At 31.3% G+C, this 288,358-nt stretch overlaps 1 protein-coding gene and 2 long non-coding RNA genes across 3 annotated transcripts; all 3 read right to left on the reverse strand.

Annotated features, from left to right (window-relative positions):
- Positions 1-22,493: 22,493 nt before the first annotated feature.
- Positions 22,494-218,243, reverse strand: dpr18 (defective proboscis extension response 18). The gene is made up of 8 exons (XM_085946189.1): positions 218,145-218,243; positions 170,851-171,125; positions 102,910-103,134; positions 67,318-67,478; positions 65,564-65,777; positions 54,881-55,319; positions 51,234-51,337; positions 22,494-22,927 (listed from the first exon to the last, which is right to left on the reverse strand). Exons 2-8 carry the CDS (start codon positions 170,909-170,911, stop codon positions 22,818-22,820), a joined length of 1,314 nt encoding a protein of 437 aa, XP_085802315.1. The 5' UTR covers positions 170,912-171,125; positions 218,145-218,243; the 3' UTR covers positions 22,494-22,817.
- Positions 218,244-236,120: 17,877 nt separating this feature from the next.
- Positions 236,121-253,698, reverse strand: LOC147072763 (uncharacterized). The gene is made up of 9 exons (XR_015070564.1): positions 253,517-253,698; positions 249,622-249,814; positions 247,981-248,163; positions 244,999-245,696; positions 243,457-243,603; positions 241,872-242,080; positions 241,436-241,590; positions 240,127-240,240; positions 236,121-236,296 (listed from the first exon to the last, which is right to left on the reverse strand). It is a non-coding gene; the product is annotated as an uncharacterized LOC147072763 (long non-coding RNA).
- A 2,290-nt stretch (positions 253,699-255,988) lies between these two features.
- On the reverse strand, positions 255,989-275,924 carry LOC147072764 (uncharacterized). The gene is made up of 8 exons (XR_015070565.1): positions 275,637-275,924; positions 270,500-270,691; positions 267,841-268,502; positions 264,859-264,978; positions 264,080-264,315; positions 263,275-263,426; positions 259,202-259,330; positions 255,989-257,777 (listed from the first exon to the last, which is right to left on the reverse strand). It is a non-coding gene; the product is annotated as an uncharacterized LOC147072764 (long non-coding RNA).
- Between the last annotated feature and the right edge of the window lie 12,434 nt (positions 275,925-288,358).

Consider the following 288,358-nt stretch of genomic DNA (forward strand, 5'->3'; position numbering starts at 1 on the left):
AAACACCGATATCTAACTTTTAATTGTGTACAGAAAAAAAAGAAATGTAAATATTAGGTATATCGAAAATTTTATACGTCATCATTTTGAAACTAATACATATCTGCCGACCTATACATAATTAAGTATTATGGATAAGTACAGTTACATAGTATAACAACATAGTTCAGTACTGTTATAAAGTAGTGGCATAATGCTCAGTTAAAATTCAGTTTAAAATTATTATCATCGCAGCATCCGTTTTCGGTAGAATAATAATTTTTAATAAACTATTTTTAACCCGCTCACAAAAACTGGTCTGCACGTAGCTCAGGTGGATTAAAACAGCTCACGCCACAAAATAAAAACAGAATCTCTACCGCATAAACTAACGGGGATATTTTCGATTAAATTTGTAGCGTCTGTGGAAAATAAATTTTAAAACAGGATACCTGTTGTTAAATTAAATACATGATTTTCTATCTCTTCTCTAATTTCATCTCTAATCTCTAACGTTTTATAGAATGCCCGTATACCTTAACACAGTATTTTTGTTTGACGATTTTACCATGACGTTTGATGTATTCACTTTTTAAAAAAAAAGTTAACACGTTATTTTGATTGCATCGCCTGGTGATTATTATTTTTGACAGCTATTTAAAATATGATACGAGTACAATGTATACGTACCCTTTGCAACATAATATACACCAAGTACATGCGTGGGTTACTAATTAAATAAATATAGGTCTATTGGTTACATATTTATCGTTATGCTATGTTATTACTAACATTCTTGTCATAAAAGATGGTCCGAAGAGAACTGAGATATTTCTGTAGGTATATATTGACTAACTTATGCTCCCATTAACTAAAACCATCTCGCATACAACCCAAGGAATTAAATTTTGATATGAGCTACCTTCAGTTGTTTATGAATGGGAATATCTCAGGAGTGGTTACCTATGAATGACGTTACCACAAACATACGTATGCATACTAGACTTATTAACGACCTGTACCAGTGACCAGTACCGCCTACATGAAGTGGAGAGATATTCACATTTTCCCTTTGGGTTGATATGCCAAACAGGCATTTAGATTAATATAAGCATACCATCTTTTTATAGATGATCGCATAGGCTGGGCAACGGTAACGGCAAGCGAAACTTTAAATATTTGTAATATGACGTGAATTAGCTTTACTCTCAATCAGTTATGTCAGTGTGGGGAAATGTAAACAACTGAGAATATTGTCCAGATCTGTGTCATGTATGCTTTTTTTTTTGGACTTACAGCTATTCACAAACCTAATCAAAATAATATGCCATAGATTGAGGGTCTAAAGCAGGTCCTTAAGTCTGCTTAGCTTATTTGGGGTACTTCCTTGTATCTAATTTATAATTTTTGTATTTACACTTTTCTACTGTTTAATAAATCCAATAATTTAAAATTGAATTTTTTTTTTTTATATAATAATGTTTTAACAATATTTCTTTGTTTTTAAATGTCATGTTGTGAACGTCTGAAATTAATAAGTAATATTTAATAAAATGATGGTTTTGTATCAGTGACTGGTTTTGTTTCTGTCCATTTTTCTTAGTTGATGTATTACTATATACCTACCCTGAATTGATTTAATTTAAATGAAATCAAAATTCTTATATAGGTAGGTATGTAAAAATTATATGTTTTTATTAAAAAAAAATACCTACTTATAATAATATATTATTATTTTTATACAGCAATAAAAATAATTATTTTAAGAATATTATTTGACTGTGCCATAAGGAGAGATACACTCATTTTATTTTCTCTTAGATAGCCTGACATTTTATGACATGGGGCTAAAAGGCTGACTCTCAGGTTATTAACAGGTTCACGCCCTTTGTCTGTATTTCTGTGATAGCTTCCAATTTGCCTGAAGCGATCCTGAATCTGACAACGGATCGGAAGTGGTCATTTGCTTAGAGAAAAAATACGGTTCACAAAAAATAATAATCTACCCTTGCCTTTGCGATATGACGTCAAAAAACAGAGTAAATATTTTTATATAAAAAAAAATATTTTAAATAAAATCAAATTTCTTATAATATTAACATATTATATTCAATATAATATTCGTAGATATAATTATTATTAATAAACTGAAGTATTTGGTTTTTAAACCCACAATAAAACAACTTCTTTTCCTCAGCCGACAGAATATCACTGTAAGATATAGGACTTTTCCATTTCGGGGCTTAGTGTCAGAAGGGTGTAACTAACAAATTGCTGTTTTCAATGTGAATATGCCACTAAATTCAGTTTTTGCCGCTTTATATTATGTCAGAACGATGTATCTCTATCTTGAAAGCCTATAAAGTTAAGCGTTAGCGTAACTACAATTCTTTCAAAATAATAAGTATCATAACGATTAAACACCTCTTACCTCGTTTTGTCACTAAATAACATATACTATGCAATATGAATATCGGGCGATACACCCTTGTGACACTAAGCAACATTAACGTTTTGCATTATCGTTTCATATCAATACGGTAGATTCGTTAGATAAGGTAGTAGACATGAAAATAGTATAGTGAAAATTGATCAGAGAAGTCACCACCTTCTTGGTGCAAAATAAAACCCATCAGACGAAAAGGAGTTTATACAAAACCACATAAGATCATTTCCAATTTTTCCAGCACATTATGCTTGTAAGGATACCAATTTTCTTGCCTAGTGAACTTAATATCAATATTATGGATGAGCTTTATAGAAATAATTATGCTGAAGTCAATAAAATAAGTGGGTACCTACCTGAAAAATTATGTTTACATAGAAATATTTTTCAGAAAATTTTTAATTTGAGCTTTCACAATCCTACGAATGACCTGCGTGATACATCTCATAAAGTTTTTAAAAAGATTTCAAGTCTCATATAAGTATCCCGAAAGAATACCGCACGTATTTAAAAAAAATACTATTAAATAACAAGCAAATCAAAGAGACTATCAATTAGTGGAGTTTTATATGCAAGCCTTATAGTATTGCCCTAAGTATAATGCCAAATGTCTATAATATCATCTAACAGTACCTATTAATTATTGCGAAAAAATAGCGTACTGTTACATGTGGCATGAAGCCACTGCTAAAAGAGGATCTGAAGTAGCTTCGGAGATTCATGGTTATTAAAAAAAATTGCTAATGGAAAACTTATAACTTTTTTTCCGATACATGTTCCGGACAGAATAGGGACAGAAATACCTGTCATCAATCAAATGTTTTTTGAAAGTGGACATTCTCAAATAGAGTGTGACAGTGTTCAAACAAAAAATTGAAAAACAAACCAAATATCTAGAAGTGTTTGACCATATATGCTCGTATACAGGTTGTATGTATGTATATAGGTATGCTGTTTGCACGGCGGAGATAAAGAAAACAAAAAAATGAAACCCAAAAAACCGTTTATGAAGAATTTGAAATGAGCTAAATGTTTTTTTTTTAATTATGGTGAAATAATATAATATAACAGAAATAATAAAAAAATAAAAAATAAAATGCAACAGGATATCCAGTAAATTGGTTGAAAATAAAGTAGTTTTCATTTAGAAAGGATGACCCTGAATACATTTACTATAAATATGATCAAGAATGATGACGATTTTCTTAAAATTTAAGTTATTCGATTGAAGAGGAAGAAGGATGTCGATATATTTGAATTGAAACTTATGTTATTATATTAATACTATCGACCGAAGGTACTTGATGGAATTTGAATTTAAATTCTAATGCATTTAAGTTATGTAATATTCCATGTACGTACATAATGTTTACAGTAATTTTACAAATGGTTTTATAAATACGTTTAAAAATTAATAAATTTAAAAAATCTTAACACCACTGCACATGGATGTACTGAAATATCACTATATTCTAAAACATTAGATCGTCAGGTTTAAAAGAATACTATTCTATGTAATAAAAATACTTTATACAGTCATCAAATGATTAAAATAAATATAACGGATAATAAGGCTTCAAAATATATAAATAGATTGTCTACAACGTTTAAGGAATGACCAGGCTTATGCTCTAAAAATACCGCAAAATCTCTATTTTGACCTACGTGGTGCACATGGGCCTACACTCTATAGAGAAGCTACTTCCATTCAATTTACTATATTTTTAATACACTTATTATTTTTAATATGGCCAGATATAAGAACTAGTAATTATAACAATATAACATATACATTACCATACACGTTGGATGATTCTTGGTGCTTAATCTTTCGTTGCCATAAATTTTCATTAAATTCTTTATATAATAAAATCATATAGTGTAATTTTACGACCTCAAAATACAATTTAAAACTTACTTAGAAAGGTACGTAATATGAACACAATATCATCGATATAATATTATAGTTTTCCAATACTTTTTAAATTAGTTGTTAAAACTTATTTTGTTTATTCATTGGTTTTTTTCTGATTCTTATATTATAAAAGTTCTTTGTGTATGATTACGTTTGAAAAAATGCTAGTATTAAAGGATTTATAAAAAAACCAGAAGTTGTTCAGGTAAAAGTAATAGTAACAAGTCTATCCAGTCGGTTAAGGGTTGTTTTTTTCCTCGCAAAAGTATCCCCCAGTAACAAATGGGGCAAAGTTTTTGCCCGGAAAAACTACCAAGTTTGAGTAAGTGACCGCATTTGTCAAAGTTTTCATTTTAGGCATTACACAGACCCGATTGCACTAGTTAACTGGGTTTTGCGTATTTTCTCGCAAGGGGTGTAAACACAAACAAGTTTTGTGTAATTATTTGACGGACTTTGTAGGTATGTGGTGGGTTTAGTTTAATTTACTGTACTGACAGCCAATCTTCTACAGTTCCTACTAATGACACATCTTGTTGCTTTCGCGTAAAATGCGGAACTTAAGAATATACACGTCATGTCGTGAAGTTATTGCTAAAAGTTTTTGAGTTTCAAAAATAGGTTAAGGAGTTTGACATCTTCTGTAAAATCACTCTTAATCTAAACTTAATTTAATAATTTAGGTTTGTATATTATAACGAAATATATATTATAAAACCTCAGAAGAATTGTTAATAACCCACATAATCTAAAATACACAAAAGTTACTCATTAAAAAATTGTTATGCTTACCAACTTTTGGCGAACAATATTTAAGATACTTGCATAGTTTACTGCGCATTTATATTAAAATCGAAAAAGAAAATCGTCGAAAATGTAGTCATTTTAAATAACTGAAATCAAGCGTATCGTAAATCTTCACCGGAACTGTTATAGTGGAATAAGTCACTTATCTTTTCCACAGATGAAAACTTAGATTGGAATTGGCATTTATTATATAACGAAAACTTAGTAAAGTATAGTTACAAACTTTTGGCATACAATTTTTTGAATCAGATTGCCATAATATGTTGACAGTAAGTTTCTTATCAAAAGTGGTGTTACAATCATATGTTTTACATATTTAAGTAATATAATATTTTGTTAAAGATTCAACAATTTAACTGCAAATTATTCTTTTTCTTATTGTGCAATCCCCTAGCGGAGGTCGGCCACCACCATGGCGATCTTATATTTGTCGTCTGCTACCCGGAACAGTTCGGTGGAGCTGCACTCCTACCAATCACGGAGGTTCTTAAGCCACGAAATGCGGCGCCGTCCTCTGCTTCGCTTCCCATTGATCTTTCCTTGAATGACAAGTTGGGGAATGCTGTATTTTTGTCCTCTCATAATGTGGCCGAGGTATTGTAGTTTCCTGGTTTTGATACTACGTAGAACTTTTCGGTCCTTCCCCATTTGATTGAGAACTTCAACATTTGTCACCCGGTCAGTCCAAGGAATTTTGAGGATGCGTCTATACAGCCACATCTCGAAAGCTTCAAGTCTCCGTGACATCTCTTGGTTTAGCGTCCATACTTCCATACCATAGAAAAGAATTGATAGCACATAACAACGTACCATACGCAGTCTCAGACCTAGGTTAAGATCTCGATTGCTAAGGAGGCGTCTCATTTTGAGAAAGGCGCTCCTTGCGATCTCAATTCTAGTTTTTATTTCCTGAGACTGGTCCCATTTCTCATTGACCCATGTACCTAAATATTTATAATGGATCACACGTTCGATTGGTTCGCTGTTAATGACAAAATTTGTGTTGGTGTCTGGTGTCGCTATTTTTGATACTAGTAATAGTTTTGTTTTCTTGAGGTTAATTTTTAAACCATAAGAATTACTGACCTCATTAACCTTTTCTACCAGTTGATGTAAACTCTTTAAACTATCAGCAATCAGCACAATATCATCGGCATATTGTATATTGTTAATATGTTTGCCATTAACCATAATACCCACCAATTCACCTTGTAAGGCTTCCTTGAAAATAGCTTCCGAGTACATCTTAAATAGCAAAGATGACAATATACAACCCTGTCTTACACCGCGACAAATTTTTACCTCTCCACTGATTTCGTTTTCAATCTTTATATTCGCTGTTTGATTCCAATATAAGTTAACTATCAGTTGAATGTCTCTTGCATCGATGCCTTTCTCCTGTAAGAGTTCGAGAAGTTTAGGATGTCTAACAGTATCGAATGCTTTCTCGTAATCGATGAACCACATATAAACATCAACTAACAAGCTACCAACATTTGGCAGCAACCTTACAATACACAACGGTTGCATCAAGGTGCAGTCTTTCTATAAACCAATTTTATTTCCATAAATATTCAACCAGTATCTTTATATTACGAACTTGATTATCACACTGATTCAATCGGCAATGGTTGAATGTAGGTCCATTTCCATCTACTCTTATCATCTCCACTCTCCACCAGGATTGATGTTAATGACTTATAATACTAAGCATTAGCTACATATTAGATAAAGATGATTGCAACATTGACTACCTACACATTTAAGATGTATATTATTATGTAAGTACACACGTATACTTAAAATAAATTTATAGAGATAATAAAAAAGAAAAATTGGAATCACTTGGATTGTTTTTGTTTTGTTAAATAAATATATGGTAAACAATCGTTTATCCTGTTTCAAGAAAAAGAAATACATTTAATTCTCTTCAGTTGTTCTGTCTTCATTGTCTTAATTTAACAAAGACATGCTTATTATTCTAGCTGCATTAACTGAAAGTGCGTGGGGCAGACTACTAATTTGATGAATTCTTCCTAAAAAATTAAAACTTAAAAAAAAAGAAAATTAATGCACAGTTTACATTTTCAATTGTCGGCATTTTGTGAGATTGATATGTTTAAACAACTTAATTAATATTTTTATTATAAATAATTTGTGAATTTAAAATATAATATAAAATGAAAATTAAAGTATTTTTTAATTCAACGTAAATGCAAAAACGTAAAAAATAATGGTGAGATCCTAACACCTGGCGGTCTATTCCATACACAAGGTGAATATCGGTGGCTAACGATGGTAGTTTATCATAATAATGTGTTGAGGGGGTTAATTGTTACAATAATTTAACCATCTAATTAAACTGCCAAAAATTGCTATGTTTAAATGGCCCCTCTCTTGGATGTGACAACTTTTAGAGCGAGATTTGACAGATTTGACAGTTTAGATGGCTAACTTATTGTAACAATAAAATACCTCAATACTGTCGATAGCCGACTTGTGCATAGAATAGACCCAGAGCTAGAAATCAAGGTAAGAACCTAATAAATCGATACCTTGATTCAAACCATAAAAGTTTAAATCGTATGACTATTAATTAATTTCGTTTAATTGGGTATGAGCCACGTGACTAAATTGGTCAACCATATTGGCCGGAATTCAGGTTTCAAGTACCTCGCGGGTACATTATTTGTTTTTCAGATATTTTTGAGGAATTTGAATATTATAAAATTCAAAATAGTATAACTAAAGAACGCCAACAAAGGCTAAGCGGTAACACGTCAACTTACAATTTCGTATATCCCGGGTTCGCATCACTGGTCTAGTAAATTTCATAAATGTTGTTATTCAGTAGGTTTTGGGAGCCAGAGTAATATGATAGTAGCTATCACCAATTTCTCGTAAAAACAAAATTCGATTAAAACAACCTCCACTCTGTAGATGCCCATTCGTTCCTATTTGAATCAAACATTTTGATGTAATATCACAATGTAAACAATCAAATTCGAATAATAATTCGTCACAGTATTTGTTACTTGCATATTTTATTTTTACAATGTTATGATATACTAGTTATCCGCCGTATTTGATATATAAATTCGTCTTTTGTATATAAATTATTGCGAATTTTTCTGAGCTCTTTCAATTTATATTATAAACATTATTTTATTTAAAAGAATAATATAGAAGATATAAGAAAATTACATTCGTTATTAAACATATATTTTTTTTGTAACACATTGTAAACAAATCCATGCCCTTCGCATTCTGTGACAGTTAAGGGCACAATTAATATTCGGTGAAAAAAAAATGTTATAATTTGCACCCCCAGTAAAACACTTTAGTACCTATAATCTACATAAATGTATATTATTATTATAATGTGAAAAAAACCCATTTTGTAGGAAATCCATTTGAAGTTTAAATCCTTTTGAAAAATCTTTCTGAAAATACAAGTTAAGTTAGGATCTATAAAATATAAGTATATACATACATAATATCGTACATTTATGGAAAATTATGATTTTTTAAACGAATATTGAGATAAATTAAGTATTTCTTTTATTAAATGAATAATTCACAAGATCTTAAGAATGTATCATTCAAATTATTGAATATATATTATATAACTCTAAAATAATTACTTATTTTCTTACTTGGAATATGTGGCTAAGGATTCGATATATTATTATGTTTCTGAAGTGTTAAAATGATATTTTAAAATATTTTATCTTATAAAAAGTACCATTTTAAAAAAATCTCAGAAATCTCATGTTTGGGCAAATTATGGGGGCTCCAATCCTATATAAATTCATTCAAACATCATTTGTGCACGAGGAATGCTATTAATAACTCAGTCATTATTTAATATTTATGGCATAAACACCTGTTTACTTGTTGCCCCTCGAAACTTCATTACCGGCATAAATTTTGAGCGCCGATCGCCGCAAAACAGGATGACTCATCATTCGACCTTCATTACCACTAAATATGTTATGGCTTGAGCAAACGTCGCGTCTACCATATACCATAAACTTTACTCATCATTGATCTCTAAACACAATTTAAACCGTGGGAGTGACCAAACCGTCACATTACCAGTGCGTGGGTGCGCGAACCCGGGATCTGCTCCATCAATACAGGCCATCAATATTAAGGTTAATCCTAGATTGACTCCCGTTTAAGCCAGCCTCCCCCAGAATCCACATCTAGAATCTACCTCAACTACATTTCACTAAAAACCGCAATACAATATATTGATATTATAAAAAAATCTAGAACAAATAGTTTAGTTGTGGGACTTGAACTCACGTATTTTTCCGAGTGAGTGTTTTTGCCTCTAAGCTAACTATCTATATATTAAACTGAGGCAGATCGAATTCCACCAATCAGGAGGTAATTTACTTTATGATTAATTATTAAGGTTGTCACATACGTCTGACGGTAGTCAAATTTGATTAAATACGTGTTTGTAGTTTTTTTTTTATCCAATACTGAATAAATACATAAGGCTAAAGAATGAAATTATAATATTGGAACGAAATTGCGGCCAATAATACTTTATACGTAATTTTACTAAAAATAATACAAATTATATTTTAATGATATTATTCATAGATAAAAAACATATTTACAAAAAATAATAAAATGTCCATCTCACAACATGGTTCGTATATATCCATAGTTCATAAGAACAGTAAAAAAAAGAAACATTTACCAAAAGTGTGTGTCGCTTTTCAGGAAATCCCGTCGGTTGCCCGAGGCAATTTCCAGCTAATCAGTCTCTCAGTTTGAAGGACCAAGTTTCGTCAATATAAAGTTTTGCGTGGATCTTGCGTAATTTTATTATTTGATAAGAAAACGACAGGACAGGCCGTGTCTAATTTTTTTCCGAAAAATAATATTACCTTACGATGAAAAGGTTTTTTTTCTTAATTTATTTTAAAATAATTCATATTTATTTAAGTGGCTCAGTTTAAACAGAATTATTAAACTGCTGTTTTTTTTGTTAAATAAATTTCAATAATAAAAATAAATTATGAATAATAATATTAACGTAGTTATTGCATTTTTGCTAAATTATGCATTAAAATATGTGATATAGCATTATTACATTTTTTTTAAATAATAAAATTGTGAGAATTATATAAAATTAGCCACTACAATCAAATACTAACGCTCAGTATTATTTGATAAAGGTAAGATGATCTGAAAGCTGAAAATAAACAGTAATATATTAATTATACATATAATTGAGTAAATAATCTTCTTCTTCTATATTCTTTATAACACTACAACATATCATGAGGCCCAAAGACAGTAGTATAGTGACACAGTGGCATATTTAGCAATTTTTCAACATCACGGAATTTTGTGTATCAAAAGCGTACGCGATTGTCAGACGCAGCCATTGACAGTCTGTGTTTTTTGAAATTCTATCTTAATAAGTAATGTTTTGAATTATTTTTGTTTTTCTATTTCTATATGTTTGTCTTCTTACTTCAATAAAAAAAATCATATTTTTTCGGAATTTGTCTGTTATATAGGTTTTTTTTTAATTTTCTGGAAATCCTAAATATCGACGATTCAAAATTTCATCATTTCGGGAAATCTCGAATCTCGAGATTGAGATTTTCTCAGGATATTCCAAACTCTACCTATAAGGCAGTGTATAAATTTATTTTTCTTTAAATTTAATTATTTATTGTATTTGTAAACTGCTATAAATAATTTTACGTTGTTTGATAATAATATACATAGGTACCATCTTAATCACATCTCTTCTTTGTATGCTGTTTTTGTAATGCTATTATTTTGCGTTGCGTAATTATTGTTTTGTCTTTTGAAGTTGACATAATTACGCATAACACCCCGTACGGTTTGTTGTTTTTGTAGATTGTAAATAATATTATTGAAATGAAGCCTATATTGAAGAAAACAACTTACTTCCTCTAGTTATAATCATAACAGTCTTATGATTTAATTACATTGATCATTTTATATTTCTAACAACACACTAATTTAACCATTACATAATAACTGATCCAATAAAATTATTGTCTAATAGTTTAATATCAATATCATCGGCATGGTCTAAATTTTATATGGATTTCTAAAAAGCTGTAAAAAATAAGCTTGCAGCTTTGCATCTAGGTGGATAACCTTTTTGAATACAGATCAGTATTTTTTCTTTATAGAGGTTGTAGTACAAAACTTGAAAATTTCATAAAATACGTACATATACATAATATTCTGATTGTATTGAATTATAAAATAAATCTTGAATCTCTACACGGAAATGGTTTACTTTTTTTAGCGGTAAACAGTAGAATAGTAGGACAAAAGAGCAAAAAATCTAGCCTCAAAGTTTACACCAAAAAGGCTGTCTGAAAGGATGGAAGTATAAATGTCTTCTTATTTTGTGACCATATCCGCCCCTGAGTTGGAGTATATGGACACAACGCGGCTCCTGCAAGAATCCCTGTCGCTCGCCAGTTTTCTTGTATTGTTCCAGGTGACACCAGCATCCCGTAGCTCCACTGTATACACTATAAATATTATATAGTATTTAGCGACCTTCCAGGACGCTGGAATTCATTTATTTTGAAGAGCAGGCAAGCGAGGTTAAAGTTATCTTCTGGAATCAGCAGCACGTGGCCGAGCTAGGTCCATCGTCACTACTTTACTCTCAGTGGGATGAGAGGCTGCTTGGTACGTTTTCTTATCTACTCGTTACTCCTAAAGTCATACCACTACACACCCAGTACCCATCGCAAATATCTGTTTTCGAAGCCTCAGTATACAGCTGACGTAAAGTAGCACCATCAGAAAGCAAGCAAGGACGGCATTTGATTTGTACAGAGGAAAATAATGAGTCCCAGACACTCCACATCAAGGTGAATGTTGCTCCAGCCATTCCCATTCGGATAACGAGCTATCTCTGCAAAATGCTATCCCCCTATTCAATTATTTAAAACAATCGACACGGGCTAGTACAATGAATGGTAACTACAGCGTGTATACACGCTCATTTTCTATTTCTGGCCTTACGCGTACTCACTTGTAGAGCGTAATGCACTTGTGGCATACCTACTTGCTTTTCCCTCCACCACCCGCCACGTCTCCACACCCGTTATGCAGGCGTATACCGTGGCGTAACGAACGATAGGCGCTGTTTAAATTAGTGCCAAAAATGTCCCAGGAGCAACTTCTCAAGACTTTGGTTGGCGTGCACTAGAGTGTGCGTGATACCTACTTCCATATTATTTTGTATTACGGTCAATTCTCGATGAGAAAAGACATTCTCGCTCGCCGTATAATGCCGCAAACTTTTTAAAAGCTGAGAAATTTTCCCTCGTAGATACCAAGTCGCAATAGCCGACCGGTCCAACTGAGGGTCGGACCGACTTGCATACCTACTTGGCTTGGCATACCTACATTCATCTAATGACAAAATTGGATTAATTCTAACGTTTAATGAGTGTTTTGTATATTTATTATTTTAGTATTATTATGAATTTGTAACTATATTGTTAATGTTGAATTGAGGTTGGTATATAAGTTTTAAACAATGAGAAGAATCCATTCAAAATATTGTTGTGTGTATAAAATAGAAAACGATTCACCTTCGCAGGATGCTACTATCTAAACGTAAAATATAATGTTGTTTAAAAATATGTAAAACATTTTGCGATAGTCGAAGAGAACGGATATAAAAGAAAATCGGTAAACCCTTTTCTACTATATGGAAGCATGTTTGGGATAACTATCGGTTTATTGTTTTTTTCGTTAAACATTGAATATATTATAAAAAAAACGTTTCAAATATTGATACTACGTAATACGAAATAATGCACTATTAAGGCTTAATGGTTACTTCCTTTCGGGAGCTATGGCAACTAGAAACATTTTTAAGGCTACACGCAATGTTAGGTTTTATTGTGTTGCCTTTTTATAGTGGTTTTACCGTTTTGTTTGGAGAGTTAAAAGCTCGCTCCAGTCAGTGTATTAAACCTTAAAAAAACTTGTCAGTTTTTAATTAATTCAACATATAATTAGCACGTCTTAGGCGTATAATCATAATTATGATGGACTTCATGTATGACATGTAAATGTTTAATTTCCAATGAACTTTGACGTAATTATCATACGGAGCTTAAATGTCAACAATTTTACGCTCCTAATACAAATTAAGTGATCATACGAAAGTTCTTTTAGATTTCAATAAAAGAAGCTCAAATTTAACACGTTTTTGTTTTATAAATTATTCAAAGTATCACATGTAAGTAAAAAAATACTTACATTTCATTAAATATTTGTTTTAAAAATGTATGTTAACCTTCGAATAAAAAAAATATTTAAAAAAAGTTTAAAAACAATATAAAGTATCAATAAAATATATTAAATTTCATCTTTTGTATTCTGTCGATAGATCCTCCCTTTGATAAATTTATATTAGTACTGCCCTTCATGTTAACTGTCGATAGGTACGATACTTTATTTTGCATCTCCGAATTTGGTGTAATACTGAAATTGGTCTACAGTGGCACCATGGGTACCTACGACAAGAGTTCGCAAAATTCACAGTTGTATACATATTATTTGCTACAATGCCTGTTTCAATACTAGCAAACTATCCCACTACAACTACGAATCGTTTCTGCCAACCCATGGCACCACTATGTATTTCAGTATACCTCTCTCTCTTCTTCGTCATTCTCTCATGGCTGAGGATTATGACCACCCTGAAATTCAGTCATCTTTTGAGCATCGTCGGAAAATCTCCACCCTTCTCGGCCATCTGCTTTTCTCAGAGTAGATTGAAGGCTACTCCTAATAAGCTCATTGACTTGGTCATAATAGCTTTTGTTCTGTTTTACTTTCCTTGTCCAGTCTACGCCGTATACATTTGTCCTATAAACTGCAGAATGCATCTCATACATGTTGTTAAGGGTCGTTTCATTAGCGGGAGTCTTTGAATGATTGACTCATTCGTCCGGTACTCTGTCCAATAAATACGAAGCAATCGACTCCGACACTATAGTATTTCTATATTCACTACTTTGTAATCAGTATTCACGACTCAAACAGTTAGAGAAAACTAATTATTACACAAGAATCATTTCCATCTATATAGATGTAAGACGTGTCATCACATTTTTTGCAATACGTAGGCACCTTCTTCTGTCTGCTTCACATCCGTGTTTTTCACTAAGGGTCAGTCCCAGATATACAAACTCATCCACTCTTTCCAAATTTTTGAGTGTACTTGCTGCCAGTAAAAGGTTAGCCTAATCGATAATCATTATCTTGGCCTTTTCATCTGGTAGATGAAGTCGGAATGAACTGAACATGTTTTTCGATTAGTGGACAACCCCTAGACAAATTCCGTTATACAGTGGGATTAAACTACCACAGAAATGTTCTAAAAACCTCTGGATATAATATGAATTCCTAACGTTCGGTTAATGTACGCGATAGCAAAAAAAGAGAGACTGAGAAAAGTGAAAAGAGCCAGGGGAGGGTGTCATCTATCAATGACTCGACCCTAGTTAATGATGATTATTATTATAGTTTTTAAATCATCTTATTATGAATAGTAACTCCATTATATAGAGTAATGAGGCCAGCGATAATTATTGTTGCTATACAATCTTGCCTGTTCGCCATCTTAGAGGTAAAAACGTTCAGTGAAATTGAAAAATATAATACCTTGATTATAGACATACTATAATTTCATGAGAAAGAGTCATTTAAAATAATAAAACAATATTAGAGAATATTTGATAATATAATAGATACATAATATTATACTTTTTTTGGATAATACCTAGAAAATAAAGAAGACAACATTGTTTCTTCGAATTCAGCGATAAAAATATTTCTTATACAATTAATAGATATTATTTACCTACTCGCCGTATAACCAGAGCTAGAAATTAAATATTTAGTTTAGCATTATTAAAACCACGACCCTCATAATACTTATTTTAGCAAACACTCGCTCAAGAATGTTAAAACCTTTGAAAATTTAAGTACGGTACAAAATAAATTTGGGAATATATTACCCCGAGCCCATTTAAAGCCTCTCTCCCCTACCTTGCCGGTGTTGTTTACGAGAGGGGATGCCTGAAAATTATTGTCCCATGGGGGAAGCACGCACAGGCCCGACTTGACGAAGAGTATCACAGGTTTTGCTGATTGAAGAAAATTCTGTACACACTTCCGTGTATTGAACTATCGAGATGAGAATGATAAAGAAAAATTATAGTGTAAATAACACCTTACTATTTTTAATGCGTTGTCTATGATGTCGGAATGTTCAAACATATCACTCATAATGTATCGTGTTAACTCTAAGACCCTTATGTTCACCTACGGTGTCAGCTTATGGCACCGGTCATATAGATTCCTATAGATTCCAAACAGCAATAATAATTTGGAGTACCTATTTATATCATCTGTCCCATTATTTTTATGTGTATATTTCAATGTGTAATCGACAGAAAGGTAATATTTTGTTTTTTAATTAGCTACTCATATTAACGATACAATACGAAATAGATTTAATTTAAGGTGTAATACATTTTAGTATAATATAATAATATAGTCAACTTATCAATGTCAAGCTTAAAAGTTTTTGATTCAATAGCACTCTTTGGTTGTATTTTTGAGTTGTAAGGGGTCACCAACTAAATAGTGAACTATAAGAAACATTGATAATGATGCAAAATAAAATGAATAAACATTTTTAATTGGTGCCTCCATATTTATTTTGTAATGGTGATTTTTTTAATATTGGTCGTTTTTCAGCAGAATTTTATATACCTATTATCGTAATACATTATTTTATGACATTACCAATTTAGATCTTGAGAGGATTATAATATAAACCTCTACAGAGCGGAGATTGTATTAAGAGAGTTTTGTTTTACGAGAACTTGCTTGAACCATCAGGTATGAGTCCAAACACACATTAGGCCGACCAAAATTTAAAAAATTCTTACAACTTAAATAAATACTCATATTATTTAACGGTTTATCACAGATGTAAATTTTTCGCTAGGGGGCCTCCAAACATGTAAGCGTCGCAAAATTCCGTGTGCAGTCTGCAATCACGGAGGTTCTTCTACGCTTCCCATTGATCTTTCCTTGAATGACAAGTTGGGGAATGCTGTAGTTTCCTGGTTTTGATACTACGTAGAACTTTTCGGTCCTTTTCCATTCGATTGAGAACTTAAACATTTGTCACCCGGTCAGTCCAAGGAATTTAAAGGATGCGCCTATACAGCCACATCTCGAAAGCTTCAAGTCTCCGTGACATCTCTTGGTTTAGCGTCCATACTTCTTTACCATAGAAAAGAATTGAGAGAACATAACAACGTACCATACGCAGTCTCAGACCTAAGTTAAGATCTCGATTGCTAAGGAGGCGTCTTATTTTGAGAAAGGCGCTCCTTGCTATCTCAATTCTAGTTTTTATTTCCTGAGACTGGTCCCATTTCTCATTGACCCATGTACCTAAATATTTATGATGGGTCACACGTTCGATTGGTTCGCTGTTAATGACAAAATTTGTGTTGGTGTCTGGTGTCGCTATTTTTGATACTAGTTTTGTTTTCTTGAGGTTCATAATAATGAGGCATAATATTAACATTTTATAATCGAAAAGTATTCATTATTTTTTTTATAATAATGTTCAAAAAATGACAAATAATTCACTTTTATGCGAATATTTCACAGGGTTACAAGTTGCGTGTCAATTAAAAAACGGGGTCGCCATTTGAAAAGTATTGGAAATCAGTGACTCTAAATGTCTATGACCCAAGTAATGATCTTATATTTTTCTATGTTAGCAATTTTGGTATAATATATGTATACATTGTAATAAGTACTGTAGGTAGTATTCATAATAATATTATTATAATATTATGTATTCAGAATTTCATATAAAATTTATACAGATCTCTCCAACTCATCCGATATAAAAGAATATTACTTTATTATATTTTTAACAAAAATTATATTTTCAGACACAATTAAAATACTATTTCTCTCGTAATTATGGTTTTGTCGGTTGATAAGTTGAGATTAAAAAAAACATACTATTTACCTTCTAAAATTCGTAATACAAGATTTAAATTATACTAAAATTATTACTTTGATACAGATTGTATTCAAATGAAGGCTTTATACATTTATTTATAACGTGATTTGTGAGAGTAACAGACAGGTGGAGGATACTACTTGCAATAAATATTTAGTGATCCAGTAATTTGCGTAAAAATATCAATTGTGATAACGGTGTTATTGTCAATTGTTTAAAAAAAATAATTCCATGAAGAGGCAACGAGCAAGCCGACTGATAATTTTTGAGATAATTACCATCAGAGTTTGTAGTTTTTTGAACCTGTATAATGTTACTTAATTTTACTATTAACAAGAACAAAGGAAGTATATACGAAATATACGGAATGAGCGTTTTTTATTATAATTCCTATAAGTACAGATAAGCTATCTGTTTTTACTCTTAAATAAATATTACTACCATGCTGCTTTACTTTTAGGAAGAGCAATAATAATATTTTGATATAACGTGGCGTTACTGCTAAAAGTTGGTACGTCGATAATATAAGTATTTAAATTAGGTATAATTAATGATCCAAAGAAAAAAAATCAAAATCATCCGATACATAGAACATGGAGAAACACAAAGAAATTATCATTATACATGATTTTAGAGGATATGTCAAACTTTAAATTGCAATAACTCCATAATATGATCTCTAGACTTACCAACTTTTAGCGATAACTCCACGAATAATAATATGTTAACACTAAGTATGAAGCAATAAAGAAAAACACTTGAGCTCGTGAGCGGATACAAAAGTCCTCGGTGGTTAAAATGATCATACAAAAGACGTTTCACGTGACTGGAACATGTGTTCCGGATGACGCCAGAGAGTACGACAATTCGTACCCTTGTAGCACACTTTCAGAAATTCCGTCACCATGGCTGGTCCTTCCTCACCCTGGAGCGACGCTATACAAGCGATCTACGCGCTGAATTTGGTAGGCGCAAGAGTAGGCGAGTAATCGAAGGAAATGGCGTAAACTTGTGCTCTCCCTATGTCACAGTGCCGGGACGTGACAGGATGAAAGAAAGAAGCAAGACATACAAATTTAATCAGTTAAGTGGTATAGTGATAATTAAAAATAAACTTATTACAGAAGTTAACTTTACTGTCAATTTAACCTTTTTGTTGTTTTTATCTATTGAGTACCACTAGATTACTAGCGATTGTCCGTTTTGTGCATCATAATATATATGAAACTCAAATTCTGCAACTTTTTTACTTACATACCGATTCTTCTGACTCGGCTTACGTCCTTTACAGCATTATAACATCATAATATTCCATCGTCTTATGATACTTACTATGTTTTACCTACAAACTATTTACTTCGCGCTCTAGCCTCAGAGCATAGGGTAAGTACATGATCATGTCATTATATTATTTAGTCTAGCTCTTCTCACCATGCCAATCATTCAGTATCTAATTCGCAATTGTAGCATTCCGCGGTATAAATGAGTGTCATTCACAACTACAGAATCTACAGCTATTCCGAACTGGGAGTATCGGAGCATATTATCATTTAGCCACTTAAAGAGTATCTTCCAAACTAAATTTCTCATCGCGGACACGTCTGATTGCAATCTCGAGCACTGTGGGGGCAATCTTAAGCATTTTAAAGGCTGACTATATTGGTAAATCTCTAACATTCGACGATGTCAATTATTTTCGAGTAATGCACGACTAGTTGAACTAACATTTATGAAATAAAATACCACTACTATGGCTTCCAAAAACATATATTACGAGTATTATTCCTAATAATTTGACTAATGATGAAGTGTTTTAAGAAAGAGTCTTTGTTGCTTGTAGGTTTCGAGGAGAAAGTTTATTAGTTATTAGTTATTACAGGTATACCATAAATACTATGATAAAGATGACAACCTGAGATTATAATCGCGGGTAATGATGTACTGGTGAGATTGATGTGATCAAGAGATTGATTATATTAATGAACTGAAAGACTTGATTCGAGTGGAATGAGGGTTGACTATGTCGACTGACAATACTAGTACTTACGTATTATGATGGACTCGCTAAGTGAGTAAAGATTCATGCATGTCCTTCCAATTTATACAAATTCATTACATATATTACAAGAGATATTGTCGTAATTAACAAATCATAACAGACCCTACTGTTCCACTAATGATTGAGGAAATGCTGACTATTATTATCGCTCTATTGTTTTGTTTTGACAACAAAATATACATTATAAAGTGACTCATTTAATGCTGAGTGGTATGTTTGCTACAATAATAATGTCAGGTATTACAAAATCATCAGAATATTATTATGTTTTCTATTTATATTAATTTTTCATAATACTACATTCCGTTGTATAGTATCGGTTGGTATCTAAAATGGTAAAATTAATTCAAAAAAAATTGATAGAGAATTGAAATTTTTTTTTAAATAATTATGTCCGTAATAGGAAATAATAGGATGAGTTTTACAAAAAAAAAACACGTATCTCATCTTCAATATATTTATTCGAATTTCACACAAATTTAAATTGTTTCATGCATTTTCATTATAATATTTTTATGATACATTACTAAATAAAGTGGACTATACTTATAATAATTTTATTTCAAAGTTCACATAATTATTTATTTTTTATATTAATTTTATCACACGATGATATAAACGCTATATTGAAGGAATTTTCAAAATGTCCTCTTCGATAAAAAATAAACGCTTAATAATTTATAAGAAATATTTTAAATACTCTTAACATAAGATATATTCAATGCCTAAAGTAGATATTTAACTATTTATTTACAAAGATTTATACACTTTTTTTCTAATTTAAATATTATTGAGATTACCCTATCTACAAAAAAAAATATATAACGGGTTGGTATGTAAATGTAAAATGTAGATTTTTTGACAAATAAAAAATATATATATTACTAATTATTATACCAATAACATATATTTTATATTATGGATACGTGCGTATAAGGAATATGGTAAAATTAAATTAAAAACACACTTTAGAATTATTGATGTAAGGTGACATAAATTAAATTTTGTTTTTTTTAGTATTTTTTTAACAAATTATATAAAAAGTGTATTATTATTAATATCCACATATTTTGATTCTGACTAACATTCAACAATATATTATAATCGTACTTATATGTGATAGATTAGATAAATAGATACATTCAGTAGGTAAGCAAAAAAATGCAGTAGATTTTGTCAATAATTATGGTTTTCTTATATAACATACATAGTGACTGTCACTTTGAAGAGTAAACTTATATATTACATAATTTCCTATTATAAAAACTGAACTAAAGATAAGTTTTATTACACTTACTGTAATATTATAATATAGTAAATGAAACCTGTGTCAAAATTTTATTACCAAATACAAATTGTCATCCTATAAAAGTTTTGCTATTCAAGTGTCAGTCATGTCGTATACTTGTCTGAAATCAACAAAATAGTATGTCGTTCCTATCCACATTAAAGAAGACATTTCCTGTATTTATTTGTAAAGAAGATAATATTCAGTAATGTAATATATATATATCTATGTATGTATACGAATAAAAATAATTAATCATATTTCTGTCAGATTTATTCTGTTGTAGGATCAGTTCATTCGCATATTATTTCTGTACATTAATAATAGATGACATATCATTGTCAGTGTGTAAGTAAATTTGATTTGAAATAATACAATAAACATTGTACATATTATAATATTATCTACAATATAAAAGTAACGTGATAAACTAAAATAATTTAAAAAACAATGAACCTTAAATAAAAACGTGTGCAAGTAATAAGGTTTTCTTGTAATTTTAATACAAAACAATTTAGTTTTTTATTAATAAAATATTTTTATAATTTTGTATTTATTTGATACAAACTGTGTTTATGTTTATTTAAATAATGCATACTGATTGTATAAAATAAAGTGATTTATTTTCATTATTGAAATCAAATGGGATAATTGAAGAAACAGAGTTTAGTAAATACTACTAAATAATTATATGTATAAGCATTCATTGCCTCTTTAAATCTTACTAACAATTTACTAGTATTCTGAACGAGACATTACTTGGGTAAAACAAATAACATTGTATAACATATAAGAAAAAAAAATAACAAATTGTAACTAACTAGTCGGTCATTTTCGTATATAATTAAAATTATTTGTTACCTTAATGCAGTACTAGCCTAAGTGCAATTTAAAATGAAAATTATTCTAGTATGAGGAAAATTTGATTGAGTTTATTTCAATACTGAGCAAAAATCGTAAATCACGTGTTCAATAAAATCATTTTCGTATACGTGAACTATCCTCACTGTCACTAATGTCACTTTAGTTTTATAATATATGTTCAAATTAATTTACTTTCATATAAATGTGTAATAAAAAATTATTTACAGACTGTATAGCTTACTCGAGACACAATCTGAATAGATACTACACTTCATTACCTTTCAATACATATATACAAAAATTGTCGCTATTTTCTATGTGTAATGAAATTTGAATACAAATGACAGGGAAAAATAAATTTAATTAATTTTTGAAATGTGTCGCCGCGTTTTTACTAAACTAAACATAATTTATTTCAAAATTAGAATAAATGCGTATCTTTTGCTTTACTGAATTACTGTTATTAATCGAACTGTTGTTTATCTAGTACCTAAGAGTATAACTCTGTTAAAATTGTTTTAAAATAATGATATTTATATTATTTCTACTATATTAACTGAGTCACTTACGTGAACAGCTGTATCGGGCTATAAACGAGTCATCTAGTTATAGAAAATTGATGTTATTGTACAACAATCACGTATAAGAAAATTAATATTTTTAAGATAGGTATACATAACATTGTAAAGTTAAATGGTGTACCTAAACATGGAGTTATCGTTTTTAGAGGTAACAAAAAAGTGGTTTTAAGATTAAATTCTAATTGATTATGGTTTTCTTTATTATCTTATTTGAATCGTTTTTCGAGATACCGGTTTAACTTTGAGACAGATAGAAAAAACAAAACTTTTATTATACAAAATATCAAAAACTTTACATTTTATTATTTCGTGATTTTTTTAAATATATTTTAGCAGGAAGTTGGTGAATACTTTACTGTAATCTGCAACAATAATTGTTGATTTACCATAAGTAAATATGCATATTATATAAAGATGCTCATATGCGAAAACTATCATATTATTAGAGTATGTATAAAACTTAAATCAAATAAAATTTCAATTTAAATTCCATCAAGAAATATCAGTTAATTGTAATATATTTTTAATTTGTTATCGATTTAGTTGTTAGTAGTAGGGGCTAGTTCTGCATTATGGTAACGATACGTAAAAGTGATAAGCTTGCGACAATTTACATTTCAGTTTATCATTCAATTTATTTTCACTGTTAAATAGCCTGTACATAATATTATAATACATTGTTTTCCACAAAAAATGGACAGTAAAAATTACCGGTGACGTTTTGTAAACCGGAGAAAATATTATTATTTCAATTATTTCATTCAAAAAGTTTTTAACGGCGCAGTAAAATGATGGAGATAAAAAACGAAACAGATGTATGAAATACTTTTGTCCTGTATCCCTTGTTCAATGTGTCATGGTGAACGGCCGCCTGGTTTTCCCCTGAAATGAAAAAAGAAAAGATTTATATTGCCATGATATAAACATTTTTATTCCCGGCAATAAATTATTTACGACGCAACAGATTTGCCTCTGGTACCCCTAATTGATTTCGTATTCGCAGAGATGTAATTAAATAATATATTACACTATAGCTTTTATTACAGCAATGCTGATTATTTTCGAATAAATTTTTTAGTGTCTCAAAAAAAATATGACATATTTCAGGATTTATCGCAGCGCCCAGATGCTGATTATTTTTTAAACAAATTTGCTTTGATAAATAATTTAATATAGACTATAAAAATATCGGGATACCTTTGTTGGGTTAAAATTTTAAATGTCATCAAGATTTTAATTAAAGACTGTCAGTTAAAGATAACTGATTTTTAAGCTTTCCAAGTTTTTTTTTTTGTTGTTTTAAAAACCATCAATCAATCGAAGGATAATTATATTTTTAGTAATTGAAAAGGTTTGCAATAGGTACTATATATGAACGCGTATTTTCAGTATTCAATAAATATACTTATTTAGAATTATTTTTTCAACAACATAATAACTAATATTATAATCATGGCCCCCATAAAGGGAGGGCTAACAGGAACATAACTCCAATATACATTTTTAGGCACATTTTCCCAATGATTTTTTTTTACCAACTCCGATCCTAATAAGATCATATTATTATTATGGGCCTTCACATATTGGAGGCTTTTGTGATAACAGATTTCTTTTTACAAGAAATCGATGTTATCTACTTGTTCAACTTATTAGGTCCATTCATACTCTAACTCGTAGCATTTATCATCATATAAACAAATTTATTTTACACTAATAGATGTACTTTTATAGAAGCCTGTAATTCAAATTAACCACGCAGCAAAAAATATATATTATGTTTTTATCTTAAATGACAAGTATGGTATCATATTCTATAGGTATTGATAGTAATTAGGTATCCGGAAGTAGCGTTATGCATAATAAAAAGTTCGCCTACGGCACTATTTTATTGAATGTATATTAATATCATTTAAGTAGGTAGGTACGTAGCTGCGCGACATGCATAGTATGCATTCTTTGGTATTTTGATTATATTATTATTATTATACGGCTGTACATTCAAGACGGGTGGAGATGGTGAACCTAAAATCAGTCACTAGGGTTTTGCAGAATACCAGTTGGGAAAAGCTGACGTGAAACATCACATTGCCTTTAGCAATAAGTTATTAGTATAGAACCCTCCAATAAGCCTGACTTTAGGGTTCGTGTCAGTGTGTGGGTGCAATGCATATTATAATAAATGTGGGAAAAATCTAGACACATTAGCAGAAAAGTATCATAATAATGAAACGAGATTAATAACAATTATTTTGTAACATGCACCCTTGTAGGTATTAACTATTTATTCTTATCTATTACGTATTTACGTGGTTACGAAAGAATTATTTCAGATAAATAAACCCATTTTACGACGGGTCTTTTATCATTAAGGTATCGTTTATTATCACTAGAGTCCAAATTCAATATCGATAAAATCAGTGTCTAGATTCTAGACAATGGTTTTAAAAATCAGATTTTTCACTATTACAGTATCGGTTTATTAATATTAATTTTCTGCAGATGTAGGAATTTATTTAAAGATATTCCAAACCGAAAACCAATTGATAACTATCAGGTAGCTGCAAGAAAATAATTTAAAAAAATGTATCCTACAAAATTAATAATTTGTGAAAATGTATTTTATTAATAATTATTATTGTTACGAGTGGAGACTGTATTAACAGATTTTTGTTATTACGAGAAACGGATATTAGTTACTTGCTCTACTTCTCAGATTCATACTCGGGTCCCAAACAAACATTGAAAAAAACAACATGCTAATTTTCCAGACGTGGGATTTGAACCCGGGACCGACGAAACTTTAATCTGCCATGTTATTGTTCTGCCATTTTGGGCATATCCTAGTATTATTATAAGAATAATTTCAACAGCGAATTTATAAAATTGACAAACTAGTATTAATGTCTTTATTTCATGGGTAAAACATTGTTTCAACATAAATGTAAAATTTAATTAATAAAACCTAATAAAATACATCTGACTAACCGTCGTATTATTATAAGTATCGACTATCATGTTATAAAAAAAAGTCGAGTAATATGGTATGATTTCACACAGAATAGCTTAAATGGAAAATGTATTTAATCAATATTTTAATAATTACAAGATAAAAAAAACTTTTTATACACCACATTTTTAAATTTTCTATTGAATCATATAAACTTGATAATCATAATATATGTATTAATAAAAACTTTTTATTGTACTTGATAGAAATACTGAATAAATATTATAGAATACAGAAATGTCATTTTGACATTTCATATTGATTTCCATAGTAACGTATATAATAATAATTTAGTTACTAGGACCCTCTTAGCGACCAATAATAGTGAATAGTAAAATAAAGATTACTTTTAACGATTTTTTTCCGAAACATACAAAACAGAATTAACTGAAAATGAATTCAATTCTGCTTAACTCATTCGCTGCTAACTATATAATGAGATTTTAATTAGCACCTTTAAAATGCACGTTAATTACATCGATCGGCCGCCAGGTCATTACGCGCATGTGCGTCTTCAGCGTCAAAAGTATTAAAGCTGGCCTAAAATATTAAAAGAATGCATTGTCATCGTGTTTTGATATATTCTAAAAGTTTGAAATGTCTAGCTAGTCGGGAAGTCGGGAAGAATCTTGGGCAAACAAGAAAAAATGTGTACTGCACAAGAAAAAATCTGTACTGGACAAACAAGAATACGAGCTAATAAAAACGTGGTAAAATGTAGGTACCTAAATATTTTTGTTGTGGAAAAGAGACATAAAATATTTTTTTGAAAATATTAACTTATTGTGCGATTCACCACATATACATTAACAAAAGATTGTGTGGACGGCAGGCCAGATGACAATATGATCCAAGTTGTTAATAGATATACTAAAGTGAAATAAACGACCTATGAGAAAATAAATTGTTTCATAGCTTTCAACGAGCCTTATATGAGAGTATTAAATACTTTATGGGGTAATATAAAAAGTACTTATAAAAATAACAGTGACATTTTAGTATTTCTGCTGATACGACAGAACGCGAAGTTAAGAATTTTTTCGTGGAAATGACTCATATTTTTTAAATTATTACATTACAATTTAATAAAAGGTATATTACACTAATAATAATATATCGGTTCTTAAAAAAAATCGGTGTGTATACTTATGTACGTGCGTTAGAAATTATACTTCTTTGGCGTAACAAAACAAAAATTGTGATAAACTAGATTCTTTGACTAGCTCTTAATTATCTTAGAAAAAGGACCGCTTATTGGAACGCCGTTAGCTTTTTTCTATACACTTTAACTTATATTACAAAATTATATAATGGTTTCTCGTTGTTTTTATTTTTAAAGTACGACAACTCTGACGTTTATTCGTTTGTTTACGTAAGGAATTGCAAATGGCCGACAATAATAAATTCGCTGCTTAGGCAACGGAACAATTCTAAACTATAATATTACACTGTATAATCGTCACGATGCATATCATACTGTGGCGTAAAGGTAGTGCGTTCGGCTGATAACCGAACAATCGGTGGTTCGAATCCAATCTAGTGCGTTTTTTTTCGTGTGAAAAAATAGATTATGACGTGTACATTTCACACGCCAAAAATACACTCCCAATTGATTCCCCAAACGCGCCAAAAGAAATATAACTTCAAAAAATTTTTACTGTTTAGTGTAAGTACCTGGAAGTTGCAAGCATTTTGTAGATGGAATAGGATTTAACCCTATGTTTACTTATTAATCTTTATTGGCTCCAATCCTTTTCATCATACAATAATAATTAGTTCTTTATTTTGAAACTAAGCAGCGTATACTATGGAGATCCGTCTCTAGTACTAGCTTGTGGTTATCTTGTTGTCAAATGCGATACACACCTGAAGTGAACTAATCCTTTGGCAAATTTATTTGCTCATTGGGTCGTGCTAGTTATCTTATCTTGTTAGTGTATTTCCGTGTAACGTTTGAAATATTATCTTTTATTGTTGATTAATCTCTGTGAACTCTGAATAAATAATAAAACCGGATGTGCTTCAATTTTTTTAATAAACAATCTTATAAAGTTAATTTCTATATTTTTTTTCTTATTGTTGAATCATAAAGGCTTTAGCAAAGCTATTTTTTATTACGTTTGTTTATTAGGCTCTACGTGCTCCTCTATTCCATGAGTACTCTTAACTTTACAAAGTCATGTAAATTCCGTTAAAGCACATTAAATGTGCCTTTTGAGTGCATGGCGATCTTAATCAGATAACTGCTTCAAAGCTGATATTCCTAGTCAAAAATGATGTTTCACACCAAACGTCGGGTCTTTTGATTTATTCGATGAGGTTTAGGTGTCATACGAGGAGTTTGTAGTTTGGTGGGATCAATAAAATCGGTTCAATGACAAAACAGCACAAGACAAAACAGAACACGACAAAACAGAACACGATAAAACAGAACATGACAAAACAGAACATGACAAAACAGAACACGACAAAACAGAACACGATAAAACAGAACATGACAAAACAGAACATGACAAAACAGAACACGACAAAATAAAACACGATAAAACAGAACATTACAAAACAGAACATGACAAAACAGAACATGACAAAACAGAACACGACAAAACAGAACACGATAAAACAGAACATGAAAAAACAGAACATGACAAAACAGAACCTGACAAAACAGAACACGACATAACAGAACACGATAAAACAGAACATGACAACACAGAACATGACAAAACAGAACACGACAAAACAGAACACGATAAAACAGAACATGACAAAACAGAACATGACAAAACAGAACATGACAAAACAGAACATGACAAAACAGAGCAGTGATAAAACAGAACAACGATAAATATAACTATGACCTTTCAGGAAAAATATAAATTTAATATTGAAATTGTCCTATCTCTATTATCTTGATAGATTTTTAATACAAAAGGTTTTCAATACGCCATAATAAATCAAATTATATACCTAATTTCTGCATTACTAATCGCTAGAAAGCCTCAAATAAACTTAACTTGATGTTACCAGCAAGCTTAGGATGGGTTTGAGTCGAAATCCCGAATGGCTGAAATCCCGAAAGCCAAAATCCTGAAAGCCGAAATCCCGAATGCTGAAATCCCGATTGGCCGGAATCCCGAAGGCCGAAATCTCGAAAAATAATTAAGAGAGATAAAAAAATGCTTTTTTGTCTCTCCTGCAAAAAATTGCGCAATCGTAAAACTTATATTAAATTGCACAAGTTTTACAAAATGTATGATTTTTTTTGTCTCTCTTGTAAAATAGGCGCCCCGATTATTATTAACCAGTGCTCATACAGGTCGCCTTGAAGTTATAAAGAAAAAGTATGAGACACTTAGTAATCGAGTGGCAATAGTCGTGCATAATTATGAAAATCAAACAGATAAATTGAGGTATTTACGCCAAATGGCCAACATGCAGTGATTACATTATACAATTTTATATACTCTATTTATATAAAAAAAAACTTTATATTCAAAATAACGGTATTGTAAAAAAAATGAAATTATATTATTATAGCTTGATGATTTCACTTAAAAATGTTTTTTTTTTAAATATTAAATATTTATATATAAGAATATGAATTTTGTTTAAAATTTAATTAATAAATAGATTCCACAAAAAATAATGTTTCATTTTCCCCCTAGCTGTTCTGTTTTGTCGTGTTCTGTTTTGTCTTGTTCTGTTTTGCCCGGTTACTAATAAAATCAATGTCTTTCCATCAAAAAATATTACTTTCATCAATAATCATTGTTTTAAAAACATATATTCATTATTGAGATACACATCCACATAGAATGTAAATTGGAATAGTTAGTTGTACATCACTTTCCGTCGGGATATCCATTAGTAATTTGGTATGATGTCCAACTACTAAGTTTAATTTTATATGAATGCATATTTGAATAATAAACCATGAATTATTTTAGAGGTTGATTATTGTATTCACTTGTCCACTCTCATTTTGAGGATGTATATATTTAGATACTTAATATTTATTTAGTTATGTATGTAATTTTAGTATAGTACTTAAAATAACATTATAGTATGACTTTATTATTTTGATAGTTTAATGTATATTTCGGACAAACACTGTATGCGAGGAACGATTATTCAATTGAAGATTATTTGTGCGCTTTATTGAAAGGTTTGATATCGACTAATCATTTTATTATCAAATACAATATTATATGATATGTTTGTGTGACGAGTACTTAACTATCCACTGAGATCGTTTGTTATATATTATAGATGTTACTATACGACGCAGCCATTTATTAAAACTCTCGTAAACTGTAAGTACCATTTTAAGTAAAAATTTGAATTTCCATCCAGATTGTTATTTTTCCATCACTGTTTTAAAAATATATAATAATATATGAGTTTTTAAATATTATATAAATATAAAGAAAATGGCGCTCAAGCGAGGGAAAAATAATCCATTAATAAATTATGAAGAACTGTAGAATATGATATCAGGTAAATAGTTACATTTTATAAGTCACTGCTAACTAAACTTCATAAAAACCAGGACAAGCACAACAGCTCTATAAATATTAGATTATATTATATACGCGTATAAACATAAGGTTTATTTTTAAATCTATATTAAACATTGCGTAATTAATTTTATTTTTAATGTTAATTAAGGAGATACGTAAGTACAATTATTCATTATTTACTTTTTTAATTTAGTACATTAGTATTAAAATTTCCAAGTTAAGTAAAGTAACGTATAATAATAATTATAATTCAGACTCTCATGTAAACATTCATCTAATACTCTGACATGCCTTGAATATTTAAATTCGTTGACGTCTAATGCATAATTATTATACCGACGAGGCTTTAGAAACATTTCACGAAAATATATTATTATATCATAACCATTCCTTTTATCTGACAGTCATAAAGTTTCATAATAATATAATATTTTGATATAAAATTACCTAGCTGCTTACTTACTTAGCCCGATGCGTGAGAAGTTTTTGTAATTAGTTTACAAAGTAACCGGAAGTGATTATGCATAGAAGCCTTGCCAAGAAAATGCCTTGTTTTTTATAGGGGTTGCAATTTATTAAAATATTTTTTTACATTTAATCTTGTTGTTTTCCATACTGACACAAAATTTATAAATATTAGATAATTATTATTAAATAATTACAAGATAAAAAGAACTTTTTAAATATCACGTTTTTTAATTTTCTGTTGAATAATATAAACTTGATGTATTAATAATTTAGGACAAATAAGGCAATTGTCAACGAATCATTTTTTTGCTATTTTGCAACAAACAAACAAATATAGAATACTGAAATGTCATTTTGATTTCCATAGTAACGCACGTGTATATTCATAATTAAGTTGCTACGACCACCCCCTTAGCAACCAATAATAGTAGATTAGATTACGGATTTCTTCCGAAATAACTTTTAATACAAAACATAATTAACTGAAAATGAATTCAAGTCTACTTAAAGATGGCTAAAAATATTAAAATAATGCATTGGCATCGTATTCTGATATATTCAAAAAGTTTCAAAAGTCTAGCTAGTCAGGAACTTAGTTAAAAGTCGATTGCAAGATTTATAGTGAATAAACAACCACCGGACAGACAAGAATACGAGTTAAGAAAAACGTGGTTAAAAAGGTTTTTAAACCATTATAGTTCAATCCACTATTATTGGTTGCTAAGGGGGTGGTCCAAGCAATTAAATTATTTATATATACCTGCGTTACTATGGAAATCAAAATGACATTTCAGTATTCTATATTAATTTGTTTGTTGCAAAATAGCAAAAAAAATATTTGTCCTAAATTATTATAACATAGAATTGTCAAGTTTATATGATTCAACAGAAAATTCAAAAACGAGGTATATAAAAAGTACTTTTTATCTTGTAATTATTTTAATTTATTCTAAGATAAAATGTAAGAATTAACAAGAAGTTTTGTTTTAATACCATCATAAATTGTGTCAGTATTATCATAATTTCGATTTAAATTACAAATCTCCTTTCATTATAGGAATTCTATAGTTAGTGTAATTATTATCAATAATTTGTAATAGGATTCATTTATATATCAGTAGTCTAATGTATAAAGTACACTCACCCTGACAGTAAATAGTGTGAGATCGAATTCATGTATTTTTATGCAGTTTTTTTTACAAAGAATTATTATTTTTGCGATATTTAAATTGATAAATAATGTGATTATAAAATGGTATTATTTAATGCGGCGTCTCTTTTCAATATAAGATTATCGTTGATATAAATAACAAAGTTATTCGGTTTAGCTTTTGTTTCTTTGAAACAGAGCCTTACCCAATGTCAATCATTGCTATTTTGCTTAGTTAATAGACTTTTAAAAGAACATTTAGAGTTTGAATGAAAAATAAAAATTGAAAGCATTCATTTTTTTTCAAATTCAATCAAACTTCTAAATAGAAATTTTGTTGTAGCGATCAAATAAATATAAAAGCATTTAACTAACTAAACTTTTTTTATTAAAATCATCATTAGCTTTTCGATAAAGTTCGGTCATCTAAAGTCAAAACGTTACAAATCGATATATATCAAGAATGTTATGACAGTTAATAGTAGCTCTACCTAGCAAGACTTGACCATGTCTCTTATTCTGCATCCTTTTGACGTGCTTGATATTATTTATATAGTTTTATTCATTATTCATATTACATAGTCAACACAGCATCTCAATATTAATTGGTTGAGCTATGCTACAGTCTTGTAAAAACCGTAGAGCTCAATATTTTATCTTTACCTCCAATTTTTCCCATCTCAGATTGGCCATAGATATGGCGGATAATAATTCTACTTTTAAAGTTATATAAAGCTTAATAGTTATGCTGATATCATTTATAATAATATACATTGTTATAGCTTGGAAAGCTCGAGTACGTAGTAATTGAGTTAAAAATTGTCCTTCACTTAGTTGCAGCATATTTAGGACACAACACGACGTCCCTAAGAACCCCTGTCGCTTGACAGTCTTTTTCTATATTTCTAGATCATGCCATGATTCCGTAGCTCTACCGTATATTAGTCTGTGACAGTATTCAGCTGCTTTAGACTTTAGAGGACGTCATAATGTCGTTATTTTACTATCAATATCGTAAGATATTGCATTGTCCGACTACTTATTCTTGTATTTCTTAAAGTTATACCACTTTACATTTACATTTACATTTACAGTATATGGTTACTCTGAGCCATTATAAGGTACCATAGCTGACTACCGTAAAGGTACTATAATATTGTATAGACGCTAGATCTTTAGTTGTTGGTTGTAGGATCTAATATCTATTAATTGTATGTAGAAGGTTGCGTCGTGTGTGAGATGTTATATGTTCGGGGCACAATACAAATAAGACACAATGAGGTTTTTTTTTTTTTTTTTTTTCTTTATTTGGAAGCAATTGAGCTCTTCTCTGAATGGAAGGCTATTCTGCTTTACAATGGTTTACAAAAGTATACATACATTTTTTTTTTTTTAACGACAGGCATAAATAGTTACATTGTTAATGATACAGAATTACATTTTTGTTACACTATACACTAGACATTTACGTTACATTTTTGGAGAAATTCATGTACAATTTTCATAACTGAAATATTTGGTTTTGCCAGGAACGAATTAATCGTAAAAGGAGGGTATAACCTGCATTTCCCCAACTTATTCAATAACACTTCTCTCTCCTGGTCATAGGCATCACATTGCCAGACAATGTGGTTAAGATCTTGAGTGGGATGTCCACACTGACACTGAGGGCTATCTACCACTTTAATTTTGTACAATGATTCGTTGAGACTGTAATGCCCTGACCTGCTTCTAGCTATTGTCACTATTACATCTCGCTTTATTTTACAATGTTTACTAAACCAAGTTTTAGGAGATCTACTATAAAAGTTTTGATAGTAGTATGTTCCCTTTTCTTTCCCAAGATTTTCTAAATATTTACCGTTATTTTCGCTCATTGTTTGTTTAAACTGGGCTTTAAAATCTGTGTATGGAATTCTTATATTTTCTGATGGGTATTTTACAGATTTTTTTGCCAATTGATCCGCAATTTCATTGCCATTAATTCCTTTATGTGCTGGAATCCAGTATATCTGTATATTTGTACCGTGTTCGTTACTTTTGCTAAATTTGGAAATGTTGGTTCTAATATTAAGAATGTAGTCATTAGTTTTGATGCTGAAATTTGGATTTTCGAGCGAGTGAATCAGACTTAAGGAGTCAGTGAAAATGTTGATATTTTTATTTTTGTAATTAAGTGCAATTTTAGTGGCTTCGTATAAGGCTAAGCACTCTGCTGTATAGATGGAAGTGAATCTGTGGACACTTTTGGCAACCGACGTGTTGGATTGGGGGAAGAACACTGCTACACCTACTGAAGGTGAATCGGGAATTTTGCTTCCATCCGTAAAAATTTGGACTACATTTTGATTGCTAAATTTGGACTTGAATAATAAGTCGGGAGAGTCGGAGTGCGATAGCTCCATTCCTATTTTTGTATTAGTTAAAACGTTATATATAATATCCTCATATGTATAATTAAAAAAGTTGTAGAAGTCTCTTTTTAAAATCAGATGATCAATACAATTTACAGCTTGGATACTTTCTTTTAAAATTTGAAATCTCTTCGGAGTACGATCTCGCGTTATAGTTGTTTGTAGAAATCTGTTGACATTGTATCTCGTATTAGAAGTACGGTTTGACATACATTTTATCAAGAAGTTTTTACATAGAAATTTAGATCTTTCTTCTAGTAATGTTATCTTGGCTTCGGCAAGTAGTATGTTAGTAGGTGTACTTTTTCTTAGGCCAAGAGCCAATCTGATAGCTTGGTTCTGTAGTCGTTCTAACTGTAGCTTTGCTCCTTTATTTTTTGGGAAGTAAATATAGCTTCCATAGTCCATTATGGATCTGATGTAGCTTTTATAGAAAGTTATTAGAGTGGAAGGGTGTGATCCCCACCAAGTACCTCTGAGGAACTTTATAATGTTGGTGGCTCTATTGACTTTCTGGGCAATGTAATTGACATGTTTATCAAAAGAAAGCTTGAAGTCAAAATAAATACCTAGAAATTTGGCTGATTCAGTTGATTTAATCATCATATCATTCAATTTAATTTGAAATTCTCCCGGCAGTATTTTGTTTTTGTTGAAATGTACGAATACCGTTTTCTCCGGAGATAGATCCAAACCCAGTTTGAATAGATTATTTCTAATTGTTTCTAGTGCACATTCCATTATATTTTTATCCTGATTGGGGTCTTTAGTTTTAAGGAACAAAGATATATCGTCTGCAAATTGGGAGACTGTTATAGCTTTCGGTATATTGCGAACAATGTGGCTAACGTATATAATGTAAAACAGCGGACTTAAAATTCCTCCTTGAGGAACGCCTTTATACAGTGTTCTCGGGAGATCTATGTTTGAATTAGTATAGATTAATCTCTCGTAGACAAGAAAAAAACAGAATTTAACGAGTTTAAAGGGGCACCCTATTTGTGCCAATATTTCAACGAGAATATCTGATTGAACGTTATTGAAGGCTCCAATCACGTCCAAAAAAATACCTAGCGTATGTTTTTTTTCATTAAAAGATTCTTCAATATACATTGCAACATTTGTTAGGTTATCCGCACAGGAAAAACCTTTCCTGAATCCGGTTTGTGTATCTGGGATAATTTTTTCTCTTTCCAGCCACCAGCGAAATCTATTTGCGACCATGATTTCTAAGATTTTGCAGACACATGAGGTCAGTGCAATAGGTCTTAAGCTATCCGAATTAGGTTTATTAATAAAATGTATAAATATGCTTTTCCATTCGTCAGGGAATTCCATGCTATGAAACATGAGGTTAAAAATGTCAAGGAATATATGTTTTATTGGAGTGGGAAGCATATTAATGACTTCATACGTTATCCCGTCCGTTCCAGGTGCGGAATTATGTTGACGAGAATTTAATGCTATGCTGAATTCTATGAAACTAAAGTGAGTGTCGAATAGCGTGTTATTTTTGGTAACAGGGAAAATGTTAGGGTTACTTGGAACCCACGGTGGGCATAGTCTTTCAAGAGCAGCTTCAATTTTCTCTTTATTTTGCATATTTTGTTCAATACTATCGGGTCTAATTTTTATCCATTTGTTTTTAAAAATTTTTGCTTTTTCCCATGTATACTTAAGGTCTGTGCTAAAATTGATGGTCTCTGCAAATTTTCGAAAGCAGTCACTCTTTTTCTTTATAAAAGTTTTTTTAGCTATGGCAGCATTCTTTTTGTATTCAATTAAGTCTTTAAAATCTAAGGTAAATTCCCATTTTTTTAAGGCAGCTTTTCTTTTTCTCTTTACCTTATCACACTCTGAATCCCACCATTCTACTGGATTGCTATGGCGAAATTGGGGATTATTCCCTTTTTTTGGGGTGCAATCTATGATTGCTTGTGTGATTTTTTTAATGAGGAATTTATACTGCGAGACTGAACTTAAACTGAGAAAAGAATCTGTTTTGAATTCATTAATATTTTCAGCCATTGTATTTTTAAATTTAACCCAATTGGTTTTTTTGGTCTGCAACTTGAAAGTCTTTTTGAAATAAATTGCTTTTTGTACAGATAAATTAATACGCACTGGATAGTGATCCGATCCCCGGGGGTCTTCATCTATATTTAATACAATCTGTTGTAGAAGATTAGGAGAAGAAAAAACTAAATCAATATTTGATTTTGTACCTCGTCGCAGATCAATACGGGTTTTAGTATTATTGTTTATTAAAATTAAGTCGTAATCAGCTAAAGTATAGATGATTCTAGAACCATTTATATCATTTCTATTGCAATTCCACGCGACATTGTGGGCATTGAAGTCTCCCACCAATATGGTTTTATCATCTAATAGAGTATTACTAAATACTTGGTCCCATTCCTGAAGCGACAGATTTGTATTATTTCCGCTATTGCTCGGGGGCCTATAAACTGCAATGATATTAATTTTATCTTTAAGGTTAGTCAGTGTAATGCCCAAAACTTCAGTGGATATGTTCGGAATGATGAGGTTGTTAATAGCTTTGTAAGCTATAGTATTTCTAATAATGAAAATTATACCTCCTCCTCTGGCGTACGTCCTGTCTCGCCGAAGCACCATAAAACCTGGGAAGCTAATAACTATGTGAGGAATGGTGTCGTTTAACCATGTTTCCACGCCTATAAAAATATCAATTTCATCTAGCATCACTCTAAGCTCCTCTAGTCTATTAAGAATGCTTCTTGTATTCCAGAAAACAATACGTATATCAGATTGAATAAATTGGTTAACTTTGTTGCTGGAATTATGCATTATGTTATTGTTCCTCTTGTCCTTCCAACGAACTAATATCTTCACTGGAAACTTTTAATTGTGGATTACTGAGTCTTTTCTTGATCTTTGTTATGCGACTTTTAATGCTGCGTTCTTTTAAATGACTATAGATTTCTGTTAGCATGTTATTAAGAGCTTCTATATCAGTAGTAAATTCATTAGCAATCATTTCGGTATTGGGATTTCCATGTGTTTTCACAAGGAAACTGAGCAATGTTTCATAATCGATTGGAAATCTATGACGATTACTTTCAACATGTTCCTTGGCAGGTAACAAAAGTTCATTTGTATCTTCAGTGGATACTTTTTTTCTTTCTTTTTTTGATTTTTTTGGTGTCTGTTGGAGTGCAGGAATGCGTGAGATTGCATTATTTTTCACTGTATCTTCAAATTCAAATTCTACGCTGCTGATATCAGTTGGACTGGTCAACGGCCTTTTTGAACCGATTGGCGTATCCTTGTTGATAATAGAGTTGTCCGACTCTATATCTGCGGCTAGTTCATCCTCCTGGAGTGTATTTTTTCTCTCTAACGAAAGAGAGGTTAACACTTTTGGTACATTGAGAGAGTCAGGCAATTGTACAGTGTGAGGTTCATTATTTCCAGTTGTTTTACAATATTTGGCCAGATGGCCCTCTTCTTTGCATATAAAGCATGTCAATTTTTCGGTGGAGAAGTAAATCCAGTACAGGGTATTATCAAAATTTATTTGCATTGACTCTGGCAGTTTAATAGTGTCTTCTGGGTTTACATAAACCTGTCTCCGGAAACTTAAAATATGTGCATAGCCCGGTTCGTTAATACCAGCTCTGATGCTTGTAATACGTGAAGTAGTTTTTATGTTTAATTCGTTGAGTTTTGATTCCAGAACGCTGTGTGGGATTATAGGACACACGTTTGATATTATTATCCTCTTTGATTTGGTGATCAGCGGCCTGATTTCTAGTACGTGGTTTCCAATTTTAACTGTTTCTTTATTTACTGTTAATTTATCTGCTTGTTCTTCACTACTCAAGTATATACATATTCTTCCCTGGGAAATCCTAGATACATATCTTATATGACATGGACCTACCTTATTCCCGATTGACAGTGTATATTCTCGTATAGAGATGCCCTCGATAGCATCTAAAACGATGGCTTGCTCCTTCTTCGGAAATTGCATTTTTTGAGCAACTGATGCATAAGACATTGTTTGTTGGGTTTCTTTTTGGTGATCCATTGCTGGCAACGTTGTATTTTTGATTTTTAATAAGCGCCCCTGTAGTCAGAGACACTTAAATGTAAACAACTTTGTAACAATAATTTATTGTTACGCCGCGCGCACAACTGGTTATTATTAATTTGTAAACACTCGCTCTCTCGTTTGGTGACGTGCGACGGTCGCCGAGCACACGGAACAACTGTGACACAATGATGTATTTTCTTGGATTTATATAGTAGCACTATATTTTAGATTGTACACCGCATTACGAATAGAGATACATTGATATTGAGGGTTGATTACGTAGGATTTTACATTATGAATTTTGATTGAGTTTAGATATTTACGGAGTCGCGAGTGAATATCTGACTGTACAGTTCAATGCCGAATATGCAACTGATTTGTTGACTGTCATTTCCGCTTAGTATTATTGTCTATGTTATACTAATGACCACAGACAATAATGCGTCAGTTGTAGAGGTTGGCAAACCTCTACAAATGTAATTATTGTAGGTAGAATTTGATTTTAACTGTGTATATTTGTACGTCCCAGATATTCTGCATATACTCAAATGTTGATCCAGTTACGCGCACCCGGATAGCGAGATTCATCCAGTGTCAACTATGGTCATGTTTACATTCAGTTATTTAAAACTGTGGAAATATTTGACGTTTCTCTCTTCACTGATCTCAAAGATCTAGATCAGAACATGTGCAATTAACGCAAAACGTAATTTTATCTAGCCTATCGATTGTCTTTCGAATGCCTTCGATTGAGTTGTTATCATCAGCATTGACGTAATCAGGATTGCATTGTTTCACCGCAAATAATAAACAGATATGGCAGAGAACAAGGCATTTTTACATTTTATTAAAATAAAAATTTAGTAGTTCCATACTATATTATGTTTCTCTGAGGTGTTTGCAAATTATATATATATTTTTGTAATGAGCGTATCTTTTATTATATTTTTCTATAATACATTTATTTTATCTCCCTCTCTGGAAAAAAAGGATAACGTGCACTTATAATAAGTAGAAATGTAAAAGCCATTGCACTGTACCAAAGTTTTGAATCAGGGTAGTTTATGGCCTAACCGCCATAAAACCCAAGTAAAAAAATTGCGTCGACTGTTCCCAAAAATTTAAAGCACGTTACAAACTAAGATGCATATTATTAACTATTGAAAATAACATATTTTTCCATACTCGAGATGCCATTTCCCATTTATTTTGTGTTCCCTGATTACGCGTCATGAGATTTCAATGTTTTGTTATTAATATTGGCAAAAAATTTCTTTTAAATTGAAAATTAATAATATTTTATAAAATTTTCAATGAAATATTAAATTATTTTTATGCAAAAAACGTGTTGGTTGTATCTTCCGTGTTAACCAAATAATAATTATAAACCGCCGGCAATATTAAAATAGAGTGCCTACATGCACCGCAAAGTTAATGTGCTACCACCATACAACATTCACGAAGGCAAAGTTTACAGACACGTCTCATACATGAAGCCTGTTACACGTAAACTCTGAGTAACTAAATATGACAGTCGTTCATATCAGATTGAACTAGCTGGGAGTGTTACATTGGTATCAAAAGCTTCGTGGAAGCTTCCGTTGTGCTTTCTGGAGGGGTACGGTTTGATTTTAAAGTGACTAAAGACTAGGAATTTGTATGAACGAGGTGTCTGCAATACAGGCAGCGATAAATCTCGCGAGGACATAAATTTGTCGAAAACCAAAAAAACAGACATCACTTCGGTTTAATTAAAGCGTTCCAATTATTTATCGAAATAAAATAACGATGTTTTTTTAAGATTTTTTTTCATTGTGATTTCGATGCGAATTGAGAATATTAAGTTCAAAGTAAGGTACATTCATTTTTACATTTTTTTTATTTTTCTTGATTCTAATTCTATAAGAACTTTTCTATTTTATTCATAAAATATCAAATTGAACGCCGTTTTTTTATTAAATAGAATTAAACCAGAGATTGCCAGCAATATTGTTTATATTCATAAGACACCAGATTTAATAATTTACGACTAATTTTAAACATGATTTTTTATTTATTTTAATAAAGTGAAGGAAATTTTATTTTACCATTCGATTTTTCTTATTATTTCTGAATATATCATTTAAAAAACGAATGTATTATATTATTTGCAGAAAAAAATTACTATTATTATTATCCATTATGTCCGATCCTAATAGAATCATATGGGCCTCCACAGAGAAGAGGTTTGTATTAACAGATTCTGTTTTTTACGAGAAATGGATGTCAGCCACTTGCTCAACCTATTAGGTCCATACCCTGGACTCACACATAAATTGAAAAACAATATGTATACTTGCCAGACCCAGGATTCAAACCTGAGACCCACGGCGTGATAGTTCAACGCTTAAGCCGTGCGGTCACCGTGGGTGTGTAAATATCTATAGTATATAAGTATGAAAATATTAGCCTTAATAATAATTATTATTAAAGCAAATATTTGCATGCGTATTTTTATTATTTATTATTTTTAAGAGTACAAATAATGATCACAAGGCTCAGTAATAGTTTTCAAGAAAATCATATTAATTTATTATGATCTCACCAGGAATCGAACTCGCAACATTTTGATATGAAGACAACTTAGTATTCGGTCAATAAGTCGATACTATGAAAGAACTGAAGTACTTACAGAATATTATGACTTTTGCAATATTAGACAGTTTCTGTCAATATGCACATAAGCAGTATAAAATTTTGATTTTCTTTTTTATAAATGACGCAGAATATTAGACATAACAATATAAGAAAATTAAAAAATCTGACATGTTCATGCAACGACGACACGGATATCCTGGATGGAGTACAGAACCTTTATATCGATGGTATGTAGCAAGGCTTTCAAAGGATAGAAAAATATTAATGAAAAAAGACGATTTTAGAATTATACTGATCATGAGTTACAAAAATGACGAAGAAGAAAAAATAATTGATGTTGCATTTCAAATTACAGATATGCTATTTTTTTATATAAATATGTGTACTTCCCTGCACGACATACAATACGAAAACCTTTCCTGTATTAAACACCAAACTTGTGACTGCTTTAGATTTGTGTTAATGTATAGTGCAGTGATTGCCGACCGGAAATTCCACGAGCACTCTTTAGGTGTCCACGAGAATTTAAAAAAGCTTCCGAATTTTTTATAACTTGTAAAATTTTTCGTAACAGATAAAAAATGTTTATTGTTACCTTATTTTGAACAATAGAACATTTTAAATTTTGTCTGGTATCAAAATTTGTCAAATCCGTTGTGTTTTTCAACCAAGTATGCCCTATGAAACTATAGTTTTGCAAAGTTGAACAAATCCAATCTTCTTCCATAAAAATGATGATGAAAAACACTATGAATTTAACCAAGTTTGATACCATACAATACAATATGGCTTAGTATCAATGACATTAATATGGACGAAGCATATGGGAATAAAAATTACACTCACTTTCTTGTCGGGTCTGCCGAATGGCATAATCTGTTCTAACGCCATTACAATAAAGGTGATATTGCTATAAATTTCCGATGCTTTTATTTGGGTCTGCTGAACGGTTCGGTTCAAATGGTTTCGCTCAAATGAACATTGACACTAGAAACACTGTTCTAACGCCATTACAATAAAGGTGATATTGCTATAAATTCCCGATGCGTGATATCGCGTAATGAAAATTGCGTGATGTCTACCTATACATGTGCAAATGTCACTATGCGTGAATTTACTTGCTAGCTACTGTATTAAGTGCGTTGTCTATTAATAATGTCTTTGCTTGGTATGGATATTGCGACATAAATATTATTTCATAAACGAGATTTTTACTTAGGTTAGTAATAGCATTTTTGTCAGTTTTGAGTATCTAATGAATGTCTCCACCTATTATGAACTGCTCATTTTATTTTTTATTAAATCATTATTTAAATCTGGAACGCTTACATTAAGGTTAACTTACAGAATGAGTTTACTCCTACACTAAGGATTGGTATTTTGAGTGTATTTAATGTCGAAAATTTGCTAATGTATGTCAGTGCTCACTGCTATACAAAAAGTTGAGAATCACTGATCTAGTAAGCTTGGTTTTACATTGATCGTATGTGTGATACACAATATGCGTGTATTACCGGTTTAATAACTAATACTGTAATTTAAAAAATCTATAAATCGATTAAATCAACACTGGATTAGTTTTGGAATATTACTACAATAAGATTTTTTTATCAATAATAGATCATGTGTCCTGACAATTTGCATATTATAGCATGTCAATAAAGCAGAGTCGGGATTAGGTCTGACTGGTGTTTTAAAAAGTTTGCCGATTAATCGAACCGTTAATACCGAGGGTTAAATAATTAACAGTCTCTCATTTAACTAGAAATATTGATCTAATAGAATAATATTCATTTCTGACTTGAATTTAATTCGTAAAATAAGTTTTATTTATTTAAAAAAAATGAAATAAATAAAAATTTATAAAAATTACGCAGATTAATAATTTGTTTTTTTAATCACTGATATCGATTCATGTTTTTATTAAAAAGCAACACGAGTAAAACAGAAAGAGATGCGGTGTTTGCAGAACTAATTTTAATAATAATAAAATAATATATTTTGATTGTTTAAAAAAACATATTTTTAATTGTATTTTTATGTCAAGTTATTTTGAAATCTGTAAAAAATAATAACACCAACATTTTGTATCAAAATATCGAAGAAATAATAGCGATAATGGTTTATCTATATGATACATATTAAATTAAATAATTTATATTCTTATGGATTTAAGTTTTATACTATTCCATTTGAGTAGTTTTTTGCGACCCGGGCTTAAATTTAAACAAAACTGAAATCTATTAGGATTTAAATTAGATTTTATCAATTACATACCGTCCCCTAATTGCAGAACTAGCCTAACTGATTTTTTGTGATTTTTTTTTTATTTGATAGAAAAATTCCTTTTTTGATTCTCTATTTGGAGTCCGAACAGGCGTATCTGAATTATCAATATAAAAAAAGTTATCAGCTTAGATCATTCCAAGCCTAAATTCAATCTTAAAAATATTTTGGAACTAAATTAGCCTAACTGACGTTAAGCTAGTTCTACACGCAAAAGTACACCTACACGTTGGCAATATCGCCTCTTTCTATTGCAGTTAGGATTTATTTGTACTAGTTCGCTGTCAATGTCAACTGCCAACGTAATTACGCTGATGCTGTAATTACCGACAAGTATTGGAATTATTCTATGGACCATCTAGTGGCTCCTTCCACATCTAATTCGGTTGATGATGATGAGATAGTTAACACATTTTCTACCGAAATCAGTGGCATGACTGGAGTTCAATCAACACCAAATCGATTGATCCCGCTGACTCCAAATAACGAAGGAGAAATCAGTGCCACAGTGGCCCACTTTACATTAGAACAACGAGGTAATTATGAGTTTTATTGTTCACCTTTACAACAAAAATAAACACTTTCTTGACTGAAATTCGAACTGCAATTTGCTTCTATCCCGCACATTAGCTCAATGATGTATATATTTTCAGACTCTGTAATCATCGACAAGGTTTGCAATAATTTTATGGATGATCAAGAGGTTCTTTCGACATCTGATTCCTTTGATAATGATGGGAAAGTGGACCCATTTTCTACCGACAGTGTATCAGACTATGAACCACCACAGCATTCACTATCATCATACAGTGATGAAAACTCATCAAATGGTATTGGTAATATTGTAAATCGACTTTCAGCACCTGTCCTAGAGGTGTATAACTCAAGTCAAGCAGGGAAAAAAGACTAGGAAAAGACATCGTAATGAAGCTCTGTGGCGCAGAAATGTAATAAAAAAGTAGCGAAATTCTGGAAACGAATTTATAAACTGGAAAAACAATGTAATATGTGAGCGTCAAATGAAGGAACCCTCTCCTCAAACATGCAAATTTGGTTGTTCTATAAAAATTACCCAAGAACAGAGGGTTCCAATATTTCATCAGTTTTGGAATTTAGGTGATATAAATAATCAACGTGAACCACTTCGTTGAATTTAATAAAAAAAAGAACTACAATTGATATAAGTGAAGGTCGAGAAAGAAGTCATCGTAAAATGACTGACAACTCAAATTTTCTTTCAGAAGATCTTAACAAGATTAAAATATGCCAATTGTTTTTAAACTCATTGAGCATACGTTATCAAATGGTTAAGACTGCTGCAAAGAATTCATACCACCTTAATTCAAGCACGGTTGCTGATGACAGCAGAGGGTCGCAGAGGATATTTGCGGTAAGCGACCACATGAAGCAAAACGTGAGGGATCACATTAACAGCTTTTCTACAGTAAGCAGCCATTATTGCCGAAAAAAGACCACGAAGCAGTACTTGGATGCAGCATTAAATATAACAAAGATGTTTGACCTATATAAAAAGGACTACGAAGGAAAAAGCTTGACAGTAGCCATTGCTTCAATGTACCTACATATAGAGGCAAATTTTGTAATGAATTTAATTATTCTTTACTCCGAAGAAGGACCAGTGTGACTTTTTCTTGAAATATGAGCAGAGCAGTAATGAAGAAAAAGATATTATGAAAGCAGAATATTATGATACTCATTTAAAAAATAAAGAAATTACCCGAAAGTTAAAATAAATGTCAAGGAGCAGGCAAACTTAAATAAAACGTTCCTATTGCGCAACAAGTCTTACAAATCCCAGAGCAGAAGCCGCACAACTATACTATAAACATAAACGAAAGTATGCCACATACAATCTCAGTATTCATGATCTAGGATCACAACAAGATCATTGTTTTATGTGGCATAGATCAATTGGAATGAGAGGAGTGTGTGAAATTTGGAAGCTGTGTCTTTGATTTCATCAAACAACAGGTATCGGAAGGGATAAAAGGATTCATATTTTTTTCAGATAATCGTGCTGGAAAAAAATGTATCTATTTCATGTACTGTATGTACATGTTCTGTGCGGCCAATTTCTCTTGTAAAATAACACATATCTTTTCAGAAAAAGGTCACACGCAGAATGAAGTTGATTCGATTCATAGTGTTATTGAAAGGGCTGCCAAGAAAATACCAGTATATACACCGAGCTAGTGGTATTCAATAGCACGATCAGCATGTAGGAAGAGACCCTACGCCTACATTGCTTGAAATCAACAACCAAAAATTGGGATTAGGATGAACGTGGAATCAAATTTTCTTGGCAAAAGATAAAACGAATCTCAGTAATGCCAGAAAATCCACACACACTCCAAATCGAGTACAACTTTGAAGATTCGCCTGCACCAGTTAATACAGCTGAGCGTAGCCGTGGACCACTAATTCAAAAGATAACTGACTTCAAATTGATGCCAGTAAGAAGTTCGGTCATACCAATAGCTAAGCTAAAACATTGTGACCTAATGTATCTTTGCCCGGAGAAAATAATCCCTGTTGATTACCATTCTTTCTATACAGGACTGATCACCTCACCACAAGAAGTGAATAGGAATGAAACCGACAGTGATTAAATTAAAAACAGTGCTTATGAGTAATAGGTTTTATTGCCTTTTCATTTATATAACTTCTTGAACTTTAACTTTCATTAATAACTACAGTATATTATAAGTACCCATGTTCATTGAAGTGTTTGGTAGATTTTGTGAATAAAAAAACTATGTCGTGAGATTTAATTTTTATTTTGTAGTGCTATACAAATTTAGCCTAACTTCCTAATGCGCTTAAGGTACCATTTTTTATTGCCTTATGTTCGCGTTCAAATACCTTAACTCAATTAAGATAGTTCTGATCTGAATTATTGTAGTACAACTATATCCTAATAGTTATGCAGAACAAGCTTAACTCAAATAAGATAGTGCTGATTTCAAATACTGTAGTGCAAAAGTAGCCTATCTGCATAAAATATGTGACGGAATATACTTTTTGGTATTTTTTTTTCACATAAACAAAGCATTTAACCAATGCATTATCATATATTTAAATCAATTTTTTTATATTTACAGTTTTCAAATTAATGACAAAATAAAGTTTAAAAGTGCTCTCCTGTAAAATGTCCAAAAATCAGTTAGGCTAGTTCTGCAATAAGGGGACGAACCTTAGATCGATATTATTAATGTTATCAATAATTGATATACAAAACTCTCTTTTTATTTACTGGTTTAGTCATAGTATATAATCGAATTACCACCCCCTTTAGCAATGATACATGCGATGCAACGGCTAATAATCTTGATGACTAAAAAATTGACTTAAATACTTTGCGTTTCCACTAACAAAAGAGAAAAAATCTAATAAATATTATTTGACCAAGCATGAATATTTAAATGCAATTTTTAAAATTTTCTTTACAGCCCGATGAAGGTCCACTTTACGAAATGATTTTTAGACTGATTTTTTTTACAAGAAGTAGACGTTAGACACTATTTCAAGGTATTCAGTCTATCGCCTATACAAAACATATTGAAAAAACAACATGTGACTTTACCAGTGATGTTAAATTCAAACTAATTAAAAGGTTTACACGTGGCTACAAGCACGTACCTACCTAGGACAATGCAATATAGACAGAAATACTTTCCATTCGAGTTTTTGTTACAATTATTGTCCAAATTAAATTTGCAAAATGACGTTAAGGTATTGTAGTTCTCGGATTTTAATGCTACACAGAGTTTTTCCGTTCTTATTACAGTTTGATAATAATTAATAATAACATATTAAATAATTTAAAATAAATAATGTATACGAATTATACTTATGCTGTGTTATTAGTATTCATGCACCACCCATGTATACCTTTAATTAAGTTTTATGTGAGCTTTTATACATATTAAAGTTTGCGTATAGCCAAGCTTTTAAGATTACGTCAATCTCGTTCTCCTTAGCTAAGCTTTTTATTCGGATTTTTTTTCGTGAGTAAGTTAAGGCATTACGATTCAAAATAGTCGGCTATATTTACATGTTTTTCTCGTCGAGATTAATCACCCAGATACGTTATATTTGTTAATATTTTTGCGGAATCATTTTGTATGGTTTATTATAACTATGTAAATCAACTTGTAAATTAAAAGAAAAACTAATTGTGTTTAATACTTAAGTGGAAAATTTAGTAGCACATAAAACATCGTCGAGTTTAGATTTATTTTTTTCTTTTACCTAATGAATAACTTTAAATATAAATATTTTAAAAAATACACATAGGTAATACATTATTAATTTCCATAAATATTAACTAAATACTTTTTATTATCAAATTTATTTTTATCTAGTTATCAAATATTTATAACTAATCTAAAAATGAAAATGTTAAAAAAGTTAAAGCAGAATATAATCGATATTTTTCATACTTTAAAATCGTAATATATTTAAACTATAAACGAAAAAATGTAGAACTAAGAACATTTAATTTTATGATATACTTTAATTATTGCACTATGATGGAACTACTTAAAATTTAATTACACTTCACGAGAAATCAATCTAATTTATTTGACGCTTTTGATCAATTATAATAATAGTGACATAAAAACTCTATATGTACTGACACTCAAAATTTCAATGTCCCACTACTCTTATGCTAAACCAGTAGTTTCCAAACTTTACGTTACTATGCCCCCCTTTAAAAAAATCAAATCTTGGCCCATCCTCTGAATTTCATAAATATTTTTTTAAAATGGTAAAAAATGTATAGAAAAAATTTTTAAAACTTAATTGACAGATTAATAACAAGGTAATAATATTCATTCATCAAGTTATTGGATAGATGCACTCAATAGTAGTCAATCCAAATAATTCATCTTCTTGTTCGCGCCTCCATTTACACTAGTCTGCGGCTCCCCAGGGAGGCGCGCCTCCCAGTTTGGAAATCGCTGTGCTCAGCTGTATATTAATTATTAAATGATGGTGGTAAAACCCATTTTTCTGACATTAAGAGACAGTGGCGAAGGATGGAGATCGGCTATTACGAGCTGACATAAATTGTGTATATTAAGCTTTGTCAGTCATACAGAACCAAAATATATTCCTAATCTAAATAATGTATCATTTAATGGTATACTTTTAGATATTTTGTAGATAGAATAATGTTTTTTTTATCTATTATGGTTCGGGTAAAGCAAGGTTGAATTGAATTTTAAAAACTAACCAACACAATCTGTCAATTGTAGTCTTAGTTAAATGAAAACAAATACGTATGACTGAAAATGATTATTATGCACTATTTATGTCGGATCTTGACAGCCTACTTCCACCCTTCGCCAATGTTGAGAGTATAAGTTTGCATCCCACATCTGATAAAAATCACACGTTTCACGTCACGATAATGATATTTTATTTGGCTATTCGCCTTTTATAATTATTTACTAAAGTGTTCTTTTTGTAGTCCTATGTGTGCTTAATATTTTTTTGCGATAAATTCAGAGGATTTTGATATAAATCAACATAATTTAATTATATTATTTAAATAGTAATTACGCATTCAGTCAATAGTTGAAATTTATTTTTAATAGTTCTTTTGATGACAATAATTGGAAGGTACCTAAAGTACCGACTTATTAAAATAAATGTTAACAAATAAAAATATTAAACTACATTTTCCTCTCAAAGTCGACGATAGAACTTAATTACGTTGTTACTGCAAGACACTAACGGGAGTCTTTGCTCGAAGAGAGAATCACATGGTTAGTTAGCCTGGTCTAACAATGGCCAAAGAACACATACTTGAAAGTTTGTAACCAAAACGTGATAATAAAATTTGCATAAGTCATTTGCAACAGACTATATAGGAGAATACCAGATGAGTCCAAAGGAAACTAATGGATATGATATAACATTGATTGCTAAACTATTTCAATCATGAAACATTATGTAAAAAATAATAATTTATACGTACCTACCAATTCAATTATTAAACTATTTATATATTATTTTCATATATAACATGACGTTAAAATGCCTTCAGAGACTTGCTAATGGTATTATATTTTTATTCGCCATAAGAAGCTATTACATAATAAATTGCATATTACTCAATCCACACAAATTACTAACGACCACATAACTGGGCGACACAGTTTTCTTTTATGTATTTTTTCCTAGAAGGCAGCTAAGTATACTTGACATATGAGTGACTTAGCAGCCTTTTGAGATACCGCAAATAACTTTATTATGCCTTTTATCAAATATAAACATTTTACTAGCCATTTTTGACTACAGCATTATTACTGATTATAGATATACGTTGTAAGCATCTATAATTTGAATTAAAATGTTAACTTATGATATAAGCGCAAATAATTAGTTTCTGATGATATAATATTGCTAAGGTACCTACCTACTATGCATACAAGACTAGGTGGATATATTATATAAATGTATTATTTAACAATCACGTAGTACGTGTTTATATAGCCCGTATATTTACATGTGTGCATAATAATAGTGGTTTTACTTGATGCCGCAGCCTAGTTGCGTCACGTACTAACTATATACCATGAATCTAACATTTAAAATATATATTAAATATAAATTATTAGATGTAACTCTCACTAAACTTATTGGTGATAAAGCAAAATTACATTTTTAAATAAGATAAGAGTCTAATCCACAAATTTAATAATGATCCGTAGATTTTTTGTTAACGATACAATAATACAGTATATTATTAAGGCTATACCTCAGTTGAGGCATGGCCTAAAAAGATCGTGGCTAGGCGATGCGCGGGTTGTAGGTCCTGGGTGCATGAAATATAATTTGTCATATAAATCCAACATGCGTCCATTTAATGTTCTGTTTATTGTTATATTAGTAACAATAATAGTATATTCATTGAGATGTTTTCTTTTTCAAGGAAATGGGTAACGTTTCTAATCATCTTTACACGATTTTAGTATTAATACCCCCGTCGCCATCACGAAACAAATTGACGTATTTACACCTCGACGTTCGGTCTCCGAATGCCAGCGAGTCCAAAATTTCGTCGCGCCTATAGTTGAAAATTAGTTGCTGTTTCACTGAAGTATTGCCTTAAGTAATTGCAGTAAATTAAATCATTTTTTTTTGTAAGTTTATTAAAGATATATAATTTATAAGAACAAATTTAGCAACATATATATTTAATACATTTTTCTATCAATTATGTATATATCAGAGGTTTTTTAGAATTACTCTCACCAAAAACCTAAGATAAATACAGCCAAGTAACAAACGCATATAATGCATGACGTGCTTTGCAATTACGCAATGCGCAGCTACAGGCTCGATTCGGCACCCTCAAAAATCGCTGCAACCTTCGGCAAGCATTAGACAAATAATAATCATTTAGAGAAACCTAGTAGCCTTGGGATGATTTACCGAAACGAACCTATATCAAACCGATAGAGAGAATAATACGACACTCCGTTGTTAACGAGAAATGTAAAACGTTGATTTAAAAAGAAAACATGAGATAAAAGATTAATTTAACAAGTAGTAACAATTTTTTATTATTTTAATTGTTATTTAATTTTGACTCATATTTTGGTATTAATTATTATTGTATTCGATCTTACTTAAAGTGATAATATTGTTTATTTTATTTTATATTTTTATTGTAAATTTTGACTAAAATTATAAATACTTGATGTTAATGTTATTGTAAGTGCTGATTGTTTCATATTTCGTGTCGTATTAATATTTTAGAATAATGTGCTTAGTGCCCTTAATGATGTAGTATGACATATTAATATTCAACCTCAACAATTTTAAATTAATTTTTAATTGAGAAAGTATTATTGGACGGATAATTCAATGTACTTATTGTTAGATTATGTCTGTCGCTTTTGATTTTGTTTGTTAAATACTGTTTTAAAAATATATTCAGTTGAAAATGTCCCTCTGAAGCGGACGATACCGGTCCAAATTTATTTATTAAAGTGGAATAAGTACTACAAAAATGCGTTTTATTAAATCAAACAACAATAAAATGCAGTTCCACCATGAATTGACAGTTAATAAAATAAGAGAAATTTAACAATTAAGTATTTAATTCAAAAAAACCCCCCAAATAATTAGGAAATTATTACAGAAAATTAATAGATTAATTTATTCAGTTTTTCTTATCTGCAACATAGTATCTATCCCTCAGTATAATACCAGTGTATCATAAGTTCATTTGGCTAAAAATAAATGCTAGGTATGTATACAGATTATAATATAATATAATATATATCATATTATATATCTACTGTATCATATTTTCCAGTGCCAGTTTTTCGTTTGAATGTATTCATAATAGAAACATAAGATTCCTGAAGTCAGTAAACTCGTTATATTAATTATAATATAAATATTCTTTCCCGATACTATCAGTTTTAGTTACCACAGATACCTAATATAAAAACAAACAAGGTGTTCTGTGGTGGAATATGTTCACATTCTTATAAAAAAAAAATACACTCATTCCGTACCAAGCATTGGTAACGACTGGTTAAAAGTATGTAAGTAAAATATGTATGTAGTTACGGTACTTACCACTAAGAACTTGCACTTGAACAGTTACTGTAGATGTGTTTAGTATGGAGCAAGCGTAAGACCCGCTGTCCTTTTGATCGGCGTGCAGAAGTTTGAACGTAGAGCTAGAAATAAGACAGAACATCGTTTATGTATCACTATTGTATGGAGTCTATAAGGTTGAATTAATACTGAAATACACAAATGATAAGTTGTTGTATTTCACCGCTGAGGGTTGCCACACATTGCACTATTAATATTTGCAGTCGCTAAATACAATGATGTTCCATTTAATGATGTTTGTTTTAATATTACAGTATAAATAAATACAATATAAAATCTGCAATAATATCGAATGTTATAAGAACTGGGTTATATTGTTTTTTATTTAATTATAGGAATTTATTAATACAATACTAACAATATAATATTTTATTTTTTATAAAACCTGCAATTGACGAATTATTAGGCTAAGTAGGAAAAATAATTTACCACAATTTTTGTTGGTTTTTCTTTATTAATTAATTTAATTTTGTGCCTTTTGTGTGTGGGTTAAATATTTTTGCATTTTAACTGTCGATAATATTTATTATGACGTAAGATTATGGTATGGCCTCGAATATAATATAATGAATATTGTATTATGTATTGGGTTTTTAAACTAACAGTTTGAAGTGTGTTTGTATTGTAAACTTATCTGCGGATTTATCGTCGCTAAACATTTTAATTGTATGCTCATACTGCTCTGGTTTTATGGATATTGTGGCAAGGTCTTATTTAAATTATCTTTTGCAGACGACAAGGTTTAGCTCCTTTTGATTAAAATTTAAACCATAAACTAACTACAAATAAAACAGATTGGAACAATAATTATTATTTAAGGGCAAACGATTTGAACATTTTTTGTTTGTCGTCAGGTACAAACGGACTTTGATCATATCAAAAAAAAAAAGTATTAGATTACCTAAAAAAATTGTATGTAGGTGATAGAAAATATTTTTAACTATGGACCGGATGGTTGGCCTTTATATATAAACTGAATGATTGGAAAACCTTTAAATTTATTCGTAAGCTCACTGAGATTATGTACTTATACATTTCTTATTATGATAATGTTTTTAAATAAATAATATAAACTGTTGGTATTTAAGTAATATGTAAAGAAATAAAAAATATGGAAATTAAAAAAAAAATTAAATAAACTTAGCTTCTAAGGTCAAAATATTATGTTTAAAGTGTCAATTACATTGAGCTTCTTTACGAGCTGTTTGTTGGCGAATTTAAAAGCGGGCGATTCAGTTACTGCGATTTGATGATTACACACAAAACTTTCCATTCGCTGAGAAGCCACAAGCCAGCGACTATTTTGACAGAACGTAGTTCGTTTTTTCACCGGGAGGTTGCTACTGCGCTCTACTGCGCAGACGCAGTAGGCCCACACGCCGGCGTGTAGCGTGTAAAGTTGACCGGCTTTCAACTTTTCTCGGTAGAGTGTTTACAACCTGCTTGTTAGGTTGTTCGATGATAACACTGGGCGACTTTACAGGCAGATTATAAATTCGCCAACAAACAGCTCGTAAAGAAGCTCAATGTAATTGACGCTTAACTAGTACTTAATTATATACCTTCTTAAACGCCTAACATTTTAGTACCACGACTGATGCATTCCGTTTACCGATTATGGATAAAACCTTAAAATTTTTGTTTGTTGTTAGTAGGTACTATATTTACTGACATTTTTCTTATTAGTGAAATTTATTATATTTCCAATACGTTACCTAGTCCCAATGTTTCCCAGTAATGACAATTAAATGCGTTTAATGAATGTATTAATAGTGAATATATATCTAATCATCTATTTCGTGTTTTTAACACTTAAAATATTCAAAATGTGTTTCTTTTATATACTTGATCCTTCACTTAGTAGGTAATGAAATTTTACATTATTTTACCGTTATAATTTATTATGTAAGCGAGAATTAACTTTACTGTACAGTACTCGTTGCATTGGTATTCATTGGTGAGTGCGCATAGTGCCCGAAGATGTCGAAAGGCGAAACCCAGGTTTCAAAAGACTATATTCCAATTGAATACTGTTTTTAAACATATATAATTTTGAAAACGCTCATGAGAAAATAATATTGCCAATTGAAAAAATCTTTTTCGAAATCAGTTAGACACCCAAAAAAAGAACTGTTTTTTAATAAAAAATATATGTTTAAGGAATTTATATTCACCAATATAAACACAAGATGAGAAATTTTATTTAAACGACAATAACTAAAAAATGCAATGCAAATGTGGTGTAATAAAAATCGATATACCTACGCAGCGCGATTGATGGTTGTCGTCTGATAAAAATATAAAAAATATAAAGGTTTTTCCAAAGGTTAGTGAAAAATTCATTTTGTAAATTATACTGAATACTATTACGACGATTAAATACGTCTTATTCTCAAACTATTATAATATGGAAATATTCAGAAGTATCAATACCATACTAGCTAGTAACTACATATCTCAAAAATCAGGCAGTTGCTTACAATATAATTATATTGCTACATCATAATATTATCTGAGGTATTAACAATTCAGTATAAAACTTGCAATATGATTGTATTACATCCGTTTCATTATCAATAGTTTATATACCTAATATTATTGAATTATTCATTTTTGTACGACATTGATAATAATATTATATAAAGTAGATGTCTTATTATAATATAACGTGGCACACAGTGTCAAGAAGAATTACGTGATACTCGTATCAAACTGTATTGATGTAAATGATGTTATCATAATATAATAAATAATCATTTTATAATTAATTGTTAGTTATTATTAGTAATTTTAGTGTTATTTTTTTCTACTTGCTATTCATTTTGATCAAATATCCGCTTTTATATGGATTAAAAAAATATGGAATTACTTTTACTACGTATAACTAATTATAAACTATTTATGATAAATTTTATTTTGTATGCAAAGCTCTAATACAGTTTTCAGAATAGACTACCGTGATAGAAACTTATAAACTATTACAGTTCACGGTTAGGGGGTTAAAGCAAACATATTATTAATAAACGATCTAAAGATCTTAGACCAGTAATTATAGTAAAAGTAAACTAAGTACAATATGATCAGTTAATTCTTCAACGAAAGTAATTGTTTTATTTTTCGGTAAAATTTAACGATTTTACTTTTACCTTCGGTGTTAATAAATTACTTTCCATCCTGTACCAACGTATGGTATCGGCATACTATAATAATTCTATTCTATTATAATGGTTTCTTAAAATAAAAAAACCGGATCTGATAATATTAATTAAGTTAATAAATATTTCATCATGATTATGTGTATTTTTAGCGATGTGTATAGAAAAATATGAAGTTGAAAAAAGCATACCCACTCATTGAATAATTATAAAAAAATAAAAAATTATGTACCTACTTTTCGTGACATCGCAAAACGGGAGGTGTTTGTATATTCATTTTAATTCATGTGTGTATAATATTGTTGTTCATCTATTGCAATATAATTAGCACTAAGATTTTAATATGTATATATTATTAATTATTTAAACTAAATTTACTACTGTTAAATTACGTTAAACATTTTATAAGTTATTACAAACACTTAATTGTAAATAAGTAATAAAACTCACCTCATATTCCGTGCCGTCACTTTATCAATTAAAACTTTTCCGTCCTTATGCCACGTGATACCATAAACATTATTGTTTTTCACTTTATCCTCCTTATTGTCTTTGGCCACTACAACTGTGCTATTGATAATGATTTGGGGTGTCGCCGTTACAGGGCTCAGCGTCACGTTAACGGCGGGTGTCGTTGTAACGGCGAAACTTTCGTTACGAACGACTGTTTGCGTCGTAGGTGCGGTTGGCGGAGGTGTTGTCGCTAGTTGGGTAACCGTCAAAAGCTGCTTCAGGAGAGCTGGAGGGTTCAATGGGGAGTTGCTACCGCTGCTAAGTGTTCCAGTGAAAGCTCTCGACACTCTACACGAAAGCTCGATCGAGCTTCCAGACTTGTAATACCTGTCACGTACTTCGTGGCCCTGTTCATCCACTATCTTCAATATCGGCGCTGAAACAAAACAGAAAGTACCAATGTGAGTTTTTTTGTTTAATTTTATTTTTAAAGGCAATATATAAAGTTTTTCGATCTTCGGTAAATTGTTATTGCTTTTCAAAAAAATACTATGCGATCAAACGTATTCTTACATATTTATGTAGAATATTAAATTGTTTGGCTTTAAAAGCGGCGAAGGGCGCGTATTATACAATTGAATATATTTTATTTCTAGAATGTCCACCCATATATACTTAAATTCCACAAAATTTATGTAGGTCAAATAATATTATAATAGAAAAAGAAAACATACAAATAGGATTATTTTTAGTGAAAAAATTGGATATATATTAGTAGGTATAATTATATTTTGAATTGAGGTATTACAATTTCCACCAATCAGGAGACAATCTACTTTATTATCAATTAACATAAATTATTTTACTAACTTAATTGTAACAGAAAAGGGTTAACAGCGAAGGAAATAAAAAAATGAGTTGGATTTAGTTCACGGCATATCTGCTCCTTCACTTGCAACTATTTATAACTGGTTAAATGAATTTAAACGTGGTCGTACATCAACAAAGGATGAACCACGCTCAGGACGTCCTGTAGAGGTGACTACACCAGAAATGATCAATAAAATCCACGATATGGTGTTAAGTGATCGAAGATTAAAGTTGAGTGAGATAATTGAGGTTACAGGGATCTCAAAAGGTAGCGTCATTTCTATTTTACATGACAAATTGGGCATGAAAAAAATTTCTGCAAGATGGGTGCCGCGTTTGCTCACAGTCGACAATAAACGCAATAGGGTGGTGGCCTCTAAAGCCCTGTTGTCGCTCATGCAACGCAATCCGGATGAATTTTTTCGTCGCTTTGTGACTGTAGATGAAACATGGATATACCACTATACTCCCGAGACGAAAGAACAGTCAAAGCAGTGGATTGCGAAAGGCGAACCATGTCCAAAGAAGGCGAAAACCGTAAAATCAGCTAGTAAGGTTATGGCTACTGTATTTTGGGATGCACGTGGAATTATTTTCGTTGACTATTTGGAAAAAGGAAATACAATAACAGGGGATTATTATGCATCTTTATTGGACCAGCTAAAAAACAAAATTGAAGAAAAACGGCCTCATTTAAACAGGAAAAAAATCCTCTTTCATCAGGACAATGCCCGTGTTCACACATGTTTACGATCAATGGCTAAAATTGAAGAATTGAAGTTCGAATTGGTCGACCACCCACCGTATTCGCCAGATTTAGCCCCCAGTGACTTTTTCCTTTTCCCAAACTTAAAAAAAATGGCTAAGTGGACAACGTTTTTTTTCAAATGAAGAAGTCATCGATCGGACAAATGCTTATTTTGAGGACCTTCCGAAAACTTATTTTTCTGACGGTTTAAAAAAAATTGAGAAACGTCTAACCAAGTGTATTGAGCTCCAAGGAGATTATGTTGAGAAATAAAAAAAAAATACAAAAATAAAAACTGTTTTAATGCTTTTTTCTAAGTAATTATTGACCCACCCTCGTATTATCAAAACGTCCTGTCCTTTACTTTTTTGAAACATGGTTGACTACTGATATTTTAATACTAAAAACATAGGTACATATTTAAGTGTATTATAAATAAATTTTGAATGCATACTTATATTATAACTTATTATATTTTGTATATCATTTTATTTATTGATTGATTAAAAATCATTTAAAATAATAAAACACCCTGTGATAAATTATAAAATTACAATTTATATATAATATTATATATTATAGATAGGTACTACAAGTACGATCTCAAAATAAGAGCAATACATCACTTTGAAAAACTTCAGAAAGTAATGTATTAGTAACAATCCTGCGAAAAAAATGGACCAGTGGGATTAAAACTCACGCTTTTTATTTTCCGTGTAAGTAATTTTATCCATTAGCCTACCGATTCATCTATCATTTTGGTTAATAATATGACTTAATAGCTACACCATCTGTGGTATTTTAAATTATACCAAGGGCCTAGCCACCTGTTGTATAGTTTTATATTTATATGATTTTAAACTTGTCTATGCTTTACGATATTACTAAGGCAGTATCTTACAAGCCGCAGGTTTTTAACGGCACACGTTGAATATAAAGCAAAGCTCTTACTAAAATTGCTGTAATACCGATAATATGTGGATTAGTATTTCATAATTATTCAAACAGATGACACCGTATATTTTTTTTTTTTTCGATTATGCACTTCAATCGACAGTGGCTAGTAATTTGAGTTTAAAGTCGGGCGAGATAACTCGCGAAATTTGTATGTGCGACCTGCCGATCATGGCTTCAAAGAGCAAGAAAACTTGCTGAAGGTATAAAACCAGTTGAAGCTGATGCCATGAGCAATCCATAATATATTATTACGTCTTTTTATATTATATTTTTTTATATGTACCTAATACTAAATACACATAAGAATAGTGTAAAGTATTTAAATAATGAATGATAATAAAGCTTAGACTCTTAATGTAAGAAAAATCACAAACATGTAGTGTAAGTAGTAACATAAGTATGTAAATGTGGCATGGAAAAGTGCATATTGCACATAATGCATCCATTTTACAAAAAAAAAATCAAGATATAAGAAAGCAGACAAAAGTACGCGATGTGATAGAAGTCGTTGAGTAGATAAATTGGCAATAAGCTTGACATGTTGCTTAGCGAGTGGAAAAATGCAGTCATACTGTGATACCCGTTGGATATATAAACTCATAAACTTCGGGGAAGTTCGTGGGTATTCTGCGAAAAAGCACTAAGTCAAAATTTTGCTGTTCTGACTTAATGATGAGGTAATCTTATTAAGATTACGCTCAATAGTCTACAAAAACACACACAGTCATATCTATAAAACTGGCGAAGATAATTTATGTTTTAAGTCAAAAAGACATACATCTATTCAGAGAAAAAGCACTAAATGGACTTAGTGCATTTGCTTCTCTCATTCTCAGGCTATATTCACAAAATTCTGTCAAACTCAAAGCAATATCGCAGGAAGGAATTTGCCTTTTATATATATAAAAAAAGTTAAGACCGTCCAAACTTTCAAACTCGATTATCTCAAAACTAGTATTTTTGACTTAATGCTTATTCGCAGAATACCCACGGTATATGGCAGCGAAAAACTAGGAACCAAGAAGAGTGGAGGAAACTAAGGAAGGCTTTCATCTAGCAGTGGATCAACCCCGGCTGATGATGAAGATGACAAAAAGGAATTTAGAATTAATTAATAGTTTTATTGAACGTACGTACATAATTTTTACATTTTCACAAATTTGGTTCCTATGCGTAATGAACAAAATATTTTACTGTCATAATAATATTATGACAGTTAAGTTAAATAATCTCAATATATTATGTATGTATTGTTGTCTCTATAAAGTATGAAACTATCGGAACATATTTTCACCCGTAATAATATTATTACTTGTCATTCTTCTAGGATATTAAAGAATATTATATATAATATTATTGTTTAAAATTATTTCATTTTATATTATCTTATTTTATTACATAAATAAATTTTTATACTACAACATAAAATAATATCTCTACACTTATTCTACCGACATTATTTGTTTGAAGTAAGTAAGAAATGTTACATTATTGACTGTTTGGTTAGAAAATAGTATTGCTTTATGAATTTATTCTAAAATTTGTAAATATTTATTTGAAACAAGAACATAATGCCCTAAAGAAACAAAACCTTTTGTTTCAAAACGTTTTCCAAAAGCTTCATGTTCAAGAATATAATATGTCTTTTACAATGCCTGAGGGATTTTTTTTGATCATCGTACTGTTTTATTGATAAATACATTATAATATTTATTATAAAATCTACCATGTAGTGAAATTGTTATAATATCCAGTCAATTTAATATACTATTTACCTACGTATTAATTATATATATTATATAATATAATGATTATTAATTTAAAATACCCGTAATGCTCATAAAATAACGACATTTAGGTGATGATATTAAAGATAATCTAGAAAGTTCTTCCACGTCCATAAGTCGCTGCGTCCCGCCTGAGCTTCATTAGAAAAAGTCTTAATTAATTTATATATCGCGAAAAGTCTCTTGTCATCAAAATACTTAGAACAAACGCAGACTATAATAATTATAAATGTAGTTTGATGGTTTACGTATTCATTCCGGAACATGAGAAAAACTTGGAGTAGAGTATACCAATAAAGATACGTTTCATCAACAAAATGGTATATTGGCCATTGCAATCACGCAGTCTAAAACAAAATAGTTATAGCACCTTGCTTACTTTTTGCCGTAAATATTCAAGCAGCCGCAAAGAAAACCTGTATTTTGTTTTGCTCTATTTGCTGAACCATATTTACGGAAGAGGAACAAACAGAAAAAAAAATCATCAATGAGGTGTAAAAGAGGCCGGTTTTTTACAATAATTTTGACTGGTACTATATTATTCATCCATGAAAGGTACACATGGAAAGAAGTAGGATATCCAATCCCGAGATCCCGAACAACTTTCGATACCTATGAATCCCGGGATAAGTAAACATAATCCAGACACTTTCGGGATTATTTTTTATCAATCATCAATAATTAATATGTATCTATACAAAATCATTATGTTAGTGGCATGTATGTTCCTGCACATGTTACAGGGGAATCACCGGATGCTCATGGATAATACATTTTTATTTTTTACTGCCATACGCAATCAAACCAACACCAGAAAAATAATAAATCCGTTTATTTAATTCCAGTTAGACGCCACGAATGTGCTATCACGTACTTGTTTATACGCCAAATTTTATAAATGTATGTTTTAATTTTCTCATTGAATTTAATATAAACACATGCACGAATGAATTTATAGCAATTATTGTGAATATGCAGATATTATAGTAAATGTTTGTAAATTTTTTAATATAATGTATTGTATAGAATATCAACACAACATGTCATTTTTCATTTTATTTGAACTTGTATTTATATTTTTTATGTTTTCTTAAATAAATAAATAAACATGTTTACTTTACACATTATTCCTAATTATATTATTGATTCCATTGAACCTATATATTTCCAAGATTGAGCATTCACAATATTAACAATACATACCTTATAGTATAAATTATTATAAGTACTAGACATTTTTGGTCGATTCCATCAATGCTATTTGTATAATATATAAAAATTGAATATTTATTAACTATCGCAAAAAATGCCAATCCCGGGATCGTGAAATTGTAATCCCGAAATACCGGAATAAAAATTTGGCTCGGGATTTGATTCCCTAGAAAGAATTTACTCAAATACTTGTGTAATTTTATTTATGTATCATAATACTAACATGCTCAGGGTAGCAGTCTCATTAACGTAAATTTTTATACTAATTAAAAAATTTGTTGTTGTCTAAAGACTGATTTGACTTAGTACCTATGTCCTATGTGCATATCAAAACTGTTTTGTTTCAATCTTATACGACAAAGACAAGTCTGACAAAATACTGTATTGAAGATAATTTACGCTAGATATAAGTTAATCACTATTTTATTGATTAAATACATATTTAAATTATATTCGTAATTAAAATATACATAGTTACTTAATGAAATCTTAGTTTATCGCACTTATTGATATTGGCACGAAATACGAAAACGACATTCATCCTCATCTACAAATTAAATAGAGAAACACTGCACTAGTTTTCCTAGTACATTCTATAAATAGTAGAGCACTTTGCTTCAATCTCGTCTTAAAATTTAGAAACGCCGTAAATAATTCAACATGAGAGCTTTTCAGCATTAACTCTGAATTCTTGAAAACATGACATACGTAAAATGTTACTCAGCAAAATAGGACTATGTTTGGTGTAGCATTTTGCATCAGTAACTTTTGCAATTAACAAAATTCTGTAAAACAGCTTTATAGTCACCTCGTCTAGTTCATTGCAGCAGAAAACTATTTTATTTAGTGACTGTAATTAATACGTAAGTCATTATACAAATATATTAATAATTAAAACCCTCACATACGTTACAAATTATCATATCATGTAATACAGCGCCGTCCAACTTCTTTTAGGCAGCGGGCCATTTTTTTTTAGCAAACATTTCGGGGCCAAAAAGGATAGGTAAATGAAAAGTCAGTTAATGTTAATTCAAAAGTTATTTTTTATACAAAAAAATGAAAAATAACACATAACTAGTAATAATGAAAATTAGGTATTAAGTTATTTAATTTTTTTTTTGTAAAAAAATTTGTTCATTATAAATTACTTTCGTTTACAAAACAAAGATTATACGTACTTAAGTTATGTAATAGGAGCATTGTGGCCTTTGTTGTTGTGCAACAATTCCTTTTATGTCAATATGAACATTTTGTTGTGGCAAGTCTAATTATATTTTCAAGCATGGAGTCTTTCAAGCTGTTTCTATATTTTGATTGTATGTATTTCATGTCAGAGAAGGTACGCTCGCGGATATAAGTACTTCAAACATAGAAATGATTTGAAGTCCAAAATCTCTCATTTTTTGTATATTTTTCTATAACCAAAAGTTTGAATACTTCTATTCCAGTTTCTCCACTAGATGCAATAAATGGGTCAGCCTGAATTAAGAAGTTTAAATTTCTTTGTTTTTAATATTTAGTATTATAATGAAATGTTTTCATATTTTTATGTATGATGGATAATTTTCTCCCCAATGTTTGATGAAAAATTTGCTGTACCTACAGCTTGCGGGCCGCAAAAAAATTTTGTTGGGCCGCCAGTTGGACAGCGCTGATGTACCTAACATATTAAATTATAATCAATATTATTTGTTTATTTAGAAAAAATATATCATGGCATTACAGATACCATATTGCATAATGATTGGGCCAATTATGGTCGCCATCCCTATATTTCCCACCTACCCCAAATCCCCTGAAAACAGCGGGCGTATTCGAGGCTTTTTACAGCTAGACCGTCGCAAGTAAAGTATAAAGTGCATATAGACTGATTCAGAAGTTATTCATGGACTACGGTCGGCTCAGTTTGATAAAGTGTGACCGTTGTCCAAGCGATAATTCTGAATACCTGATAAGTAGGGCCCGGATTTGTATGCAACAAAAAACATGATTATATGCATGCACGTATGCACTTAAAATCAATAAAATATGCACTAAAACTGAAGAAATATGCAGTTAAAAAATGTAATTTTTTGTGGGAAAAAATTGTAAATACCCACTTTACCCAATATTACTGACAAAAAATCAAATAACTAGTCAATAATTTTTCAACATAATACGATATCAGAACAAAAAATACAAACAAAGAACATAAAGTTAATCAATTACAATTTTCAAAATAGTTTTTTCACAAGTACCTAAAAATAATAAATGCAATGTAAACCAAACATAACTAAAAAAACAAAAACGTCACACTTAACTATTCCTAAATACTATTTTCTATTTTTTGCCCGAAAAAAAATATTTTTTTCAATAATATGCTCTGGCATAAAATTTTTCCGCATAGGTATCTGCACAGTATTTTGTTTATATGCGGAAAACTACCACTCAACGTCCACTTGGGCAAACTTTAAATAATAGTGTCCGAGTTGATTTCACTTTTTTCACTGATAAATCCACAGTTCGGAGATGGCATTAAAATGCAAGTCCATCTATACTTTCTTCCTTCCTAACTTAGTTATATTTCGATAAAATAATTTAAAAAAACTAAAATTATAAATTCAAATATGCTCTTACGTCTCAAATATGCATTTATATGCACAATAAAATTTTATTTTTGGTTTCTGTGTCTTTCAAAACAGATTTCTGTGCAACTCTCATAGCTGTGCATACACCCTAACAAAACATGCACTAGCATATAAATCCGGGCCCTACTGATAAGCCGTGATACCGGCTCTTTTCAGTCATCAACCTCATTTATCATGTCAGTCATCAAAAGTGTACCGTCAAGTGCCGCGCACCGGGTAACCCAACAAACATTACCGCGCGAGTCATAATATGCTCTACTAACTAATCTATGTATATCTATCTAATTGCGCCAGAATTAACTAGCAGTTTTTACAATTCTCTCTGAAGCACTTTCTAAATCACGTTAATTTCTGACTGACAACATTTGTATTTTAAATCAAAGTATAAGTTACTTAATTACTAACCGGTGTCAGCTAGATCTCCCAATTACCATAAATGAAATTCAATTTTCATTAGCTACCCTCGGTGTATACTATTAATAATTCTCATAGAAATTTTAGGTTAACCATAAGACTGAATAAAAATAGCATTTTAGAGACTCTGATTTGCCATAATCATTACTAAAAGCACATGAGTTGAAAAAATCTAAGCAACTTATATTTTAGAAAAATTTTGAATGGCCATAAAAATCGAATCCTTCTCGTTCAAAATTTTATTTGATATTTTTAAGACGCCTCATTTAAATTGAATGTAAGTTATATCTTTCAACTGGATACTGCAATTTCTTTATTAAACTCTGCCAGCTTGACTTAATAGAATTGAATGTTAAAAGTTTGGAACATGTTTGTGGTCCGTCGTTATTAATAGTGTTAATTTTATTCCGGGAACAGTTTAAAGATTATCATAATGTTATTATGACGTTATTTATTTTCATTATTATGTAACATTACATACTCTGAGACTTATATAATCAATAAATTGTTAATAGTTTCTTATTTAACCCCGAAACAATGTTTTAGAGATTTCCTCCTTTGTTTACGATATTATTGCGATAGAACTTTGAAGTGTTGTGGGCGTATTTACGATTTCACGCAAATGGATAAAATAAATAAGCTTCCAGGAATACATAAATTTAAATATTTACTACATAATAGGTATTATTATGTGCTATTTTGTTTACAAAAATGCAATTACCTGGTGTTCTTTTTTTATTAAGATATTAAATACCACCGAAACATTTTTATAAAAAATATTGTTTATTTAACCTCAATAATTATTATTAAAGTAGTATTTTTAATAATCCTTAATTTTGACACAATTAAAAACATTAGTTTTATTATTAATTATTCAAAGCGTTAAAACTCAAGCAACATAAAAAAAAATCGGTGTGTATGCTTATGTACGCGCGTTAGAAGTTACTTCTTTGGCGTAACAAAACAAAAACAAAACTTATGATAAACTAGATTCTCTGACTAGCTCATAATTATCTTGTTAAATTATACACTCAAGAAAATGGACCGCTTATTGGAACGCCGTTGGTTTATTTCTATACACTTTAAATTATATTACTAAATTATATAATGGTTTCTCGTTGTTTTTATTTTTAAAGTACGACTAAATAGCTTATAACTTAATAGTTTGTTTACGTAAGAAATTGCAAATGGCCGACAATAATAAATTCGCTGCCTAGGCAACGGAACTATTCTAAACTATAATATTATACTGTATAATCGTAATCATAATCATCATACTGTGGCGTAAAGGTAGTGCGTTCGGTTGATAACCGAACAATCGGTGGTTCGAATCCAATCGAGCACGTTTTTTTCGTATGAAAAAATAAATTATGTATTACATGTCACACGCCAAAAATATACTCTGATCTGATTTTCTAAACGCGCCAAAAGAATTATAACTTCAAAAAACAGTAATCATATACATTATAATTTTAAAGTGGCATTAGGAAGTCAAGGTATAATGTGCTCACTTTATGGGAGCAAAAATATCACGTGGCATTTGAAAATGCAGAGATTGGCGAGGCGGGCTCTGTACGCAAACCCTGATGGCAAGAGAAAACCTAGATGGCCGACATTGAGATAGCTGGACTGCGCCACAGGACAATGCTCGGTTAAAGCAACTGGAGAGTATCGGCGCTGGATCGTCCAGAATGAAGAAAGTTTTTGAAGGAAGTAAAGACCTGCCAAGGGTTGTAGTACCATAAATGATGATGATGAATTTCAAAATATAGGTCTCAAAAATATAAAGATTCTAAAGTAAATTTTGATTCACGTAAAATTCCAGTACAATAACCGGACGAGAGCCTTTATTTACCAAGCTACTGACTAAAATAATATTATCTTTTCAGATATTTTATAATAACAACGCGTCTGATATTAATTATAAGGCGTAAATTTAGTTAACAGTTACCACAATTTGTATTATATTTTAAATGTGAGAAGAATGAGATAGAGAATATTAAATTCTTTTTAATATCATTGCATGCAACAAAAATTAATTTTGGCAAGACTGCCAACTTACCTAATACAGTTACATTAGTTAGTAAAACTCTCGGTGGGTGCGTCGATACTTGACATACGTACAGCCCGGCATCATCCCTTCCCACTGGGTTGATGCTCAGTCTCCAATTATTGGGATACTGGAACTTCACAGAAATTCTGGGGTCTCCACTATACGTTGTGGCCCCTACTGTCAGGAGGTGCACTCTGTCTAGTGACTTACGGAGCCACATCACCTAAAGGGAAAAATGAAACAAGTTATTATTAATCATATATATTAAAGGTAATGAAGCCCTCCGGTCAAGGTCGAGTATTGGGAAATCGCAAAAGTATGTTTATTTAAAGAATTATTGTACCTAACTGTTGCACAATAACTTCTTGTCCACGTATTAAAACTATATATATGTCGCTAGATTTCAAAATCAGTCAAGTCCATAGTAGATGAATAGGAGAAAAACAGCTTTTTGTTTTCTCAAATACAAAATCACTAGGGTGAAAGTTTATATTATTTCGAGTATAGAATATTTAAAATTAATAAATTCCACATTTTGATAATGCAAAAATGTTAGAAAGCAGTAGTTCTTCAGCAATTCACAAAAAAGTCAAAAATACCTAAAGGTGGACTTGGCTGATTTTGAAATGTAGTGACACATATGAGTAACTCCCCCAAATTTATCATTTCTCAATCTGTCAATTTACGTAATTTGAAGCTTTTTATAATAAAAACATCTCTAAAACGATCAGGAGTGATGTTAAATTATTATTAGTAAACTTGTAGTTTACTGTGAAGAAAAAAAGGAGTTGCATCTAAAAGAAGAGCCGATACATTATTTAAATACGCCTTGTCACCAAGACAGGCACGTTACTAGAAGTCTTCTACATTCGACTACGACGATTTTCTTTATTACCAATTTCTTGTTGTCAGACAATACATTAATATCGTATTATTGTGTATAAAATAATTTGAGGTGTTATCAAAATTATTACAAAACAATAATAATATTATCAAATATAGCAAATCTTATAAAAAGATTAGAGTGAGTAGAACGTGAATCTTTCATTATACCCGAGTGAGATATCTTATCCATTAAGCTACTCATCCGTCTATGACTCATGTGAATTAAACGCGACCCAAATTGAGGTGCATGTCATGGTGCATGTCGCCTACTGTCACAGGCTACCGCTACGGGAAAAGTGTGTCGGTGTTCTTGGTGTTTAAAATGTTATCATACTGATGCTCCCATCCCGTATCACATTTTTAACCTTTAATTGAACATTATCAGTTGGCAAAATCTGCCGTAATCGCTAAAAAACAATGAGGTCACCTCACGTTGAATTGCACTGCATCGGCACTTGCATGACATTTTGAACGTTTTTATCATATTCCACATGCCTACACTTTTCGAATGTCTGTTGTCTATTATCTATGGTCTGCAGGTTGGGTTCTTTTCAAAATATTACCTATGGATGTCATGCCGCAAGTAATTTAACGTACACACGTAGAAACTGTTGAAATTAATTGAAATTAGCATGAATTATTAATAATAATTCAAAATACTATTACATTATTATAGTAGGAACTCTTCATCAGTGTCATTCTTCAGTGAATTTATGGAGATGGTGCACGTTAAAAATATTCTGCAAAATGACGAAACCATAGATTTAACATGCACGTCAATTTAGCTCGCGCTTCAATTTCAACAAAAATACGATATTGTATTTACAACTTATAAGATTTTGAAATAGATTCATCATTTAATATAAAATAGTTCTCACCGTTTTATCTCTAAGCATTCCAACTCTACAGTTGAGCAAGGCCTCTGATGCCAGGTGTGCTCGCACACCGACAATCCCTCCTCCGCCCTCCGGTTCATCAAAGTATGGACCCCAATGGTGTTCATGATGGTGCTTCGGTTGATGTCGAAACGGATGCAGATCTATAACAAAGTAAAACAATATCTTTTTTACAAATTGTTATTTTATAAAATATAATTATTATGGTATCATACTGATTAGATACGAGGACTCTTAAGGCTGGTTCGGACTGTTCGAGTAATTTAGTTGAGTAGCGAGTGATTTAGTGATTGAGTAACTTAAAAGTGTCCGAACACAGTACATTAGTAAGTGAAGTGTAAAAATGAACAGAGCATAACGTAACAAAGCAAAAATGAAATTTTTTTATATTAAAAAAAATAATTTAATAACTTCATTATAAGAATTGGAGGAATTAATTCTACAACAAACCAGCAGATATTAAAAAGCGGACAAATACGTTTTATAATGTTGCACCAAATAAAAACAGCCACACATATTAAATATTCAATTACAATTATTTACAGTAACCGTACTGACTTCTGGCCAATAATTCAGTAAATTTTTAATGGATAATATGATTGATTTTCTGCCAAATCCTATAACGTTGGACTTGTTACTATATGTGGCGAAGAAATATAGGATAAAAACCACATCCTCTGAGAATGTCCTGAAATGTATACGGAAAGGGTTGAAATGTTGATTTCAGTCTAACTATTGTTCCATTGGGCCATCCAACCTAGTCGCCACAAAAGCCAATCGTATTTCATTTATAAAAAAAAATACTCGTACTGTGAACGTGTAGATCTTTTGACATGTAATCGTATAATTAACAGTTTTAAATTAGCTTTGTTTTGTATTACATACTTTTCATAATTTATTTTTGTTACTTCTCCATATTCCTCTCTCGCAATGGGCAAATTCTATTAAATATGTCAATGTAAACACAATCAAAGCACACTTTAGTAAATAGTGATCTTAGTATTACGTAACGGCTCTTGAAATATTCGCAAGAAGAAAACATTGCAAATCCTACACACCAAACGTAGGGTCTTGTGATACGCTCGATGAAGACCGAATACAGTGCGGGGCGGAAAGGTTTGGTGGCACCATGTGTGTTGTGCATGTCATCGCAAGACCTACGTTACAGTTGATAGCGATACGTTGGTCGATAGAATGTCAGATAGGAAAGAAAGATCATATAAAAAATAATGCCTTGAACAAACATGGTGGTTTTTATTACAATACCTCCTAATAGGTAGACGGATGCTATTAGAAGAAGCGACAGAGTAAGTTACATACTGAAAATAAAAGATCTGACGCAGTGTAGAATAATGGGAGAGATATTTACTCATCATTAATAATTCAAAACTGAAGAAGAATATGTTTTAAAATTAAATTAAAAATAGTATTTTAATACACATAATTTATTAAAAAACTGGTTTTGTCATTCCGGTCATATTGATATAAACCAAACTTGAAAAATTTTAGATTGATTATTATAATAATTATCTGTGTGCTCTATTTCTAGATGCAAAGCCAAAAAAATCTTAAATTTTGGGAAAAGGAAATAATGAAAGACCCAGGTTAACTCATTCGACGCGGATGACACGGCTGCCGTGTCCCCGTTAAGCGGCCGATCGATCTAATTAACATGTTATTTAAATACGGTAATTAAAAAGTAATTAAAAGTTACGCAGCGATTGTGTTAAGCTTATTTTACTGCGTTAACAGACGTTATGATATGTCTTCAAAACTGAAGAACTGTAGAACAGTACCAATTGGATTGCATAAATAATAATATCCTCTACGTAGCCATAATTTACATAATGTTATAGAAGCAATGATGATTATTATTGTACCCGTAATTATAAATCAGTTAGAGATTTTTTTCTACAGTCTAGATTTCATTGGCATGGAGCTTTTTTAATCATTTTTAATAAAGGCTGTTATATTAATTAGTAACAAAGCAACTTTCGTAGACTGGTTGAAAACGATTCATACTAACTACCAATCTAGTCCAGTCTAGTCGCTTGAAAAAATTCTCTAATCATTTTTTAAATATAAATTAACAATGTTAGAGGTGCTTCAATAATCAAATGGTGCACAATTTGATTCTAAAAATATTACCTAAGTTCTTTGTTAATATAATATTTATAATATCTGCACTGTGAAGTTTATGGTTGGTTTTCAGTCACTCTAAAAAATTTAAAATAAATAACGCAATTGATTTTTTTAAAGCCGTAATGCACATTAAATGTGCGTAAATTCTTAGATTTCCATATAAACGATAGTTAAGCTCACAACACTTTTTTGTTTTTCCAATGTTTTTTCATGTTGGATTTATATACATTTTATTACTGGGTACCTACTATAATACATAATATTTGAGTATTCTTCGTTTCCAAGGCGTGAATTTTTATGAAGTTTTTTTATACAATAAATAGTAATAAAAACTCTGGGCATTTAAAAATACATTACTAGGAGAATTTTATTTAAAGTATCTATTTATAATGCAAACAGAGATAGGTATTAATATCACCGTCGCCCTAAAGTGATATTATTCGGAATTTTGAAATGGGATTGGTTGTTTATTTATTTACTGAAATTTTGCATATTTATTCGCAATTTTAAATAAAAATTACTATATTATTATATTGAAAATACAATTAAACCCTTTTAGAAGAAGTCTGGATTTTATGTCGTCTAAATTTATTTTATGAACATCATTCTATACAATTTTTATCCAAATGTGATTCAATGTCTTAATAATTTTTGATCATAATAAGAGGGCTTCCTAGTCTAAGTATGACAGCTAAAATTAGTGATAGTATGGTTGAATTTACTCTAATAGAAACATAATTAACCTATTGTAATATTATCTTAGGTGGCTGTTTTTGGATTTTACTTTGATATAAATAGCGTTTTTAAGTTAATCTGATTATCGTCTCGGTTAGCAATAATTTATAATAAAAATATAAATCTCAAATTGTTATAAAAACAAACATTTTACACGAATTTATGCCTTTTTTGATATTCTCTAAATGATTCAAGAAAACACATCCACCATGATATTTTCTTTGGCAGCAACGTAAATAAAATTGATTACCATATTAATTAATTATAATATTCTTAATTTAAATTCCACAGTACAATTTTATAATATATGTATGGATAGAATGCGGTATATATTTTCATATGCTTAAGTAATAATAATTTAACAAAATTATTTAATTAAATTTACCTACGTTATTTGGAAAAATCTCAGAAATGTACATAACTACTATAAATATTATAAAAAAAATAATAGGACGTTTAGGATTCAAACTCGCATCCACTGTTGTCTGCGTAAGTGCTATTATACATTAAGTTTCAGAAAATCTGTCAGTTTTGAAGGTGTTTACAAATAATTATGCTTTTTGGGGTATTCCGCCAATATAATAATAATAGTAGAAGTTACCCAAATATTTAGTTAATTTTGGCTTCCTGATCCTTGCTAACAATACATTATTAAACATACATAATTTGAAAAGACCACAGATTTTATATTCCTAGTAAAAAAAGTTTTGAAAATAATACGATTCTCGACTTCCCGATTGTGTTTTATCAATTGAGCCACGTGTACTCTATCTAATTTTCTATTACCTAGTATATATAATATAATATGCCGAAACACTTAATAAATGACATTAATTTTGACAATACCTACAATCTTTTCTTATATGTATTTTTCTGGTAATATAATATGATTAAATTAGCAATCTGATCATTCATGATTATCTATCCCGGCAAGCACATATCTTTTGATGAATTTCAAGTACGAGATAATTATAAATAATAAACAACTTAGTTACGGTTTACTAATTCCACCGTCTATAATAATAATATGGAAATTTAATTAGGCGTAGAGTTACACGGTTAGTATGTGGTATACTTTGCCATCGTAGAGGCACTTAAAGTGTGACCACAACTTTGCCGGGAGCCGTTGCCATATCGAGCTTTATGTAGACTAACTGTATCACCAAGCTAATGAATAAAGCCAGCAACGAGTACTTGTATGACACAGCTTATCTACTTTGGCGTAGTAAACGATGCACATATACACTGAATACAATCTAATGAGCATTTTACATTCACATAATATATTATGTTGGTCATTGTAACGTTATAAGTATTAGATTATAATATTCATATTCAACATACATAATTTTGAAAAACACTTCTGAGAAAATATATTATAACCAATAGAGAAAATCTTTGTGAAAAAAGTAAGACATCCGGCAGGACCGAACCTGCATCTCTTGGCTTTACGCCCCGTGCGCATTGCCAACTATGCTACTAGGTGACATACTAATTACGACAAATTTTAACTATTGACCTTTATAATACCTGCTGATCAGCGCTATTCCAAATCAAGCTACTGTTGGCCATCGATTTTTGTTTATTAAATCAAAGTAGGTACCTACTACTTTAATTACTAAAAGACGTCACGGTGTCTTACTTTTTTCAAAAAGATTTTTTCATTGGTTATAATATATTTTCTCAGAAGCGTTTTTCATGCTTATGTATGTTAAATAATTAGAATGGTAAATTCTTATATCTTGTTAATTATTCGTTGAATAAAAGAAATGGTTAATTAAAAATTATTAGATATTAGTTCGAGTAAGTTACAATATAAAATATTGGAGAGAGAATACTGGTGTAAATATTAAATATGTAACTATTCGTCTCTTTTTTAGGCAGTGATGTACCTAGACAAAATGCCGCCCCTAGGCAGCGCCAAAATGCCACCCTTTTTTTATAGAGTATTTTTTATCATCCTTTCATGACACCAATATCTAAGAAATATGTTGTGTGGATACATTACTAACAAAATATATACCACTAAATCTAATTTAAATACCATCTCTCCTTCAATAGACAATATTATCCACTAGAGTAGAGTCCACGGTTTCAGATAGGTACATTAAAAAATACACCTGACAACTTTCAAAACACGCAAATGACTGGAAAAAATATTCGGATAAATTAATTAGGTAAGTATGTATCTACCTATAATTAAAATATAATTCGTAATTCTGCATATTGTGTCATTGCTGGTCATCAAGGACGTTACGTCCAAGGAAAACGGAAGTAAACTAGATATCGCAAACCCGACAAAAAAAAATACAGCCCTGTTAAGCCTTTCATGTTGATTAATACACTTTGTTTCCGAAAGATATTTCCGTTATTACTAAGTTTAGGTACCTATTTCTATATTATATACTTAATGATTCTTCTCGATTTGTCACCCTTCAAGTAACTGCCACCCCCAAGCGATGCTCAATCTGACACGGGACGTCACTATTTCTAGGTTTCGAGATATAATGTAGATCGTTAGGATCCTAAGACAGTAGCTGAAGTCAGTCATTGCTTGACTGACAAAATAGATGAATACCATTCAACTGAGTACCGAAGACAGCGAAAATACATAAATACCCAAAGAAGTAATATCCAGTTAATATTTAAAGTATTCTTCAATATGAGTTTTGGTTAAATATGTATGTATTTATGGCATTTATTTTCCACATTCACTTCAGCTGGGGCACGGACTAAAACAATCGTGACTACGCGACGCGAAGCTTGTGCAAACGACGCCTGCAGAACAAAACATAATTTGTCATAAAAATTCAACTTGCGTCCATTTAATGTTCTGTTTATTGTTCTATTAGTAACAATAATATTATATTCATTGACATGTTTTCTTTTTCAAGTAAATGGGTAACGTGTTTAGTCATCTTTACACGATTTAAGAATTAATACTCCAGTCGCCATCACGAAAAAAATTGACGTGTTCACAGCTCGACTTTCGCTCTCCGATTGTCAGCAAGTCCAAAATTTAAGTTTTACTCGTTTATTGATAATATTGTATAAATAATATTTTGCATGTAGTTTTCTATGTAATCATCATCATCATCATCAGCCTGAATCTATCCACTGCTGGATGAAGGCCTCTTCAAGTTGCTTCCACTTCTCTCGGTCCTGTGCATTGCGTTGCCACGTACTTCCGCAGAACTTTATCATTTCATCGATCCAGCGGCCTCTAGGTCTACCTTGTGGACGTTTTGTACTTCTTGGATACCACTGGATGACTAGATTTGTCCAACGATTGTCTCTTCTTCGAGCTATGTGTCCAGCCCATCTCCATTTAAGGCTTTTAATAAACTCTATTACATCGCAAACCCTTGTCTGCTTCCTTATCCACTCATTCCTCTTTTTGTCCTTTCGCGTTATGCCCAGCATGCACCTCTCCATACCACGTTGTGCTACTCTAAGTTTCTGGATCTCTCTTTTACTTAGGGTCCATGTTTCACACGCATATGTCATCACGGGAAGCACACACTGGTTGAACACTTTGCGCTTTAGGCACAGTGGAAGGTCACTTTTGAAGACATTATTCAGGCGGCCAAAAGCACTCCAGCCTAGCTTTACTCTGCGAACAATTTCATCAAATATACATCCATCTATAGATACTTGTTGTCCCAGATAGATGTAGCTTTTCACCTGTTCGAGCTGAGTGCCATTGATGAGGATCTCTTTTTGGCCTGCAAAGCAGTTGAACATGACTTTCGTCTTGTAATATATGACTTTAATAAACTAAGTATAGGTACTGTAATTCACGCACATAGTGACCGGGCGATAGCGTGACGTTTTCATTTGCGAGGTCCTGCATCATGTTCTGAAGGTCATTTTTAGTCATTTGCAATGACAATTATGTCATCTACAAAGCGTGTGTGAATAAGATAATATCTCTGTGAGAATATAGATTATGTCTAATGTTTGTATTTATTGCAAACATTATTAAGAGCGTACTTCAGTGAAACCAAAAATAATTTTCAACAGTAGGTGCAACGAAATTTCCCACTCGTCGCCTGGACTCGCCAATCGGAGACCAACAGTCGAAGTGTGTGAACGTCGATTTATTTTGTCATGGCATCTGATGAAAATATTCTTAAATCGTGTAAAGATGACTAAAAAACTTTACGTATGTACCGTAAATAGAAAACATGTCAATGAATATACTATTATTATTAGTAATATAATAATAAACATAACATTAAATGAACGCATATTGGATTTTTATGACAAATTATATTTTGTTTAGCACGCGTTATTTTCCCAATCCGCGCATCGCCTAGCCACGATCTTTTTAGACCATGCCTCAACTGAAATATAGCCTTAACTTACTAAACTATGTATTTCTTTTATACAACAGTTTGATAATGGAACGTAATTTTACGGGTCTGAAAATATTCAGACGTCAGACCACCGATGAAAAAAACATAACGTGCTATTATAAAATTAAATTTTGGATTTAAATTATTCTGTTCTCTAACATTTTTTGCATTTTTATATGGGATAAAATATAGTATAATATATTATTAAGGCAAATACGAAATGAAAAATATTACAATTTCTCCAAAATTACGAGTCGATTACAAACTCCACTGTAGAAGTTATCGAATAAATTTTTACTATAATCTGTTAAATTTAATACAAAAAGTTATAACGGGTGTGGGGTGTGTTAACAAAATATGAATTTGAAAAGTGCTAGGTAACTGTATAATTACGAACATTATTTGGATACGTGTGTTAAATAAGGCTCTAAGTACAAAAAGTAGTATTGCCTGTAGTTACAAAATACCCAGTCATTGCAGTAAAATTTCATGAAGCAGACCTTTTGAAAAATGTAGTTTTACAGTGTGAAGCAATCACGGCAGCTTCTATAATTTTAGGTATTAAGAACTCGCAAGTGTCAACACACCATCTTCAGGTATTTTATATTGAATGCCGTTGACCACTGCAGTGCTACTTATACCACTATAAATAAAACACGCCAACGGACTTACAGCGTCGACAGGTTTAATTATTTTGCTGTATTTTTTTGACTTGCTTTAGGCACTTAGACTATTAAGTTGAAGTTATTGGCGTTGGTATGTAAAACATTTTTCTATAAAAATGTCAGTTTTTATTTTTTTGGACTTAGCACCTTAATTATTACACGTTTTCATTTATGTAGCAAAATAATAATATGGTTGTATTATCAATTGTAACACAACGGTATTTACAATAAAACACTTTCATGATCTAAGATAAAAAAACAATTTTTTGTTTATATAAAGTCTACAAATTATCTAGGCTAAGTTTGTAAAGATACACAAAATTCTTAATTTTCGACCTTCACACAGCACTCCGGCCCTTAACTGTATTTACGTTTACAATGCTATCCCTATGTTCAGTTAAATGTTAAATTTACTCACAAAACTATTACTTACTTACTCATCAAAATATAGATGTTTATAATAATATATATATATATATATATATATATATATATATATATATATATATATATATATATATATAATTATTATACTCTATGTAATCTATCAAAGCGATGTAAATTTTCCAATGTATTGTGGAATGTATGCTACATAAACCAGAAATTAATTAACTTGGGAGTTCATTGCCACTGTGTGAATAATTTCCTAAAATTTGCGGTCTCAGATTCTGCGCAAATGTTGCGTTGATAGAAAAACCGATTTCATTATACAGTATTACAGTTCTAATAAAATTGGTAACCAACAACTTTTAAAATAAAAATTGACCGCCAGCTGTTGCCGTAGCAATAAAAAGTTGTTTGTGATTCGAATTAAGTGTCAATTATTTATTGAAAAAATAATGGCGCGTTAATATGTTCGAATTTTAAAAATTTGGAGAATTTATTTGGTAATGGACGTTTATTAAATTTAATGACAAAAATAATGCCTTCGTTTTGTATCCTCTACTTTTGATAAAATGTGACACTTTTTAAAACATTCAATTTATATAATAATATGTTTGATTCATATCGTTACATGTGAATTGTACGTGTTACATTTCACCGTGAACTGTCTTACCGGAAAAAGATAACCTAAGTATAATAGCATTGACATAAAACAAAAAAATCGTCATTCATAGATTAATGTAGATAGTAATATTCAAATCGCACCCCCAGTAAAATACTGTCGTAAGTCTGAAATGGGCGTTTTCGAGTTATGGATGTGGTTGGATTCGTATTTTTTTTTACTATTTTAATAAAATACTATCGTATCTCAAACTCAAATAGTGTCGGAGAGAAAGCACTTAATACAGTACATTACTTTCCGAAAACTGTTGAATAGATAATAAAATAGTGTTGTAACTAAGTTACGACAGTATTTTACAAGAAGCTTTCTAAAAAACTAAAACAATACTTTTCAAAAAAATACTGTTGTAACTCTGTTACTACAGGAAAATCTTGAGATACAGCGTAATTTTCTCACTAATTGCATGGATATTATTGTTCTAAAGTATTCAAACAAAAAAAACTGGAAGCAGCAGAGGCAACAATTTTTGTTATCAACAACTAAATGGAAGTAAAATACAAGAAGTATGCACAAAATACTTTATCAACACATTTGGGGTGAGTGAAAGGTACTGCTCCACTGCATGGAAAACAAGAGATCTTCTTTCCGGAACGCCAATTCCAGAACAAAGAGATCACAAAAATCACAAAAAAATTAGTTATGTTTAAAAAAATGATATAAGAGCTCACATTAAGTCTTTCCCAGTGATCGAGTAACATTATTTGCGTGCACAGACGTCCAAATTGTATTTAGATGGTAAATTAACAATTGCTGAAATGTATCGGTTATACAAAAAACAACAAGCTGACAGCAATATGCCATTTGGAAAAGAACACTATTATACGCATCTATATTTAATGACGAATTTAATATTGGCTTCTTTAAGCCTAAAAAAAGATTTGTGCGTTGAATGCGACCTATACAATAATTCTTCACCACCAGATGAAAAAAAACAACTTCAAGAAAAATATGAGACACATCAACCTGGAAAAAAAGAGGCAAGGGATGAAAAGATCAAAGACGTAGCAGAGTCCCGAACTAATGGCCAAAATAGCGTCATTAATGTAGCTGTATATGATTTGCAGGCTGTTTTACCGTTTCCTTGCGGAAATGTGTCAACTTTCTATTATAAACGAAAGTTTGGCAATGTACAATCGTACAGTCTATAATATCACTGAAAATATTGCAAACTGATACATGTGGGACGAGAGTCAAGCTGCATGAGGATCCAATAAAATTGGTAGCTGTGTACTCGATTACAATGCATGTAAAAAATATCACCACAATGAGCATTTTATTTTTTACAGTGACAATTGTGCCGGGCAGAATAAAAATAAATACATTGCTGCAATGTATTTATATGCCACCGGGAATTCACAAAAAAATACAACGATCTCTCATAAGTTTTTGGTCACCGGGCATAAACAAAATGAAGGCGATATCGTCCATTCTACAATTGAGCAGCAGAAGACCAGGGCTCTAAAAAGTGGACCAATATTTGTGCCCAGCCAAATGATTACCATTGTACAAACAAGTAAGAAAACAGAACAACCATACATAGTTAAACCCATGACGACAAATAATTTTCTCAACATGAATAAACTAGCAGATGAAATCGGTAAAAATTACAACACGGATGAAAATGGAGAAAAAGTTTTGTGGCAGAAGATTAAAGTTATAAAAGTAGACAGAGACTATCCATACATTATTTTTTTTAAAACCAGTTATCATGAAGAATGTAGGAAATTGAATGTTCGACAACAGCAAATAGGCAAACCGTTACCAATGGATGGTCTCAATATATCCAAAGCATATCAAGAGTGGCCAAAAATAACGACAATTAAAAAGAAGGATTTGCTTTCCTCTGCACCGCTAAACATCGTGAATTTTATTATGATTTTTTGCTTCTCTTCCAAGTGATGTTTAAAAATTAAAAATAGTGTGTAAAAAAATTATTTTCCCATTAAATTAAATAATTAAGTATTTTTTGTTGTTTTGAACTAATAACTGTATTTTCCTTTTTTTTCAATAAATCTTTAAAGATTGTACCATAACTTAATATTTTGAAAACCTTCCTTTACAGTGCCCAACAAATTAGTTGAAATTATTAGAGTGATGGTAGGGAAATTTACATAGAAAGTATTGAGTTGATTCAAATTTTAACATGAAATTGTCAAATATCCTAATAAAATACAGTCGTAACTCAAAAATATTCAAATATCTCCGTTTGTATATGTTTTAGAGAAAAATGATGAATACAGTTGAAAATAGATCATGTTTTTCCATAAAAATGAGTAATAATTTTTACATTCAGACTTTTCCTGTATTTACAAAGAATATTTGAAACTTCAAATGGCTCTCCTGCAAAATGCCAATTTTTGACTTACTACAGTATTTTACTGGGGGTGCGAAATGTTATTGTTATTACATTCGATAAGAACAAAATTTGAAGGTGCGATTTGATACTTATGAGGACATATCAGAAAATTATATAAACGTACACCTACCTACGATATTTATTTATTTATATAAGAAAACAAAACATTGTAGACATAACAAATCTAAATTCGAGACGTCCATAACATGAGATTTAGATTATAACAAATATAACCCTCACAAGATAGATGAAGAGAATATAGAAAATAATAAAAATAACAACAACAAAAAAAAAACAAATCAAAATATACTTTTTATAGTTAGTATATTTATTATAGTTATTTTATAGTTAGTACAAATTTATACTTACAGAAAAATAAAATTTCGGATACAAAATACATATGAGCGGAGCGCATTGCTAGTATTCTGCCCACATAAGCAAAAACACAGCTAATGGGAAAAAATGAAAAATTAAAGTAAGTATGAGGTGACATACAAGATAAATTTTTGAACATAATTACATAACAAAATAAACATAAAATCATTTATTTTAATATACAAATCATCATAATGTGTTCGTTACTTTTGCAAAAATGTTAGGCTTTTCGAAGCAACAAAACAGTAAATAATGATTCATAAGCAAAAACACAGCACATCTATCGAATTGCTGCGTTTTTTGCTTAAACACGCTGGCTTACTGTTTTTTTGTTTATGATTCTAGAATTTTTACACAAACGTAATACCGCATGTAACTGGTAATAGTGAGTTAACCTCAAATTAATCATTCACTAATTTCATATCGCCCTACATTTTTAACGATATTTTAAGATTCAAAGGTGATTAAGTTCGAAATTGGACTAAGAATCATGAAAAAGAGATTCTCAATCTTGTTTTGGAGAGTATGCAACTGGATAAACTTGATCAAAATGCTGCAAAATCCAATGAAATTATAATGGCAAGTAAAATTTTAATGACAAGTTAATTAATTTTTAATTATCACATTTAAATATCATGTTAATTATACCTAATGGCCAAATACTGAAAACGCGCCAGTCCCGTTGTTAGAACTAAATTAGTTTTTTAATTTTAATCCATCATAAAACACATTTCTAACTATCTGGTCTTATTAAATTTATGATATTTGTACTTATGTCTCTGAACATTTGATATTTAAAAATAATGCAAACGGAAATTCCTCAATATTTCTTTTTTCCAATGCGAGCCGCATGGCTGCTTCTAAGTGCCGAGCCACACCGGGCGACTCTGGTCGGCAGACCAGTCGCCGAGACCAGACCCATGCATGCAGTTATATGGAGCATGCCACACCTGGTCGCCCGGCCATCACTTGCGGTCTAGCACCCGTCGCGAGCAGTCGCCTTTCACTGCGCTCCGACTCCTGCCTAGAATTCCAGCCGAGACCAATTCAACAATTCAGCCGATCAAGAAGCTACCTACTTCTACCGCCGCAAGTGAACAGTCGACCTACCAGCAAACATCACCCGCCGACCAAGCAAGAAATACCTACGCAAGCGACCAGACATCAAAAAAATTATACCTACTAGCAATGGCGGCTGGTCTATTAGGTCATTTGGTCAATGACCCTCCAAAAATAAACATCTTACAATCTATGTAGGTTATAATCTAAGATGTAGGTACAATATATTATAATAATTATCAGCTAACACGTCAAGGCGAGACGCACACGGACGGACGAACTGTGTGTATAAAATTCAAACAAACAGAATCCGCTTGGTCGCTATACTTTGGGTCATTTTGGAATACGCCGGGATAAAATATTTCTCTTTCTCTCTCATTTTCCATATGTGAAACGGAGAAAGCACACATTTCACCAGTCTTTTTTTTTAATTTGTTTTTACGCAGCATAGGCAAAATTTTCGTCATTGTCCGAGAAAGAGATAACAATACATTTTTCAGTGTGTTAAAGGAAACAGGTATAAAACGTTGTTCTGTTATTAATTATTATTGCCTCGCAATTTCATCGAGCATGTTTTGTTTTACCTACCAAACATGCGATTTCATTGAGCATGTTTTGTTTTACCTACCAATTGTTTCAACCGTATTATTTTTATCTGGTTAACCTTTTTATATTTTTATTATTTCAAACTTCCTATTGTTGTCTGAAAGTTTCATATGCAATGTCATTGTTTGTTTTGTAATATTATAGTACTCAACCAAAAATAGCTTTTTAGTTTAGTTTAAATACAACCTTTGACTAAAACGCATCGACTGCATTCATTGTGTTAAACAGTTAAACCATTGTATAAATGTTACTCTTTAAAATGTAATCTGCTATAGGTATCAATCATAAAAGTAACCTTCTAATAAAATCAGTGGAAATATAAAAAGTGTTTATATATAAATGATCCCGCCATTTCATAACAGTACACAACACTTTTTTCTGATAGTGACAGTTTAATGAAAAATGAAGCTAAAAAGCTACGGAGTTTTTATTAAATATTTTTGATTGTTTAATGTGAAAATATACATTTTTTTGAAGGGTAAGTGGGTACCTATTTTTTCTATTTAACTATCTAACAATTTATAACACTTCTTTTATAATGTTTAAAAAGCCAATTTGCTATACGTCTTTTAAGTGTACAACGAAAAGGCAAATTAAAATAATATAAAATTATTTAAAACTGACCTCCCATATTATCTAGCAAAGAGCCGCTAATGCCTACCAGCTACCTACAGCTATAGGAACGAGACAAACGACTTCACAATGGAGAAAATCAACAATGAGATCAACAACCTATATATACGCAAACCATCCAGACTACGGGACCTACTGACACTCCACCTACTTCTCTTGACTGCGTATCAAGAGGAAGCCGAGACAGCTACCAATACACCTGCACGAACACACTCCTGGAGAACAAACCACGCCACCATCAAATCCCATACCTGGACCAACAGGAGCCGCCAACTACAACACAGATCTCCAACTCACACCATCAGACGACCTTCACAATCGCCGATCAAGGAAGCAGACCCTGCCACCTTCACTTCACAGGAAAAAGACCGGATATCCGTAGTCATCAGGGGCTTCCCGATCGGCGTGCACACAGAAGACATCACCAACGATCTCCTCCGCAGAGGTTACCCGATAGTCAGCGTCACGAGGATGACCCGGGGCAGGAGCCAGCATCCAATGCCTCTTGTCCTGGTCAAACTCTTCGACAATGACCAAGGGCAACTGATACACACTCTGCAGTTCGCTATGCGCCGCAGAATCATCGTAGAAACACCGAGGAGGAGCTGCCACTCACAACGCAGCCCTTACCGAAGCTCACACACGTCAGCTTCACAGACGCAAACTGACTCATACATGGATGACTCAACTCCCCACACTCTGACGTACTCGGATCAGCACAGCGAGACTCAGGAAGAGGACATACACTTCAGCATCACTAACAACACGATGACAACTCGCAGCCGGATGTTAACCACCACACAAACGCAGACAGACCTCGACGCTGACATACCCATACATAACACGGAGGCGTGCACGGAAATGGACCTCACCATTTCCCACAATGCCAACCCACACTCACCGACCAGACCACACAACACCACCGAGCCACATGAAGCAGAAACAGACACCATCCCGACACACGAAGAGACACCCGAGATCCCGGAAACTCCAATATCTGCAACAACGGAATCACCGGAAGCAAAAAAAGAGACACCGGCAATCATAACTGAAACACCGGAAATCAGAGCTACCCCGGACATCCCAGATACCGAACTCAGCAGTGACAGCGACGAGAGCCTGTTCACTCCAACGGGCTCTCCTTACATGTCGCCTTCCGGAAACACACAAAAAACACCACCGGATGCAATCGACAACCTTATCCCAGATGACAACCAGGACACCGACTCTGACACTCTAAGCTCAGAAACAGTGAAAGTTTTAATGACTCAAATAAACATCTCGGAGACCAACGCCACTGCCAAACAATACCTCAATGGCGTCATCAAGGCTTACCACAACCGAACCGAGACCAACATGTTCGACCCGCCAGCATCAGCCTCAGAATTCCACGAAGAAATGGGCATCGATGACAAATTCTTCAGAACACCAAAGGCCAGGAGAATTATAATGGACATACAAAGACGAGCAATCAAATAGCAAACCGACCAGACTAACACAGACTTTAACAACCCCTCAGAACCGGAACAAGCCCCGGAATCGAACCAAGAGGACACCCCTCAACAGGGGTGGAAGAAGAGGAAACCCCGAAGGAAAAATCACCATCGCCGACGATTAGAAGAAGAAGGAAGAAAACCCATACAATGGATAGAACATCAAAGAAGCGGTATCAATCGGCGGAGGATGCCGAACGAAGGATGCGCCAGTCTTTTATTATTTTGAAAAAGTCGCAAATTTTTCAAAATCTTTAATCTTACAACACTTGGACTCGAAGACTGCAGCCTCGCCCGGTCCTCATCAAGAACCGGGAAAATCACATCGCTACCCGAATGGATTGTACGAAGTAACAACACTTGACTCTGGAGGCTGCATCATCCCCCGACCCTCATCAAGGACCGGAGACTAACATCACCACGTAAATTCAAGCGAAACCTTACCAGCGATCAAGAAACAGCGATGAAGGGGATGAGGCTAAACGCCGGAGTGCCCCAACAACACCAAGGAATACCAAAAGTCAAGTCAAGTGGTCGCCCAGTAATCGCGCAAGCAATAAAGTCACGCGATCAGTAAAATCTCGTTCGTGCGCTCGGTCTGGTCTCCCGGTCTCTCTGGTCTCTCTGGTCGGGCGATCAGTAGCGATGTATGAAAACATATAGCTATGTATTGAGCGCTGCCACACTAGGCGACCAGTCGCCGGCAGCCACGCCGCATTTTTGCATAATTGCGTATACATTCATTATTATTATTATTATTGGCTGCCTCTCTGGTCGTCGGCAAGTCGTCCGAGTAAATCGCCCGAAGAGACCAGTCGCGCGACTGGTCTCGAGACCAGAGTCGCCCGGTGTGGCTCGGCTCTAAGTTTACATCTGTCAACTGGCTTCGATATTCGTTTTGTATGAAGTGCATTACACTGAATAATCTTTCACAGTATACAGTAGTAGGAAAAATTGACAATATTAACTCATTTAGTGCTGACACTGCGACTGGCCATTAGATATAATTAACATGATATTTAAATGTGGTAATTAAATATTATTTAGTTGGTCAGCAGTGATTGTGTTAATAAAGCAATTGTTACCAACTCTTTAAATTTACTTTATTCTCAGAAACGGACTATTTCACATATGATCTCATCTGAAAAACACATTATGGATCATTTTTGAGGGTGGAAAGAAATTTAAGACAAGTCATGTGTATTCAACCAATTTTATAAATACCAAAAAACCACTGGTGTAGACCCTACGTGAAGGACAAGTATTTTCATTCCAATATTATTTGATAAATAAAATACCATTACATTAAAAAATAGGTATTTCATTTTTCAAAAATAACCATTACAATTTAAATTATAAGCAAAAAAACATATTTACTGTTTTTTTCCTTATGAAACTGACATTATTCCATTCAAAATCATAAATAAAAAGACAATAGTGAAGTTTTATAATCAATATTTTTGTAATTTTGCAATTTATTTTTGATTTATTTTTCAAAACATTTATTAAAATTGATTAACTTTTAATGAAGCTCTTATTTAGTCTTGTGTCTTATTTAGATAATATGCATTTGAACTCAAAACTAAACGGCCATTATTTATTCCCAATACATTATAGCTTACGACGAACTGTGATACGTTATGTATAATAATTATGTATAAAATCTTCCTACATACATAATATGCTTTTTATATAATATATCTTAAGCCCAGTTATAATGCTGACGGTGATCAAATGACTTGTATCTTAAATTACACGTAGTAATTTTATACACCTTTATTAGTATTGCGACACCTAGCGGTGAAAATAAAAATATATTATTCTCAGTTGAGACTCAACATAAAATCAGTTAGTCAACAGTAAAATTCTAAATCGAACAGTTTTTTGAACCGTACAGTGCCTATTTGCAAAGATATGACACTATTTAAATATGGAACAAGAATAAACTAAGAATATCGAAATAAAAATTTAGTATCTAATAATTTGGAGTGCATTCGATAAAATTACAGATTCAAGTATTTTAATATGACAGTTACTCTCTATTTAAAAAAATGTTCAGGTTAACAACTTAGATTAACTTATTACACAGGAAGCAATAATAAAATTATTGTCGCGTATTTTACGTGAATCAGTATAATAGAATCATGTAACTATTTCCTAATGATCTTGAAATCAACGCCAAAATAATATATCAAATAAATTATAATAAATTCCTAAATTTAAAAAATGTATGTACAAATTTATAATAGATTAAGGATCTATATTTGATGAAGATGCTATTAATAATTTGCTTTTTTGCTACATCTTTCAAAGCTTTTGGCAAATTCGAAGATTAAATTGTTTGCAACCAATTTTGCGGACGTGTTATATTATAATACTCTTATTCTGAAATATGAAAATGCGCATAGTCTTAATAGAGAAACATTGGTAATTGCTTAATCGCACGGAAAACTACAATTAACATGTAATAAAACCTACACGAAAGCGATTATGGTACTCGTAATTTATATTGTTAAAGTTTTTTTGGCTTGTCACGTTTATATCATAAATTTGATAAAATATAGTATTTATTATATTATAAGCTGACACGTGAGTTGCAATTTTTATTCATTTGAAAAAATGCAACCGAGTTTTATTAGTTTCACAATAAGCTCGGTATCAATTTTTTTTTTTTTTTAAATATATACCCTAATACAAAGAGTTACGTAGATATTTGTATGGTAGGTAAGTAGGTTATAAATGGGAAATAAAAAAATATCGTATATTATTATCAGGATTTGTTGTCAATTGGCTTTACAATCCGATGTGGATATTATTTCTCCTTATGAAAATGTTTCGTCACAATTTTTTTTTACGAGAAATTGATATTAACCACTTGCTTAGGCTATTATATTTTGTCCATGCTCTTCATCCAAAAACACAAACAAAATATAATTTTACCAAACACGGACTCATAATTATTACTCATAACTTTTTATAAGCTGATAATTATTTTACCGCCGGTGTATCAGAGCTGCTACTTAACAAATGGATAATATTACATATACACGTTAGCACGACTTAAGCGTTGGACTATAATAACGACGTGGGTCCCAAGCTCGAATCCTGGGTCTGGAAAGTACACATTTATTGTTTTTCAATTTGTTTGTGAGTAAGGGTATGGACCTAATAGGTTGATCATTTGGCTGACATCAATTTCTCGTAAAAAACAAAATCTGTTAATACAAACCTCTACTCTTTGGAGGCCCATCTGATCCTATTAGGATCAGACATGGTCGAAAAAAACTATTATATAAAACTCTTAACACTCTACTTAGCCATTTAATCAACTAATTGGATTCAAACCATAATCCAATAATAATAATACGATTTTAAATACAGCAAATCAGATTAATTTAGCCATTTTTAGATTTGATTCACAAATCGGGATGTAGGTATTTAAATTTCATCGTTATGTTGAAAATACATCTGGATATATAGATATTTGCAATATTATGTATGTGGGATTATGTAAGCGATCCAGTAAAATTCGTGTAAATACTTTTGATATCCGTTCATTGGAGTTGATTATTATAAAATGCAATGCTAATTAAGGAACGTATGCATTGCAAGTGTGCGTATCGTTTTAAGCCTCGTTACTGATTGACTGAGCCGGGACATTACAGAAATCCTCTAGTAGTCAAATATTTAATGAAACCCCAGCAATGTGATTGTTATTATGTGTCATGATTTTGTTTATGGTGCTCATATTTGGCGATGTCATCAGAATTATATATTTGTTCTACGATAAAAATGAAAATGATAATTTAAATATAAATATTTTTTAATTGAGACACATTATCAATGAAACTAAGGCGGTGGAAAAAGTTTACAGTAGATATGAATACGTAATACGTGTAAGCTTCCGGCATCAACATGGGGATACTCATAATGGCTATGGGACATGGCATTTTAACAAGCTTCAAATGTATCTTTTGAGGTTAGAGAATCGATGTCTCCATCGAATCTTAAGGTTACATTACTAAAACTGCATTACATACACTCGAATTTGTGAGCGGACATGGCAGTCCTCGATGCTTGAAGTAGTCATCAAGAGACACTTTAGGAAGCTGGAGAATGTGTTTTGGATCCCAGCAGAAAGTGTGAAACTCCGTACATTTGTGATACACTCTCGAGGTTTCCATCACCATAGTAGATCCACCCTCATCCTACAGCAATCTAGGTGCTGGTAGGAGGTTTGAGAGGCCATGGACTGAGGGAAGCGGTACGGCCTTTTGATTGATCTATACCAAAACGCTGGTGCGTAATAAAGTAACGTAAGTAAGTTTTAATGACGTATAAATTAAATAATCAAGCAATGAGTATATTCCATGAATATTAATAGTTAACAATAATCCAAACATTATAATTAATAATATTTTGAAGATAAAAGAAACATTATTTTCAACAGGAAGTAATTAAATTCTTAGTTTCTAGATCACAAAGTGTATTTGTGTCGTAAGTTATAAAATCAAAGCCTTTGCAATATTTCAAAGAGTAAAATAAATTATATTCAAACCGCAATATTACCTTTAAGAAGTTTTAATACTTAATAAAAGTGTTAAATTGCAAACTCGTTATTTATTTTTGAAGCTTTTTTTAAGTTGGTATGTGAAAATATTTAGTTATGGGGAGTTGTAGTGGTATTATTTGCTAGCATTGAAACAGGCATTGTCGCAAGCAATTTAATACACTTGCGAATAGCCTATGGTGTCACTGTAGAATGATTTACCTATATAATGATATTAACCTTCCCTTTATGAAATTGATCAATTCTGTCGATTCCGGTGATGTCATCTTTGGATTCCGAATAAGATTGTTTATCATCAAGGGCGCAACCTCCCGGTGTGGGTCCTGGCCTTCTCCAACAGCTCCCTCTACCTGTCCCTATCCAGTGTGGCCGCTTTTCAATTCGGTACCCCCAGAATACGGCAGTCACTGGCAGCTCTATCCAACCAGCGAATCTTTGGCCTGCCTCTTCTTCTACACCCTATTGGATTGCTGGACATCACTCTCTTTGCCGGTTTATTATCATTCATACGGTGTATGAGATTGTTACAGTTGGTAAAATAGAAATGCCTAGTTTTCCAACATAAATAAGACTAATGAGGCTTTGTCATGATTATTTGAGTTGCCTAAAATTAAAAAAAATCGAGTTTTGAGATAAATGTCCCTTAAATGTTAATGTGTGAGTGAGTCGATTTGCATTATTTTTTTTAAATATATATCATAATATACATTAGGCTGCAGACACACCTCTGTAAGAAATAGAGCTCCCTGATTGATTTGAAAGGCTTTGATGACAGAACTCACATTATTCATTGAAAAATGTGAGTTAAAACACCAACAGTCAACTTAATCAACGATTTCCATAATATGGTTTTTAGTGACTTTTCATAGCCATTCAGTTTGTTTATATAGATTAATGCCTTTAGAATCACTTAGTTTATTTAACAAATGACAATTGCAAAATGTGAGTTTTGACTCTTGGCGACTCATTTATAATTTGTTTTAATAATAAAATCATTATAAAGGCATCAAAACATAAATTAAATTATATGAATATTTTATACTATACATAATTTATTATAGCCTACAAGTAATATAATACTATCTTGATCTCACACTTTACTTACATATCTCTTTCTCACAATTAATTATGTCTATCTTTGTCACATATTATACTTTTAGATATATGTATTTTGTTCGTAATGGAATGCGACGCTCTGTTTGCAATGTGTATTTATAATTTATTAAATGTTAATAAAATTGGACGAATATCTACTATTATATATATTTAATCTATTTAAATAAATAATAACATTTTCATTAGCTATATAACATTGATGATTCTACAATAGCAAAATGAGAAGATGACGAACTGCATATTAACCGAAATAGTTGTGGCTTAATAAGCTGGGTAACCTAATGTGACATTATACAGAGACAAGAGTGTTGAACACGGGAGGGAGAATTATAATAAATGTATTGAAATAGGATTTATCAAAATAATTTTCAGTGTTTATTTGGGTTTGATGCGCTATCTATTTCAAAGTCAAACACATATATAATAATATAATAGTTATTTAATATTATTATCCCAAATACACATTGTACGTACCTAAGTTATATTGAACATTTATTATGTACATAGGTATTATTTATATATTATATTCGTCTACCTTTTACAAAACACATAGGACTGCGACATATGGAAAAAGTTTTTTTTTGCGTAATCTTTCCACGACAACTTTAGCTTTCAGATAGATCAACAAAAGTACACCTCAGGCAAGTTGATTTCCTTTTATATTTTGCTTACTTCTAAGAGACCTTTGTAGTTCTTTCCAGCCACATTTATTTCATTTCTCCATGTCGCATAAGGCCGCGTTTTATGTGAGGTTCTTTACTCGTAAATCTCCTCTCAATTTCCTTCGACGTGCTTTTTTCATGCATATTTTTTTCTACCTCAGCGCATATCAACCATACCGAATGCCAACAAAGGGTAGTTCTTAGGTCGTGGGTATTTAACCTTTTTGGGATTGAACTTTATTCGTTTTTTTAAATATTTTAATTTGATTAACTATCATCATTTATGACACTACAACCCTTGGCGGGCCATGGGCTGCTTCAAAAATTTTCTCTATTCTTGAAAATCTAGCGCTAACACTCTCCAATTGCTTTTATTTACCATTTTTAATTATCAAGTTGACGCATTTCAGCCATTTAAATTTCAGCCAGATCTATTCTTTTCAACGGGAGTTGCGAACATAACCCGCCTAGCCAGTATATCCTGCGGCATTCTATACATGTGGTAGATCCAGGGCAATCTCTGCATTTTCATATGCCACGTGATCTTTTTGCCCCATAGAGTGTGTACAGCGCCTTATTATACCTCAACTTCCAAATGCGACTTTCTTGAATATCGGCAAAGATTTTCCTCAAAACTGTCCTCTCAAAGACATTCATATTTTTCTCATCCTGTTTGCTCATCATTCTGATCTATATGTTAATACCATCTAATTTAATTAACTACTAAAACAAATATTGGACGTATTGTGACCCGCGGCGGCTCCTCTAATACCATGCAAGTGCTAAGCACTGCCTACATCTTTGAATATATCGCTCAACTTTTCATTGTTATTCATACGTGTATCACTCACTTCGCGAAGTAGAACATGTAGCAGTATTATGAACAATACTCCGTTCATGCGCGCAAAGCGATTACGATCCAAACAGATTTTCAGTTTGCACAGGATTACAATGAGGTCATTATATACTACTTAAACCGTGGTCGAATGTTCCTGTAACGGCGTTTTGTGTAAAATTTTTTACACACTTTTAGATTGGTCCACGAAACGAAGGGCTCTAGAAACAAAAACGCCAGTTTCGGTTATATAACAATGTTGGCGAGTTCATTTTTAACAATTTTACAGTTAACATATTTAATGAATCGCCAACATTTTACGAACATACAAACTGTCGCGTTTATTTCTACACCACTCAAATGCATTCAAAATAATAAAAAACACATCAGCGGTTATTTATTTGGCTAAAGCATTGTTCGCTTGGACCGTAAAGTCATAAACTGTGGCATTTATATTTCTTTATTGATATTAAATCATTTTGTTCAAAAACTTTTTTGAGAAATAGTATAAATAAGCAAAGACATATTTAATTTAGCTTCTGAAAAGTCGGTAAGAGAACACGGCAGCCTTTGGTGATTGAAGTAATCATGAAAAGACGCTTTACGACCTTATGTGGCTAGGACACGTGTCCGGATGCCACCAAAGAGTATGACACTTCTTACCCTTATGGCACTGCTGCAAGGGTTCCGTCGCCATGGCCGGCCTTCCCTCACCCTGCAGCGGTGCCACAAAAGCGACCTACGTGCAGCAGGTCTGACATAGCGGGAGGCGCAATAGTTGGCGACGGACTGAGGAAAGTGGCGCGAACTTGTGCTTGCCCTATGCCCCAATGCTGGGTCGTGACAGGGTGAAAGAAGAATATCTTCTCTTTATAGAAGGTAAAACCATTGCTCACAACAAAAAAATGCTATTCTGAAGACCACAGGCCGCCACTGATTATGACATTAAAAATTCACAATTGTTAATTACATCTACAGAGGGTCATATAGTGATTTTAACTGAATGTTAAATTTATTCAATAAAAAAATCTATCAATGATCTTGTTTAGGCAAGGGTTGGATATACTTCAGAGAAGGAATGTTAACTGTGTTAGAAATATTACGACGATATTATTTAGTTTATAAAAAATAAACTAATATCTTGATGTAACCGTTTATGAAATCATGCGTCACGGGTTCAAATTACGTGATTGAAAATTTCACAAGTTTTTTTACAGCGCCTATTACTTGTGTATGGATTGAGAGCATAAACATTTATCTTAAGAATATACCTAATATGTAAATAAGATGCACATCCGATTGTAATGTTATTGAAAGAGATTGCACGATCATTAAAACCTGCATATCAGGATCTAAATGAAAATGAACAGGTGATAAACAGAATAATATAATCGGTGGATACTAAGTAATAAATACTATCCGAAAGGTAAAACTAGATAGATATCTTTATGAAAATGTAACAAATAGAATCAAAAAAATTGTAATTAATAATAAATAATTTCATCTGGTATTGCGTTTACTTGGGCTGGTCATAATCATTATGATTTTCGTTAGGTCAAACTTCCCATTGTCCCAATCTATGTGTGATATTTATTTTACATTTTTTCCATGTCAGCTTTTTTAAAATAACTATTACCAGATCATTTATTGATATAACCCAGATATAATCCTAATTATATAACAATCACTTAAGTATGATAATAGTTGTGTATAATATTATAAGCTTGACTAGAATTGGTTACGCGATTAATCGGTTGAGCGCCCGTGGTTGATATAAAAAAGAAACCAAAAAAGTTATTTATAAAACATCGAATATATGAGGAATGTTTCGACTCGCATCGTTTGACGGTTTTGGGTCATATTTTGTGGCCTGTAAATTTCGCTTCCGTAGATAAATCGGACCCCATTTCGTAATGAATGGTATTTACAGAAAAGAAAAACTATCTCGATTTATCCGTAGATATATCAATAGATACCTACGATTTTCCCTACTTACAACGAAATAACAAAAAAAAGAAAGCTGTTTAAGATTTACAGCCCATTTTCTAATATTAAGAGTGCTCGAAGTGGAAGAAAAAAATTTACTTAGGAGGTTAGAAAGTATAATGGACAGTAATTTCTGGGAGTATTTTGCGTCTCTCCCTATTTAGTGATTGATAAGTTGTAACAATTTAAATACCATTAATTTTATCAGTCCAGAAAATTTTCAATACAATTATTTAACTACATTTTTTATGTTTAATAAACAGGACTAATTTATTACAAACGTGTAGAATAATGATGAATGTAAAATATATTATGAGTATTATGTCGTGCTAATCAAAACAATAGGCGAACACTAGAGTGTATGCATTTTCGGTTTTCGAGAATTCGTTTCACCGGTAAATAAAGTTAAATTATTTTAAAATCATGTAAAATTATAGCGTTGTATAGATATTTAATATTTTCTATGTCTTTCAACATTACGAATGCAGAGAAAACCTCTTACTTAAATCGTTGCAATAAAGGTATTTGGGGTTATTTCATAATTATTCAAACATAAATGTTACTTTGTGTTTATTTTTTTAGTTTATCCAAGTCAATTGAAAGTGGCTAATAATTTGAGTTTAAAGTAGGAGGAGATAACTAGTAAAAATTTTATGTGCAGTTTGTTGATTATTACCTCATAGAGCGAGAAAACTCGCTAAAGGCATATAACCGATTAAAGAGCTATTAATTCATTAATCACATAATAATTAAATTTGAAACCTGAGTTGAATTACCTAGAAAATTACACAAGTGCATCAACGCACCAATAATAAAATATATTTCCCTTCAATAACTTTTAAACCTCTATTATTGATGATGGTTGAGAAATATTTAAATATAATATTTTTATGGGGTCATATTTATAATTTTGATCATTTCATTCGTTTATATTATTGTGTTATTTCATTTTGTTTGTGATTACTCTAAAGCAGGGGTTCCCAACCTTTTTGTACTCTAGAGCACATTCTAAATATCAGTAGGGTGGCGGGCACCACCAATTTTTTATCTACAAACTCCTTCCATAACTTTTCATTTTCCCATAATTTATTTTCTTATATTCATAATTTATTAATAAATAATAAACATCAAAAGTGGCATGACTTGTCTGAAAGTGTCGTTCAATATTATGTTTTTTCGGCACTTCAATACTACTACCACACAACAAACAGACGCATTTATTTTTCACATTAAAGAAACAATATGATTCCTCCCAGTCAGTGTTAAAATTATAGGTTCGTTGTCTTTTACTCGGCCACTCATAGAAGGAATATCAAACCTCTTATTTGTGTTTCGTCAGACGAAGATGTCTTCTAGCTAACTGCCGCAACCCGAACGGGGCAGCAATCGCAATCACAATAACAACAACGCGGTTCCAGGCGGAGAATATTAGAAACTATTTGCACATCACTCATTGTACACGTCGAAAACCCGAACTGAGCCGATGATCGCCGAAGCAATTGAGACGGTACGAGCACGTGACTACTGTCACGTGCTTCGGCGTTCATCGGCTCAGTTCGTGGCGTTCGTTCACTTTGGGTTTTCTGCGTGTGTCAGGCTAGCGTAAAAATTCTGTCTCTGTCGAATAGTGGCGGGCACATACGAATCGTTCCGTGGGCGCCATGGTGCCCGCGGGCACGGGGTTGGGAACCCCTGTCCTAGAGTAAAGTTTTCTATGGGCCTCCTAAATTTTGTTTTTAGCCTATGCCCTGCCCTCTTGATTTGTTATATCACCTTAAGTGACCTTCAGTTGAGAAACATTGATCTAATTCACCCGTATTAAGCACTGTTATGGATAATTAATACACTGAATGAAATGAAATGTATTTTTCCTCAAAAAATGACCATAACGTTTTAGAACTTGAAATATTTTAATCTAGAGAGCTTAATTGTTATTGTTATTTGAAATATATTTCACGTACATTTTTTTCTTAGAAACTTTTGCCAAAAAAAGGGTACGCATATACCCTAAACTAAACTTATCTAGTACCCTCGAGTAGCATTACATTTGATCTTATATGCCTCTCCATTGTGATGATATTTTGTATGGTTTTATGTTTATAAGACCTTACGGGCCTATTCATCCATATGATACATAGCATATTTATTTAAAGCCACGTTTTAAAAGGTTCTATCTTAAGACAGTACTTCAGTGAAACGGCAAATAATTTTCAACTATAGGTGCGATGAAATTTTGGACTCGCTGGCAATCGGAGAGCAAACGTCAAGCTGTGACCACGTCAATTCATTTCGTGATGGCAACGGGGGTATTTATTCTTAAATCGTGTAAAGATGACTAAAAATGTGACCCATTTACTTGAAAAAGAATACATGTCAATGAATATATTATTATTATTAGTAATAGAACAATAAATATAACATGAAATGGACGCATGTTGACTTTTTATGACAAATTATATTTCGTTCAGCACGCGTCATTTGTACAATCCGCGCATCGCCTAGCCATGATTTTTTTAGACCATACCTCAACTGAAGTATTGCCTTAAGAGTCAGAACTAGTATAGAGCGATGCAATTAAAATTATTGTAGCGATTCCGTTGCGAATAGGTTTAGTATGGTTGAATTAGTGAATATAGGAAAAATTACCGGCAGAAAGTGTCTTATTTTTTTAATATATTAAAAATAGTGGCCATTGCGATGGTTATGGTTTGTTTGTTTGGGTCAAAATTGAGCTTTTTTTCTATTTTTTATCTAATCTTTTTTTTCGGTTAGGTACATGTTCAAACATGCGCGTAAACATCATTTTACTCCCTACTTCAATTATAGTTTGTCAATTTGTGTTAATCTAGTCAATTAATGTGTTAATCTTGCCCATTTATATATAATAAAATGCCTAATTCTTGTCAAATTTGGGATCACAGAGATTATCAATATAATTTTGTATCGTAAATATTTCACTTTAATAATGTCGACATAAATTATACTGATGGTTTTGTAAAAGCGTTTAAAAATTAATAAACGTTAAAAATCTTAACATCACTGCACATTTATGTACTGAAATATGACTATATTCTAAAAATTTAGAGCGAGAGGTTTAAAAGAATACTATTTTATGTCATAAAAGTACTTTATGCAGTCATCAAATGTTTAAATTAATTTAAAAGATAATAAGGTTACAAAATTATATAAATAGATTATCTACAACGTCTAAGGTATGTCCAGGATCACGCTTTGAAAATAGAACAAAAGCTCCATTTTGACCTACGCTGAGCATGTCCCCCCTTAATAATTAAATATTATTTTTGACTTTACGTGATTTACGTTACTTTACATAACAGTACTTTAAATAATTAAATTACGCTTTTGTATTCGTAAATGCATTCATAAAAAAAATAATACATTACCGCCTGATTTAAAAGTCAATCTTTTAATGGTGAAAATAAATTGAGGCAAAAGCTTTTACGTAAAAATGTTTAAGGGCGTGATATTAAAATCGTAAATAAAATCGTTTGGTGCGTAATCCGACAAAAACTTAACTGTATGTATTGGTGGAATAATTTATATCCGGTTCATATTGGATATTATACAATAGGGTTGCCAAAATTGAATCATAACAAAATTTTATATTGGAAATTACTACGTAGAATATAATATAATAATTCATTCCACAGATCGTAATCAATAAATCGAATATTGGGAGATTATTGATTTATAAAAATTAAATTTTGATATGTTATATTATAATATGACTAACCTATAAATTACGATACAATTTATTTAATTTAATAATACTTATATAATATTAATTTACTTCTACAACTTTTTTAATTCAGCTTAGTCTAGATACATCGATTATAATTTTTATTATCATTAATTATTTGCATGTAATTAAATGAAAGTAAAAAGGAAAATTCAAAAATAATATCATTTAAGAAATCTGTATTCTGATTTTCATATAAATATTAGATAATATAATAATATGTATCATTTATACATTATTGACGTATTTTTATATATAAGTATTATTATGTTTGTCATTGAATTAAATACTACATAATAGTTTAATCAATAATATATTTTCAATACGAGTTCAACAAAAAAATACATTAAAAAAGTCGTTTTAATTTTACAATCTAATAAAAAAATTATATCTCCCAATATTGAATTACATCATTTTTTACTTAACTTAACTAACAGTAAAGAAGTAATCCATAAATTATTATGTGTAACACAAGTTTCTGTATTTTTGTAGTAAAGTTATAACTTTATATTATACATTCTTTTGAACATTTCCCTTCACCATTCATTAAAAAGTTGATAATGGTCAATTTCAAAAGAATAGTTAAATTTTGTTGTTAGTTGGTTTTATGAAGTAATTTTTCCTACTCAAACCCCTCTTCAATAGTTTTTACCAGTAATCACAATATCATATGCAATTTTTATACGTAAGTAAGTAGGTAGGTTATTAGGTAGGTATGTATTGTAAGTAGGTAAGTATGTATGGTTTAACAGTTAAAATTTAAGTAAATTATTAGTATCAATACTTACATAATATTATTTATATTGGTCAAATAATTGTATAATATCGGGATCAATCGATGAATATTATTTACTTTAAATATAATTTTTATTTGGGTATGATTCAATTATATAATTAGAAAGAGCTCGATTTGATAGACAAAAACTACCTTAAAAATAACCTAATTTAACAACAAAATACACAAAATAACCTACATTGCAACCAACAATCATCGTATTTAAAGCAATTTGTGATTGCAATGAACTACGTATATAGTAGAAATAATATTTACACTTTTATTTTAACTATATGAAAAACTGAACAAGGGATTATATTGTGTAAATACCTACATTGTCATAAAACATAACTATCGTGTTTAACAATAATTAAGTATCTACATTGTAATTTTAATCGGTTATTTAGGCTATAAACATATCTATTAATGAAATATAATTATCCGAAAGCCAATTTGGTAAAAGCAAATTCTAATCAATCTACTAAGCAAAGTGCTCTTAATCCGTTGTCAGTCTGCTTGAAAATGTTGTATACAAACGATCATTATAATGTTGAATATTGATAATGAATTTGGGTGACCCTAGTTCAGAATGATACCAAAAATGTTTTGGATATTTAACAAAATATAAGCCGTCATTTATTTAATGTTTTTCGAGGTCCATGCTAACGACAGAAACCTTTTAATGTAATTGAGGGAAAAAATGTATCTAATGCTTTTTATTTCATTACAAAAAGGAAAAAAAAGGACTTCAATGGGATTAAATAATGCAAGAAGGTGTATCTACAAAAAGAGATGCCCGAAACGATATAGACGAAAAGACATTCATTTTTTTTTGTACTACAGGGAAAATGAAACTTGTCTTAATGTATACAAGGTTTTTACCGATAGTATGCAATTAATAATTAAAATACGAGTACCTACCAGATTTCAAATAAATTAACTGTTCAAGATTAATTAAATGTACACAAGGTAGTTATTTTTAATATATTAAAGTAATAATTGTTATACATAGTCTTGAGACTGGAGTACTTATGAAATAAGAGAAGGAATAAATAATTTAGTTGTTGAGGATTAAACTAAGACAAAACAATGTACAGGTGACTATGGTGAGCAAATCGATATCAATAATTTATTAATCTATTTTATTTTCTCCAATATTCTGTAAATTTAATAATGTCTTGTTCAAATCTTCGGTAATCTATTAAAATAAATCAATAGGTCTGTTATGTCCTTCCGATGAGTGCTTTAATGAAACAGGTGATTTGGGCTGGCAGGTATCCTGTATGGTTTGATGGTGTTAACCTTCCTTAAGTTTCTTACCAGAATTGGGACACTCTGTGAAACTCCTTGATGTAATTCTTCACAGTTGTACGTTTAAAGACCGTATGTCTTTGAAGATAATTTGTCAGGTGAGTTACCTTCTAAGATGCTGGAGTGGTTTGGGCGTTGATAATTGATTATGAACACAGGAAAGTAATATAGTTTTACGTAAAGTAAAACGTTACTATTTATTTTAGTCGTAATTGCAGTACATAATGTTTAACAGACAAAGCTTACGTACTGTACAATGGCTTGGAGACAAAAGACAACGGGAATAACATTTCTTGGTGTTTTATACAATTTATTTTAATGGGTTTTTTGACTTAAATTAATGTCCAATTTGATCTGCTGGTGTCCATAAGTGCATCTGCTTACAGCAACAAAAAATAACATTAATAAAGCTTAATGAGTTTTTTTTGGCCTGGATCAAAATCTAAGGGTGTGGACTCCATATTGAGCACGAGTTCGTAATAATACAAAATAACATTGATAACAGTTAATAGATTTCTTGGCTCGGGTCAAAGGCTAAAGAGGGTGCAGATATCCAAGAGCGCGCACGTGTACAAATCAACGTTGATAACAGATTGTTTTACCCCGAGTATGGAGATTAAATATTATGCTGCTCACATAAAATTCAGATATCGCGCACGTGTGCATTCAAAAGTGGTAGATTCGTTTAAAACGTTATCTCAAAGCTTAAACCCAATCATAGTTTTCTCTAACCGTCGCGTAATAGACTTTTTGCACAATTGGATAATAATTCGGAAAATATTTTTGGTAGTGATGATGTTCGTGATAAAATGCTGATGGAGGTTGCTCATATGAGTTGCGGAGAGAGTTTAATTTACGGTGCTAGATTATAGAGTATAATGTAATACGCGGTGCGTGATGCCTTGTCTAATGTGTTCTGTTACGGTAGCACAACTACGATTACTGATTTATATCCCTTCAAAATGTGACTCGCTATTTATTGAAATAAATATTCAATATGCTATTATCGATATAGATCACAATTGGGTAATATGCTGACCGTGTCATGATTGCAACTTCGTGGAATTTTGCTGACCAGGTCTGGAATTGTCGATCCTCATCAAAGTATGTCACACCTGCAGAATGTGCTGACCGTAGATGAGGTGACTTGCTGATTATCGGGTTGTTACAATCACGCTGACAAGGCCTCGGATTGTTGATCGTCACATGTCCAAAACAAGACGAGAACATTGAATTTTCACGTTGAATGGGAAATTAAGTATTTATTTATGATGCTAAAAGGCAAGAGTTGTTGTTTAATAATGTATCTTGTTCTCAGTGTTCTTGGCCAAATATAACACGTTAGTTCAAGTTAAAAAAATGACGATGGTACAGTGTGGTGGATCTCTGTCTATTTTGGTACTGAATAGTAGTTCATAAACTAGGTTTTGATGATAATGATGTGTTTTTTGTAGTTAATATCCTGGGAAAACTAAATGCACAAACAATTTCATTAAATAAAAATATCTACATTAATAATGTTATTTAAAAAAAATAATTGATATTATTAATTTTATTATTGAATTGTTGGAATTCTTGAAAACGCTTTGCGCAAGAAGCTTTTGAATTCCTATCTACCAAGTACCAAAGTATTATCAACATACATCTTTGATTTCAAAACAACATACTTTGAATATCAAAAGAAACCACTACGCACACAATGCTTGCTTTCATTGTTACATTCTAACTCTGAAATATATTTGATAAATTCTTAGAGGTAACACCTAAATAAAACACGAATTGATTTTATATGCCTCCAAGCATAATATCTCATTATCGCATATTATAATTTTGCATACTACATACGCAATACTGACATACATTAATTAATAATTATTGTATTATTTACAATATTTTAAATTCTAATGGATTCCAACTCTGTAGTATTCCATTTAAGTCGTTTTTTGCGAACCGGGTTTCGCCTTCCGGCATCTTCAGGCGCCGTGTACACTCACCAAAGGTAAACATACACTGACAACAAACTCTCTTTACTCTAACTTATATAATAAATCAATACAATAAAGTAGGTAGTTGAAGTGTCAGTAAAAAAACTAGTTAGTAAAAACCCTATCTTATTAATAACAATATACTGATAGCATTTTATAATAAATCGTCAAAACGTAATAATAGATCATTATTCTTTATGAACAATAAAAATACTACATTCAAGATGTGTAAGTAGACAATTCCAAGAAAAATAATTAATGGAGTTAACTAATGAAAATAATGTTATAAAAAAGTAGGTACCATGTAATTATTAAAAACTGATATCTCATTAGTTAACCCCATTAATTATTTTTCTTAGAATTGAAGATTAACACCTCTTGAATGTAGTATTTTAAGAATAAAGAATAATGATCTATTATTAGGTTTTGTCGATTTATTATAATAAGCTATGGAGTGTATTGTTATTAATAAGATAGGGTTTTTACCACAGAACAGATAATAAATAGAATTCCGATTGGCTATATTCAATACGCCGCACGTTGAAGCAGGGTTTTTGAATGTGTGAGTGTTTTACGAAAATGAAGCACTCTTTATGCACGTGCAACAGTGTGTGTAATACACAAACATTAAATGAGCGTAAATGCATAAATAAACCGAGGGCAGTTTTCAGTATTAGACGTACAACGTATTCTTGACACGTGTGTAAGTTTAACCCGGATTCTTCCTTACTCGAGACGGTTACCTGCTATCGCCTTACCCGTTGGGTATTTCAGTTCCCATTATTTCTGAGTTCCCTGGTTTTCACTAATTAGATTTTTTACTAACAGGTTAGGTACATAAAATATTTCAAAAATATATATCAGCAACTTATATGTTTCATAGAATGCGTTATTTGAACTTCCCAAAATTGAATTATATGCACAATTTTGTGAAAATACGACATACTTTTAATAAATGATATTTTAAAACTGCATGACGGATGTCGTAACTACGTCACATGCGGTTAAAGAGAAAAAACTAATTGGTACCTACCTAAAATGTAAGAGGATCTTACAATACCAATCCATTCTTTGAGTCTATTAAAAACAAAAACCTAAAAATGTTCGATCCGATAACCAGCAAGTCTATATTATAAGATATCATGCGGCTTAAAAATCTGTAATTACAACTTGTAAAAAGTCCTAATTTTTATAATTCACTAGCTCTTAGATACAGATATTATAAAATAATATAAACAAGGTTTTTATTAGGAAACGGATCAATAAGTCTTTTTTAATTTAAATTACAGTTCACCTGAAAATTTATAATTCGTACAAGAAAACTTTAATGTGTAATATTAGGTACTTAATATTGGTTAGTACTACATCGAAAATTTGTAATATGGCAGTGTCATGGTTTTTGTAAACTCTATTTTGTCAATTTTGTCAAACGGCTTGTCTACGCTGGCCGTAGTTGATTGTATCTTTTTTTCTATTCTCTCTACTGTCCTTTTTTTATTGGTGGATGGGGCTCGTGACCTCTGTTTGCTGTAGATCCGTCAGTCATCCTTGTGACATTATCAAGGAGTGTTAAAATAATTTAATTGAAAAAATATATTTGTTACCTACCTACTTTATGTATCATAAACCACCGTATAAATTTTATATTGTAAAAAGAACTTAAAATTATTGATTCGGGTGTCATTATATTTAAAACAAAAACGATTCTACTTCATTTTTCATGACGTTTTTATGAATTTTTTTCTTTTAATTTAATATCAGTTCATATTATAGTTAACATTTCTCCCAAATAGACTCTATTATATAATTCTAATCTATCGTTTTACGCATTTATCACCCAAAACTATTATAATCTACCACTTGTACGAAGATCATACTATAATATGAATTTGAACTTTATTCATTCAAAACTAATAAATCGTACCCAATGGCGTAGGCAACTCAACCCAAGAATATATTATTATAAAGTATTAGGGAGCTGAATTCTCAGTCCGATGTATATTATAGTTTGGTATAATGAAATTATTTATTACACAACCCTATTACTCACAAAGCAATGTATAGATTAAAAAATCAAAACAGAAACATGAAATCGTTTTATTATACTCAATACAATACTAATTAATATTACAAACTAACAATAAACTAAATCACTCCATGCTAAATTTACATGTTCCGCTTAGGTTGTAATTGATTGTTTTAAGTCGGTATTAGACTATCAAATATCTTCAATGAAGAATGTTTTATAAAATCTTATAGAGTTCAATAGGCTATACTTTTTAAAATATGTTTTACATAAAGTAATATCCCGACATTATATTTTATCATAGATCAGTCTATGGATAAAATAGTGTGTTGACAAAAATGTATAAAAAATCAACAATTGTAAATACTTGATGAAAATGAGATTAGTAGCATTAAAACCATACTATTTTACGCCCATGATAGCAGAACGGCTACCACGTCGGCTAAGAATATCGTAGAGTCCCACTTACGAATTCTGGGTCTGTAAAATGCATATGTTATTTTTCAATGTGTGTTTGAAACGGAGCACGTGGTTAACATTTCTTTCTCGTAAAAAAACAAAAATCTCTTAATACAACCTACTACTTAAGATTGGACATAGTAAACAAAAAGTATTTTTGAAAAACTCAAGCGAATGAAATCATTAATGCAATAATAAAATATCGTTACCCGGATTTCATTATAAAATATTTGTTGTCCATTTTTTAAACATAACTTTTATAAAATATTTATGCAGTAAAATCGGCCACCCAGTATTTTATATACAAGAATGCTTCTATAATAAATATTAATTATGATACGAGTATATAGCATATTTGTCAAAGTTCTTATATAGTCTAATACCGATCATAGTCATATCAGGCCAGACAGTGTTGGTATAATCTATTATATACAAACTGCTGAATTTATAAAACTTCTAAGTACCTACATACTATTATTTAATAATTATTTTTCAAGTGATGTTAAATGTCGAATAACGTAGAAACCAAAAGGCTTTCAACCAACAATTAGTGACTAAAAAAGTAGATAATAAAATCGATTATAATAATTTATAGTCTTACCATCTCTCTCTTCCAGGTTCCCCACTGTCGTAGTGAAGACCGAAAAATCTTTGGCCGCAATTGACTCCCTGAAATGCTTTGTGATATTCCTGAAGAACTCCTTTGACAGCTCAATAGCCGCTTCTCTTGCAAGTTCCTTTGGATCTTTTGTTGGAGTAACTTCTTTCGCTCTTGATGATGGCAGCTCCACTTCGATGGTGACGCTGCCATCTGTTGTCAGTGTGCCTGAAAAAATAAACGTAATTTATTTTACTATATTGTCATAGTCAACATAATCATACTAATAGGATACTGTAGACCAGGGATTCTTAAGGTGATACATCAGTGAAACGGCAAATAATTTTTAACTATAGGCGCGACGAAATTTTGTACTCGCTCGCATTCTGAGAGAAAAAGTCGAGCTGGAAACACGTCACTTTGTTTTGTGATGGCGACGGGCGTATTAATTCTTAAATCGTGTAAAGATGACTAAAAACGTTACCTATTTACTTCAAAAAGAAAACATATCAATGAATATATTATTATGGTTACTAACAAAACAATAAACAGAACATAAAATGGACGTATGTTGAATTTATATGACAAATTATATTTCGTTTGGCATGCGTCATTGCACCCGCGACCCGCAATCCACGCATCGCCTAGCCACGATCTTTTTAGACCGTGCCTCAACTGAGGTACAACCTTAATCTATGAATAGCGAATCAAAATTGCGTAGCGGACAATTCCTGAATAAAAACGAACCATAAGCGCGAGTGAGAAAACATTCGGCACGATTGTATTTTCCACAATATCTGTTAAAGGAAGAATTTCTACAGCGGAATTAAATATTTTTTGTACACGTCGTCGGTAAACATCGGTTTGAATGAATGGAGTCATATTGCTGAAATTGATTGTTTTTTGTGTTTAATATAAAGTAAGTAGTTTTTATTTAATTTTGTAGAAAATGTGTCTAACTATGTAGTGTTTAAATTTGGTAGTCGTACTGAGAAGCAACATGATGGTATAATAGTTTCATAGTTAAGTTAATAATAATAAAATTGAGGTTCATTATACGCAAGAAACACGACTTCATATAGCTGAATATTACACAATCTTGTTATATGAATACTCTGAGGTTCCAGACCATTTTTGATATCATATTTTTTTAACGACTCGGATTCTGTATTGAAAAATATGATGGTGCGGAAAAATCGATCGTTTCTGATTATTTGGGTATTTTTTTAATGAAAACTGAAAAAACCTTTGAATATGGGTGATTTTTTTTGTTCGTGAACTATAGCAATTACCCTAATCTGTACTAGGGCTCAAAAAGGTTAGGAAACTTTCGTCTAGACTTAATACTATTGTAGTTCGCAATCTATTTTGGTTACTGGGAATCCTTATATAATACTTCAATGTTCGGGGAACCGCTACCTGGCTGACATAATAATGTTTGACAAGGTTAAAAAATAAATAATATTTTTAATATCTTGAAATTTTAGCTTATCGGTTACAAAAACGCAATAATATAAGTAATGTATTGTTATGACTATATTTTTTTAATTCTTAAATAATAACTGCCGCAAAATAAAAAATATCTTAACCATCTAAACATTTAAATGATTCATAATTTTATTAGTAACTAGGTTTTGTATACATTTGAATAATTTAAAATTATTTAACGCATCACAAAAATGTGAAAACCTTTTTCATTTTGTCAAATTGTTTGCAAATTCTCGTCTAACTCCAGAGTTTCATAGAACGCAGAATGGGACCAACCTGTCTAGATTATAGTATATATACCTATATTATTATGTATATACAACAAGACATTTTATAAATCATATTATTATTATGATTACTATCAATATCTTTCATAGATAACTGAGCAGAAAAATTTTGATGGAATATTTCGTTCGTAGGTATTAATAATTAAACTATTACAATATTTTTACCATTTGCTAAAAACAGCTGATTGTAATAATTTGAAGTTGGTATAACCAATAACTAAGACTGCATTCAGAATTCGCAATGATGTACCTAAGCCTGATTATTATAGTTGGTTGATTATTATATTATATATGTTATATCTAGCAAAAAAGCCTTAAATAATCTCTCGGCAATCTCTTCAGATAATATCTAACGGTAACCAACCTCTGCTAACCAAATGCCAAAATCCTTAATGAATTGGCCGTGAAGAAATTCTACATTCTGATCTTACTACTAGCTGTTATTGCCTGTACTTCATAATATATAGTACCTACGGCAAAATATTTATATTAAATGATTATTATTTCAAAGTGTATAAAATAGAAAAAAATATTATTTAATACGGAAAGAATAAATATTCAAAAAAAAATATTTACCGTACACAGGTTACTAAAATATTATATAGGAGATCCAATAGCTAGGACATCAATCGTAAATCGAGATTTCGCACTGCGGCTCGGCCATAGTGGTTTTTTTTTTACATTATGTACACATAATAAAGAATAATAAATTGTCTAACCTAATTTTGCGAGAAGCAGGACACGCAAAATATGGTAACATTTTAACCCTTAAATGCATTATTTTTCTAATCCATCTCCTTTTTATTAAAAATTAACAATGGTACCTGTATATTAAAACTATAACTATCTTGTCAGCATGTTTTGTCCACTGCAGAGAACTGTAAGACTTTCAATAAATTTACGTTCAAACAACAAAATATAAAGGACAGTGTATTGCAGAAACTATGCAATTAAGGGTTACCTTAAGACAATAAAGATAACTATACTAAATAATATTATCGGGAAAAAACTGTAATAGGTATAATAATATATTCATATCACGATTTGAATCGAGTGACGGAATAAATTTTATTCGATGTTCTTTATTTTAATCTATTTCGAATGAGTGAAAGTATAGCAAACAATATTTCTCATTATAAATGTATACTTTAGTAAGTATATAGGAGGGAATATATTACATAATGTACATTAAATAACTCCAGTGTTTTCATAGTCCATCGTTTAATGTTATGAAAAGCTAATTTCTAGACAAATATCATTATCCAAGTGTATACAAGAGATATTAAAACACCGAAATATCTGCTGTATTGATTGGATTATGTTGAAGTTTAGTAGAAGCATGGTAATGACGAATAATTAACTATCAAAGAAATTTGAGGGGTAAAGGAAAGCTTATTATTCAGCAGTAAATTAATGTTTAGAGTATGATGCGACTTATCTACTTGTTTGATTTTAGTACAAAATAAAAAAAAGAGTGTTATTGACCATGACAACCATGCGTATCGCACACTCTGACGGCATCAGGAACACATGTCCCAGTGACACGAACAAAAACGCCGACCTTCAGTTAGTGTTTGTGGCAGAGTATAGTTTAACGACATAACTATACAAATCTAGCCTTGTAGTCAATTCTACTTCTCAATAGCCATGCGACAACCTCACGACACGGTTCAGACAGGATATATAAGTCCCATGGTTCTAAACTATGGAAGAATCAAGAATGAAATGGTCAAAAAGACCATGAACAGGTAACCACTAGCGTAATCGTTTAGTATTAGGAAGTAAAATGTATGTTGTTAACCTTTTCTTTGTAAATGTAATAAAATTTTACGTAAAAAATTTTCGCCTCCGAAAATCAAGAGTGCTCCAGTGTAATTGGAACGCTGTGACCACAGACCTCGAAATGTCACGTCGTTTAATATTAGCGCGATGTATTTTTTAATATAAATTTCCGGGAAATCTCCATTAAACTTAGAAAATAAGTTATGGAAGAGATTGTTTACGTAAAATTTAGCAAGCACATGCTTCAATAACTTTTATAGCAATAATGGAAGTGTATGAAAATTGGAAAAGAAAATTGAATATTTATGAATTTATATATTGTATAATTGTGAATAAAGAATTTTTATACTAATTTTATCAATACAAGGTAGAGGCTAACTACCGTTATAAAAATACTGTAAACGCGTAACTATATTTATAGACGCGTAATTATAATTATAAATTTTGTTAATGCCATAACTTGCTGGCTATAATGAATATTGTAAAAGTAACAATTGGGAAAACTTAAGATTCTGGTATAGATGGGTTTCTACCCATAAACAATAATAAATCTTAATCACATCCTGAGTAATAAAAGAATCAAATATTACAACTAAAATTACGAATTATCGCTCAACCTTGAACTTTAAAGAAAATCTATTTCAGTCAAAAGTACCGACCAGCTGGTTCACGTCGCGAGACAAAAATAGATTCAAGGTTACGTTCAGATTACTATGTAAAAGTCACTATACAAGATTAAATAAGTTAGTAACTGTTCGTGTATAACATCTTGTTAGGATTAAGCATTTATATATTTAAGTTGAAATGTTAAGTATAATATTATAGTATTTTCTCGTAATAATATTCGCCCCAAAAGGTAGATATCGAATGAGAAAATTTCTGCGGCTTCAAACAGTTTTATTAAAACTTAGTAAAATCCTATTGGCCTAAAAAGGCCAAGAGTGGTGGAAAGGACTAGTACGTGGGTGTCAACCTTTCATTTTGACATTTTAAATTTAAAGACTGCCATTCCCTTATTTAGTACCCGAATACTTATTCCGATACCTCGTTGGAAAGCTAGAAACTTTCCCCTTCGTTTAAACACGAAAAATCATATAAAATCAACTATTTTGCTTACGTCATCCCAACTGCGCATTTAAGGGACATGTTCTAGAGGGTGCTTAAAACACCCCTATTAAGTCTTAATTTTGCGAAAATAAAGTAGAGTAAATTTAACCCGACTAAATTAGAAGATATCTCTATTAGAAAGTTGCCAGGAACGGGAGATATACGTAAATTCATCCCGTGGGAGAAAGATATACATCTGCTATCCCTTACGGACTGTTTCCTGTTAAACCTCTATCCGAAGGGTATAAAAGGCGACCACTTTTCCCGTAAAATTATTAGTTTCTACACTCTTCACCAGCGATCTTCAACAAAGCAGCAGTCCTACCGCGGATATGAGACATGGTTCTCAGTGGTTTTCGTGAATTTTACATACAGTAAGTCCCCATCGACGGGCAAAAAGTAACGCGAATAACTCGTATCTGCCGGTAGTGACGAGCTCGCGGAGTAATCACTTTTTCATTACGCATCGTACGAGGTGACGTAATCGGGATAAATTACGTGATCGGATTTGTTTTATAAAAACAAATTAATAAATTCAGATTATAATAATAAATTTTACAAATCATTTCGGAATTTTAAAATAAACTTTTGAAACTTTATTAAGTAAACATAATTATAAAAACAAATTTTAGTAAATAAATTTGTAAACATTAACAAACCTTTTGTAAACAAGTTTGTAAACACAAATAAATATTTGTAAACATACTGTGAACATAAATAAACGTTATAAACAACAATAAAATAAATTTTATTCTTTTATAAACCCGATACTATGTGACCGAAGAATAAATTATAATTTTTCTTACAAAAAAAAAAATATTTTGTGAAATAAAAATATTCAAAGAATATCTGCGTATACATTCTCTGAATTAGGTGTGACTTTTTGGGAACTTGTGAAAGATTTCACAGAGATCCTATAGTGAACAAATAAATAGTTTGCTGATACTTTAATGAGATTTAATTACGGGAACAATGACAGTTAACTTTATTGTGGACCGTGAACTCTAGAACCTGGATAAATTCGGCACCACACCAGCTGAGAGTTTTATTCGGGAATTCAAAAGTTGTGATACTACAAAGGAGATCCACCTCTCCTAGTTCATCACTAGTCTCCTCAGTGACGGCCCGGTAGCATTATTGAGCTAGCCGTGAGCCGGGTCATGTCACCAGCCACGTAAATCGTATCTTAATGATTACGTTAATCACCCTTCGTAGAATATATGCTTTATAACTTTGCACTCCGGCTCTAGGTTTAAAATGATGTAAATAATATTTAAATTTTAAAAATATTTTTTTACGTGTATTATATACTTATTCACTTAATTATTAATATAGTATATAAATACAAATGAATATAATTTGATCAAATTTTATGCAAGCTAATCAGGCAAAGAGGCGTATCAGTGTAGTAAAAAGTGCTAAGTTATAAAACCTATACTCTACGCTACTTTATATCCTTGTGGCACAGCCTCAAGTTCCGTTGCAGTGCCCTATAGCTTTGTCCACATGGTGAGTTTTGACTCACGCGTAATAAGTTGCGCATTCTCCAGGTTCATGTGACTTCATTGAGCCGTCCACAAGCACTTGCGCCATGATGACTGTCGCGCGACAATTGTCGGCGATTTCTAGACTTTAGAGATCGCGGCGTTTACAGCCATTTCAAAACGAATTACGACCGCCTGGCGCTCGAACGCAACAGTTTTTATAGCTACCCCAAAATAAATTACGTCATCTAGCTTGTAAAGTTCCGAGAATACATATTGCAAGTTATCCTGAAATAAGAAATCTTATAGATACCGAGTTACACAGTTAATTGAGTTGTCTAGCTTTATTCTACACTCGCGTTTGTTTTTTATGCCAATTCAAAAATGAATTACATCATCTGGCTTGTTCACTGCCAAATGAAAAGCGCAGAAACGCGTTGTCTGGGTGGAACCCCTTTTTTGTACACGAGCGTAAATCGCGGTGAGACTGGCGCCATCTGGCAAAGGTTTATAGTAAAAAGTGATCTACGCTTTGTTAGTCTGGCATAGCGGGAGGAGCGAGAATTGGCGATGGACCAAGGGAAATGGCATAAACATGTGCTTTCCCTATGCCACAACACAAGGGCGTGACAGGGCAAAAGAAGAAAAAGAACCGTGCTTAGTTCACTGCATAAGACACTGGATTTTCATACTGGGAGTTCTGTATTTTATCCCTAGTTATTTCACAATATGCATATAATAGTACAATACTTATATGATTTTTTCAATTAGTATGTATGTTTTTCTTATTATTTATTTCAATACAACTACTACTACACTACTATATTGATGTCTTTTGTAGTGTAAAAAGAAGAATAGTAGGGATAGAAGAAATTGCAAGAAGAGGTCTTCATATAGCAGTGGATCGACGGGATGAATTTGAGTTTAATGATAGTCACTGAAATAAATTTAGACATTCATTGTTATTTATTTACTAACTCCAAAAAAGTCATGAGAAAGTTCCTTTTATTACCATAAAAGCAGATCAAGCTCCTGAGAGGCTCTTTTTACCATTCCGCACACATCTTACTCAGAGCAATTCGCCACACGTGAGCCCTTTAAGCCCCTCTTTTTGAGGGCTTGTGATTTTTTGGAGGCTTAAGGGCTTATCTTCCAACACCCGGGACCGGGGCACATAATATGTTTGAATTTTTATTTTACAACGCCGACAGATAAAATGCCCCTTGTCGCGACTGTATAATGTGATCGGATAAATCAAATGCTAGCTGTGTATTTTGTGATTTATATTATAGGTAAAAACTATATATTTATTCGTATATTTTCTATAATAGGCATATATTAATATATTTCCACATTTGAAAAATGTACATTGAAAATGATTTTTACACCTAATGTATTAGGTCCAATATTGTATACAAAATGTGTTGATTTAAAAACTCAAAAACTGATAGTCAATAATAACGCAATTAGCATTTCATGTAGGACCTACTAGTTTAAATTATCGCAATTAGGTACGAGGCTCGTAGCTTAATTGGTATCTGAAGTATTTTCAAGTCAGGTATGTTCAATTTAAACAGAAATTTTTGTTAATGCATCCAGTGAATGCAACAAAAGTGACGCTGGTTAGCTTTGCAGGTCTGTTTTATATGCAAATAATTTTCTATGAGAATAAACTGTTTCCTACCTGGCGAGAATCGATGTAATGATAATTTATATTCTATTTTTATTTTTTTTCATTTAGGTCACCCAACATGATCAATCACAAAGAATAAGTATATTGAGAAAATATAATAAAAGAATGTGGTGATCCCGATAACAAGCGTACACAAAAATCATAATACATTATGTTTTCCTCCATATCAAGACGCACCAAGATCTTTAAATCCTACTCAGTACTATCCCTCAATTTTGTATGAGATCGACCAGGTCTTAGCTACCTGTAATTTTATTTGTAATGCGTGACTCGTATATTCTGTGTACATGGACCAACCATCTAATGTGATCAAGTAAGATAGTCTGTTTGATGTGTGGCCTCTCTTTAAAAGAGTACAACTTGTTATTGTATCTTTATTTTTACCCCTATTTGTCTCATTGATGGATCCGAAGATACCACACAGCATACCTCATTCAATTGAATTCAAAACTCTCTCCATGCTTTTGGTCATGCACCAGTTTTCCGAGTCAAACATGACAAAATGCAATTAGAAGTGTTGATAGTGTAGGAGCTTAAAACCTTCATTAGACCAAATCGACATTTATTTCTTAGCATAATATATTTTTAATTTAGATTTTCAGGCTATTTTCACTGCTAATAGCGGGTTTCAGAATATATATATAGGTACATGAAATTATTGACTATTCTTTGTATTATACAGTACCTATGTCAATGTCTCAAAAGCTTAAAGATTTTCCATTTTTCCTTATTTACAAACCTACTAAAAATATTAGAGCTAAATTAATTTCGTCTCTGTTCTGGCAGAACACACTAACTGGAGAATACATGTTATGAGTAATTTGACTTTGAAGTTGTTAAAATGTTTGAAATGGTCTATCAGGTGAGTTTAATAAGTAATCGTAAAAAGGCTGACTTTAAAATAAAGACTGTTTATTCATTAAGAAGGTTTCCAGACGGTGAAGTTTGAAATAAGGAACATTTTGGTATAACTAACTAAATGTGTCATTTTTTCCAATTAGTGTTTTCTGCCAGAACAGTGACGATTATATTAATTTACTAGTGCTTTAGTGTAAATAATCTGTATTTTAAATTATTTCATTAATACTGGAAAAAGTGTTTCATATCACCTTAATGTGAATACATAATATGTCAAGATTATGGCTGCAGGTGAAACTTCATACCGTAAATAGTTCTGGAATGACTATTCAAAAAAATATCACGTAGTAGACTAAATTCAGTCACGTATACGTATGTAGGGTGTTATTTAAATGTCAGACATAAAATACACACGAAAAAACGACTGTTATTCAAAGATAATCAATACACAAAGCCAAAATGTCACCGAACATGTTTATAAAGCTTCCAATTTAAGTAGGGTGAATATAATATAATACGACAAAGATTTAAATTATGTCAGAATTATGAAATATCTATCATACAGTGATGTAATGGAATATTAGATACCTACATATTTTTATGTATTCTCTATTACTTAAAAATAGAACACAATTTTTCAAAAAAGCTCCCGAGATACACTAAAATATTTATACCTGTCAAGACTACCTGACAAGTGCTATCTTTCCCCAGTCAGATCGTGTTTTTTATATAAGGGCTTGAAAGATTTGCCACTTTTTTATGTATGGCATTTCCACAATAACAATTTTGAGTGCAGCATTAAATTCAAGGAAGCTTTTTCAGAAAGCAAAGAATAGATTGTTTACATCATTTATATTTCTCACTCTTAGAACATATTGTAGTCTTATGGAAAACTGTATCATATTAACCATTAGAAATCGGTTATTTAATAAGATGTATATACACGTTTGTGAGATTGTATCACTTGTGATACAATCTCACCTAAACTAGTTACAGCTACCCTTGAACACTTATGCAGCAACTTGACTGTGATGACAGAAGGATTACTATAAATAGAGAATACCTGAGTCAACTTGCTTAATCATTGACCTGAGTCAGCTCGAGTCATCGCTTTGCCGATGACATAGTAATTTTCTCGCAAGACTCGGAAAACCTTCAAAGTAGGATACAAGAACTTGCTGAAGTAAGCAACAAAGTAGGCTTGTAAATAAAATGTAATAAAGACGAAAGTCATGTTCAACTGCTTTGCAGGCCAAAAAGAGATATTCTTAAATGGTACTCAGCTCGAACAGGTAAAAACTATGATGATGTATATTTGATGAAATCATTCGCAAAATAAAGCTGGGCTGGAGTGCTTTTGGCTGCCTGAATAATGTCTTCAAAAATGACCTCCCTCTGTGCCTAAAGCGCAAAGTGATCAACCAGTGTGTACTTCCCGTAATCACATAATATGCTTGTAAAACATGAATCCTAAGTAAAAGAGAGATCCAGAAAAAAGAGATCGCTAACCTAAAATGGAGATAGGCTGGACACATAACTCGAAGAAGGGAAAATCGATGGACAAATCTAGTTATCCAGTGGTACCCAAGAGACCTGGAGGCCGCTGGATCGATGAAATGGTTAAATTCTGCGGAAGTACGTAGCAACGTAAAGCACAAGACAGAGATAAGTGAAATCAGCTTAGAGAGGCCTTCATTCAGCAGTGAATAGACTCAAGTTGATGATTATGATGATTTATATAAGTAATTATGGTGATTTTTAGAAGAAATCTATAAAAAAATTTTAATTTAATCAATGTAAGTATTATATACATCCTGGTATATACAATACAAGGGCTATGTATTTCAATATTCAATAGTTAGCGTCATAAACGATCAGGATATTATAGTATGAAAACTTTGCACTATGAGGCTAACTCATGAGTTTTTAGAATCTATAATACAAAATTACATCTAATCAGAAATGCTTTTGGTGTTTTTGAATTGGTAGTCAAAGAAAAAATTATATTCTGTAAGTTTTCCATCGTTTGCAGATATTTTGTCGTTTCAGCAATGTACCTACGTATGATATTATATCCAATTTTTGTGAAATTTCTTTGAATACTTATGCTTAATAGCTAAAATAAATACTTATTTATTATGTTATTCGAAACTTATAAGACTATGTTATTATTTTTGTTATATTCTAAATATTTTAATGTTAGAAATACATTAATATTTCTCTTAAAAATATGAAATTATTATCCTATACATACTCAAGGCTGCTGATTGTACCAATAACCAAGTAATACCAGCGATAAGTCTTCGTGTTTCTGTGTGAATAGGGTCTAATGAAAGCACAGAGCATACTAAAAGAGCGGAAAGGCCTGAGCAGCTGCCTTATTGGGATGCCAAATTACAAGTAAATCTAAATAGTAAGGTCCAAAATATTTTTCGCTTTGGAAATGACGTGTACCATTAGCATTTTACACAAAAAATGTTTGTTGCCTCCACGCTGGCAGTAATGAAACTGAATAATGACCATGCGAACGATGTACATATTAACCATTTAAAACACGTTGAAATACTAAAAAAAATCACACGGTAAATGCACTAATAATATCCGTTAGTTTTTCGAAAATTATGTAAAAAAAATATGGAAAATTGTATCGTTTCGAATGAGTGAAAAAAGATTCGTATAATAAATGAAATAAGTATAAAAATACAATAAATTGGTATTGCAACCAATTATTTGTTGAAGTGACAGAGAAATCAATTCAGTTGTTTCAATTATAATTATTATTCTATATTTACATTTTATGTGCCTTTTTCTTTATTTCATATCATGCTACCTTGATACTTCTATATCTGATATCCTATGCTGAATTTAGATATCACAATAATAACTGAAAAGAAATCTTCAGGCAATAAATATATCGGTTATGGAAGAAATACTTCAAAAATCTACATTTCAAGTTCATATAATATTATTGGCGATATTATATTACATTATAATATTATTTTTCAGTGGGTATTTATAATAGAGTGGTAAAAATAAATTGAACTGTCTCAACCACGCCGTTTGTACATTATATACATTTGTATATATTATAAACACAATACTAATATTATACAATTAATAACACTTTGTCAGTTATTTCATTTAACTTTAATGTTCTAATTAATTTTCTTAATACTTTGGGGTTGTTAATGTCAACGATGATTGTTTTGGGCTACATACCGTTTCTGATAGTATTCACTCAAGGATAAAATAATAATTCTTATTGGTGTTTTCTTATAACTACATTTTATATATTATCTGAGGTAAATGTTTTAAATTCAACGTAACACGAGGTTAATTTTTATTCATAAATAGCGCCAGGATTGTACAAAATTGTTGTTACAAATATTTTATTTTACTAATTAAGCACAAAGACGTAGAAACAAAAATATGGAATAATCCTGACGCCAACCATGAAATAATGTTGTTAAATTTATGCTTAACTTTTATTTTGATTTTATAAATGGTATCCATTTTTATGATTGAATATGTAATATTATCTCAGATAGCATAATCATTTAAAAATATCTGCAAATATATGGTACACAGATCGGGAGCATCAGTGATATTGAAATACGATGGTAGTGCTAGTTATTGCTTAGCTTCAAATGCAATGCACTAACGCAATAAATGAAGATTTTTTAGAACAGTTTACCATGTTGTATTCGATGTATGAACGATAACCAGCACTATAATCGAAGTTTACAGTTTTATGATACAGCCTGCCTTTAGTGGGCATTGGAGCTTATTGGCCCTATAAATATCCAGTGAGCGAAATACAATATTTGTTTGAATCCAGCGCAAAAGTTTTTGTAAGACTTTTCCACATTATTCTTTCTATGATAATATTATAATTAATACTTTGGACGCGGAAGACGCACACGGCGCGTAATGACCAGGCGGCCGATCGATGTAATTAACGTGCATTTTAAAGGGGGCAATTAAAATCTCATTATCTCTTCAGCAGCGAAAGCGTTAATGTAGTTTAAATTAAAAATACAACACTTAAAACCTTGTAGATATTCATCATTTAAAAAAACTAAATTAGAAAAATTATGTATACTTACCCAAATATTATTTACTTTATTTTCCCCAGATATTTGATGAGTCATCTGTATAATCTACCTTCTAGAATCCTGACTCTATAGTGTATAGTTTATTTTAAAACTGTTTCAATTAAACCTTTGTATAAATACAGTATCTAAACAAAAATGCAATTAATATTCAATTGTCTTGCACGTTTATATTAAGAGTAAGTTATACAAAATAACCGTTTGCGTAATTTGTATCTCAAAGTCATAACTTTATTACATTGCAGAATAATTGAACGATATAAGATCAAAGTTTAATCAGTCTTACGAAAGTAGATTTAATCCACTTCGATTCTGGACCCATTATTTCACGAAGTATACAAAGAAAGGGACGGATATAACTCTTAAGAAAACTCAATCAAGAAGCAATTCGAATAAAACCCTCAATAGATGGCGTACTTTTTATTTTGTGTATTCATTTATTCCATGTCCCTGTTCATAAATAGAATTCAAACCGTTTGAATATGGAACATCTCAGCGTTGTTATAATATTCTTCCACATATATAATATTAGTAGCAAAAATTCCATACTACGCGATTATTAATCGAAGCCTATTTTCTTAAAAATATAAAATTAAAACACATTAAGAAATTTTATATAATAAAATCCAATTTTAGTTGGAATTATTGAATAAATAATTTCATACTAATTATAGATGTCACTGATTTCTAGCATCTTCAATATTTACGGATGTAAGAATAAATCAATTTGATTTATTTTTAGCAAATAAATTGCAATAATGTATTAGCGTTCAGTTTTCGCCATTGCTATGTATTGCTACAGCTGTCTCAGTGTCTTTACTGGGCACTGAGACAGCTGGATGCCAGGACAAATGGGTGCCGCATTGTCGAATGAAATATTGTTCATTTATAGATGTTTGTTACGATTTAATACAGAAGGTAAACGAGAAAGTTTAATAAGTTTCTATCTACTACTTGGTAGTTTCAATTCATTTTGCTTTTAACATAATTATTTTTTGATTTGCGGATTGAGAATTATTATGCCTGAAGCTTTATATAAAAATAAAATAACTCTCTTCTATTTGGAACTTAAACATATAAACAATGAAAGCATTATTTACGTGTGCATATTTAAATTCTCGCGAAGCGTTAAATAATTATTTAACTATAAATATAAATAATAATATTAAATCATATATTTTAAAAGTACCTATAATTCACGAACGTCAGTTTATTTTTTAATTTCATTCGATTGCAAGGCGCCCAGTTGTTCTGGCTCTGAATCGTCCTAGATCCGAAATACTGTACCTATAAGTCTATAAAATCTTTTTCTAACACGTGTAAACAATGGCTTGGTCCAATCCAAAGTGTTGTTGCACGAAATTTCGTGTTTTGTATTTGTCCTTGACACCTGACAACTGTCCACTCGATTACCTTTATGAAATAGTTAATGCTTTGACAACCTTTGGTAGCCTGGCCTACAGAGCAAAAAATTCAACTCACGAATCCGTATTTATTTTTTTAGCACAATTGCCATTCCCGGTTCGTCATAACTTTTTTTAGTAAAATGTATATTTTATTGCATGTTGTCGTTTTTTTAGTGAAATATATTTTATAAAAAAGTTCAATATAATATTTTGTATTCAGTAAATTGTATCAGTAAAATATTGAAGATAAAACAAAATTCAAATTCATGTTCCGTAAATACAGACTTTTTTCCAATTACCTACCTGCCACAGCCTACTTTCCTTCAACACCCTTCACGCCTGATGAGCAACTTATATAGGTAGTCAAGTATATACTTACAGAATATTATAAGAGGGTCTATGCTTTCCAAATACCTTGTACGAAAAAGCAAGGACATGGTAATTAATAATTTAAAAAAATATGTATTATAATTTATAATAGAAACTATAACTAAAATAATTAAGGTAGGTATATATTTTCAAATACCGATAAGTCTACATTTCAATACCTGCTGTATTAAACGACATTTTTGCGTGTCAAGTGTAAATGGTAGGTTGAAAGGTTTTATTTTTTACATTATATTAACTAGTTATTACAATATAACAATTTTTATTACCCGATAACACTATATTGCAATAAATATAAGCAAAATAGATTTAAAAATAATATTATCGGCATTTATTTATGTTACGATTTTAATCACTTAATCGATTTCAATGGATTATTAATTTTATAAAAATCGTTTGCTTTTGGAAGTTATAGATCAACTGTTGTACACAAAACCTGGCAGTAGAAAACGCGCTCTGCCCTTGATATAGTCAGGTCATTTGAAGGAATCTCTTCTTCTTTTTCTTCGACTTTTAACCTAACAAAATACTAAAAGTCGTTCCAGATTATCATCATCTTGATTTTGTGCGCTTAGATCCAACCATCGTATTCAATTGAATCAGTTTAACTTTTTCTGTACGTCATCTTTTATTTCCGTATTTTACTCGGATAAATCGAAAGCCAAAAAATAAGCTTCGTTTAGTATCAAAGTTTTCCGGCAAAAATAATAAAAACGTCGTTATGTTATAAAATCCAATATATTTTTTAATTCGTTCAAAAGATTAGCAATTTCGAAACGGTTATGCGTTTATTGAATCATTTCCCTTTTTTATTAACGGACACTGAGCGATTAATTAAAAATGAACGATTCTTTTACTCGACAAACAATCTACGAATACCAATCAAACGTCCCCATTGCTACATTCCAGAATATCAGTGACTTTTTTTGTAGTGAATAATATTGTTTTTTTTTTATTTATTTATTTCGAAATGGGATTTTGGATATTTTTATATCAATAATGATAAAACGATAAAATTTATCTTTTTTAGTGTTGATACTTTCTCTTCTCTAGCTGCATTTTGACAGAACATCTTAATTAGTAATACAAGCAGACACCAAGAAAATTTTACAATGGTCCATTAATATTTTGATAAAAATATGTATACAAAATAAGTTACTATCATCAACTGTGATCGATTACCTACTGGCTAGATGCCTCCCCAAGCTTCTTTCAATCTTTCCTGTCCCTAATTTTTTACTGCCAAGCATATTTACCAAACTTTATGAGTTCGTATATCAAGCTGGTGTCTAGCAACATGTCCAGCCCATTAACATTTTCATTTGCTTAGTGACATTTTTCACATCATGTACTCTTCTTCGACCCGCTATCCATCAGATTCGTATTAAGCCCAACATCCACCTTTCTATGCCATAATGCAATATCCATTTTTTTACTTACAGACGTGGGCAAATAATGCTGTTCTTCATTGGGTTGGGTGCAGCTCCCAATATATCTTGATAAAAATATAGGTATTTTTCCCCCCATTATACTTGTATTTTTGCGAGTTTTCTTTTCCAATTGTTGGAAAGGCTATTCGGACTGTTCCAGTGATTTAATCGAGTAGCGAGTGATTTGCTAAATAAACGTCTCTTAACAGACAAATTTAGTCGGGTAGTTTAGTAAAATCGTCAGTCCAGTCAATCAATTTTATTCTATTATTTTGGCCGAGTAGAGACCCCCACCACTCCTCACTAAATACTAAACAAGCCGCAAAACAAGTCTAAACAGGCGAGTTCATTAGTCTCCGACTGCCGTAGAAATGACACAGCGTTTGAGCGAAGATACTACTCGAAATAATATAACTTATTTCAATGCGACAAACATTAAGATAACCGCCGCGAACGTGTGTTGATAAATAAATGGCCAAATTTTACAGAAAGCTTGTTTTTATTGAGGATAGATAAATTATCTTATAAGTTATATTCATTTATTATTCCGTTTATTTTGTTTACTCAGTATCAAGGATATTATGTCATGTCGGTAGGTAGTGCGGATAATTTGTTGATTAATACGTTGATAAATAGTGGCAATATTTCACAGAAAACTTGTTGTTATTGAGAATAGGTAAAGAGGTAGATACACATTATCTTAGTGTTCATAAGAATAATTATAAGTTATATTCATTTATCATTCCGTTTATTTTGTATAGTCAGTAAGGACAATGGAGCATAAAGTACCTATTTATTACATAAACAAACTACAAAATTACATAAGTAAGCATACAAAAATTTATGAAACTACAAAAAAACATTGGTAAGCATATAAAAATTTATGAAACCACAAAAATATAATAGGTATCCTATGTAAATTAGTATTCATCAATAGAAACTTGGAGCATACATCGATTTGATTACGTCAACGCCGTTTTTGTATCGGGACCTTAGATTATAGAAAAATAATCGGGACATTCGAATTCTTTTTAAAGTTACAATTTTATCTGACAGACGGCAGCACTCTCGTGTCGCGCAAAAGGTGTCCATTTTGAAATACCGTCGCTCTCGTCACGTCACTCACTAATGCACTGTATTCGGATACTTTTCAGTTACTAATTCACTAAATCACTCGCCACCCGACTAAATCACTCGACCGGTCCGAACCGGCCTTAAGTGACAAGATACGCGTATTTTAATGCTACTGTTAAAGACGCATATATTGGTGTGCTGTGCTTTCAATATTTTTGTTCAAGATTTGTGTAGAAGTGTAATGAAATTTGAAATTGTGCATGTAATAAGTGAGAACGTGACTATGGTGTGGCTCTTTGTATATGAAAATCCGGAATGTGGCTCTCGTTGACCTCATGTATGCCCATCCCTGGTATATTATGTTTGACGTGTAAACAATAGTACTGGTATTACATATTGGTTTACTTAACACTTACACGTAAGATACAAAAAGGTCGCAATTTATTCAAAATAAGAACATTTATAAATAGGATACAATCTTGTTTATTATGCTGTTATCTATCAATGCGCTTTTTATTCTCTGTAACTACCCTGGTGATTAAAGGTTATGATCACTCTAGAATACTGCCAAATTTTGGTCCGGCAAGTTTCGTCTTTTCCCATTCTCTACTAGCTTTGTGGCAGGTGATATTAGTTTTCCAGTATATTCTTATACATAGTCATTAATTCACCCCATCGACAACGTTCATTCTATGCCCCGTTTACCTGGCCGTCTGCCTAAAATATCTATCGATTGGAGGCTTCTACAAATTACTGAGAATGTGAGGATTTTAACAATCAGTAATAATTGTTATACTGCATGATCTAGATATTGGTATTAATGTATTTATTGGTATTAATATATTTGTATTGGCATTTACAGATCCCATCGCTCTTTCAAGTAAAGCGTTATCAAATAAATAATATATCGTCACCGTTCAGGCAAAAGTCACCAACCCTGAAAATGGCAGTTTTGAGTTGAGTATGTCACCCGAAGCGTAAAATTATGTTCTTTAAGATGCAAAACTCACCACGGTACATTACTTAGTAAAATTTTGCTTAAATCCGAATTATTTGTTTTTCACTAAATGACTTTCGATAAAATCTTAACAAGCAAAAGTCATTATAGGTGAATAGACATTATTGACTATATAAAAAAAAATCCTTCGTTATAAATATACAAGCAAAAGTCACTATACTATGGATGGTGAGTTTTACTGATCCTTCTTTTGGCTAACATTGTTCAGATTATTAACAAGCAAAAGTCACCAAACCATAATTGAGCTACCTTGCCTCCTTCAAAACCTTCCAGATGTTTTAATTAGCATCAAAAAGTAAAATTACTTTAAAGAAATTATTAAGAGGACATGAGAAAATAATTTAATGTAGATAAAACCTTAAAAACATTAAAATCTGATTTTTCCTGCATTTTCAAACATTCAAATTGCGATATCTCAAAACTATGTTTTTAGGGTTGGTGACTTTTGCCTGAACGGTGACGATATAATATACTCAACTTTTTTCTCAATAAGTTGATTGTGTTACGAGCTGTATAGCATATTGCAATATTTTGTTGGAACCACATATCGTCAAAATCAAAATTGCCTAATTTTTCCCAGAAAAAATCAGTAACAATGTTTCTGTAGCGTTCCCTATTGATAGTATGGAACTATAATGAGCTTCATCGCTGAAGATGAATGTTTCATGAAATAATGGGTCTGTTCTAAAGCAAAATCAGTAAAATTTTGACGCATAAAATGGTCGTTTGGTTTAAGTTCTTATGTTAATTGTATTTTATGCATGTTCAAATGAAAATCTTTATGAAACATATTCCATTTAGTATCATAAGAAAGTCCAAGTTCTTGAAGACGATGTGTCATTATTTATTCTCGGTTTTCATCCACGCTTTGATTCACAACATCGATGTTTTTAGCAGTATGTTTACGTTTTTGACAGTTGGATTCTTAACATTGCAAATAAAACCGTTTAGCTGAAATTGTCAAAATTCAAGTACGAATAGTAAGCGCTGGAGATTGATTATTTTAACCACAATTTTCACATAATGCCCGAAACGTAGCTCGAATAGATTCATTATTGTTGTAATACATTTTAAAATTGTATATACATTGGACAACTGTGTATCTTTTCTAATACATTTTTTTAAGTTATAGGCACTGAACATGAATGTCAGTTTTGGTGGGAATCGGAAAACAAATACTACTATGACCTTTTAAAAATCTAGAGTAATAATTTGACAACCCTTTATATACTTAATATATAGGCCCAATCTGCCTACCCCCTATTTATATACAGCACACTAAATTTGCAGCTATGAAATAAGTAGTGGTTGCAGAATATTCATTGAAGAATTTATTATTATATCTTTTTATTATTTAGATATTTTATATGAATGAATATCCAACGACACGGCAATGCATTGAACAAAATACATACGTAACGGTATAAATAATCTATACTTACTCGTTTACGAGAGCCCATTTTAAAATATTATTTCTATATTCGAGCCAGTTATTGGAGTTGTGTCAGGGAAACAACAATGACATATAAGTACAAATTCCGTATCATAAGGAAATCATTTTTAACATGAATTCTGACATAACTGGTATTAATCAAATCAACCGTTTTTTTTATTAAATACAACATATTATATGTAGGTATAAAAGATTGTCCTTAATTCTGGGGAGAAAGAGTTACAATTTATGCATACATCTATGGAGATGAATAATGATGGGATAGGTAGAAGTGATATATGAGTAAAAAAAATGGGAACCAAGCAGTTTTTATATCACCACATACATATTTAAGCATGAAAAATGATTCAAATGTATAACTGCTTTGTGTGAAAGTTATAAGCATTTTATCCCTAGCATTGGATAAAATTCTGTGTATATAATTTTGTTATTATGGTCATAGCAACATAGGTATCTAATTGACTGTTTGGCCTCACTAAGTTTGTATTCTTTCAAATGCTAAAATACTTAGGAATATAAAAATATATCCCAATAAATGTCTTGTAATAAAATTGGAATAATGTGTCGTTCAAAAATTAAACCTTATATTATATACAGAACGTTGAAATCTGTTTAGTTACATAATATTTTTGCCTAGTCATTTTAATTATTGTGATTTCGACAATGATATTTTTGACAATATTAATTATTATTATTTATGTAGAATAATTAGTGCATGTCGTGTTCTATTAAAATTATTAATTAAATTGACATTCGACCCATGAAATGAAATACGTTAATTTTTATGTTATTATTTTTAAATCGAAAATGTTGAATATTATATAAGATTAGGTCAAAATACTTTGAAATGTTATCATCAACGTAATTATTTAAATTATGAAGATCATTTAATTCTGAAAAAAAAATAATTAGATTAATAAATAGGTACTTGAAAACACAGTTTATTAAAATCTTTATGCGTTTAACCTTCCTTTTACGATGTTAATTCCGTCCATTTCGGTGACGTCACCTTAAGTTACCGTCCAAGATTAACTAGTATTTATATACATTCTTACATCCTACAAGTCATAATATTATTATTACTTGGGCGTACTTCTGACTTTAATATTTCTCTTTCTTACAATTATTATTATTGAATAATTATGTCTCGACAAAATTAAGTTTGTTCAGTTTTTTTTAAATTATTGAACTTATATTTCAAAATACCAGTATTTCTGTAAGTAATGATTTGTTGAACCAATTCTATTATATTATGTCAAAATTAGAAACGCCACTGAATAACATTCAATCGCAAAGCAATATTCACACATAAATAGTCGCCGTTTATATCTGTGTTGAGTAATCACTGAGGGACACAGAAGCGAAAAAAATGTGAGCGTTTGCCATTTTCGGGCTCTTGTATTTATACCTACCTTTTGTGCGAGCCAACAAATCCCGCTAATTGGCTGTCATTGGACGCGATAAATCAAACAGTGACATCTAGTGAAACTGCGCGATGGCCGTCGCCCGCGGCGCTTCTCCTGCTAATTTAGCGATCAATCGATTCTAGATTGGACCAGATAACGTCCAAAACACGATTCCTCAAATATGACAGATTACAATTTTTCTTTGGGTGATATTGGCTATCTACTCGTACTTACACTTATCAAATATCTCACAAGAAAAGTGGTTGAAAATCACACCAGTTTTTTCTTTACTTTTGAAACGGAAGACTTCTGAAGTTCTTTTCATTTTTTACTGTCATAAATTTTACTATCATATTTTTTTACCATGTCCAAACCTAAGAACATCATAATATGGGCCTCCTGTTTGTATTCATATTTTTTGTCTTTACTCCTTATGGATGTTAACCACTTACACAAACTATAAGATCCACGTGCGTAGTTTTTCCAGAAAGTTTCGTTGTTTGAAAAACAATGGTCAGGTCCATGAGAGAGAAAAATATGGCGATAACACGCATAAACTTTTAAAATTGTTTACAAAATATACAAAAAATATTTTACACAACTCAAAAATACAACTCTCCGGACATGAAACACATATTTTTTTTCTATGCAGGTAATTTTGATAGAGACAACATTTTACAACTTATCAATTCGTCATTCTAGTTATAACTTGCTTCAAATAATGTGATTTATTATTTTTTAAATAATCGAATCAGAATAATCTATAATTAATTAATATAAGAAATTACTATGTTTTTGATAAAATTTAAAAGACTAAAACTACACACATTTTTATCACTGATTCTAAATAGTCAAATTCTTTTTACAACATGTTATCATTAGTAAAATAATTAATGTTTTCTTTATTATTTACTTCAATGGGTATTTAGGATTGTTATGTGTTTATTTAATGTCACTAAGTTTACTAAATCATTTATTCAAAATGTGTTTACCATTTTATCTTATAAGGGTATTTAGAGAAAGCTCTATTATAAAGATGATCGGTTAATATAATATTTTCCTTATCCTGGATTATACAACATACGTTTTCTTTAACATTTACCTGTCAACTTTGTCATTGCTGTATTATTAAAGAATGAATTAAAATAAAAATTCACTTATGCAACTCATTTAATTCCGATCAATATTTCATTGCTTATATTTCTAATTCATAAGGAAGACATTTTTGCGTTATTGAATTCGCATATCGCACTGTAAACGTCACTTACCGTGAAATAAAAATTAGCAGTATACAATTTATTAGTTTACAACGTCATTGTTATAATATTAACTATATATTTGTGAATACTAAAAAGTTTTTTAATAAGCCTGTCTTTCTATTCAGGTATATAATTTTCTGAACGATAAATTATTGTGATATGATTCAATCCACTGTAAAGTATGTATATATGTTTGACTCAAACTTATACGTTGATTGAAAAACAATTATGTAAATTTGTCCGATCCCGGTGCAAATTCCATGGATTGATATACAATGTAGGCATTACATACATATTGATTCTATTTGACTCTGTGTCAATTTCAAATGGAAGCCAAAGGACTACGATGCGAGATTTTAATTTGAAGTTGGGTTTATTTTAAAATTATTACATCATAATATTTTTTCTGTCTTGCACTTAATAGAAAATGGAGTGGACATTAAAATAATAAATAATCGGGTATTTTTCAGTCCATGAGTCCATGAGGTCCATGATAGACTTTCAAAACGTGGTAAACGTAAACTCAAAAAATCAGGTAGAGACCTTAAAGAGCCGGTGATGGCTGATACAATATCTCTCGATGTATATATTTATTATATTGTGTGCAAATGGTGGGACATTTAAAATTTATAAAATGTTTTTTGGAATGTTTTGATCAAACAATTATTCCAACCTTAATAATGTATTGGTATATATATTGTGTCCCCTAATAATATTTTTTTATTATAATAATGGTGATAATATACATATTATTATTATTTATAACCGTTAGCATATTTATTATTTGTACTTACCCAATAATAGTATGGCGTTTTTTTCATACTGTTACTTAAAATTAGGAGATATCTTTATTGGATGCGTATATTATTATGCCTGTTTGGCATGTCAGCAGAGAACCTAGCGGAAAAATACGAAGCTTGCAAGCTTGCGATTTTTTTTTTTATAATTTACGATTTCAACTGTATTAATTATAATTAATATGTATCTGAAAACATTAAAAATATATTTTTTTTTTTAATTCAAAGATAAACTTACAATTGTAAAAAAATGTGAATTCGTTTCATGGTCACATCTTATTATTACATTATATTTCATGGTCATATTTATTATTAATATTTAGTTTATTAAGTTTTCAATTATTCGTCGTGTATATTTTTGACTAATTCTTTAATATTTTTTATATTTATTTTATAAAACATCAATTTTTATAAAAATATAAATGTGTATAACTTTAAATCCCTTTTATTTATAAATAAAATTTTCTAATTCTTTAATTATAATGCATTATTAATGATTCTAGAACCAGCCGAAATATAAAGATGATGAAGTAAACATTAACTGACGTATTTGAAGTTTAATTTACTCGGTAACTTACGGTCACATTACAGTAACGGGAACTAGGTATGAAAAATTTTAAATTTCGTTTTTTCTGAAAGCATTCTTTTTGGGTAAAGTAGCTCTCAAGTAGAAACCGATAAAAAAAAACTAGCTCAACCTTCATTTTTTCAACTCTATTGTATCACACTGTTTAATCTAGTTTAAACAAAAGAAAAATCAATCGCTGATATATCTCACTTACAAAACGTAGTAACAAGGGAAAAATTTTCCCCCAACGGACGTGTTACTTTGCTTTCCGAATTTGTCGATATTTTCAATTAGCGTTGGAAGATTTAGCGCTTGTTTTCCAAACATTTTTCAAATTTGCTTAAAGCAAACAATGCGGAAATTCGTGTTACATATTATTTTATTAATTTTTAATTTAAGTATGAGTTTGAAATATTTTGATTTAAAATGTAGAAAATCGCCCAACGCTTGTGTAAATTACAATTAATACCCAACTCTACTTTTTATCGTGTCTTTCATTATCGGAGATCAGCTACCCTCAGGGCAATATTCATTATATCGGGTACATTTGAACTAATGACCAAGGGAATACAGTACTATTGTCCTTTTATATTTTGACTAGGTAGTAAAAGGATTTGCTTTTGAGACTATGTATAACCAGCTCATTGGTGATTTTTTCCATCCGATTGACGACATAAACATTTGACATCCTGTGAGTTCAATACATATTGAGGATACGTCTATACCAGTGACGTCCCGTGGGGGTAGGCAGATCGTCACTTGGGGGCGGCAGTTACTCGAAGGGCGGCAAATCGAGAATAATCGTTTGGTATATATAGAAATAGCTACCTACTTAAACATAGTAATAACGAAAATATCTTTCCTTAAAAATTCAGCTCACTGGTTAGAAACAAAATGTATTTTGTTTTATTAATTAATATAAAAGTTTAACAGGACTGTATTTTTTTGTCGGGTTTGCGATGTCTAGTTTACTTCCGTTGCTTTTCGATGTCCTTCGTGACCAGAAACGACATGTTCGCAAATGATGAAAAATACTGTATAAAAAATGTGGCGGCATTTTGGCGCTGTCCAGGGGCGGCATTTTGTCTAGGGGCGTCACTGGTCTATACAGTCATATTCTAAAGCCTCGACCCTTCTTGACATTTAATGTTTAGCGTCTACACCTCCATACTATATGGGCAAAGAATGCGAGAATATAACAGTGAACCATACTCAGTATCAGGTCTAGATTTAAAAATCAATTTCTAAAGGGATGAGTCATTGTAAATAAAGCAGTACTCGCTATCTCAACTCATATTTTTATTTCCAACGACAGGTCCTATCCTTTACTATAATATTATTATTTATAATGGAAGAGAGCAGATTTGATTAAACGATGTAATAAAGGCCACTTAGTAGATGACATGGCAATGGACTAAACATATTGCCCGGCGAGTAGACAACTGCTGGACAAATGCTGTCCTACATAAGGAACCTAAGGCTTTAAAGAGATGGTGAGATTTGACTCGCGCGCATTTCAGGTACACGTGACTTCATTGAGCCGTCCACTTGTACTTGCCATGTGTTACTTCTCGCACGCGTACAGGTGACAGGTGTACTTACATGTGACTTAATTGAGTTGTCTTCACTGGACAATCACTAAATGACCATAAGAACCCTTGTATACTCTCTAGATATACGACTTCATAAAGTTTACTGTTATACGTTTTGCTAATAAGAAAAGTTATGTTTCATATCACTATTATTTTGAATTTGCTAATAATATTTGCTACATAAAATTATTTTTTTACACAATACTTATAATTGACCTAGTTACATTTTCTAGTATTCAATCAAAACCCGTTAAGCTATCACTAGTCAGTATTATGTCATCGACATAATAAATATTAAATGACTAACTGATTAGTTATTATTTTAAATTATTTTATTGTATTATTTTTATTTATCTTAGTATTGGTAAATATATACAAAATGAAATTTCCCGGATATGACGTAAGTACCTATGTGTTATATACAATAGTATATATACAATATAAATTAGAATCAACCCTAAAAGAGGCTTCAATTATACTAGAAAGAACCAGTTTAATGATCCCCAGATTCCCAGACTGCAAGTATTTAGAATAAAATTTCAATTACATAATAAAAATGCAATTGGCCTAATATACCTAATAGTCATGATATAAAGGCCTCTCCTAGCTCATTTAATTTTTATTGGTCCTTAGTTCTTTGCTAATATATACATCTATTGAACATTATGAGTAAAGCACTTTTCAATAATCTACATCAAATTTTAACACTTAATCGATATTTATTATATTTTATAGGTATATGAATTAATTACATTTTAAATTTACTAATCATACTAGTGACCGTATTGATGTGACATCAGAGATAATAAAAATATTCATGTTTAAAGGTAGAAATAAATAAGATATAAATAATTATAAAATATATTCAATACAAAATATAAATCTTTTGAAATAGCTACTACAATAAACTTAGTTTTTATTTGTGTAACTTTTAAAGTTAAATTTCATCAAACTAGTCACTTGACAATTTGGTATTAAATTTAATCAAGATATTATACGGAATTTCTCCGGTTTATTCCCATGGAACTAATTTTCCAATAAAGCTCTTAGTTCCCGGTAATCACTTTGTGTTTAAGCAATTAAGGTCAGACGCAACTACCTTTATTATACACTCGGTTTGGTATCTATACCTACCCATTACGAAACAATATCCCTTAAATAACAGATTAATTAATAGTAATGGGTGCGTAAAACTTACATTTATCTAATAAAAAGTTCGTATGTTACAAATGAATTGTTTATTGAGAAAAAAATAAGTATTCGAATATTTTATTGTAAAAGTTGGCAAGCTTATTTCCCAACTGTGGACGAGTGGTAATATTGTGTTCGTTCATGAAATAGTGGGTTTCTGATTTTGATGTGTTTTACAACTCAGATCATTGGCCTAATAAATAATAATTAATTAAATTTTTATTTTTAATAATCAAAACGTATCTCCTTAAAAACAACGGATATTTTATATATATTTTTTTATACTTAATAAATAATACTTTTTATAATAAACCTAAATTTAAAAAAAAAATACTGTTTAGGGGGTTCCATATACCGGCAGAGGCACCTAGCGGAAAAATACGAAGCTTGCAATTTGAGACATTTTTTTGATAATTTACAATTTCAACTGTTTTAATTAATAAATATGTATCTGAAAACATTAAAACGAAAAATATTTTTTTAAGTCAAGTTGAGCTTCAATATTGGGACCATACCTTAAATAAAATTTGATATAAATGAAAAGGATTTCTAGTTGTACATATTTATATATTTTTTACAATTGTAAGTTTATCTTTGACTTAAAAAATATATTTTTGTTTTTAATGTTTTCAGATACTTAAATGCATATATTAATACAGTTGAAATTGTAAATTACAAAAAAAATGTCTCAAATTTCAAGCTTCGTATTTTTTCGCTGGGTGTCTGCTGGTATAAGGATCCCCCTTAAACAGGTAAATCGAATGAATTCGTCTTGACATTACATGGGTAATGATTTCATTTCATTTTTTCAATCAATAAAATTTAAGAAGATTTTTTAATAAGATATCCAAAGCTTAAATAAATTTATTAAAAAGATAATAATTGTTTCTAGTATATAAAAATGTATATAACTTGAGATCTAATTTAGTTTTTTTGCGGTCATAACCCGTCTACTGAATCGATTACTGCATATCATTGTGATTATGTTTTTATTCTTTATTATGCTATATACATAAAAATATATACAGACATAATAGGTCATAATAGGCCAAAATAGTTGTGCGATTTGTGAAATAATAATAAAACCTCTTAATAAATTTAATTGTTCAGCGTATAAAGATAACTTCCATTCAAATTGAATTCCAAAATCTCAGCAGGTCCGTGTCCGAATTGAGATTGTTGTTTTATTTAGTGACTCAGGTGATGAAGTATTTAACAGACAGGTCAATAATTTTCCATGACCTTAGAATCTACTCTCTGTCACTCTATCCTCTTTTATTACATCAACAGTGAGGTAAAATAGTATTTTTGTTGATTATATCATAAGATTAGATACTTTCATTCAATATTTTATTGAAAAGTAAGCCTTAGTTGTTTTATTTATGCATTAAAAGACAGGTGGCCGATTACTGTCTCGAAAGTGGCCGATTACTACCTGAGTGTGGCCAATCACTGTATTTTTTGCGATTTATTTTCTTTTATATTTTTTGAAATAACCATATTTGGTAATATAAAATATGTACACATAAATATCAATATACATGCTTTGTAAACACGAAAAAAAAAATTCATTCCAATAAAACCCCATTAATAAGCTTATTCTGACCGACCAAAGCAATTCATTCGCTTAACTGGCCCATCATTGTACCTACCTCTTTCCCTATGTATTATGTAAAAAAAATATTTCAATAAATTTTATTTCAGCATTGAATAGAACTTTTATATAAAATTAGTTCACATTCATTTGAAAAGCTAATTGATTTGAATAAATATGAATGATTTAATATATTAGTAGTTTTACTAGAACAATGGTTTTTACAATTTAAATATTATATTTCAGGTTCGAGATAGAGAAACAACTTTGCATGCAAATAATCCTATTTAACATAATAAATATATCATAATTTTAAAAGTTCTCAACTTTGCAAAAAGGAAGACATGAAATAAATTTGAAAGATTCGTTTTCTTTTGATAATTACGTTCATATTTAATATAATTTTAACGACCAAAACTTTCTAAGTTCAACAATTCAAATAATACAGTGAGAAAATTAAACATATCTAATATATATATTATGTTTAGGGATCATAACATAAGAAAATTGAGATAAAGGGGAAGAGAGGTTAGCCTGATTTTGATCTAAGCATTGGTAAAATAAATATTTTTAATTAATCTGTATCACTGATCACCCGAACGTAAATAATAATTATCATTATCATATTATATTGTGGTAGTTTCTTTGTATTTTGTATTCAATTAAGAATTAGAGGTGGGAAAAATAAGTAGGTAGGTATGTAATCATAATTTCTCCGCCACTGCACAACATTAATTTTACTAAAAAAATTGGCTAAAAATATTTTGATCTATTTATTTACATTATAATATTTTGTTACTGTCAACAGATAATATAATATTAAAAATAATTACAAGATAATAAGAGCTTTTTATATACCATATTTTTAAATTTTCTGTTGAATCATATAAATTTGACAATTCTATGTATTAATAAATATATTTTTTTTGTACTTGATAGAAATCTAATATATAAAAAATAATATTTGTTTGTGTGTTTGTTTGTTTGTTTGTTTGTTCGTATTGAATGCACTGCCATACCGTTCATCCGATTGCGATAAAACTTTGTTAACTTATTACTTGCACTTTCGTGAAGAGTATAGGCTATATCTTATATATAAAAATTAATGTCTGTCTGTCTGTATGCCTGTTTGTCTGTCTGTCTTTCTGTCTGTCCCGTATGCGTTCCTATACCATTCATCGGATTACGATGAAATTTTAGTAAGTGGTTGTATGTACACCCGCAAAGGTTTCTGAATTAGAAAAATCATCATCTTCTTCTTCTTCATCATTCTATTTCCTTTTATTCGTATGGTTCCTATACCATTCATCCGATTGCAACGAAACTTTCGTCAGTTATTGTACACACACCCGCAAAAGTTTCTAAATTAGAAAAACCATCTTTTTCTACTACTTCTTCATAATATCTTCTTTTATTCGTATGGTTCCTGTACCATTCATCCGATTGCGATGAAACCTTCGTCAGTTGTTGTGGTAACGCCCGCAAAGGTTTCTCAATAAGTACAACAATCTTCTTCTTCTTCATCATTCTATCTTCTTTTATTTGTATGGTCCCTATACCATTCATCCGATTGCGATGAAACTTTCGTTAGTGGTTGTGCCAACACCTGCAAAGGTTTCTGAATTAGTACAACCATCTTCTTCTTCTTCTTCATTATATCTTATGGTTCCTATACCATTCATCCGATTGCAATGAAACCTTCGTCAGTTGTTGTGGTAACATCCGCAAAGGTTTTTGAATAAGTACAACCATCTTCTTCTTCTTCTTCATTATATCTTATGGTTCCTATACTTTATACATTATTCGTATGGTTCCTATACCATTCATCCGATTGCGATGAAACCTTCGTCAGTTGTTGTGGTAACACCCACAAAGGTTTCTGAATAAGAACAACCATCTCCTTCTTCTTCTTCTTCTTCATCATTCTATCTTCTTTTATTTGTATGTTCCCTATACCATTCTTTCGATGTGTCGATTGTTTCGATTCTTTGTGCCAACACCTGCAAAGGTTTCTGAATTATTACAACCATCTTCTTCTTCTTCTTCTTCATTATATCTTCTTTTATTCGTATGGTTCCTACACTAATCATCCGATTGCGATGAAACCTTCGTAAGTTGTTGTGGTAACACCCGCAAAGGTTTTTGAATTAATACAACCATCTTCTTCTTTTATTTTATATTCTTCCATTCATCCGATTGCAATAAAACTTTCGTCAATAATTGTGCCAAAACCTGCAAAGGTTTCTGAATTAGAATAACCATCTCTTTCTTCTTCTATTCGCAATTAAATTTTGGTGAGTTGTCGTGCGCATGCCCACGAAGATTTCTGGATTAGAAAATCATCTACTTCTTCTATTCGTATGCGTTCCTATAACATTCAACCGATTGCGATGAAACTTTTGTGAGTTGTTGTGCGTACACCTGCAAAGGTTTTTTAATTAGTATTATATAAAATACAACGTTTATTGTTTGTTTGTTCCATGCAATTTTGATTTTTTTACTACATATCAATAACGTTTGCATCATAGACTATAGATACATCTAGACACCACCCGTTGCATTGCTAAATGAAGCTGCGTGCCATGCGTTTGGTTTGTGAGCGAACGAACGCATTTGTCTACAAATGTTCGAGACCATAGACCATTTCGGTAGTGCTCGCCCAAAGTGCTCGCACTAGACGCTCAGAATTAAAATATAATTTTCTATTTTTTTACGTTATATAGTATTTTTAAGCGGTCAAAATGCAACCATTAGGTAAAGATATCCATAATTTAAGTTATTTTAAAGAAACACTAGGTCACTGATAATATATATAATAATATACAAATAAATTATTATGAGCATGTATCAACTTACATATGAAACGTAATACCATATTCTTGCTTATCAGTATGGCTACCATATTTTAATACAACACACAGAACCATCCTTCCTACTTAATTAACAAAAAATATTTACCATTGACTTTATGTCTAACACAAAAAATAGCAATTTAGCAACACGAGCTACGATGCTACGTGAAGCGATTCTCCACGATTTGTTGGCGATACTTTTATAAACTAACGAAAACATATGTAGACCTTTTATCTTACTCTAGCGCGTGTCGCAGAGATTATAAGGGTGCCGAATACTTTCTCACTCGCACTCATGCATCGTTTTTGTTCAGGCCTTGGTTTGCATACTTTGGATTCGATTTTAATTTAGTGGTCTTTTGTTTGACCTATACTCCTATTAGAATTATTTTCATATTGCCATATTGTATAACACAGATATTTTAATATTAAAAAAAATTACCTCTTATTATTTTTTAAATATCTAAGATAAATATAACCACGAAGCGACCCTGTGCGAAGCCGGGTACTTCAGCTTGTACTGAATAAATATAGAATAATGAAATGTCATTTTGACATTTCATATTGATTTGCATAGTAACGCACGTATATATTAATAATTTAGTTGATAGGACTAGACACACAAGAAAAAAATTGTACTGGACAAACAAGAATACAAGCTCATAATTACAAGATGAAAAAACTTTTTATATACCACGTTTTTAAATTTTCTGCTAAATCATATAAACTTGACAATTCTATGTGTTAATAAAATCTTTTTATTGTACTTGATAGAAATACTGAATAAATATAGAATGCTGAAATATTACATATTTATTTCTATAGTAACGCACGTATATAATAATAATTTAGTTGCTTGGACCCCCTTTGTAACCGACAATAATAACGTTCCATACAAAATAGAATTAACTGAAAATGAATTCAATTCTGCTTAAAAATGGCTAAAAGTATTAAAACAATGCATTGTCGTCGTGTTCTGATATAATTATTCTAAAAGTTTCAAATGTCTAGCTAGTCGGGAAGTTAGTTAAAAATTTTCAATCGTCTAATACAAATCTTGAAAAAAAAAGAAAAAAACTCTACTGGACAAACAAGAATACGAGCTTATAAAATCGTGGTAAAATATAACAGCAGTGCAGATAAGTTTCGTATTAATTCTAACTATAGTAATCCTGTATTTCCCAAATTGACCTCCTGGCAAAGAAAGAGGTGATATCACTCGTTTTTTCCTGCTCACATTAACAAGTTCCTTATAGGTGGAATATTACATAACATAAAAAATAAATGGTGTAATTAAAAGTATTTCACAAAGGTTTTGTCAGAGCTACGTAATTCAACTTATATTATGATCTAAAAGTGCTGATTTATTCATAATGGCTTTCCTTTCTGAGCCTTCCAAGCATTGTGAATAAGTATTGTGTATATACATTCCACTTAATTAATTCTTAACCATACAGTGTTAATTATTTGTATACAAGTTGTTTACCACAGAGGAATAATTTAATTACCTTATAATAATCGTAACATAACAATGACGACTTAAATAATCATATACACAGTATACCTAATATACTGATTGTGGGCTTTTAGAATCTTTTGACCTTACTGTGAATAAAAATAATTTTAATCTTACCCGCTATCTGAAAAATAAACTTAATTAAGTATATTATATGTATTTGTAGCGTATTGATACCACCTCGCTCAGGCACTCTGAAAGAAGACAGATTGGCATTACCTAATTATCAAGATTTTAGTTAATATATTTTAAAGAATTTGGATACTATAGACTAAAAGCATGATATTTGGAAGCGTCACTCTAGTTTATGCAGTTACTTGAAATAATAACAGGTGAAAAAAAATATTATTAGATTTCGAAAAATTATCCAAGCCAAAATGCGGTGAAAGGAATGTCCCGAATATCTGAAAAATGAAGTCTGATTGAATTAAATTAAGCACACAACACTTCCAGCTTCCTGAATTAATGTCACGTTGTAAATATACCGAAACAAAAAACAGTTATAATATGGATGAGCAATCAATTAGAAAAATACACAATATTGATTTTCTCTTTTACACCGAGTGCAATGTTGCGACAGAAGAAAATGGCTTTATACTCCTTTAATTTGGTCAATTTAACTTTGACTTCATATAAGTGCAGATTTTTTGATTACCTTGACGGTTGCCGATCGGACGGCATGCAACGTTAAATTCAGTATAATAAGTAGCTTTATTTAGAACTTATATAGAATCAGTGAATACCAAAGGACGTATAAATGAGTATCTATTTATATAATGTTGTGTTTGAATTAGGTAGAAGCATTATAATGAAGAAAAAAATAAAGTAAGTTAGTACATATGCGCCTATTTGTAAACAATAGGTTACTGAAGGCTTATTGAAGCATTTCACGAAAATTCACTATTTAAACTGGCAATAACGAAAATCGTACTATCATGGCACCTTTATTATTGTGTAGAATAATTCAATATTATCATGAATGGAGATCAAATATATTATAATCTAAATTTTAAGAAACGCTATAGAAAATATATTATGTTGATTGTTTATTTTGTTTGCCAAAATATTGAAAATTGACTTAAAGCTTAACCACTACGCTTAAGATTTATTGGTATTTTAGCAGAGTTACTTCCCAGAACAATGCGTGGTTGTTGGCACCTCTGTATGCGAAATCGTTAGCAACTATTTGAAGTGGTTTGGTACATTATTTCAGCAGGTTAGTTTGCTAACACGGTGCCTCGTTAATGACTCTAATGGCACGTTTCAATTTGTCCGTAGTAAGCAAATTTTGAAATAACTCTAGCGCAAAATAAATAGTCTATATTGCTGGTTATTTGCAGTGTTAAAATGTAAAAGGAGAGTGTTAGTTTGTTAGGCGTGCTTTATTTGACAGTTCAGTACTTCAAGTAAAAACCAAAATGTGTAGCAAAAACAGACAATATTTAGTGAATTACAAATATACATTTGAGAATTGATTCGACTGTGATTAAAATAACAAATAGAATAAGATTTAATTATGTTTTTCTCTCGCCATGTAAAGTTTCTGACTATCACATAAATAAATAAGTATACACAATGCATTTATATAGCTAGGGATAACTATTTCATACTGTAAAATTATTGAAAAATAATATTTTCCATTTCAGATAGATAAAATCTAGTGCTACGTTAACCTATCAGATTTTAACATATTATGATAAACAGAAGATCGGGCTAGATTTTTGGGTCATTGTTACATCATTCCAGCCATTTAAAACCTTAAGAGGAAGGTAGGCCACGTCTATCAAATCTGTATGGGTTCCGGAAAATATGTATCAGCGCCTCGCCTTTCTCGGCTCAAAAATCATGTCATGTCGTATCACAGTGATATAAGAGCACGTGTATTTTGCACACATTGACCTGGCGGCATTTTAAAAAATATAAAACAACATTTAACTTCATGCAACTCTTCGTAAAATATAGACTTCGCCTTGTCCCTGTAGATTTTGAGTTCATATTATGACGTTACTAAGAGATTATTATAGATACCACGATTTTTCACATCATCATAATATTATTTATACTACGCTCACAGATCTCAGTAGTTAAACTTCCATATTCATTGATTCGTCCAAACGATCAGAAGTCAATCTAGTTATTTACATGCGTTACTTCATATTTTTTAAAGTATCGTACATACTTATTAATTTTTTGAATTATTTATTGTCTCACCGTACTCTTCTTTCTTACACCACATCCACAAACTCTAGTAAAATATAAAAGTGTCAAATAATATAATATTTTTGGCCCTTGTTGGGTGTAGCTTATTGTTCCTCCTCCTATGAAGAGCGTCATTTAATTCTAGAATATTAGAATATTCAGATACCAATTCGATCTTCTCAACACTTATTTTGATTGATTTACATCAGACATAATATTTTATTATGTTGTGTCACTAGTATTAAAAAAATGTAACTAGGTACATACCAAAAAAACTGACAGTATTTTTATAGCATACCATAATTGTTAATTTGGGGCAGGCAAAAATTAATATTCTTTTGAGCTCGCAAATTGATTCATATATTATTTGAATTTACATTTTCGATCGGGCCAATCGATCAACGTGAGCAAAGTTGTCGAGTTTGTAAGCTTTAATTTTACTTTTTGGCATAATGTGTATCTGTCCATTGAAACCAAGTCAATCAGTGGTGATATTAGTGCAAAAAACGAACGGGCAATTTTATTGTGAATGGCTTATATTTATTCTTTATATACATAGGTACTGTTTTTAAACATAACTTTGTATGGGCTCATATAATACCTCGCTGAACACGAAATACCAAAGTACACTATATATTTTTTTTTAAATACGAGGGTGGGTCAATAAGTCCTTAGAAAAGCCGACAGGTGGCGCGACTAGTACTGTAAGCGGTTTGTTTTCATGCAGCGGCACTATCGATTCAGTATGCTGCGAAGTTTCAATCAGATTGGTCGGGTTATTGTGTGTTTCTCGTACATTTAAAAAAAAAATTTGCTTGTGGAAAATGGAGAAAATTGAGTTTAGAGCTGTTATTAAACATTTTAATATAAAAGAGTTAACAGCAAAGGAAATAAAAAATGAGTTGGATTTAGTTCACGGCATATCTGCTCCTTCACTTGCAACTATTTATAACTGGTTAAATGAATTTAAACGTGGTCGTACATCAACAAAGGATGAACCACGCTCAGGACGTCCTGTAGAGGTGACTACACCAGAAATGATCAATAAAATCCACGATATGGTGTTAAGTGACCAAAGATTAAAGTTGAGTGAGATAATTGAGGTTACAGGGATCTCAAAAGGTAGCGTCATTTCTATTTTACATGACAAATTGGGCATGAAAAAAATTTCTGCAAGATGGGTGCCGCGTTTGCTCACAGTCGACAATAAACGCAATAGAGTGGTGGCCTCTAAAGCCCTGTTGTCGCTCATGCAACGCAATCCGGATGAATTTTTTCGTCGCTTTGTGACTTTAGATAAAACATGGATACACCACTATACTCCCGAGACGAAAGAACAGTCAAAGCAGTGGATTGCAAAAGGCGAACCATGTCCAAAGAAGGCGAAAACCGTAAAATCAGCTGGTAAGGTTATGGCTACTGTATTTTGGGATGCACGTGGAATTATTTTCGTTGACTATTTGGAAAAAGGAAAAACAATAACAGGAGATTATTATGCATCTTTATTGGACCAGCTAAAAAACAAAATTGAAGAAAAACGGCCTCATTTAAACAGGAAAAAAATCCTCTTTCATCAGGACAATGCCCGTGTTCACACATGTTTACGATCAATGGCTAAAATTGAAGAATTGAAGTTCGAATTGGTCGACCACCCACCGTATTCGCCAGATTTAGCCCCCAGTGACTTTTTCCTTTTCCCAAACTTAACAAAATGGCTAAATGGACAACGTTTTTTTTCAAATAAAGAAGTCATCGATCGGACAAATGCTTATTTTGAGGACCTTCCGAAAACTTATTTTTCTGACGGTTTAAAAAAAATTGAGAAACGTCTAACCAAGTGTATTGAGCTCCAAGGAGATTATGTTGAGAAATAAAAAAAAATACAAAAATAAAAACTGTTTTAATGCTTTTTTCTAAGGAATTATTGACCCACCCTCGTATTATTATCATTTATTTACTATTTACAGTACCTACTCATTCGTATGCCAAACTTGTTATATTTTGATACTCGTAGGATAATATGTCAGTGGCAAAGGTTGGAGGTAGGCTATTATGATCCGACATAAATAGTGCACACTAAACTTTGTCAGTCAAAAGTATTTTTTTTTCATTGAACTAAAACTACAATGAGTAGATAGAATTCGCTAGTTAAATTCAATTAAACCCTGTCTAATCCAAGCGGTGGTTGATATTAGTCAAAATATATTCGTTTATCTATAAAATATTTAAAACTATGCTGTTAAACCATACATAATATTAGATATTTTGTAGATATAAGAATATTTTTTAACGATTATGGTTTGGTATTAGGCATGACTTAATGAATTTAAAAAAAAAATAACCAACTATATGTAATAAATATATTCTTAATTTAAAGAAAACAAATAAGTATGTCAAAAAAAGTGTGCACTATTTTTGTCGATCGCCCATGGAATATCAGCTTTACCATTATATTTTGGTTTAGGCAGGGCTTAATCGAAATTTAAAAACTAACCAGTACCAACTGCAAATTGTATTCTTCGTTCAATGAAAACAAATGAGTTTAACTGATAAAGTTTAGTGTGCACTATTTATGTCGAATCTTAACAGCCTATCTCCACTATGGGATATGTACAATACTGATGAATCTTTAGACTGAAATAGGTGTGTATTTTACAAATATATTGAAAATTCAGTAGGTATCACGTGAGATAAAAGGTTCAGCTTATTTTAGTATGCGACTCAAAGCATTACAAAAATCAACATTTTGATCGAAAAATATCAAACAAATAATAATAATGCCGCGCAAAGTAAAACACATACGCGAATCTACGCCAAAAAAACAACAAAAAATGACGAAAAAAAAAAAAAGTAGTTGACAAGAGTGTTTCAAAAAGAGAACAAAAAAAGATATCGTCAAAAACTCAAAAACATGTTCATTTTCGGGGAACTCCTGCCGTATATTTATTCCCCGCGGATTGTTTTCATTAAAATGAGCACCTATGTACGTTGAAGCGAAATATTGGCCTGTGTCTTGTGCATACAATTTATACAGCAGAAGATTTCAACCATATTGAATTTTACATTCGATAAATTATTATAATTAGATACATAATTTGAAAACACCTTAGAGAAATATATATAGTCTATAGACTAGTACGTTAAGTATTTAGCAGTAGGTATACTAACCTAGATTGAGAAACCATCCAGAGTTATATATTTTGTCATTCAAGTGTCTACAATATTTTTTATTAATTTTGTTCCCATAGTCAAATTGTAACTGCATTGCAATTAAAATTATAATAGACATTTTTTGGTTTAACAAATAATTTAAAATATTTAAGAATAGGTATAGCATTCTTTATTAAACACACATATTTTGAAAACCCCTCAGAGAAATATAAAATAACTAGAATTAGTCTATAAAATATCTAAACAATAACGCAATTTAGAAATCTTCTCAAATATACTTAGTCAATTTCGTCGCAATTATATAGAATACACATATCTTAGTTGGTAGAGCACATGGCCGTGAATCCCAGAGGCATGGATTCAAATTCCATTCTGCATCGTATTTTTTTCAAAAAGGTTTTTTTCTGGGTGGTTATAAGTTAACAACAACTACTACTTGGGGGATATGCGTCAAATAGAAAGTGTATATTGAAGAAGCTAAACCTTGATTTGGATTACACTCAAAAACCTGATATCGATGATGATGATAAACCAATTATTAGTATTTTGATTCAAAAAATTAAAAATTATGACGGTCACTATTAATGACATATTTTGTCGCAAAGTTATAAGTTAATTTCTTCGCTCTTTAGCATAGAAAGTACTATGATTGGAATCTGTTGAATCAAAACTCGTATCTTGTAAAATAAACGTGTCTACCGGTGGTAGATTTAAACTGTTCGGTACCATACTCACACCAAAAGTTGGAGCCTTTTATTTGAAATAATTATACAAAATTAAATAACCTAAATAAAATGGTCAAAATTCAATTGCATAACATAAACATAGTTTATTATTACGTAAATCGACATAATTATAAATATAAGTATTAAAAATATAAACAATTTATATTGGTCTAAATGGTTTAGGAAAACTGACATATTTTTATTGATAGACAATTTATGTCTGATAATATATCAAATTCAGTGTAAGTATTTCAGACGTGATTATATTATTATGATACATAAATGGGGCCTTACTTTGCAAGTGTGGTAATTGATTCAGATCACATAGCACATGGTAGAGTCATACAACATGTATACCTTCCCGGAGGAGTTTCACAACGGCTAAACCAGAAGCTGTTCTGTAGATTTATTGATGCCTTGCCGATTCCAGTATCACTGCGACTAGCTAATAGTTATATTTTCATCAAATAATGTTACTTCTACTTTTTTCCTCGACATACTCTCAGTATGTAAAAAAAAGCATCTGTTTAGCTGAGAGTTAACTTTTCTTAGAGAAAAAAGAATGATATAGGACTGTGTTAGTTGTGACTACCAGAAATATCATATTGAATATAGTATTTTGCTGAAAATACTGAAAACTATGACGTTAGGTAATATTTTTAGTGTTACTCTGAATTTTGGTAGCCTCATTTACTGATCATGAGACATAATATTCCTTATGCCGACCTAATAATAGCTCGGTCTCAAAGCCAAATTTGGGGCGTAGTTCAACGACTGCTTGGCAATCGCTGGTCATTGTTTATGGTTAAGTCAATATGGCCTATATAGTACTCATAAGTTTTTTTTACCGTTAGAAAAAATGGCTAATATACCTGCTTCTTTTGGCCTTTGCAACAGTTTATCTGGTACAAACTTACTGAATGCAATAACTGCGAGTCTTTTACTGGCAATGCAAATAACATAATAATTACAAAATCAATTAAGAGTCTCCGTAACCATTGTGTTAAAGAAGAACACGCGGTGATAAAAATATTTATTTTAATATTTCCACCATATTATGGTTATAAAATAAGACTCACCGTATAAAACTATATATTCAAAAGTATACGCATTATATTCATCCTTGGGTACCTTGATTAGAAACACCTGGAGACGGATTTGCAAGTAAAAGTGTATTTGCGACTTTATACACGTCTGTAAGACGGATAAGAAAGATTGATGCGTGTTTTCACATTTTTATCATCAAATATATTCAAAAATTCACGAAATAAACAAAAACGAAACTTTGGCGTTCATTATCATACGTTTAAATTTTAAATAAGTCATATTTCATCCCTTAAAGTGACTACCAGACACTTTCGCCGCAAAATATAAATTTATAATGTTTTCTCATAAAAAGAACCGTACTAATGAAATTTAAGTCGCTCTAAATCCTTTTTCTTTTTTGTATAGAGGCTGAAGGTTGTTTTCAGTTTTAACGCTATTGTGTGGATTCAGATGTTACTCATCTGGTTTATGGTTTTGTCAAAAGAAAACATTATTTACGTAATTTTAAGGGATGTTTATTATTGTTTGGGGATCAAACTTGTAGTCAAGGTATTATCAAAGACGTATAAATAATTGAAATATCACATACTTACGTGTAAATGTACAAATCATTTTATTCAATACATTGTGTGTGGGCTTATTTGTGGATTTGTTGTATCAAAAAAGTAGCATGTAAGAATATTATTGTATAACTGATATAACTTTGTAATAACTGATATTAATGATAATATATTATCTCATTAGTTAACCACATTAAATTCCCAATACGTTGCCACTGTTTTCCCAGTATTGACGATTTTACTCGTCCTATTGAATGTAGTATTATTATGTATTATTATCTAATGATCTATTCTTAGAGGTTTGATGATTTACACGCCTATTGATTGTAGTATAAGTGATAAGGTAAACACTTTAACTATTCATAATTGGTTTGTTATATTTTTTATTGTTATCCTTGACTTGGTGTCACTTAGGTGATAATGGTTTTAATTACTTGATTGTTTTAATTTAAATATAAGTTAGAATTAACAATATTCATTGTCAGTGTATATTCACCTTTTGGTGAACGCGCATAGTACCTGAAGATGCCAAAAGGCGAAACCCGGGTTGCCAAAAACGACTCAAATGGAATAGTACAAAACTTAAATTCAAATTCATTCAAGTACCCTCGATCGATTATATTAATACTATTCAATACTATTCAAAGCATGGACCCTCATAAAAGAGAGATACAACAATTTACTATAACATAACATCCTGTAGAGATGTACATGTTGGGCTTAACGTAAAAAAAAACAATGTAATATTTTTTAATAGAACAATAATTAATGTATTAGGCACAATGTATATGGATACATCGAAAACAAAGAAAATAAATAAGTAACATTAAAGAAGTATAAACGAGCTTTAAAATAGAGACCACCCGAATAACTACATATTGAAATTACCGAACTAATTTAGAGAGAGAGAGAGAGAGCTTAAATTCTAACAGTGAATTATTGTCAAGCTGATGATGATAACAACTATGAATTATTTTTGAATATGATCAATTGGTTGAGATATCTCTGATCTCTTCAGTTAAAATAGTAGAGAAAATCTTTCAAAGTATAATATTCTAAACATATATTATATTGTGAATATTGGTGACGCTTCTAGTCTACTAATTAAGTTATCTATATGTCCGTTTTGTTTAAACTACTAATAATTCATTAGTTGCCAATCTGCAGTATGAAAAGACAATCTCTCACAATGCTTATAATATAAACAGCTAATAATAGAACACTTATATACTGGATAATAATGATCATAATATAGGCCTCCATAGAGTGGAGGTTTTTATTAACAGATTTTTGTTTTTACGATAATTGGATGTTAGCCACTTAATAAACATATTAAGTAGATACTTTGACTTTAAACACAAATTGAAAAACAATATGTGTATTTTTCAGACCCAGGATTCTAACCCGGGACCTACGACATTATTAGCAGACGCGTAAGCGGCTCGGCCATCGTGAGAGTGTATAACTATTGAACATATGACAGGCAATGTGCGAGTAACTGAGCAATATAATTAATATTTGTGGGTTGTACAAGCTATATTCATACGTATGCTTATCAATACTATCGACTGAAGGTACTTGATGGAATTTGAATTTAAATTCTAATGGATTCAAGCTCTGTAATATTCCATTTAAGTCGTTTTTTGCGACCCGGGTTTTGCCTTTCGGCATCTTCAGGCGTCATCTACACTCACTGTTCGTTGTCAGTGTGTGTTTACCTTTGGTGAGTGTACATGACGCCTAAAGATTTCGAAAGGCGAAACTCGGGTCGCAAAAATCAACTTAAATGGAATAGTACAGAGCTTGAATCCATTAGAATGAATGCCAAATAATTTTTAATTTCGTTACAAAAATAAATTATAAAGCTCCTTATTTTGTATAGTTCAAATTCTTTGATTATATCCAGTGCAAGGACTTAACGATGTGAATAAATTGCCATTAATCATTATTACTAAAATACAATATGTTAATATAATATCCATTCGGTAGAAACTAATGCTGTCCGATCTGGATTACACATGGTAAATTGACTTAATATATCTTTATTGTCGACATGCGGGCTTCAAACTGAATCACAATATTTGGTTATCATGTAAACTAAGTCTAGCAAGGCAGCACGGAAAGTGTGTCAACTCAGTTTGTCCCTACTAATTTATGTATATTATATACCCTGTTCCGGGTTTTTCCTTTTACCCGCCTAGATGAGTTCAGTATGTGAGCCTTCGAACCAACGTGGTACCCAAGTATCGTGGGTTAGTCCTTTACTCTGTTAGTACCTAATCGTGAGATTATTAATAACGTTCATAAGCTAATACGTATATGCCTAATAAAATTAGCATCGATATTAGCTACATAAATTTTATTAATAATATATTTATTGAGATTGAACTACAATATGGCTTATAATTAATTATTTCTTTTATTTAACGAATAATTCATAAGATTTAAGAATGTATCATTCTAATTATTGAACATACATAATTTTTAAAAACACTTTCTGAGAGAGTATATTATAACCAATAGATAAAATCTTTTTTGAAAAAAGTAAGCCACCCCAATGGGGAATCCCGGGTTTTATGTCACTGCGTAGCATATTGGTAAATGCGACGGATGGGGCGTAAGCCCGGGAGAGACAGGGTTCGACTCCTCGTCGGGGTTTTTTCATAAAGATTTTATCTATTGGTTATTATACTCTCTCAGAAAGTGTTTTTCAAAATTATGTATGTTCAATATGGCTTATATTTAATTGTTTGTATTTAGACACTAAATTGCCGATCGGAAATTTATTATGTTTAATTGCAGTGTTGTATTAATTATTAGCAACTATAAAATAATAAATATTTTATGCGTTGACTACTTACATTTAAAGTAATGTTTGAAATAAAAAATAGAGTCTTTACCGTTGACTTCACTTTTATTTATCTACTTACTTAATAACATCCACGAGCGTGGTCCCAAACTGTCTTCATAGGTTAGGTCGGAATTAGCTTCTCACGGTCTTATAACCAATAGTTGATTTTAATTTAGCTTACAATAATAATGTGTAATACACATTTCAGCGAACTCTATCAGAGTTCGCTAAAGGCCTTAAATGGAAATGGGCTGGAATGGCTCGAATAAGAGATAATCGTTGGCAAAATCCAGTCATCCAGTGATATCCAGGAGGTACAAAACCGTCCGTAAGGTAGAGCTAGAGGCCGCTGGATTGATGAAATGATAAAGTTCTGCGAAAGTACTTGGCAACGCAACGCACATGACTGAAAGAAGTGGAATCATCTTGTAGAGGCCTTCATCTAGCAGTGGATAGATTCAGGCTGATGATGACGATGATGAATACACATTTGATTAGTTTTAAAAATTGTTAGTTATAATAGACTATCTGTTGAGACAAGATATTCTGCCAGTGAGTCATTTCTGAGAAGTGCACAAGGCACTTCCATCACAACAGCTAGGAGAAAGACATTTTATAAGCGAAATGGGGTGATGAGAAGATATTGTCACGCCGCTTATCCGATGTGACCAGTAAATAAAGTTTTATCCGGTCTTTCACTGGAGAGGTCGTAATAGCATCATGCTTTTCTCGTTAAATAAAAATAAAATCATGTACGAGTACTTAACTATTTTCCACTGCACTTACGCTATTAGTCGTGATCTGTAAAATATAAACCATTATCCACCTATTAATTAGATTTCCACACCTATTTTAAGTTACATCAAGTGTAGTTATATCTATGCCATATTAATTTATAGTCAGCTCAACCACTTTTTAAATATTATCTTAAAGAAATTCTTGGATTGGTTAAAGAAAACTAAACAGTGGTGTATCAATACTAACTCAGAGCTATTTTATCACTATCAGCTTTTGCAAAATTTTATTTAGTAGAATAATTTATTAAATTCATGGCAACCAAAATCTAAGGTGAGTACAAATAACCAGCTCTAAAAATAGCACACACCTAATAAATGCTATTGACTTTGAATAAGGCAGAAGGGCAAATTGAATGGTAGGTTATATGCCATTAATATTTTTCTTGTATACAAGTAATACTTAGATTTCAATATTGCAAAAGTTATTATTATTATCTCAGTGATTCCTGAAAAATAAATCTCAGAGCACGATTTTAAAGCAGCATTGCAGCGATACCAAAAAAATCGCAGTAAATCAATAGTTTAAGGTTAATCTTTTTTAAGCTTTGAATCATCTTATTTTTTATTACGAACTCATGGAGTTTATGAGATAATATTTTAAATTAAAAAAATATATTCTTCTTCTTTCTTCTTTGGTCATATCCGCCCCTTACCTGGAGCATATGGACACCACACGGCGCCTTCGAGAATCCCGCATCCCGTAGCTCTGCCGTATATACTCTGTAGATTGTATTTAGCGGCCTTCCAGGACGCCGGAATCCAATCGGCTGGAAGAACAGGCAAGCCAGGTTGAAGTTCTCTTCTGGTGTCCGCGGCACGTGGCCGAGCCAGGTCCAACGTCCCTTCTTCACTTTTAGAGAGGCTGCTTGGTGCGTTTTCTTATCTCCTTGTTGCTCCTAACGTCATACCACCACCGCACACCCAGTATTCGTCGCAAACATCTGTTTTAGAAGCTCAGTATAATACGGTTGCTCTGAGCCTTCGTAAGGTGCCATGATTCGCTACCGTAAAGCAGCACCGTCAGAATGCAAGCTTCGATTAGGCAGCATTTGATTTGAGTACAATCGTGAGTCCCAGATATGTTGAATGTTGTTCCAGCCATTCCGATTCGGATAACTAGTCCTTTCTGCCAAATTCCATCTCCCGTAATGTGTACGTGATATAGTTACGATATAAAATAAATATAAAGCATAGAATAATCTCAAAATAGAAATAAAAAATAGAAAAATAATGAAATGAATTCTAAAAAACCAAATACTGAAAATATCAATGTGCCAGATGAGCAAATTGACTAGTACAATACTAGGTGTTCTGATCGAAGAAGTGACTGTTATGACCGTCAAAGTAACTGACAAGTCTTACCTATATACCTACAAATAAATTCTTTATAAAATAAAACTGAAAAACATCCTTCTAGAGATTAGCCAAAAATGTTTTGAGAGTATATAGTGAAAAACGTAGCTCGCTGCCTTGAAAAAAGATAGAAAACAATCGTTACAAAAATTATTATTCTTATACAGCATGTTAGATTATAAACATCTTTATTTAGATTTATAATGGCCTTGGATGGATAAACAAGGTACTTTATCAAGTAAGATCGTATTGTAAATTTATAACAATAATAATTAATATTTTCGCTCCATAATTATATTTATTCATACCCTAATATCTCAACTTTGAGACTTTTCGACTTGTAATGTCGTTAAACATATTACAAAAGTTACGTCAAAAAATCTGAAAGATAATTTAATATAAAATTTCAGACAAGTTTTAGAGGCCTCCTTGCCAAGAAGCCGGCAAAATCACTTTCATTAATGTGTTAAGTTTTCTCTAGGCTTTCTGGCCGAACGAGGGGCACTTTTAAAACTATCTGGGCTGTGATTAAACTGTATTTAATAATAAATGAGCTATTAAGCATAGCTATAAAAGTTATAACGCAGTTCATTGGTATTTTTTCCACTGTCGCTAAGAGAGATTTTTTAAATTATGTCTTTACTTTTAGAACGTTTTATAGACGACTTTAATTATTCTAAACTGATTTTAAAAAAATCGGAAATCTGTCTTGGTATTATTCCAATGATGAATTTATAACCTAAATTAGTAGCTAAAAAATAAATTACTCTACTATTCAAGAAACTACAATCACTTTGTTTCAAAACCGTTCTAATGGAGTTCTGCCATATTACTTAAATTTATCTGATATATTTTAAACGCAGGAGTACTACATTAAATAATACTTCCGGTAAATAATCATTAATAGCATATACTTACTCATATAACACTATACTAGTCTACTCATATTCAACACAACGATCAACAATACATATAAAGTTTAATTTATGATATTTAAAATAGCCAGTTAAAATGGAGATAGTTACGTTGTAAATGACATATTATAGAAAAAGAACATTTTAAACCATAAAAATGTATGACATAAAGAATCGTTGTATTGAATTAAATCAGTAAATATAGTTAATAAGTTCCTGAGCATACCAATTTAGATCAAAGATATACAATAATTTTACTCAACATTTATAATATATTTTAATATGTTCGAGATGTGGTTATATCGACGTATGATGAAGATCAATAAATCATTAAATCATAATACAAATGAAGAGGTTTATAGGTTAGCCAGTAAGCTAAGCAAAGTTTTAGTAAATATAAGATGCATAAAGTCTGTATGCAATAATTCAACCATATTTTTCGATATAGTTTTACAGCAGCTACTAATACAGTTAAAGATAGAGAGCAGTTAAGGGGAAGAGAGAACGGGATTCAATTTTCTACGCAACCTCTGTAAAGTGGCGTAATATTCAAGACGTCGGTGATATGATACGACTAGTCTATGGGGTAGGGAAATCTACCACAATTTGATCGGCAACTTTTGATAGAAGACCGAATCAAAAGAAAAAAGTATGTTTTATGAAATGGAAGTTTCTATTATTTATTTTTTTTATCATATCAGTGTTTCAGTCCAGTTTTGCTTGAGATGATTTTTTGGTGTTTGTGTATTTTTACTAATCCATATTACTCTACTAAAAACAACATAAAGAATGTGTTGTTAATTCTTTTGTCTGGACTAATAAGAATTTATAGGTACTTGGTTGGGCCAATTATAGGAGCCCTATATTTACCTATATACTTCCCTCCTACCTTATATCCCCAGTTATTGTCGTAAGACCAGGCGATCAGCAGTTACGGCTCATCAGCCGACCGTTATTGAATAACAGGCAGTTACCTCAAGACAACGGGGTCGGTAGGCTTGTCACAGCTATACCGTTGGTTAACAAGTAATTTCAAGCATAAACACTGATTCAAAAAGTTAAGTCCATACCACGAGCGTGTCCAGTGCAACCGTCGTGAAAACAATAATTCTATTAGAGTCTTTGTGAAAATTCCGTTAAACAAATCATCTGTGTCCGTGTTACCGGCAAAGGATGTCTTCTCATTCATCATACCATCCATCAAAAGTGTACCGTGCAAGTGCTTACTAGGACGTGAGGGTATGCACAAAGGACCAGCTTCAGCCAGACCGCAGAACATCATAGATTTTCAGTGCCTGGCACCCTACATGTAACCGCCCCCCCCACCCCGCCCTAGCATCCACATCCACCATCACAATCATCCCACCAATCAATTACAGTCCACTATAAAATGCGCAACCGGTAATGATTGTTACTATATTTGCTTGATTAGATTATATATTTTTTTCTACAAAGATAATCTTTCATGGTTTGACACGGACGAGATTGCTTGGATATTATTCTCATCTGACATTAGGTTTTTAGTTTAATCATTGCATTATAAAATTTGCCACGGGATATGATTTATCATGTTAGTTATTTCTTGTAGCAATAAATAATTAACCTTATTAGTTGTTAATATGGCGAAGATAAGGAAAATCAGAAATAAAAGCCGCTTGACGCTAGGGACTAATATGATAATGGAAACAAATACATTATCAATAAATACTATTAAGTTTTCATTGATTAGCCTGGCCTAAATCCATGCTGTTCATTCATTAAAAAATGATTCTAGCAGTACATGATGATTCAGATATAACATTATTTACCAGCGTGTAGTTTTTCATCGATGACTCTGTAAGGAGGACCAGATTTCTACTTAAGGTGCCCTGGGCTAAAACGCATTGGGGGTATAAAAAACGAAACTGAACAAAAAATATTTAAAAAGGAAATGGTAGGTTTTCTTCATTGATTTTTCCTGTTTTTGGGTTTATAAAAGCATTGAATAAACTTCAAGATGTTCTCTAAAATACGCTCGCAGGACATTTCAAAACTTTTATATACTTACATAATATTTTCCTTTATGGATGCTCTAATGAGCGTAAAGTAATATTTCAAAACAATCCTCTAAAATACCTTAATATTACGTTGGCCTTATTTTCTGCCTGCGAGGAAATAAATGGAAACAGAAATATTGTTATAAGATAAAATATAATCTAATAACTTTTCACGTTTCCCCATTATTGTGGGAAAGATAGCCTCAGCCGGTGTTACAATATTCTCGGCTTGTAACAAGAAAGTGTAAACTTATATGCCTTAAAAGTTTGAAGTGTTTGCAAGGTATGCAGATGGATGAATTAAATATATTGCCCCTTGCTTTCATGTACCTTGGTACAAACAACTCTTCCCACGTAAGGGCTTATGATTAAATTAAATTTCCGTAAAGTAAATGAAAATTATTATGGATACGGATTTTGATTTTAATAACATTCTGACACAAGTTAGATTTTTAATGATATTCTGTTGAGAACATGACTTCATTTACATGCATTTAAGTTGTGTGATAGAAGGAAGATGGGGAAAGACAAAGTATCTTAAAAACGTATACATATGTACCTACTACAACGTCTATAGATTATTTAAGCTAAGCTCATAAAATATATCCTAAATGTTTGTTGATGTTCACACATCACTCCGACCTTTAAGTACAGGTTTCGCATGCCGGGACTACGATTTTAATTGGCGATTATAATTATCATAATACGTGTACATATTAATTTTTCCTAAATATTGCATTTTTTTCTGTTAATTTAAAGTCTAATACAACTCTACTATTATTGGACCCCTGAATCTGTTGAGTGATTTTGTAAGTAAAGAATAGCACCTTACGAAGACTCAGAGTAACCGTATACTGAGCTTCGAAAAATAGATGTTTGCGACGGATACTGGGCGTGCGGTGGTATGACTTTAGGAGCAACGAGGAGATAAAAGAACGCACCAAGCAGCCTCTCATCATGCTGAGGTGAAAAAATGACATTATCCCTGGCTCGGCCACGTGCTGCGGATACCAGAAGAAAACCTTAACCTAACTTGCCTAATCTTCAAGCCGACCGGATTTCGGCGTCCTGGAAGGCCGCTAAATACTATCTATAGAGTATATACGGCGGAGCTACGGGATGCAGGTTTGACCTGAAATGAAGCAAGAAGACTGGCGAGCGACAGGGATTCTTGTAGGCGCCGCTTGGTGTCCTGTCCATATGCTCCAATTAAAGCGCGGAAAGAAAGAAAGAAGAATTTATTAAAATAATTTTTGTGTTAAGATATTAATTCCAATATAGTTTATATCAGTAAAACAATCTAAGTATTTTTTTCATAGCACACTCATCTGCCATAGCACAAATTTATCAAATACTCGCCTATAGTAAAATCCGAGACGCTATAACTAAAATGTATTTACTATAATTTACAACTAAAATTTTAAATAAACCTAAAGCCATACTTGAAACCGATTTAAACACACCTTAATTTAAATAATAAAGATTGTGAAAAAGTGTCAAATTTTGAAAACATTCTCAGTTACATTGATATTAGGTATGAGTTAACTGTAAGATTGATTAATAATTACTCGTATATAAATGAACCCCGCGGATTTCTCACATATGTTTTCTTATATGTAAATAGGGTTGTCATATCGAAAAAATAAATACCGATACTAGATATCGGTATCGTGTTGAATGGAAATTATTGATACTTTTATGAAGGCCCTATTTATATAGGTATATTTCTCAGACTGTTCCTATTTAGCTATATTAGATAGGTATTGGCATAAGTCAATCAATATCCAAAGCGTTGGGGATCTGATACGACTGGCCCAAGATAAAAAGACGTCAATGGTAATTATTTGTTCGCCTACCTTTGATAGAAAACGGCGCCAAAAAAAATAATCAATAATTATAATACATTAGGGAGGTATAATATGTTTTATCCAAATTTTGACTCGTGTACCAAATATTCCCTTAATGTTGGATGTCAGAAATTTTTCCATGATACTCAAGCACGAAATAATGTTTTTTTTTCGTATCCGGAAAATTTATGTATGCGGTTGCCTGTATAACCGTTTATCATGATTTGTTGTATAGAAAAAAATGGGCATATAGTATTGAAATCAAATTAAAAGACTTAAAAAAACCACTAGAATACAAAACAGAATAAAATAGGTAAGTCAATAAATTATATAAAAATATAAATGTAAGTAAATATTAAGTCATACCTACCAAATATATGATAATAATGACAGCGTTTTTATCAGATATTTGTAAATAAACAATACCAAATAATTAATGTTCTTATTAAATACAATTTGTACATTACTGTCTGTAACATTCTACACGAACAATGAGTTATTTTTTAACTCAATGCTAAACGGCCATCTATTTTCGGTAAAATAGTTAACGATGAACTACTGTGCTACGGTGAAATGTAATTTGCGAATAACTTATAATTTTGACCGTCTGTTCGTACCGTTATAACTCTAAAATTACAAAAGCATTATCAATAATTAAAATTAGTATTGATCTTCTTGAGAATAAAGTACTTGCAAAAAATCATCGTGAGTACGTAAATTACTCAGGAACAAGCGATGGAGGAGTGTGGTGACGTGCGAATAAAGGGCGCGCCTACATCCAACCGTTATCGGTCACGGGAGCTCTCTCAAGGTCCCAATATAATATTATACTGATGTATATCTTAAAAATCATTGACTCATAACATCTAAGAATATAAAAACGTATTTTCTCCACTAATTTATGAATCTAACGTGAACACAGTTATAAGTCACCGCTAGTAGGTAATAAATTGGCCACATCCGTCCCTAAATTCAAATTTCATACCAAAAAAATGTATTTAAAAAAAAAATGTTTTTAAAATAGGTACACAAAAATGCCCATTCTTTTAACATAGCATCGCATATTATGAAAATGTAATTCTCCATGTAAAAAAGAGGGTAAATGTTGTCTATGGACGTATACATAATTTATGTTTCCATTATAAAACAGTAATTTTACGTCCATAATAATAATAATGTTCAGTACAATGTAACAAAAATACATCAAGACTATTTTTTTTGTTAACAGATTTTTTAATTGAGCGACAGGCAGTATTAGGTACTAGGTTGGTGTTTTGAATTTAGATCTGAAATAACCAAGCATTAAACATATTTATACAATTTATTTTAGAAACTGTGTTCTAAATTGAACCCAGCACTTTTAGCTCTATTTAGATTTATTAAAAGCAAAATCATCTCTCATAAGGCTACAGTGATTATTCTGTAGGATGTAAATAGCAACATGACGTATACTGACTAATCTAATATATAAAAATCAATATTTTTTGTTTGTTCGTATTTTATGCACTGCCATACCGTTCAACCGATTGCTATAAAACTTTGTCAACTTATTGCTTGCACTTGCGCGAAGGTTATAGGCTATATCTTATATATAAAAATGAATGTCTGTTTGTCTGTCCCGTATGCGTTCCTATACCATTCATCCGATTGCGATTAAACTTTGGTGAGTTGTTGTGCGCACACCCGTGAAGGTTTCTAAATTAGTACAACCATCTTCTTCTTCATTCTATCTTCTTTTATTCGTATAGTTCCTATACCATTCATCTGATTGCGATGAAACCTTCGTCAGTTGTTGTGGCGACACCCGAAAAAGTTTTTCAATTAGTACAACCACCTTTTTCTTCTTTTTTATTCTATCTTCTTTTATTCGTATGGATCCTATACCATTCATCCGATTGCAATGAAACTTATGTCAGTTGTTGTACTAACACCCGCAAACCATCTTCGTCTTCTTTTCTTCTTCTATTCTATCTTCTTCTATTCGTATGCGTTCCTATACCATTCATCCGATTGTAATGAAATTTCGATCAGATGTTGTGGCGACACCCGTGAAGGTTTATCAATTAGTACAACCATCATCTTCTTCTTCTATTCGTATGAGTTCCTATACCATTCATCCGATTGTAATGAAACTTTTGTGAGTTGTTGTGAAAAGGTTTCTGAATTAAAAATCTATCTTCTTCTATTCGTATGCGATCCTATATCATTTATCCGATTGCGATAAAACTTTTGTTAGTTGTTGTGCGCACACCCGCGAAGGTTTCGAAATTAGTCTTATATAAAATACAAAGTTTGTTGTTCGTTTGTTCCATCCAATTTTGAATTTTTTACTGCGTCATATTAATACTATTAACAACGTTTGCATATTTTGGATTCGATTTTAATTTAGTGTTCTTTTGTTTGACCTTTACTTCTATTAGAATTATTTTCATATCGCCATATTGTATTACACAGATATTTTAATATTAAAAAGATAATTACTTATTTTTTTTTATATAATATTTAAAAAAAAAAAAAGATATTATCTAAGATAAATGTATCCACGAAGAGATCCTGTGCAAAGCCGGGTACTTCAGCTTGTATTTTATAAAATACATCCTGAAAATGCGGGTGTTTTTTATTGCGATGTTCTGAAAAGTTATAGATTCAACTTTAATAATTTAGTAGGTAGGTTTTTTTTAATAACCATATCTTTGCCCTTTCATACAATGTGGTTAAGAAGGTTAATTACATTGATGTGCAGTTAATTATGTTCCTCCATTTATATTTTATTTTTTTCTATTGCCTGAATTAAATATTTTGTGTACCTAGTGTTTCTGTGTTGTTTTGTTGTTTAGTATTTCGATTTTTGGAGGTAAATTTCATAGTTATGCTGTATATACAGAGTTCTAAGAGTCCATGGCTCCTTTTATATATTGGGCAGTCGTTGATGAAATGCCACATCATTTTATGTGTAGCCGCCACATGGGCAACAGTCATCCACCCTCAATTTAAATCTTTTTAGATGGGCTCACACTACTCCGTGGCCTGTTAGTATATGCGTGAGTTCGTGAGATGTGTTTATGTTTCAGGCAAAAGTGATTGTAAAGACTATGTTAAGTAGGTAGGTTTTCCTTTGAAAAAGAAATTGGAATTAAAAAAAAATAGTTTAATAATAAAATTGACTGAATCTAATTTTACAAATTTGCTTTTGAGCTCTGTAAATAAAATTGGCTGTACATTTTGTTAACATAATAATGAATGAGTTGATTTATAATTATAGGCAAGCGGTAACATGTCAGTTTGTAATGTCATGAGCCGCGAGTTTGAGTCCCGAGTCTGTCAACTTTACATTTTATTGTTTTTCAAAGCGTGGATGTTTTTGTATAAAATATTAGAAAAAATATGACTCAAACCTATATCTATTGGATTTTAGCCAATGTGCTTTACTTATTTAGTCATCTGCGTTATACCTAATTACGACAAAATTAACTAGTGGTCATTCAACTGAAGTACTTTACAATTTTTTTTCTAATATTGGCGACTGGTTTTTGTGGTTTGGATCAAGATGACAAAAATATAGTTAGTAGAATAAATCATCACTGTTCTGGCAGAAGACACTAATTCTAAAAAATTACATATTGAGTTAGTTATACCAAAATGTTCCTTATTTTAAATTTTACCGTCTCAAAACCTTCTTAATAAATAAACAGTCTTTATTTTATTAAAGTCATCCTTCTTACGATTATCATAATAGACCATTTCAAACATTTTCAAAGTCAAATTACTCAAAACTAGTATTCTCTAGTTAGTGTGTTCTGCCAGAACGGAGACGAGATACTTAAAGACGGTTTCTATATTATGCTTCGACTAAAAAGTGAACATGGAAAAACATATCTGCGATCACATTTATTATATTGTTTTACTCTTTAAATTAAATTTATTCACACATTTCAGGACACAAGAGACTGAACTGTCGAGCCGTGCGGACGTGTTTTTGCATCGCTATTATTTTGCTTTCGTTATCTTCAATTTTGACCCTGCTATTCACAAGTTTTTGATCCTGTTTCTTCACTAATACCTTTGCCTGCCCTTGGAATACGATTTGTGAAACTTTTGTGTGTTTTCCCATTGGACTTTTCCGGGAATTGTGACCTTTAATTCATTTATAATAGTTTCGTAATTATTGTAACAATAATTTTTATTGTGCGATAAATTGTGGTTGAGTGAGTGACGTGTGACGAGTGTTACCTATCGCCATGGTCAACCACAAAGGGGACCCCATGCAAGTGGAAGGAATGTCCACTAGGAAGCGGACGTCGGACGTGGCTGAGGGTATTGGTGACCCAAAGCAGGCCCCCAAGGTCAAGGATAAAAAGCCTGATAAAGAAAAAGAGAAAGACAAGCAGAGTGCTTCCACTTCAAAGGGCAAGGGCGTTAAGTCAAGGGCTGGTTCGGCTTCAGCATCTTGCGAGGAGATCTATCCCGTGGCTTTGAATATTCTCTCTGAGTCTCAGGAGAGTGCGTCCAGGGCGACGATTGCCATCAAGGCCACCCTCAAGAAGGACAGTCGTATTGCCAGAGCAACCGTGAACGCAGTAGCCGAGGAGCTTGAGATGACAATCACTGAAACGTGGACCATGGCGATAGAGCTGGAGGCGCACAAGGCAATTGTTAAGGATCGTGCCTCCTTAACGAGAGCCATCATCCAGGCTCCTTCTAGTGCTCCTCCCAGGGCTCTTTGGAGTGAAGTAACCCGTAGAGAGGCTCAACCAACTAGAGTCTCCGAATGGCCACCAGTTCCTCCGAAAACTGTCGCCAGGCCGGGGGTAATGTTTTATCCGACTAAGAAGGGTCAAGAATCGACTGCCACAAAGGAAGCGGTCATGAAAACTATAGTGCCTGAAACTTTGGGAGTGCACATAACCGGGGTACGCAAGATGCGGGGAGGCGGGATCATCGTGCATCCCAAAAGTGACGACGAGGCTAAGCGGCTCATGGCTGCCCCTGGGCTGACTGAGGCCGGCTTAAAGGCCCAAGTCTCGAGAAGAAAGCTTCCCCACGTCATAATTTTTAATGTACCCATTGAGACGACAGAAGATGCAGCTCAAGGAGGCAATCATAAATAATACCCAGGAGGCGTCTGGCCTTGCATCTGAGGGTTACGCTGGAACCAAACTGAGCCACAAGGCGGAACCGAAGACCGAACGTTGCCATATGATAATGTTAATCCCGGGAAAGGCTCGAGAGGCGCTGCTTAATGATGGCAGACTTTTCATGGGGTGGAATTCGTTCCCTGTGCGTGACTTTTTTCAAGTGTGCAAAATGCCACTTATACGGACACATGGCGAAGGGTTGCAACGCTAAGGTTACAACGTGCAGCCACTGTACTAGAGAAGGGCATAACAGAGCAGACTGCCCCACCGTTGACAAACCAGGCAAGTGCCCTGCGTGCACGTGCTACAAGAAGCCAAATGGTCACTTGACCACCAATCCCGACTGTCCCGCGCGCCTACACGCTATTGAGGAGGAAAGAAGCCGCACTGATTACTGTTCCCAATGATCTCCTTCGCTCAGATCAACGTAGGCAGAGGTCGAGCCACATCTGCCGAGTTGCTTGAGGTTGCTCGAGATCAGAATACGGACATAATTATGATACAATAGCCATACGACTTTGGTCCCAATCGGGGCCTAAGCGGTGGCCGTATCATACAAGCTACCCCGAAATCTCTAGCTTGCATATTTGTAATTGACACCGCACTGACTGTGTTGCATCTCTTGCATCTATCCAATGAGCTCATCGCGGTGGCGGAGATTGCTAATAACAGGGGGCTTTCTATTGTAGTTATATCTGCGTATTTTCAGTACAGTTCTTCTACCATGTATTGCACAAAACAACTGGAGAAAATCTTATATGCTTGCAGAGGCAAGCAGATAATTGTTGGGGGGGACGTTAACGTCCAGTCCTTGCTCTAGGCCCCCTCTGGTCTCAGACGTAACAAGGACAGTCCTGAGCCACTCTAGAAGCTCTTGGCCGCCTTTGATTTGACGGTGCTAAATGACCCTGACGGGCCGGCCACTTTCTCCACCAGAAATGGTGAGTCACATATTGATGTCACTCTGACATCCAATGGCGTTGCCAGACGCGCCGTGGGCTGGCAAGTCCACACGGACGCGGTGGCTAGCGATCACCGTCTGATCACATTTTTGTTCAGAGTTGCGAGAGATGCGGCCCCATTGAGCCAAACCGAGAGCGTACTGCGGACTCGGACGAGCGGTGTCTATTGGGATGCTTTTGATGTCAAAATTGGTGGACTGGCCTCTGCCATGTCGGCTGATGATTTCCACCAAAGAGCCAATGACTTGACTGCGTTCATTACTCAAACTGTGGAGTCCACGCTGGGTAGAACCTCTCTGAGGGCACCCAACCTTGCGCCATGGTGGATACCAAAATTGACGTCTTTAAGAAAGACCATGAGACTTGCCCAAAGAAAATTGCAAAGAGCTAGAAGATCTCAGAACGACTTACCCAGAAATGACAAACCTACGAAGATTGCTTATAAATCCGCAAGGGCAAAATTCAAAAAAGAGTTAAATAAAGCCAAGAAAAAGCACTGGCGGGATTTTGTGTCTGAAATGGGGGGCTATAATCCGTAAGGACCGCCTTTCCGCGCGATAAAGCTGGGCTCAAGGCCTGGTAAAGTCATGGCGGCTATGCGGCGCACCGATGGCACCTTTGCGATGGACAGCGCAGAGCCTGCAGCCATACTGCTGGAAGCTCTAATTCCACAGGACATACCTACGGCACATGAAGATGACGGAACCTGTCAACTAAGACTATCTGCAATCTTGCCTTTGGAGACTCACTATTCTCCTGAGCTTACCTAGTCGGAGGTGGAATTAATTTTTGATGGCCTCAAGGCGGGCAAAGCTCCCGGACCTGATGGGATCAGCAATGTGATTGCCAGAAGGGCGTGGCTTCAAGCACCTCATGAGATAGTCGGGCTGTATGCTGACTGCATGAGCAGGGGCATCTTCCTGGACTGTTGGAAGAAGGGTCTCCTTAGGATTATACATAAGATGAGCACACGACCACCGCATGACCCAAAAGCGTACCGTTCAATCACACTTCTGCCAGTGCTGGGTAAGATACTGGAGCGGTTAATCAGCAGAAGGCTAGATGACCATCTTGAGAGAATCTACTCTATCTCGGATAGGCAATTTGACTTCAGACCCGGCAAGTCTACTGAGGACGCCATCAGATTTGCACAGAAATTTGTTGAGGACTCAGAAGGAGTCATTGTGGCAGGCTTCTTTTTGGACATAGCCGGTGCCTTTGACACCGCATGGTGGCCATTAATTCTATCTAAGCTTCGGCTCCGACAGATCCCGGGGGACCTCTTTGCCCTAATGCAAAGCTATTTTAATAAAAGGGAAGTTATATACGACTCTGGCACTGAATTGATTTACAGGGAGACCACCATGGGGTATCCGCAGGTTTCCGTGCTTGGCCCCTTGCTATGGAATATACCTTTGACGATGTTTTGACGTTACCTCTGCCACCGGGCTGCGCGCTCGTCGCATACGCTGACAACCATCTTTTACTAGTTGGCTCGTCGAGCCGTCCGGCACTCGAGCGCGTAGCTAAGGACGCTTATCGAGAATCCTTAACTGGGGTAAGCTTAATAAGCTTGCATTTGCACCTGGCAAAACGGAAGCTATCCTCCTAAAGGGCAGCTCAAGGATAAACATAAATAAGCGATCACCCGTAGTGCGCTTCGGCGACTCTGCTATAAGGTTTTCTCGAGAGGTGACCTACTTGGGGGTCGTTCTGGATGAGAAACAGACCTTTTTGAAGCATGCTAAAGTAATTGTGTTAAGGCCAACTCAGCCTATCAGAAGGTTGCTCGCCTGGCGGGCAACAATTGGGGCCTAAAGCCTCGGGCCCTGAGAATTGCCTATGAGGCTATATTCATGGGCATCGCTGGCTATGCCTCCAGCGTGTGGCACACCAAAGCCTCGCTGACAATTGTGAAAAAGGCTATGCTTAGCGGACAGAGGGCTGCTCTGATTGGCCTTACTAAGGCCTATAGGACAACATCTTCGGATGCCCTGGCAGTCCTTGCGGGGGTCTTTCCCCTCGACTTGCACATTCAAATTAGAGGATCAATCACTCTCCTTATGAAGAGGATCAATAAAACTCTCGCAGGTGTCCCTCTGACACCGCCATCGAGAGTGAAGGGCGTGAGCTACAGAAAGATTGTATCTGAGTTGGTCTACAAGACCGCATATGCGGTATGGCAGGCGAGATGGGTGGCCTCCTCTAAGAGCCGCCAGCCTTTCTATACTTTCCAAATGTCTTGGTGAGACACATGACGAGGAGAGTGGTGCCGACCCACTGGACTAGTCAATTCATGACTGGCCATGGAAATTTTGCGGCCAAACTGCAGGGGTTTGGTTTGGCAGGACATGGATCGGGTTGCTCATGTGGACACGACCAGCAGGACGCAGAGCACGTCCTGTGGGACTGTACATTTATGGGCCCCGAACGAGTGGAGCTGTTTGCCCGGGTCCGACCCCATTCGGGCCCAATAGGATACGCGGACATGGTGGCAACCGAGGCCAATTTTGCGGCCTTTACTAAATTTGCCAGAGCGTTCGGGGGGCGGGACACTCTCGACTCCCCTTGCGACTCTTCAAATTAAAGTCACTCTGATAGTTGCCATATAAATTAACATCATGTATTCGCACTTCGGTGCAAGGTTGCATCACCAGTCCCACGCGGCTCTGCTCGGGACAAAATGAGGGCTTAAATTCTTTGATCTGGCACACGTAAGGTTATATTAGCCGGCCGCGTATGACGTGGCTGCATATAATACATAACGGGAGCGGAGGTGGGAATTTTACACACCATATCAGGAGACATGATAAGATGGCAGATATAGATATTAACGTACACACATTACATATCAACGATAATAATATTACAAGCATGTCAAAAAAGTATATATTATATTGAAGGCATTTACGATGTTTTATTACGGAATATTTTCAAATAATTCAATAAATAATATTCAAAAGTAACAACAGAGCAGTTAAGTGGTGCGTATTCATTTTTGATTGTTATTCACCATTGAAGATATAGGTACACCTGCCTAGTATTTCCCTGGTTTAATTATATATTGCTTGGAAATTGTTCACAAATAACAAGGCGGATATTAACTAAATAAGTAATATCATGGTTAAAAAAAAGTTCTTATTTAGCGTCACACTAAAGTTTTCAATTCCGTCAAAACAATTATGTATATTTTCGATTTGAAAAATAAAACAGTAAATACTAAAATAAGTACAAACAACTTAAGAAATGGGTGCGTGAATAAAACATGGATGTTTTCACTGTTTGTGTATTTCTTGCTTCTTGAAACAACAATAAAATACATTATTTACATCTGCGACTGCGGGCGATGCTTTAAAAAATGAAAAATGTCAAAAATTCACGTTCACAGAAAAAAAGTTTTTCCATTCCACAGATAAGTGCGTCATTATAATTCATATCCACATTGCGTGGGCGAAGGCCATAACTTAAAATGGCGATTAGCCTAGAAGTTGAATTTTTACACGGAGAATTTGTGGAACCGAAAACCGAGAATTAATCCAACACAATACTGACTTTATAAAAACTCAGTAATATTCTTACATCATTTCTATAACTGCCATTGTATTATCGTCACTATATTAATGGAAGACATCTAGTATTGATTTACCATTTCATACAATAGTTTTACTTTGACAGTTTTATAGCATGTTATCTGATTGATTAAACACAATATCAAAACTTTATTTACTGTTAGTTATTCAAACCTAAATGGTGATTATATACAATGTAAGCTTGCTTCAATTCAGAATAAATTCTATGTTTCTAAAAATATAATGTGACGTAATGTATTGAGTTTACTCTGTGTTTTACTATTCATAGTGCTTTTTAGCAATTGACCAAATATGTTATAAAAGACATCACCGGCAATCATATCTAAAATATATGATAATCTCCCTTAGGTCATCTAATTTCAGAGCCAACTATGGCAAATAAAATGATGAAATGGAGTGAGAAATGTAGCTACAAAGCCACCAGACGAGAAACTGCCACATGGGGGAATGCAGTACTTTATATTTGATGTAAACCGGAGTAACTTGAACCAACATTATTATGAAGAAGTAGAGATACTCTGATTATCATTTCAACTGCGAATGAGGCGCTGCGGAAACTGCGAAAAATAAGATGTATATCCTCTCACTACAAACAGTTGTACCTTTGATGGTAATATTATATTTGAAGCCAATGACGCGGTCATTATGGTAACTAAATAATGGTTGGGAAGAATCTAGGCGCATTTTTCGAGCGGAAATGATACAAAAGATAAGCGTCGAAAATATTGCGTAGGTGAGTAATTATTTTTTCATTATATATAAATTATTATATATATAATTTACAATTATATTATATACCTATATTTAAAATATTTTCAAATTATGTATATTAATATTATAAATATCGATTTACTTGAATAAAAGTGATTAGATAAAGTCGCAACCCCATCAGATGTATCAAAACCCAACGCCCGTCATGGATATGGCCGCATGGGATGACTTGAGATCGACAAAATATCTCACGTTTAGTGGACCAAAAAGATTAGGTAGTGTGGAAGGTCTAAAACTTCAGTGACTTGTTGCCATATATAGACACCTGCGACAGCGAGAAGTGAAAAACTGGAGAGTGAAAAAAGCAGCGGACCGTATAAAGGGAAGAAGTCTGATTGAGGGTCCAAAATTCATCCTGGATCGCTAAAGAAGCAAGTGCATTAAAATTTTAACTGAAATTTTGATTAGTTGCTGTTGAAAACATTTTTTTTAAATTTTGAATAAACCACAAAGACAGCAGTCTTTTCTGGGCAGAAATTGAAACGATTGTGTAAATATTAGGAATTATTCTCAAAAATGGTATTTGGAGTGATAGCGTATTTGGTTAAGAGCACTTACCCAGAAAGTAAAAGGTGTGTCTTTAGAATATCATACTATCTTAATTTTATTCTATGATTCTATATATTTTTTATGCATAATACATTTTTAATAAAAATGGGTAATTATACTGCATGAACCTCATATATCAAAATAAATCACCCTTTGTTAAAAACATCTTTCAAACAACTATTCAAATTTTATTGTAAAAAAGATAGATTGCGTTAAGCTATTCACGGGAACGAAAGCCAACTAAAGCGAAATCCCTAATTTTAGAGCCACGTTAGCTCAATAGGCCCCTTAGAAATGCACGCTGCAAATGAGATTCGACTTCGTATATTACAAAGCCTGAAATGAAGCCTTAAATGCTAAAGTTTTTCATTTAGAATAAGCTGTGCTTTATTTCAGCCATATCAATGACTTTAATGCTTACAAAAAATAATTTAGAAAGTTTCGTAATCATTATTTCATTATTGAAACTATTAAACTTTTGTTAAATTGATTAAATATTGAAGCAAAAATCATTTTACTGAATTAATTAATACGTAATCTTACCTTAAAATAGAAACCAATTTAGCTTTATTCAACATCTAGATTCAAGCAGTGACGTCTCTAGATAAAGTGCTGATTGACATCCAAATTATTTTTTTATTTATTTTTTGCTCAAACTTGATTCATTTACGCCAAAAAATACGACTGCCTGTCACCGAACTATATTGTCTGTCCCTAGGGATTCGAGACATTTTTACCTTGGAAACCGTCTACTTTGAAGACGGTGTCTGAGATCGGTCGTCACTTGACTGATAAAGCAGGTGTGTGCCATTCAACTGAGTACCAGCGACAGCGATTAAGCTTAGAAACATAAATAGGTAACGCAGTCGCTATTTTATGTATCTTGGAGTATACAGGGGACTGGAGGAGGTATTTTATATATTTGGGGAAACCTTGTTTATCAATGTTTTTATAATTATCATTTTATTGGTTTATGTACTTATAACATTTTATTATATACCTTGTTTTATTTTGTTTTACTATTTTATTATTATTATTATAATTTTTGCTAATCTATATTATAACTCTCAATGCAATATAATAAAATCATTTTAGTTTTAAATTCTATTCCTTGCCTAAGAGAAAACCAATTATTCAACTTTTAACTAGAAAAAATCTTACCCAAAACTATTCGGTTAGTTGAATAGTAAATTAAGTGCTATTTTTAATTTCGTGTCACATAATAAAAGAGTTGTATTGAGTTCGTTTTGAGAATTTTAGAGTGAAGTAACTTTACACAGTTCTGAATAAAAGCAAATGTTGTTGGATACAGATAATATTGGAACCATTAATAGTACCAAGAAAAAGAAGGTATCTAATTGCATAGCATAATGCCAGAGGTACTGGCATTTTTAACTGATGTTTTTTAAAAAATATCTCTGATTTAAGGCTACGTTAAACTGATATTAAAATAAACTATATGATAACTCAAATGTGCAATGTGAAATTACGTATTTAACAGAATAAATCTTATTGCGTATCTATTGATAATGTCGTTTCAGAAACATGTCTTATAGTAAAACGCCGAATAACAAATTTTGACATGCTATGAAATCTTTTTTTTTCTGTACCTACTTAGATAAAAAAAATCTTATGAATAAAATCGCGAAAAAAACTTATGAAAAAGTACGCCTACGCGTAAAAAACTTGACGCCTATCCAAAAAACTTGAAATCTGAAATCTTACGGAAGAATATGTAAAAAAACTTTTTAGCTGGAGACTCGGATCTCTTCTGCGGTAACGTAATGTATGTAGTCGTCGTGCTGGAAAATCGGGTACTTTAAACTCACTTAATAGTTTTACACTGAAACCGGAAACAAAGTAAATGTTTCACTAGACTTTTTCTCAGTAAAATAGAGTTTTATTTTCCTTAAATTATATTACTCTTTCTCAAGCCAGTTACGACGCAACCATGGGTTATTTATTAATTCATCTTATAGTAAGTGTGTTATTTATTTATAAAATGGAAACACTTCCGGCTTAGTATTTATTCAGATTTCACAGAGATTTAATTAATAATAACAGAGAATACTTCAAACGGTACACGAAAACTGATTAACAAAATATAATGACTCGCTCTACCAAATAACCAGATTAACTTGCCAAAAAATTAGTTCAGTTCTGGTAAGTATGATATTTGACAACTAGAGACTACACATATTACTAGAAACAAATTTCGATAGTGTAAGATACTTAATTTCAAAATAGAGGATCAACATGATCAAAAAGGTCAGAGCTAGTCAGACAAATCTGACTGGCTGAAAGGCTGTAAAAGATAAAAATTATGGGATTAACATATTGTTAAATCCTAATCCGTCTACATAGCGCTTGCGGCGTCCAGTTAATCGCCCGCGCCATCTATGTGTCTCTTTTCGAAGTCACACCACTACAAATTAAAATATGTATAGCAGATAATTTCTTAAATTAAAGTAAAATGACAGTCCACAACTTTACTGTAAAAATCCCATGATGTTAAAAGAAGACTTGAACGGCCAAAACTGATTGGCAAAAGTAACTGAAAAGCATCCGCGTTGGATCGTCAAGGATGGAAAATATTTTGGGAGAAAGCCAAGATTCATGAAAGGTTGTTGTGTCATAAATTATGATAATCAGTAGGTTGATGTTTTACACTTCGTACAAAAACATTATAAATTAATATTTATATTATACAATCTTAAGTCAGAGAATAAATCTGGGAAAATTAGCAAGTAAGTTAAATAAACCGAGTGTATTAAGATTATTTATGATGTAAATGAGAAAGCCTGTTACGTCGTTCTAGAGAAGCGAGAGGAAATTTCTCACTAATTACGTTTATTACTTCACGTCTGGAAAAGTAATTTCCATTACTGCATGATCTTCCAACAGGAGTAAGAAAGAGGAACTCAACAAATACGTCTTCATTATATTATTATGCTCCCCATTTCGACTCATCAATCACTTTAGGTTAGATACATATCTTTGAATCGAGGCTCGGCGAACGAAAGAAAAACATAATTGATCAGATTGTTAGCCATGATGCCAGGGTCAGACTTGAGTAATTGGATGCCCTGTTAACATCGTATTTAGAGCATTTTATTATTATTTTATTAAAAACGTTATTTTTAAGTTGATAGAGAATCTCTACCAATTATTTATGTGTATGGGTAGGTACTAACAAACTGTCATCTGGCTTTGGATAAATTTATTTAACTACATATTTTTTTCGACTTATACGAAGTATAAATGAGAACTCTGCACTTTCTGAGCTGTGTTGACCTGTGTGTCCTTGATAACCATTTCAGAAATAGGGAGCATCAGTTGTTTATTCTCCCAGGGTGCAGAACCAACCAGCCACTGGTAATACCAATTGGGAGGGCGATAACTATGTTCAACCAAATTCCTTCGTGTGTTGATATATTCCACTTGAGTGAGGGTGAGTTTAGGTGGATGCTATTTTATCAATTATTAAAATAGAGTCTCCTTAGCAAACTAGATGTACTTCATTTGAATTACTATATATTATGTATAATTGTATTTTCACTGCGTTTGTATGTTTATATTATGTTCTCTTTTTATATCTTCATTTTTATTCCTTTTATTACTTTTATTTTTCTTTCTTCTTTATATTAATGTTTCATGTCATGTTGTGAAGGTCTTACACTTATACTTTGTAATGTCCATAATATGTAAAAAAATAAATAAATTGAAATTGAAAAATTAAAATATTACACGGATGAACACCGATTTTTAAATTGTGATTTATTAGGACAAAATATACAATATAATTATAAAATGTTGTACAGTACAATTTATTCAAAGTTAGTAATGTCGTACATCGAAGCAATATATTATTATTTTTATAATTATACCACGCGTCTCTTGGGGAACAGCATCGTTTAAAAATGCGTCTTATTTTTAAAGGCAAATACTTATCTGAAAACGGTATTTTCGTAATATGTCGGGAATAAAATATGTAGATTCTGAATAAGCATCGTAAACCAAAAAGTTTGACAAAACGACTTTATAATTATTTTGAAACGGTGCTTGAAATGCATGCGTGGATGCCATCATTCAAAATATGATATTAGTAGCTAATTTAAATAGATTTCATTCATTTATTCGTATTCAGGAAGGCGAAGATGGTAGCATCATTATTATTCACAGAAATAAAACTACAGTCATAAACGCGATAGAAAAATCTCTTCGTACTTTCTGATATTATAATAAAATGGTTTAAAGACAGAAGTTATTAGGAACCAAATGATTGACTCAATATGTATGAAACGTTTATTATTAAAAGAGGATTTTTCGGAGTTTTCGTATATTTAATATTTAAATAATGGATTTATTCTTTATACGTTGGTTTGAAATAGTATTATTCCGCATAATTTATTAACTTTACTGACAATGTAAAAATAAAGACGACGCCAAACCATATTAATATTATGTAATCATTTTTGATCTTTTAAAATGAGCATCAAAACTAGCCAAAAATAGTTCCTGTAATACCTTTATGGTTTCAATACTTTGACAAAATATTATGCAAGTTTATGCCTTGTGCCTACATCGTAAGATATGATATAGGTACTATAGTGTTACCTCATTGATCGGGACTTGATTTTTTGGTAGTGAAGCGAGATGGTATGTCCATTGTATTGATCCGAGATGATAGTAGATCTCATTAATATCAATTAATTAATTGTTCCATTGAAAACAGTGTTAACTAGTAGTAAAGTTATGCGTTCATATTTCATCACCTTCCAACTTAACAACGTCAATGAACATAATAATTATTAAAGAACGGTGATTTATTCTTTTATTTTTTCCAACATAAGCAATGCTATATTAATTTACTTTAGTCCATGAAGTAATACGTCCAGAGAAATTGCTTTTCTAATACTAAAGTACGTTTTGACAGTAAGTAGTATTTCATTATCTAAAAATGTGTTCTGAATTTAATGGTAAATGGTAATAATGATACATAATATTATATACCTGTAAATACATATAATCAATGGTAATCAGCCCAAGAAGACCTGTAAGTATATCTATTTTCGGTAAATATCTATAATTATGGTAGTATGGAAAACGAATTTTGTGTGGGGTGTAATCGGATGCCTGAATATCATTTTCAAGAGAAACCTTCAATTTTGCAGCAAGTGCAGAGTATTTAAGCAATGTTTGCATCCAGTGTTTAATTATGCATGTAAACTGAGTCTCTTAGTAGCAGAGAAATTCATTAATTTTATTTAGAGTTGCATAACATGGCATTTAAAAGTATAATTATTACGCATCACTCATATTACATATATATATATATATATATATATATACAACATAGTATAGAGTCACGTTTTTTAGGTATAATGCGTAGGTATATAAAATTAAATGAATGATTAAGTAAGCAAAATCAAGAGGTTAAAAAAAATTAATAATGCATCATGATGACGTATAATGATATGAAAGGTTAACCGCGCCTATAATGACATTTAACCGTCGTGACTTAACCAATTACATAATATAGAGCTAGTCGGCGTGGTATGCAAGCGTGGGGTTTAGGGGGATACATACATACAATAAAATGCAACCACAGACGGCGTTAATGGACGCGCAAGTATAGTGTGTACATGGGGGTATACTATACGCAAAGTGTGTTCAGGTTATAGGTAATACCTCGCTTAATATCCGCATGTTTAACCAATTCCTGAATTGAATATCGAATCAACTACTTTTTGCTATTTTTGGTAACATCTAGCCGTCATAATTTGATGAGGGTCAAAAACATAATTTAATTTTGGGAAGGTTAGTTGAAATATTAAAATGTCACCTCCTCACTTGCAGCTCGGTACCTGAGCCAGATTTAGTACACCCCTGGTTTATTTTTTGCTGTGTCGAATAAGATTTGGACAAAAAATGACAAATCACCGATTCTATCACTTCATATATTTTATTTCTACGAGATAACTCATTATTATTTTCGTTCATCTGGGATTCAAACACTATCTGTGAAAATATAGATCATTAATTGAAACTTTTTCACGAGCTTTCACAATCAGTAGATGATAGATAAAAACACTATTTTCCCTTATAACTGGCATACGTTCAATTATATAATATGTATACAACGCAATATTTCACGGGCTGTACGTTAAGTTTGTTATCGGTTTTCACACGGATAAATATTTTCCTCTTTGATTTCATTCTTAGTAAGAAAATCTATTTCAATTACTCCCGTTAATACTTATGAAATAAAATCAGTTTTACTCTTAAGAAAACATGTGAGTTTGATATTTGAAATATTATGATAACTTCTTAATAATTTATGTAACGTAATATCTAAAAAATATTTAATTTGATAGTTGCTCTAATTTACGTGAACTGTGAATGTTTTGTTTTCGTATAACATTATTTTATATAGGCACGTCTTAATATTTTATAGAATCTAAAAAGATAGCAACCTGGCAAATAAATTCTAGTGCATTTTATTAAGGTGTTGATAAAAACTAAAATAATTATCGAAAGTGTACATTACACTCCGTAAAATATGTTATAGAAGTTGTTTAAAACCCTCCCGTCGACTATCCATCGAGGGAGCTGGTCTTAAATACCGGGTTTAGAAAATTACAAACGTTTTTTTTATCAACGTGTGTTTAAACCCAATAGATTGGGTAAGTGGCTAACATCTATTTCTCATTAAAAATATCTTATAATACAACCTTTCTGTAGATCTATTGATAAATATTGGATCAATTGTCACATTTGCGTATTTTTTTTGGATGATAGTTATGAAAATATTAAAATAGTACCTACCATTTGAAGACCAATAATATATTATTAATTCTCATTAAGTAAAATTGTTGGTTTTTGTACATTTTTAAAAACATTTATTACAGAATTATGTATTTTATATCAGTTTACTCAAATTTGCTACTATTGTGTTTGTATTTGTAAAATCCTCTCCACCTAAAAAATACTTCTTAAAATTAAACATACAAAATATTCAACAATAAAGAAATCATGAACAAAATAATATATGTAACATAAATATGATTTAAATCATCTTACCAATTGGCACAGGTATCAGGAAACAGAAGGCGGTTATACCAAATAACGTGTGAGGTATCATAGTACAGCTGCTACATGATCGTTTAAACAATAAAATATTAACACATTTCTTCACTATTTTTTAACTTAACCATAGTACGCTTCACATTTTTTTTAATTTGTTGTAATTTTATCTTATTTCATGTCACGTCATTTTTTAATTCGATTTTATTTCTTAAGTATATTATGTAATTAACTCATAATTTAAAAATTTCAATCTTTGGTAGTTTATATCACTTTGAAAGGTATACATTTATTATTATATTTTAATTGCCATTCATATGGTAGAGAAATATCTTAAACTGTTAATAACAATAATTTATTGTTAAAAAAACAGAAAATACAAATAATATTATTATGATTACATTATTTACCCTAATGGCCAATTATTAGTAGTTGAAAATCATTATTAATTAAATTGTCATCTGCGTAGTAAATCTCTTTTATAATAATTTTAAAAGTAAACTCTTTTGTTAATTTTATGATATTTTAATTAATTGTGTCTCTTCTAGTTTATGGGGATAAATTCTGGTAAAATTTTACACTTTATTAAATAAATACCACTTCAAAAAAAGTTATCAACATAAGTAGGTAACTCAAACGTCGTAACATTATTACTAATACTGTGTTTTAAATCAATGGAAAGTCATTATATTTGATTAATTAATCATATTATATCAAAAAATAATTAAAAAAAACTCTTTTATACAAAATTGGTAATATTTATCTACACACCAATTTTACTTTCAATTTAATAACATTGATTTATAAACAAAGCAATATATTTTTGTACCAATGCTCAATAAAATCTTAAGGCTTAAAAAGAAACCCAACCATACGTTACCACATAGTACTTTAAATTAAGTTATGATAAATCACATAAATGGTTGGCTGATTCTATTTATTTTACATAATTTTTTTCATTGATTCCAAAACTTTTTTGTATATTATTTGCTATACGAAATAAAAAAAATACTTTTTTTAATTTACTGGGGCCTTACTTGACTACTATCTGGTATTATATCGCCTTTTCTCTCATCTCAGTGCGTATCCGTTTTCCTAGTCCTCTTTCCAATTATATTACTTAACTTTACAATTTTACTGAGCTCTTCCGTTTTCCCCAACGTCAGGTCACATTTAAGTTGCTCGATGTTCTCAAAAGTATCCGCAAGTCGCAGCTCTACCCCGTGTCACTAAAATTAAGGATATTGTACCACTGTCTGTATTGTTGTTATGAACAAAGCGTTAAAATAGTAGTATTTTTTCTCACAATTTTATATTTTATCGCCCACGATGAACGCGCGGAATTGTAATATTATGAGTCCCGGAAAAGTTATTTTTGAATGTGTTTTTTGAACCGTATTATTATATTGAGCAAGTGGCTGACGTCATATATTTCTCGTAACAGTAAAAACCTGTTAATATAACCTTCACAATGAAGGGCCATAATAATATAATCTGATTACGATTGGATATGGTCAAAAAAATGTTACTTACTAGTGTGCAGATCAAATAACTGCAGAGGAATTTTACAGGATTTTCGATCTATATACTAATGCCGAAGTCTTGTATTATTAGTTGTTGTATAATATACAATATAATATGTTATCAACTAATGATCTTAGAATCGAATATGGTAATAAAAATAGTTTTTATATCTATTCTACAATATTATAATATTAATACTTTCGACCGAATATACTTGATAGAATTTGAATCTAAATCCATTATAACTACAATATTATGTAAATATTAATATTTATTTCATCCTTCTCATAATAACATCCTTAATATTTTTATAATTGGAAATATAGATTTTTGATAATTATAGTACCAATAAACAATATCTGTTTACGCCATTTGTGTCTAAATCCCCACCAAAAATCCAAAACTGAATCTATCTATATTTCTTCTGGCCACTACTTAATTAGGGATTGCAATACCGAATGAAAACGCTAAGAAGTACCAGTATTTTGGTATTTCATATTTAAAATCGGTATCAATGACGGTTTTCCTTAAAAACATAATTATTATTTTATTACGTCAACTTCTCTGCACAAATAAAATAAAATTATATCCAGAAACCTTCCTCGTTTATTTTATTGACTCTTGCCAACTATCATCCAAAATCAAAGCTGAGAGTTTTTCCGCCCAAAATAAATATGTGATGAATGTTTTAAGAATTATTTCACATTGCTCCGATGATTCAGTAATTTTAGATACAGATTTTTTTACTTTATTATTTTAGATTCAAAAACCGATATCTTGTATCGATGAATACTGAGATCCCGGTTTTTTTAATACTGGTATTACAATCCGCACTTCAAAGCAAGAGCTCTGTCAACAACAATACTAGAAACATTCAGCATTAAAATATTCATCAAAATTAATGAACACAAAAACTACAAGGTGACCGCGCCCATGCACCCTAAGGCTGCGAGTAGCATTGTAACCGTGGTACTGTATGCGTGAGTAACTAGGAGCTAATAATGCAGGACTTCTACTGTTCACCTTCATCTAAAGGTTAGTAGTGCTCGGATTTCTATGGTTTACTATTCCATCCAACCCATTAGTGCGTTTTTAACACACTTTATTTTTTTTTCATAGTAAAGTAACGTCAAAACCGATTCTATCAATTATTTTAACGTTCTAATAACGTGAACCAGCACTCTGAAGTCTTTTTTCATAATTGCTGACATGCAATTTCAGCCAAGGCGAAAAACTTTAATACGATACTCTGTAAATATACATTCGCATATATTCTTTTTTAACGAATGTTTGATGGATTCCAAATTACATACGCCATACAAATCGCATAGCATGAATTGCTTCTAGTTGTTGACGGAATAAATTATTCAATTCGTTCGTGAAAATTTTAAATGTTTCTGTCATGCAGTACTTTATACCTACGCCGCGTTTGCAAAATGGATGTTATTTAACACAAATGGAAAATAAAAACAAATCTACATGATAATTATAATTGTTTATAATTAAAACATTGAAAAAAATGTTTTTATATTCGTGAAATACAATATTTTGTAACGATTTTATTTTAATTTGAAAATGAAGACATACACAATATCAAAATTGATTCAATTCTAATGATCACTTTCAAAATATAATCACCTTTGAAAAAAATTAAAAAATAATTTTAATGGTTTTGTTTTATTAACACTAACAACGTTGCCAAATAATAGGCTTTCTGACACACTTTTCGGACGCTGATGATGATATTTAAAAAAAATGTAACCATACAAATAACTTATTTTTATTAAAACGTTCCTCTCAACCTTTTTACACCCTTGTGATAATATTATATAAAGAATATGATGATGATTTTTAAAAGTAAACAAATATTTTAATATTGATGTATCGAAAATGTATCATCTTCATTAATGGGGTTTTAAATTTCCACTCCCCAAGTATGGAGTTAATCAGGGCCTAAAGTAAAAAAAGTATTTATTTATTATGTTTTAGTCCAAATGGCAACATGTTTTTAAGAAAATTTGATGAAATATAATGAGATATATAATACTTATCTAAAATCATTTGTTATTATTCTACAGTGTTTATCACTCTAAACCAGGGGTAGTCAACCTGGTCCCTACCACCCACTAGTGGGCGTTCCTGCTTACATGGTGGGCGGTAGAGGTTTTAAAAACATCTAAGTACAAGTCTACATTCATCATTAACTATAGCCTAAACAAGATCAAATCCATTTCAAAAAAATGATAAAACATTTCAACAGTACCAGGTCAATATAATAAAGATTTTATTAGGTTATTTTTGCACACAGAAGTACGGTGGCTATCAGAGGGTACATATTTTGCTCGTTTTGTAGCATTATGTTATTATGATAGTGTTATACAATTTTTGGAAAGTAATAACGAGGCCAATCTGTGTCAACAGTTAAAACCAGTGAAGAATAATACCGTTTATTTGGAAGATATTCTCAATTACTTCCCTACTTTATAAATCACCATTACTGTGGAACTGGAGGGCGTTTAGAAAATTTAACTACTAAGAGAGATACAAAAGTGGGCGGTAGGTGTAAAAAGGTTGACTACCCCTGCTCTTAGCACTCGCAAACCTCTGTTGCAAGCCACAAAGCTACCAGAATCATCTTACCGCACTTCGTCACAATGTTATTAGCGGGATCTGCTACAAAAAACCGTAACTCAGAGATGTCACAAAATTTGCGAACTTTTTGTCAATAATTAATAATATACAAACGACATTAAAAAAAGTAACGTGGTCGCGGAGTTTGGAAACCGTGTTTAGGGAAAATTCTCCCGCGCTCTACCTCTAAACCAACAACGTAGTTGAGTACCGCGAAAAAAACTATTTTTTTTACGTAACTATGACGTACATAAGCGAACCGAAATATTATTTATTAATACAACTTATCTTGAAAATTATATATTATATGAATAATTCGAGAGGTTACTGCTAAAAGTTGGTAAATCTCGTTATCATGTTATGGAGTAATGTTAATTTTAAAGATTGATATTTACTATAAAATCAGCTATAATGCTTAATGCTTTTTGCTTTATTTATGCGTATTCTATAATAATATCGGATCGTCTTGATTTTTTCTTTAGTATACGTATTACCAGGTTTTTATTAGCTCGTATTCTTGTTTGTCTGGTACAGATTTTTCTTATGCAGTAAAAAAAAAATCTTGTTTGTCCATGATTTTTAACTAAATTCCTGACTAGCTAGACATTTGAAACTTTTAGAATATATCAGAACACGATGACAATGCATTCTTTTAATACTTTTGGCCATCTTTAAGCCGAATTGAATTCATTTTCAAGTAATTTTGTTTTGTATGTTTCGGAAAAAATTCGTTAAAAGCAATATTTACTACTCACTATTATTGGTTGCTAAGTGGGTCCTAGCAACTAAATTATTAATATATACGTTCGTTACTATAGAAATCAATATGAAATGTAAAAATGACATTTCTGTATTCTATATTTTTTATTCAGTATTTCTATCAAGTATAATAAAAAGTTTTAATTAAAACATGAAATTGTTAAGTTTATATGAAACAACAGAAAATTTAAAAATGCGGTATATAAAAAGTTTTTTTTATCTTGTACTTATTTATACATAGGATGGCCATGTATAGAGTAGAGGACATATCAATGGATCTCTAACCATTTGTCACTGAATACATTTGGTCTTAAAACCGAAAACTAAAATAATTATTAGTAATATTATAATATAGTTACTTGAAGCAGTATTCAAACTGCCGAGTTTGTGTACACCGTAACCGACCCAACCTTTGCAAATATTTCGTTGTAAAAACTTGCTCTGAGATATTATGTAAAATTCCATCAATAATTTCATTAATGGTCAGATTATATTTATTTTAATTTAAAGATAGCACCCAGATTGCTTGAAACTTCATATTGGTAAATAATTGTTAATTTTATTAAACGTGCCATTATATTATTAAATCATGACGTTTAAATCAAGGTTCTAATAAAAAAAAATCTTAGCTATCTTGTAATACTAAAATATAACATATTATGACACAATATTTTGCGTTGCCCAAAGCAGCGTGATAACGAAATAAATTTTCATAAGGTAAAAACGTTTTATACTATAAAGTTTTTCTTTATAAATATTAACTACTAACGTGAAAATTTCATATTCTAATAGAGACATTGTCATATTCTTTAGCGTCGTTTCTAATATACAAAGTTTGTAAGGGGTACTTATCAAAGACATTATGAGAGTGACATGTCTGTAATTTTCATTTTAACTCGTATGCATGCACATTAATAATGTATCAACATACGGGCACAATCTTTTAATCTGTAGCACTCAACTGGGCGTTTCAAAATATTGCATAATATTAATTTTATAAAATGATTTTAATACTGTAGTCCACAATTTACTTTCCCAGTATCTATTCTGGGTATTTTACGGTAATCAAGTGAACAATACTAAACATATATATTGACTCTTATGTAGTGTCCTATTCGAGACTTAAAAATATATTATAACTTTAGATACTTAAGCTCTTATTATACAAGCAGACTACACTACTCACGTCGATCTTCTTGAGTGTAAACCAACTTCAACCTTAAACAGTAATTACACGCAACGTTTCAGATACTAATTCGATCATCTCGATGCTTGTTTTGATTGTTTCACTACATACGCCGTGTTGCTAGTGTTAATAATAGAATTAGAAGTAAACTAAAAAAATTACCCATTGGTTAGATTTGAGGCTAAACAAGTCTAAACTAAGTATTTTATGATATTTTATTACCTTAAATTGTAAGAAAATATATTATTTTAGAATGGAAAAAATGCTTATTTTATTTAATATCATTTAATTTTTGTTATTTTGTTCGTATTATCGTTTGTTAAAAATAATTAATAAAATAGGGCGACTATCATTATAATAGCATACGTCAAAATGACAATACAATTAATAATATAGACCCCTCTAAACAAAACCGTTCCGCACCACACTCCGTATTAATCGAGCGTATCACGACACCCTACGTTTAGTCTGAAGCATGAGTAGTTATTTACGCCTGGGAATATCTCAGGAGTAGACACCCAAGACTTAGGTCACCACGCACTCAACTATGCTTTGATTAAGTTTATAGAAACTTTCAAATATAAAATATCAATGGGAGAGAAGAGTACGGTGAGATAATAAAAATAAATAAATCTAATTAATAAATATACCTATAGTACAAAAAAAAAGTAAAAAGAATACGCACATATATAATTATGTGAAGGGATCTTTACGTTTTCGATAAGACGCCGCATTTGTAAGCGCAATAAAATTGGTTTTTGTGGTGACCTATTCAGACGGCCCGATGTTATAACATCTGGTTAAACCAACTTGACCATTTCTCCTCTTTCAGAGCACATTGTTGACTGGACATGCGGCTTTTGACCGTTAGTAAGAACTTGCGACTCCAAATCAATCTGCAGTTCCAAACCTGCAGTTTGGTAAGCCGATTGGACAGGATGCAGCTGGCTTCTACCCAGTTGTTTTTTCATGGCTTTTAAAGCTAACTTTCTTATCTTGCTAGAAGAATGCCCACGTATGTGACGGTGGTCATTAATTGGCTTTTAGATGATACTCATTTTTGCAGTTTTTAAAAAAGGTTCACATAATCTAGATAACATAAGACCCGGCTCTATAAAACCACCATACGCACAGTCGTTGCATATAGGTGCGACTCATAGACGCTAAATATGAAAGCAGCTGAAATGGTGGACGCGTTGCGAGAAAGATCCTGAGGCGGATATATGGACCCAAGAATGATGGTGGGAAGTGGAGAATTAGGTACAACATGGAACTATACCGCTTATACCAAGATTTAAAACTCTTCACCTTCATAAAACTCCAGAGGCTAAACTGGGCAGGCCATGTCCATCCAGCGCATGCATGAGTCACGGATACCGAAGAAAATCCTCTAAGGAAACCCAGGGAGGAAAGGCCAGTAGGAAAGCCACGCACACGATGGGGTGATAACATTAAAAAAATTGCCAACCAGCTGCTAAAAATCAGGAACTGGAAAAGACGTGCGGAGGACCGTTCCGACTAGAGGACGGCAGTGAAGGAGGCCAGGGCTAGACTTGAGTTGTAGTACCATTGAAGAAGAAGAAGATAACATAATCAAGTACATGTTTTACTTGCATTTTTTTTAAAATTAGTGTTTTATTCAATTTTGTTAATTTGCTTTAAACCATTTTTTTATTTGCTAACAATTCCTTTTCTGGATATTTGTGGTTTATTTCTCTCTGGTTCAATTTATTATGCGCCTGCAGGGATTTCAACAAAAGATTTTTCGCATTTCCAATTAATTTAAAAACGTCTACCAAATTAACTTTGATGTTCTACAATTAACAAACATAGCAGAATGGGGTAGGGATTGATTTAGTAATATTGCAATTAAGTATTGAATAACTTTACATATTTATAATAAAGCATTTTTAAGTAGATAGGTTGTAGATGCGATCAATAATACAATTATATTTTCTGTGAGCCGTGTATTAAAAAATGCTGACATGAGCTACGAACATTACTAATTGCCATACACGTCATACGTACATGTATTCTGAAAGTTTTGTTTGCCACTATTATGTATAACTACTGGGGACTCTACCTTGTCATAATAGGCTTAAAATTACATAATTGTAAGTTTAAAAATAGAAATGAAACTTTGGTTTACTTAACTATCGGTATTTTGAATATAAAATAGTGATAAGAAAAGTTTAAAAAATAACATAACCATTATATTATACTTATTTTTTTACCATGAAAAGATCATAATATAGGTTTTATTACCAGATTTTTTTCGATAAATGAGGGTTTTATTACAATAATTATAAGGTCTATACTTTATGACCAAATACACAATGAAAAAACAAATGTAGATTTTTATTGCCAAACCCGGGATTCAAACCAGGACTAACGATATTATCGCAGAAATATGGTTGGAATAGTGTGCGTTTTCAATGTTTAAAACATAATTTAGATAGCATTATTACTAATTGAATAAACGTATATTTTTTTTAATTTCCGTATTTTACTAAGTATTTTCATTTAAAAACTGATGATTAACAAAGCGTCTTCTAACAAAAAAAATATATAACTTAAAAACGACTTTGGAAAAGGTCTATTGGGATTTGTGTATGTTTTTGCGACCCTAATTTTACTTTTTAGCATCATTAGGCACAATGCACACAAGTCAGTGTGAATTTTTCATTGGCAAGTTTGTATAGTGACGAAAGTTGCCGATAGACGAAACCCGGGTTGCAAGAAATTACTTAAATATGATACGTAGTAAAACACTCAGGTAAATAAATAAATTATACTATTTATTTTATTCAACAAATAATAATTCTCAAGATTTGATGTCACATTCTTTATATTTTACATACAAAATTTGAAAATACCTCTTGTGAGAAAAAAATCTAAATTATTTTTTTCCAAAATAGTATTGTAAAAGTCGGTAGTTTAATTGATTAAAGCACTAATCAGGCTTGCCTAATACGTTTGTTTGACTTTAACTTGACCCAAGATATTTTCTAGATTTTTTTTTGTATTTAATTGGTATCTATGTTGTTTACTATGAAATTGTGTAAACTTTATTAAAATTAGGTTACATACTTCACTTAAAATAATATACATTACGTCTATGCTCACAGAATGAATTATATATGTTTTTATTGAATTATCATCTTCATGGTTTCCCAAACTATAGGTCGCAACCCACGAGTGGGTCGCGAGCGTATATTGATTGGGTCCTCGCCACTGTATACATGAATTAAAAAAAATAGGAAGTGATAAATTTGATATTTCATTCAGCTATTTATAATTCCTCCTCCTCTTTACTACCTCATATCTATTTGAGGTCAGATTTTTGGCTATGGTTAACATTAAAACTAAATACCGAAATAAATTGGATATATCAAACTCACTGTGATTAGAAGTAACTAAAGTTGAAATTGATGCTAAAACTGTAATGAATAAAAATAAGAAACAAATACATCCTTCCCATTGAAATAACTTTGTAAAAAAACCTTGCAGGTGTAGGTATTTAAGTAATAATGATTTTTTATTTAAGTTGTGTTTCTTATTTCAACAGTCATTCATTCATATTGGTAACACTTACAAAAAAAATCTTTTTTATTTCAATTAGAACAAATAAGACAGCATTAAGTAGTTCCATGACTCGCCACTAGGGAATCTGAGCATTACCAATATTTATGCCCGTTTTTCTCTAAGACAGCTAAGAGGTGGGTCCCAAGATTGGAAATTTTTGTTAGATGGGTTGGAGCCCAGTCAACTTTGTGAACAACTGATCTAACTAAATGAAAGCAATGTAGTATCTTATTAATTATATCCATTGTTGATTCTGAGAGTTTTCTTAATTAATTAAAATACCTTAATATTAGACATGGAATTACATTATACAAAGGTATTAAATTATCAATAATATTGAATTCACTACCTTCACAAACGTTTACAAACAGCTCTCAGCTAAAACGCTTGTTCTTGGGAATGCAATATTATTGATAATAAACTGTTGACTGAGCGTAATATAATGAGGTTTTTCTTATTTTGTATTGCATTCAATATTACATAACACTAGTCGTGAAATGATTCAGCGACGCAAAATAATGGCTATAAAATTAGATGATTATGTACTACAGGATTTCTTAAATATTTATTTTTTATCCACTGAACTGAAAACTTATCGAGGCTTTCTGTCATTTTTACAACGTTTTTCTTAGCTCGTATTCTTATTTGTCCGGTGGTTTTTGTCCGGTACAAATCTTGCAATCGATTTTTAACTAACTTTTTGACTAGCTAGACATTTGAAACTTTTAGAATATATCAGAACACGATGCCAATGCATTTTTTAATACTTTTAGCCATCTTTAAGTAGAATTTAATTAATTTTCAGTTAATTCTGTTTTGTATGAAAAGTTATTTTGATACCATTATTGGTTGCTAGGGGGTCTTAGCAATTAAATTAATAATATATATGTGCGTTACTATGGAAATCAATATGAAATGACATTTCATTATTCAGTATTTCTATCAAGTACAATTTTTTTTTGATTGTTTAAGCTAGTCAAGTCAAGTTTATATTATGATTTAACAGAAAATTTAAAAACGTTGTATATAAAAAGTTCTTTTTATCTTGTAATTTTTTCTTTTTTTAATGCGATAATATGGTTTTTACTGTATGCTTTAGTATCTATTCAATATTTTACAATACATCGCCAGATAATGTCCTACAGAAGTAATATCATACTCCTTTGCTTGGAGGTGCTCTTCTGACGCACCGGTATGATTAGACGGAATATATTTTTTAATAATGGAGTAAATTATTACTTTGGACGCGGAAGACGCATCCGGCGCGTAATGACCAGGCGGCCGATCGATGTAATTAACGTGCATTTTAAAGGTGTTAATTAAAAAAATCATTATCTACTCAGCAGCGAATGAGTTCAAGCAAAAGGATTTGTCATAATTTTTGAATTTCAGCCACGTATTGAAATAATCAAATTACAGCAAATAACTTTATTATTTTAATTTTAAACAATACCCATACTACCTCAATATGTCCAATATATTAAGATAATATAATAAAACTTATAATGCACCTAAAATTTTGGAAAAATTGGACAATTATTACCTATTACTTGTAATATTTAACGTTTGTTTGTCAACAACTCTAGGCCATGTCAGCAAATACCCAGTGATTACGACAACGCCATAATCAGCGATTTGCAAAATTATCGCATATCACTCCATCTACGGTTAGCACACTCTGCAAGTATGACATACGTTGGTGAGGGTCGACAACCCCGAGTCTTGTCAGCAAAACGCTGAAAGGTGGCAGCAATGCGGCAATCATCATATTACCCAATTGTGGTGGACATCAAGTAATATTAGGTTGCCGCAATTTATCGAATATTAATTTTTATAAATAGCGAGTCGCCTCGAACGTGGTACTCCCTACCAGAACACCTCGGACTGACCAGACCTCACTACGTGTTACTTTGTACGGTTATCTTCACACCCATGATTTATTTATTTATCAGCAAATAAACGATCATTAATTCACTCCAGTAACCTATAACCAATCTCTCTCCTCCAAAATCGTTCATCGCCAAGTACGTCAGAAATAATCCAAGTATTTTTGATCTAAATTCTAAATGTTTTACGTATTGGAGACTTCACGGACTAATGCTAAATGAGATTGTAGGTAATGTTTAAAAAAAATCATTAGCTTATTTTTTACATCACATGACTTCCTAATTATACGATGTTTTCTGTTTCGTAATTGTTACATAACGTCTGACAGAAAATAAATCACAAATACGAAAATGTTCATAAACCAAACATAAGTAATCTAGTATGTTACACAATAACAAATATGTCACAGACCTACATCTTTAATATGACTATAACGTGATACTTACATGTTATACAGTTTATGGTATATTAATATATAATATAAGACAGGAAACCAACTAAAAGAAATGTCATAGGTAATATTTGGAAAAGCTTTCATAGTAATAATACAAATTTGTTTTCAAAGGAATAATGAAATATTAACTCAGACATGACCGATGACCTATTGTATATACAATAATTTAGTTTTGTGACTTTATATACAGCGTTTACTTACTGTCATAAATCATTCTACAAAAATAACGATGGGTCGAATGAATACAATTTTTGTTTTATTGAGATTTAATACTGTTTGCATTTATATACCCTTCCTATTTTGTCAATATAAATTTTCATTGACAATATTTCTCTCTTCCTCGAAGCCATCATCATGACTGAGGATTGTGATCATTTTGAATTATACGTACAACGGAATACTGGATTAGATTTACGCAATTTAAATATTATTTACAAAAAAAAAATATTTAAAAATACTTAATAAACCTGTGGTTTTCAAACTTTTTCTTTTCACGGCTTCAAAATGACTAAAAAGACTAAAATGTATATTGTCACGTTAGTTTGTTTAAAAGTTGTATAGGCTTCCACATTAAATTAATATACTTTTTATAGGGAATGGTGGCTAGTCATTCATCATACGAGATGCCGGTAGTCGAACTTTTTTCAAGATGCCATTTTTCTCAACTGAATTGTTTTTCTTCAAATCAAATTAATATCGAGTGGTGTAGTTTGCTTGCCGAAGTCCTTAAGAGCATACATAAGTGAAACGGCAAATAATTTTTAATAATAGGTGGGACGAAATTTTGCATTAGCCGCCGAGCCATCGCCGAGCGGCATTTGAGGTGGGAGCACGTCGATTTTTTTTTGTGATGGCGTCGTAAAAATATATTCTTATATCGTGTAAAGATGACTAAAAAACGTTATGCCTGTACCCGAAAAAGAAAACATGTCAACGAATATATTATTATTATTACTAATATAACAATAAACATAACACTAAATGGACATAATATGTTGAATTTTTAAGACAAATTATGTTCCGTTCGGCACGCGTCATTAGCACAATCCGCGCGTCGCATAGTTACGATCTTTTTACACCATACCTCAGCTGAGGTATAGCCTTAAAGAAACCTTGTTAGTAAATACTGGAAATTCATTATGAAATGTTGATTAAACCCTATTGGGATTATGCACTGTATAAAGTACACATTAAAATATAACATACATTTTTGCCCGTAAATGAGTATAACGAAGAATGTGCGCTGTTTTATATGAACAGATTTAAAACGGGGTAAAGCATGAGCACTACAGCGGAAGTAATAAGGCGAGGTAAGGTACGCGCTGTTCAGTGATGCCTACTGTACTATAATTATAGTACTATACTATAATTTTAATTCTGCGAAAAATGTAAAATACTATAATTTTACGCCAAATATACCAAAATACTATAATTTTAAAGGATTCAAGACGAAAAATGTTCCTGTACTAGATATGATTCAGAAATATTATAATTTATACGCTTATGTACTATAATCACTATAGAAAAAGATGGCAACACTGGTTCTGTTGTAAGAGGGAACACTGTGCGTCGAAAACGTCTGGTGGTTAGTCTCTGACCGTCAATTGATGGACCATTGCGTCGAGTCAAAACGATTGATCGGCTAATTTATGCGCATATGCTTAGTGAATCAATAATTGAATCTTAATTATCGTGGACTGAACAACCATCCATATTCAATAAAATTATATAAATTAGGGTCTGTTTATAATATTATGATAGTGGATAAGTAGGACTTGAAAGAATCCTCACTTTGTGAGTGTGATAAATGATTCCGACCACGGAACAGATCGTGGAGTGCCATAACTTTCGTGTTTTCCTGGAGGAAATTTAGTCACACGTCTAGCTCCACCGGTGATTATTGCATGTATTGACTATTTGCCAGTTTCAACATGACATGTTATATGATTTTTTTTTATTACTTTGTTACGTAATTATATATCTTACTTTACCATTACATTAATGCGTGTGCTAAAGGAGGGGCAAGGTCTCTGGTGTGAAGTCAAAATGTGGGACCAAATGTGGCTAGGAAGGCGGAGTCTTATAAGTATAATATTATTATACAATTTGCCGGGAATCACTTTCTACGGAAGCAATTGCGGTATAGTGTGGTGTGGTATCTCTAATAAAAAATAAAATGAATATGGTAAAAATTTAATATTTTACCTCGTTTTTATTTGCTCGTATTCTTGTTTGTCCAGTACAATTTTTTTCTTATTTGTCCAATACAAATCTTGCAATTTAACAAACTTATCGACTATCTATACATGTGAAACTTTTATAATATATCAGAACATGATGATAATGCATTCTTTTAATACTTTTAGTCATCTCTAAGCAGAATTAAATTCATTTTCAGTTAATTCTGCTTTGTATGGAAAGTTATTTCGGAAAAAAAATCGTAAAAAGTAAAACACTATTATTGGTTGCTAAGCGGGTCCTAGCAACTAAATTAATAATATATACGTGCGTTACTATGGAAATCAATATGAAATGTCAAAATGACATTTCAGTATTCTATATTTATTAATATATAGAATTGTCAAGTTTATATGATTCAACAGAAAATTTAAAAACGTGGTATATAAAAAGCTCTTTTTATCTGGTAATTATTTGTTTTGTTATTACAAAAAAGTGGAATAATACTATGGGTATCTGACATCTGTTAAATATTAATTTGTAAATAAGTTAATAGCTATTAAAAAAACTGAGTAAAAATGAATCCGTAAGTGGACAAAGAAAATATGTTTAAATTTTTACAAGTTTAGTGTGCGCAAACTATTCTGCTGAACCAATAATACCACCACATGTCTGCAAGTGGGCCCAATCAACTCGATATAATTGCATATTGTACTGCTGTAGTGTATTTTATTTTCTTGTTTACCTTGCCCACTTCACACGCATTTTTTTTTAGATAAATATTCTTAGAATTATGATCTTACCTAGCTCGGAAAAACTGAATAAAAATAATTTATCATAAACAGACAGAAAAAAGACATTTTAAAATTGTTTATGGTAGCCAAGTTGTTCCGAAGGGTTTTTAAATTCGCCGCAATCAATAAGCAAAAATGAGTTTTAAAAACTACACTTTCCGAAATTAGAGAATAAATAATTGTTATATTATATTCATTGCTAGTATGCAAGTGAAAGAAAGTGAAATATGTATTCGTTTGATTTTTTTATTCTTAGAGTGGCTAGTATTTACGTGACAGTATTTGCGAACTTTTTAGATTTTTTTGCGTTGCGATGATGCGTTTTGAATTTGGAATATTGTTCCATAATAATACTTAACGTATAAACATAATATATGGTAAAATACTCACTTTACCTTGAATATAATATGTGTAACAGAATTATTAAATTATCTACAAATTCATCAAGGGCACCATGGCGACGATTTATTTGTAAGACGTCAGGTATTTTTACAGTATACTTAATATAAATAATTAGGACAGAACCATATTAAAGTTCCAATATCAATTTGGAATATATAAGGATATTAGGGTTAATTCCGTGAGGGATTATAAATAAATTGAATTCCGCGAGTCTCTGTATCGTACAAACAAGTATAAATTAAGTTACTACACGCTTTCGAAAAACGGTAAAAAGAATAACATTGTTATTATGTTTATTTATCCTTTTGTATAAATATTTACAAACAATTTCTCTCAGACATGTATTTTATAAAAGCAGTGTTAAATATTATATTTGGCTCTTACGTTTCGACTGTACACTGAAAATATGAATTTATTATACATAATGTATTCTACGTGCCTTAGTCATTAAATATGTTTGCTCTATATTATTTATTCACTACTAAACATATTTATCAAATGAATATATTACCACTTGATAAATTATTATATACCTACTACTTTCGCGACTCACTAATGGTCTACTTGTAAATAAGTATAAATATATTTTCACACCTGCCGTTGAAAAGCTACATTATTTTAATTTAGCTTGACGTAAAAACAAAATAATTTTACAAATGTAATTATTGTTATGAAAAATTGTTCTGTTATGGTGATGCGAGTTTACATCGTCTATGTATATAATGAATTTAGTGCTTATTTTGAAAAATTTACATAATTTACATTTTATAATTTTTAAACTATTTCAAGTATATACTTGCAAGGTTTTTTTAACTGTCATTTATTTGTTTTAATGATCACAACTTGCGAATGATAGATTATCATATTTAACTTGTATACACATTTTTTTTTGATGCATCACGTGTGTATGGCCGGTAGCTGTTCTCTCTGCACCAGCAAAAGTTCTGGAGATGATCATGCATAGCATGATTTCTCCAAAAATTGAGTCATTTATAATGAATGAACAGCATGGATTTAGAGCAGGCCGAACAACGTAAACCAACCTGATGGTATTCACTGATTATGTGTCGTCAGTACTAGATAGAGGCCAGGTTGACTGTTCTTACAATGATTTCTCGAAGGCATTTGACAGAGTCGATCACGATATTCTAATGAAAAAACTCCAACTTATTGGATTGTCGGATCGATTTTTGAAGCTATTCGGGAGTTATTTTAGGAACCGTCAACAACGTTTCGTACGGCCTTTATCAGTCACAGACCTTTTACACATTTTCTGGTGTCCCCCAGGGCTCAAACTTAGGGGCATTGCTGTTCACGATTTTTATAAATGACATAGCATTGTTAATTAAAAATGCTATGTTTTTGTTGTTTGCTGATGACTTGAACCTTTTCATGGAAGTTGTCACCTTGGACGATTGTCGTCAACTCTAAACTTGATATAGATAATATATTAGATTGGGGCAGGCGTAACACACTAGACTTCAATATTGATAAATACAATGTTTACCGTTTACTAAAGCCCCACGAGTATATTTTTCCCAGTACTTGATGGATGGCAGAGTTTTCTTGCGAATATCATCTGTAAGAGATCTTGGAATTACGTTTGACGGTAAACTGACGTTTAGTGGTCATATAGATACCATTTGTAAAAAGGCGCTAAAGATGTTGGGCTTTGTCTTGCGTATTTCCCGGGTCTTTTCGGATGTTACAGTACTAAAAATTCTCTATAACTCCTTAGTTAGAAGCAGACTTGAGAGTTGGTCTATCGTTTGGGCCCCGCATTAGTTGAAGTACGGCCTAATGGTGGAGAGAGTCCAAAAGAAATCTTTAAGACTCCTTTACTTTCGGCAGTATGGATATTATCCGTGGCTCAATCCGACTGATTTTCTCTTAAGGGCCCGCTGAAGAGCCCGCCTTTCAAATATAATTCAGTATAAAAAGGACCTCGGCGTCGTAACTACGTCAATTTAAATCGATCTTTTCGCAAAAATCACTAATCATCGGAGATTTTATTTCAAGAAATATTATTATTATTACTGATAATTTCTGCCGCGCGGAGAATTATTATTATTTTATGAACACCTGCGAGATGAAGCCGATCAGAAAACAGGGCTGTCAAAATAATATTAAGCATTCATATTTTTTAAATGTTAATTTCATCATGGTTTTTAATCAAACCTGTGCAAGTACGTACTGATAACTTGGGTGGATTTTGTAGCACACATACTATTGATATATATACGGGTATATTATTATTATAACCCAATTCAAATTGAACATAGGTTGATACTCAAATACTATTATAGTATGTTTATGATTTCGAGAAAATAATACGATGGTATAATTAATCCATATCAATTATTTGAAAACATTACATTCGCACTTTGCACAAAATTACAAACACATTCGAAGTTTGCCGCACACGTACAGACCACGTGATATTTGTTTACGCAAAATCGTCGCTTTTCAAAATGGCGAATTTGATTACCAGATTTTACTGCGATGAATCAGTATGTTCCTTTTTGTCTTTTTTTATTCGTAGGTTTGTTTACTATGTACACCGAGAAATTTCCATTTATAAACTCGGAAACGATTTTTACAGAAGAGTTTTGGAATATAATGCAACCAAAACTGGAAGAAATTCTATCATGGGTGTTGACTTCCTGAATTAGCTAACCCCAGGTCCATGCCACTACGTGAACCACAGTGGATATTAAGCCATTTCCACACTGGCAACAAGTTGCTGGCAACCTCATTAAATTTTATGATACTTACCATAATTGCTTAAGAAATTTTACAATAATTATCGTAAAATCTAACGAGGTTGCCAGCAAATTAACTTGTTGCCAGTGTGGACCCGGCATTAGATGCACAAAACTTAAATAATATATATTATAAATAAAAATTTAAAATTATAAATATATATTATGATTTATGTCTTCGACAGCCCTGATGAAATAAATGTGAAATATGAGTCGGATCAGTCACAGAGCAAATTTATTAACACAAACAACTTTGACACGACCTTTTTATATTAACTAGTAGACCAGATATTATGGACCACATGTTAAAAAATCATATTTTCAATTCTCAAGGCCAATTCTGTAGAACGTCCTCTTAAGGATGCTTACATACTGTAGCTTAAAATTTAGAAGGGATCTGTATTTAGCTACATATTTTTTCAGACTTATACGCGGCGTAAATGTGAACTCTGCCATTCTTGGTGGTGTTGGCTTGTGTCTCTGATAATTACCTTAGAAATCGAGGGCATCCGTTATTGGTTCTCCCACGGTGCTGAACTAACCTGCCATTAGTAATGCCAATTGGGACGGCAGTACCCATGTTTAATGAAATCGCTTCGGATATTGATATATTCCACTAACGTGAGGTTGAATTTAGGCGGACGTTGTTTTATAAGTTTTTAAGATAGGGTCTCTCAAAATTCACTCTATGTGCTTCCATCTACTTTTATTTTGTTACTTATTTTATTTATTTTCTTATTTTATTACCTATTCTCTGTTTTTTAAATTTTAAAAATTTATAACACTTATTTTATGTCATGTTGTGAAAACTTTGAATTGATAATTTGTTATGTTATGTAAAATAAATAAATTTGATTTGATTTGAAATGTTATATACCTATATAATTTAGCTAAAAGCGAACTATGATATTCCATTCATCGTATTCTTAAAGAATTATGATATCGTTCACATCAATATAGGTACATATAATTGGTAGAGTTTATTTCATAATAAAATTATACATTTCAAGATTTTTCTATAGAGATAAAATTAAAAATAACAAACGTCGTTATATAATTCCACCAAGAAAAATTGCAATTCAAAAATTATTGAGTTATCAAAAAATTCTAAAAATATTTCAAATGCCAACATTTTTTTCATTTGTCATTAACATATTATTTATTTAGTATAAATTTCGTAATTATTATCATAATATTACAAGTATTTCATGAACCATTTGAAAATCTAAAAACTCTTTAATTTATATATATACTATGAACTTCACTATTATTTTACTATACTTATTTTAACGAGTAATAAGATAGTGTGTACATATTTTGAGTTTAAAATATCATGGTGTTCAATGAAAATGCTGTAGATATTATTTAATTGGCTCGTTTTATTAATTATATACTGAATATATAGCATAATCACAATTGAACATGAGTATTATAAATTACACGTTTGGGCAAGTATGTATTATTTAATATGGAATAATATTTGAATTAGGTAAATATTATTATTACAACTTTCAATTAGCCATAACGACGATTCGTGATTTCAATTAAAATTTTGATTATTTTAATGGCAAAATAAATGGATAAAATTGGATTTAATTTATTAGGTCATAAGTTAGGTGCAGCTGAAAAGTCTGAATAAAATAATTCGTTAAGTAATTATAAACCTAATACTTACAATAATAATAATTAATTTGTAATATTAATTATTAATATAAAGCTGTGTATCCACTACGTTTGCAAACCAGTAGCGTCCTGCAAACATAATATAACCTCTCCAATGGAGACATACTTTGCGAACACGGTCCGCCATGTTTAGTATTGATATTCCTAGGAAAATTATATACTTTAATCATTTCATAATGTGACCGAGGCTATATAGTTTTCTAGTTTTAATACTACGCAAAACTTCTCGGTTCTTTCACATTCGATTGAGAATGTCAAAATTTGTCACCCGATCAGTACAGACAAATTTGAGGATGAGTCACACCTCAAAAGCACTCTCCGTGACAATTCTTAAATGTAGTATACTACCTGTTGAGAGAAAACTTTCTACCAGTGAGCCATTTCAAAGAAAAACATATTATGGCATATCCACCACAACTACTTCGTGGGTTATAGAAGAAAGCTATCAATTAATGACATTTTATCCAAGTTATATTGGACTCACCATTATAAACAATATCAATTAGGTGCGTAGTCTACATGGTTTAGTTCTTGATGTTTAGTTTAATGACTTGATCGTAATATTATTGAGTTATGCCACTTTAAACAGCATTATAATTCCTCTACCTTCACAAAACTGCTGAGCTTGAATTAGCAATACTATTTACAACTCAGACTATCAAATACGCTAAGAACGCCTTATATTTGTATTAAGGGGGGACATGCTCGTCGAAGGTCAAAATTGAGTTTTTATTGTATTTTCAAACCATGATCCTGGACACTCCTTAAACGTTGTAGATAATCTATTTATATAATTTTGAAGCCTTATTATCCTTTATAGTTATTTTAAACATTTGATGACTGCATGAAGTATTTTTGTTACATAAAATAGTATTCTTTTAAACCTCTCGCTGTAATGTTTTAGAATATAGTCATATTTCGGTACAAAACTGTGCAGTGGTGTTAAGATTTTTTACATTTATTAATTTTTAAACGCATTTATAAAACCATTAGTATAATTTATTACGAGATAATTTTTGTAAAACATTCACGATAAAAAATTATTTTGATAATCTCTGTGATCCCAAATTTGACAAGAATTAGGCATTTTATTATTCAAAAAATCGGCAAGATTAACACATTTGAAGATGATTCTAAAGATATTTATTATAAGCTATATGTTTGACCATTCAAGTGTGATAAAAATCTTATGAATAATGATTGCTTTATAGGAATTATTGACCTAAGAATAAGGTAGTGTTTTTTTGAAATACGCCATTTCTTTTGTCATTCCCTAGTGGTTAAGCTACAACATACGGCCGTAGCCATAAAACGACAAACTATAATTAAAGTAAGGAGTAAAATTATGTTAACGCGCGTGTTTGAACATGTACCTAACCGAATTTTTTTAAATTTTTTTTTAAACGGTACATGTTCAAACACGCGCGTCAATATCATTTTACTCCCTACTTCAATTATAGTTTGTCAATTTATGGCTACGGCCGTATGTTGTAGCTTAACCACTAGGGAATGACAAAAGAAATGGCGTATTTCAAAAAAACACTACCTTATTCTTAGGTCAATAATTATTATAAAGCAATCATTATTCATAAGATGTTTATCACACTTGAATGGTCAAAGACATAGCTTATAATAAATATCTTTAGAATCATCTTTAAATGTGTTAATCTTGCCGATTTTTTGAATAATAAAATGCCTAATTCTTGTCAAATTTGGGATCACAGAGATTATCAATATAATTTTTTATCGTGAATATTTTACAAAAATTATCTCGTAATAAATTATGCTAATGGTTTTTTAAATGCGTTTAAAAATTAATAAATGTAAAAAATCTTAACACCACTGCACAGTTATGTACCGAAATATGACTATATTCTAAAACATTAGAGCGAGAGGTTTAAAAGAATACTATTTTATGTAACAAAAATACTTCATGCAGTCATCAAATGTTTAAAATAACTATAAAGGATAATAAGGCTTCAAAATTAAATAAATAGATCATCTACAACATTTAAGGAGTGTCCAGGATCATGGTTTGAATATACAATAAAAACTCAATTTTGACCTTCGACGAGCATGTCCCCCCTTGCGTTGGGAGAGTTATATATTATAGAGTATAGAAATCCTGATTAAATTAAATGATTGAATTTGGGGCATTGGAGGAGACTAAGCCTTAAATTGAGACGTTACTATTAAATAATTACTTAGAAAGTAGGTATTATGAACTCAATAAATTTAATATTTAATATTATTATCTATGATTTCATAATCCATTAATTTGTGTAATATTTATTGTATTTTTATACCTTAGTCTTAATAAGTTTTATTTTGATAAGGTTTGTTTGCATAGGCACATTTTAAATTGCACAAAAAAGTTGAAAAATCTCTTAAATTATCCAAATAATATCGCTTTTTGTCTAATCAGCAATTTCGTAGTTGCTCCGCATTTACAGTTAGCCTTGCCATTTTTTTCTAAAGGTTATCATGTCGTCGAGAATATCAAATTTTTACACATGTACCTAATTTTAAAATATCATTTTTATAAACTTAACATCCATAATATTTTAGGGTACCCATATAACTGTGTTCCAAAAAACTATTATTAATATTAATGGTACTATTAATTGACCTGACATGATTAACAATAATTTTGTCTAGATCAGTTTTACATAAAATGGTGTTCAATATTTTATTAAATAGAAACATCGAACCTCATATTATACTATTAAGGCATGCATTGAAGTGCACTTTTTTACCATATCCGATCATAATATTATTATGGGCTTCAGATTATTAACAGATTTTTGTTTTTACGAGAAACAGATGTTAACAACTCCGTAAATTGTAAAACAATATATGTGTATTATGTGTATAACTATTTCTTTTATTCAACGAATAATTCACAAGACTTAAGAATGTAACATTCTAATTATTGAACATACCCGTACATAGTTGAAAAAAACACTTTCTGAGAAAATTTATTATAACCAATAGAAAAAATCTTTTTTTGAAAAAAGTAAGCCACCCCGGCAGGGAATCGAACCCTGCATCTCCCGGGTTCACGCCCCATCCGTGCATTACCTTTATGCTACGCAGTGACATACTAATTGCGACAAATTTTAACTATTGGTCATTTTGAATACCCACTTATCAGGGCTCTTAATGACAGCGCTCTGATAAAAAATATTGGAGAAATCCACGACGTCGGTTAGTAATTGAAGTAATAGGTATGTACATTGATTTAATGAACAAAAATTGATTGCCAAAGTAGCTTGATTTGGAAGAGCGCTGATGAGTGGGTATTAAAAATGACCAATAGCTAAAATTTGTCGCAATTAGTATGTCACTGAATGGCATAGATGTAATGCACGGGAGATGCAGGGTTCGATTTCCTGCCGGGGTAGCTTACTTTTTTCAAAAAAAGATTTTTTCTATTTGTTATGATATATTTTCTCAGAAAGTGTTTTTCAAAATTATATATGTTCAATAATATTTGTATTTAAACTTTAGACCACGACGTTATCGGCCAACCCTCAAGGTACTTAGTTGCTTATATATTATTATTACGACACTGATAAATTTATGATAAGTTTAAATATAAATTATAATTTTACCGATCTTCAAAAAAATTTGTGATCACAGTCTAATAAAAAAAAATCTTTGAATATATAATAAATTATTAACTCTAGACATTCATAACAATTAATTATTTGTCATCTAGAAGAAAAATGACAGGTAAATCAGTCGTTTAATATTTATTATGCAAGAAAACTGGTCAGCGACAATGATACTTAGATTCTTGTGGCGTCAATATGTTCTAATTAAGAAGCAGACATGAGTTGAGTAGGTTGGTGAAAGTAAGTCGTATCTTTTCATAAAATACCCAATGTCAGTTCAACATCTTCATATTTTCAGCTTTTTTAATATATTTTATTAATTTAGTTTCTCGGAAACCCTTTATTTATTTTGATTTTAATTATACTTATTATAGCTATTAAAACGATATTTAATATAATACTATTGCCAGCGATAGAACGTGTTTATTGTATGAAAACAAAACAATCTGAAAAGCTTCGCGTATGTTCTAATTACTATCAAATTGAAAAATCTGAGTAGGCATTACATTGTACAATAATTAACTGAAAACTTATTAATACTTCGAAATATTCTCTCATGTTTTATTATAGTATGTCATGGAAAATGATTTAATGGGGGTTAAGGAAGGATGGGATCAGGAACGGGATATAGGATAGGGATAGGTTTGGGGATATAGGAATAAGCATGAGACTCGGGGAAATGGGATGCAGGGTCGTGGGTGGTTTGACTTATTGCCTCTAAGACCTCAGTTACCTGTCCGGTCACTACACTCATTCGTTGGATGTTCCTGTATAATAATAAATTACATAATGATGGAATAAATATAAATATCTCGGTTTGAGCGCCACTCTATGTTGATGCATAGAGACAATAGTGAAGGATAATTAAATGAAAAGCAAGTAGAGAAATTGCAACAATTGTATATTAATAAATAAGATAACTTGCGGGCTACAGTGTATAAAAATGTATAATTACTTAAGTGAATCACGAGCACCTAAAGCGATACAATATTTAGATAAATTAGAACAAAAACCCAAAAGCTAATTCGGTCGGTGGACCGTAACATAAAATGACAATAAATACCGATTACACAAAGGGCTCCTCAGCCTTTTCGCTGCCCTCGATTCCTTCCAGGACGGAATCGAGGAGTGCGTCTTCGAACGTGTGGGGACCGTGGAGTTCCTCCGATCTCCTGGCGTGGGGGGGACGTCCTTCAGATGGCCATCGTCCACGTCTCCAAAACGTCAGGAAATCGAAAGCCCTGTGCCCAGGGCCCGAGGCCCGGAACTGGCCAAGACGTCTGCTTCCTTCGAACGATCAAGACTGAGAGATCGACTCTCGCTTCGCCTACGTGTCAAAAGCCCGCTAGCCCGATAGCGCCGGAAATAGTGTCACGAACTCCGTACAAACTATCCCGTGCGCAGGCGCGATCCGGTCGTACTTTTGCGTAGTGTTGCCCTCGTAAAGACTTCCTCGACTTAGTGTGTTATGTTATAAAATAACATGACATTACCTCCAACCTCGGTAAGAGAAGGACAAGCCATAGCGAGGACTTCGACTGTCAACTTCTCGGGGGGGTCTTCTGATAGCATCAATCCTCCCAGGGGTTGGGCATCATGGACGGCATGCTTAGAGATAGCGCGGCTACAGGCGAAGCGAAGGAGACATATAGATGAAGTTTCCACTCTGTTATTTGGTGACAGAGGGAGAGGCTTATGAAGAATCCAAAAAACGAAGAAGATTATTTGCTGAAGAGTGAAGAGCTGGGAGAGGTCTCGTAGATTTACCCTACCTAACCGGTCCACCAATAATTTATAAATTTTGAAAAAGATCTAATAAATATAAAAACACCTAAGCTCGTGTATATAGAAATATATAAAATATTATAATTTATCACAGATAATTCACATCATAACAAATAGTGGGGATTCAACCCAGCAGTGTAAAACTGCAATATTTAGAATATATAAAAATTGATTTAGATAAAGCTTCCAAAAAGATAGGAAGAGTTTTATAATAATTATTAGTTTGAAAAGATTTGATATCAGTATAAAAAATTGAAATAATAGCCAAAAAATTTACATAAATGCACCTCAGATAATAATATATAAAATGGTATAATAAATTAATATATTGTATATAAAGAATTAATATTTTAGTTCAAGAAATTTAATTCAATTCATTAAATTGATAAAATTGCAGAGATAGTATAATATAATAAAGTAATTAATAGAAATTAAAATTGCTTCCATAATTTGAGTAATAATATAAGCATTGAGTAATTAAGTTGAAAATAATAATAGATCAATGAATGATTTAATAGATTGATTTCGAATAATATTAAGTTATTGAAAAAAAGATGAACCTTTAATAGTTGGCAAAAGTTATAAAGTGCACAAAGCAAAAAATATAAATTCTCAATCGTATATGCCGTGGTTTTTTGGCAAGTATACATAATACAAAATAATAAATACAATAAATTCACCAACTTGGTTCGAACAAATAACATAATAATTAATAAACAATGAGTGCCAGTTTGCTTTTGCGTGAGGGCGAGTCTATCGGAAAGTAATAAATACTGTGCGTCAAGCACCGTCCGAACATTTAAAAAGAACATTACTAAAATATACTACTTTCAGATGTCTAATCTGAATAAAAATAACAGTGTGGCTAACAACCAACAGCTGTGATGTGGATTCTCTGTTAAGCCTGAAAGAACAATTGACGTGTGATGGAATTCCAAGCCATGGTCCGGATCCCAAGCAGCGCTCCCACAAATAAAATAACGCGAACAAGGAGGAAACTAAGCTAGAAAAGAATTCCTAGTACAAAATATATAATTAAAATTAATCATCGATTTTAGTATACTACGTTAAAGTCTACAATGGTGTAGCAAGATATCGTCCGTTCCAGAATATACGGCTCTGCTTCAAACTACTCTAAAACCTCGCGATAGCAAAACTAGCCATATCCCTTTCATACACACTTAAGGCTAACTACTTAAAATACTCCGCCGCAGATTCTGGACCAACTCAATCCCGCCAAACCCGAGACGCCATCTCGAGACAACTCCCTCCTTGCTGTTAGCAATCCAGCAAGAAGAGACCTGATCCGGATGAGCAAAAAAAAACGAAGTTAAGGAAGCACCACACGAAAACCAGGCAACGACGAGGAAACCATGAACACATCGGAAACTAAATGTAATTAAAGAACAACATGGTTCGCAACTGGTCCGACATTCAAGTTGGGGCTGCAAAAAATAAAAAATGAAAGGCTAAAGAGATCGTATTATAACGTCCACTTTCTTCCCTCAAGGAATTTTGATAAGTAGGTTGATTTCCTTCATACAGTCCAGGCCGCTGCACAACATCATCAGTGTCGACAGACGATCGCTTCTATTATTCGCATCACGCCTGCCAACTCACCACCATAAACATCAGAGTGCGGTGGAATCCACACAATCAGCGGCAGATTCCAACGCCAAAAAGAGAGGGGACTAACGGGACCGTCTTCAGCACCGATAGTTCAACCCAAATACCAAGAGGGTTGACTGCTAGAGAAAAAAAATCAGACGCGTCCGAGGAACATCTTCGGCACCCCGGATCACTAAAACACACCGGACAGTAGTGAGACACCTTCAGTTCCCACGACTTCCAAGGAGCTAGCAGCCAACAAATAATAATAAAATCTCCCCGCAACCTGTACCGACAAAGATACATTGAACAGAACAAGTATAACCAATCACTACAATCAATAAAAAAAATATATTATAAAAATAGCAAACAAAACCGTCACGCAAAAACAAGTACATAGGCAACTGGTATAAATAAAGATCACACGATCACCAGCGCGATGTACTTAATTAGACAATTGTAGGTAATTTTAAATATAGATATTATATCACTAGGTAGCTAAACTGACAGGCCCTTCCAAACGCTAAGACAGCGGTTGCGTCTTCCGGGAACACCATAACTCTCATCCTGGCACTATGGTGGATTTTAGAACTATGCTTGTTTACCAAAAGTAGGTCCAGATGCTGTTTGTGTGGTATGAGTTGAGTAGGCCTCCTTCCCGAAAGGTCTGCAACCACCACCTTTGCGATGGACGTTCACCGGAACAAGGGTGTATTGCCATGTGCAGGAAAGAAGTCAGTAACTGAAATAGTTTACCATAGGTGAGTAAAAATTCACAAAGAAATTGAAATAAAGAAATATAGAATTTTATAATAGAAAATATTACTCAATGACATAATATATGTATAAAATTTGCGATAATTAATTCGATAAAAAATCAATCCAAAAAAGAAGCTTGTAAAAGAGCAAAAATAATAATTATAATTTATAAATATCTGAGGTGTGTAATAGACAAAAGACCAAACAGTACAAAATTCCTTCACGAAAAAATTGAATATTAATAAATAGGCATTATTAAAATGCGGCCCTGACAAAATTCAAAATAATTTGTTGAGTGTCATTAGCACGGAAACACACCTTTCCATAATAATAAAAGAAAAGATATTTGACAGAGTGTGTGTCATAATGAATGAAGGTTTGACAACTCCTAAAGGTTTCAAACATAGTTGATAATAAATTAAAATATCAGCATTTTTAAAGAAAAATTTGCCCATTGAAATAAGCATGGTGAACAAGCAAAAAAAAATAATCAATTATTAAATTCAAGTTAAATTGAAAGAAAAAATAATTTAGTTAGTTCAAATGTAAATGTAATTAAATATCCATTCAAGATTGTATTTGAAAGAAAAATATTTTAATACTCAAAGAAAAATTTAATTATATCATTTAACAACTATACATGAATGGAAATATTTTACCAAATTCAAAATTAACATGTATGCAACACGTATATAGAAAATTTTTAAATAGTAATTTTTTTTTTTATTTATCCAAAAAAAATTGCAAAATCAAAAAGAATGTAATTAATAATTTAAGTGAAAGTAAATTGAATGTTTATGAATAATAAATAGCTGATTGCTAGGATTTGAAAAGAGAAAAAAAGAATTTAAAGATATTAATTAATGTTAGCTTATATGCTTTTTTAAAAAATTAGGAGAGGACGGAAAGTTGCATATAGTTGAGTGAAAGCATCTAGAATGAAATCAAAAAGCTTTAAAAAAAATATGTCTTTAAATTAGAAAGGATTGACAGGAGAGAAAAAATTAAATTGATTCAAAAAAAATATGTAGACGGAAGTTTTTATATAGGAATTAAGAAGGAAAATTTTATTAAAAATATTCACCTGTAAAAATAATTATTTATGTATAATAAATAATCATTCTTACGAAAGAACAGAATCTTGAAATTAAATATTTCAAATAAATTCTATGAAGGTGTCATCTATCGACTGCAAATGTAAGCGCGCTTGACGTTTAAAGTTTTACCCAGAAATCAATTTGGAATATGAATAATTGAATAGGAATTAAAAATGACTAAATTTATTTCAATGAACGAAAGGTTATTTCAATTTTATCAATAATGGACGCGAAATTAATAATTTCAATTGTCTACATTATAAAAAGAACAGATTTGAAAAAACTAATATCGAACTGTCAAACAAGTAAGAAAAAACAATGTAAAAACATATTATCCGAAATAAATGTATTCTACCGACGCAAATAATTAATTGTAATAGCAAAATAAAATGAATAGAAAGTTAATAATTAAGAAGAAATGAATTCAGAATAATTTAGTGTCAAATTTTAACAAGAATGAAAATAAATCACTCAAATAATCGATGACAGCGCGACTGCCGACTAAAATGAAAGACCCGATAATGATTTTATTCGAGGTATAGAAATTATTAATTATTCACAATATAGAAATGGAACGAAAGGACCTTTTGTAAACTCCATTCCATAATAAGGTTCATCCAGCTGTCCAATTGATTTGATGTTACATCCACATAGTATGTTTCAATCCAATGGTTCTATCAAATTTGAGGTTAATAACTCTTGTCATCCAGTAGGTATATAAATGTTCATGTCGATCTCGTCCTAGTTTAACATCCTTCCTTCTCCTTTGGAACTTTATTAAATCACTTATAGCACCATACTAAACATTAAACAAACTTTTTGCTGAAACAATCAATGGTTAACACAAATTCCGATGCCCAAATATTGACATTTCCATACCAATAATGTGGGTATCACATAAATTATAGAAGAAGTATGTATTGGTGATAAATGTGCAAATTGTATTTCAAAATTAGGTGTAAACCATATATAACACTCTTAATATTAATTTGCGAAGGAATAATTGTAACTTACAACACAAAATTAAATAAATTCCACAAGGACAATGATAAAATTGACGTATTGATCTCTATCATTTAGATCGCCATCCTGCGCATACCGCATAGACTAGTCCGACGTCTCTTGCAAGTACCGCGTAAGTCAATAAAAGACTATATAAATATAAGAAAAATATAACACACATAGTTACGACCACCGAACCAGAAAATTTTAAGAAAAATATAACGCAAATAATACGTTTTAATTTGTCATTAATTAATTTACAAGTTTAATAAGTTATAAGAAATAGAATAATTATCAAAGTGCGTCTAAAATCACGCCCGATACGGATTCGTTTGCAACTCCACGACGGTAAACCAAAAAATTCCAAAAGTGAGCCGGCAAAAATCAGTGTAATTAGAACTAATGACTCTGAAAACAAAATACCGTTACGGTAACAATTATTGTATGAAATCGTGATTAGCAAAATTTAAGGTTTTATAATCGGAACAAATAAAATTTAGAATATTAGGACAAAATAACGAACGAGTTCACAATCCGAAACAAATAACTGCGAGTCTTTAAGAGGTAAGTCATCGTGTTTTGGAAAAGAAATATTCAAAAAGAAACACGATGCTTGTTGGGTGCCAATGTCATATTAAAATTTTGACATGGGGGTTAAGGAAGGATGGGATCAGGAACGGGATATAGGATAGGGATAGGTTTGGGGATATAGGAATAAGCATGAGACTCGGGGAAATGGGATGCAGGGTCGTGGGTGGTTTGACTTATTGCCTCTAAGACCTCAGTTACCTGTCCGGTCACTACACTCATTCGTTGGATGTTCCTGTATAATAATAAATTACATAATGATGGAATAAATATAAATATCTCGGTTTGAGCGCCACTCTATGTTGATGCATAGAGACAATAGTGAAGGATAATTAAATGAAAAGCAAGTAGAGAAATTGCAACAATTGTATATTAATAAATAAGATAACTTGCGGGCTACAGTGTATAAAAATGTATAATTACTTAAGTGAATCACGAGCACCTAAAGCGATACAATATTTAGATAAATTAGAACAAAAACCCAAAAGCTAATTCGGTCGGTGGACCGTAACATAAAATGACAATAAATACCGATTACACAAAGGGCTCCTCAGCCTTTTCGCTGCCCTCGATTCCTTCCAGGACGGAATCGAGGAGTGCGTCTTCGAACGTGTGGGGACCGTGGAGTTCCTCCGATCTCCTGGCGTGGGGGGGACGTCCTTCAGATGGCCATCGTCCACGTCTCCAAAACGTCAGGAAATCGAAAGCCCTGTGCCCAGGGCCCGAGGCCCGGAACTGGCCAAGACGTCTGCTTCCTTCGAACGATCAAGACTGAGAGATCGACTCTCGCTTCGCCTACGTGTCAAAAGCCCGCTAGCCCGATAGCGCCGGAAATAGTGTCACGAACTCCGTACAAACTATCCCGTGCGCAGGCGCGATCCGGTCGTACTTTTGCGTAGTGTTGCCCTCGTAAAGACTTCCTCGACTTAGTGTGTTATGTTATAAAATAACATGACAAGTATGTAAACTTATAGTGGAAGTATCATAAAGATGTTTTTAAAGTATATAACCAAAGAGTTAAATACTTAGCTGAAGTAAAGTTTATATCATAAGCTCTTAAACTTTAAATGATTGTCTATGTTTTTCAACTTATTTACATATCTCTGATTGTTACATTTTAATATTTATATAAGTATTTTTATTAAGTTTACATTTAACATGATATGAAGACATAATTAATTAATACATTACATAATATATTGTTTTTCTCTTTAAACCATGGTTATCACGACTGCTAACACCGGTATTAAGGAAAATAAGATTTATCTAGGTACTTGCAGAAGGTACTGTATGAATACCTCAATATCCTATTTACTAGTGATTTCCAACCTGTGAAATCTTTGAAATATTTTGTAAAACCTCAAAATACCACTACATAGATGACACGTATTTGGTTTGACATGGGTATAAAAAAATACACACAATATGTTTCACTTGGCTTCTGGTTTACTACCTACATAATGTAAAAAAACTAATTATTTTGAAAAATAGACAATGCGAGAAAAGAGTTAATAAAATAATTAGTAAGTTCAAGTTAGTTACAATAAAAAATCTTAGAGTGATCCGTGACGTCGGTAAGCAATTAAGGTAATTAATACCTACTTTGATTTCAAAATACAAAAGCCGATTACCAATATCAACTCAATTTAGAATGCGCTTCAGAGAGTATTGTAAGAACCATTAAATAAAATTGGTCTCAATTATATAAGATGCTTATAGCATTATGGTCAATGCACGTGGGCGCGAATCCCGAGAGACGCAGGTTAGATTCCTGCTGGGGTTCAAAAACGATTTTTTTCTATTGGTTATGATATCTCAAAAGTGTGAAAATTATGTATGTTCAATAAAAAGAATGTTAAATTCTTAAATCTTTTGAATTGTTCGTTGAATAAAAACAAAGTTAAGTATAAAATTTACAAAAATTTATATTTGTTGAACTCAATTACAAGACAGTGACAATATAAACTTTCCGCTAACTCGTGGAATACTGGTTGGTGAAATATATCATATTTGAATGAATTAGTAGGTATACATAATAATTTTATTATGAAAAGGTGAAGCAAATAACTAATATTATATTGTTTAACAACGAAAAATCTCGATATTATAATTATTTTTTTTTTCGGCTATGTCCTATCCTAATAAGATCATATGGGCCTCCACGGTGTGGAAGTTTGTATTAACAGATTTTGTTTTTACGAAAAATGGATGTTAGCAACTTGCTCAACCTATTAGGACCATACTCTGACTGATACATGCATTGAAAAAAAAATGTGAACTTGCCAGACCCAGAGCCTGGGATCCACAGCGTTATAAGCCGACGCTTAAGCCGCTTAGGTATGTTAAATTTACTGAATTTCGTATTCAACATAAAAATACAATATTCCATTTAATCAATAATTTTATTTTGTTTTGATTTTACTAAATATTTTATGACAATATAATTAAAGAGCACAGTAGATACATACTGTTGATTATTATTTTCGATACGAATGCAATGTAGTCATTCTTTATAGTAGATAATATGGTCAACGGCCAAACCGATAATCGTAAAAATATATTTCAAATGAGTTTTCAGGGTAACGATTTTATTCTGATTCATTTTATGATGACGGTGAATAAAACATAACAGCGCTATCTGAGTTTACTGCTAATTGTTTCAATAAACACGAAACGTTATTGTTAAATATATTAGATATAGGCGAGCAGTTAGGTGAGACTAATTATGTGGTGATATATTTACTTGTCATAAAAAATATTTTAATCTATGTAAACAGTACAGTAACAAAAATCAATAACTATTTATGTTTACAATCGTAGAATGAGTTAAATGAAGACATAATTGTATGTACCAATAATAAAAACATGAGTTTAGTTCTGTTACAGAGATATATAACTTAGAAAGGGATCATAATTTTTAGGAAAATTTAAAATGAGCAGGATTTTTTAAATTATTTTGAACATTTGTTCTTTTCTTGCTGACCAATTCTTGATTTATCTAATTTAACTATCGATTTGTCCTGAGGTATTTTTAAGTTGTGTATTTTCAAATATTAATTACTATGAATTACTATTAAATAAACGTTGTATCTCTATTAGATTCAAAGAATAATGCTTAATTTTATAAATCTTGGGTTTAATTAAATTAAACATTAATAACGTCATGTATTTTGAATATTTATCAGTTTACCTATCAGCGTAAGTAAATAATTATGGTTATTTTTTTAACAGTTATTACATCAGTTTTTTAGATAAGTATAATATATCAGTAGTGAAAACCTAACATACACAATATGGTATTGCGTAGATACATATATCTTTTTTTTATTAAAATTCAAATTTTATAGGACGTTCCAAATGTATCGTAAAATTTGAAAATTGTTTTGTCATCATATAAAAATTGTGTGAAAGAGAAATTCAGGGAATACCATGTCTATAGAGTGAAGAAAAAATGGGACAAGTTGAAAATATGACATTGAAAAGTTTTTCTAGGAAATTAAAAGAAATCAAACATATTCTAGAATATCTTGGCTGTGATTTTATGGTGCTGTATGGAGTGGTAAAATTTATAGCAGGGGTCGAGGGTATGAATAATATTATACCAGAAAGTACGGAAAATCTGACATAATAGTATGAATATAAGTTATTTTTACTATTTTTTTAATACTTACTCGTGTAATTCATTTTAATGTTCCAAGTCTAATTATTTTTTTGGCTTTGAAAGTAAAATTTTTATTAAAAAAATCACTATTACGCTTTGGTTTAATATGTCAAATTAGTGTTATTCAACAATAATTGCGGAAGGTTTCTTAAACATAGAATTTAAAACATAGGCCGCTCCATTTAATGACATACGCCTCTCGATTCGCCGAATCCTCGGATCCTCCCAACTAGAAGCTCCCTACGCTGGCGGTTCTCATAGTCCGCGACATAAGTTGCTAGTTTTTCATCCGGGGACCCCGGGTAGGATTTTTAGTGTGGTCACAGTACATTTATATAAATTTCTCAAAACCTGGGTGGTTGTGATTCTTTTACTTATATTATTAATTACACTAATGTTTTATTTAACTGCTGACATTTAGTCTCATGTTTTTTTTAGTATCAAAAATAAAATATTATTCATATTTTTAATAATATACTTTTTTATAAAAAAAACTACAGGTACAATCTTGACTAATCAAGAAGACATGAAAATAATACTCTGGCGAATTTAGAAAACGTCAAAATACAATTTTGAATTTCAACAATCTAAGAGAATCAAAAAATAACAATACCACAGAATGTAATTATATACAATTGATTCAATTAATTTTTTTCTTCCAAAGCCGGGTGGCTCTCGAAAAAAATAATAAAATTTGTATGTAGAGGGAAACTGCTTTACATTGAGACCTTGATGTAGACAGAGAAAATTTAAAGTTTTGGATGTAACGACGCTGATTTAAGTAGCGATTATCATTACCATTTAAGTAGCTCCAGTAAAAGACAGAAGTTATGTGAGTTATATATATTTACATTATATTCATGAAGAAAGATAAACTAATTGAGTGGAAGTATGACATCTTTATAATACAATGATAGTACGCCGAGAAAAAAAAAACAGCTGGTTTAGATGCTTAGAACATCTTTTTATGTCAAACATTTGTCAATGTACTATATTATAAAAAAACCGTATTTTCTCAAAAGTAAATCACTATAGAGTAGAGTTTATATTAACATTTTTTAAATTCCTCATTGCATCTCTTTACTGGATCAAAAACACATAGAAATTTTAGCAACATGTTTCTTTCTAATATTGTTACCAACATCGGAAAAGCTTGTAGACCGATTCATTACTGTGATTTACCATGATATAAAATAGGGTTTGGTAAATTTAAAAAAAAATTAATTTTGTGCCGTTCTCACCGCCCAGCTAAAAAGCGGACAATGATTAAGATAAAGTTATTAACATATCGACACCTCCTACGTATAGTATTGTAACTTCATAATCGCAACTTTACAGGAGAGCGGTTTAAAGATACAAAAGCTTGGTGTAAGTTGACCTTTTGAATGTTTTGCACCAAATTTGGGATGTCTATTGTCAATTATAAATAGATTTGTTTTGCATTTAAGGATATCTTATATTTTTTGTGGTTTATCAGAAAATGCTGTTACAACATTATACTGCGGAAAAGAATTTGTTCGAAATATTGTATCAAGCACATACAATAGTTTACGGCGGAACCTCTTACATGCATTTAGTTGTATGTGATACTTATCATAATTTACGTCGTCCTAGTTTTGTTGATATATATTGTATATACTAAAAACATTTCGTTACCTAGGATTTTTTGCGTATTTTAAATCATAATTCGGTAATAACAATAATTAAAAATTATGGTATGGGTCGTCAGACAGGTAGGTTGGAAAAAATACTCTCTAAATAAAATTACTTAATAAAACATAAAATAAATTTAAGTCTTTCATGACGTGATAAAAATTAAACATTCAGACAAAAATAGAGAAGAAACAAAAATCCAATTCAAGGAAGTATGTAAATATTGAAATAAAATTAAAAGCAAAAAATAAAAATTACAATCACTTCAAACCAACGTTCTTACGAATTCTTGGTGAATTAATATATCAATAATATCAAAGTAAAATCAGACAAGGGAATAACAATGGGTGATTAGATGGAAGGATGCACTTCAGGTTAAAATATACGTGAAACTGAAAAAAAATCATTATGCAACTATATTTTTAGTTTGGAATTAATTTTCAATTATATGATGTGACAAAAGAACCATGCAAAATTTAAAACATACAACCGAAAAGAAATTGTTTACACTGGCATATTATTAATTATTAAGCTGATTTTATTTTCATCCTACGAGAACACAATTTGGTATAGGTTTTCGTATTCACAAATAATAAAATCAATCTTCCTCAGAATCTGCTGGTGGAATTTTAGTGGTAGGTATTGACATGTATGAAATTACTGAAAAACTCGATATAACTCCAGGAATGATTCCACTGTTGCACATATTCAGTAAATCATCTGTCTTAGCTTTTGGAATTGGCAATATTTGTGATTAAAGTAAATGAAGTTTCTCGTTGCGTGGGCTAGGTGTTACTTTTCACGACCATGGTCGAGTAGACAGTGCTAGACAAGTCGCACTTGTAATTAATCTTAAACGGATCATCGTGATTTATAGTAATTTGCATTAGTCCATAATATATGATATTTTAATAGAGCTCTGAAATCAAACATGTCTACGTGATTGATCCCTACCACATCCTTGGGTTTTCTCTCTTGTTTTTCCCATCTAACTAGACAGTACCGTTCTGGAGGTGCAAAAATTTGTTTGTTTTTTGAACATCTTTCAATCAGGGCTTGAGCGCAGTCCTCTTCATTTTGCGTATGTCCCCATTCCAAAAATGTGTACTTTACATTAACATTATATTTCTGGACCGCATACAGTCATGTTAAAGTCATAATTAATACGATTTCTGTTTGTTAGACCAAAACCTGAAGTCTTTTGCTCATTGGGCACAATATTTGGTTACAAAATTAAGTAAGCAACTTGAGTCCTCATTTGCACCTCGTTTGCCTTCAGCCTACTGCTACATGTATAATAAAGCAACCATTTGTGTGAATTGAAAAACAGTGAAATTGAAAACCGATAATTTACGTTTATAATAAAATATACTCAAATTCTCGTGAAGGGCATTCTGCCATTTGATGATTGAACATCATGTTTATCAAATAATTTGAACTGACGATCAAGGTTCTTGCCATAAACTGGAAGTTGCTCAGTGGATGCTACTCTTACTTGTAAGTTTTTGAAAATGTGACATTGGTCACACTGGTTCTGTTTAGGGACATAGTTACACAACACAATTTAAAATTTTCATTGATTATGAATAATTGATACTGCCTTTCTGTTTGAGCTTTATGTGTGTATATTGTGGGTTCATACCATTCATTATATAGTTTAAACAGAGGGATAAAATCCAGGTCGCCATCCAAGTAAAATTTGCTTGATCGCTGTCGAACATAATATGATTCGTCCGGTTGGATGGACTTAACATGGTCGGAAACACTGATTTTCATATCATAAGTTAATACAACATTATAATGTTTGTATCGACTTCGTTGATCAGGTATTAAAACGCAAGTTTCATTATCCACCTTGTCCAAAGCTGTGCATACGAATTGGTTACAAATAGAGAATGTAGCTAGAAACTTTTTTTGCAGACTTTTACCAATTCTATGTTATTTTCATTTCGTCAGATGACATTTAATGGTAAAACTTCGCCACGACTGAGTTTCAGTAAAAACTCTGCATTGCTTTTCATTTATCGCTAATTTAGCTACATATTTCCACTTTATTTCGATCACCCAAAACCTTAACCATTAAAAATGGGGGGTTATTTTTAAGGATTATAAATCTCATGCCTTATGGTAACAGTACCTTTTCAGGTGATTTTTCACAATAATAGCTCTATATAATTTATCCGATTACTTTTACTATTAATCGTTTCGAGAGAATGTAGTCTGTTTGTATCAGCAACGCTGGCACTAGTCTCATCATCGTCACAAATAATGTCTAAAAGTTCCATTATCATATTTTAATTAGCACCTGGAGGCAGTAGTGACTCTGTAAAAAGCAAAACAACTAAATAAACATGAATTTATAAAAGTTATCACACGTATACTATTGCAACTAAAATTGTATGTCGCCGTATAATATGATAAGTACTACATACAATTTATTTTACTAAAATAAGCACGACGTAAATTACCATAAGTGATAGATACAATGGTTTTTTTCAGTTTTTTCCGACGTAAAATATGGTAAATATTACATACAATAATAGTTACAAGCAAAGAAACGACGAAGACAATGGTAAGTATTACTTACGATACTTTTTGTTGTCGTACGAGAAAAAAATTAAAAATATTAACTTACCTTGAATTCTAAAGTCACAGTTTCCCTGGGTAGAATTTATTTCGTCCATTGTTGTTTTACTATTATTATCCGTTTCTATAATATTATACGCTGTACTATTAATTGTCCCATCTGGCCTAATCACACATTTTTGTGAACGCATAGATTTTCTATCAATTTTTGTATTCTTGTCACTAAAGTGCTGTAGAGGCGGGCATATTGCGCAATTTTCATTGGCATTGTCTAGATCTCTTCATTATGGTATTTAATATTTACCAAATCATACAAAAAATACAATATAACCAAAAGTTCACACTGGTAGCGGTGTGTCACCTCCCGTCCGAAGTGAAGTATCGTAATTAGCAGTAACAATACACCCGCGCGGCAAGATCTCCGTCTGTTTCCCGCGTATAGTATTGCTAAATACTTTACCATACTTCACGTCGGAAAAAATTGAAGATATTTGAGATACAATAATGTGCAATGCTTGAAAATCGCACTTATAATACAAATTTTGAATTTCTGTAAATGGCATCATATGTAATACATACTATGTATACGAGAAATGAAAAAAAGTGAAAAACGTCATTTTGTTAGTTACAATAGTATACGTAGGAGGTGTCGATATATAAAGCAAATTTGTGCAAAAAATTATTCGCTATATGATGGACCTCATGGCCCCCACATCCTGAAAAGGGCCCCAAGGCTAGAATTTTTGTAGGGCCCCCCTACCTAATGACAAGGTTAAAGGCAATGTAATGGTATACAAGATTTTCCAAATGGTATTCGAGGTAAAATTATGGGTACTTATTAAATGTAATTTTAGCGTAATGTGCGTTTATCTTACTTATCTTTTCGACCGGCCACGATTGGCCCCCAGGCCAGAGGCCTGTCAGTCCCCCCTTGTGGGGGCCATGATGATACTCAATCAGCCGATAGCTGTTCCTCTTTACTTGTGTCGACAGAACGCATTGTTTTAAAAATGTACCTAAAGTTATCATTTCTTTTTTGTGTACTGGACAAAATTTAAAATATTATATTAAACCTCGTGCCCATAGTCTAACAAAACGTTATTTTTTTTTTATTTTCATGCTTACTGTAAAAGTATTTCTGTAATAACTGAAAAAGGTAGATGGGAGAGTGAAATCAAAGGGAGAACAGTAATAGCAAAAAAGCTATATCGAAATTGCAACCAATTTGGAAGAACAAACATATTATTAAAAAGACTAAAATATGTTTACTAGGATCTCTTGCCTACCCCTATATACCTATGAGACTTGAACAGTAAAGGTAAACGAGAGAGAGAGAGAGAGGTACGAGATAAACGCTAGGCGCTTTTTAAATGTAAAGCTGGAGTTGGATACTAAATATCTCATGGATGGCCAAATGTACTGAAGACTTCATACTTAGCAAACTCTTTTCAGTTCATTTTCATCGGACTTTTTGATTTTTTTTTCCATATAGCTCGCAGAAAAAGTTATTACAATCTGGAAAAACTCGTGATGTTAGATCAAAACATAGGTAACTTAGTTGTATGAGGAAGAATCTTCTTCAGATAAACAGATCACATCAAGAGTGCCATAGGTTTCACATTGTCAAAAACCCTGCGAAGAACGCTATTAAATGGCTAAATCATCTATATCAAAATCTTTAGCCATGAAATCTCGATGAAGAGGAAGTAAAAATAAAAATATTTTAAAAATAAAATACGCTTGGGGAGATCTCGCCCGAACATTAATCGGTTATTATGATTTACTATTCATTGCTCTGAGGTCAACTCTGAGATTACAACTTCTGTCTTTAGTATTTATTTAAATGTAGCCATAAATTTTTGAGTGTCAATAGATAATAGAAAAATCTTAGAATACTTAAAGTAATGTCTTCAGTAACTTGTCTTTGTAGATGGTGAAATGCGTTTGCTTTCGAAATTGTCCTGAAAACTTTGCGTTCGTTCCAATTAAGGGCGAACCGCTTAATCGTGATGCCAGAATGCTAATGCCGGCACTGTTTGCTCTCGAGCTCTTTAAAAGCAGGCTCGTATTAGGACTATTTACTAAAGTAATTAACTGAACGGTAAAAATCGTGTATCCTTGGGTGATGAATAAAATATTACGTAAAAAAGGACGGAAAGTTAAATAGGGGATTATATTAGTCGGTATTGTGAGTATTAACGAAGGCATAATGTTGGAAATATAATTTTGCTGGTAAGGTAAAATGAGTTAAGTGAAAAATGAAACATTAGATTGGACGAAAATGAAATAATGGCATACATAACCTAGTGCCACTGCAGAAACACATCAAAAATTTTCAATGATAGTACTACTTATATTGGTAGGAATTAATGTAAATTTATGTTGCATTCAGTGCATTTTATCCGAGTAGTTTTTCTAAATAACGATATCTTTTTTTAATTGCACAAATTTATATAATGTGTTCAAGTTGTGATATTTTTAAATTTTGTGAAATTTTCATTGATTAAAAAATATTTGCAAGTGAAAATAAATTGCCACATTTTTTTTAAATCCTTAAGCCATCGATAAATTAAAGTTAATATGTTAATATAAATTTACAAAATATAATCATCAATATTACGAGTTTGTAACTAAGATCCTGCATTATACACTTAGAGCGTAGTGCAGAGTTGTTATGCATATTACAACGATCGCCACTTATAACGATGCATTTATTTCCTAGACACGAGATTCGAGCTTCCCACCCATGGCATGAGAAGTAAAGATTCTGCCACTCATCCATCGCAGATTACGATTTGATATAGTAAAATGGGTACTTATTGAAACAATATTTTAGGCCTTATATGCCGTATAAAAATATTTTGATATATTCTTAGCAAACAAAAATATATTTTTCACTTAGCTCATTTTTTTATCTGGACTTCAGAATATTGGCAGAACTGTTTAATAAACGTTCGCGTGGCTTTTAATCCCACGCAATTTTAGTTTTTTTTCCTCTTAATGTTTTGAACCCAAATGAATACCTAACAATACCAATTTAGTTAGGCTTACATAATACCTATTAATATATCTGAATTATTATTTGTAAATTACTGATTCTAATAATATGCATTGATCTTTCCATTAACATAAAAACTAGACTCATAACATTTATTTTCACGTAGCCACATGATATTATTATAACATCACAATAAAATTTTACTTAGGTACTAAATGAAAGATTTAGTATTTATTATCCCAAAATCGTTTGAGTTAATTAAATTATCAAATAAAATGTCCAAGTCTACAAATTTTAAAACGATTGCGAAATACTTGTAGCAATCTCTGCATACTCTGCATTCAATTAGTGACAAACTTTAATATGTAGGTTTGTCATTAAAACAAAACATTAGCAATTAAAATTGTCAGCGTTTCCTCAATCATAACTAGACCACTAGTGTTTGTTTTGATTAATAATATGAATTTACTGCATTTAAATAAAAATAACAATATATGAACTAACACTCCTCTCATCGAGTCCTTCACGAGACGTAGGCACTGCTATTTCCACGAGTTCTTCGACATCGACATAGTACATCTGTTATTCCACTCGAATCAAATCAATAATTACCTTCTTACAATTAATCTCTTGATCATATCGATCTCAAATAAGTACGGGTACATCATTACCTCGCGATTATAATCTCACGTCACTATCCTTATTATTCCATTCATTGTATTATTGTATTAATTAATAAACCCTCATCTCAACTACCAAGCAACAACGATTCTTCACCCACCACCACCTTATCACACCCTAAATTGGCCTACATACTTCAATTGTTAATACTTAAAAACACATAAAAGTTTTCCAAAGCTATTTTCAAGTCAACAGTAAATTTATTTCGACTCGTACTAAGTGTTATATAATTCCATAATTATTTCAAGTAAGATGTTATATTAGATTTTATACAAAATATATACATATCATAACTAAATTCAATAAAAAATCTATTATAATATGTCGTATGGTCCTAATTATTTTTGCAAAAATCTTTATCTTTAATATGTCTTGATTTTTTAAATGCATATTGTCAGTGAAAAGTAGAATGTTCACTTCCAAAACCGTGAATTGTTGGTTGAAATCAAATGGCAATCAAAATGATATATTATAGTATTTCAATTCACTATAAACCTAACATGTTGTGCAATATAACTGTAGAATATTACAAAATTCACTCCTGATCACCACACCAGTCAGTTTCTGACTAGCCATGGTGGTTTTGTTATCGAGCTCTTTGAGCTTGGACTTGTCACAAGGCCAACGTGTCCATGTGGTGGAGAACTACAGGATGCAAGCCACATCCTCAGAGAAGAGAAACTCGAGTTGGTCTAATCAGCTGTTAGGCTTATTAGGCCGTTCGACTTGGTCGCCACAAAGGCCAACTTTATAGTTTTTTTTTTTAATTGCAGCATCTTATTATGGACGTGAAACTTCACAGTTTCTGTACGTCCGTAATATTTTAACTTTGTTTTTTGTATTGTATAATATATTATGTTATTCAACTTATTTATTTGTATTGATTCTCTGTACTTTTTTCTCTCTTGGCAATTTTATTAAATTACGTCAATTAGTTACTCAATCAAAGCTCACTTGAGAGCGTAGCAACCTCAATCTTGTGTGTCTGCCCCTGAGACATTACCAGCTGTAAATAAGTGAGCATGCTTCACACCAAATATTGGGCCTCGTGATATGCTCGATTAAGATCGAGCGTCGTACGGGGCGGGTTAGTTTAGAGAGGTGTTTTAATTTAAATTGTTCAATATTATGTAAAATGAACCTTCGTTATCAATTAATACATATTTTTAAAACTCAGGTGGGCAGTGCACCGTAGGCCAAAAACATTTCTTCTGAAAATAATCGAATTGAACATACAGGTATGAAACAAAAGGTGGAAGAAACGGTTTTGTTGGATCATTGTAATCGATGGAGCGTATTGAAGCTACTTGCATTAATAAATATCTTGAATTTGTTAAAGACTGCAGAAGACCAAGTTAAATGGAGAAGGTGAATTTACCAACTTTTTGCTTAATACTTTGGACGCTGAAGACGCACCTGGCGCGTAATGACCAGGCGGCCGATCGATGTAATTAACGTGCATTTTAAAGGTGGTAATTAAAACAACATTATATAGTCAGCAGCGAATTGCTATTTGAAACATAACAGTGGCTATCAACAATTAAAACCCGTTAACAAATCTTATAGGAAGGCGACTAATATTCGATGATGATCTTTTTCTATATATTTCAAAAATTCACAGTATATATTAATTTTAATTACAAAATTTCCAACAAACATTTTCATATAGTAAGAATATAAATATATTATTCTAAAAAGAGTTTATTTAGTCTTTAAAATATTAAAGATTTTTTAAAATTTTATTAAAATAATATATAAAAAAAACTGTTCATGGAAGACCATTATGAACAGGGATTCCTATTAATTATCTTCACTTAACACAGTCAGTGCTCAAAATACGCCTGGCGTATTATGGCTATTAGATATATGTACATTCACTGCTGATCAGTTAATTACCACATTTAATTACCATGCTAATTGCTACACGACAAGCGTGTCTTGAGCACTGACCGAGTTGTGGTAATTAACTGGTCAGCAGTGACTGTGTTAATGCAGGTATTTTATTTTTAATTATGAATAATTTATGATCAATCTATCTAAACAATAATATATTTACAACAGATATATGATTTAATTATTATTTAATATATTTGAATGTTACATAATACGTTTATAGACGTAGAATAATATTAAACATCAGATATATTACGTTTAATGAACAAAATATGTGTAATGAAGAGGGGAATAAATTCTGATAAAAATATAAATAGATTATTAAAAATAATATAATATTGTCATCATTCTGGAAAAAGTCACCAACCCTCAAAAAGGTAGTTTTGACTTGAGTATTTCACCCGAAGCGTAAAATTATATTCTTTAAAATATAAAACTTATCATGGTACATAAGTTAGTAAAATGTTGCTTAAATCCGAATTATTTGTTTTTCACTGAATGACTTTCGATAAAATCTTAACAAGCATAAATCATTATAGGCGGATAGATGGTATTATTGTCATTGAAACCAAAAATCCTGTAATATTTAATATATAAGCAAATGTAACAAAACTATGTAGGTAATATGTTAACATTAAATGTCATATAAATAATATAAATTTTATTAATCTGTCATTTGAAAACTTCTAGTAAATTAAAATCAATTAAGTAAGTAGCCATTGTGTTAAAGCTAAAGTAACCAAATCACATTTGAGCCACCTTGCCTCCTTTAAAACCCTCCAGATGTTTTAATTAGCATAAAAAAGTAAAAGTAACATAAAGAATTTATTAAGAGAAGATAATGTAATGTAGATAAGCCTTAAAAAAATTAAAATCTTATTTTTCCTTCATCTCCAAACTTTCAAATTGCGATATATCGAAATTATGTTTTTTTGATTGCTGACTTTTGTCTGAACGGTGACGATATTATATTTCTTATACCAATAGTCAGAGTCACACAGCGAGGCATGGAGAGGTGCATGTTGGGCATCACGCGAAAGGACCGTAAGAGAAACGAATGGGTTAGGAAGCAGACAAGAGTACGCGATGTAATAGACGTTGCCAAACAGCTGAAATGGAGATGGGCGGGGCACATTGCTCTCCGAAAGGACGACCGCTGGACAAATGCCGTCATCTAAAGGTACCCAAGGGGTACGGAACGGCCACAGGGTTGCCCTAAAAGCCGCTGGATTGGCGAACTGGTAAACTTCGGCGGAAATACAGGGCAGCGAACGACACAGGACCGATAGAGTTGGAAAAAGCTTCGGGAGGCCTTCATCCAGCAGTGGATTGACCCCGGCTGATGATGATAACAATACTAATTATCAAACTGGCTATTTATTATGTACCTATATAATATAAACTAGTATACTATGCAATACGACAAATAGTGTAATCTATAAAAATTAGTTCAGATCCGAGTGGTCATATTAGTGAGTTAAATTTATAATACTAAATCTATAAAAAAGATAATATTAATTTATTATTTTTCCCCATTATAAAATGTGTTACTAGTATTCATTAAAGATGTCAGGAAATGCATTTATAGTAATAGATAAAAGAGTTTGTCTACAATAAAATATTAGTCTCATGCGGTTTTTATGACCTAGTTGAAAACGGAATCCGGAATAATTATATCTCGGATATGATTCTTTACACCTTTTCTATGCTTGATAATACATCGTATCAATATTTATCATGAACAAAATATATAATTCATTTCAATATTCATAGTATTATGATAAATTTTACATCTTAATAATAACTCACCAAAAATATGTCATTATCATGATAAATCATAAATAGTGCATAGTAAACTTTGTCAGTCATACTTATTTATTTTCATTGAACTAAGAATACAATTTGAAAATGGTGCTGGTTAGTTTTTTAAAATCCAATTAAACCCCGCCTGATCCAAGCCATACTAGATAATGGTGAAAAAATATTCGTTTTTCTATAAAATATTTTTTATATAATTCAACGAATACAAATAAGTATGACCAAAAACTATACACTATTGTCGTGTGATCTCCCATAGCATACCTAAACAATTATGATTTAATTGAAATTAATTAAAATCATAATATGCAAAGTGTATTATTAGTTAAATGAAAATAAATAAGTATGACTGACGAAGTTAAGTGTGCACTATTTATGGTAAATTTTAAAAGCCAACTTCCACCCCTCGCCACTGCTAAATATATTTAAATAACTTTTATTGAGGTTTAATTATTATTCACTATGATGACCTTTTTATCCAAATTTTTTTTTGTTTAATTAATACAAATTACAAAAAAAAGGATGCACTCGTACTCAATAAGTTGCGGTTACTATAATAATTGATTACCTGGTCGATATAGTTATTATAGCTTTAAAAAATATGATTATACATACCTAATATAGAATGATGTATCTACTGATAATATTCCATATAATTTGCATGACAATCCGAGTGTAATATATTTTGTTTTGATATTGATCATCGTATATAATAATAATAATAAAATAAAATAAATGCTTAGACAGGTACGCTTACTTTTTAATATCCATTCAAATATATTAAAATATGATTAGGTCCACACTGTGGATTTAAACACACATTGTAAAACAACGCGTTGATTTTGCCAGGCCTCGGATTCGAACCGGGGGATTTGCGACAATATAAGCCTGACGCATAACTGCTCGACCATATTGGGCGTAGTTAAGTGTACATAATTATGATTATTTTCTAAAATAAAATAATGGTTGAATGTAAATTTTAATTGGTGAGAGTTTTTTTTCTATTTTAAAGAAATTATTTAAAATAATCTTCAGGAAATATATTATAATAAATAAGAAATGTTTAACTATTTAAAACCTAGATACAGCCGATTTATATAATATAATATATTCATATAGAGTAGTATAATAATTACTTTCCATAATTTCTAATACCTTTTATTTTGGTTGTTCAAAAATATTTAATTTAAACAAAAAAAATATCTTTTCTATTCTGGTGAATAAAATTATAAGACAATTTCAATCGTAAAAATACTCGCGTTCCGTTAAATAATTTAAATATATTCCTATCCTGTTCTAGCATTAACAGTTAAAGTTAATGAATATATTATTATCTGACATCATATTAACATGTTGACATCATATTATTAAATTTAATTGATAAATTTGCTTGTTCATTCTACTTACCACAATTAACACGATTATGATATAGCTTATTTACACAATATGATATTCAGTAACTACAGATTAACATCCATAAACTTTATGTCATTATTACGGAAATATTTAAGATGTTATCGTGACTAATATGCAGATTTAGTTCATGTTACATGTAGATGTTTTAAATATTTAAAATATTCATATCGATCACCACTTATTCAGAGTAGAAACCAAACTTCCTAAAATATACACTGTTATTACAAAACTTTGTTAACGATACCCAAAATTGTGTATTTACTTATAGAGAACATTACGCGTACGTGTATTTAAAAAAACTCAGCCTAAAAACTTGACTGGAAACTTTTCGGAGCTTTTGAAAGCACGCGATCTCTTTTACACGCAGGAAGCGAATTAAACCGACCGCAACGCCACGACAGCCGACGTCGACGACCCAGCATCCACTGGGCGACGCTAGCGAAGGCTTCGACGCTCAGCGAGGCTTCGACGCGAGACGGATGCGCTCGCAACGACTGCGTCATCGCGTCTAACAAGAAGCTATCTCTAAAAATTCAAGTGTATAATTGATAGTCATAAAAAAAATATTCTGCTTTTTGTATAGCTCTCACACTGATGGCCCTTTGCGACTTCGAATATTTTGTGAAACAAATTTAGTTTTTTAAGGAAATCTAAGCATTTTTTTTATTAATGCACTCACTAAACTCTCGTTGAATACCATCAGTCACCGACCTTACATTAATATGTACCAATAGACAATGCTAATATATTATAATCATATTGGAAAAAGTTAATATTATATTTTTTTATTTTGAATAATATCCGCAATGGTAATTTATAACTATATAAGAAAATATAGTATTAAATTGTTAAATTTATTGAGTTTAAAAACAATATTTTACTAATTTTTAGTTTTACTAATTGTATAACTATTTTTTTTAATTTAATTTGCATAAGGGGGATCCTCATGCCAACAGAAAATAATGGTCTCCATATTGAAGCTTGATTTGATATAAATAAAAAGTATTTCAAGTTATACACATTTATATTTTTATAAAAATCGATGTTTTTTAAAATAAATATAAAAAATATTAAAACGAAGAATTAGTCAAAAAATTTAAAACCTAATAAACTAAATTTTTATTATAAAGATGACCATAAAATATAATGTAATAATAAAATGTGACCCTGTAACAAGTTCACATTTTATTACAATTTTTTACAATTGTAAGTTTATCTTTGACTTAAAAAAAATATTTATAATGTTTTCAGTTGCATATTTATTAATTAAAACAGTTGAAATTGTAAATTACCAAAAAAGTTCTCAAATTGCAAGTTTTGTATTTTTCTGCTAGGTTCTCTGTTGGGATAAGGATCACCCGTATGATAATTTAGTTATTTATGCTGATAGCTGTTTTGGGATAATCCGAAAATAGCTCATTTGTTGAAACTAAAATTGAATGTACATAGTGTATTGTAAGTCATGACAGAAAAAGAGAGTGTAGGTACTGCATTAAACATATATTCTTGATTTCACATAACAGCGGTGTAGTTTGATTTACTGTATCAGCTGTTCATATTATTTTACAGAAATAATTTAATATTCGTATACTATTATGACATATTGTATACTTATATATTATATTTTTTTTTCTAAAAGCATGAGTAAGTTTTACTATTTTAATATGTTTTTTTTCCAGATTTTTGCTAAGAATCATGACCACTCTGAAGTGAGTCTACGATTTTCAACAATACGTCAGAAAAAAATCAGAATTCGTGTATTCGATAATATGTGGCAATGGTATTCATTAATGTAATTTGTAAAATACGTGAGTGCATTTTTGATATCCGTTTATTGGAATTGATTATTTACTTATTAATTTAAAAACATTCACGATGCAACACGGCAAAACTTGTGACTGTTATTGACGGTCTCGAGGCCTGCCACGGACTTAATTAAGCGGAATGATACAGATAAGATAATAATATTATCGCACCAGTTATGTCCTTGCTTTTTCGTACAAGGTGGTTGTTAGTAATTTTGAACAATCACAAACTTCCAGGCTTTGAAAAAAACACATAAATATTCTGTGTCCTGACCGGAATCGAACCCAGGAACTCTCGGGTGGAAGGCAAGCGCCTTACGCCTTACACCACGAGAGCCGCCTTGCAACAGTTATTGTATTTAAAATATATGAATGACTAATTGGTTCTTTCTGTTAATAAAATAAAAACATTCGGCGAGTCAGTCTTTGAGTTTAGGGACGGTATATATTTTGACATAATCTAATAATAATGTAACAAAAAAATCATTATTTTTCAAAAAATATTTGCTTTACAAGTACGTGCAGAATACCAGAAAATTTTAATTAGATTAATAAATACTTCGCTTTGTAAATCATTAATATTTTCATATATTAACATAATATCTCACGCAATATTTAACCAAACATTATATTTATTTTAACTGATTAACAGTTACATTATCCAATAATACGTGAGGTCACAATTCAAATTTCTTATGTTATTTTATTTTCATGCATTTCTTAGTTTTAATAGTATATTTTGTCATTATTATTGATGTGTAATGCATTAGAGAATGTGTAAGAGTTAGGAAGACAGGTAGAAAATGTATCAAACATTGATTGAATTCAAAAATTAAAAAATCAAAAAAATCATCTATTTAACCGGGTCGTGAAATAAAAATAATTATTATACTCTCATAATAGTTTGACAGATACTTAGTGTGTTATACAAAATATTTAAGAATAATTAGAATATCGATATGGTACTATAATCCAGTGGGTTGGATGCGAATCCTTTTTTGAGTTGTTCCGTTCCGGCTAAATAGTTTTAATATGTATCATACAAATAATGCCTTTGAGATGTGGTGTTGGCGTCGAATGCTTTCCATTTCTTGGACGGAGCACAGAACGAACCAGTCAATCATACAGAGACTGAAAGTAAAGGAACGGCTCTCGACGATATGTCTTAGAAGAATTCTGCAGTTTTTTGGACATATTGTCAGGCGCGGACCGGACAACCTGGAGAGACTGGAAGTTTTGGGTAGCCTCCAGCAAAAGCAAAGCAGAGGAAGAGCGTCTGCGCAATAGAGCGACCAAGTGAAAGAGCTGAATTGGGGCACCATCCATTTTGCCCTGATAGAAGCGGAAGATCGAGAAGGGTGGAGAGTCTTGGTCGCTCAAAGGATGGCAAAATTAAATGTGGTCACGATCCTCAGCCATGAGTGCAGGACCAAAAAGAGATACAAATGATAAAAAAAATAAGAAGGTAGTTTTGAAATAACTTTTATTAGTCGTCCTTTTCATAATTGCCATTATCTGCCTCTTCTGTCAAAAAAGTGAGGTTATTTATCACTTGGCAGTGTTGTTGTATTTCAAATAATTCTAGTATTACATATATTCATATAAATAATATTTTCATTGGAATTTAGGACGAAAATTTAATAATAATAAAATAAAAATATCCAGAACAGTGGAGCACTACAAACAAAGCTCCGTGCTCTTGCTACGAGCTCCGCTCGAACACTCTACTATTGTAACCTAATGCCGTTTGTAGATTGGCAATAAAGTGCAGGCAACCTCATTAAATTTTACGCTAATTATTAAAATTTATATAACCATAAATTATTTAATCAAAATTGAATGAGGTTGCCAGCAACTTGTTGTCCCAATCAATCAAAAACATATAAATTTGATGAATACGGAAGAACCATCAGCTTAGCCTCGCCATTTGTAGTGTCCAAATCACCATACCTATATTAAATGTGGATTATGTCTTGTTAGGAAATTAAATTAAATTAAATTGCTGAACCTACATAATTTTGAAAATACTTCTGAGAAAATATATTATAACCAATTGAAAAAATCTTTTCGAATCACCACGCAGGAATACTTTTGTTCAATAATAATTAGAATGTTACATTTTTAAATCTTGTGAAATTCGTTGAATAAAAAAAATTGTAATTTAAAAATAAATTGTATATAAGGTATTCAAATAATAAATATTATAATAAAATTATTTTTGTCAGCTACATTGTTAAAATTTATGTATTTTTGAATTTATTTTGCTTAGTCACTGAATGAATGGTTTACTAAGTAGAAAATTAATATCCAGATCGTTTGGGGTTTTAACTTAAAATTTACTGATAAGGAATTTTGCTGTCAACACACTTATAAAAAATTAAAAATTATAGCTTAAAACACAGTTTTTGCTGTTATTACAAAAGTTGGTCATCTACTTTTATCTACGTAAAAAATATATAAAGCTAAGAAAAAAGCATATTATTATACTAGTATGGAGAATAACATTTTTTTAAATCTATTCATTCCATAGAAAACTTTTACACAAATTGAAACTTAGGAATAATTATTGAATGCTTTAATTAAGTACATGTGATTATGTACCAATACTTACCCCTTAAACTATTAAAAAATCCATATTAAGTGATTAGGAGTTATTGAGCATTAAAATGGTCATACAATATGTCTTATTAAAATAATAATATCTACACACTGAGTGATATAACTTTTCCTTTCCACTTTTACTCATTACATTGCAAGATTTGACAAATAAAACAACTGGAAATTAATACCTTCCAAATCGTATCACTGACAATCTTCTTTCATTAGACCAAACAAATGATCGGAGGCTGTTATGTTAACTACTATTATAGAAATAAGATGATCTAATACATATATTATTGTAAATTTATTTATTTCAATATTAATTCCGTCCGGCGTAAATATAAAATTTAAGTTGACTTCCAATTTAGGTACCTATATTTTAATATTAAATTACTTAATTAAACGTCAAAAACATAAAAATTGTTACTTAATTAAATGTCAAAAAATATAAATATTAATTATATTGAACATTATTTTGATAACGAAATTGTATATATTGACAAATTCGTTATCATTCACGTTAATTTGACGATGACGAAATATGAAATATTGACTAATAAGATCAACAGTTGTTACTTAAAATAAACCTGACAGCCAGCTACCTAACAAATAATATTATTTTTGTAATATTTTGAGTGAATTTCATTATAATGTAATGTATACGTAAATCCCAGAACATAAATTATTATGCTTATAGTTCACATTTTGCCTGACCTCGAAACCGTCATGTAGATTTTCATATTCCTCATCTCTAGCATGCCTTAAGTATACATTCGTTATCTCCAGAGAAGAGCCAACCTATTAAATACATAAAGTAATATTGCTGAGATTTGAATTAAAATAGAACTGAAAGCTTTACTTAAATATATCTGTTAATAGCTACCTACTTAAAATTTATATTTACGTTGATAAAATGTTTTTTTTCGCGAATATAATTATATGCTCTACATTATAAAGTATTATTTTAACATTATAATAATAACCCACAAGTCCCAAGTAAGATAATTTAATATATCACAAAAATACCCGGGCTTGAGATTATTATATAAATTTTGTGAATTATTCGTTGAATAAAATAAATAGTTTAATAAATAATTAGGAAGTTCAAGTACGTTATAGCTAAAATTTTGAGTGATGAACATTATTACAATTTCATTAGCATGTCATGTAGGAACTACTAGTTAAATGCATTGCAGTTAAGTAGGATCTCATTGTTTACTTAGTACAGCACATTGGCCCAAATCCAGTAGTTACAGGTTCAAGTCCCGTCGGGCGTCGTGTTTTTTGTTGATTTAAATACACATATTATTTTCGTGAAAGTCGTAAACCCTAGTAGTTATTCTAGGATCCGCTAGTCAGTCACGTTGTCAGGCATCTTCCAGCTCACTTTCAGCCTGAGTTAGCTCATCTTTTGCAATCCAAAAATGATTAGTCGAGCGAATACACTTTTCTAGTGAAGACATTTTTGGATAAAACAATAAATAAGTGGGTTTAAAATAATTTCGCTTCCAGTAAAAACGAAGCATGCAAAACATAACACTATAATATTTTATCAGAAACCCAATGTTGTTCGTACTAATACTCCATACCTCTAAAAAAAAATATGTCTCTCCAAAAATAGTTGAATAAAATGTTTTTTTGTTAAATAAATAATTCAGAAGTTTTAGGAATTTACGATTCTTTATTGAACATAGTTACTTTAAAAACACCTCAGGAACTACTAACACTTGGCTACAACTGGTAAAATGCATTCCATACGAAGTATAATAATTATACTACATTACATTTTTCATGTGCAGTGAAACACAATATTTTTATAAACACTAGGTTTTATACAATTAAAAATATTATTATACGATGTTTGTCAAGCCTAGGCAAAATACTAATAATTGTTCAGACTAACTGAAGTATCCGGTTACGCTTGATATTTTTAATGGAAATTACACATAATTTACTTCGGTAATCACAAGGGCATTACATACTTTTGTTTAAGGTGAGGTAAAGCAGGGATAACTCCGCGTTGGCCTGTAAAAATATATAGACTATGGCCTTTTTGTTTACACTTTGTCTCAAAATTGTTCTGGATTTAATGGCGTACAAGTAGGTTACATTATAATGAAATCACTTGTCTTTCTAATTGAGGTGAAAAGCATGTAAAAGACTCTACCGACGATTTTATGTTATGATGGTAATATTTTTAAAATAAACCAGTTTATAGAACGCATCAAAGAAATTGGCATGCGGCCTGTGTGTTGTAACTAATAACATTTAGCATTGAAGTATCAACTTTTTGAAAAATTTTCCATTTTATTTAGTTAAGATCTAGAAAGAAAGTTCAACAACATCACTCCCTAACACTTATTTTTAGAATGTAAAGCATTTTACCTACTACTTATTTATATAATATAAAACGCCAGTGTATGTGAACATCAGCTACTTGCATTTTATAATATAATCTGACACTTTTTGATGTATAGAATAGAGATATATAGAAATATCAAGGATGTAATTTTAAACATGACATATTAAGACCCAACAATAACATATGGATTATAGAACATAAGATATTACATGCATTTGGCATTAGTCAATCAAATTGAACCTCCCTTTCTGTATTAGCATGGTTGTCGGATACATTATTTAAATATTAGGATGTAGTCAGAAAAAATCAAATAAACATAGGTACTTAGTATATATTTTATTTATATATTATATTTATAGAGAGACCGAATTCAGGACTTTCCGTGGAAAATTCCGACATTTTAAAAAACTAGTTGGCGCAATCAAAAAACATCAAATATTATCACCAGCTCTGATGAAATTTTAATATATTTTTTTTCCATAAAAAGTAATAAAAATTAAATGCCAGCGCAAGCAAAAATTACAATTTTTAAAATCGCTCGATACTGTTATCAAAGTATTCTCGTAGTAATCAAAAATTTTGGTTAAAAATGTCTTTTATGGTATTATTTTTGTCGTATTTTTAACGCACATTTTTTTTATCGCCGTACACATTTTATAACCGAAACGGAAAATATTACTATCGCGATGCTTTACGATATTTTCTATACTTCGATCATAAAACACACAACTTCATCAAGATATATTGCTGAGATACAGAGTACAATGAGAGTGAATTAGAAAAATAATCTATACCATAAAATGGTTAACTTGTTTGTTTATGTAAAATACGCATTTCAATATTCAAGATGAATGGCAGACTATTACCTACTGATAATAAATTCATTCGTAATTTTGTATTTTAGTATTCCATAAAATATAATATACAAGGAAACTACAATAAAATATTTTTTGTCCCATACATAAATTATATCGAAATTCCTAATGTGTGCATACCATCATTGTACACTTCATCATAATCATCATCAGCCTGAATCTATCCACTGCTGGATGAAGGTTTTTCTAAGCTGATTCTACGTTTCTTGGTCCCGTGCGTTGCGTTGTCACGTACTTCTACAGAACTTAACCATTTCATCGATTCAGCGGAATCTAGGTCTTCCTTGCAGACATTTTGTACCTCTTGGGTTCAGCGAGTCTCCTTTCTTTGAGCTACCCTAATAATATCTAAAATCATATGCAACCTCCTTGGTTGTCTAAGCGTCCTAATTTTAAATAGTACATATGTATCGTTGTTAAACTACTAAAACCTCGATGTGAGAATTTCGTATGTATTATTAATTTGTATAAAATTTTTATAAAAATACAAATAATAATAATTATAAAAGAACCCCTAAAGCAGGGATCCCCAACCCCAAGCCTGCGGGTGCCACGGCGCCTGCCACTATTCGACAGTGACAGATTTTTTTAATATTCCAATTCTATTTTGAAGATTTTCAAAAATAATTATTTAATAAATATGTAATTCGAACTAATTTGTCTACATAATTCGACATGTTTATGTTATCTTGCTACTCTGCTAGATTATTGGACAGGGGAATCAAAACAGCAATTTAAATTTTTTTTTTTTTTTGAAGTTATACTTCTTTTGGGGCGTTTGGTAGAGAGTAAAATTGAGAGTTGCGCGCGCACACCGTTACGAAAGTGCGCGACAGTATGAAGTTAGCTGCAAATCAGTCAACTGTATACAAATGCAAGTTTGATAGTAGAATTGTTCCATTTAATAAACGATTAAACGTCAGAGTGACAGTTGTTACTTTAAAAATAAAAACAACGAGAAATAATTACATAATTCAGTAATATGAGTGAAAATGTATAAAAATAAACCAACAGTGTCCAATGAGCGGCCTTTTTTCTTGAGTGTATAATTTAACAAGATAATTAAGAGCTAGCCAAAGAATTTAGGTAATCACAAGTTTTGTTTTTGTTTTTGTTTTATCAATCCTATTCTTTACCAAATAAATGTAATAGAAATAGCTGCATACATTGCAGAGCTTGTTCAAGTAAAGGCACAAGAACTAGAGCTATAAATTTTGGACCTTCAGAATGATATTATGCATATTATACAGTGGACAGAAAATATGTAGGTATATTCTTAAAAAAGCGGCATATAAGATGAAATAATTTTTCTTTTCGATATTCCTTTGCAAACCATTGTTTTCAAACATGAATTTAATGAAATCAAATTATATATTTTGACTCACCCATGAGCATCTTGATGATTCTTAAAGTGCGGCCACACCGGCAACAAGTCGCGCGACAACTCGTTAAATTTTACGATAATTATCATAATTGCTTAAGAAATTTTACGATAATTATCATGCTTATCGTAAAATTTAACGAGTTGTCGCGCGACTTGTTTTCGGTGTGGACCCGGCATTACTAACGGCATATTATCAACATACTCTCCTAATTATGAGGCACTGGCCAATGAAATATAATACAAAGATCACACTGACTCTGAGATTGATAATAATATTATAATTTGTGTATAACGTTTACGTTTTATGTATGAGGCAACCATGACTTCTATTCATTTTACAGAATATAAACACTAGATTGTGTACTTAGAAGAGAAAAAAATTCTGCATTATTTATTACTTATGTCCAATTATAAATTTGCTTTGAAAAAATATGTGGTGCCAGCCGCCCTCCGTAATGATATTTTAAAATGTGCTCTGGGGTACAAAAAGGTTGAAGGTATGAAGGTATGAAGTGAGTCACATCTTGAGAAAGTTTAAACGTTTTATTTAAATTAATTAAATTTATAAGATAATAATATTTAAATGAACTATTTCTTTTATTCAATGAACAATAATTCACAAGATTTAAAAATGTACCATTCTGATAACTATTGAACATACATAATTCTAAAAACATTTAGAATACACGAATTATAGAATGATTCTATTTACTAAACTAACTATGTTTATGAAAAATAATTCTTTTTTAGTATAATTTATTATTGTGAGCACATCCATTGACTTGTTGCAGTATGAGTAGTATTGTGCTCTCATTGTCTACTATATTTTTATAGCGTGTTTCACTTATTCAGTTTATAACTTATTAGTTTTTAATCTAAATGTCATTGATTATAATATTTGGTTTGTAATAAACATATTATACTGGGTGATCCAAATCGTAGTACGAATTTTGTATTAGTGTCATTTGTTACCTGCCAAATAATTCGCGCGTAATTTTTAACATTTCAGTTAAAAGTGTTCCATTTAACTAAATGGATCGTTTCTATATCGCATAGTGCACTTAATTTATACACTCATTCTATAGAAATTTTTTCGACATTCGTACTGCGATAATTAAGGTCAGAATTTGAGAAAGATCATCGCCCAACTGAAGGCTGTACTCGCAAGCTAATTTGAGAAAATTCAAAGAGACTACTAGTGTTTTGATTCACCTGAGCATCTTCATCCTGCCAGATTACGCGAAAAAAATTCAACTGTTGGTACTAAAAACTATGGCTGAAGAGCCATATTATTGATTAGCTATTGTTAAGGCTATTACTTGCTGCAAAAGTTACTGTTTGGTGCGGTTTTTTACTGGAGGCATTGTTGAGCCGTGTTTTTTTGAAAATTATAAAAAGCGACCGAATAGGCAAATGAATGATTTTTGGTGAACGAAATTGGAAGATTTTTAATTGAAATTTTTTTGATATCAACAAGATAAGGCCAAATAGCATACGTCTCGTGAAACACTGACTTTATTATGAGGAAAAAACAAATTCGTATCAGAACTTAGATAACTCCATATTAAAACGAAGTGAAAAGAAGACTGCTTGTGAATTTGGACCAAGCACAAGATGGAAATTAGTGATCAATATTTTTGAAGCCGGCATTTTGACATAACTGCATTCCATGAATGCTTATATAATTATTATCTGTCCTATCAATTTAGTATAATACTTTTTTTTCTTTTAAATCGCGACGTTTTTTGTTGTGCAAAAAAAACATCGTATGCCATGGTAACCAGTAAATTGCTTTGGTATATAACGAAGAAAAAGTTTCTAAAAAATCCTATAAGGATAAGTGCTTTCAAATAAGCTTCAGAATAGAGAGAAAGGGGCTAATAAACATGTCAGAAACTCCACATCATTCAGTGGGTAGGACGAAAAAAAAGCTCTCCTGTGACATTTTCCTAGGAAACCAATTGTGCAAAAAAAAGAATGGAATACATCTATGTACGTCGTCGGGTGACATAAAATCGAGATCCGTTTTACGTTTAGCGGTAAAAGGGTTTTATTTACCAAGATTTCACATAAAATACAAATACTCTTGAACAAGTCAAGGCCTCGGGGTCTGTGGTGTTGCCATTATACATAATGGATACCTATATAATAGTGTTTGTTATCGTGTATTAAAATGTCTGTTGACGTGAGGTCGTAACCAATACTTCGATATAAACCTTATAAGATGTTGAAAGATATTCGATAGTGATAGATAACTTGGAGAATACGTACTAAAAATTCAGGTTTTCTTATAAGCCGATATGAGAGGAATCTTACCGCGTGAAATGCAGATTATTGAGTTTATTTGGTGATTGATAAGGCAGAGGAAGGTTTATTACTTGCAAAATTTAAAGATGACAATAATATTATATGACGTGATCCACTACTTAGTAGTAACCAAACTTTCGACATAATGTGTACCCCTTCTATAATTTTCGTAACACTATGTACCCTTCGTCATAAAATATTACATATACTTTATTAACAATGAATATATATTTATTTTTTCCTTTTTTATAAACATAATAATAAACGAAATATAAAATTCATGATTAATAAAATATATATAAAAGTTATTATTGTAAGGTGGGCAAAGGCTGACTATGGCCTCAATGATGTATACTGATGCCAATATAAATGCTCAAAAAATGTTGAGACGCCACTGTCCAAAAAAGTCAGCAAATCATATCTCTAACCTCTTAAAACCTAAAATGGAGATGGACTGGACACATAGCTCGAAGAAGAGACAATCGTTGGACAAATCTAGTCATCCAGTGGTATCCAAGAAGCACAAAACGTCCGCAAGGTAGATCTAGAGGCCGCTGGGTCGATGAAATGATAAAGTTTTGCGGAAGTACGTGGCAACGCAATGCACATAAACTGAGAGAAGTGGAAGCAGTTTGAACAGGCCTTCATCCAACAGTAGATAGATTCAGGCTGATGATCATGATTATAATTATAAATAACATTCATTATAATCAATGAGACGAATGAAATTGTTTATGTTGAGACAGATCATCATAATTTGGTTCCCTGGTTGTTAATGTTAATCTGGATGCGGTTCCACATCCAAAAGCTTATTCTTTTTTTGCTTTAATGTCTACAAATGCTGAAAAAGCAACATTATGTAGATATAAAGTTGGAAAAACAAGATGTATTTCAGGACTTTCTCTGTAAAAACTGGATACACGTGGTGCATTTGCAACCAGAATGATGTCAAAGAACACTCCTTACATTTTATTTTTCAAAAATCCGTCTGAAGCTTATTCCAATAATTGCTCTTCTTCCGAATGCAATAAACCTTCTAGTATGGATGTTGTATTGATGTCGTATCAATGCTTGTTGCACCAGGCGCAGCCGATGCCCGGTGCAGCGCGTACCCCCACCGAACTCTTCCCGTACCCCACTTTGGGAAACACTGCTCTACTACAATGTATGTGTATTTTTCATATTTAGGGGGGCAGTAAATTAAAAAAAAATCTCTTCAGAGTTAGGTCTGATAGCTTTCATATATTATTCAAACTGCAGATCATATTTTCCTTACATATTCTGATATAAAGGATTTTATTCTTGTATTATAATTTAAAGACAGTATGACGTATAATTTTTTTCGAATATTAATAAGTTCTCTGACTCTTTTTTCAAATGGGTACAGTACTACAGTATAGACAATAAACGCCGTTCCTTACTATTTCTACACGATATTTTTAGTCCCAAATACAAAAATTTTGATGGGATAGTTATGTTACCATCAATTTGTTCAAAACTCTTAGATATGCCATTAAACCTTCAATAAATTATTTTTTTACTTCAATTACAACGACTACGCACAAAATAACGTTACACTTTGTATTATCTACGCAAATATTATTTCATAGTTGGCGGTGACCTTCCTCAAATTTGACAATAAGCTTTAAAATATGTAAATATAATTGTTTTAAAATTCTCGATAAACCTTTTTTTGCTATGTTACCAAATTTATTTCAAGTTGTAGCTTTTGCAAGGATTCTCGCGGAGTCTTTAACCCTGTACGGAATACCTTCTGACTATTATGTCTCATGTTTTTCTATTTTTTTTTGTTGTTGTTATTAAAATATGGACTTAATTGATTGTTCATTAGTCGCTTTTGAGCGGATGAAATCAGTCCCAATCTTAATAGTACACTATTTTTTAATAATCATTATATAAAGTTATACTAAATCTACAACCTAAAACTATTGCATGACTTCATAGCACACCTAGCGGATTTTGCGCAATGTGAAGTATGATTATTTGTTGCAATTTTATTGCAAACCTTTGGTACAAGACGGCACCATAAGAAGAAGGTTGTATCATAAACAATATATAAATGTCGTCCTAATAGACATTGTCAATTAAGAAGTAAGCAGTCAAGTATTTGTTTATTCTAAACTAGGTATTAATTATTGCTTTGACCAGTAACTGGTCGACGACTTTCTAGGTGGTGGGTTTTTTTCCGACCATTTTCTATCTTAATAAGATCATAATATGGACCTCCACAGAGTGAAGGTTTGTATTAATAGATTTTGATTTTTCATAAAATAGAATGCAGCCAGTTGCTCAATTTATTTGGTCCATACTCCGACTATTACACAAATTGAAAAATAATATGTGTACTTACCAGACCCAAGATTCGAACCTGGGACCCACAATGCTATGGACCGATGCTTAAGCCGTGCGGCCATCGTGGGTTTCGTCGTTAATAATTATTAAATATACACACCTACTAACGTTCTCATATTATACATTATGTATCAAGCTACTTGTAATAAATTGATTTTATTACTTAATGGGAAATTAGTAATTTTTCAGAATAAATAATAAGATAATCTTATCTCGTTACTTAATCACATCTAAAAATCGTGTTTAAAAATATTAACTTAAATAATAATAATAATAAGTATAGACTTATCACCATCAGTTTTAAAGAATAACGGAGCTTTTTTACTTATCTGGGAGTTATTTGAATCGCTCCCAGAATACGAGATTTGTACGGCGGCGACAGGATGGGACCGAATCGTCAACGAAAAATAGACACCACAGTTTTCTTAATTTGTACATAAGGATCAACGTGATATAAAACGTATTTAAAATATGTTATAGAGTGATCTTGCAAGTGAGGGAAATTTAAATATACCCACCCTATGCCCCTCGGCAAGAATGTATGGAGGAACCTACAAAAAAACATAACCGAACTCTAAGAGAAGATAAATACATTACGTTGTGATTTTTATTTTAAAATAAAGACAATAAAAATACTGCAATAAGAGTCCAATAGACTGTCGTCCACATTAAAAATAAAAACACCCCTGCTAAATCATACCACGATGGCCGCGCGGCATAAGCGTTGGCCTATAGTGTCGTGGGTCCCAGGCTTGAATCCTGGGTCTGACAAGTACACATTGTTTTTTAATTTGTGTATGCGTCATAGTATGGACCTAATACCTAGATTGAGCAAGTGGCTGACATCCATTTTTCGTAAAAACAAAAATCTGAAATACAAACCTCCACTCTGTGGAGGCCCATAATATGATCTTATTAGGATCGGACATGGTCGAGAAAAAAATTTTAATTGTGCGTCTGTATTGAGTTATTCTACTTAATTAAAATTCGAAGATCTCTGTCTAAAAAAAAGATTTTTCTATTGGTTATAACAGTGGTTCCCAAAGTTGACTGGGCTCCGATCCATCTAACAAAAATTTCCAATCTTGGGACCCACCTCTTAGCTGTCTTAGAGAAAAGAGGACATAAATATTGGTAATTCTAAAAAAATAACTAAATATTGGTAAAACAGAGAGTCGTGGAACTACTTAATGCTGTCTTATTTGTTCTAATTGAAATAAAAAAAATATTTTTTATAAGTGTTACCAATATGAATGAATGACTGTTGAAATAAGAAACACAGCTTAAATAAAAAAAAATATTACTTAAATACCTACACCTGCAAGGTTTTTTTACAAAGTTATTTCAATGGGAAGGATGTATTTGCTTCTTAATTTTCTTCATTACAGTTTTAGCATCAACTTCAACTTTAGTTACTTTTAATCGCAGTGAGTTTGATATATCCAATTTATTTCGGTATTTAGTTTTAATGTTAACCATAGCCGAAAATCTGACCTCACATAGATATAAGGTAGTAAAGAGGAGGAGGATTTTCATAGCTTCATCGAATAGGCGAGGATAATTATCAGCAACTGAGAGCCAGAATTTCGTTAACTGTTTACGATTGAAACTATTTTTCAGTGACGTATCTTCTGATAAATCAATGAGTTCTTCACTTGCTTTTGTTGACATACTAGTTGGTAAGTCGTCTTGAAATGGGTTATAAATCCAACGCAACGAATCAAACTTTTTCATCTCTTCTCCAAAATAGTCGTCAAAGTTATTGTGGTGGTTAATGACTGGAAATTTCAGACAGTACGTTCATCTTAGGCTGCACTTGGTTTTCAATAATAAAGGTTTCAAGTGTTTCAAAACAATCATACTTGCCATTCTCAATGCAACTTTTCCACAACATAAGCTTTTTCATAAACCGTAATTTAAGTTTATAGCAATTTTTAGGAATTATAAATAGCTGAATGAAATATCAAATTTATCACTTCCTATTTTTTTGAATTCATGTATATAGTGGCGAGGGCCCACTCAATATTCGCTCGCGACCCACTGGTGGGTCGCCACCCATAGTTTGGGGAACCATGGGTTATAATATATATAAGTGTTTTTCAAAATTATGTATGTTCAATATTCGTGATGGTTAAACACATCACATAAGCTGATTAATTATTTCATTGGTTTGAGGGTATGGTGATAGTAAGTAAAGTATGTACCTATTATATTTTTTTAACAATAATTGACATTTAATACGATACAAATAATTATTAACTATGCTTTGGAAAATATTTCACCGAACTTTTAATGTGTTTTATAATGTTTTTATGTGTATATAAACAAACAATTATGTAAAAATTATGTCGAATATTGTATTATTATATTATTGTCGTGCGTTTTCCGACAAAATTATCTTTTTGCAATTCTAGTGAGTAAGCGAAAATGAACAAAAAGCACACTTCGTCCGTTGATGAAATAATGGGCCATGGAAATATTTCACTTCGCTAACGATCCGGAAAACACATTTTTTCCTGAAGGAAAACGGACAATGTAAATTATCTAATTTTTCTTTGTCATGCCATTTATTTTAATTAATTATATTATACTTATATTATAATATTCGTCAGTTATAATATTATTGCAACCAGTTAGTAAATCAATTAAGAAAAGTTGTGATATATAAAGTAGTTTATGGGCACCGACATTTTTCTCCTGGAAAGCAATATACACTATAAATTATCTAGATTTTTCTTGTATTCCGTTTTTGTGGGTCTTGATTGCATTTTCAATACAAATTGTTTACAATACAAATTATTATTAACTGCTAACGTCACCTCGATACTACAACTATTTACTTTTTTTTATTTGTTTTTAAGATAGCTATTGAAAATGATTATACATTGCCTTCTCTACAAAATGATAAAACTAGGTAAGTCAAAAGTTATTGAGAACTGTATAAACTGTGTGTTTAAAAATATAAGATAACTTTAAAACCATAAATAATGAATTAAATAAATGAAATAACATAAGTATCTACAATATTTTTTCATACAATTGAACGCCTAGATTTATGTTAATTAAGTAAAGTTTAATTTTAATTTCCCAACAATGACCAAATCAAAGTTATCCAGTTGTAGTATTGAGGTGACAATATTATAAGGTAATTCTCTTTATAACATTCATATTTCCCATAAATCACTCACCTTACACACACTATACCTTATTATACTATGGCAAAACGATCGAGAAGGGTCCCAAAAAATGAATGGTAGTCATTTCCTTAACCTAGTATGTTCAAACAACATGTGATTTTTTATAAGATGTGAAATTTGAACCCGGGACCTACAATATGATATGCCGACTTTAACATTCGGCCATCACCTTTAGTATTTTACTACTTTTTATTGAATCTAATTATTTTTTTATCATACCTAGATACCAGGTAACAATGGCCCACTGAAGGTGAGATAAACTAAGATAGATAGACCTTTTTTTTGTCTAATATAATACATAACATAGGATGATATTGTTTAATTTTAATTTGTGACATAATCAAATCTAAAATTAATTCTGTAAGATTAATCTAATAGGGCTGATCAGAAACACCAGTGTGTCAGAACTGGGAGGTTTGATAGTATATAGTCGAGTTGCTTATTTTTCGTTCTATTTCTAATTTAAGAATAATAAAATTAACTTTTGAAGATAATATAACAAAAAACTTTAATTTATTACCAATATTCTACTATGCTATACTATGCAAATACCAATCCAAATATTTATCTGATTTTTATTTGAAACCGATATAAAGTTGCGATTAGAACATGTTATACAGATGTATTTATCAACAATTAGTTTCAAAAACAAATTGTAATACTCATGATGATATTATAATATATTATATTAGCTTAATAGCATATCCGGCTGTAACGCCTGTAACTGTAGTTTAAAGGGCGCTAATGAGACACCCAAGATCGAGAGAGAAAACGTCGTGATGTCAACGTTATAAAAACGTCAGGTCTTAAAATAATAAAAATCAAACAGCGTTAATTGGTACCCTACAGTGAGCTTTTTTTATAAATTAGGTAATATTATCTTTGTAATAACGATATATATATATATATATATATATTGTAGATGGATCAGGATTTAACCTTATGTTAAATCCGTAACTTTTATTTACAAACTCATAGCCTTAGCTTAGTCTGATTAGCTCTGACCCATTTGCCCATGCAGGTACTCTATTTTGAAACGTAGCATTTTACAGTATCGAGATTTGTTTCTAGTTTTAAGTGTGGTTATATATCTAGTTGTCAAATGCCATACCTACCTCAAATGTACTAATTATTTAGTTAGTTCATCTGGTTATTAGGTCGAGCGAGTTATCTTATCTTCGTGGAGCATTTGAAGCATTTTCGCTTGTATTGTTGATTAATATCAGTGAACTCTGAATAAATACTAAAACCGTAAGTGTTTATAATTTATAAATAAACCATCCTATAAGTTTAGTTAAAATCGAGTGGATAGAAAGATACTCGTAACTATGGGTACGTATAATAAAAAAAAACAAATTTGAATTTTGATTCATGGTTTATTCTTCTATTGGCAAATGGTAAGGGGCAAGATCATATTCAGGCTTGGATAAAACGTCATTAATGATGTCTTTAACTTTATATACGTCCAAAAGAATATCTTTACAGTCTTGGTTGTTCATATTGATTGCAGCCAGCATGACTGATTTCAACCCCTGTAAGAATGAATACAGTATTAAAAATATGTACTAATTATCATGGCAATTCCTCTTATTTTTTCACTTTCGTAACAGAATCGTGTGAAATTTCAAAGAATGCTTTAAGGAAACTAAAACATGTAACGTAAATAGATACATTATTTTTTAAATAACTTAAAATGGATACCTATGTTTTTTTTCTCAATATTTGTACTTTATATTAGTAGATTGAAGACCCATTCAAGGACCTTTGAAAAAATATCCTAAATGCTGACAGAAATAATTTTTCATTATATTTTTACGCCGATCAAGGAAAATGTCTTGCATATGTAAAACTATTATTAGTTATATAGTAATTATATTATAGCAGTTATTAGTAATTAATAAAGTTATATAAATGGCCAAAATGTTTTCTTAAATTATCAAAACTGGTTTTATTTGCTTATAATGACAATGTTTAAAACTTTGTGAAATGTGAATCTATGAAACCATTTATTTTTATTAAAGAATAATTTACAAGATGTTAGAATGTAATATTCAATAATTGAAGCGCCTAGTTTCAAAAGCCCCAAAACGATTTTAGGTAGTTCTGAAAAAAATGAGAAAAACGATTTTAGGTAGTTTTGAGAAAAATGAGAAAAAACATATGTATTAAATCTGTGAACTTTATGTATTTATTTTTTAATAAGTTACATTCCATAGAGTATTTTGGTTTTCCATTTTAGAGGTATTTGAAAAGCACAGCCAACCATTTTAGCGGGTTTTGAAATTTACCGTAATTTTTGATCATACGTATTGACGGTTTTTGGCGTTTTTTTAAGTTCAATTTTTAGCCATCATATAGGTAACAAAAATATCCATCTAAATACATATCTAACTCAAAAATTTTCAAAAACCGTTTTAGGGGCTTTTGAAACTAGGCGCTTCATAATAAACACACGTAATTTCAAATCATCTCATGCATATTATTATAACCCACTAGATTTTTTTTATCTTAGAAAAGAAAACCACTACTACAAACTACAAGTTAAAATCGTCATTATTAAGTAGGATGCATTTTTCTTAACTGGAAAAGTTTACCGAAATGAATCCAGCGGTTATAGGATCAAGTCTCGTTGGGTATCTTATGTTTTTCTAATAAAGAGATATTTAAAGGATATAATTAATATGCATGAGATATTTTCAAATAAGGTATGTATGTTAAATACATATTATTCAATGGCTTCCCAATATAGGTTTCAATTATTGTGGATATCTTTATTGAAGTTAATTTAACTGATTCAGAAAAATATGTGGGAATATTTTAAAGATATTAATTAGAAAAGTGAAAACATATCGCACCGTGAGTGTAAAACCATAGCAAGTGCAAATTTTTCAATTTCGAGATTTAAATGCAAAACAACTGCAAAAGTCATAAACTTGATAATGTAAAATTGAAGTTACTGCAAACTTAAAAATTTTCATTAAAAAAGACAGATATTTGGGTTTTACAATACAAAGATTTACTTCCATTGTTAATGTAAAACCATAGTATCTGCAAATGATTATCCATGACTAATTGTGAAACCCGAGCATCAGACGCATTCTTTTGGTGAATGCAATGTGGCATTGTTTTTATTATTGTGATAGCAGGCAATTATTGAAATGATTCAGTGTTAAGACTTTGATAACGCATCCAGACGTATTCTACAACACATTATTGTTTCCTTTGATTCAAGTAATGTAGTGCAGTGTATTTTGTTTTTATCAAATATAAGTTTAAGGATTCGAATGATGGTGGAGTTAGCTTTAAAAGCTTCTAAAGCTGAAAAACTTCTAAAAAGGTAAGACTTTGTGATAAATATTATACTAAAATGATATACAAAACTAACCTTAATATTATTATTGTTATGAAACTTATTAATATCGACTTATCTTATGTACCTATATATTTATTTTATGCACCTACAATAATAAACTCTTTCAATTAACACAACAGTATATCAATCAGATCTATGATATTTTTGTTTTTGCAATGTTACAGATTTTCAAAAATGTGACAAGTACATTTCCTGATGCTGAAGAACCCATGTTGGATATAGATAAGGATGCTGCTGGTTTGCAAGAGGAACAATACCCATTATAATATAGGCTTTTTTCAACCAAACAAGGACCTATGTGACTTTTGTGAAAAATATAAAAATTGCAGTAGCGAAGAGAAAAATATAATTCAAGTTAAATAATATATGACATTCATCAAAAAAAATAAACAATTATTGAGAACACAGAAGGCGAAAGACGAATAAAATAGTATGTTGCTATAATCTGCAGGCCGTATTATCAACACCAAATGCCCAGATATCAGTGCTATATTATAAAAGAAAGCTTTCAACCTATAATTTTACCATCTTACACACATTAATAATAAAAATTGTTACTGTTTTGTTTAGCATGAAGGGACTACAAACAAAGGGGCCAATGCAATTGGTTCTTGTGTTGTAAAATTTTTGGAAGATAAATCAATTGGGAAGGAAGTCATTTTTTATTCGGATAATTGTGCCGGACAGAATAAAAATAAATTTATTACAGCAATGTATTTATACGACCTCCAGAATTTTAATATCCCAAAAATCACACACAACTTTTTGGTCGTAGGACACACCTAGAACGAGGGTGACTCTTTAACACTCTTGCATAGAGAAACAAAAAAATAGTCTTGAAGTCAGGTCCAATTTATATACCAATACAGTGGATTCCAGTGATTCACTGGAAATTGGCACTGACGAGATTTTTGATTTTCACAAGTTAGCAAATGAAATGGGCAATAATTTTCAACTCAACGAAAATAGTAAAAAGGTTAGTTGGGTAGACATTTGCGTTATTGAAGTGAGGAAAAACAATCCTTATTGCCTGTTCTATAAAAATAAGTATGAAACAGAAGTGTTTGATGTAATAAATATTAGAAAACGTCAGGGCGGACGTCAATCAGTACAACCTCAACTACACAAAGCATTTATAAAACCACCTCGGATCTCCGAAGCAAAATTAAATGACTTGATTTCCCTATGTTCATCAAAAGTGATACCAGAAATACACCATAATTTTTATAAAAAAAACTTTCATCTACACATTTAAATACAGATTCAGATAATAATTGACGTTGATAAAATTAATTATAAAAACATTACAATTATTGTAATTTGCTATTTTTATTTTGGTTTAAAATTGTATAAATTATAGTTACTAAGCTTAAAATATCAAAATATTATAGGTAAATATCATTCTTGATTTATTTAATAATAATATAATATAATATATTATAATGGTATTACCAAAGTTCCCAATAAAAATCTTACTGCAATTCAGGTAACTGCGAAATATCAACATTTTCTATGCATCATGAAAGTGTAAAACCATAGCAACTGCTAAAACTTGTAATCTTGAGGGATTTATATGAAAAAAAATAAAATTAATAAAAGAACATGTCATAATGTATACATACACCAAATATTATCGTTTTATTTTAGAAACTCTATTTATCCTGACCAAATGAAAACTTCAAACCCTTATATCTCCAAACTATGTAATTTGCACATACGTTGGTTTTACACTCACGGTGCGATATGTGTCTGCTTAAAAAGCCTCCTTGTTTCAAGTTCAATCTGCTCACATACAAAATATCAATTTTGTTTGGTTAGTAAATATACTACAATAAAAAATATATTCCATAAATGTAATCATATAATAATTATTATTAAAATATCCAAAGGCTTCTTAGTATCTCTTATGTTAAAATTTGTAAAAATCTTAAAACCTTACAGCGATCAAACTAATTATTCTTATGAATGACTAAAATATGACAAACTGACCTTCCGTTGTTTGTGACAGAACATGAGTTCATATTTTTCCTCACATTTATTCATTAGTCTGCATAGAAATTCACTATCTTCACACTTTTTTATAGATCTTGCAGAATCGTATACCTATTAAGTAAAGAAAAAATGTTATATTCATAAACACATAGAGCCTTCTTTGTAGAATAACATACTAATTCAAAATAATTTGTGCAATATAGAATACACCAGGCCCTAGTACCACCAATTTTGTTGGTAAAAAACACCTAACGTTAATTATTACGAAGATTTATAGCTGGAATTGTGATATATTATGTTTAAATACCTATCTATATTGACAGGATCAAATAATTTAGCGTACGTCGCGTACCTTTGTCTGCTCAACAGAAATCATTTTGTTTATTTTATGGTTACTTGTCGTTACTATTCCATGCTTTAGATAGAATGAGAGATCATTTCTAAATACAAACGTACTGCATTGCTGTTTGTTTTTGCAAGCAATCTCTTCTATTGTGCTAACAGTCAATGTATAGTGGAAATGCATTGTATTATCGATTTAATTTAAAAAAACAAAAAGTTTTGTAGTACGTTTTCCACTTTTATTAATTATGTATGGACGGGTTTTGTCCTCTTTAGAGAGACATTTTCATTATTAGTAGTATTGACATGTGTGTCCGTGATAACTATCGTAGAAATAGGGGGGGGGGGCATCAGTGGTTTATTCTCCTAAGGTGCCGGACTAATCTGCCATTGGTAATGCCAATTATTGAGAGGACAATAACTCTGTCCAACAATTTTATAATAATTAAAATTTAGTTAAAAATGTCCCTCTGAGGCAGACGAAACCGGTCCAGATATAGATAATTAATAAAAATGAAAAAACTACTATCAAAATTTATTTAATTAAATTAATATTGCAAGCAATCTAATCGTGTACATTATAATATACCATCAAACATTCACATTTGTAGACCGATATAGATGTAGTTATTGATTTATAACCCGCTCAATTTGAGTAATCTATGATCTCAATCTATAATCAGTGGTTTTCTTGAGATATATAAGATCTTTAAACCAACCTTGTGGCATTTTTAAAAATTCTCCTTATTATCCATTATTTTTTTACACAAATCTAATTGTTACATGTTTTACATTGCATTATTAATAAAATTTTTACATAGTAAATCTCTATTATAGTGCTTTTATAATAAATTAAGTTATAATTAGGTACATTATATTTTTTTTACATACAATAATGTGGAAATGGTTTTTCTTTATCGAATGATGTTTGTGAGATAATATATAATAATATACTGTATCTTACCGTCTTCAATACATATTTTCCATCTTTATAATATTGTTTTTTGATTATAAAGCAACGGAGTATTTGCTTAAACAAGTTAGCTTCTTCTGGTAAACAGATAACTCGGTAGCTCGAATACTCTTGGTCCAGTATCAAAAACTGGAGGTGTTCACCTCCTGAAAAATATTATAATAGGTTGATTATATTGTAAATTTTTAAATAAATTCTTAAAATAGGGTTAGTTAATAGCTCATTCGGTGTACTTCCTTGTATCTAATATATAATTTATCTTTTTAAACATTCACTGTTAATATCTTAATACAGCATCTATTTATTTCTATATAATATAATTACGTCATGCTGTAAACGTATAATAATTAGTTATTTGTAAAGTTTACTATAACATGTAAAATTAAAAAATAATGATTTGATTTGATTTGATTTAAATCAATTTTACCTTCTATAACGTTTATTACTCTTCGATCATTGTAAGGTGAAATGGTTGTAAACAATTTCTCGTCCCATTTTCCACTTCTTGTTATATAATGGCTATCAGGATTACTCATATTTATAGCACAAGCTCTTGAATTAACAATAACAACTTTAGGATGTATCAATGCGCCGTAGCAGACATACGAATAGTCGGGAATATGGACTTTCGGTGATCTAAAAAAAATATATCGCTTAATAATTAATATAAAAAAACATCGGTGTGTGTACTTATGTACGTGCGTTAGAAGTTATACTTCTTTGGCATAACGACACAAAAACAAAACTTGCGATAAACTAGATTCTTCAACTAGCCTTTAATTATCTTGTTAAATTACACACTCAAGAAAAAAGAGCACTTATTGGAACGCTGTTGTTTTATTTCTGCACACTTTAACTTATATTACTAATTTATATAATTATGTATCAATGTTTTTATTTTTAAAGTAACAACTGCCACTATGACGTTTAATAGTTTGTTTACGTAAGGAATTGCAAATGGCCGGCCGGCAATAATAAATTCGCTGCCTAGGCAACGGAACAATTCTAAACTATAATATTGTACTGTATAATCTTCAGGATTGCAGTATCATACTGTGGCGTAGGGAACTCACTACTATCAAAACTATTATAGTAGATCTCCTAAAACATGGCTTAGTAACCATTGTAAAATAAAGCGAGATGTAATTGTGACAATAGCTAGAAGCAGGACAAGGCATTACAGTCTCAACGAATCATTGTACAAAATTAAAGTGGTAGATAGCCCTCAGTATCAGTGTGGGCATCCCACTCAAGATCTTAACCACATTGTCTGGCAATGTGATGCCTATGACCAGGAGAGAGAAGTGTTAATGAATAAATTGGGAAAATGCAGGTTATACCCTCCTTTCACGATTAATTCGTTCCTGGCCAAACTAAATATTTCAGTTATGAAAATTGTACATGAATTTCTCCAAAAATGTAACGTAAATGTCTAGTGTATAGTGTAACAAAAATGTAATTCTGTACTATAATAATGTAACTATTTATGTATGTAGAGAAAAGAGCTCAATTGCTTCCAAATAAAGAAAAAAAAAACTGTGGCGTAAAGGTAGTGCGTTCGGCTGATAACCGAACAATCGGTGGTTCGAATACAATCGAGTGCGTTTATTTTTATGTGAAAAAATAAATTATGTGTTACGTCATGTCACACGCCAAAAATACGCTCTGATCTGATTTTCCAAACGCGCCTAAAGACGTATAACTTCAAAAAATATTCAATTTAACATGTAACATTATATTAAATTTTTTCATGTTTTTAAAAGAAATGTGATAACTAAAGTGATTTTATAAACCAAAAGACACAAGTTACATATTGGTAAAAATAATTGAGAGTTGAGTACTTTATATTACATTGTAGATATTGTTATAATAAATATAATTTTATAATGTCACAAAAGTCTGTCGACAAGATTTATTCAGTGACGATATTTTTTCTGTTTGTTAATATATATTTATTAAAATATATCACTTGCTCAATATTACACAGTCCACAACAGTAGGCCGCATCTTACCTTAGAATGAATACAGCCCAATGAACAAATTCTTTACTCGCGTGGCGGGGCATCATCCCACACTTGTGGATTTTTTGTTCTGGCGTATATACAGTTGTAGAAAAATTATCTTTTTTTAAATATATACCACACTCCGTCTCGTCGCGCCTGGATAAAACAATTTATAAAAATTTAAATTCAGATCATTATTGATAGATAGTATATTATTATAATTTTTATATAGTACCTTTAAAATAAAAATAAAAATAAATTATAATATTAACTTATTTAATAAAATACTATAAAATTGTTAAATAATCTAGTAGACTAAAAAGTAATGTGATGATATTATTATGATGGTATGTAATATAATATTCAATTTGAAATTTTCCATTTTTTTTATTTAAAAATATGTTTGCAGAGACTAAGATGGGTATTCATAATATGTCGACAATAGTTTTTGAAAACTGGCATATAGGTACTTCATTTTATTGATGAGTTTTATTTAAAATTATCACGATTAGAGAATCTAATCCCGAGTCAAAATTCTGATCCCGGGATTTCGGGATTACAATTTAACAATCCCGGGAATGGCATTTTTTCCATTGTAATATAAAATTTTTATATTTACAAAAAACATTGATGAAATCGGTCAAAAATAAATCTAGCATAATTTATACTATTTAAGACTTTTATTGTTAATATTGTATACGTTCAATCTTGGAAATACATAAGTTTAATGAAGTAAATAATATTGTAATATAAATAATAATGTGAATTTAATATGAAATTGCTGTTTCTGATAGTAAAGCAAATCATGGTGTACTTATGGTCTTTCCGCTTCATAAATCTAATTAGTCAGCCAAATATGAAACTGCTGTAAAACGTATGGGATCATGGTGCAATTACTTTGTTAATACTGCGAAGCATTGTTTTTTTCCAATCTTTCTCATTTTTATTAATTTATGTGAAAAAATAAAATGAATCGGCAACTTACGCATTGGTATAAATCAAACTCAGCGTATTTCTAATGTACCTAGTTATTTATTATTGAATTTTTTTTTCTGTTATATTTTCGTTTTTATTTTATTTTCCATAAAAAATGATAAAAAAATCAATCCCGAAAATTTCGGGACTATGTTTATCAATCCCGGAATTCATAGGTATCGAAAATAGCTCGGGATTCCGAACTTTGATTCCCTAATCGCGATGAATTTAAAACTATGAAGTTTTCAAAACGCGTTTTCTCATCTTCTAAATAACATGGAAAACTACATATTATTGAGTATGTTAAAATCAAAAGGCCTTTTTTAAATACTTAGCACTTAGCAGTCACTTTTTTTTGTTAAAATATACTATATTAATATAATATTACAAAACTTTTATTATATGTACCTAAAAACACATAAAACTGTGTAATATGATAGCATTTTTACCTAGTCCTGAATTAAGTGATAACGAATTTCTTACTAAGGAGACTTCGTCACCGATAATAACTAGTATAAAAATATAAATTATTAAAAATTGTCAAAATAGGATTTAAAAATAAAATGTGTTACTCACCAAATCATAACATTTTCATTTAACGAACTTATAATATCTTTCCCAGATTTTTCTATATATGTCGAGAATTCCCGGTTAATTACTAAGTTTTCTTCATTTTTCTGTTGATCAACATTTGCTGTGTTCATTAATGAATTTAAATATAAATCTTTACTCTTTAGCGTGTAAGCGTTTGTTCTTCTCAAATTTGTAATCTCTCGTCTCAGTTCATGATTTTCTATTATAAGACTACGCGTTCTATTATTTGATTTTTGAGAACATATAGTAATTAAATCATTGGATAGTTGGTCAACAGTTATTTTAAAAACACTTTGATATGTTAACGAAATGTTTTTATAATCCGTGTCAGTCAATTTCAGTTTAGAATATAAGTGATCATCTGTCTCGTCCCTTTTGTCCATTATCAATTTAAAATCATTTGCAAGTAAAAGCTTTATTCTCCACCCATTTATATTATACATTTCCACTATTGCAATATTTCCACTCTCTTGGTCAATTGATAATACTCTTATATTTTCTCCTAAAGGTTTTATCTCTTCCATCATAATTGTTGCGTGGTTGATCATATATGGATTGTTTGTATTAAATACATATAATGATCCATAGAGTAAACCTTCTGGAACTCCAATGATAAAAGCTCTTTGTCTTCGCACATCAACGTCAATTTCATAAAATTTTGTGTGTCTTTTAGAAATTACCTATATAGAAGATATAAAAAACATACTTATTATATTTTATGAAATCATAAAATTCAAATACAACGAAGGCGTCGGATATTAATCTAAATTTTGGGTCATTAATAATATTTCTCAAAGTGTTCTCCTAATATTCGTACAATGGATCGTGAGAGTAATATTTGGAGCCAAGAACGTAGATTTGGCATTTTGAAAATATCAAAATTAAAACAAAATAATTACAGGTTAAAAAGAACCTTTTATATACCACGTTTTTAAATTTTCTGTTGAATCATATAAACTTAACAATTCTATGTATTAATAAAAACTTTTTATTGTACTTGATAGAAATACTGAATAAATATTATAGAATATTGAAATGTTATTTTGACATTTCATATTGATTTTCATAGTAACGTACGTATAAATATTAATAATTTACTTGCTAGGACCGCCTTAGCAACCGACAATAATAACTTTCCATACAAAACAGAATTAACTAAAAATGAACTCAATTCTGCTTAAAAATCGCTAAAAGCATTAAAAGAATGCATTTTCGTCGTGTTCTGATATATTCTTAAAGTTTCAAATATCTAGCTAGTTGGAAAGTTAGTTAAAAATCTTCATTCGTCCAATACAAATCTTGGACAAACAAGAAAAAAAATGTACTGGACACACAAGAAAAAATCTGTACCGGACAAACAAGAATACGAGCTAATAAAAACGTGGTAAAAATTAAAAACAACGAAATGCTCATATCAATATACAAGAAAAAATAATCAAGTATCTATAATATGACAATTTTAAATGATTCAAAGACCTCTTATATACACTAACACTCCCGCTTATGTAATCTCCTTAAGTTACCTAGCCCATTAGACCACCTTATATTTCACTTAATATGCACCTCGTCATGTTAATATTTTAGCTGTTTGTAGAACCATCAATATTACATATAATTAAAATGTTATAATATTCAAAATCGATAGCATTATCGGACGGATATCTATTAAGTATATCCGTACAATTGCATTTACCTGTCATAAATTGTAAATGCACATTGAAGCAGAGCGTTGCATTACATTGGAAACAAAAGATAATATATATCTAAAAGTATATTTATGACAAAATGAGACATACTTAATAAATTGTGAGAAAGAGATATAAAAAAGCGGTGCGATGAAGGTAGTATTATGAACGACTTTCTTGAAAGCTTGTAGATTGTAATTATGATCGTATGAAAGTAATAATTATTAAGCTTTGATGCGTTATAGATCATTTTATAAATAAAATAAATAGTAGATTATGATTATAAAACCTTATTAGAGTTATTTATGTTGTCTAAATAGGCATTTCTCTTTTACATATAATAAATTATTGCAACTTCTCATTCTGACGGCTGTTCTTTGACCTGTATGTCAGCTCCTCGGAATTCCATTTAAGATCTACAAAATATTTTTCCAGACAACATTAAAATTCTTACTTCTTCTTCTTCTTGGTCGGTCCAACGTGGCTTAGGATCATGATTACCTTGGAATATTGTAATTTTTTAAGCGATCCAGACTTTCCACCCCTGTAGATCCTTTACTTATATACGGGCATAGTGAATGTTGCCACCAGTCTCTCCAGGTTATTTAGTCCACACCGGATACTATTGGATTACAGAATGAATGCATCTCAGACATATTATCAAGAGTCATTCCTTTATCTGCAGTCTCTGGATTATTGTCTGGTTCATTCCGTGCTCTGCCATTTGCATTCGGCAACGATACCACATTTTAAAGACATCAATTGTTTCTCTATCCCTTGTCTTCGAGGTCTATGACTTGACACCGTACAAAAATATAGAAAACACTGATGTTTCCACAAGCATCTTTTTGTGGCAATCGAAATTCTTCGATCCCTTCAGATAATGGTAAAACCTGTTATCGCATTTTTTAGAATCTACATGCGCCTTCTTATCTCTGATTTATATCCGCCTTTTCCACTAATCGTCGATCCCAGATATGCAAACTTCCTTTATGTTTTTAGGTTTTGCAGAATACTTGCTCTACTTTTCATACTTATTACCATATAAAATCTACAACACTAAATCTCAATATAAACATAGACCAAATACATTATTCTTGTTATAATATACTATGCCCCGTAGTCAACCTTACTCATATCTCTTTAAATCAGCTCAATAAAAATTCTGACTCCTTTAGGTTTCCGGAGAAGATTTCCCAAATGGAAAGACTTGTATCGGTGTTAAATTAAAAGATAAATAGAGTCATTTTGAAAATTCTCTTTTAAAAATCATACATACCTCACTATTTAAACCCGTTTTATTGTCAGCAAAGAAAAGTTGACCATCAATTTGAAATACTTTACTTCCTCTGTAATCAATATAATCTGTCTTTGGTTCAATAATATTATTGGTGTTCTGCAATATCTCATACTTAGAATAATCACTACTTTTGTAGCGATGTATTTTCTCTCCAATGAAAACCTATAATAATTTAAAATATCATAAGTATATTGTCACTTCTATAAGAATACATTGACAAGAATTATTTTAATTGAGTATTAAATCGATCTTAACAATGTTTTATTAATTTTTCCCCATCCAATTAATATTGAAGATCAGAGTGGGTAATGACACATAATATTAATATAAGAGGTTTTAATTGTTGTGTAGGTATATTATTAATTATTTAGGTAAATTGTATCTTAGTGCTTATTTTTATGGTTTTAAATTATACGACATTTCAGTTATGTATGTCGCCAGCTGTTTCAGAACAGAATTTTTAGATTATTTTGATATTAGTTGCATAGGATTTGATTCACTAACGTTGGCCGATCGGCTTAAGCGTCAGCCTATAAAGTTGTGGACCTCAGGTTTGAATTCTGGGTCTGGAAAATACACAAATTGTTTTTCAATTTGCGTTTCAGTAAAAATATGGACAACATAGCGTCGCAATAGGATTGGTTTTCCAAATATACCAAATGTTCAGGAGACGAAAAACAAATTTCATAATCCTATATTTAAATACATGGAGATATTTCAATTGCTATTTTTCCAGCATATGAATGATGTATTCATTACCATTACAAAGTAATTTAAAGAAAGGGATGGTTCTCGTTCAATTAAATACAAAAAAATATTCTGCATTAAGAGGTCGATTTCGACAAAAACGGATATTCGGGAAACCAATCCTATAGCGACGATAGGTTAAGCAAGTGGCTAAAATCCATTTCTCGTAAAAAAATCCGTTAATTCAAATTTCTACTACGTAGAGATCCATATGACTTTAATAGGATCGGACATTATGTTCATATATAATATTGTATACTAAATTTGTAAGAAATATATCTACATTTTTCAAGATTGTTGTATATTTTAATAATTGTATGACAGGTGTAAACTTTTTTGAGGCGATTTTTTACGTCTGATGACGAATCGATTCTATTTTCTGCCTTAAAGAAAATCGCCACTCTGTATCCTGGCATGCGACATGAGTACAGCTTTATAGTACTAGTACCACAGTATAATATTATATACAATAGGCCATGTTTTGAAGAAATATAAAAAAACTACTGTATAGTTTAATCGTGATTAGATAGGATACAGATGGATTAATTATTGTAAATCAGATTGGCGTGATTTTAGTGGATGCGAGTTCGAGTTCCGCTGAGCTTCGTGTTTTTTGAGAATATTTTTTGTCATAGTAAATAATCTGAGGTCTTTTCAAATTATATATTATGTTATTACCTAATTAATTGTTATAATAAAGTAACAATGCTAACTTAGTCGAAAATAACTTTCTTCTCCAAAAAACGAAAGAACTATTTCATAAAATACGCAAACTCCTTATTGAGCATATAAACGGGTATCACGTTAGAATTACAAATTGGAGCTAATTTAAATACTATAAGACAATATATTAAATTTTTTTTTTATAATTACCAGAGTTTCCTGTGGTCCATATATTATTCTATTGGGTATCCGCATATTTGGCTCTGTTATTATTATTTGGTTCCAATATGTGGCTTTAAGAATAGAAACTTTTTCACCAGTGATAATAATTGGAAGAAATAACAAGATAATTGTGACGACTCCTTTAATTTTCTTCATGTTTAGAAACAGTTTTGGTTACCAGCTGAAAAAATCAAACAAAAACACATTTCAGATTTCAGCTGATTCGTCAAATATTGAAACCACAAAATACCTACAAGCTATAAGTTGATAAAAATAATAAATGTTTATGTGTTTATTTTTATATATATAAAAAATACAGTGCTTCTCAAACTTTGTCATAAATAATTATGGCTACTGAAATAAAAAAAATATATATTTTTAGATTTACTATTTTTTTACACTGAATTAATATAATTATCATAAAGAATAGAATTAATATTATTAGACTGCTGTATGAAGACGACTCCGAGAATATACAACTCTTCTCAGTCATTAGTTGTTTGCTGTCAATCTTTGGTGGATACAGTGGATTTTAGGGCGCCCTTGTTGTAATTTAGTGCCCATAACATATCACTGTATGTAATTTCTGAACGATAGATCTGACCTATTATACCACGTATTCTCGTTTATGTCTCGAGTGTAGTAGTGTCTGTAGTGATCCATTCGTATAATGCCCAATGTGAATCTCTCCATGGCACATCGATACTCATAGTTTTTTGATTATTTTTGTGATTTTACCGAGGCTTTGACTGCGACTCGCTGTCATATCGCCTCTTCTCTTCTAGAAGCGGATCCGTCGATCAGGTCCTTACTCCTATTATGTTAAGAAACATTACAATTTTACCTAGCTCTTCCATCTTACCCACCGCCAGGACACCCTTCAATTCGTCGACATTCTCATAGATATCCGCAATTCGCAGTTATACTCTGTGGAGTTCATATTTAGGGCATAGTAGTACTATATGTACAAACGTCCTCTAAAACATTACATTCATCGCATATTTGCAAATTGCTTCTTCCTATGAGGACATCAAATCTTTTGCCCATTGTGTGCCCTGTTCTTAGCCTCAGTATTAACTTAAGCTCATTCCTCGTCAAAGAAGACTCTACAAACCAGGGCACCTCCCGTGGTGATGATAGAATAGACTTACTCCATTTCCCTTTTTCTAATGATGCCCTATGGTGAAAATCTATCCACATATTTTGGCACATTTTCTTAATAGCCTCATTCTATTCCAGGTTTTCTGATATCCACTGATATAGTACCCCTGAATGGCCAGCTTTTTTTGCCAGATCATCCGCCTTTTCAGTTCCCTTAATACCCATGTGCGATGGGATCCATTGAAAGCATAGTTCTCCTCCTCTATTTTTCCTGGCGTCGATCTGGTCAAGTATGTGGTGTGCTATGGTTTTACTGTTATGTAAGCGAGTTGATACGGCTATCGGATTATCATTTTAAAATCCATTATAAAAATTACGTTTAACATCCACCTGAAGCTAGTCACAAGTCGTAAAGGCTAAAATACACTTTATTATTTAGCCAATTAAATGATAATATTAAAAATACGAGTAGTATGAACATTTTAAATGCGCCTGAAATGAAATGTGTGTATTTTACCAAAATGTATTAGGTATTTCATATGTAAAAATCTATTTTGTTAATTTGTGAAGCACAACCACGTACGTAAAACGCATGTGCAATGTTTATTTATTTAGTTATCGAATTCAAATGTAACAGGACGAGAAATATTAACTTTTTAATCATATTAGCATGCGTAAAAGAGATGCAACATAATACCACTTTCACTTTAAAAATCATACCTAGTATTCAATGTCATAGTTCAACTTTAAATGAAAAAACAGAAACTATAGGTAAGCATGTGTGCCCTCAATAATAAATTATTAAATATAATACGATTAAGTACCTGCCATGAGTATAAAAAGTACGAGTTATAAATATACGATAGATTGATTAGTATCAAAATTTCAGCACGGGATAAAATCGAAAAAAATTAATATATTTATCATCTCTGACATCGTTAAACTTACAAAATGGTGATTTGTGCCAAAAATTAGTTCCAAAATAAATAAATTAAACGGGAAACTCTCTATTATGTGGATTAATATTCTACAAGAACCAGCGGCTTAAATTTACTCCAGAAGGTACATTAACGGGTGGAATGGATAGAAATGTGAGAGACCAGATCTTAAGTACCACAGTAAGTTGTAATCATATACTTATGTATATCAATTTATTAACGTAAGTCAAAATGATTTCTCTCAAATTTCAGAATAATAACGAAATAACTATGTTTATTAAAAAAAATTGATATCAAGTAATGATGAAAATTCTGTTACACTTGTAATTTATTTATATTATTGCTTAAGGGGTGACATGCTCAGCGTAGGTCAAAATGGAGCTTTTGTTCTATTTTCATAGCATGGTCTTGGACATACGTTAAACGTTGTAGATAATCTATTTATAAAATTTTGAAGCCTTATTATCTTTTATATTTAATTTAAACATTTGATGACTGCATAAAGTATTTTTATTACATAAAATAGTATTCTTTTAAACCTCTCGTTCTATTGTTTTAGAATAAAGTCATATTTTGGTACATAACTATGCAGTGGTGTTAAATCTTTTTACATTTATTAATTTTTTAACGCATTTATAAAACTATTAGTATAATTTATAACGAGATAATTTTAGTAAAATATTTACGATAAAAAATTATATTGATAATCTCTGTGATCCCAAATTTGACAAGAAGTAGGCATTTTATTATTCAAAAAATCGGCAAGATTAACGCATTTGAAGATAATTCTAAAGATACTCATTATAAGCTATGTCCTTGACCATTCAAGTATGATATACATCCTATGAATAATGATTGCTTTATGATAATTATTGACCTAAGAATAAGGTAGTGTTTTTTTCAAATACGCCATTTCTTTTGTCATCCCCTAGTGGTTAAACTACAACATACGGCCGTAACCATAAATTGACAAACTAAAATTGAAGAAGGGAGTAAGATCATGCTAATGTGCGTGTTTGAAAATTTACTCCCTACTTCTATTATAGTTTGTCAATTTATGGCTATGGCCGTATGTTATAGCTTAATCACTGTGGAATGAAAAAAATAATGCCGTATTTCAAAAAATCATTACCTTATTCTTAGGTTAATAATTATTATAAAGCAATCATTATTCGTAGCATGTTTATCACACTTCAATGGTCAATAACATAGCTTATAATGAGTATCTTTAGAATTATCTTCAAATGTGTTAATCATGCACATTTTTTGAATAATAAAATGCCTAATTCTTGTCAAATTTGGGATCACAGAGATGATCAATATTATTTTGTATCGTAAATATTATACTAAAATTATCTAGTCATTAATTATACTGATAGTTTTATTAATGCGGTTAAAAATTAATAAATGTAAAAAATCTTAACACCACTGCACAGTTATGTACCGAAATATGACTATATTCTAAAACATTAGAGCGAGAGGTTTAAAAGAATACTATTTTATGTAATAAAAATACTTTATGCAGTCATCAAATGTTTAAAATAAATATAAAGGATAATAAGGCTTTAAATTTTATAAATAGATTATGTACAACGTTTAAGGTATGTCCAGGGTCATGCTTTGAAAATAGAAAAAAAACTCCATTTTGACCCACGCTGAGCATGTCCGCCCTTAATGTTTATTATGAAATTGTTTATGCGATTGACGGATATTTTTGGCACCGTTTTAACCAAAAGTCTGCAATTAAATTGCACTGCAAGGAAATAACAAAAATTTTAATATGAATACTATTCTTCCAAGTTGATTGAATAATTTATTTACAAAGTACTTGTATTTTACGGTACCTTGTTAATATGTGTTGCTAAGTAAATCCTTATATATTTATTATCATTACAATAACTTGTTAATATGCGTTATAATAAAATTATCGTATGCCAGCAAACATTTATGATCAAAGTTTATTTCTTTGTACGAAAATCACAAAGTGAACAGAACATTATAAACTGTATCACAATCTTCAACAACTGGCAAACATTAATTAGTTCTCACAGTAGTTTTATCAAATTCTAACCACTCAACATGACCTTATGTTATCATTTATTGCATGATTATAAAGTCGAATAAAAAATTATAATGTACAGTTGTGATGAAACGTATCATTATTTTTATTTGCTTATAAAGAACATCGTGTCCGATTCTAATAAGATCATACTATGGGTCTTCACATAGTAGAGGTTTTTTATTAACAGATTTTGTTTTTACGAGAAATGGATGTTAGCCACTTGCGCAACATATTACGTACATACTCTGACTCATACACAAATTGAAAAACAATGTATACTTGCCAGACTAAGGAATTGAACCCAGAACCCATGACGTTATAAGCTGACGCTTAAGCCAGGCGGCCATCGTGGGTGAAGTACATACCTTACCACTTATATGTAGAATATTATATCCGACAATAATGTCCCCCACGATTCTGCTGGTAAGTCCAATTTCGTTATTTAGTCAAGAAGAATTTATACTACTCGTATCTGAAAGTCAAGATTAAGAAATCGAGCAAGATCCTAAGTATGCACATAAAAATATGTGAGTAATACGAATGATGCAGGTAGGGATTATTTTATTTTCATAATTATTAACGGCCCACGTGCTCGTCGTAGGTCAAAATTTAGTTTTTATTGTATTTTCAAACCATGATCCTGGACACTCCTTAAACGTTATAGATAATCTATTTATATAATTTTAAAGCCTTATTATCCTTTATAGTTATTTCAAACATTTGATGACTGCATAAAGTATTTTTGTTACATAAAATAGTATTCTTTTCAACCTCTCGCTCTAATGTTTTAGAATATAGTCATATTTCGGTACATAACTGTGCAGTGGTGTTAAGATTTTTTACGTTTATTAATTTTTAAACGCATTTATGAAACCATTAGTATAATTTATTACGAGATAATTTTTGTAAAATATTCACGATAAAAAATTATATTGATAATCTCTGTGATCCCAAATTTGACAAGAATTAGGCATTTTATTATTCAAAAAATCGGCAAGATTAACACATTTGAAGATAATTCTAAAGATACTAATTATAAACTATGTCCTTGACCATTCAAGTATGATAAACATCTTATGAATAATGATTGCTTTATAATAATTATTGACCTAAGAATAAGGTAGTGTTTTTTTGAAATACGCCATTTCTTTTGTCATTCCCCAGTGGTTAAGCTACAACATACGGCCGTAGCCATAAATTGACAAACTATAATTAAAGTAGGGAGTAAAATGATATTGACGCGCGTGTTTTACCATATCCAATACGCATGAAAAAAAGGGTGACATTATTCTTATAGTTATTAACCATATTATATTCCCGAAGTACATTCTGATTAACGTAAGCAAATCTCTCCAGCTGGCCTTAAAAATGGACCTCTGCATTTAATTATTGATTGTCTTATCTAAACAGCAATTAATATTTGATAACCCTCTTCTCCTTTTCTACATTACACTCTTTGAGCCATAGTGCACATGTCAATTAGATAATATTGTCAAATATTATATATCGTTATGTAATATTTTATTTTGGAAGTAGTTATCATGTTCATTATTATCGTATTTTGTAGATTTTTATACTCATTTTTATACACTGTTTGGTGAAGGTATCCTCAAACTCTATCCATTTTTTTGGTTCTTCATTCTTTAGTAGTTCGTAATTCTACCCGACAATGATATTTTGTCAATTCAGCGTACATACCCCGCTACATATTATGTTCAGACAGGCTACGTATGAATGTAAATATAGTATGCCATTTTACGGTTTTTTTGTGAAAGGAAACACACGTAGACATTAAGACACAAGTTGTATTTTGTATTACTCCAATATTAGAGTATATGCTTAATAATTTTGCACTCCAGCTCTAGGATGAAAATGATGTCTTGTATTGTATAAATGTATTTTTTTACATATATTATCTATTTATTTATTAATATATTTTAATACAAGTGAATATTATTTGATCTAATTTTATTTAATCTAAGTGTAGTCAAAAGTGAAGTCAAAAGTCAAAAGTTCTTTACACTGGTAATTAATTACACGGTAATAGACACAGGTTTTTAATGATTACTTGTATACGATCTTTTTACTTCGACATTTAAGAATGTAGGTACGTGTGTCTCGTTTGTATATAATGAAATCATTTCTGAAATTTCCATTATGGTTTTATCTGTACTCACTTTTAGAGCATATATATATAATATGTGAGTTCTATGGAGTTAGATAAAACCTCTACATACCTTAGGGTAGTTTTTCAATCTTTGTGAATCCTTCAGGTATCGCATTGCATTCATCTAACGACTATTTTTATGTACCAGCTACATTGCGTCCGGCTAATCTTTACTCAAGGCTTCCGGTTAAATATTACGAACGCGTGTGTGGTACCCGGCCAAGTGCTCTTATTATCACTCTTTTCACACACTGATTAAATCACTCTTCTCCTACTCAACATGAAAGTTGCTATCTTAGATGTAGGCTTGGAATTATAGTAAGCACTAACCATAAATTACTAATCGTAGTTTAGGTCAATATATATATATACTTATTATAGTAATATATTCTCAAAACGGTATTTTAAAATACTGTCTTATCAAATTAATAAACATAACGTTATTTAATACCTCTAAGCACATAGATTTTATTACTAGTCTATCTTAAAAGTATGTGATACATAAATTCAAAATAAATATGGCGATAACGAAACTTACTAATTTGATCAATTTTCGCTAGTTTTTATTATTTTTGTGTACCTACTTACATACTTGACTTATATTTGTTGAAATAGTTGATCGTAGGCATATCTCGAAGACTAGTAGTAGGTAAACGATCAGTTTTCAATCATGTCCTAATATTTGTGGTTTTATATTATGTTCTAATGACGCGTCCACCTTATTCGTACTGTAGCAAACAACTGGTGAATAATAATTATTGTTCTGCAATGCGTGGTATGGACATTCGCCACTCCATCGGCTGACAAATAATGCGAGTGTGACAGGGAAAACGCAATGCGCCGTTCCAACCCTTATCTGATCTCTGGTTTAATTGTTGCCAAATTTCGATTTATAACCGTGGTTAAAAGAATTTTACTATAAAATTTTAACTACGTTTATTACATAAAATTATTCAATATAGACAATGAATATTTTTAATAATAATATGTTTTTACATTCATCAACAATTGAAGACCTGAGAATAAAAACTGGACAAAGACCAATTTTATAAAAACTATTTCACTATTTAATAGTGAAATTTACAAGAGAGCTTATAAACTGATTTTAAATAATTAAAAGATATAAATAACTTTTTATATACAACGTTTTTAAAGACTGTTGAACCACGTAAACTTAACTTGACTAGCTTAAACGATCAAAAAAAATTGTACTTGACATGTCATATTGATTTCCATAGTAACGCACGTATATATTAATAATTTAGTTGCTAGGACCCCAAACCCCCTAGCAACCAATAATGGTATCGAAATAACTTTTCATACAAAACAGAGTTAACTGAAAATGAAATCAATTCTACCTAAAGATGGCTGAAAGTATTAAAAAATGCATTGGCATCGTGTTCTAATATTCTAAAAGTTTCAAATGTCTAGCTAGTCGGAAAGTTAGTTAAAAATCAATTACAAGATTTGTCCGGACAAATAAGAATACGAGCTAAGAAAAACGTTGTAAAATATGTGTGATTCTATCATTCAAAAAGTAAATGTAATATGATAGTTAAAGTGGTTTTGAACAGTGGTTTTAAATTTAAATAAATTATAATTTAGTTTTTATCCAGTTTTCATTCTCAGGTCTTCCAATTTATTTTTTATTAGAGTAGGGCGAAAATTAGTCATCGTTCTCACTAATATGCTATAAAAAATATTATTGATAGCCCAGGTAATGAAGGTGTCAAGCATAGTATGAAGTTAAACTATAGTTAGCCTCTGAGAAAGCTCGTTCTATTATATCCGTCAATTGGAATACATCTAAGGAGATTTCTTCACATCCTTCTGTCATATAGTGTACTGATGTTAATGCATACGTTTCAGGATTATCCTAAAATAAATATAAAAAACATCGTTATTATGCACTTTATTAATAATTAAACTTATTTTTTTTAGATAATTGGTTAATAATGTAATAACCATCTTCAATATGCCCATATCCTAAGAGCGGAATGCAGAAACATTTGTCATAACAAAAATTTCCTTAGCAGAAAACACTAAGCAGAAACATTGTCCTTAGTTAATATCATTTCTATTGAAAATAATACCATATTTAAAAATTCTCTTTCCTAAAGTTTAGGTAAATTATTTTATAATTGTTAAACGATGACAAAAATATGACAACTGCATTTTATAAATGCAATAACCATAAATACATATTAATATTTAATTATAATACTCTTATGTTTCCGTTCTAAGTCATTATACGTGATTCCACAGACATCGCTAGATATTTTTTTAACATGGCAACACTACACTATCAATATACATATTGAGTTACATTGTTAAATGAATTTGAGTGTATGGACTGTTTTATAGATATGCGAATTTATTTTGACAGCAGCTGTCAGTGGTAAATGGTAATACAGAAAGGGGCGTGTTCATAACAAAAGTAGTCTATGGTTAAGGATTTCTTAACTCTGTACTCAAGATTGTCTATAGTTAAGTCATGCTTTTCGACGACTAATCCTTAGGATCGAAATCTTAGATTGTGCATGCCGCTCTAAGGCTTTTCTACGTAAAACTGTAGATTGATGAATGGGTGCGAGAAAAAAATTCTCACAGATATTCCGGAAAAATGATTATTGGAACAAACAGAGTTACCTAATACAATATTTTTCAAATTAAAAAAAAAATCTTGAGTTTTAGAAGAAAAAAAAACATTTGAGCCATCTTTGAAGTCAATATCCACAGGAACAACACCTTTTCCTAGATTTTAATAACATTAATTGTATTATATGCCTATAAATAGTAAACATTCATTCAATACAACAACAAAATCGAAACTGCTTGAGACTTTTCATATTGGATCTCATAAAATTTAATTGAAATATTTGAAAATAATTATTGTTGATGGAACAACAAGTTTTTAGAAATAAGTGTTAAAACTTGTGGCTAAACATTTAAAATTTAGAACTATATACCCAATGCATATAATATTATTTAATTTTAACTTAAATATCATTGGCCCAGATCGAAGAAATATTAACGCTCATCATAAATCTGGCCCTAGATGTATTTATTATTGATTGTACATCATACCTTGTATTTATTTATAATTGCTAGGTACTAAAAATTTACATAATTTGTTAAAAATAAGTACAAATTTGCACTGCGCTCACAGAATAACAATTTATACGCAGTTTGCGTATGCATCCCCGTTGAGATCAAATACAATTTACCCGATTAGTTAAGTGTGTTAATTGGATGACATTTTATGCATCTGAGCCAAAGTTAAAAATGGAAATAACTCACCATTAATGGGCAAAATATTAGATCATAATTGTCACCACAAGTTTTTGAGCCTCTTCTGCAAAAGTACCCGTCGGATGGATCAAAATAGTCTTTATGACATTTTATTAGACTTGATGGATCAAGCTTTGCCTAAAACATTCTTATATTAATAATTGTTTTTGGTAATTAGTTTATTGAAAATGGTAGATAAATAACCACAACATTAAAGAAGTATAAAGTATTAATTTAGCTCATATCATTTATCTAGAATATTAGTAAGTTAATGTTATTTAGCATCAAAGACCATTATACATAGCGGGAAAAACTTTGCAAACAATATGACATAACTGCTTGCTGTCACCTCCCGAGGCGTTTTGACCGCCGCCCGCTTTACGGATACTCATATTGCGGCAAAAAATTCATGGATATAGGCTTATTATAAATCAATGTACTATCTGACGTCTCAGGCAGTAGCAGATGAACTGCGACATTTTAAATGTTCGTGAAGAATGGCCATTTGATTACTGTAGAACAATATTATGTATATTTAGATCAGCCTTGGATTTGTAGCAATATGGCTTCCCATTTATATGAAAAGGCTGCTATATATGAAACAAAACGTTTGGACTAGCATCGCCCATAATTTATATTGCGGCTAACAAAAATATCATTAAATTTATGAAAAGTAAACATAAAATATTTTGTAGTTTTAAATAATATCGATTGTCTTATTACTTGATATGAGTACGTTTAATCTGATGGACAGAAGGTGGAACTTAATAATGTCAACGAATATTTTTTTTTTTGATTATGACTGAAGTTATTCTACTGATAACGAGTCTGTCAGATGCCAGTCTAGCACCTTTAACAAAGTACCGGAAGCTTGTTAAATTGACGTTCAAAACGGTTTTTGAGTAATATACGAGTATTATATACTGTTATCACCACAGAAACTTTTTCTGGGAGTAAATTAATTAAGACTAGCTGAGCCAGCTGGTGGTCGCCAGTCTGTCTCGCTAGGTCTTGCAGACGGCTTGGAGGTGTAGGATTTTAATATAATTGTGAAGTATGCATAGATTGCGCCATAGTTTTCCCTTCGGGATGGGTTTTTAATTCACGTCAGACAGTTTGACATTTCGCTGATTTGTCATTTTTACAAAATGCAAATCGTCACTGCCAATATAAATTTGGACTAATATGCGTAGTGTATTCAGGAGTCTGGCCTTCACAATATCGTCTAACACCGCCTTAGGCTGCTATGCCTAGCAGAACAGCTGGCAATCGTCGATTGCTACCACTGACATTTGGTTGACAGTAGTGGATTGATCTTGGTTAATGATGATGATGATAACGATATGAATATGTAGATAAATATAATATCACCGATTTTGATAAATACAGCAATTCAAATGACAGAAAGGAATAGAATCAGGCTAGGGAGGCCTTTATCCAGCAGTGGATTGATCCTGGTTAATGATGATGATGACGATATGAATATGTAGATAAAAATAATATCACCGAATTTGATAAATACGGCAATTCAAATGACAGAAAGGAATAAAATCAGGCTATGGGAACCCTTCATCCAGTAGTAGATTGATCCTGGTTACTGATGATGATGATAACGATATGAATATGTTGATAAATATAATATCACCGATTTTGATAAATACAGCAATTCAAATGACATAAAGGAGTAGAATCAGGCTAGGGGCCTAGGCCTTCATCCAGCAGTGGATTGATCCTGGTTGATGATGATGATGACGATATGAATATGTAGATAAATATAATATCACCGATTTTGATAAATACGGCAATTCAAATGACAGAAAGGAGTATAATCAGGCTAGGGAGGCCTTTATCTAGCAGTGGATTGGTTCAGGTCGACGTTGATAAGGATGATAGAAATAGGTATACTATTACAAATTTGTTTAACCGCTAGTAGTAGAATCAGGTTGCGGAACCCTTCATCCAGCAGTGGATTGATCCTAGTTGATGATGATGATGATAACAATATGAATATGTAGATAAATATAATATCATCAATTTTGATAAATACAGCAATTCAAATGAGAGAAAGAAGTAGAATCAGCGTAGAGAGGCCTTTATCCAGCAATATATTGGTTCAGGTCTATGATGATGATGACGATATGAATATGTATATAAATATAATATCACCGATTTGGATAAATACAGCAATTCGAATGACAGAAAGGAGTAGAATCAGGCAAGGGAGGTCTTTATTAAGCAGTGGATTGGTTCAGGTCGATGATGATGATGATGATGATATGCAGATAAATATAATATCACCGATTTTTATCAATACAGGGATTCATATAACAGAACAGAGTAAAATCAGTCTATGGAGGTCTTTATTAAGCAGTGGATTGATCCCCGTTGATGATGATGATGACAATTATGTAGATAAATATATCACCGATTTTGATAAATACAGCAATTCATATGACAGAAAGGAGTAGATTCGGGCTAGGGAGGCCATTATTCAGCAGTGGATTGGTTCAAGTCGATGATGATAAGATGGATAGAAATATGTATAATATCACAAATTCGTTAAACCAATAGTAGTAGAATCAGGTTGCGGAACTCTTCATCCAGCAGTGGATTGATCCTGGTTGATGATGATGATGATTATGATGACGATATGAATAGGTATGTAGATAAATAACATTAGAAATTCAATACTGTCAAGAATACAATCAACGTAGAGAGGCCTTCATCCAGCAGTGAATTTATTGAGGCTCGTGATAATAATGTCATTATATAATATAGATAGGTAGATAATAATATAATACCACTGATTTTGATAAATATAACAATTCATGTGTAAGTAAGGAGTAGAATAAGGCTGAGGAGGCCTTCATCCAGCACTGGATAGGTCAAGATTGATGATGATAGGGACGATATAAATAGGTAGATATTATACAATATCACACATTTTGATGACTATAACAATTCGTATTAATTTGTTTCATTGTTTGCAATGGCAACTTTGTTAGTTTAATATGACTATATTCTGATCTATGGAAATTAGTAGCCTAGGTAATTATTCAATAAAAAAATAGTGTGTGAACAGCCACAAAGAAGTATTTAAAAAAATCAAATTTGGAATATCACGTTATCTATGATATGGCGGACAATAGCGGACGCGCCTGTCAGATTTTTATTTACGTAGTGAATTGTACCAAGATTATGGTTTTTTCACCGGAAAAAAGTGCGCTAATGCCTACATTACGATATTTGAATAAAAATAATCAAATTAGTTTGTCAAATAAAGGATTAGAAGGTCTTAAGCGACGAAGACGTCATTCTGTAAGGCGTAAATAGTGAATATGGCGATTGTATACGATTTGTAAGAAAATATCGGATATAAACGTCACGTACATGTAAAATCATGGAAAATTTCTGAAATGTGTTCAATTCAATCGGTAGATGAATCGGTAGCGCACATTTTGAAGTGAAGATGTAAAAATAACAATAAAATGTCCATTAAATGAGCTGTTAGTGCGTTTTCCAAAATCTCTTAGGATAATTATATATAGGAGATCATTAAATTCTACACAAAAAAAGGTCTCTTACATAGTATTATATTTGGCAAGATAAACGGTTTTACCACAATTTTTTTTCACGACTTTTTTGTCGAGTCTGCCGAATGGCATAATCTGTTCTAACGCCATTACAATAAAGGTGATGTTGCTATAAATTCCCGATGCTTTTAGTCGGGTCTGCCGAACGGTTTGGCTCGAACGGATTCGCTCAAATGAACATCGACACACGAAACACTATTCTAACGCCATTACAATAAAGGTGATATTGCTATAAATTCCCGATGCGTGATATCGCATAATGGAAATTGCGTGACGTCCACCTATACGTCCATCGCTGTGCGTGAATTTAATTGCTAGCTACTGTATTGAGTGCGTAGTCCATTAATAATGTCATTGCATTAGGTACTAAAAATAAAGCAAATAATCCTTTTTGATTCTTTGTTTTACCATTGCATACGTATATTTTAAAAATTGAATGAACATACGTCATAAAGTGTTTTATTTAAATTATTTATATCGTATACTCACCACTTGATGCTTGTTTCCCATTATTTCAGTATATTTATCGTATATTCCATAACATTGGCCTGTATTAAAAAATATCTGCTGAAGTGGAAAACAAATAACTCTTTCCACTTCGTACGGCATGTCAAGGACAAGTAACTTTATGTTATTAAAATCTGCAAATAAAATAAAAATATGCCCTTATAGTGCTCGATATTAAATTTTGTATCTACATTAGTATGGTAGTAAAGTGTTAGTTTCTAGAATGCAACAATTTTGACTTGAGGCTTGGTGGCGGCGCTAGTGTTGTTATCGAAATATTGTAGAAGTATTGCCAGGATTGTATGATATTATTATTTACCACTTCCTTGATAATATCAGAAATAAAAATACAGTGTCATACGGTACATAATTTGAATAATACTTATTATTTCCTATCAAGTTAGATTTAGTTATTTGGTAATATTAAAATATCAAATGATTTGACCCCTCATCGTCCTGGTTATTTTGTCAACATTTTTTCTCGGCTGACTTCGACTTATTTTAATATACTTAATATAATTTTCCTTCAATCACTTTCCAAAAAAACCTACAGTAAATACAAAATTATACCAAACGCCAAATTCTTGTGTAGTAAAAGGAAGGAAATGGTACACCAAGCTGCCGCGCATCAAGTTCAGCGTTTCGCATTCTAGACCCGTGGATGCCAAGTTATAAACATAATACGGTTGGGATGCGTTTTAATTTCCATAGATCGAATATAGCACAATAAATGTCCAATATTGCATTATCTATTAATTGATTTTATGTATGTATTTATATTATCTACCTTTGTGGAATTCATTTAATGTTTTTGTAATATTCCTTTCTATATCTGGTAATGAACGTTTTAGCAAACTTTCAACAAATTTTCCACTTCGACTAATATACTTTCCATTCTTCATTTGTTCGATATCAAGTCGACATTCACCACCTTTTGACAGAATTATATTCGGATGAATTAAAGCTCCGTAACAAATATATTCGTACAACACTCCTCTTCTTATATGTTCTACTTCTCTCGCGCTAAAAAATGTATAATAATATTACAATCAATTAGATTTTTTTTATAGACTATAATTTTATTATATTATCAATAGAACTTTCATAACGAGATTCAGCTGATATTCAAATAGATAAAAAACTTTTTAGCTTTCAAAGCTCTATCAAACACAGAATAGTTGCTTTCTTCCGCCATATTTTCCGCAATGATAAGTATGATTTACTCTATCTCAGTATGCGGTGAAAGGTAGGTAGAATAAAATTTTCTTGGAAACCCTCGTAAGTGGCGTAATGGCAACTAAAAGTCTGTCGCCAACTTTTGATAAAAAACGGCACTAAAAGAAAAACAGGCTTTTAGTTTAAGAAAAATTAGCTTACATCAATGTAGCTAATCTGTATAAATAATAAAAACAGTTTCTTTGAAATAGTCAGTTTTTTTTTTAAAACGTTTAAAAGATTAATTTTACATGTGCTGTTTGTATCTGTATTTGGAATAACATGAATGTGAGAGATTGACCCTGCGGCAATATAAAATTATTAACTACAATATTTTTATTTGTAGCTTACTGTAAGATTTGAATCGCCCATGGAAGTTCTTGCGAGACCAATGGATCACGTTTTAGTATTCCACAAGATTTTGGCTTTTTTATTGTTGGAAACATACTGTCACATCCACTTTTATCAGACCTATAAAAAATATAATACAATGATTGCTTGACATTATTTGATGGATATTATTTATAATTTCAAAAGTAGTGCTTATAATTATCATAACAATATCAACAAAGTATGGTTTGTAGTTGGTAATGAAATTTATTATAAGCAAGAAATTTAAATAGTTGAATGGATATACATAGTTATGTATATATTATATATATACTAGCTAACCCGGCGAACTTCGTACCACCTCAGAATCAATAATCTTGTGTTAACTTATTATCTGAATTAAATTCAGTTTTTTATTAAGTTAAAATGAATACTCAAAATGAATATTAAGTTCAATAAATGTGCAAAAATTAAATCAAAATGAAAACTATTTTAAAACATTGAACTATACACACTGTACACCCACGATGACCGCGTGGATTAAGCGCCGGTCTATAGTGTCGAGGATCCCAGGTTTGAATCCTGGGTCTGGCAAGTTCACATATTGTTTTTCAATTTGTGCATGAGTCAGAGTATGGTCCTAATAGGTTGAGCAAGTGGCTGACATTCATTTCTCATAAAAATAAAATCTGTTAATACAAACCTCCACTTTGTGGAGGCCCATATGATCCTATTAGGATCGGACATGGTCAAAAGAAACAAAAACGTGGCAGCAAGGCATTTGCTTTATTGAAGCGAATCGAAATGATTCGCGTAGCATTGTTGCACTACTTTCTGTTAAATATTTGCTGGATGGGTTGCACTCGGGTCGATTCCCTTCATTAAAGCATCTTGTGATATACGACATTTTTCGTTTTGATGTCAATGAGTATCGTTTTCAAGCAAATTGAGCTGTTGACATGAAGTACGAAATGTTGGGCACACTACACCATTGACAGTTAGACATTTCGTCTATCATTCTTTCTTTCTTTTGTTTGTTTGTTTCTTGTTTATTGTTTCTGTCATGTATCAGAGATGGCGTTGTATACGGATTTAAATTTTTTGTGATTTTCTTTTTTTTTCGAATCGTGAGGTTCATCGTTCAAATTCGTCGATATCAGTCAAAAGCCGTTCCATACAAAATGTATGAGAAAATGAATTTTCTTTATAATTTATTTTTTCCGTGATTTATCCGATGTTTTAATAGTTATTCTGCTATTTGGAGTGGAGACAAATCCAGCAAATCAAAGATCATAAAAATCGGTCCAGCCGTTCTTGAGTTATAAATGGTGTAACTAACCCGACGTTTTATATATATAGATAAATAGGGTTGTACAAGTTCTGGTATGAATTCGTTTTTATCATGCAATAAAGCCAGTGTTTCACGAGCTGTATGGCATGTGACCCCATCCTTTTAGAATGACATATTTTCTAAATCGAAATCTTTAAATTCCATTAAAAAAAATCGTTCATTTGGCTTATAGCGGGTGCTATTAATTCTAAAAGTCGCTTTTTCAAAAATTTATGAAGTTTGGCCCGATGACACCTTCAGCTCAAAAAGCGCACCAAACAGTAACTTTCGCAGTTGAATCATTCGTGGGTTTACGTTGTATTAAATATGTTAGTTTTCTTATTAATGTACCCATTGAGATGAAAATATCTTAACACTAAAAATAATTTTCCTTGAAAAATCATCATCAGTTGTTTGTTCTTCCAAAACCCAATCGGCAAATCTGTGACGCTTACTTTACTTCTTGCGTTAACTGGATCTTTGTACAAAATTCGTCATCTCGACATTTCTGGCTCTTGCGTCACACTTTCGGATACAATAGAAATATTTTTGTCTGATTGGGCTGGACCGACGTATACTGGTGTCAGCCATTCTAAAATTTAACTAGTTTCTTCATTTTTTTTAATAAGCTTTCAAATACAGCCTTCAGTTGTTGATCAATGATTTATACCAAATTCTGTCCGTATCTATTAGCTATGATTGTACGATTTTTATGCGTTTTTATAGTAGATAGACGATCCATTGTACACAATCACTGCTGACCTGTTAATTAATTTGTAATTCCCTCATTTAAATATAATGTTAATTATATCTAATAGCCAGGTAATGCAAACACGCCAGTCGCGGTGTCAGCACTAAATGAGTTAAATGATAGATATTGTCAACTGACTATGACAAATATTTGGCATGTAACAAATGAAAGAACTGTAAAATTCATACCACGAGTTCGATAACCTTATAGGTACATACTTTTATTATAACAATACTAATATAATAATAATTATATTACTTATAGGTACGTATTGACGTCATGTGTAATATTTTTTTTTATTAAATTAACTTATTTATTTGTATTAATTATACTGAGTTATGTATTCAAAAATAAATATTAAATTTTAAAGTTTTGCTAGGTAACTCTCAAATAATAAATCCTGACAATTAAAAAAACACTTAATTTCAAACACGGAAAACTCTCGTATTGGAAACCAATGAGATAATAGAAGTCTTGTCATATATTATTTTAGTTTTAAAAAAATATTTTATGAAAATATTCTTCAGATCAACAGTAAAATAAAACATTTATTATGTGCGTACCTACTATACTGCACTACTAAGAAGACAGAGTTTTTGGTTTTAGTGAAATAAGAAGCCAATTATTAGTCTTAGTATTAGTCTTAGCCAAAGTCTTAAACTAGGTACTAATATTAAGTAATATTATTATCTTATATTAAGTAAAATTATTGGATCGTTTTGATATAATATCTAAAAATAGACAGTTCGCAGGGCTAATACATCATATTATAAATAATCTAATATAACTAAAACTGTATTAGGTTCACAAAATCAAATAACTGAACTTGAACTTATATGATCAAAATAAATTAAGTAGTAAGGCTTATTAATTAGTCCAGATAAAAAAAAACATACAATAATAAAAAGAAATAATTACTTACCATCTTACAAATTTTTCATTTATTAATTTCAACATTGTATCACGAGTTTCGTTGACCATATTCTCGAAATTATATTCATGTTTCGTCTCGTATTTTATTCTAGTGTTCTTGTCATGAATTTTATAATAATTGAAATTATTACTCATTTTTAGAATATAGTCTCTGCGTCTTTGCATTGTTTTTAATGTATTTCTCAGAAGTTGATTTTCTTTTTCCAAATTTCGTATTGATTTAGATTCAGTATTGCACATTTTCAAGGCACCGTCAGCCATCTTTATAATCTTTTCTCTGACTTTTTTTTCTTCTCCTGCATATATTTTTTTAACATCTTGCGAAATATCTACTTCACCCTCTTCAATATCATGAACTAATATCCTCGATTTGTCAGTGGAAAGAAGTATAACCTTCCATCCACCAGAAGTGACACTTTTTAATATTGCAATGTCTCCAGTAGCTTCATTTACAGAAAGTGCTCTATTTGTATTTCCCAATCCTGTTACTTTTTCGAGAATAATTTTGTCGTCGACTGTCTTCGGAGTATTTGTATTAATTGCGTATAAAAAACCTACACCATTTTTACGGTTTACTCCAATAATAAATACCAAATTATTTTTCTTGTCGACACCTAATTCGTAGAAACGGACATTACTTTCAGTTGGAATCTAAAAATAAATTGACAGATACTTAATACAATTTTATTTATAAAATTTTATAAAATTAAAATATAAATAAACATCGTGTAAAAACACAATACATATTATTTTGTTAGGCTTCAATGTAAATAAGTGAGATTATGCGTCTCAAATAAAATGGAGAGACGTTTAATTTGTTATTATTTTTCCTTTCAAAGTAACGGATATTGCATAACCTAAATTTCAATTCATTAATAACCGTGCCCTTACTTTTTCATACAACATAACCATCTTGTATGAGGGGGTTAAGGACATTAATGTGCAGTTCATTATGTTACTCGATTTATGGCCTGAATTGAATATTTTGAATAGAATTATTGTGTTGTTTTGTTGTTTAGTATTTTGTGAGCCGTTTGGCAGTCAATTTTATGATTATATTGCCTATACAGAGTTTTAAGAGTTCATCGTTTCTTTTTTAGTATTAGCTTGTCCATGCCTTACAGTTTGTGTGGCCGTCATATGGACAGCAGTCATCGTCCTTCAATTTAAATATTTTTAGATATGCTCGCAGTGCTTCGTGGCCTGTTAGTATCTGTGTGAGTTTGTGTGCTATGAATGAAAAGCGTGATGGCATAAACTTACTTGTTAACATTTGCTGTCACATCGCTATCATTGCTACATTGCTATCACAAAAAATGTCACAGTTTCATTCCATTATCACTAAAACATAACTAGAATAATATTAATAAAACTTGCGCATCTTATAAATTACATTTTTTACACAAATTAGGTAGCATTTTTTGATTGTAGTACCCCATACATCCTTCTCTTAAATAAACTTTGCTTGTCAATGATACTATTAATCGGAAGCCTTTGCCGATTCATGCTTTACAGTTGGCTTGTAGATAGAAATACAATAAAAAAATTGACTTCCTTGATTTAATTTAATTGACTGAAAAATTTTTGCGTTATCAAGAGTTATTTATTTCTTCGATCGGTTGAATTTTGAGTTACTAATCTAAATTTACGTAGCATATTAATTCACAGTACGTTTTAAAAGTAGAAAATTTAGACTAGGGATTAAAATGCCGAATGAAAATACTGATACTGGTATTTCGATATTTCCTATTGAATACCGGAATTCGCGAAATATTTGAAAAAAAAAAACGGAATTATCTATATATTAAAAATCTCTTAAAAATATTATTTTTGTTATGGCAAAAATATCTAAAAAGCTACATATTGTTATTTTATAAGTAAACTTTTAAAAATAGGTAAAATAAGAAATGGTAGAGATTCTGATGTTTATAAATACCTAGTAGTTGAAATATTGCACTTTTTCATGATAATACAAATGAACCGTATTTAACCGGGATTTCAGATATATCTACTTATACTTATTAGTTATTAGTATACCTGATAACTTCTTAAATCCGCGAGCGACTGGGGAAAATATTTGGATAAATTTAAAATTAAGGAAGTATGTGGGTACTTACATATCTGTAATGCAAGTGTATTTTATAAATCTGCACATGTCATTGTTGGTCACCAAGAATGTTGAAGGGCAACGAAAATAAAATAGACATTTCGTAGCCCGATAAAAAAATTACGGTCCCGTGAAACATTTTTCTGTTTATGAATACATTCTGTTTCCACTTTTAGTACCAAATATATCGGTATTGTCTGATTTTTAAAACCAGTATTTCGGTGTCGAAAAATATCGGTATTGCAATCCCTAATTTATACCTTGAATGCTTAATTTACCGAATTCGCCCTTCAACTGCGCCCAATATCACCCGGTTTTAACTTGATATGGGAAAGACTTTTTTGAATTATTGTCAAATTAGTTATCATAAATATGTGTAGTTTTTGTAGGCTTCAGTTAGTAGGAATCGCTATATATTATATTGTATGTGTGCGAGTGTGTAATAACCAATTAATTTCAGTTTTCAAACTTGATAAATTAAACTTACATAAAGTTAAAACTGATGTGACGATATAATAATATATAAATAAAAATTAAATACTTTTTGCGATTTACTCTTCTTGCTGTCCATATTTTTATGAAGGATTAAATTCGGTCCATAATATTCCAATTTGTTTCCTAAGCTGTCCATTACAGACTTGTCTTTTATTTGTATTGTTTTTTGCTCAAAATTATCATTAAATTGATCAGAATCTGTATTTAAATATCGACGGGTCTGATTTCCGATAAACACCTGTAAAAATAATTATTATTAAAGTAAAATATTGATGTATTTTTTTACTGTCACCATAAAACATCGATGAGGTCTATAAATCGATGGAATTTTGAAATACACAATAAACCTACTAGTTTTGTATTTTATATTGAAATTAATTTTACTTACATTGAAACTTAAACTTAGCACAGTTTTTTTATTAGCATGTTTATTGTTGTATAAAATGCTCTAAAGTAGAAACATTATCTACAAATCATAACATGATATAAAAAAATATTTTCATAATATTACGTAACAATATTATACTGACCGTTTAACTTCGGGAACCACTAATCAACCAATTATATATGGCAGTCTAGTATGTTAATAGTCAATAGTCTATTTACTACTACTATTCTAAGATATTTTAGAAAACGCAGACATTGCTTATTTAAGTGTCATTTTGTTGATTTTTAAACGATTTCACTTCAATTTTTAGAGCCACGTACATACTATGATTTGAATCCAGTACAATTTTATAAAACTCAACATAATCACAGATAATATCAGTTTTAAAAACGCGTTTTCTATCCGTCACCATACTTATTGGCGTCTTTCCATCCGTCTACTGCAAATTAATTATGACGTTGCATAATCTAATATATAAAAATTAATATTTGTTTGTTTGTTTGTTTGTTTGTTCGTATTTTATGCGCTGCCATACCGTTCATCCGATTGCGATAAAACTTTGTAAACTTATTGCTTGCACTTGCGCTAAGAGTATACGCTATACTTATATACAAAAATGAATGTCTGTATGTCTGTTTGTATGTCTGTCTGTCCCGTATGCGTTCCTATACCATTCATCCGATTGCGATGAAACTTTCATCAGTTGTTGTGGTAACACCCATAAAGGTTTCTAAATAAGTACAAATATCTTTTTCTTCTTCTTTTTCATTCTATCTTCTTTTATTCGTATGGTCTCTATATCATTCATCCGATTGCGATGAAACTTTCGTCAGTGGTTTTGCCAACACCCGCGAAGGTTTCTGAATTTGTACAACCATCTTCTTCTTCATCTTCATTATATCTTCTTTTATTCGTATTGTTCCTATACCATTCATCCGATTGCGATGGAACCTTCGTCAGTTGTTGTGGTAACACCCGTAAAGGTTTCTGAATTAGTACAACCTTCTTCTTTATCTTCTTCATTATATCTTGTTTTATTCGAATGGTTCCTATATCATTCATCCGATTGCGATGAAACCTTCGTCAGTTAATGTGGTAATACCCGCAAAGGTGTCTAAATAAGTACAACTATCTTCTTCTTTTATTCTATATTCTTCTATTCGTAAGCGTTCCTATTCCATTCATCCGATTGCAATAAAACTTTCGTCAGTAATTGTACCAACACCCGCAAAGGTTTCTGAATTAGTACAACCATCTTCTGCTTCTATTATATCTTCTTCTATTCGTATGCGTTCCTATACCATTCATCCGATTGCAATAAAATTTTGATCAATTGTTGTGCTTACGCCCGCAAAGTTTATGAATTGATACAACTATTTTCTTCTTCTTTTTCTTCTATTCTATCTTTTTCTATTCGTATGCGTTCTTATACCATTCATCTGATTGCGATAAAATTTTGACAAGTTGTGGTGCGCACACCCGCAAAGGTTTTTGAATTAGTACAACCATCTTCTTCTTCTTCTATTCGTATGCGTTCCTATACCGTTCATCCGATTGCAATGAAATTTTGACCAGTTGTTGTGCGCACGCTCGCAAAGATTTCTGAATAAGTACAACCATTTTCTTCTTCTTCTATTCGTATGCGTTTCTATACCATTCATCCGATTGCAAGGAAATTTTGACCAGTTGTTGTGCGCACGCTCGCAAAGATTTCTGAATTAGTAAAACCATTTTCTTCTTCTTCTATTCGTATGCGTTTCTATACCATTCATCCGATTGCAATGAAATTTTGACCAGTTGTTGTGCGCACGCCCGCGAAGGTTTCTGAATTAGTACAACCATTTTCTTCTTTTTATATTCGTATGCGTTTCTATACCATTCATCCGATTGCAATGAAATTTTGACCAGTTGTTGTGCGCATGCCTACGAAGATTTCTGAATTAGAAAATCATCTTCTTCTTCTATTCGTATGCGTTTCTATACCATTCAAGCGATCGCGATGAAACTTTTTTCAGTTGTGCGCAGACCTGCGAAGGTTTTTAAATTAGTATTATATAAAATACAAAGTTTGTTGTTTGTTTGTTCCATCCAATTTTGATTTTTTTTTACTACATATTAATAACATTAATAACGTTTGCATATTTTGGATTCGATTTTAAATTAGTGTTCTTTTATTTGACCTTCACTCCTTCTAGAATTATTTTCATATTGCCATATTGTATTACGCAGATATTTTAATAAAAAAAAAATAATTACCTTTTATTATTTTTTAAATATCTAAAGTAAATATAACCACGAAGCGACCCTGTGCGAAGCCGGGTACTTCAGCTAGTAATAATATAATATTATATGATATCAGTGGCAAAGACTTCATACTAAGCAATTATTTAAAGCCTACTTTTTAAGCGTAAAAATATTTTTATTGCCTATTATTGACGTATTAAACAATAAGCAGCTGATTATTTTATAGACTACAAAAATAATATAATTTGTCAACGACATCTGTCATTTATAATATGTAGCAATTATACCACTCAGCATTAAACATATATAACACACTTTAATATATGTTTTGTTGTCAATCTGTAATCGTCAGGATTTCTTCAATGATAACTAGAGTATAATATCATGATTAATTAATTGTTAATTGCGACTCTTAATATTTACTGATTCTGTATTAATTGAAAAAAAACAATACATGAGATCCTCACTTACTGATTGAGTCAATCACGCGACGTACTAATATCGTCATGAGTCCTTCACTCGACATAGTTAACCGTCATTTCACTCAAATCAAGTCTCTCAGTTCATTAATATAATCAATCTCTTGATCACACTGATCACACCACTACATCCGTATTCGCAAATTTATTCTCACGCTGTCATCGTTACATTTGTGTTTATTGTATTCTTATACCGATAAATATACTTTCCTCTCAACAACCAAACCACGAATTTTTCTATCCAAAATCTTCATCCCCCAAATATATGTAGAAATGTATAATACATTGACTGCCGATTAAACATACATGTATCTACTCCTACTGAGACAATATTATTGATGCTAATACATAGAAGATACCAACACAATCATACAAGCCTTTAGTTTTTATAAGCATACATTAATGTATTTCATTGCGCTGGATTCGTCCCGTAGTCTTGGGGCTTAAGATAATTTTCTAGATCGAGTTCAAATTTCGGTTGAGGCATTAGACACTACTTATTTTAAATATCTTTTTTAGTACCAACGTGTATTTTTTTCTATAATATCTATTATAAAAAGGTAAATTATAATATTTTTTATTCAGAAAAAAAATTGAAGATGAGCAAAACTTAAATTCAAATAAGTACTTACTGTAAATAATTACAAGATAAAAAGAACTTTTTATATATCACCTTTTTCAATTTTCTGTTCTATCTTTTAATAATTTATTACAAATAAGGCAATAATTGTCAACAAATCATTTTTTTGCTATTTTGCAACAAATAATCAAATATAGAATACTGAAATGTCATTTTGATTTCCATAGTACGCACGTATATATTAATAATTTAGTTGCAAGGACCACCCCCTTAGTAAACAATAATAGTGGATTGGATGAAGGATTTCTTCCGAAATAACTTTTCATACAAAACCGAATTAACTGAAAATGAATTCAATTCTACCTAAAGATGGCTAAAAGTATTAAAAGAATGCATTGGCATCGTGTTCTAATATATTCTAAAAGTTTTAAATATCTAGCTAGTCGGGAAGTTAGTTAAAATCGATTGCAAGATTTGTACTGGATAAACAACCACCGGATAAACAAGAATACGAGCTAAGAAAAACGTGATAAAATATGGATGTCCTAGGACATGTTTTCAGTTATCTATTACAGCTTACCTTTTTTCAACATACACCATATTATATGTCACTGATATAATATATATATTTATTTATACTACATAAGAAATGATAGAATATAATATCAGAAAGGCACTTTTTGCATGGCAACTCTTAAGCGCAACCCACATTGAGGTCCATGTCACGGTGCTTGTCGCCTACTGTCATGGGCTGCCGCTACGGGAAAAAAAGTGTGTACTGTCGTTATTCCTGTTGTTTAAAATCTTATCAGATTGATGCTCCCATCCCGTAGCACATTTTGAACCTTCAAACGAACATTGTCAGTTGGAAAAATTTGCCGTAATCATTAAAACAAGAATGAGCGCACTTCACGTTTAACTTCACTGCATCTGCACCTGCGTTTTGAATGTTTTTATCATATTCGTTCATTCGTTATTATTCATAGACGTTCTTTTTTTATTTTTAGCAGTTGACACTATGTATTTTCTATGAAAATGTTGTCTATTTATTATCTATGGTCTGCAGGTTGTTTTCTATTATCTATGAATGTCATACCGCATGTATTTAACGTACGCACACGTAAAAACTGTTCAAATTAATTGAAATTAGCATGAATAATCCATAATAATTCAAATTACTAATACATTATATTAGGCACTTTTCTTTAGTGTCATTATTTAGTGAATTTACTAGACGGTGCACGTTCAAAATATTCTGCAAAATGACGAAACTATAGAATTTTTTATTACCGTGAGTTCACGTGATAATGCGCGACATGCACCGTAATGTGGTTGGGCCGCGCTTTACTTTCATTTCTTAAGACTGGTCATATTTCTCATTATAAATATTTAAAAACATGGGTAAATGAGAAATAATATGATCACTCTCAGGAATAAAAGAAAATAAACTGCATATAAATTTGATTTATTAAAATTATTGAAATACACTCACCGAAGTTTCATTCGTGCTATATGACAATCCATTTGGCATAGGCTTAGAAGTATCTTTTATTAAACTTCCTATCCAATATGTCGAATCGAGTATCTTGATCTTTCCACATTTGCCTGATGTAAGGATAAAGAGTAAAATGTAAATTGACAAAAATCTTATTGATAATGTCATTTTTCACCTTAAAATTTACTTCTCAAATGATATATTATTTTATAAAATTCAAAATTGATGTCAACATCTGTTTGATTTTCAACACCGTACTACACATAAGAAATAATATTTTATATTGTTATCAAAAATAATTCAATGGCAGGTCAAAAATTCTCACTTCGTGTTATTGAGCTTACTGCTGTAATAATAATTTCTAAGATAACACAGATTCTCAATCACATAAACACACATATTAATTTTATTGTAATAATTTAGAATAAAAGTTTAATGTTTTATTTATCGATTATGTAATAATTAAGTAATGACAGTAATAATCTGTAAAATATCTGGTACCTACTTCTTCTTCGTGATAAATTCAATTGTTTTTGGTTGCTATGGTTTCCTGCTCTATTATTTTCCGCCTGTCGCTAGTGCTGCCACACTAATAATACTTATTAAAATATCATTTTTTTTTAAACAAAATTTAATACTTTAAATAACATATTTTTTTTGATACCATATTAAATTATATATATATTAATATTAATATGGTATATATATATATATATATATATTAATATGAATTGTCAAAAAATAATATATTATAATTATTATAGAAAACATTTAATCTCGTGTTTGATGAAAAAGTGGATTTATCACCTAACACCAATAAACGCGAGATTTTCTCCGTAATCACATGGCAACGTAAATGTTTAAAATTTAAAATTGCATTATTGCGGTTTCTGCAATAATAAGTATTCGTCTACTAAATTCAAAGGAATTGTAGTTTCATATTATCGTCAACAAATTATTATAATTTCTTCTTCTTCTTCTTCGTGGTGTCGGGTTTTCAATGGCTATACGATATTATGCTGTCCGCGGATTTACGTTGACAAAATATAGTTATTATTAAAGCGTCATAATAGTAACACAAGGCTTTCTCATGTCTTATGGTAGAACAGTCGAGAGGTATGCAGTGGGGCCAAATGCAAAACGTAGTGAGCAGACATGTCGAGACGTTATCAAACAAACCATAAATTTTTCGTCATATTTTATTATGATCTCGTTGCAATTACAGTTTTGGTCACCACAGAATGTTGATTCTATAGTTTGTTTAATGTGTGCCGTACTATTTATAGTCTATTAAAATATTATCTTTTTTGTTTTTGATAGGTAAAGTAGTATTAGTATATTATCATACACATGAAAAAAAACTCAGATTTTTTTATTTTGTTCTTGAGGTGGACATTGCATATTCGCATCTCCAATAAACTGACTCTTACTAGGATTATGTAAACAGTTTACTAATAATATTATATTATAGTGCACTATACGATAAACGATATCATTAAATCTTTAACAATTCAACGCAATTTTTTTCTCGAAAATCACATGCAAAAAATCATTACGGATAGTAGTGGTCAGATGAGCAGTTGTAGGGTGGTGAAGTGAGGTTTGGATGGAGAGGCGCCTACATCTAACCATTGTCGATCGTGCGGGGTTACTCGGAGCTAATAACGCATAAAATTGAGTGACGAGTAGGTAAAGCGGAAAAAATATAGTATGAAAATTAATAATGTATTCCCTTGAGAATAAAAAGAATGATAATGTAATAGATAACTTGTAATCATAACTCTTTACCTTTTGCATGTTAGTTGTTTAGTCTAAAACAGCGTTGTCCAACTGGCGGTCCGCCAAATTTTTTTTCGGCCCGCGAGCTGTACAGTAAACTTTTCATCAAACGTCGAGAAGAGAATTTCGATTTTTTTAAACCTGAATTAGATACCCTGGTTGATAATTTTAATACAAGATTTTCTCAATTTGATAACTTTAAGCTGAGTATTAATTTATTCAGTGATCATTCAATATCGTTATTAGCTCTGTTGATCCTAAACATTGATTGAAATTATGCGACCTTCAGGCTGACCCATTTATTGCATCTAGTGGAGCAACTGGAACTTTTCGATATAGAAAAATACCCAAAAATGAGAGATTTTGGACTTTAAATAACTTAATAATATTATTGTTTTTATTAGTTCTAGTTATGTGTTATTTTTAATTTTTTGTATAAAAAAATAATTCTTGAATTGACATTAACTGAATTTTTATTTACCTATCCTCTTTGGCCCCGAAATGTTTGCTAAAGAAAAAATGGCCCGCGGCCTAAAATAAGTTGAACAGCGCTGGTCTAGAAAAAAATAATATTTGACAAACTCAGTATATACACAGGTTATCAATTACGATGAACTTTATGAATTATATCATATTCATAGGATGGTCACAAGTTATATTATTACTTGATTGACGATCATATCGATATAATAATACATTATAACGTAAACCAATTATTTGTGGTAGGTATTAAGTGTTTTATACTTATTCTATACGCTGTGATTGTTATTATTCTATTTTCACACCTTACTATAATTATGCCGCCGTGTAGAATGACTATAACCTCTTGTGAATATTTCTAAGATTCTAAGTTCCTGAATAGGCCTAATATGCCTATCCAGGAACTTAGAATCCTACCTTAAGCCTTTTTAGGCCATCTTGTTTTTTTGAACGAGTACCTAGTACCTACAGAATCATTGTAATAAATTTTGATATTTTTTTTCAGTTCAGTACATGTTCAAACACGCGCGTTGACATGATCTTACTCCCTACTTCAGTTATAGTTTGTCACTTTATGGCTATGGCTGTATGTTGAGCCTAACCACTGGGAAATGCCGATAGAAATGGCGTATTTCAAAAAAATATTAAGTACCTTATTTTTAGTCAATAATTATTTAAAAACAATCATTATTCGTAAGATGTTTTATCACATTTCAATGGTCAAAGAGCTTATAATCAGTGTCTTTAGAATTATCTTTAAGTGTGTCAATCGTGCCCATTTTTTGAATAATAAAATGCCTAATTCTTGTAAAATTTGGGATCACAGAGATAATAAATATAATTTTTTATCGTAAATATTTCACTATAATAATGTTAACATTAATTTTACTAATGGTTTTATAAATGAGTTTAAAAATTAATAAAACTAAAACATCTTAACACCACTGTACATTGATGTACTGAAATATGACTATATTCTAAAACATTAGGTTGAGAGGTTTAAAAGAACTCTACTTTATGTAATAAAAATACTTTATGCAGTCATCAAATATGTTTAAAATAAAAATATTAAGGATAACAAGGCTTAAAAATTATATAAATAGATTATGTACAACGTTTAAGTAATTTCCACGCTTATGCTCAGAAAATACCATAAAACCTCCATTTTGACCTGCGTTAGGCATGTGGGCCCTTAAGTTCAGATTTTTTTTGTATCTTATTGACATAAACATCTCAAAGGAAAAAATCACATGGTTGTTATTTTACTCTCTGTATCTTGCTTGGGGAATTCTGATCCATATTTCTTGAGGTAACATGACCTAGAAATTTGCCTTGAAACAACTTTTATGCATAGTGTGATATATTGCGTTACCTACTGGTAGAACCACATCTCTTCAAGATCCAAATCCATTAATATTGGCCGAAAAAACCAGTTATTTTCGTTTTGTAATATTAACTGTAACTACATTTTGAGCTTAAATTATAAAGATAATCCAATAACTCAACCAGCTCAATCACCGCATTAATGAGTGATGCGTAGTGGATGGATTGGCGTATCTTAAATCATCTTTATTTTGTCCGCATTCCACACTCACCAATTCAGCTTATTTATGTGGCCATTCAGTTGAAAATGTAGGTACCTCATCGCTTAAGATGATTTTCTTAGAAAAACTTTCCCCATTTGTATAATCATCTTTAACAATAATAACATAATGTTCTCTGTCAAGTAGCTTTCCATTTTTACTAATCACAAGATTACCAGATGGCATATAATAAATTCTTAGAGCTGCTAGATGCTGTGTGTCCCGATGTCCACCACTCCTCAAATTCTCAACATTTGGGCCCTGGCGTCCGAACCCGACATTTTTAACTGTTTTTGGAGTCAAGAGTCCACTACAGATGTTCTCGACCTTTTAATGTCAAACAACACTCCGTACGTTCTCAAAATTGTCTTTGACAACGGTTAGGATCAGAGGTCAGATGACTAAAGATCAACAAGAGGGCAAAACCTCACTAGTAATATATAAATATAAACAAACTAAAATGCATCAAAATAAGATTACACTGCCCGAAAAGTAATATTATAAATATTAATAAATAAAAAAATATAATTAAAGAAGTGTAACAAAAAAAATTATTATTAATATTATTAATATTGACTAGCAGAGCCAGCTGACGGTCGCCAGTTTGTCTCGCTAGGTCATGCAGACGGCTTGGTGGTTGGATATTAATATAATTGTGAAGTATGCATAGACGGCGCCATAGCTTTCCCTTCGGGATGGATTTTCATTCACCTCAGACAGTTTGACATTGCGCTGATTTGCAATACTCACTGCCAATAAAAATTTGGGGTCATATGCGTAGTCTATTCTGGAGTCTGGCCTTCACAATATTGTCTGACACTACTTCAGACTTATAAGCTTAGCAGAACAGCTGGCAATCGCCGATTCCTACCACTGACATTTTATATCTAATATGTTTATATATTGCACTTTTTCATTCATAGTTATTTGTTTTCGTTGAACCAAGAAAACATATTACACAAGTTGTTGGTTAGTTTTTTATAATTCATTAAACCCTGCCTCAACCAAAAAAATAGTAGTAAACAATATGATTCTATCTATTAAATATCCAAAATGATGTATGATTTAATGGCATAATTTTGAATATTTTATAGACAGATGCGTATTATGGCTTGGTTTTCCCAGGGTTTAATTTAATTTTAAAAACTAACCAACACCATCTATAAATTGTAATCTTAGTTCAATGTACACAAATACGTATAACTAACAAAGTTTAGTCTGTACTATCTATGGTGGATACACCCTACCTGCACCCATGGCCAATGCAGGATAGTCTTATTTCCATACATTTAGATTATTGCGTTATACTACGTTTTATTTATTCAATGGAGGAAGATCCCATTAGATTGAAATAATGTAAAAACTATTTCTCATAATAAGTCTTTTACGATAGTCGTAATTACCACTGTGAAGAGGTGTGTTCATATGCTTTTCTTAGGAGCAAAAATTGTAAAATTCGTAACTAAGTGCTATCGCCGCAACTGGTGCGCTTAGAGTAATTGGCCATTAGATATAACTATTGTGTTATTTAAAAATGGTAAATAAAATATAATTAAAACTTCAGCAGTGATTGTGTATACTAATGAATAAATTAACATTTAACAAAGTATCCCTGTCTGGATATAAAAAAAATTATATACATGGAAATATCATGTAACAAAAATGGAAAAAGTAGCAGGTACTTTTTTATGGTACCTAATTGTGTCGTAAAAAGGTCATAATGGACTATATTTGACTATAAATATATTATATTTTACTTAGAAGTTATCAAAGATAAAATAACAGACAACATGCGTAATGTCTTTATTAAAAGAAACATTGCAATTTAATTTTTATTGAGTATTAATAGTTACTAATGATATAAAATAAGAAAAAAGGTTACTGAATTTTTTTATAATTATTATTATAAAATATATTATAAATATCATTAATTTTTAATTACTTGTATTAAACGTCATATGAATTTCATTTAACTACATAAATGTAAAAATAATACAATTATTACTGAATCAGGATAGCATGTGATACTTACTATAATATTGAGAAGAACGTAATATGTACCTATATAATGTAGTTTCTTATTTATTAAGTCTGAAATTATTCTATTTATTGACAGCAGTATTAAAATTCTCTATGATTATAAAAATTGAAAACTCATCTTACAATAATAAAATGTCTTGAATGAAATTGATTATTTTTATGGGTGCTAATAGAAATGTCACATTTTTTCGATTATTCCTGCAAATTCTAAATTTGAATTTTGACAGGTCAAATGAACTCGTTATAGGCGGTTCGCGAAATAAACAAATGACCACCAACCAACATGAAATAGATTAAGTACATAGTTTTGGTTGGTTCATATTTCGAAGCATGATGACTACCGAGCCAACCTTCAGTTGTAAATTGTGCGGTGGCAAGCCAGGCAAATCGAATGAGTTTAAAATTCAGTTGGATAGTTGTTTGCTTCGTCTCCGTTTGTTACACAGTCGATAGATTTGAAGTAATGCAGTGGACCAACGATTTACTGGACCATGATGATATTTCTTGCTACCAAAACTTTGGCCATTGCTGAGTGTTTCGCAATATTGCATATTTAAGAATTGCTCGTTCACTCAACCAATTGTGATTTTTGTGGTTAGCAATGATGTTCGGGAACACTTTGTGATGAGTTCGTCCTTAGTTGAGACGAAATTGCAAAAAATCAGCGGAAACGAAATCAATCCGTTCGATTTATCGACAGGAACACGGCCATTACCGATAGTCAGCAATTGCTTGGAAAAATCTTCGGCAGATGAATCGTTTAGCAATGCAACTCGCATGTTTGTCGTCAGCTGAAGTTTCTTTACATAGCGCTACATAGTCGATGATTTAAGGCATGCATTTATTTCATCGGCAGGGGTCGATCTTGGAATGACTGGTAGTGTTTGGCGGAAATCGCCAGATAGTAGAATTATTGCGCCTCCAAAACCCTTTGAGTCATTGCGCAGATCTTTCATAGTTCGATTGAGTGCTTTCAATTCGCGTTTGTGCGCCATTGTGCATTCATGCCAGGTGATGATTTTACTTGCTACCAAAACTTTGGCCATTGCTGATTGTTTCGCAATATTGCGTGTCAGTTTTTCAGTAGTTTGAAGGTTTAAGGGCAATTTCAACATTAAATGAGACATTCGGCATCCTTCTAGCAACGTGAACACTATCCCAGAAGAAGCAACTGCTACAGCATTTTCGGATCTTGCACAAACTGTAGCCAAAATAAATGACATTAGGAATGTCTTCCCAGTTTTACCAGGTGCGTCGAGGAAAAATAAGCCACCATTTCCATCATCAATTGCCTTCATTAACGTATCGTACACTTCTTTCTGTTGAGGGTTCAACAGTGGTACATCCGTTCGAACTGATTGGTTCAATGCATCTGAATAATATTCACGTTCACGTTCCAATTTTCGATTGAAAGCGTCGTTCATTACACGATGTGGTGAAATTCCTAACTTGACTAACAAACTGCCGCAAATGAGGTAACACATTGCTTCGATCAAAAGCAAAGCCTGGTTATGTATCTCCTCATTCACCCCGGGATCGGGATTCCCTGAACTGAAACGAATTCGATCTAAGATGTCTTCTGACATATCGTCCTTGTACTTGTTCCACAGTTTAGGTGAATTTTATGGGAAGCATGTCGAAATAATGAAAGAAAATAATATGCGTATCTAACTTGGAGATGCAGAAACAATTGCTTTAGCAATTTTTATGTCCCAGTGAGTATCGTTTTCAAGAAAATTGAGCATGCAGCACAAAATGTTGGGCACACTACACCATTGACAGTTCGAAGTGATTCAAATGATGTCGGCCCACGAACATTTAACAGCAACAACCGCAAGAAGAAGCATTCATCATCTTCGGATGAACCGCATCACCCCGCTTACGACGTTGAAATTTATTCGATGAAGCGTAAGTGTAATAACATGGCATCTCAGAGTAGAGCAACGTTTGTGCAAACGGATCGCTTTGGCAAATCGATAAGAAACTGGTCAATGCTGTCGCTCGAGGTGTTTCAGCACGTTGAGCAACATTTGATGCGTTGAAATAAACTCATTGACCATTCTCCAGATGCACCGCCAAATGTACAGCAGTGAGATGACGTTCATAAATGGGGAATGAGAAAATACGCCAAATCGCTTCATTACAGCTTAAATATCGACCAACTTGATAGTGCGTGATTTCATCGTTGGTATTGGGAGTTTGAACGCCAAAAACACAATATCGCTGCCTTTGCTGACATATTTGCAGATGTATTTGATGGACTTCACTGAATTGCAAAACCCCACGTTGCAATGCGCCTTGAATGTTTTGAAAAGAAGTAGCGAATACGGAACAATCCAAGTATTGTCGACCACGATATCGTTTCCCTTCACTTTCGTTGTGATAGTTCTACCGTTATCATCTGGTGATCGACGCTGATACAGTGGATAATTATCGTTGGCAGTGATAGTCTTCGTCGTCAAATTTCGTGGATAATGCTTGGAACACTTGCCGTCGACCATGCACGGTGATAAGGGGTTGATGGGCGCCACGCGGTCCGTGAATCATGTTAGTAATTACAACATCATGCAGGTCTGGAATGGTTTCGGGATCAGGAATCTCGGCACATATGATGTCATATATTTGGTTTTGTCGAATTCTTTCGACTAACCAAATAAGAATGTGTCCATGCGGCAAGCCTCATTTTTGCCATTTAATCGAATACATCCGGCATCGAGTATCCCCAAAGACGCGATGCTTAACAATGTAGTTCATCAGCGACAGGATTTTTTGTTTGAAGACACGTGCAGTGATGTTGTGCTGATCACTTGATATTTATCCGGGGAGTGGCAGTTGAGCAATTTCTCTCCATTTCGGATTGCACTTAAAGGTGATGAATAGATCTGGACGACCGTAATGATAAACATATGTCATTGCATCTTGAGCATATCCATGCATATGACGCGGGCTACCAATGTACATCGCTGGTAGAATAGTCAATCGATCAACATTATCTGCATCTCCTTTGGTGCTCATGCATCGCGTAAATAAAAAATATACTCCTCCGAACCCAGTTTATTATTAGTTGTATACGGATTTAAATTTGTTGTAATTTTCTTACTTTTCCAATGCGCGAGGAAACTTCTCGAGGCCGAGACGAAAAAAAAATTCATTGAAATCAGTCAATCAGTTCTTGAGATATCATCAAAAAAGCTGTTCCATACGAAATGTATGAGAAAATGAACTTTCTTCATATTTTTTTTCCGTGATTTTTTCGGATGTTTTAATAGTTATTCTGCTATTCCGGCGAAGACAAATCCAAGAAATTAAAGATCATAAAAATCGGTCTAGCCGTTTTTGAGTTATAAATGGTTTAACTAACCTGACTTTGTTTTATATATATACAGGGCTTTTTTTTTAAAAAAAAAAGGTGCCGGAACTCACTTCATGTCAAGCTTTTTACTAAATAAAATTATATTCAAATGTCACTTAAATGAAATTTAAAGGAGCTATGCCACGAAGCGAACAAAAAAAGGTTGACTTTTACGATAATTTTTTATTTTAGTCAAAACAAAGCTACAGAAACAATAAAATACATACATTATATTTGAAATATATTGTACAAATAAGACTAAATAAGACTAACTTTAAAATATAATTGTAAATACATATGTAATGTATTTATTTATGAACTTGAATAAAAGTTTAGAGTGATTTCCAAAGTTTTTTCCAATTCTCGTCTGATACATCATCTCGATTCCTTTTCTTAGTGTTAGAGTCTAAGGCCGAATGTCTTCCTTTAAGTAACCACCTATCAACATATTTTGAAGGATCGAAAAGTGTCAAGGGTGGTCCCACGAGTTTGATGAACAAGAGTGCCGAAACTGTTTTAGTGTTTAACGAAGCTCTTGTTGGGGTAATAATAAGATTCATTTGCGAAAACCCCCGTTCACATTCACTTGAAGAAATGGGAATAGAATTCAGAGCATATACCAAACGCAAGAGTTTTTCAGAATATGTCTTTTCGAGAATGTATTCGCGAAATCCACGAATCATTTCTCGTTCATCTAGTTGTAGCCTGATCAAAATGTTTCTAATTTCCATCTCTCCAAATGTCAACCGATTATCAATGTCTTCAGGCCAATATTTTTGGTCAAGTACGCGAGCCCAAAGTGCAAACTCAACATCTTTATTATCTAGCAGCCTTTTTTCAATTGACGTTTTCAACGTGGAATAAAATATTTTCGGATCAATAGGAGGATCATTTTTAGAAACTTTTTCGTGAAGTAAAACTCCACGAAAATGCAGATTGCTTATAGCAGCTGCAGCACATTTATAATAGGGTCCAAAATTCTGTTTTCTTTCTTCAAAAACTTGAACGAGTTCATTTATTTTTCGATTTGCAATGTAAAGGTTCACATTGCGATTTTGTAGGTCCAAACTAAGTTCCGACAATTCTTGGAGAGCGTCGCACATCAATGCTAGATCCAATAAAAATGCTGTTGATGTTATTTTGTTCTTTAAGCCACTGTAAGTACACTTGTCATTTTTATCTCTTGTAGGGTCATTCATCGCTTCTTCAAAATGACGCACAAGGGATTCATAATTATTCCACACAGCCGAAACTGAACGAAAACTAGATGCCACCCATCGGGTACTTAAAACTCTTCCGATTTTCAGTACCTCAACGCCTAGTGATTCTGCACATAAATGCAACTCTCTATTATTTTTCGGTGACGCGTGGTATAAAACATAAAGTTTATCAATAAATGATTTGAATCTATTGATCCCTGAAATTTTTTTTACAACATCACTTACTGATAATTCTAATCTGTGATTAGTACAATGCCAAACTATAATTGAAGGAAATTTTTCTGTCAGCAATTTTTTCACTCCATTTTTAGAACCTAACATCACAGCAGCGCCGTCGCATGCAACCGAAACTAAATATTTTTTTTAAATATTCTTCTGTCATCCCATATAAATCAAGAGATTGGAGTAATGATTCAAATATTCCTTTTGCCGTTACGTCTTTAAGTTCAATCAAATCCAAAAACAAATTAATTGGTGAATTCATTCCAACACTTTCGACACAGCATCGAACATACACAATGAGGGTGGTTTTTTGGCTTATGGTGGTAGACTCATCAATTATCAAAGAAATTATATTTTTCGATTGAACAATTTCTTTGAAAACATTTTTTCTCATTTCATCACATATATGATTTACAATGTTAACACATGCGTTAGTGGAATGGAGAATATGACCCATTTCGATCCCATTTAGTTCTTGGAGATTAATTTCACTTTCAAACATATTGAATGATTGATTTTCCTTAGCTACTTTATATGCAGTTCGAAAAATGTTTGCTGTTATTACTTTTTCGCGAGATAACGATTTTAAAAAAGTATTTTCAATCTGCTTTTTTTTGGCTTCAGAAATGATTTTTAACGCTGCTTTGTGTGCAATAGATCCTCTGTGATCGAAAATTTATTTTCAAAGTGACCCCAATTGTAGCTTCCTCTCTTTCCCAGAATACGTGATTTCATTATTGGCCCATTCTTTGGATATTTTCATTCCCATTGTCGTTTCAGTTCCAAGAGTTCCAACGTTTCTGCAAATTGTGCAGCCAAGTTTCATTTTGTGTACGTTCAACCATTCGTTTTTTGAGCAAAAATCGTTTTTTTTATCTAATGACCAGCAGTCTGGCCAATCGTTTTGAGTTCGACCTTGATCCCCGAAATCAGCTAGAGATGATTCAGGAACATCTACATGTACCGATATTTCCATATCTTCTGTCATCGTTTCTGTTTTGAGCTTATTATTTGCGGAATCGGCGCCGCTGCCGGTGGTTGAGAAGTAACAGGAAATTTTTTTCATATTTAAACTTGGGGTTGCACTAAATAATATATAAAATAGTTGCACAACACGTAATCGTAACACAAACTGACTAAACAAACGTAAATAACAATATACGCAGATGCTGCCATGCGATAAACGTCAAACTGTCAAAATCATAATACGCAGCATACGTATGAAGCTAGTTACATACGCATGTTTGCTATTTAAACTATACGGTTACTTCACTAACACTAACACGCCAACATTCAAAATGGCTTCCACCTGTACCTTATTTTATCATTTTAACGAATTATTATTGTAATTACTTAAGCGCAAATATTTTTTCGTTTAATTGATTTTGAAATAAAACCGTGAAAAAAGGTGCCGGAACGCCGTTCCACCGCGTTAAATTGAAAAAAAAGCCCTGTATATTTATATATATAGATTAGATCTTCTGGCTCCCGGCATTGTTAATAACACTGGAAAATTAGTCACACAATTCAAAATTATATAATAAAGTAATTATCGATGCGCGCACAATCAAAAATTTGTCTTACGGGATTATCTGATGCTGAACTAAATCAACTGTCAAAGTATAATGCACGCAACACCTTTATTTTGTTTGTTTGTTTGTTTCTTGTTTATTCTTTCTGTCATGTATCAAAAAAAAATTGAGCGTTATCCGATATCTCTTAAGATAACAATATGTAGGAGATCATTATTTCGGATTTAACATTATTAACAAGAATAAACATTTATTAACAACGACAATAGGCATGATGAAAAACTATGAAAATAATTTTTGATTTTCTATACGAAATTGGGTTTGGTAATTATTAAAATAATTGTAAATAAATACCAAAGTTTCTCAATATAATAATGACCATCATGAGTTTTTTTTTTACGAAATGACAGTTTTTAACCTTTAAGAAATTTCAGATGTCAAATGGCGATCATTTATTTAAAATTAAATTATCTCCTGGGAAAAAGAGCGGTGATAAAAAAAACTGTCCAGG

Source organism: Rhyacophila brunnea, unplaced genomic scaffold, assembly GCF_057557595.1.
Source record: "Rhyacophila brunnea isolate RB1 unplaced genomic scaffold, BYU_Rbru_1.0 scaffold_19, whole genome shotgun sequence".
NCBI lineage: Eukaryota > Metazoa > Arthropoda > Insecta > Trichoptera > Rhyacophilidae > Rhyacophila > Rhyacophila brunnea.

Bases quoted from the DNA above. Each gene is read 5' to 3' on its own strand.
- dpr18 (XM_085946189.1), bottom strand. From the start codon at position 170,911: ATGATACCTCACACGTTATTTGGTATAACCGCCTTCTGTTTCCTGATA. The intron at 103,135-170,850 runs GTAAGATGATTT...TTATTTTTTCAG, and splicing joins CCTGATACCTGTGCCAATTG to GCACACTGACAACAGATGGC. The intron at 55,320-65,563 runs GTAAGTTGGCAG...GTTTTGTTTCAG, and splicing joins AACTAATGTAACTGTATTAG to CGCCGATATTGAAGATAGTG.